The sequence below is a fragment of the Mustela lutreola genome, chromosome 2, assembly GCF_030435805.1.
Source record: "Mustela lutreola isolate mMusLut2 chromosome 2, mMusLut2.pri, whole genome shotgun sequence".
NCBI lineage: Eukaryota > Metazoa > Chordata > Mammalia > Carnivora > Mustelidae > Mustela > Mustela lutreola.
The window spans coordinates 132,467,696-132,713,228 of NC_081291.1; the positions used below are offsets into that span (position 1 = coordinate 132,467,696).

At 36.6% G+C, this 245,533-nt stretch overlaps 3 protein-coding genes across 24 annotated transcripts; 1 reads left to right on the forward strand and 2 right to left on the reverse strand.

The window, feature by feature from the left end:
• Positions 1 to 14,785: 14,785 nt before the first annotated feature.
• Positions 14,786 to 42,584, reverse strand: LOC131824898 (protein phosphatase 1 regulatory subunit 7-like). Of its 2 annotated transcripts, none has more exons than XM_059163555.1 (7): positions 42,441 to 42,584; positions 34,478 to 34,619; positions 31,414 to 31,507; positions 26,928 to 27,046; positions 24,144 to 24,265; positions 20,965 to 21,162; positions 14,786 to 17,845 (listed from the first exon to the last, which is right to left on the reverse strand). In XM_059163555.1, the coding sequence occupies exons 1-7, from the start codon at positions 42,464 to 42,466 to the stop codon at positions 17,734 to 17,736; spliced, it is 813 nt and encodes a 270-aa protein (XP_059019538.1). In that variant the 5' UTR covers positions 42,467 to 42,584; the 3' UTR covers positions 14,786 to 17,733. The 2 variants fall into 2 exon arrangements, with proteins under 2 accessions (XP_059019538.1, XP_059019537.1); XM_059163554.1 differs by having other exon boundaries at positions 24,144 to 24,286.
• A 73,397-nt stretch (positions 42,585 to 115,981) lies between these two features.
• Positions 115,982 to 193,015, reverse strand: SERPINI1 (serpin family I member 1). Of its 5 annotated transcripts, XM_059163549.1 has the most exons (11): positions 192,434 to 192,802; positions 188,877 to 188,988; positions 169,446 to 169,591; positions 148,192 to 148,458; positions 146,924 to 147,154; positions 144,565 to 144,759; positions 142,981 to 143,185; positions 137,337 to 137,434; positions 123,052 to 123,138; positions 121,346 to 121,435; positions 115,982 to 121,107 (listed from the first exon to the last, which is right to left on the reverse strand). In XM_059163549.1, exons 4-11 carry the CDS (start codon positions 148,439 to 148,441, stop codon positions 121,031 to 121,033), a joined length of 1,233 nt encoding a protein of 410 aa, XP_059019532.1. In that variant the 5' UTR covers positions 148,442 to 148,458; positions 169,446 to 169,591; positions 188,877 to 188,988; positions 192,434 to 192,802; the 3' UTR covers positions 115,982 to 121,030. The 5 variants fall into 5 exon arrangements, with proteins under 5 accessions (XP_059019532.1, XP_059019533.1, XP_059019535.1 ...); XM_059163550.1 differs by lacking the exon at positions 169,446 to 169,591; XM_059163552.1 differs by lacking the exons at positions 169,446 to 169,591; positions 188,877 to 188,988; positions 192,434 to 192,802 and adding an exon at positions 192,820 to 193,015.
• Positions 193,016 to 193,264: 249 nt separating this feature from the next.
• PDCD10 (programmed cell death 10) lies at positions 193,265 to 242,527 on the forward strand. Of its 17 annotated transcripts, none has more exons than XM_059163571.1 (9): positions 193,265 to 193,461; positions 211,975 to 212,182; positions 221,448 to 221,501; positions 226,428 to 226,545; positions 227,168 to 227,294; positions 232,746 to 232,824; positions 233,109 to 233,191; positions 234,893 to 234,985; positions 236,064 to 242,527. In XM_059163571.1, exons 2-8 carry the CDS (start codon positions 212,087 to 212,089, stop codon positions 234,954 to 234,956), a joined length of 621 nt encoding a protein of 206 aa, XP_059019554.1. In that variant the 5' UTR covers positions 193,265 to 193,461; positions 211,975 to 212,086; the 3' UTR covers positions 234,957 to 234,985; positions 236,064 to 242,527. The 17 variants fall into 17 exon arrangements, with proteins under 17 accessions (XP_059019554.1, XP_059019551.1, XP_059019552.1 ...); XM_059163568.1 differs by lacking the exon at positions 234,893 to 234,985 and adding an exon at positions 193,922 to 194,007 and having other exon boundaries at positions 193,272 to 193,461; positions 212,076 to 212,182; XM_059163569.1 differs by lacking the exon at positions 234,893 to 234,985 and adding an exon at positions 193,925 to 194,007 and having other exon boundaries at positions 193,272 to 193,461; positions 212,076 to 212,182.
• Positions 242,528 to 245,533: the final 3,006 nt, after the last annotated feature.

Genomic DNA, 245,533 nt, shown 5'->3' on the forward strand with positions numbered 1-245,533 from the left:
AACCCACTGGAGGCCTAAATAACAACTAAAAATGGCAGAAAAGGAGAGAATTTACTTTCTGTTTGATAGTCCTCAAGCTGGGACATTGGTCTTCTGCCCTTGGACTTGGACTCAGACTGAACTATACCATTGGCTCTCCTGGGATGTCAGCCTGCCAACTGCAGATTGTGGGATTCTCAGCCTCCATAATTGCATGAGCCAATTCATTATAATAAATCTCTTTATACATAAAGAGACTGGTTTGTTTCTCTGGAGAAACCAGACTAAGACAGATTGATTATATGTAGATTATGCACATAGCCACCACTGAGAAGCCTCATTTCCTATTGCAGAATTCTCTGAAGTCAAACAGAATCCAAAAAAATTATAGTGTAATTTCATGGAAATAAACAATTTCAAAGGAGATTCATAGGCCTTGATGATTCTGAGCTATGCTTTGAGATCCAGTGATTGCACTAGCTTATAAGCTTCAAGTTGTATTTAGCATCATCCTGTTTCAAGAAGTAATTACTGAGTGGACAGAAATCATATCCACCCTGATGGAGAGTGTCTTCTGCAGAGTGTCTTTTCTTCCATGACATTGATGAGCTCAAAAGGGAGAGGTATTTATATCTTCAGTAGTGATGAAGTCGCTGGGTCAAACTGAGATGTAAGGAAGTGACTCACCAAGATGATGACATGGGTTGTTTCTAACCCTGCTCCCCCTCACCAAAAAAAAAAAAAAAAAAAAAAAAAAAACCCACACCAAACCAAATTAAAAAAAAGCAAAAAGAAAAAAAAGCCAATCATGCAAGAAAAAGATATCACTGAGAGGATCCTAGAATACAGAGGTGAGGCTGAAGCACCCCCCTGCACTATAGAGACCAAGACCGTGTGCATTAAAAGGGTAAGAGAAGTGGCTTCATGTTGACCGCATCCTTCCTCCCCCAGGCAGCACTGTGAAGACATCTCCCCTAAGCCTGTGGTTCCTCCAGCTGGAGAAGAAAACCCAGGGGATAAAACTAGCAACCCTCACCCCTACTCATTGTAGGTTTCTTTTTGGGAGCACCAACTCTGATCTTACACCACGGAAACTGTAGGGGAATCTGTATGGCTCAGTCACTAGGAATGTGTGATGAAGAACCGGTAGGGGCTTGCACCCACCAGAACATGGATTGCTGCCAACCAAATTCACAGCTGCAGAAGCCAAGTAATAATCCTGACTAGCAGTTTTGCTCATCTGTGGAACCAAGTTGGGGGAGCACTCTGACCAGGGAGCACAGTGAGTTCTGGATTCTCCTTTGGTGTCTTATTTTTCTCCTTAGGCCATATCACTCTCTAACGTAATACAGGTTATGGTTACTTAGTTTATTGTCTAAATGACTAAAATAGAATTTCCATGGGGTGCAGTAGTTATTGACTCTTTTGTTTCTAACTACAACCACAGAACCTAAAACAGTTCCTAATACACAGAAGGAACTCAAATACTTTTGGGGAATAAACAAGTAAATTGAATGAACACTATGAAGATCCATCTAGGGGTGGAATATGTTGAAATTGCTTGTCACAAAGCCAATAGCATTAAAGAGCTTTTATAAATCTCCTGAATATGAAACTTACTTGCTAGCTGTTAGGCTGTAGAAACTTGAATGTGTCATGGGTGTTAATTTGTAAATTCTATAGTTCATTTCTCTAAAACACATTTCTGTTCTTTGCCTCTATCTGGCCAAAATGGTAGGAAACCCAATATTATTCATCATTGGGCCTCCCTCTCCATTGCCAAGGTTGTGTAAAGGTCCTGGGAATCTAATGAAATCCAGAAAATCTGGCAAGGGCTATTTGGTTTCTTTCCACTGGGAGGATCACTGATATACTTGCCTATTGCTTTGGGGGCAATCTGCTCTATGGCATCTCTGCCAAAGTCTGAAAGCAGAGACTTTACCAAGTGTAGAGCCTTGGTGACTTGGATATAGGCTTCCCCATTCATGATGGCATCATGCCCTATGTAGTTTTGCTAACATCCACAGTTGCTGCAAGGGAGTGAGGCATGAGCTCCTAATTCTCACACAACCTCCAAATATCTTCCCCTTTGAAATCCACGGAACTAATTTCTCCCAAGGGCTGCTGCCATGGTTTTCTCTCCCTTTAAGAGAGTCCTATGTGATCTCTGTTTAAAAGTCTTCTTTAAGAAGGTAATGTTGGTTTCCCTCAGGCAGGGTGGGAAAAAGATGCCCAAACAGTCACATTTTCTAGTAAAATATATTTTGTAATAAATTATTTTCCTAGTTTTGCTGAAGGAAATGTCTAAAGTGAGGTTAGGAGTTTTGCTAAGGGCTAGCTGAAAATTACAACAGGATATATTTCCTGAAATAAAAGAGAACATCGAGGTTGGAAGAAGGACCACAGCTAAATAAATCTGATTCATGTAAAGTTTTTTTTGAGAAAACACAAAACAAGAGGCAATGATACAGATTATAGATTTAAAATATATATTTCTCTTAATCTTTTTATTTAAGTAGATATTATACTAGGTGTCAAAGTGAGCTCTGCATTCTGTGTCAGTGTGCAAACTCTCAGTTATCAGCTCCCAATAGAATACAAAGAAAGGGATGCCTGGGTGGCTCAGTCGGTTAAATGTCTAACTTCGGCTCAGGTCATGATCCCAGGGTCCCAGGGTCGAGTCCTGTGTCAGGGTCCCTGATCAGTGGGAAGTCTGCTTCTCCCTCTCACTCTGCTACTCTCTCTCTCTCTGTGTCAAATAAACGAAATCTTAAAAAAAAAAAAGAAAAGAAAAGAAAAGAAAAAGAAAAAGAAAAAAGAGGGCACCTGGGTGGCTCAGTGGGTTAAAGCCTCTGCCTACAGCTCAGGTCATGATCCCAGGGTCCTGGGATCAAGCCCCACATCAGGCTCAATGCTCAGCAAGGAGCCTGCTTCCCCCTCTCTCTCTTTGCCTGCCTCTTTGACTAATTTTGATCTCTCTTTGTCAAATAAATAAATAAAATCTTAAAAAAAAAAAGAATGCAAAGAAACTACAGAAAGTTGGAGTATTTAGAAACCATTATAGCAGTTGGCATATCATGGTATCCAAGCTCATGATCAGAGAACTCATCTTGTTTACTTTATTTATTTTAAAGATCTTATTTATTTGTCAGAGAGAGTGAATGAGAGCACACTAGCAAGGAGGAGCTGCAGGTAGAGAGAGAAACAGGTTCCCTGCTGAGCAAGGAGCCTGATTCAGTTCAGGGACTGGATTTCAGGACCCTGGGATCGTGATCTGAGTCAAAGGCAGACGCTTAACCAGCTGAGCTACCCAGGCATCTCAGAACTCACATTGTTTAATAGGCTATAGATCAGTTGAAATGCTGAACATGTGCGATTTGTTTGTGGTTTATTTGTATGCTTGTTATGTGTAGTATTTTTAAATTAGTTTCTGAACTGTAACTGAGAAGTGTATAAAAATCTGAGAACATATAAACATTATTCATAATTTATTTTTAGTTATTTGGTTTTTAATTCTGAACATTAAAAAATTCTGAATTTTTAAATTTACTTTTGAATTTGCAAAATAACTTTGTTAGCTATGTTTGATAAATAAAATTTATATTATTTATGTTTAATCCTAATTTACAGATGTACTTTTTCTAAGTCTAGTTCACTGGATTTTTTGGTCAAAAGAAAGATTTTTTTCTGAATGATGACAAAATATAAGTTATTCCTAAGAAAGGAAGACCATAAGAACCCATTCTAGTTCTAATTGGAAAAATAATGCTTTGTGTATTTGGAGTTTAGTGGCCACTGTTGATGGAGAAGAGCTACAAGCTCAATGTGTTACTTGAGAAATCTACTCGCTAATAAAGTAACAAAAATATAAAAATTTAAGCAAGATTTGAATGTATAGCATAAAGAAATATGTCTGAATCTAAAAAAAAATTCTTTGAAGGAAAAAATATTGCAATGAGAAACTGACAGAGGTACGTGTTCACTATTTCACACATAAACATTATATTTCACATACAAATATTTGTGCTTTACGGATTACCTATAATGTGACACTAGGCTTAGGCAACCAACCATACGGAAGATTTTTGCTCAGAAATAATGGGTGACTCTGCCACAAAGCAGGTAGCTGAAGTGCTTTCCAATGACACCCCAATTTGACATGTTCAGGAATGGGAAAATGCTATGGAAAACCCAGTCAGAACAGATAAAGCTAGCAAAGTATTTTCCACTAATTTTCCAAAGTATTTTACACTAATAATAAATATTGCTAAGAGGGCAATTCTTTTACGGATATACCATTTGAACATGATGGTGGTTATTCTGTCAGCAAATGTGATTCAAAAGTTAATTTATGAATAAATTCTGGTGACACAGTTGTAATGATGGGAAAATAATCTGCAGCAGTGGCGCAGATTGAGGACATTCTGCCGGAATGGCTCTTAACTGCCTCCAACCTTAATAAACTCTTGCCTCAAGGGGAAGAAAGGTCAGCTGAACTAAGCAGGAGGCTAAGGAAGGAAAATTGTGAATTACATGAAAACAAATATGTTAGATTCAAGATCATTTCCTTTAATATGTGATAATAAGTAAGTTAATCATAAACAACAACTCTATGTGGTAACAGATGGTTATTGAGGGGGAAAGTTTTGTCAAGATGCTTGAGTTATGGAATAAACTCTTAATGTTTCTGCAATGTAAGAAACCAGTTTGGTCTCAACATTTTAAAGATCTTTAATAAGATACCAGGCTTGTTTCTTTGTCTTCCAACTGAGTTGGTTTTTACAAAAACCAGCATTTTTTGTGATATTAAATTTTTCCGTGCAAGGAAGGAATGGAGCTGTTTTCCAAAGGAAGATAGGGTGAAAAGCTAAAATGGAGATAAGAAGCTTGGAGGAATTGAGCTTTTATAGACTGTTATGATGATATGTTTCATAACTGAACAATTTTCTATGACTTAGATGATAATCTTGATGAAGCGATCAACTAAAGGAAATTTCCAAAGGTTATTTTTAGAGGTGGAAAATGAGGAATGAGACATGTTTGTTTTAGGATATGGATATACTATTACTATTAATAATTACTATCATTCTATTCACCTTGACTTTTTTTTTTCTGTCTTACATGGCTCCCTTCTGTTTAATTTCTAGAAAGATTAGATATCATAATTTTAAAAAAATGTATCTTTTAGTATTTTTCTTTGCTAAAGGCATTCCTCCTTTGGCATTCTTCTTTTTTTGGTAAATCCAAGTTTTCTTTTCAGTTCTGCCATTTCTTTTCAGTTCTGCCATATGTGCCTAATCCTTCTTGTTAACAATGGTGGCGGTGGTAATGGTGATGTTGATGATCATGCTACAGACGACTGTTAACTTAAAAATCTAAAGCATGTCTCTTTTGTTCTCTGGGGATAGCAAATTATGATTCTGGTGTCCCATTTGACTCTCTCTCACTAAAAGTCACAAATTTAGTCTCAAGATATCTTGGTAGAATACCATAAGAGCTTTTTTTTTTTTTTTTTTTTTTTTTTTTTTTTTTTTTTTTTTTTTTTTGTGATTTTAGGGGCGCCTGGGTGGCTCAGTCATTAAGCGTCTGACTTCAGCTCAGGTCATGATCCCAGGGTCCTGGGATCAAACCCCGCATCGGGCTCCCTGCTCGGCGGGAAGTCTGCTTCTCCCTTTCCTGCTTCCCCTGCTTGTATTCTTGCTCTCACGGTGTCTCTCTCTGTTAAATAAATAACATCTCTAAAAAATAGTAATAAAAGTGGGATTTTAGTCTGATTCATTTACTCATTTAATAAATCCTTAGGAACTTGTGAAGGTTTTACTGCCAACGTACGTCCTTCTCTCCAATCCTCACTCTCTTGAAAACAGGAGCAGTCACCCTGTTCTGATGATTCGTGCAGGTATTTGGTGCCAGATCCTAGCTCAATATAGTCTGTATTAGAGCAGAAGCTCTAATAGAGGTATTGAAACCATAATTCTAAATTTTTGTTCCATCCTGTAGATTAGGGAGTAAGGTCTGTCTCCTACATTTCATTTTGAGTCAACCCTTGTCTCCTGTCTCTCGGTTGTCACCTGTCCTCCTGATGGGAAATGCATCCCTATACTGCACTTTTGTGGGTTCGAAAGACTTCTGCTGTTGAGACTCCAGTAGGGAATGGCAGTGTCTGGCCTTTATAAATACATGGATGAGGAAGATGAATGTCTGGTCGAGGCCCCAGATGAAAGCAATCTTGCCTTCTGGGCAGCATGTCACTTGTTTCCTACTGGGCTATTGTGAAGTCCACTCTGACGGATGAAAACCCACGCTGGGCTCCTGGAGACTGTGTATAAAGGGAGCACATTTGACTCATCCTGGAAGCCGTGAGATTGTAGGTGATGTAGTGAGCCCACTGGTATGGCTGTCACAAGGCCTACGATTGAGCCAGCAACACTCAGCAGCTGGAGATCTCTGGGAGGTCATTCTAACCTCTCTGAATTTCAGTTTCCTGAACTGTGTAATGGAAATAATATTACTTCATAGACAAGTTAGGAAGATCACAGATAATAGGAGAAATGTCTTCTACTGTATATACAAATATATTGCTTCATAGTAATAAGCATTCTACATTCCATTCATGGGTTTATTTTGCAGTTTATCCCTAAGGCTGCTGCATCAATCAGCACCTCTCAATGAGAAATGCTCTTCTTAAACGTTGTATAATTTTCTAGATTTTTCTTGACATTTTTAAAGTCTTTTTGAATCTCTTTTTTGGGGGGGGGGGAGTAGTTCCCCAGGGAGAATCATTTCAAATTTAATTTGAATGCTTTCCAGTGCATCTCCCTTTCCTTTGCTTGGAATTTGCTCTTGCTGTGAGGCTAGTTGCTTATGCACATAGTTCCAGACAGGATGCCCAGTTCAGATTTTATGCAGGTCTCCCATCATGGCCTTGATCCTTACTTGACCTCTGGAACCCCCTTGGGAATCCGCTCTCTTCTCCAACTCCTCACTCTGGACCTAATTTACCTCTTTGTCTCCATTTGGTTAGACTCTTCCTTTTCTTCCATCAGAGAAGAGGGATAAGGTCTCCTAGTGGAAGAGCAGAGATGTCTACCAGAGAACTCTCCCAGAGGTCCCACAGTCACACCTCCCAGTGACTCCCTCTTCACTTCCGGTCTAACGCAGTTTTTCCTGGCACAGACTGCATTGCTGTCATGCCCGGCTCTTTCCTCATTTATAGGGATTCTTCTTTCAGTGCCCCCCTTACCCCCTCCCCGACTCTCTTCAGGCTAGCACTCTTGTCCCTTAGTACCATGAGCTCATGTCTTCCATGAGCCTCTGAGGCCATATGCAAATCAGAGGGTGTGCCAATAAATTCCTTCTGTCAAAGTACCAGAATCTCACCTAAGATTCCCGTTCACTATAAATAAGTGAAAATAACAGACTTGTTTGGAAAATAAACATTACATATAACTAAATAGGCAGTTATCAGAACAACGTAACTCCTCAAAACAAAACAAAACAAAACCCCTCTTTAATACTAATATTAATACAAGTCCTGGCAGATTGACCCTGTTATTATTATAAATGTCACGCTTTGTCTCTAGCAGCTTTTGTCCTAATGTCTATTTTTTTTCTTGTATTTGTATAGTCACATCTGCTTTCTTTTGATTACTGCTTTCATATTATGTCTTTTTCTATGCTTTTATTTTCCACCTGTTTGTGTCTTTGTTTCTAAAATGTGTTTCACCTAGACACAGGTGGTGTAGACAAAGATAATTTAAAAAATTATCAGCCTTTTGACCAAAGTGCTTAATTTATTTATAATTAATGTATTTAATGATAAGATGGAATAGTAAGATCTGTCTGGTCAACATCTCCTGTTCATCCAATTGGAAAAAAAAAACTTCTATTACCCTAGCTTTCCATGCAGACCCAGCCAATAACAAAATAAAATAATTCAACTCCCTAATAGTATGACCTCAGTCATTTCCTTTTTTCCTTTTAAAACACTTGTATTTTTTATTCAATCAGGCTGTCTAGTTGACATTAACTCTCATGCACCCTTTCCCAGATAAATGTTTTCTCAATAATTTCATCTGAATCTTCACTTGATAGCTTTTTCCTTGTTTAAATAAAAGTATCTTAAAAGGAAGCCTTCTATACATCTAGATAGAAATGCATCTGCCATTTATATAATGTATCTTAAAAAGAGTGAGAACCAAACATTGCTATTAAATAGAAGCTAAATACCATTGTCTGCTTCAGAGCCTGCAATTTACTATCTCGTTCTTAAAATATTCTTAAAATACATTAACAAGTATTAGCAATGTGATGAAGATATCTCAGTACTGAACAGGGATGTTTTTTCTTGATTAACCGAGAGAAATAAAACAATTCAAAAGGAGAAAGCTTCTACCTCTGTGATTCAGTGCTATTTAAAGCAACCACTTGAAATTCCTTGTATACAGTCCACATTTTGAAAATGCTTTACTAGTAAGATCTGGTCGGTCACTTTTTACATGTTTAGATGCATGCTTTCAACATAGAAAATATTTGAGGCTTAATCTCATTGAACTTAGCTGAGGAACTGAGGGAGTACAGCTACATATAGAGGTGCTTCTAAATTGATGTTGGTACCTAAACAATTCAACAGAGACAACAGCAGAAGACCCTTATATTGAAAAGAGCACTGGTTTCTTTTAGTTGCTATATATTACTTCAAGGCAAAATAGAAGCATTATTTGTGTGACCACACCAATTCTTCTTTTGTTACTATAATCACTCACTGGAAAAAGTCACCCTTTTAGTTCTCACAGGGATGAATTCACAGAATGTTAGTGTTAGTTCAGTGAAGACTTTGAAAATCAATGCCACATTTTTCACAGAAGCACGTTGAACCCAGATAGGTGATGTTCACCCTCCAGGGATCGTCTGACTAGTTCATGGCAAAACCATATACCAGTCCCATGCCTTTCCTCTGCAACAGCAATTTCTACCATTAGAACCATTAGAACACTGAAAGAGGTTAGCAAAATAGTGACATCTAAACTTCACCCAGATCAATTAAATCAGAATCTCTGGTGGGGCAGAGAGGCTAAGACATTGATAGTTTTGAAAAGCTTCCAGACAATTCCAATGTGAAGCCAGGTCTGAGAATCTCATTTTATGCCAGTGTCTTGTGGAGTGTAAGTATTTGCAAATATTAGCTGATGAACCAAAAACATTTTTTTTCATGATTCATTTTCCTTTTGTTCCCTAAGCATAGATGATGAGACATTTATAGCTTTAGGGTGGGGCAGGTAAAAACTGATGACAGAAAAGTCAGTGTTTGATTTTCAAGATAAGCTTCAAAAAGTAGATGGCAGAAAGGATAGTTTTAAAAGCAAGGACTAGGCACTTGAGAGAGAAAAGGGGTTCCTAGATTCCAAAATCTTTAAGTATCAAAAGTCAGATAGTGATGGACTCAGGCCTGGGGTATAAGAAGTGAACCACAGAAGATTTAAGATTTTGGATTAAGGATATGTTTAGAGAGTCATTTTCAAGTAAACAGAATGAGGGTAAAAACAATGATGCAGGGAAAGGTGGAGAGGTAAAGATGGGAGAAAGTGCTGGTCGAGGGCTCAGAGAGAACTGGAAGCAAATAAGAGATGCACATCTTACGCTGATTACCTGGTGTACTAGTCAGGGTTCTCCAGAGGAATAGAACCAATAGGATGTGTATGTGTATGTGTGTGTGTGTGTGTGTGTGTGTGTGTCTGTGTGTGTATTTATTATTAAGAAATTGGCTCACACAATTATGGAGGCTGGCAAGTCCAAAATCTGCAGAGAGAGCCAGAGAAGAGCCAGTGTTACAGTTTCAATCTGAAAGCTGTCTCCTGGCAGAATTTTGGTGGGTGAGTGAGGGGGGGGGGGTGAGGGAGGAGTAATCTTTTGTCCCATTTAGGCCTTCAACAGAATGAAGGAGGCTTCCCTCACTATAGCAAACAATCTGCTTTACTCAAAGTCTGCTGTCTTAAATGTTAATTTCATCCAAAACAAAACCTTCACAGAAAGCTCCAGAATAATGTTTGACCACCTATCTGGGCATCATGGCCATAAAATTAGCCATCACACCTGGCATACACTGAATGATGCATGCATTATACTGTCCTCTTTCTGTCTCCTTTCTGCTCTGTCCCATTCAAAACTCAAGAGAGAAGAGTATCTGCTGCCTGATGGCACTGAGGGCCCAAATGCAAAAGGAGTCCCGGAGACCGTTGAGTAGACTGGTGGGCTGGGATAAGGATCTTCATAACCCAGAGCCTTACTTAACTGCTAGAATTAGTTTCACAGAAGGATGGGGGTAGAAGTTATGTCTTTGAGATTGTGGGATCTAAAAATGCCAGCACAGGGTCTTGAATGTTCTGGATGCTAAATAAATCTTAGCTGCCCTGGAAGTATTATAAAGTATCAGATTCATATCCAGGGCCTAGCTTGCTGTTAACAACTCTTAAATCAGAACTGGATCGCAGGTGCTCTTCTGTATAGATGAAGGAGCTTAGGAGTTGAAGTATGTGTGTTAAGTGTTAAGAGCCGGGGTAGGGATGGGCATAAACCTTCCCCCCAAAGTTTAAAGTATTGGAACAACAATGCATGATAAAACTCATTTGCTTTTTATAAATGTATTTCCTTTCATCAGCAGGCCATTTTCTATGTTTATCCATATAATTTACTGAGGGAAAAAGACACAAAGCTTTTTTAAAATGTGTTTTAGACAGATAATGGTTTTAAAAGCAGGAAAAATATATCTAGTCATTGAACAGGTATGGGCTTGCAAAAGGGAAATAAATGAACCTTTTAAAACACAATTTTTCATCAAAATGAACTTTACTTTTAAAAAATGATGGCAATACACCCTGTGGATACTTAATATAAATTCATTTGAAAGGCATCTTAGATCTTGTTACTCAGTGATCAATTGCTTTGTCTTTATTTTTATTTTAGAAAGCCAAAGAGAGAGGCCATAATTCTTCTGTATAATATAGACCAATATTCAGTTATTTACTTGAATTTCACAGCTCTGTGTGGGGATAAATACACATTCATATTTATTTCTTACTTTTTGAAATATTTGTTCCTTATTTTAATCCTTTTCACTACAAAGGTGCTATGTAATTAGTTTTCTTTGTGTTGTAATAGGCAGAGGAAATATCATTAACTAATGCTGACCGTATTGGGAATAGATTGACAATCTGTATGAGTGAGATCTATAGAATTTAATCCAGATATTATTTTAATTGTTTACATCAGGCTTTTATTTAGGTGAAATTCAGCTTAATGCTTAATATGAAATCTATCAGTATATTTATAGGTGTGTATACAAACACATACTCTAATATTGAGAATAAAGTGAGGCTGGCATGCTTTTTAAATGGTGCTTTGGCCATGGAACCCAAGAATACCAGAATCTTTCCCTCATAAAAATACCTCCTATAATTTTCTGGAAGGGGATTAGTGAAAGAACAATGACTAGTTAAACAAAATAACATTTTATTACAAATTAGTTCTCTGCCCCCAAAGCCACTGACGAAGTCTAGTAACTTGTACTGGGATCTAGTAGAACTTACACCCAAACTAGATGTAGGCATAGACACCACCTTATTGAGCCCAGATTTGACATTTAGAAATGGCTACCCCTATAAAGCGAAAAGCTACACCTGCCATCTCAGGAAAACATGGAAACAAGCCAGCAGGAAAGAGCATTTGCTTCATTGGTTTAGCACTGAGTTGGCTTGTACAACTGGACATGCATACCTCCCAGACCTGGGAAAAGTGTCTTGATGAGTGACAGAGTGGGAGAGGCAAATTGTGTGTGTGTGTGTGTGTGTGTGTGTGTGTGTGTGTGTAGGGGAAAGGGAGAGCGAGAAAGGACGGGAGAGGAAGGAAAAGAATTGGAGAGAGGAGGAAGCAAAGTAGAACAAAGTGGAAGCAAAGTGGAATGGGAAAAGGTGGAGAGAGAAAGCTGATGCCTTTACCACTTTCCAAGTGTGGAAGGAAGAGAATTAGGAGAAAAGAAAATCAAAGCCTCCTTGAAAGCTCCACCCTAGAAAACTCATCATAATCCATAACCTAAATCTAAGCAGTTCAATCCTCCCACCTTGGGCGGAAGGACAGGGGGAGCAGACCTCTGGCCTGTGGTCTGACTGGTCAGGGGAAGGAATGAGGGAACAGGTAGAAAAAAACCCCAGAGCAACCCCAAAGCTAATTTCCACCTTATAGGGAAGTTCATGTCTCAGTGAGATTTTTAGTTTCCACAACACATTTTCTCAGCCATATAACATTATTTCTTTAGACTCATGAGACACAATTTTAAAAAAAAATTTCCAGCAATAGAGATTTAACCTCAAGGAGGATATACTCAGATTTCACCTGTTCTCTCAATACTCATTGATGTTGAGTGTTTGAGGAGTATAAAGAGGAATTAAGATGACTCCTGCCCTTGAAAGAACTTGTATTTTAGACCCTATCAAAAATAACTAGAATATAAACTCAAAAGTGAAAAGTACCTTAAAATGCTTATAGTTCAAGGACACTGAGAGTTTGGAGAAAATATTTTTTTAAGAGACAGTAAATTTCACTCTGAATTTTATAAAGTAATATAATAAGTTTTGGAGTGACCTTTTAGAAACTTCAAACAGAACTCAGAATACTTATTCTTTTGAAGAGGAAAAAAAATTCAAATAAGCAAATACACACCTGCATGATTCCAATATTGATGCATCTGCTCCCAAGCTCTAAAACTAATTAGAAATTTGTTTCATATCTGCAATTAGCCTTTAAAAAGATGGGCATCCATTAACATAGTTTGATAGTGTAATGACAAGCAATTAGTGATAAATTGTTCTATCCTGGAAAGAAATAATAATTGAGAGTAGATGATTTCTAAAGGAATTAAAACATAATTTATTTTTTTAAATTGCTAACTTAATTTTTTAAATTTGGTACAAAGAATTCAGTTTAGGAATCTTCCTCTTTGGGTGTGTGTAGAACTTGAGGAAAATAAAGTCCTTTTTCTTACTTTGGCTCTTTCTAGTTACCTTATCTCCACCCTTCCTCCTTCCTCCATCCTCCTGATCCCACACATCCTGCATATCTACTGTAAATAAAAATAGAACAGGATGGGGGATGGGGTAACTGGGTGATGGACATTAAGGAGGGCAGGTGATGTGATGAGTAGTGGTATTATATACAACTAATGAATCATTGAACATTATATCAAAAATTAATGAGGTAAAAAATTTGACTAATCGAATTTGAATTTAAAAGAGGAAAATATGAGAGTACTCTCAAGAACCTGGAAGTTGAGAAAAATTCCCTACAAGATGAAATTGCTGGGTGCCTGGGTGGCTCAGTGGTTTAAGCCGCTGCCTTCGGCTCAGGTCATGATCCCAGAGTCCTGGGATCGAGTCCCACATCGGGTTCTCTGCTCAGCAGGGAGCCTGCTTCCTCCTCTCTCTCTCTGCCTGCCTCTCTGCCTACATGTAATCTCTCTGTCAAATAAATAAATAAATAATCTTTAAAAAAAAAAAAGATGAAATTGCTGATACTTACTTGAGAGATTTAAACAATTGATTGGAAGCTGTAGAAGGCAGATATCATCAGTTCAATATAAGGAAGAATTTCTTACAGATTAGGATGGGCTAAACATAAGTTTCTCAAATACTTATAATTCTTCGATTTTACCAACTATGACTGGAAAATCCTTTACTGAATGTTGTAGAGTTGATATGAGCATTCACTGGGGTCTGGTGAGGAGGTGAACTAGTTGATGTGTAAGTTTTCTTCAGGCACTGAATTAGCTTCTCTCACTGAAATTATTTTAACAGAGGAGTTACCTGCATTGTGCCTTCTGTCAGAAAGTTGTCTTGGTTATACAGTTTAATCCCTGCTACTGTTTTGAACTGAGACATACAGATAATCATGAGCCTGCATACACATGCCATTTAGGAAAAGAATGAAACTGAGACATAATATTAGATGTGAGATGCTAAAGGACATTAGGTCATTCCCTTTTTTTCTATTGCCCTCCCATGTGTTGGAGGAGAACTGACTCTTTCGGAAGGATGGATGGATCAAGAAGTTTTAGAATGGGAGCTTGTTGTGGTTCTGTTCAGTTAAATACAATATGGCTAGAAGTTAGCCATCTTTTCTGCCTATGCATAAAATTCCCACAAATATAGCTCTATTGCTAATAATAATCTCTGTATATTTCCCGACATAGTATTTCCCAAGACAGTATATCTGCCAGTATGCTTAGTCCATGGGAGAAAATAACTCAGATCTCTAGATATTATAAAAGGTGCAAGGAAGTATTGAACAGGTCAAATGTGCAGACTTATTTGAAATAATAGCAATACTATTGTTGGACAAAGCTGCTGTCACTAAGGAGAGTGAGAAACTCAATTTTAGGTTTAATGTTATTCAGTTCTTTGACCTCCCGCCAATCAACTCCCCTCTGGCATAGTTAGGTATCACCAACTGAAGTTAACTCCCTCTAGCCACACTGCCTGTAAAATACGTATAGCTTTTACAACCAGCCATGAGAGTGCAACCCTACACAGGCTACAAAACACAAACTGTTTCTCAAAATTTCTGCCTGCAAGTTATCTATATCATACTTAAATTTCATTGGCCAAATCAAGTTGCTTGACACATCTGAATTCAAGGAGTAGGGGAAATATACACCTCATCTAGGCCTAGAGGACAATGGATATTGTTTAAGAGTAAAGCACTCAATCACATGACCTTAACTTTTAGAACAGGAGTCAGCAAACTACAGCCTGCCACACATTTTGTAAATAAAGTTTTATTAGGACACAACCACACCCATTCATTACATATGATCAATGGCTGCTTTTGCATCATAATGGCAGAGTTGAGCAGTTATGACAGAGACCATATGACCAACAAAGCCTAAAATATTTCTTCTCTAGTTCTTTACAGACGATGTTTTCCTACCTTTAGATTTAGAGAAGCAGAAGGATATATGCATAAACATCTAAAATGCAATGTGTCTGCTTTCTTTTTTTTTTTAAGATTTTATTTATTTATTTGACAGACAGAGATCACAAGTAGGCAGAGAGACAGGCAGAGAGAGTGGGGGAAGCAGGCTCCCTGCTGAGCAGAGAGCCCAATGTGGGGCTCAATCCCAGGACCCTGAGATCATGACCCAAGCCGAAGGCAGAGGCCTGACCCACTGAGCCACTCAGGTGCTCCTGTATCTGTTTTCTTATTTCATGATTACAGCCCTTTTAGGGAAGCAGGCAAGGTATACATTTAAATAAAAATCAAGTGGAGGTATTATTAAGAAAATGTGCCCTAAGACCAAGATTTTTTTAAGTACTTTGGAACTGCAAAGGAAACATCTGATTGAAAGGATGAGGGAAGATTTTTTAGAGGAAATAGTATTTGGAATAAGTATTGAAAGGAGGAAGGATTTTCTTAGGGTTACCCTCCAGGGAAAAGTATTGCAGAAGGAAGGAAAGACCTGAACAAGGAAGGTTTGGGGTATGTTAAAGGAATGGAGAATATCTGATTGTGGTTAAATACTGGTATTTATGATGATGTCTGAGAGATGGTACTATCCCTGGAAACACAAAATATTATCTTGAATTTTTAAATTAGAACTATGTTATTAGAAGATGCAACAAGGGTGTTGAAAAGTGTTCAGGCTTTGAACCTTGCCTTTGTCATATGATAGTTGTGTGGCCTACCTGTGTCACCTTAACCAAACTATTTAACCTCTCTGAGCCTCAGATATCCCTCCTAGTGAAGTGAGAACAGTTAGACCCTCATAGTTTTTTAAGGATATAAATAATGAATGTACAGTGTTTGTGCTGTGCCTGATACAGAGTAGGTGTTCAAAAATTATAGCTGTTATTATTACTGTTTTTTTAAGCTATTGTCAATCTGCTTTGACTTTTGCAGCCTGCCCATTCCTAATTGATGTATGCTTTCTGAACTTTATGCCCCTTTTCTCTCTCTCTTGCTCTCTCTCTTTCTATATTTCCATAGATATATATATTTATATTCATATATTTATAGAATTATAAATTATAAATTGATTCAATAATTTTAATATTTATAAATAATTATATTACTAAGAATTATGATTTATTATCATATATTTATTATATATTACAATTATATAACTAATATATGCTTATATATAGATAAATATACATATATATAGAGGGGGGGGAGTGGTGTGAAAGAGAGAGGACACATGCACATGCATGGTGGCAGGGGAAGGGCAGAGGGAGAGACTCTATTGCAGACTCCTCACTGAGCCCACAGCCTGATGCGGGGCTGGATCCCACAAGCCGTGAGATCCTGACCTGAGCAAAAATGAAGAGTCAGATAATTAACTGACTGAGCCACCCAGGTGCCCTTTTTGCCCCTTTTCGTGTCATGTTTCTGACTGATACAACCTGCTACTATTTGCTACCTGGAGAGATCTGTTACTATTTAACATCCATCTCAAATTATCTTTTCTATAAAGTCCTCAAAAGGGCTTCCCATAATTTAAAACTAAATATTTTCCTTCCACTTCCTCCCATAATATTTATAATATATTTTAGATCTTATGTGTGTGTTGTCTACTTTAGTCATTCATAAGTCTTGAGAGAAGGAACTTTATCTTGGTCTTGTTAGATTCTTTGTTGTATAATTTTATAAGCAGTTTTCACTCATAGCAGGATGATCCAGAAAATATTTTATTTCATGGTAGTAAGCATCTAATTGAAGAACCATCTTGGAAAAGTGTTAGTTCTGCAACAAAGTTAATCTTTATAAATAATAAAAATAAGATCAGAAGTTGATCTAATTGTTGACCTTTCTCTAAATTTTGAAAGCAATTAAATTTAATTGTATTCTTTCCCTTTAATATATAGGGAAGGCAGCTTTAAAGTTGAATTTATGAAAGTCTCTGAACATAAAGAAGATTTACCATTATTGTTTATTTTCTAAATATTTAATGAATGGCCTGGGACCTTCCTAAATTTCTGTTGTATCAAAGTCACTAATGATTGACAGAATGTTCAAAATGGAGAATCCAAACATGTGGCTTAAAATCACACAGTTGTCTCTCTTGCTTTTGATAGGCCCAGATATTTGAAGCAGTACTCTCAAAGTAAAAGACTTATAGCCTTGAGGCTGGAAAGATGAGTCCCTGGAGTATGGAGGAAGACTTAGAGCTTTTATTTATGTTAAATTTTTATGCCATCACTTAAAGATCTCTCTTTTAATGTTTAAAATATTCATTATATATTTCTCTAGTATTTTAGGTATAAGATTTCTAAATAAAAATTATATGTGTATGTTCAAAATTTATTTGAAGTGTGAATACTTCAAATATACTGTTGGAGTATGGAATTAAAAACTGGAGGGTGCCTGGGTGGAGAGCCTCTGCCTTCAGCTCAGGTCATGATCCCAATGTCCTGGGATCGAGCCCCGCATCAGGCTCTCTGCTCAGCAGGGAGCCTGCTTCCCCTTCTCTCTCTGCCTGCCTCTCTGCCTACTTGTGATCTCTCTCTCTCTCTGTCAAATAAGTAAATAAAATCTTTAAAAATAAAACAAAACTGGAGATCACTAATTTAAAGGAAAGCAATATATAAATATATCATATATATGATATATACATGGTAAGTGACATATTGATAATATGACAATATGTATCTCCTGTATTTATGAGTTTTTAGAAACAATAGTGATTGCTTTCTTTTTATACAAATTGCATTATGATATAATACACATTTTTGAAAACATATTGGCTTCTGGTGGTGAAGAATCTTCTGGTAGCTTCGGAATTCCGTCCAGCATTTTTAAGTTTGGCAAACAGGAAAACACTCTAAAGCAAAAGTTAAAAAAAAAATAAGTAACTATACTGAACAAAAGCATTATTGATTAAGAGATGAGTGTCTATCATTTTATTCTTTTTTTTAATCTTTACAATAGTGTTATAATAAAATACTCTATGTTCATTGAGCTGATCATGCTGCTGTAGCTTGTCCTCTTCGGGAGCTACCATATAGTTCTACAGATCATAATTATAGATCAGAGAAGTGGTGCTATGTACAGTCTGTTTTTATAAGAGAATTTCAGTCCCATTTTACAATGTTCTATAAAGGGGAAAAATGAAGGAATTTAGCCAAATAACCATGAGAGAAAGAATGAGATAATGATATGTGTGCACATTAGAAAGTTAAAAGTTTTTTTTTTTTTTTTTAAAGAAGTAAAGTTGTTTAGTGATAGTTAAGGAAGAATTCTGGCTCTAAGGCATAAGAGAAGAGGTGGGAAATAGTCTTGTCCTGAGTTATTTTCTCTTGATAGAGAGCATTTCTGAAGATCACATTTCAGATTTACATAGTCACTTCCAGGTTCAGGAAGGGGTCCCGCTCATCAGCCCAGTTAAACAGTCAAATGCCTAGCAGAATTATAAAGCAGTGTTTCCTTTCAAGTGGATGGTTTTTCTAGATACGGGAGTTCTGTGGGCTCAGACCAGAGGAAATGCATATTAGGACTTGCCCAGGATGAAAGATACCAGAACCTGTCAGTAGACATGCTATGTCAACTAATGGTGGTGTTGACCTCATTGGGTGCTCTCGTTGGCCACATAATTTTCTTAACACTAATTACTTCCTAAACGTTATCTTATTTAATCCTCACACCAGTTCTGTCAGGTTTTTGTCCCCTGTTTTAAGTCATTTATCCAAGATCATAAAGCCTGTGGGGGACAGTACAAAGATGAAAATCTAAGCCTTCTGACCCTAATGTTCAGACTTAGCTGACAGGAAACCCTAGCTACTACTTTTCAAAAAGTCAAACTGTGGTGAACTCAGATCACATTGACTTCTGAAGAAGAGTGAAAGAGTTTGCCTATGGTTGTCCCAGGACATGGGGCTGCCTTCTACCTACTGGGACTTACGCTATGAGCTTTATCAGTAAGTTTTTTCTCTTTTGAACTGTGCTTTCTTCTTATTGGAGGATCTGAGACAAAGGAGGAAGGGAAAGACAGTCACAATTCTAGGTGACAATGACCAAGAAAGTCTTATACTTAAATAATTCTGATTATGATGTAAAGGGACACTGAAAGTCTGGCCCAAATCCTGGACACAGAGATACCCAGAGACAGAATGAAATCTGTTATAATCCTCAAAGTGTGGGTTTTGGCTAGGTGACTGAACCCAAATTTGGATGAACTTGGGAGTTCAGTTTGGTTTGGGCAGATCTTTCTGTTTAAAGTATCCCTGTACTATGCAAGTCAATACAATCTGGCTTTTTATAGCTTGAATGCCAGTCTGTATCCACCTTGGACTCAGTCCAACAGAGTTAACATTAGAAAATAGAAGAGCCTCATTATATCCCTCATTCTCACATAACTCTATACCACATCATAAATTTTGAAGACAGATTTATAGTGAGACCTCAGGGCATATCAGATTTCAGACAGTTAATCTTAATTCTATTGTTGTAAGGCATCCTTTGAGGGGAAGCAAGTAACTGAATTGGGAGCAAAATAAAATTCCATGTATAAATTAACAAAACTAAAATGTAATACTAATCAATTTTCTTTATGACTAGAAAGGTGCCTTTTTATGAATGATGTTGAAATGTCCAGCTAAACCTCCTCTGACTATAGGAAATACAATTTTAAATAATTATAGTTAAATCTTCGTTCAATTTTAAAGCAACTGTGCTGCTAGTTTTCACTTATGTAAAAGCAATTTGAGAATTTATTATCACAGAACATGAATTTTGCCTTCAGTCTATAGTCATGGGGGAGACAATGGCAGTAATAAGATTTATGTAGGAGCAACAGAGATTAGAATTCTTATTTTGACAATTTTTTGTTATACATCAGGGTTTAGAGTCTAATATTATCTAGGCCTCAGAATATGGTTGTTGTCATGGGAAAATGGCAGTTTGAGAAAGGAAGGTAGTGAGAACTAGGATTTTATTGAAGTCGAATGTAGATGAAGGACATAATCATAGACCAGGTACACACCTAGAGATGATCTAATCCTTTGTATGACAGATTCAAACTGAGACATGAGTTGACTTGTTATCTGGGGACAAATACAAGTTCTAAAACTCAGTGGCTTGTTTTTGCCCTTTAAATTCCCACAGGTGGTGTTGGGAATTAGCTAGGGAAGAAGGAATTTTCTGCATACCCCAAGGTATACATTGCATTATTACCATTAGGAATCTTCCAGTAGTGACAAAGAAATAAAATGGTTTATTCTTCACAGGCTTTCAAGGACCTTCAACCAGTGGGGTAGATTGAATCAGTCACTTCTTTGTATCCATTTAATTGTGCCCTTGTGGCCCAAAGGAATGAAAATAAAGTCAAAGAATAGTGGTGCCTGGGTGGCTTAGCTGTTTGAATATCCAGCTGTGGATTTTGGTTCAGATCATGACCTCAGGGTTATGAGATTGAGCGTGGCATCAGGCTTTGTGCCAGGTATCAAGCCTGCTTGGGATTCTCTCTCTCCCTTTTTTTCTTCCCCTCCCCTGATCACTCTTGCTCTCTCTCTCCCAACAAAACAAACAAAACAAACAAACAAAACCCAGAGAATAAACCATTTATAAAACTATCACTTGGACATTGATAGGAATCTGTACATAGAAATCTTTAAAAAAACATAATATCTATTAAACATTATGAGAGAAAACACATAAGATTTGAAAGTCTAAAATGAAGCATCTTTGTATATGTAAAGTTACATTATAAGAGAAGCCTACAATTTTAAAGCAATCATAAATTATCTGAGAGAAGAGTGTATTGTAGAATTTTTTTTAAAAAAGATCGGTTCAAAGTTCTTCAGGTGACATCAGAGGCATGAAATGCTGAAAGTATAGTAGATAGGATAAATATTTGCCAAGTAAATTTAAGTGCCAGGGAAACAGCCAGTCAAAGTATAACATTCAATGAAGAACATAGATGACAAAGATGTTTGGGGGCCTTACCGTTTCCGGTAATTTTGGTGAAACTCACAAGGGTTCCTCTTGAGCGTAAGGGATTCTAGTGGAGTGCAGCATAAACTTGAGAGCCCAGTCAGAGACTCAATGTGGTTTTCGGCCAAGGATAAATGCTGTATCTGAGGTATCTTTGGCAATTGTTTGAAAGATGTGAGATGGTTTTTGTTCATATTTAAAACCCTGCATCTGGATTAAAAATATAAACACCTTGTCATTTGTCTCCTGAAGAAGATGGTTGACTACTAAATCTTGGACAGGACTAGCATGCCTCATCTAGACCATAACCCCTCAAAGAAATGACAGTGATATTTTCTACAACTGTGGTTTATAAGAGAAATATTTATATCAAAATATGGAGAGAAAATAAGCTGAATATATGAGACTATAAGCTTGCTGAATACAGTCTGTTTTCTTTTCCAGGGTATACACTCAGTACTTGGCATGGTAGTTAGTCCATGGTGGGTTTGCAATATGTCTCAAATAAAGGAGTGAACGGCTGCGGTGAATGAGTGAATCTCAATGATCTAGTCGTTCACACAGACACATAACAACTTACGGAGAGTATTACCTCCAAGTAGTGAGATCTGTTCTTATTTTCCCTACTTAAATTCTAATTAAATTTCCCATACTTAAATTTTATATTGAAAAAATAATATTTTAAATTAGAAAAAGGAGGGGTGCCTGGGTGGCTCAGCGGGTTAAAGCCGCTGCCTTCGGCTCAGGTCATGATCTCGGGGTCCTGGGATCGAGTCCCGCATCGGGCTCTCTGCTCCGCAGGGAGCCTGCTTCCTCCTCTCTCTCTCTGCCTGCCTCTCTGCCTACTTGGGATCTCTCTCTGTCAAATAAATAAATAAAATCTTAAAAAAAAAAATTAGAAAAAGGAAAAAAAATCTGGTTATATATAAAAGAAAACTAAAAGGTATCCTTAGGAGAAGAAATGTGTGTTGGGCACTGAGGTTGAATACATTTTCCTGACATATCCTGCTTCTCAATATTTTTGCCTTAAAGCTCTAATTGTATAAGGCCATGCAAGTAGAGGAAATAATTCAAATCACTAATACATTGCCTTAAGGAAAAATTCTTTATGTATAAGCTGGGATTAAATACCATGAGAGAAACACAGGGAACTTATTTATGGCCTTGTACCCCACAAAGACACTTAGTAAATAATTATTGCTAATGGTAAAGATGGTGCTAAACAGAGAGAAAGAGCTTCCACACAACTCTATTAGAAAAATCCAGTTTGAATTCCCTACCCGACTGAATTGTAATTTTTTCACAACTCTTCATTTCCTTGTTTCCTTCCACTCTCTCTTCATATGGACATTTTGTACACTCCTAATCATACATTTGATAACTTTGGGGTTTTACTCTTTTCCAGGTTACACATAAGCTTTTTGGAGTACTTTAGTGTGACGATTTCTAATTGAAACCCCAGCCTAACTACGATTTCTAATTGAAACCCCAGCCTAAGCAGTTCCTCTGCGCCTCTTTCTGTCCTCTTGTGAAATCTGTTCTTTTCTTGTCTGCTAGTCATTCTCTCATTTTCAATGTATATCCACCCTGGGCTCTGAGATTCAGCCCATCACACATCCCCAATCTGCAGGATGTTAGGGGTGAAAAGCAGCAAACCAAGTGTGGTGTTTTTCCCTGGGGCAGAAAGCAGGAGGCCATGAATTAATACATCAACTTTTTTCTCTTTTGATACTTTGATTTGGCAGTTGTAAAATTTGAATTGCAATTACATAATTTGATATTATATAGTCTATTTCTATAGAAAGAAAAGCCAAAAAAGATATCAAGAGAACACTAAATCTGGGGCAAGTCTTTTCTTTAATGATTATGGTTTCTCTCTTTCTCTTTTTTATGTAATATATCAAAGATTTAGAGGTTTATTGATCTGGATCAGGTCAAGTTCAAATACTTCAAGTACACTATATTCTAGTTTAGTATTTCTAAAGTATGCCATGTGACTATTAAACATGTTTTTGTTGCATGTATATTTAAATATGTATTAGAAATATAATTAATGTTATCACCATCATATCCCTAGAAAAGAGTCTGGCAAAACAAAAACAGAAACAAAAACCTGAATAAATCAGTATCAACTACCAATGATTTTTATTTATAGTAGTGATATTAATTTTCTTTTGAGAATTTTTATTTCCATATTTAAAAATTTATTATTTAAGAAGAACCTAAGTAGGGGTGCCTGGCTGGCTCAACTACTAGAGCATGCAACTCTTCATCTCGGGGTTGTGCTTAGTTTAAGACCCACATTAGGTGTAGAGTTTACTTAAAAAGAACACAAGTAAAGTCAAATGCTATGCAAGTCTATCTAAAATTTCAGAGGGGCTTTAGAAATGCCTGAAGATACCCAGGGACTTTGCATATTCTGACAACTCCTCCATCTCCTGACCGTTTCCCTCTCCCATGTGGCTGTGATGGTCTTTTTATCACCCAGGGATATGTGTTCCCAGCTCAGAGATGTAACTTAACCAGCTCTAGGATTTACCCTTCCTTCTTGTGTCTGCTTAATTTCCTTCATCTCCTACTTCTTGGCACTCTACCTACCCAGTGCGCCTAGTGCAGCAGACAGCAGCTCTCTAAGAAAAGAGTTCTCGCAATCATGAGCAAAAAGGCAGATTATCTTTAATGTCAGGAGTTTGGGATCTTTGGAAGACCAAAGAATCTATAGATATATTTTTAAAACTTTTAGTTTGTTTCTGTTGCTATTCTGATGGACTACCCTCACCTCAGAGAAACCAAGACTCTTGTCAGCTACCTGAAGTCTCATGGGTGCTCAACAAATATGACTAAAAATGTCTATGTTACAACAATTGTACTTATATAATGTAATTGCATTTTCCAGTGTACAATATAAGGGATGTGGCAAGCTTTTCTGCCAGTGTGATTCCCTCATACCAAACTACTCCTCTAAAAATTGATGATAATATTAATTTGGAAAGGAATAGATTTTTTTCCCCTCTAAAGTATGACATTTTGATGTATAAATTTACCTTTTTGCCTTGCTTGGGTATCACTTACCACTATTACCTTTAAGACTTGACCATTTGGCCATAGTAGGTACAGAAAATCATCATATATGTCCAAATACCAAATATTTGACTTTAACTTAGTAACTAGACATGTTAAAGGGCAGGTACCTTGGCAATTTTGTGGCACTTAAGTCCACCAGTGAATTATCCACTAACCAGAGGGTTTCAACTCGAATTAGTCTTCTAAGAATTCTGTTAAAATTTGCAACTTGATAAGGGTCCCCCAAATCCTGAAATGAAAGGTTCAAATTCTGAAGGGAAAAATAAATAAAAAGAAAAAGCAAGTTCTTTGTCAACTTTTAAAAATAGTTATTAATTAAAATTGTGTTGTAGATGTTATTTAAACCAGTAGTTTTCCACCGTTTTTGGTGTGCACTCCAAAACACTCTCACATCCAGATACTCACAATTATGTAGCAGCAATTCATTCTCAAGGTAGGAGAGGTGAAAATCAGACCTGATTCTGATTACATACAAGGTTGGAAGTGGGGAAGGCAGGATCCTGAAACTGATTCTGAAATTTTCTAGGGTTAAAGAGTGGAAGGGATACAATTCTATTTTGGAATTACTGATTGAAATGATTAGTTATCCTTGGCCTCCTTGGAAATATGCAGAAATCACATTTAAAAAGATTTCACTCCCCCACCCCCGTGCTAACTTGTCTTCTGTGTATTATGAAAATTTTTGTTGTCCCCCTTTTCTTCTTAAAGAAAGTAAAAATGACACCTAATAATAATAATAGATTATTTTTAAAATAATAAGTAATATAAGTAGTTTAACAATAAATATTATTTATATACTTATATAATTTATATATTTATATGTTTAATAATAAGTAAAGAATAAATAATAATAAGTAGTATTACCTATGAAGTAATAAGTAATATTAATTATGAATGGAGATACCATCATTCAAAAGATGGAAGCTATTATTTTGTTTTAAAGTAGCTACAGATACATATGTGAAAATGACTTTACCATATTTAACAGACAGTGGATACTTTATTTTTGCTTTTAACGTCAGTCAGTTTTGATATAAAGGTAATTCAAGCCACTTTTGCTGGTAGCATTGGCCCTATAAACTCTATTCCTAAGAGTTAATCTATTTATTTCCAGAATTCTGCTACCAATCTGTCAAAAAAATTAACAAATAAAATGGCAATCCCCTTTTTAAAAAATTTGAATCAAAATAATTTAGTTTTAAAGGAATATAGATAACTCTATCTTTATAAAGATCATTAAGTTCTTGATATTTTTAGATACTAAACATAAACTTTGATACTTTAAGTTCCATTTTCCAAAAGGATAAAAGAAATAAAACTTAAGAAATGATAAGAGGTTATATTTGTCTCTATATTGAATGTCACCTCCTCAGAGAGGTTTTTCTTGGACAACTGTGTTCCAATTAAGTTTTCTAAGGTAGTTAGAATTTATTTAGCCGTTCTCTTAGTGTACAGTTATCTCAAGGCCAATTAAATTTTCTATGATAATTTATTAGGAAGGTTCCACTGGCTTTTATAATATATCCATAGTTTAAACAGCAGCTATAAAGAATGAATACGGGTATACAATGGAATTATTACCTCTGAAGATAGTTCTGGGGTGGAGGTCAACGTTTCAGGTACATTGCTTAAATTTTAAACAAATAAAATAGATGTATGGTTTAATTTTTAAGAGTAGAATGTGTCCACCCATTATATATGAAAATTTTAAATTAATTTTAAAAAGAAAAGAAAGCACCATGCAGGGGAAACAATATTCAATTTTTATATCTTCCACTACCAAGATGTATAACCTTTGGCAAATCATTTCTTTCTGGACTTCCCCTTCCTTTTTGAAAGGATGGGATTTAGAACAGACCCTCTCTGAAACTCCTAATTCCATAATTTTATAACATCTATGGTCAACCTATGAAGCAAAACTGGCTTCAAGAAGCCTCAGGGAGCAGGTTTTAAACTCAATCTATTTCTGGAAGAATTCCTAAATTCTTCATGTACACAATTTGATCACTCCAAAGACCAAAAATATTGGGGCACCTGGGTGGCCAATCCTTAAGCATCTCTTTGAGGTCATGATCCCAGGGTCCTGGGTTCGAGCCCTCCATCGGGCTCCCTGCTCGGCAGGAAGCCATCTTCTCCCTCTTCCACTCCCCCTTCTTATGTTCCCTCTCTCACTGTGTCTCTGTGTCAAATAAATAAAATCTTAAAAAACAAAAACAAAATATTGGCATCCCACTCTATTCCGAAGAGGTTGATTCACTCTTTTTTTGCAACCAACACATCCTTCCCGGTTACACCCTCAGGACTCTGCCTAACATGACCTGAGCCAGCTGGGATTAGAGGCTTGAAGAACTGCAGCGCCATTGCTTCGTAGTGCTCTGGCTGATGTAGGGAAAGGGCTGCATCAAAGCTAGCGGCTTGTTCAGCTGGGTGATTTTCAGCACCAACAAATCACAGCTCCTATTTTTACTGGTAAGAAGTTTTGTTTCTGGAGAGTTGTGTTCAGACCAGGCTGGCTGCTCCAGCTGTTCAAAGTTTTGGGCTGAATGCATTATTCAAGGTATTCTGGATTGCATCATAAAGTCTTTCACAAGGAATATTGTCCAACATTTGACACTTACTATTATCAAAAGGAACAATTGCTTTCTCAAGTATTTTAAACTTTTCCAAAGCTCAGCAATATTAGGATAAGATACAGGTCAGAAAATAAGTATCACGTCATGATGAAGAAGAGGTGAACAAAGAGATGGAGAACCCCAAACACGCTAGTTTTAGAGAAAATGGCGGAGGAATGCTTAGAGTTTTGATTTTGCCCTCAGAAGTGGAGGGGGGGGGAGTGTCGTAACTGAATCAATGAGAAAAAGACACTTTTTTCCCATCTTTCAAGTTCTCACCGTGCAGTCCTCCCAATTTTCTTGTAGCCATGTTTCCCATTTGTTTTTTTCAAGGACTCTTTTCCCAGCAGGCCGGGTGCACTCCTCCTGTCTGAAGAGCAGCTCTTCTGTGGAGGGTCCTGGGCAAATACCACAAGGTGAGATCTAAGAAGTAGGTTTACAGTGGCAGGACTGACATCTTGCCTGATATTTGTCCAGTTGTTTTAAACTTCTGCTTGATATCAGGATTGAGGAGAACATGAGCTGGCCCATATAGTGTAAGCAATAGTGTAAGCAATAACAAAATAAGTCCAGTTTTAACCTATTAAATTATTTGGAGCACAGGTAGGTAAGAAAATCACCAAAAGAGTGACTTAGTCTTTATACAATCTTCTCTTTGGGGATGTCACTTACGGCCTTCCCTCTCTTTTGTCTCTCAACTCAATTGGCCCCTTGGTTCCATCACTTTCCCCTTGAGAATCTGTCCCTCACTTTTGCCACGTTGGGACTCTCATAACTTCCTACCTGAACTAAAACTACTTTCTCTTGGATTGCCTTGTTTCCAGTGATCTCTCCTTCAATATAAATGATACACATGGCCATCCAGCTTTCCTAAAAAAACAGCTTTGCTTAAAATGTTTCAGAATTTCTCCCTGTCTACCAGTTCAGGGTGGAGAATCCTGGTTTGTCAAATAAGGTTTTCCACAATCTTATCTCAATCTCCATTTCCAAACTCATTTCCCACTATTTCCCAAACCTGTTGTCCTCCACATCAGGCTTGCACAGATTTCCATGGTTAGGGAAAGGAAAGCCTGTTTTCAGTCTAAGGTTGGGTGCTAGGTGGTTGGGTGACTCTGGATGACTAATTTTAATTTTCTGAGCTTTAGTTTTCCATGTCTGCAAAAATATAGGGAAGACTAAAATCAAGAGCCCAACATCAGCTGAATATGATGAGAAATTGTTTGAAGATCATAATGCTTTATAAAAATACTTATTTCCAATTTTACTAAAATGTATTTTTCTCTGAGAAAGTACAGCTCCATTGTATTACTCAATTACCTAAACTTTGGTCTGTTGTGATGTTAAGCGGGCCCCTCACAGCAATGCTAAGCTCAGTGATTTCAATTCCCTCCCAATTCCAGCATCCTGTGTTTCCATGAATCCTACCTGGTACCATTTGTGCACACTTCCCCCTCTCCATTTTTCTGGAGTGTGTGATTCTTAGTTCAGAGGTGAAAAGAAATTGTTATACTAAAGAAAAGGTTGCTAAAGGCATCAGGAACAAAGACTTTTTGTGACAGTCTTGTCTGGTCTCTGATGGGAGATAATGAGTCCATTTGTGAAGGATTTATGGAAGGCAATAAAAGAGTCCGATGTTCCATTATTTTGATAGAAACATCAATTCTTTCCTCAGACACAGGTAGAAGCTGAAATGCAACCTGACCTTTTGAGCATTTCTCTCATAATGAACTGTACTTGTCCACCAGGAAATCACATAACCCTGAAGTATACTAACCAGTTTACGAATAAAATATCTTTGGGTTAAGAAATTTTCTTCTTCATTGATTAGGCTGATTGGAATTAAAAGTCATAGAACTAGAAAAACTGGGCAATCATCTAATTGGGTAGAACTCAGGTTCTATTGTCTTTAATATGACCACCCCCAAATTTGGTAACTTGCTTTGTGCAGTAGATACCCCCAGAGTTATTAAACTCTGTCCTATATTGTTTGTTTGAGTTCTATTGATTTTCTGCTCTTTCAATTATTTTTTTTTTTTTTAAGCAGCTCTCAAAGATTTCTTTGAAGTTGGAGGCCAAAGGTCATTTCCACTGTGAGGAGTTATATTAAATTGGATTCTTTCTTTTTTAAACTCAGACATGGTTGATAATTGAAGATCTATCTTAGCAGTTGAGAAGTATAGTCTGGAATATCTGACAACCTTGGAATGTTGCCTTTCACCTGCTATCTCTGAATTTGTCCTTTATCCCCTCACTGGATTTGTAACTCAGCAGCAGTGACTATATTAACACTTGCTGAGGGATTTTCAAATAGAAAGCATCTATGGTTTAAAAGAACTCTGCCCAACTCTTGGCTCTTTTACGTTATTTAATTGGGAGGAGTTAAGTCAGTCTTGATCTGGCCATCAAAGCCTTAGGAAATTGCTGTTTATCACATACCAGATAACCTTTGTTCTCTTAAGTACACTTCCCAGATGCCCAACTGGGGCAACTTGAGATGAACTGAAGTAGTTTTAATGGGTGTTTCAGGATCTAATCTAGAAGAAGGGTAATTATTATTAGAATCCTTTTTGAGAAGTACTTGTTCTCCATCTCACACAAGCACACACAAAACTTAAAATGAAGGGCAATGAACAAGGGACATCTATTTTCTTCACAATTTGAGCTGATGGGATTTTCCAACGTTTTCTTTCCCCCAGATCATGCTCTATTCCTTTTACAACTAGTCACTTGCAAGAGATCGGGTGTTGCTAATGGTCTGGAAGGAAAATGTGCCTTATCTCTGCAGAGCGATGATGTCCTCTGCATGACTGGCCGCCGTGGTCCTTATATGGGGTTGGTTTTGTTGGCTGATGACTTCAGCACGTGAACTGGCACTTAAATCAGGAAAGAAGGGAGGCCACTGGACTCTCTTTACACATACTCGTTTTCAGTTTACTCCTACATCTTACTTATTTCTATCATCCCCCGATGTCTTCAGTTTGGCAGTTCTCTCTAAACTTCAACCCTCCAACCATGCTCAGAATATAATTTCTTTTTGCCTCATTGTAGCACAATCATCAAGCACCACCACACCTCGCATACACAGGCACATGCATACACACACACATACACACACAAGTGCCAATACCCTTAGTGTATCAATTTTTCACTTTCTATTCAAATTTCTTCCCTCCAAACTTCCTAAACTAGCATTTCTCATACTCTGGCCCTCGGGGCTCATCTGCAACAGAATTTCCTGTTAATTTTTTAAATTATCAAATTCCTGGGCCCTATTCATACTAATTATATCAGATTCTTTGATAGACAGTCCTGGAAATCTGTATTTTCCACAAGATTCTGGGTAATCTGTCCCAACACTAAAGTTTAAGGACCAGCTGAACCCTGCCCACTTTGGTCCCTGGTAAAACCATCTCTGTCTTTTTGCCTGTGAACTTACTCATGTGACACACATGGCCTCTACTTCTTTTGTTCTCCTTTCTTCAAAATTCTCCATAATTTCTGGCCATTTGAAAAATATTCTCTCTTAGGTCCCCACAGGATAACTTGCATTTACCTCTAGTAGTACTGCCTACAAATATTTTAAAAATAGGAGTCAGTACTTATCTGCAAACAGAGCTAACAGAGTTAAAACACAAGAACATATTTTACTTAACATTTCAGAAAAGATGTTTTTTAAAGCTTCCTTTGTCAACTGAGTTTGAGTGAAAGAAGAAAAGCATTGTGTGGTAAGCACTGAGAGAGGGAAATGAGTAGGCAAATATATCTAAAGCAACTTTTTCTAAATCAATACTAAAATTGTACATTGTACAATGTAACTGCAAGTCTGCAAACACAGATGGCAGATAGCCAAGATATTTGATATTTTATAAAGACTAAATACTCACTGCAGCCAGAATTATGTCTAATATTATTTCATCAGCTTATGGGATATGCAAATGAGACATGAGAAATGTATGGTGCTTGTTCTTACATAATTTAGAATCTATTGAAAGCTACTTATAAAAATCAAACATTATGTATATAAGGGGCTATAGATAAGAGTTCTTCAAACTGTCACACTAGTATACTTATGAAATCTTATAGAATAAAAAGGAATAATAAAATATTGGTTTATTCTACTGAACTTAAAATGCTTAGTGAAAATATAAAATGAAACTATTTGCTTCATTTAGATGCCCATTTGGTGTTTTAAAAACAAATGATAGAATGAAATCAGGTTAAAATTATTCATCTAAGTGACAATGTAATTCATGATCATGAAATATTGTAAATATATGAAAATTCCAACAAAGATCATTGTTTAAACATATTTAATAATATCTATATGATAGAGAGATAAGCAACCTTTAAAAACTGCATTTTGAGTAATGTTTAATAACATGGAAGAAATGCTCACAAAAACAAGTTAAATGGGAAAACTCAAGAAACAAAATCATTTGTACAATTTTGTAAAGAAATATGTGTATGTACCTTTCAAAAAAAACTAAATGGAAACAAAAGTCACAGTGATTATTTCTGGATAGTTGAATTACAAGTTCTTTTTCATCTTTCTACAGGATTTAATACTGAACATTTATTATGTATATAATCAGATATGTGAATATGCTTTAAAGTGGCTTCACTAACTATATTAGTAATTCTATGGTCTTGAAAAGGGGAATTTTTCTATCTCCAAGGAATATCTTTTTCCCCCAAGTAATTTTTTAAGCCACAAATAAAATCTACTCAGAGTACATATACAAAGATACACACATTTGTTCTTTACCTTCTCTTACTCTTGGGCAACGCAGTTGACTTCCTTGAATGTCATGTTGTTCTACCTTGTGCCAAGTAAGGTACTTACAAGAGTCTGATGGAAGCTTTAAAATAAGAGAAGAGAAATAGCATCTGGCAATATGAGACTCATTTACTTTTATGTGTAAAAGTAATACAAATCATTGCCAAACATTCAGCCAAATTAAACTCCAAGTACCTAACCGTGTCCTCATAGAAGTCACTTTAGTTCATTCTAAATTATATTTGATGGTAAATGACAAAAGAAATAGATAAGTGTACACATTCATGAATCCACTTTATACCACCTCTGATAAATCATCCTTTAATATTTATTGAATGGTTTTTAGGGGCTACAGGTAACATTTCTTTATACTGTTACACTAGTACATTTATAAAATCTGATAGGATGCAAAGTAATAGTACAATGTTGATTTAGCCTACCAAATTTAAATGCTTAGTAAAACTATAAAATGAAACTATCTGGTTTACTTAGATTGAGAAACCTCATTCCTTTTTCTGTCTTATAACAGTTCTAATTGTTGAAGATTTCTTTAAAAATATTATTTATTTATTTATTTATTTATTTATTTGACAGAGAGAGATCACAAGTAGGCAGAGAGGCAGGCAGAGAAAGAGGAGGAAGCAGGCTCCCCGCTGAGCAGAGAGCCCAATGCAGGGCTCAATCCCAGTACCCTGAGATCACGACCTGAGCAGAAGGCAGAGGCTCAACCCACTGAGCCACCCCGGCACCCCTGTTGAAGATTCTTTATTGTATGGGCCCCCAAGCTTCTTTAACTATCTCCAGTTGTGAAAGTTCTGCCTTTTGAGGCTACGCAGAAGCCACATGTGACTATGATGTTGTTTGTAGCATTTGCCATCTTTTCCCTAAGTCATATAATTCTTGCTCATGGATCATGATCTACAGATTATTAACTATCCAACAAGAACATATGATTCTCCTTGGGAAGAGTTCCAGTTTATTGACATTCCTCTTAAAATGCGTAGCCAGTATGAATGAAATATTTCAGGTGTGGTCATCTTTCTTGTTCTAGACAGTAAGTATATTACTGACCAGAATGTGTGCAAGACCACATTTAGGGCAATTTTATATTATTTACTATGATTGAGGTTGTAGTCAATCAAAATTCCCTGAAACTTATATAGCTTATGATAGTTTCAAGGTTAACACAAACAAAAGGTGTATTACTCAGAAAAGAGCATTATGTTAAATATACCACAGATTCAATCTTCAGTTAGCCAGTGGTATGCACATAAACAAAGAGACCCAGAATATTTGATATAAAGAAATGTCATTAGAGTATTCAGAACCAATGCTTTCATCTCACAGAGCAGCATTTCACATAGCTTATGATTTGCTTAAGCTGTAAATTTGTGTGACTAATACTAACATAAAAACATTTCCACCACTGAATAAGCTTATGAGGCTCTGGATTAAACTGAGTTAAGTGTTTCTCTTTGCTACCAGACTCCACAGAGCCTTTCTATATATATATATATATATATATAAATACATTATGAGTCTAGACTCACAAAGTGTTCCCCTGGACTTTTAAATCATAGAAACCTTTATTCTTGGAGTAGCACATGGGTTTCATGCATTTTATGAAGCAGAGTTTAGAACATGCTGATTCAAAATAAATTGAAAAGTGGTGGCTTTTTAATAATAATTATTTTTTATTTTTGATCTTCATTGCCTAATCACTGAATGACCATGGTGATTCTAGTAAATATGTCAATGTCTCCATTTAAAGAATAGAACTAGTAGCAAACTAGTTGGTATTAAAAAAGCAACATGAAAAAAGCTAGTTAGCACTTGAGCAATTTGTTGAGAAAATTTGAGGATTTGCTAACATGCTTTCAAGGAGTTTATGCATTCTTTAGAAATAATCTTTAAAAAACCCAGAAGCACAATTTTTAGGTTATTGAGGAATGTGGTCCCTGGACTATTCTTGGTCATTCAGTTCACATGTTTATGGAAGCTTTTTTCCCAACTTCCAGTGTGCTTTTGGATTTTTCTTTTCTTGCTTCTATCATAGAACATAAATTTCTTAGAAGTTAAATTCCCTAGGGTTGCCACACCCCATTGCCTTTTTGTGTCATTTCATGAGGATCTTACTGGGAAAAAAAGAACCTAAGCTAAAGCTGTGTTTGAGAAGAAAGTTTCCATTTTTCAACCACCATCTAATTTTGTACAAAACGCTGTTTGCTTTTTGAAGGAGGTATGCGGTTGACTTCACAACTCCTGACCTTGTAGGAAAATGAGGCATTACATTTCTTTGTTTATATTTCTGTAAGGTTGTCAGTGTGCTGCAGCTGAGTGACTGTTGCTTCCTCCTAAAGGAATAGTGATTATTTGTGTCTTTTTGTTTTTCCTTTTTTATTTCTGAAGGACCAAGTAATTAATCCATTGGTTCAATAAATATATTCAAATTTGGTATGTTTCATTTCATTTCATTTCATTTGTTCAAAAATACATACTGTACCCTGCTGTGTATCAGGCACCAGGGATATGAAGTTAAATAAAGTATGGCATTTGTGCTTGAAAACTCATTTTCTGTAATTTGGGAGGCAGGTATTTGAGTAACTCATCTGGAGCCAGTGGGATAGGTGAAACAATGGTGAATAAAGGAAAGGAGGGAAAAGCACAGGTGGTTACAGAAAAGTCTTGGAAGTGGGGAGTTTGGAAGGAAAAATTTTTATCTTGTGGACAAAGGACATTCCAGAAAGAAAGGAGACAAATCTTAGACTGAAAGGAGAATTCAAACTGAGCAGGAGGAAAGGAAAGCATGCTATTTCTATTCTGGGGTTCACTACCTTTTCTCTTCCTCTCTACTATTGTCTTCCTTCCTCCATTCCAGCACCTTCTTTCTGTCTCCTCTCTGAGTTGGTACTAAAAGTATCAAACTTTCATTCCTCCCCAATTACAAGGGTAAATTTCAGAAGCTAAACACTTAATTAAAAAATGTTCAATGTAACATGAAGTACATTTTATAAACTTAGTCTTAGGTAAAGAGCTAATTAAACATATTTACCGGGGATGATATTCCAGAATCCGAATGTGGATGAAGTGTTCTGTTCCTTGACAGAGCTGACCAAGTGTGTGACTCACTGGGACCAGAGCAGTACGATGAACTAGACGGGCAAATCTGACTGCTTGAGTTTCGACCTGAGGAGCTAAGTGAAAGAAAATGCTCAAAGTGTTTGTGTGTCTCTTTTAAATTTTTTAACTGGAAATATCTCCGTGTATAACAGCAATAGCAACACAATGTAAGCACCAGCTTTTCCATTTAAAGGATAAATGATGTCCTAGAAATTTATCTAGCTCTCAGAAGGACTTTGACATCTTGTTTCAGTCCTAAGCATACTTTTGTGGCTAACAGTTAAGTCAAATTCTCCCCAAAGGAAAGAGGGTCTAGGTGGACTGCATGTGCTAGAGAGGTAAATCTAATGGTACACACAAATGCACATGCAAGCTTCTAAGATATGAATGAGGAGGTCAGCCTTCCTAGGAAAATACGATTCTTAGTGGAGCTCCAGCAGCTGATCTGCACAGGGAAACATCCTTAAACTCTTGATTGGTTTCCTTATTAATCTGGTCCTTACCTTTTCCCTGAAATTTCCCCCAGACCTCTTATATTTCCACAAATTGGTGGCAAACAAATTAAAAAGTCAGTTTCTTTAATTAGTTTTACTCACTTTGGAAGACTATTCAAGCGTTTCACTTAGCAACACCCCACTGCTCTCTGTATCCTATTTTTATGCCACTGAGATATAAAAGTGTCTTTTCTACTCTCCTAGTAATTCTCTGGTTTATTATTCATAGTTTTTCTTAGAGTTTTCCATATCTCTTCAGTATTAGCTACAAGTTTCTATTTCTGTAATTGGTGCTGTATATTATTTTAAGCCAATTTTTAAATAATTTCTAAATATTGCTTTTTCATGTTAAGTAAAACTAGACATCATATCTCTCTTTATTTCTGGCCTCTTTTTTACTCTTGGTAAAAAATTTGCAGGTTCCAAGAATCTTAAGAGATGAACTTCTATATTTTATGGCACAATTATTGTGCCTCTGTAGCAATTTTGCTTAAAAGATACCACACGTCTCTTGTATATGAGGTTGCCTTCATAAAGTAAAACATAGAAATATCTTTTATTTTTCATGGATTAACTGAGCTGATACAGTAGAAGAGCATAGCCAATACATCATATTTAAAAAATAGCACTATTGTGTCATTAAAAAAATAAAACAACTTATCCTATTATTAAAGAGAAAATTATTCCTCCATCTGCAACTAAAGAACAAATCAAGAATTCAGTCTTAATGATGTGAAAAAGTCAGAAAGTGTTTATCTTGGGGCGCCTGGGTGGCTTAGTCGTTAAGCGTCTGCCTTTGGCTCAGATCATGATCCCAGTGTCCTGGAATGGAGCCCTGCATTGGGTTCCCTGCTCTGCTCCCTCTCCCACTCTTCCTGCTTGTGTTCCCTCTCTCACTATCCTTCTCTGTCAAATGAATAAATAAATTCTTTAAAAAAATGTATCTCTTTCATATCTTTCCCACTTGAGCAATTTATAGTTTGGATATTGTTGATTGAAATTCCCAAAGTGTATCTTGCCACTGAAACAAATTAACAAATATTAGAAGAATAACAGCAAATTATGTGAAATTAATTATTCCCTGAGACAGGTATATCCCATGATCAATAACTGGAGTTTTGGCCAATAATCAGGAAAAAAAAATGGGGAGAAAATGGAATAATATATTGGGATAAACAGAGGATGAAAGTTTAGCTGACTTTTTGGCTCATTTGTCTTCATTAAAACATGCTAGGTATTTTCTGCCAAAATGAAGTCAGGAAACTAGATAATGGACGTGGCTGACTCATCAGTGACTGTCATCTTGTTACTCTAAACTCTGGTAACAGTTTCACAGTGGTAATATAATAATATAGATATTTCCTTCTCTCTTGTTTTTTTTTAATCTGAAGTCTGAGAAATGGTGATAGTTCGCTTATATAGTCTTTCTAGAGAAAGCACAGGGGACACACAGTAAAGTCACATAATTAAAGGATTGGACAAGAGAGATCCAGTTGATTAGGTTTTTACTATACTTTTCTTGTGCGGTACTACAGACTTAGTACAACCATATCAAGTGAAATTCAGTTTAATAGTAACTGAAAATTATCATCTTAGTTTACATTAGATTATTTGGGGATTTAAACTAGAAGACTTGGGGCGCCTGGGTGGCTCAGTGGGTTAAAGCCTCTGCCTTTGGCTCGGGTCATGATCCCAGGGTCCTGGGATCGAGCCCCGCATTGGGGGTCTCTACTCAGTGGGGAGCCTGCTTCCCCCTCTCTTTGCTTCCCTCTCAGCCTGCATGTGATCTCTGTCTGTCATATAAATAAATAAAATCTTTTAAAAAATAAATAAATAAATAAACTAGAAGACCTCTTTATGCCATTATCCTGGTTAATACTAGATATTTATTAGTAAGAGAAGGTAATTAAAACTTGGTAACACATATAAATAGGCTGTTAACATCCCCAGTCTCTCTCTCTTTCTCTCTGTCTTGTCTTTTCTTCCCCAGAATGAACTGAAGTACGGTCAAGAGTTTCATCCCCAGGTAGGTTATCTGAAAGATGCTAACCAATAGATGACTAGCCTGATTGTCTTTCAGTGTGAGATCTTTCCTTAGGTTTCAAAGTCTAGTTGCTATGCTTCACATTCTCATTTAGTCCCAGGCACCATACCAGAGTGCTGTGTCTGAAGGGCAGTGTGATGGAATCTTGTGGTAGAAACCATAGGGACATTCTCTAAATCTTCTTTGTTCTATTTCTTCTGTCTTCTATTTTTTTTTTAAGATTTTATTGATTTATTTGACAGAGAAAGAGCAAAATCACAAACAGGGTGAGCTACAGCTAGAGAAAGAGGGAGAAGCAGACTCCCTGCTAAGCAAGGAGCCCGATGTGGGTCTCAATCCCAGGATCCTGAGTCAAAGGCAGTTGCTTAATTAACTGAACCACCCTGGCGCCCCTCTGACTTCAATTTCAAATAAAATTTCTCTTTGGTCTGCCTTTTTGGGAGAAATCTAAGCAAAATAAGATTTTTGAGTCTTTAGTTTATAAAAGGGGGGGCATCTTTCAGATTATGTAACTAACTCAGACTTCCACTTCATCCGCAACTGTCTTAATGTACATGTCACTGAAGTCACAACTGTGACTTCCTAGCTGCAAGTGCTAGGAATCTGAGGGACAGACACTGCTGGTACCTCATGCAAGGAATTTAACATCTCTAATGGCAGTTCCTTATCTTTAATATTCAGCACATGATAGAGATTCTGACTGATAGGGATTTTTGTTTGTTTTGTAACATTATTGCTGTCATGGCAACTACCATTATTTACAAATACAATGATTTTGTAGTTCATAATCATTAAGCATTTGCTAAGGACACCTGGGTGGCTTAGTTGGTTGAGCATCAGATGCTTGGTTTCGGCTCAGGTCGTGATCTCAGAGTTGTAAGATGGAGCCTTGTGTCGGGCTCTGTGCTCAGTGGGAGTCTGCTTGGGATTCTCTCTCCCCCTACCCCCTCCTCCCATTCTGTCTCTCTCCCTTTTTCTCTCAAATAAATAAATAAAATCTTAAAACAAAGTTTTTAAAAAAGCACTTGCTAAAAGCTGGAGAGTATACCAAGGACTTTGCATGGATTAATTCAATTTATGCATCACAGCCACCAAATGAAGTGCTGAACACTGTTATTTTGTTTATACTGTTGTAACATAATAAACATTCTTATTTTATAGATGAAGAAGCTGAGGCACAGAGAGATGGTATAACCTGCTCAAGGCACATGAATAAATGACTAAGGGCTCTTAACCACTTGGATTCAAGTTAGATTCATATAAGCTATTGTGATTCTTTAAATAACTGTAAAGCTCTGTCATTATTAGAGTGCAGTTGTTATGAGGGAAAATCATTAATACTGATTTTCTTATTCCAATTGCCACTTAACTACATATAAATAATTGTACTAGTTAATAGAACATGTAAATCTGAGCAGCTATTATTTACTGAAAACAAAAGTTAAGCCTCACATAGTAGAACCTATGAGAACAGCATTCCAGATACCATCAAGCTATTTTTAAAACCCTCTCCTATTTCCCCTCCACAAAAGAAAATAAAACTAGACACATGCAGTTTAGTTGGTATATTGGTTTACTCATTTTTAATCTTTCCGCCTGCAGTGAACAAACAGTTATCATAAATTACAGATCTAAGCCCTTATGAAAGAGAAATTAATTTTATTAATGCTCCAATATAAAGCTGCCACGGAGAAGATGCCATGGCTAAAACTGTACAGCATTTGTCAGCAGTGATTTATAGTGTCTTTAAAATAGGTGGCATTATCTGAATTGGCCATCTATTCTTGGTTTTAAAAAGTACAGAATGGCCAACGAGAAGGAATCAGGTGAGCTGAGACTGCTGGATAAAAAGTAACAATAATGTAACTTATCAACTCACGAGCACCTTTCATCTGAAGACTGCAACATCCTTTACAGTCATGAATTTATACACCTCATAAATTGTTGGCCACAATGGGTGCTGTTTAATTAAAGTGTCAAGTTGGTGATTATGTAACTTTGTAAGTCGAGTGAAGGAGGAAGTGGCAGATGGTCTCATTTCTGAGGAGAAACTGAGCTCCTGCCTAGAAATACTGTTGGGCAGCCATCATACAACAGCCCAGGGGACTCCTTTCGGACATCTAGGAATGTCAGAATTGTATTCATATGATTCCATTTTTAAGCATTCCATTTATACTTATTGCTGCTCACGAGAAGTTTGTATTTAGGAAGGAAGGAAAAAAGCTCAAGGTTATTGTTCAGTTAGCCAAGGTCACTTTTCCCAAATCTTCAAATTCCCCCTCTCTCTCCCTTAAAAGTATTGAGGTTCTCCAGTCTTGTGAGATCTTGTTAAAACCAGGCACTTCGGAAGTAAACACTAGAAGAAAATTGCCATGGACTCTAGAGCGTTAATTTGGGATGAAAGGAGGTATTATTTTAGCCTTTCTTATGTCTTTGATCATTCTTTCTTTTTTTTTTTAAATTTATTTAAATCCAGAATCCTATGCTCTCTCTGCCTGTATTTTACCCATTTGTAATATGGGAATGATTGTACATCTCTACATAGTAGAGATGGTGGTGAGATAATAGAAATACTCTGGGGGCACCTGCGTGGCTCGGTCGCTTAGGCATCTGCCTTTGGCCTAGGTCATGACCTCCAGGTCCTGGAATAAAACCCCACAGAGGCCTCCCAGCTCAGAGGGGAGTCTGCTTCTCTCTCTCTCACTCTATCTCTCCCCCTGCTTGTGCTCTCTCTCTCAAATAAATAAATAAAGTCTTAAAAAAAAAAAAAAAAAAAAGGAAATACTCTGAATGGAGTTCTTGTAAAGTCAGGAGGAAATCTTGATATGTCTTCATTTCTGAAATGGCAAGTCGGATATACCAGGTTTTTAAATTTCTGATGCCTCGAAATGAAGTTTGTGACCCATTAACTGAGTAAATAGTAAGATACCAATAAAATGTAGGGGCGGAATGCTTTTCCCTTCTTCTCTTGTAGGTTCTTTGGCTGATCTTAAGTTAAGTTGACATAAGAACAAATGTAATTTCATGTGTGTGGGAGCCCATGAAAATGTGATAAAGAAATGACATGAGGGCAGCTTTATACCTCCTAGACCAAGAAATAATAAATTTTTGAAGACTGACAATTTAAAGAAGTTTAGGCTTGGAGTAGGAAATAATTGTTTATACACGTTTCTTGGCCCTGAATTCCCCATCTCTGGTGATAACAATGCCTTCCATCCTCCTGATACAGGGAGGGTAACTTCACGTGGGAGATTTATTTCCTGCTTTCAGGAAGACAGAGGAGGATCAGAATGTCCTTCTTACACTAGCTGTTTCTTAACTAATTTTATTCAAAATATTCATTATGATGAAGTAGCATATTTTGGATGGCATATTCTTCTCCCCCCTTCCGTGTTGTTCCAAAAAACTATGTGTTTTATAGATATTCCAAAAATACTTCAGATAAATCTTAAATTACTTAGATTGTTGATTCTAAAACCATAAAACAATGTATTTTGAAAAAAGCACAACTAGAATTGTCATTTATCTTCTTTCTGAATGAGTCAGATAATTTTATGTGAACTTAAAATCTGTGAATTTTTCAGTTTTTTATGGGGTGCATTTTCATTCTGCTCTTTAGTTCTATGAGCATTCTTATAGAAACAAACAAGCCCCCAAATTAAGGTACAACAAAAGTAAAAGAACAAACATCTATCGGACATCTCCAGAGGGAAAGCTTATAAACTTCAGTAACCAGTAGCGGGTTCACTGACATTTATAGAAGTATAAATATATTTAAATGCCAGAAACAATGAAGAGAAAGAGATTGAGACACCTCAATGTTCCCTTTACAAGATGATACTTAGAAATTTTGAGAACTTTATTATAACCACATATATAGCTTATATATATGTGCTACTTAGGTTTTCAATGCTTGAAGAATTTTTTACCACACTATATGCTATTGTAATAGAAAATTCAACCACATACAAAACACTACAAGAGAGAATAGACACACTACAGGATAATAAGTGATTAATGTGGATATTGTGAACAGAGATAAATCTATGACATCCCAAATGAAACCAACTGTATATGGGGAAGGTAGTATGAATAAGACTTCTGTCTTGTGATGTGCAGAAATGTGATTGAACAAATACTAGCACACAGAAATTTTTTTTTTTTGCTTTCTTTTTTCCCTTTCTCCCAAACTACCTACTTTCATTCCTCCCTTCCTTCCTTCCTTCCTTCTTCCTTCAAAATTTAAAGATTAAAGTTTACCTTGTAATTTGGACATCACTTTTTATACCATGTCTAAAATAATTTTATAGATATTTACTCATTTAAAAATAATAATATTGATCATAAATGCCATTTTATACAGAGATCACAAATAAGTCTCCTCTGGTATTGTGTATTAAAGGGTGTCAGCAAGCAGGGAAAAATTAAGTGTTTAAGTCTCCACAGAATTTCTTACCCTGCTAAAAATGATTATTTCACATGTCCATGTCTCCAAATTATGACAGTTTTTAACATTAACATTAACCACATTGAGGCACTGTTTGAGATATACACAGCTTGCTAACAAAAACAAAACTTTAGTAAGAGAACTGTTTTGGTCTCTAAACCCCACACCTGAGCCTGATTCCTCTCTTAGCTGTAGGCAGTGTATGGAAGCTATCAGTAAGTTCCACGTACTCACATGAAACCTCAATGTACATATACCTGAGAACTGAAGGTGCAAATGTCATTTTTTGAAAGATGAGAGCCAAATCACACATCAATGTAAAGATAAAAATGAATTCAAGAAACTTGAAAACCCTCTAATTGTATAGTGTCTAATAATTGGTATGTTTTGAGAAATGTTTACAAAACAGCTATGCAATTTGAAAGTGAGGAAATAAGGATTGGGTTTTGGCCCCTTAATCTGATTCATGGCTTTATTGAGCTAGTAAAAGCCCTGTTTCTGTGGTAGTAATTTTATTTAAATTTGTTTAGTTAATAGGTGTTAACTAATATTCACTAATAACTAATAGATGTTACCCTAACAGCTCTTTACTTTCAATCTTCTTGCCTCTTTCTCCTGCAGCTCATGCACGCTCTCCCAAAGAGCCCTGTGTATTTATAGACATACCATCGGCTGGAACAGTTACAACCACCTCTCTCTGCCACAGTGATCAACTGAATTGCATTTGTAAATAGTTGCATGGTGTTAGGAGAGAGGGTGTCAGTAGGGTTTGCCTCTCTCTCAAAGCGATCATCACCAGTAATACAGGTTGCACGACTTTATATTTTTAAATGAAATGTAATCCAGTAACCCTATATGTTTGTTTTCTCTCAAGTAATGTATAAAGTTCCTTGCAACACGTTTTTCTTACCTTTCGGACATGTCTTGCTGGTACATAAAGTTCCTCTGGCCTTCATAAAGCTATTTTTCCAAAGACATTTTTCATCATGTTCCCAGGAGGGGATATGAGATTGTCCACCAAGAATCTGTTGCCTCTTTGGGGGAGTCTTTAGTGTATTCACTGTGACCGAGGAAACAAGCTGTTACCTAGCAACCTGGCCTTTCAGAAGGTATTGTTACCAATCTCTTAGAGCTCATCAAAGGAATTCTTGTGCTACTGGAGCAGCATAACAGTGGGCATTGTTTCCAGGGAGTTGTCTACACTGTGGTATAACTGAACCTTGACTACAGAAACATAAATGGTAGCAGAGAGAACAAACCTCTATAGATCCCTGAAAACTTTGCTGCCTTCAGTTCCATTATTTCTTGAATTGTTTGCATCCAGCGTGGGTTTATCCGAAGTGGTACTTGTACAATAGATCCCTCAGTATTTGGTTTTTTTGCTTCTCTTCTGTAGTTTCAGAACTAGCAGAAGGAGCAAAAGGTAAGTTACCTAACTCCTGCTTGAACCTTGCTGAGATAAAACACCTTTGAATCGAAGACAGAATTGTTCACGAAAAAGAATAATAGATTAATAGTACATTTTTATTTCAAACCAAATATTTGCAACTTTTCACGGAAGAGAGGAGAAAGTATTATATTACATTCATTGATTGCTCCAACCAATTTGTTTAGAGTGTCTACTATGAGTATAGTAGGGAACACCATGAATTTTTAACTTTATGAGCCAATAAAAGTTCTCTCAATCCTTCCCCAGAATAGAAAAATGTTAGCCGTGTTTTTGAAAACCGAGAATTTGTTGTTTGCCAAAAGCACAGTAAACACTTCCATAGTCTTTCCTGCTTCAGAGAACAAGATATTCAGGAAATGATTTCATTCAAAACCTTGTTTCAAAAGAAGATATTTGGGATGTCTTGGAAAAAACACCATGTTTACATTTTCATTCCCTTTCTTCATGCGGCAATAATCCTTCCATAGACTGAAAATGTTTAAGTAATCTTATGAATGTGTTTGATATCAAAAGAATGAAAACATATTCTCCTCCGCATTAAATTTCTGTTAGAACTTCAATTTTACATTCCAAATGCTTTAGGTTCAAACCTAGCATAGCAACCTTCCAAGTTAAAAAAAAAAAAAAAAGTTTAACACTTTTGATAAAGATCCAGATATTGATTTGTTTTTATCCTAGTTAATATAGTTTTTAAGGGACTATCAAATATCTTAAATATTATATCTTGTTTGTTTGTTTGTTTTTTGCTTGTTTTTTTCCATGAGAGGGGTAGAGATGCCAAATGTCAGGGCATCTCTTTTACCCTTGACTTTTCTAAGCATCCTTGGAATTTCCCCAAATCAACATTGTAGATCAATATTATCCAAAAATGAATTAATTAAGATAAGTAAATCACAACCAGTCCTCATTTATCTTTTTAGCTTTATAGCCCATAGTAATTACTCTGTTCTTCTACTGCCTCAGGCAAAAACTATGTAATACCCCAGTGATTTATTTCTGACTTTGTCAGAATCCCTGGACCCTTTCTCTCCCCCAGTCTCCCAGATGATTCTCATACAGTCTCCTCTCTCTTCTAGCTCATCCTCTTTGACCCATTTTTATTCTCACTGGAACAATCAGAAAAGAATCTCTGCTGGGCACCATCATCCATTCATCCACCAATTCACACTTACCTGCCCATTTGCTCTGCTTTCCCCACGTTAAGAGTTAGGACTTATCAGCGCTTCGGTCCCCCTTCATGGACTAGATCCTATCCCTTCATCTTTACCCAAGGCCATGGATCCAGACATTCTGCTACATCACTCATCTATCCTCTGTGGAATAATTCTCACAAAGATATAAATATGCTATAATTCTTCCCATTTGAAGCAGAAACAAAACAAAATGAAGGGCATTCTTTGGCCCATTTCTCACGTAAGCTTCCGTCCCATTGCTTTACAGCCATCACAGTGTGTGGGAAAAGTGTTGAAAGGACTATGTTTGCTGCATCCAGTTCTCCTCCTTGTTCTCTCTTGAGCTCATTCAAGTAATCTTTTTCACTCCACTACGGCACTGAAACTACATTTGGCAAGGTCACTAATGACTTCAAGTAGCTAAATTCAGTGGCCAGCTTCTAGTCCTCATCCCCTTGATCCATCCACTGCATTCTCTTCTCTGAAGCACTCTCTTCATTTGCCTTCTAGGACTCCATCAGTTTTCTTTCTACTTTATAATCTCCTTTGCTATTCCCTAATCCTCCCAGCAATCTCTAGACATCAGCATGTGCAGAGTTTAGTCCTTAGACTACTTTCTCTCTTAACTCACTCCATTAATGACCTTATCCAGTCTCATCACTTTAAAAACCATCTATATGCTAATGACTCCAAAATTTATGACCCTATCCTAGATCTCTCTCTCTGTCCCGAATCTCAGGTTCATATATTCACTTGCCTACTTCAAGTTCCTCTTGGATATTCTATAGTCATCTCAATCTTAGTATCCCCAAAATAAATTTCTAAATTTCCTATTTTAATCAGCCCTGTTCATATCCTCCATTTATTCAAGCCCCAAATCATGGAATCATCCTCAACTACTCTCTTTTTCCTCCAATATCACATCCAATCCCAGATAAAATCCTAAAAACTCTACCTTCAAAATGTATCTAGAATCTGACCACCTTTCACCAGTTTCACAACTACTAGCTTCATATGAGACCCCATATTTCTTAACGGTATCATTGCAACAGCCCCTTTACAGGTCTTCTGCTTTAGACCATACATCCCTACATTGTATTCTCAAACACAGCCCTCAGAGTCACTCCATTAATGCACAAGTTGTTCTGCTGATCAAAATACATCAGTGGTTGCCCATTTCACAAAGAAAGGATTAGTGTCCTTACGATGAGTTATGTGGCACTGATGTGTCTGATTTTAAGAAAGAAAAAAGTAATACTTCAATATTGAAAGTAGTTTCGGTATGTTCCCCAAACAATCAAGGTTTACACGGACTAAAGTTCTTTGACAACCCAAGTTGTTTATGTTAGTTAAGGACAGTTAGGCAGTTGGTACATGTTGTTAGAAAACTAACAACACAGTAGTTTCCCTATTTCACTACTTGATTTTTCTCATGCCAAACACAGTGACTAGAACATCATAGGCATGAGATAAGTATTTGTTAAATCATCGAGGGAAAGTACAGGGTCTAAAGGCATCCTGTTGATATGGAAGATGGAGACAGTTTACAGCTGAGAGGTGGTCATTAAGCTGGAGAGTACTTCACAGTGTAACTATAGGGAAAAGTTTTTGTGTTTACATATGCTTTGCTTTTGGAAAACATTTCATGAGACTTCTTTCAGTAGAAAATCATTTTCATTCCCAACAAATTGACCTGCAGCTTTAAAAAAAGAAGTGTATATTTTCCAACAATAATAGTATGAAGAATAGCTGATGGGGAAACCAGGCAAAATCTGAAAAAAAAAAAAAAAAGTGGTGTTTGTAACATAGATATATGGATCCTGCCTCAAATTCCATTGTTTGGCGAAAAAATAATCATATAGAAAGCTTTTGTTTTTTTCCTGTAGGATTAAATTGAATACAAATTAAGGTTTTGTCCTTTCTTTTTCTTGTTGGATTAGCAGTTATGTGCTTGGTCTAACAGAGTTTTGAGTACCTGGCCGAGGCCTGATATTATTAATAGATACTCAACAGCAGAATGAAACTAATGAATTAGAAGTGCTTTGAGAGATTAGAGATGAGAACTTTTCTCCCCTAGAGAAGTCAAAGAAAATTAGGCAAACCAAAGACTTTAGCAGCTCACACTGAAAAGCAGAAAAAGAGAGTTCTAAACATAAATTAGAAGAAATTGCTTTTAGGCAATACTACTAATAGAAAATATGAGATGGGTCTAGTTCCTGTTATTTTAGATCTTTTTTTTTTTAAAGAATCCTTGCTTAATATGGAATCTCCTAACATAATTACATGAACATATATATTTGCATGTTTATGTATATATATGTGTAAAATTTAGATTTTTTCATGTAAAATTTAACTTATTTGAGCAGCTCCTATTACAAAGTCATATTTTATCATGAAATAGTACTTTCCAGTCTGAGTATTTTATAAATATGCAAGCAAATTTCAAATTAATTAGCTGACATTAAATTGACAATTTTTTATTATTCAAATAAAGTAAAAATAATAATACTGCATACTTTCATCATTATTTCCAAAATGAAAATATACATTAGGTAACCTCAACAGGAAAAACAGTATTTTAAAATAAAAAAATATTCCTTTAAGTTAACAAAATATCTCCTTATAAAACTCTACTATGTTTTGGGTTTGTTTGTTTGTTTGTTTCTTTTTTTCTTTCTTCATCCGCCCTTGGCTTAGCTGATACTAATTTGTGGACCAGTCTCTGGGTCTTTGGGAGTCAATCTCTGAAATCTATTTTAGAGAAGGAAACAAGCTGCACTACAGAGTAGAAACATCTTATTTATTTAGCAGATTTATCATCCCAAAAGTCACAGCAGGCCATAGGGCATGCAATACTAATATAACTCGTGTGTTATGGTATGATAACATCATGTGTACACAAGGGATTTATATGAAGTATGAAGAAGTGTTTCTTGCTTTCAGATAAATAATGGGATTAGTTAACAGATCAACTCTGGAGAAAAATACAAGTATAGAGTGTGTCTGATAAAAGGTACAAGAGATCAAACTAAAAGGTATGTGGGGTTGTCCCAAATCTGAAGTTACAGCGCTGCTGACTCTTGGAATATTGAATTTTTTCTCATGTAGATATTATCTTTTTAGCTTAACACAAGTTAACTCATGAGTTCTAAAGATTTTTTTTTTTCTGCAGTATAAATGGCAGCTGGCCAAATGCCGATGAAAATTCACATTTTTGAATTTTCATTTCCCAAAAAATATGATATGTGCCAAGATTTCTGCTTCATTTTGCCAGAGCCTGTTAAAATTATCAGTGTTTCCTAGTCATAATAACTTGCTCCTTTAAGCAAAAGGAGATTAATAAATGTTCAACACTTGATGAAGCTACTGTATATACTTCTTTTGCTGCATTCTAGTTTTTAATCTCCAAATTTTGGTTAATATACTAATGTGGGCATATATCACACCAATTTTCAAAAACAGCTTATTCCTAAAAAGTTCTAACGTTTTGTTACTTTCCTGTTTGAAGTCAATTAATTATTCAATGAAAACATTGTTAATTGCTTATTGACAATCCTTAATATTAAGATTCCAATTCTGACTTTATTGTGTTGGATATCTTTTAAACTGTTGCCTTGCTTTATGTTTTAGTGTGAGATATCTACTCTGGTTCTAGAAATAACTCTAAAAGCATCGAGGAATTTCACTCAACCTGAATCATTTTAATTAACTGAAACTACCATGTAGCCTAGCAACTCAGAGAGAAGTGATTAAAAAGAATTATTATGACAAATACCAAATAAAATAAAATTATATTTATGTTTTAAATCATCTACTCTTGTTTTTAATTAAGGAACGGTATTCACTGTTCACTCCATTTTCCAGTGGCAAAACTTGATAACATAAATACAGTGAACAAGGCAAAAATGCTGAATAGTCATTGCTTATTAAATCACAAGATAAACCAATTTAATGAAGAGCTTTCATTTAAACTTAAACTATTTTTCAGATTGGTTAAAAATTCTATCATAGTTTGTTAAAAGGCACTTTAGCTTTTACTGCATATGCTAGACACTATGCTAGGTGAAGAAATACAAAGTAAACAAGTCAGACTTCTTTAAGGAAGAAACTTATATTGTGAAGGTAAATGAAGTAGTAGGAAATTATTACCAAGAAAAGTGCTGCAATAAAAGTAGCTGTGGAATACTATGGATTCACCTAGAAGGGACACATTATGCATTAGGAAGGAGAAGTGTTAGAGAAGGCTTTCTGGAAGAACTGGCATCTAGCTGACACTTGGAGCTTAAAGCAACAATCAGGTAGGCAAAGAAGGGGAGAGGAATGTTTCTGGAAGAGGAACAGCATGAGCAGAAGCCTGGAGGTGAGAGAGTGTTGTGGTTTGGACATCACTGGTAGTTTAATGTGACTAAGGTTCAAATGGAAAAAAAAAAAAAAAAAAAAAAAAAGATTAACAAGTGAAATGATGAACTGAACACTTTGAGAAATTAACAGATCCAGCAAGTAGAAAATCAGTAAAAACATGGTTGAACTTAACAACACCATCAATCAGCTGGTTGTAATGAATATCTATAAACTACTTCATCCAACAATAGAATGACATTCTTCTTGAGCACACATGGAACATCCACCAAAGATAGACCACATTTTGGACCATGAAACACACCTTAACAAATTTAAAAGAATAGAAATCATACAATGTCTGCTCTCAGACCACAGTAAAATTAAAGTAAAAATCAATAACAGAAAGATAACTGAAAAATTCCAAAATACTTAGAGATTAAACAACACACCTTTAAATTATACATGCATCAAAAGAGAAATATCAAAAGAAATTTTAAAATGTTTTGAACTAAAGAAAAAAGAAAACACAACTTACTGAGATTTGTAGGATGCAGCAAAAGCAGTATGGGGATACTTACTTTATGGGGAAATTTATGGCATTGAGTGCATATATTAAAAAAGAAGAAAAATCTAAAATCAGTTACCTAAGTTTCCACCTTAAGGAAGTAGAAAAAGAAGAGAAAAATAATCCAAAGTAAGGAGAAGAAAATAAAAAATAAAAATTAGGGCAGAAAACACTGAAATTGAAAACAGGAAATCAAGAAAGACAATAAAGCCAAAAACTTGTTATTTGAAAAGAGGAACAAAATAAAAATCTCTATCCAAGCTAACTGAGAAAAAAAAAAAAGAGAGAGAGAGGAAACAAATTACTAATATCAGAAATTAAAGAAGGGACATCACTACAGATCTCATGGGCATTAAAAGGATCATTAAAATAATAATAAGTACTATTAATAACTCTATGCCCTCAAATTTGATAAGCTAGATGAAATGGACCAATTCTTTGGAAGACACAATTTGCCAAAAGTCAAACAAGAAGAAATAGACCCAAAAAAAGAAAGTGAAAAAAAAAAAGGGATAAATAGACCATTTGCCTAGGCCAAAATCTATTAAAGTTTAATCAAGAATTAATAATCTTTCAAGACAGAAAGTACCAGATCCTGGTGACTTCTGGTGAATTCTACCGAACATTTTAGGGAAAAGTTATGCTAATTCTCTACAATCTCTTTCAGAATCTAGAAGCAGGGGGAATGCTTCCCAATTTATTTGTGAAACCAGTATTACCCTAATGCCACATGAGACTAATAAATTATAAGAAGAGGAAACCACTGGCCAATATTTCTCACAAACATAGATCCAAAAAAGTCTCAACAAAATACAGTTGACCCTTGCAGAATGCAGGAGCTGGGGTACTGACCACCCCCATACCCTGCACCGTTGGATATCCATGTATAACTTTTGACTCCCCTGAAACTTAACCGTTAATAGCTTACTATCAACCAGAAACCTTACTGATAATATAAATAATCAGTTAACACATACCCTGTATACTGTATTATATACTGTATTCTTACAATGAAGTAAGATAGAGAAAAAAATCAAGGGAGAAAAGCATTTCCAGTAATGTACTATATTTAATGAAAAAAATCCACATATAAATCGACCCATGTAGTTCAAACTATGAACAAATGTTGTTCAGGGGTCAACTATATTAGCAAATCTAATCCAGCAATGAAATGTATAGAACGAATTACATACCACAACTAAGAGGAATTTATCCCAGGTAGGCAAATCCAATTCAATATTCAGAAATCAATTACAGGGGCATCTGGGTGGCTCAGTGGTTTAAGCCTCTGCCTTCGGCTCAGGTCATGATCTCAGGGTCCTGAGATCGAGCCCCGCGTCGGACTCTCTGCTCAGCGGAGAGCCTGCTTCCCCCTCTCTCTCTGCCTGCCTCTTTGCCTATTTGTGATCTCTCTCTGTCTATCAAATAAATAAATAAATAAAAATTTAAAATAATCAATTACAGTAATCCATCACATTTACAAGATAAAGGATAAAAATCACATAGTCAAATCTATAGATACAGACAAAGTATTTGACAAAATCCAACACCATTCATGATTTAACAAGTGCTCAGTAGAGGTGTGTGGGTGGCTCAGTGGTTTAAGCCTCTGCCTTCGGCTCAGGTCATGATCCCAGGATCCTGAGGTCAGCCCCGCATCAGGCTCTCTGCTCAGCAGGGAGCCTGCTTCCCCAAATCCTCTGCCATGCCTCTCTGCCTACTTGTGATCTCTTCCTCTCTGTCAAATAAATAAATAAAATCTAAAAAAAAAAAAAAATGCTCAGTAAACTAAAAAAAAGAGTGAAGTATTTCTTCTGGCTATAATTTAAATTTCAAAAATCATTTTAAATAGTATACTTTTATGGCAAGTTGCATATTTGGTTATTGTTTTCAACTTAAGACATTAGATCTTCAGACTTTTCCATAAAATAAATACATAGACAATGATTAGATTGATTTTTTTAGTCAGGTTTATGAAGGCATAATTTATACCCAATAACTTCATATCATTTGGCTGTTTGGTTCTATGAATTTGAAAAACGCATACAGTCATATCATCACTACTGTACTCAAGAGGAAAGTAGTTCTATTATTCCCCAAATTACCCTTGTGAACCATTCTAGTTCACCTCCATTACCGGCAACTATTAATTTGTCTTCTGTCCCTATAGTTTTCCATTCTCCAGAATCCCATGAAAATATAGTCATACATATGTAGCCTTTTGAATCTGAATTCTTTCTTTCCTTTAAATGCATTTGAGGTTTACTGGTATTGCTGCATGTAGCAGCCCTTGTTGTTTTCATTTCCAAGTAAGAGTCCATAAGCAAATGGACATTTAAGTCATTACATAGAGCCAGGGGAGGGATTATTCACTTCTCAGGTCCAAGGGGGCTTTTAGGTTCATCTAATTTCATTGCCACAATTTTTGAAAATTATTTCAATCATCTTTTGCAATCCTTCCCAAAGTTAAAATTTATGAATAAGATAATGTGTATATGCAAAACAGAAGTCCACATTAAACTGGAAGTTAGAGGGAGATGGTGTTTCAGACAAATCGTTTGGATTAAGGAGGGTTGTGGGAGAGTGTTCAGGTAGTAGTCAGGGAGGAAGGTGTCAGGGAATGGATGGGACTATAAAAGGTCAGACTGAAGATAGCTAGGAGAGTCCGCTCCATTATCAAGGTCTCTAGGGGAAGCTGGTAGGTATTGTGAGAAATAAGGATCACGACAGCATTCAAAGGATAATTTTTTTTAAAAAAAGGCATAAGTGACTCTTAATCTCACAAAACAAACTGAGGGTTGCTGGGAGGAGGGGGGTTGGGAGAAGGGGGTGGGATTATAGACATTGGGGAGGGTATGTGCTTTGGTGATTGCTGTGAAGTGTGTAAACCTGGTGATTCACAGACCTGTACCCCTGGGGATAAAAATATATGTTTATAAAAAATAAAAAATTTAAAAAAAAGGCAAAATCATATTTCTCATATAGATCTTAAAAGGATCATATGTCAAGTATTTTTAACTCATCAATGATGAAATTAGTAACATGCTATAATCAGATCAAAGAGAAATCTAAAAACATCGGGTATTTATAAATTGGGGATATTAACATAAACATGCAAATAGAGGCACAACTAGCTTCTTCCACGGTGATTAAGGGAAGTCGATTGGATCTCTAAGGAACAGAATTTGCATGCCATTTTATAGACAAAAATGACTCTGCTTTGTATGAGTTACTTAAAATTTACAGAGTTGCAAAATACTTTGCATCATATTAGAATCAGATAACACAGAAAGGTATGCTCTACACAGGCCAGACAAATTACTGCCCACTCACCAAATCTGGCCCATAGTTACTTTTTAATAGAGCCTGTAGCTAAATGGTTTTTATGTTTTTAAAGGGTTGTAAGGAAAGAAAAAAAAAAAAGGCAAAAAACCAACAGCAACAAAGCAGAATAAACAGCAGAGATATATGTGGCCCTTATCAGAGAAGTTTGCCATTCTCATTTGTTGACTCTTCCTCCTTATAGAGGTCAACAAGATGCCGTGGGCCAATCGGGGGCTGCCTGATTTTTATAAGGTTTTCTTGAAACAACGCCATGTGCATTTTTTTTTACATGCTGTCTGTTTTGTGTACAATGACAGAATTACATAGTTGTGATAGAGGAAAAACAAAAATATTGACTATATGGCCCTTGATAGGAAAAGTTTGATATACCTCTCTACATAACATGTAGTTCAGTGAAACAGATTTATTCCTCTTGTGAAGATCTTTAATTTTTCCTCTTTCCATGTTTTCCCTCTGGTTCTTTTGCTGGATTTATCTCACTTTTTTCTTCCTGTCACCCATGATTCTTTCCCATATGTTTCCCCTTTTTAAGTCTTTCTTTCTTCTTTAAATAGCTATATTGTGAAACTAATCTACAATATTTAAAAATAATTTATCAAAGGAATTTTTAGGTTCTTTCTTGAATCTTTAGGAAAATTCTATCTTCTTTAGTCTTACGACCTCCAATGCCCTAAGGATCTAAGTTCACTAGAAATTAATTTTCACTGTGTTATAAATATGTGCCTGTGGTTCAGGGGGCAGTTAGTCACTATCCCTTCAGGGCACAAGAAGGAGTATTTGTTCACATTTCAGTCAGTGAGAACTGAGAGAGTGACTTAGTATAATCTTCTCTGAGTAACTTTTTACTCCCACCGGTATGGAGATAAAACAGAGGGTGAAGTTGGGAATCACTACTCAACGTGTAACATCAGCTCTTTTAAACATAAATGTATGAATGTAATGTGATATATAGTGTATCATAAATATAAAGTGTTAGCATTCTTAAAACCATAGATTTCCAAGCAATGAAGAGATTTACAAAGAAATGTTTTCTGACACTCTTCAGTCTGCTGATTCTCTTTTGCCTCCTTTATTCCTACTCTTTTGTGTTTTCTTTTTACCCCTCTACATGTTTTCAGTGTCATTTTTCTCAGGATACTGTCCTTTATTTTCTTCTCTTTCTATTGTCTCTGCCTGAGCTTTCTCATCTACTCCTTTTATTGTAACTACCAGCTGACGATTCCCAGTCTGTATCTCTAACTGTGAAATATAACTAAAGCTTTACATGCATAACTCAAATTGCTATCTAGATGTCAGTGTTGTTGGATAAAACCCAACATGGCATCTCCCAGTCCACTCCATTTACTTTAATTTCTACATTCTTCCTTATCAAGCATAAACTTGAGAAACAACCCACCCTCCCTTACCTCCATTTTCAACCAATCTTACATTTTTGTGTTACAGAGAAGTATACTGATATTTGTAGCTGACACTGAAATATATTAAAAAAATAGATGGATGAATGAATTGAGGGATGAATATAGGGATATGTATATGATAAAGCAAGTATAATAAAACATTAACTATAGAATTAGGTGATGCAGATATGGGAGCTCATTGTAAAAACAAATTTGAACTTTTTGTATATTTCATTTTTTTCATTAAAAATGACTGCCATTGCTTTGGCCTAGGCCCTCATCATCTCTCATCTAAACTGCTATAGAAGTCTCTTTGGTATTCTTGACATAATGTTTGTCCCTGTTGGATACTTCAAAAGAAATTTTCCAGTGGGGCAGCTCAGGTCATGATCCTGAAGTCCCAGGTTGGAGCCTGGCATCAGGCTCCCTGCTCAGGGGACAGTCTGCTTCTCCCTCTTACCCTCCTCCCTTTCATGCTCTCCCTCTCTCCATCTCTCAAATAAATAAATAAAATCTTAAAAAACAAAACAAAACAAAAAACCCCCCAAAAACAAGAAAGAAAAGTTTCCTAAAATATTGCTACCAGAGTGTGATCCACGGATCAGTAAGCAGCTAACATATCATCTGGGAACTTGGAAATGCAAGCCCTCACCAGACATACTGAATCAGAATTCAAAAGAGACCCCCAACTACTTTGTATAAACTTTTACCTATGAGAAGCACAGCTCTATATGGCATCTCTATCCTATATTATTCCCTTGCCTGAAACCCTTTTGCAGCTCTCCATTGTTTATTGGCTTATGTCTAAGATCTTTTAGCATGATACCCAAAGGTCTCTGTGGCTTGGCTAATATCTACCTCAAAAGTCTCATCTCTTACTGCTACTCTATTCCTCTTCCAGCCCCAGTTACATACCTATCATGTTTGCCTGTTTTGAACATTTTGAATTTTTCCAAGGCACATATGTCTTGTCTCATTCTGTTTCACCTTTCTGTAACACTCACCAAACTTTAATGCTTTGCCTAATTCTATCCTTATGCCTTTCAAGATAAATTAGTCCACATTGTTCCTTTCATATTGTGTCCATCTTTGTGATAGTCCTGTATTGTGATTTTTTTTTTGAAATAAGAATATATTGGTTAGTTTTTCCACTAAGTTAGCAGCCTTGGAAAGCAGGAAATACATCTTATTCATGATTATATTTCTAAGTCTTAGCTTAATTCTTGTTACAGATACCATATTTCAAAAGTGTTTATTGAACCTAACCCCAAAAGAAGTGACCATTGCTGAAGTATCTAATTCATAAGGACTAGTGGTTCAGAAAGACATGGCTATAAGATGAGCAAACAAGTAAAATGAATATTATGGTAACTATATTCATTTAACTTTATCTATCAACTCACCCACCTTGAGTTCTTAAATCTACTTTCCAGCTCTCTGAATGTATTCATAATAAAACAGATATTCATTAAGTGTGTGTATTCTGAATTACAAATATAAAAGACCTGAAAATTTCCTGAGCATATATATTTACCGAGTATCTATTAGAACAGGGTTAGTCTAATTGAGATGTAACATTGCCTTTGTTGCATTTGAAGAGATATAGGTGCTTGTTTTCCAAAAGTTTTAACACTTGTCTTTTGTCATTTTCACATGTGATAGATGAAAGTACAATGTCATATTTATCAACAAAGGTAATGAAGTGTCATTTAGATGTTCATCGGCAATCAGCCATCTGTCAACAAAGCATAATTGAATTTTGATTTTTGCCTGTGAGATTATTACAATTAAAGAGAATTAAGTATTTTGTTTATGTACCTTTTTAGTAGGGTAAATCAGGGGTGAAAGAAACAGAACAAAAAGATAAAAAGTTCTTGCAGTTTAAGCCTTAATCTCATTCAGGACCCAATAAAAACAGTTTTTAGCCATATTAGCTAAATAACAAGATATGTATTTTATTTTTAATTGCATTTTTAAATTTTATTTAAATTCAATTAATTAAAATATAGTATATTATTAGTTTCAGAAGTAGAGTTCAGTGATTCATCAATTGTATATAACACCCAGTGCTCATTACATCACATGCCTCCTTCATGCCTATCACCCAGTTACCCTATCTGCCTATCTCCTTCCCCTCCAGCAACCCTCAGTTTGTTTCTTATGATTAAGAGTCTCTTATGGTTTATCTCCCTCTCTGATTTCCTCTTGTTTATTTTTCCCTCCCTTCCCCTATGATCGTTTGTTTTGTTTCTCAAATTCTACATATGAGTGAGATCATATGATAATTGTCTTTCTCTGATTAACTTATTTCACTTACCATAATAGCCTCTATGTCATCTATGGTCTATCTATGCCAATGGCAAGATTTCATTTATTGATGGCTGAGTAATATATATATATATATATGTGTGTGTGTGTGTGTGTGTGTGTACACCCCACATCTTCTTTATCCATTCATCTGCTGATGGACATCTGGGCTATTTCCATAGTTTGGCTATTGTGGACATTGCTGCTATAAATATTAGGGTACAGGTGCCCCTTCAGATCACTACATTGTATCTATGGAGTAAACACCTATTAGTGCAATTTCTGGATTGTAGGTAGTTCAATTTTAAACTTCTTGAGGAACCTCCATATTGTTTTTCAGAGTGGCTGTACCAACTTGCATTTTCACCAGCATTGTAGAGGGATCCCCTTTCTCTGCATCCTTGCAACATGTCGTTTCCAGACTTGTTAATTTTAGCCATTCTGACTGGTGTGAGGTGGTATCTCATTGTGTTCTTGATTTGTATTTCCCTGATGCCAAGAGATGTGGAGCATTTTTGCATGTGTTTGTTGGTCATTTGTATGTCTTATTTGGAGAAATGTCTGTTCATGTCTTCTGCCCATTTCTTGACTGGATTATTTGCTTTTTGGGTGTTGAGTTTGATAAGCTTTTTTTTTTTTTTTTAAGATTTTATTTATTTATTTATTTGTCAGAGAGAGAGAGAGAGAGAGAGAGAGAGAGAGGGCAAATGCAAGCAGAGGCAGAGAGAGAAGCAGGTTCCCCGCTGAGCAGGGAGCCTGATGCAGACTTGATCCCAGGACCCTGGGATCATGACCTGAGCTAAAGGCAGTGACTCAACCAACTGAGCTACCCAAACATCCCTGAGTTTGATAAGCTCTTTAGAGATTTTTGGTTACTAGCCCTTTATCTGATAAGACATTTGCAAAATTCTTCTCCCATTCCTAAGGTTGCCTTTTAGTTTTGTTGACATTTCCTTTGCTATGAAGAAGCTTTATCTTGATGAAGTTCCAATAGTTCCTTTTTGCTTTTGTTTCTTTTGCCTTTGGGGACCTATCTGGCAAGAAGTTGCTGGAGCCAACATCACAGAGGTTGTTACCTGCGTTCTCCTATAGGATTTTGATGGAAACCTGTCTTAATGTTAGGTTCATCCATTTTGAGTCTATTTTTGTAGATGATGCAAAGAAATGCTCCAGTTTCTTTCTTCTACATGTGGTTGTCCAGTTTTCCCACACCATTTATTGAAGAGACTGTCCTTTTTCCACTTGATATTCTTTCCTGCTTTGTCAAAGATTAGTTGACCATTGAGTTGAGGGTCCATTTCTGGGTTCTCTATTCTGTCATTGATTTATGCATCTGTCTTTGTGCCAGTACAATACTGTCTTGAGGATTACAGCTTTGTAATAGAGTTTGAAGTCCAGAATGATGCCACCAGCTTTGGTTTTACTTTTCAACATTCCTATGGCTATTTGAGGTATTTTCTGGTTCCATACAAGTTCTAGAATTTGTTCCACCTCTTTGAAGAATGTTGATGGTATTTTGATAGAGATTGCTTTGCATGTGTAGATTTCTCTGTGTAGCATAGACATTTTAACAATATTTATTCTTCCAATCCATGAGCACTGAACACTTTTCCATTTCCATTTCTCTTTTCCATTTCCATTCAAGTGTTCTGTAATTTTTAGAGTACAGAACTTCTATCTCTTTGGTTAGGTTTATTCCTAGGTATTTTTGGTTTGGGGTGCAATTGTAAATGGGATCAACCCCTTAATTTTTCTTACTTCTCATTGTTATGTATAGAAATGCAACTGATTTCTGTGCATTGATTTTATATCCTGATACTTTACTGAGTTCCTGTATGAGTTCTAGCAGTTTTGGGGTGGAGTCTTTTGGATTTTTGACATAAAGTATCATGTCATTGGCAAAATGTGAGAGTTTGACTACTTCTTTGCTCATTTGAATGCCTTTTATTTCTTTTCGTTTGATTGCTTAGCCTGGGGCTTGAAGTACAATGTTGAACAACAGTGGTGAGAGTGGACATCTCTTCCGTGTTCCCAACCTTAGTAGAAAAGCTCTCAGTTTTTCCTCATTGAGAATGATATCCTCTGTGGGCTTTAAATATGGTTTTTATGATACTGAAGTTTGTTCCCTCTATCCCTACACTGTGGAATATTTTAATCAAGAGAGGATGCTGTACTTAGTCAAATGCTTTTTCTGCATCAATTGAGAGGATCATATGATTCTTGCTCTTTATTTTATTAATATGATGTATTGCATTGATTGATTTGTGAATGTTGAACTACCCTTGCGGCCCAGGAATAAATCCCACTTGTTCATGGTGAATAGTCCTTTTAATGTACTATTTGATTCTATTGGCTAGTATCTTGGTGAGAATTTTGGCATCAACATTCATCAGGGATATTGGTCTGTAATTCATTTTGGTGGAGTCTTCCTCTGGATTTGGGATCAAGGTACTACTGGCCTCATAGAAAGAGTTTGGAAGTTTTCCCTTCATTTCTATTTTTTCAAAGAGTTTCAGAAGAATAGGTATAATTTCTTTTTTAAATGTTTGGTATAATTCCCCTGGGAAGCCATTCGACCCTGGGCTCTTGTTTGTTGGGAGATATTTGACTACTGCTTTAATCTCCTTGCTGGCGATTGGTCTGTTCAGGTTTTCTATTTCTTCCTGGTTCAGTTTTGGTAGTTTATATTTCTAGGAATCCATCCATTTCTTCCAGATTGCCTAATTTGTTGGCATATAGTTACTCATAATATGTTCTTGTAATTGTTTGTATTTCTTCAGTGTTGTTTGTGATCTCTCCTTGTTCATTTATTTTTATTTATTTGGGTTCTTTCTCTTTTCTTTTTGATAGGTGTGGTCAGGTGTTTATCAATCTTATTCTTTCAGAGAATCAGCTCCTAGTTTTATTGATGTGTTCTTCTGTTTTTTGTTTTTATTTCATTGATTTCTGCTGTAATCTCTATTAACTCTCTTCTGCTGGTGTATTTACTGTTCTTTCTCCAGGTCCTTTAGGTGTAAGGTTAGATTGTGTATTTGAGACCTTTCTTGTTTCTTGAAAAAAGTTCGTATTGCTATATACTTTCCTTTTAGGACTGCTTCAGGTTTTGAACCTAAATGTGTTTTCATTTTCATTTGTTTCCATGGATTTTTAAAAATTCTTCTTTAATTTCCTGGTTGGTCCATTCATTCTTTAGTAGGATGCTCTTTAGCCTCCATGTATTTGAGTTCTTTCCAACTTTCTTCTTGTGATTGAGTTCTAGTTTCAGAGCATTGTGGTCTGACAATGATCCCAATCTCTTGGTACTGGTTGATTTTAGTATATGTGCTGCTGAAGTGAGCACTCTTGATACTGGTTGAGACCTGATTTGTGACCCAGGATGTAATCTATTCTGGAGAATATTCCATGTGCACTAGAGAAGAATGTGTATTCTGTTGCTTTGGGATGGAATGCTCTGAATATATCTGTGATGTCCATCTGGTCCAGTGTGTCACTTAAAGCCTGTATCTCCTTATTGATCTTTTGCTTAGATGATCTATCCATTTCAGTGAGGGGGAGGACAGTGTTAAAGTCCCCTGCTATTATTGTATTATTTTCAATGTGTTTCTTTAATTTTATTATTAGTTGGTTTGTATAACTGGCTGTTCCCAATTTAGGGGCATAAATATTTACAACTGTTAGATCTTCTTGTTGGATAGACCCTTTGATCATGATGTCATGTCCTTCCTCATCTCCTATTACAGTCTTATAGTTTAAAATCTAATTTGTCTGATCTAAGTATTGCTACCCCAGCTTTCTTTTGATGTCCATTAGCATGATAAATGGTTTTTCACCCTCTCACTTTTAATCTGGAGGTGACTTTGGGTCTAAAATGAGTCTCTTGCAGAGAGCATATTGATGGATCTTGCTCTTTTATACAATTTGATACTGTCTTTTGATTGGGGCAGTTAGTCCATTTACATTCAGAGTAACTATTGAAAGATATGAATTTAGTGCCATTGTATATCCCATAAAGTTTCTGTTTCTGCAGATTTTCTCTGTTCCTTTCAGTCCATGTTACCTTTGGGCTCTCTCTTTGCTTAAAGGATCCCCCTTAATATTTCTTCCAGGGCTGGTTTAGTGATCACAATTCTTTTAGTTTCTGTTTGTCTTAGAAGTTTTGTGGATTTGGGTGTTTGTTGTTGTTGTTGTTGTTTATTTTATTTTATTTTATTTATTTATTTATTTTTTTTTTTAGTGTTCCAAGATTCATTGTTTATGCACCACACCCAGTGTTCCATGTAATATGTGCCATCCTTAATACCCACCACCAGGCTCACTTAACACCCACCCCCCTTCCCTCCAAAACCCTCACATTTTTTCTCAGAGTCCACAGTCTCTCATGGTTCGTCTCCCCCTCCAATTTCTCCCAACTCACTTCTCCTCTCCATCTTCCAATGTCCTCTGTGTTATTCCTTATGCTCCACAAGTAAGTGAAACCATATGATAATTGACTCTCTCTGCTTGACTTACTTCACTCAGCATAATCTCCTCCAGTCCCATCCATGTTGATACAAAAGTTGGGTATTCATCCTTTCTTTTGGAGGCATAATACTCCATTGTATGTATGGACCATATCTTCTTTACCCATTCATCTGTTGAAGAGCATCTTGGCTCTTTCCACAGTTTGGTGACTGCTTTAGACTGTGTCCTAGAATTTTTTTATCCCTCCTTCTATTTTGAATGACAACCTGACTGGGTAAAGTATTCTTGGCTGCATATTTTTCTCATTTAGCACATTGAATATATCACGCCAGTCCTTTCTGGCCTGCCAGGTCTCTGTGGATAGGACTACTGTCAGTCTGATATTTCTACCTTTATGGTTTATGGACCTTTTGTCCTGAACTGCTTTCAGGATTGTCTCTTTGTCTCTGAGATTTTCAAGCTTCACTATTATATGTCAAGGTATTTACTTATTTTTATTGATTTTGAGGGGGAGTTCTCTGTGACTTCTGGGCTTAACTGTCTGTTTCATTCCCTCATTAGGGAATTTCTCAGTTATAATTTGTCCAATATACCTCCACCCTTTTCTTTTTTTTCTTCTTCTTCTGGGATCTCAATTATTCTTATATTATTTCACTTTATGGTATCACTTATCTCTCAAATTCTCCCCTCATGATCCAGTAGTTGTTTATCTTTCTTTTTCTCAGCTTTTTTATTCATCAGCATTTCTTCTTCTATATCACTAATTCTCTATTCTGCCTCATTTATCCTAGTAGTCACAGCATCCATTTTTACTGTATCTCATTATTAGCCTTTTTTATTTCAACTTGATTATATTTTAGTTCTTTTATTTCTCCAGGAAAGGATTCTCTAGTGTCTTTTATGCTTTTTTTAGGTCTGGCTGGTATCTTTATAATTGTCATTCTGAACTCTAGTTCAACATCTTACTTATATCCATACTGATTAGGTCCCTGGCTGTCAGTACTGCCTCTTATTCTCTTTTTTGAAGTGAATTTTTCCATCTTATCATTCTGTACAGAAAACAAAATACTAAAATGGCAACAACGATTCCAGAAAAATAGACACTAATTAGATCAGAAGAGACCCAAAACCAAAAAAAATAATTAATTAAAGTTAAAAATTTAAAAAGAGAGACTATAATCTGACAGGGTAACAGAACAGAGCTATACACTGGATCCTGTGTGTATTTTGGTCTGTATGTCAGAAAACTAGGTCCTAAAATTGTAAAGGAAGAAAAACTTTTTCATGTACAAAAATAAAATTAAATACAATGAAAGGATAGAATGTAATTGTAAAAATTAAAATTAAAAGACAAAAAGCAAACAAACAGAAAAAAAGAATATAAACAGACAAGACAAGTGAACAAAATAGAGTAATACCCTATATCTTGGATGTATTTTGGTTTGTTTGTTAGAAGAAACTACATCTCAAAATTGTAAATTAAAAAAAATATATATATATATAAAATGTATATAATATATATAAACAAAATTAAATACAATGAAAGGATAGAAGGTAACTACAAATATGAAAATTTACAAAGATTATTTTAAAAAAGAATATTTTAGGATAGGTGAAAAGAACAGAGCAATACACTAGCTTCTGGTTGTATTTTGGTCTGTTTTTTAGAAGAAACTGCATCCCCAAATTGTAAAGAAAGAAGAAAAAATATCTGTACAAAAATAAGATTAAATTCAATGAAAGGATAGAATATAACTGTAAAAATGAAAATTAAAAAGACTTTTTTAAAAAGAGTTGTTAAGAAATTGGTTGAAAGGAAAAAGAAAAAAATTGAAAGACTAAAGACTAAAGAGAAAACCATGACTTCTATATACTATTTTCCCCTAGAACTGGAGTTTTACATTTCTATGTGATCAGCAAATTTGGTCTTAGCTGAATGTTATTGCTGATCTTCTGGGAGAGGGACCTTTTGTGCTGATTCTCAGGTGTCTTTGCTCCCAGTGGAACTGCACCGCCCTTGCCAGGGGACCAGGCTAAATATAAGTGACTCTGGATTGCTCTATGTGGCTTTTGTTCCCTGAAGGCTTTCTACACAGCTCTAGAGGATGAGAATGAAAATGGCGGCTTCCTGATCTCCAGTCCCAGAGCTGGAAGCTCCTGCTTCCCACTTCTCAGTATGCCCTCAGGGAGCAGCAGTCACTCACTCCTGTCTCCCTGGTCTCCATCTGTACTCTGTGCTCACCCAGCCTGTGACCAAACATTTCTATCTCGGGCACATAACCCCCTTCAAGTCTACCTACCCAGCAGACTGCTCCTCCCCATGAGGAGGAAGGGGGTTCTTGCCCATTTCTGCCACATGCTGGGCCCCTTCTTGGAGAGCAGTGGTCCAACCATGTAGCAGTTTGTGTTTTATGACAACCCTGAGCTGAGAGCCTACTCCTGTGCTTGCTGATTACAGCCAGCTTCCATACTCAGATGCTTGGAACTCTTAACACTCAGGCAGTCCTAATCTTCCTATGACCCCAGGGATCCTGAGATCACACTTTCCCACCTGAGTGCTTTTCAGAAAGGGGCATCCCTCACCAGAGCAGACTTCTAAAAGTTCTGATTTTGTGCTCCACCGCTATATCACTTTCTGGTAGCCAGCTTATAGAAGCTCCTTCCCCACCATGGTTTATCTTCCCACATATTGCCTTAGATTCACTTCTCTGCTCCTCCTACATTACAGAAAGTGGTCACTTTCCTATTTGTAGAATTGTAGCCATTCTTTTATTACATCTCTGGCTGAGTTCACAGGTGTTCAGAATGACTTGTTGTCTGCCTAGTTGAATTCCTGGGACTAGACAAAACTAAGGTCTCCCTTAGTTCTCCTAATTCTCTGCTGTCTTGGAAAGTTTCCAAGATAATGCATTTTAAAATCAAAATATGAGTATCTTTGCAGAATTTATCTAACTTTATTTTTTAAAGGATTTTATTTATTTATTTCGAGAGAGAGAAAGAGAGAGTGCAGGGAGGGGCAGAGGGAGAGTGAGAATCTTGAGCAGACTCCACACCAAGATCTCCCTGCAAGGCTCCATCGCACAACCTGGAGATCATGACCCAAGCTGAAATCAAGAGTTGGGTGCTTAATGAACTGAGCCATCCAGACACTCCAGAATTTATCTAACTTTAAAATAATATTTTAGTTCTTATCACATAGAACTAAATAAATTATTCTTTATATAGAACTAATAAACTAATAAACTGAGAAATGGTTATTTCTTCCTTCTACACTCCTTTTTTTTCTCTCTTCCTTCCATAATACTCATTGTACAAAATATGGTAGTTTTCAGGGACATAAAGTAAAGCATCCCTTTATTCATTCCAGAGATATTCAGCATCTTCTATGTGCCAGGCACTGTTTTAGGCCTTGGAGATAGAGCAGTTAATGAACAAAGTTCCTGTGCTTATAGAGTTTATATTCTGGCCATGAGTCAGACAACAAGTAAACAAATGGTTAAGGAGTACAATTACAGATAAGTGCTCTGAGAAACATAAAGCAGAGTAGTGGTACAGAGTATACAAGCTTGGGAAACACATAAAAGATGCTATTTTAGGTAGAGTCCCAGGGAAGCCCTCTCTGAGAAGACAATATTTGAATAGAGAATGGAAAAATCTGAAAAAGTGAGCAATTTAAAGCATCAGTAGGGGGAAAAGTATTCCAGGCAGGGGGAATACCAACTATAGAGACTAAGATAAGACTGAGCTTGGGAAGTTTTCAGCAAAGAAAAGGTAAAACTGGTTGGAATGCAGAGTACCAGGTTGAGTATGGTAGGACAAAATGGGTCAGGAGGATAGGCATCTCAGATGATTTAAAGTTTGGATTTTATTCAAAATGTGCTGGGAAGCCATTATGGAGATTTAGACAGTGAAAATCTGTGAAATTATTCTCATTCCAACTGCTGTGTGGAGAAAGAACCATAGAGAAACAGAAGAAAGGAGTTAGGTTCTGAGGCCATTACAGAAAGTAAGTAGTAGCATCTTCAATTTGTTCCCATGTAGGTAAAGAGAAGTGGTTGAGTTGGAGGTGTGTTGTAAAGGCAAAGCTGATAGGGTTGGTGTTTGCTTTAGTTTTAGGGGAATTGAAGAAGAATCATCAAAGCAGACTCCTCTGTTTACATAATGAGATGAATAGTGAAGGGAGACGGCTAGAGGAGACAGAAGTTTGTGAAGAAAAGTGAGATTAGATGTAAGATACCTTATTCCTCAAAGTAGAAAGCCCAGACAATCAGTGTTATATGTGTGACTGGAACTCAGAGGACAAGTCAGGGCTGGAAGTACAAATTTGGGAGTATCTTCATGTAGATGATATTTTAAATTGAGGGACTAGATGACATCATCTAAAGAAGAAAGAAATAAGAGAAGAAGGCTTAGGGGTGACCCAAGTCATACAACATCTAGAACCAATAAGGAAGATTGAGAACACACAGGAGTGATGTAGCAGGAAGCCCAGAAAGCGGATCAGGCTTCACAGGCATGTCAGCTGTGTAGCTACACAGGGTGTTGCATCCAGAAGGGCCCATACTTGGCGGCTCAACTGCCACCAGTTCTTCATAATTTTATCTATAAACTAATGTAAAGTGAAGTCTGATAAAAAATAATGGAGCATGCAAGCTGCGGAGAGAAGATAGTGCAATATTTATGCTCATCATTTCTTTTTTTTTTTTTTTAAGATTTTATTTATTTATTTGACAGAGAGAGATCACAAGTAGACAGATAGGCAGGCAGAGAGAAAGGGGCAGGGGGGAAGCAGGCTCCCTGCTGAGCAGAGAGCCTAATGTGGGGCTTGATCCCAGGACCCTGAGATCATGACCTGAGCTGAAGGCAGAGGCTTTAACCCACTGAGCCACCCAGGTGCCCCATATGTTCATTATTTCTTAATGTTCCATTCACATTAATGATGCCACATGAGCACAGAAGTCCAATGGATCCACAGCACTTGGCTGTTCAGTCAGACTCCAGCACAAGGAAGCATATTAGATCAACAACTAGTTAGTGGTGCTAGTGGTGGTGTTGATGCCAACAGACTCAAGATGCCATGGTTTCTTTCAAACCAGAATATACTTTTAGAGCAGAAAAAAGGCAAAAGTGATCTAAGAATCATGAATAACCAAAGAATGCTATCATATCCTTTTTTACTTCCCTATATTAGCCAACCACTTACACTGGAAAACAATGACACAGAAGGAAGGGGAAAGGTAAAGCAACCCATGGGTGCTTTTCCTTTCACTCCTCCCTTACCCATCTCTAAACCAGAGGCAGAGAATATTGATAGACTATGTGAGCATCAAGAAGCAAAATAAAAACAGTTGATTAGTTTTGTGCAACATTTCCACTGTTCTGGGAAGAATGAAATATATACACATATATAAACTCCTGTGCAATTAATACAACTTAAATGCTCATATTGTCATTTAAATTTGTCATTGTAGAATATTAAGATAAATGGAAAAACTCATGCTGATAATTCTAATTTAAAATTTTTTCTTTACTCATACACAACATTGAAAGCAAATAAAAAACTCTATGACAAGTTCAGAGAATGAAGGAAAGGATAAAGCTTTATAATTTAGTACCTTACAGACTTTTTTTTTTTTTAACAAGGGAACCCTCAATTTCCTCTTGCTTTGGACCCACAAATTATGTAGATGACTGTCAGAAGAATATGATGTCCTGGAAGCCAAGTTAAGAAAGTGCTTCCAGAAGGAGGGAGTAATCTGTCAATTGTGTTTGATGCTGCTGAGAACTGAATAAGGTAAGGACAGAAAATTGTTCATTGCCTTTGGCATTGAGACTATCTAATTCAAGTGAATTCTGTCAGTTCAGATCGTGAAGTACATGTATATAATGGCTTAACAATAGGAAAAATAAGCAGAGTGATTTATATACATTCATTCTTATCTGTGTTGTTTCCATTTAAATATTAGTTTTATTTACTCTAATTGTATTTCAAAAATAAATTAGCATTTGCTCAATGATAAAATGAAATTGCCCAGAACTGAAATAATTTTAGAAATATAATTAAATTACACACTTTTCATGTCTTCTGTTGAAGATTTTCATATCTTTTTTTTTCCTGTTTTTATTTTTCCCCTTTATTTTGAAGATGCCTACAAAGGGAGTGAACTATTATTAGACTAAATTTGGCACTAAAGAAATAGTTTTTTTAAATAAATATCTATCTCTCCTACTTTGTTAGAATCATAAGAAAAAGTAGACTGAATACAATGACCAGAACTTTGCCGCCTCAATATTATTTCCATAAAAATATACAATAGCTTAAGTCAGCCACTAGATGGCATATGTTACCATCGGCAGCAAATCTTTTCATGAAAGGAAACTCGTTTTAAGATCAGAATTATTGTTTGCAGAAAAATAAAATTCTAATGATCCATCCTCTCCATCGACCTTGTTCTTAGAGAATTCATTATGGGGATATGACTTGTATGACCATTTTCCTTGCATAGAGATGTAGGGAGTAAAGCTTTTCTCTATGCCGGTATCCCTACTTTCTTTTTTTTTTTTTTTTTAAGATTTTATTTATTTGTCAGAGAGAGAGCGAGAGCAAGCACAGGCAGACAGAATGGGAGGCAGAGAGAGAGGGAGAAGCAGGCTCCCTGCCGAGCAAGGAGCCCAATGTGGGGCTCGATCCAGGACGCTGGGATCATGACCTGAGCCGAAGGCAGCTGCTTAACCAACTGAGCCATCCAGGCGTCCCCGGTATCCCTACTTTCTTAAAGTTCATGTTATGCTGCTTTGTTTCCATAAAAACACTTCCATTAGTACCAGTTTTTGCTAACTATAAAAGAAACCCAAAGATTTTCACCTTTAAGGGGAAAAAAAGCATGTTATCATACTCTTCATTTTATACCATTTCAGCCTATGAAAGTTTTCTTAGGAATGCTCTACTTTTGGATAACAGGGGAAATGTGTACAAGATTGATGATTCTGAAAGCAATTTTGGAATCTTATCAACTCCATAAAATATAAAGTAGAATCACAAAACTGGGAAACAAATTGCATTTAGATGACTATGAAGATGAATGGCAATATACTGGAATGTTTTCAAGCGAGGCCAAATGGATTAACCTCATTGATCTTGTACCTTGTGTCTTACAAAGAAGGACATGACGTAAAGATCACAAAACAAAGCTAACATATTTACTGCTATGTTAAATTAATTGTATAACATTAAAAAACTTTGATATAGTGTTTTTTCATTTGATCACTATGTTAGTTATTTATTCCATATTTGGCAGTTCTATCAACATAGTGAGAAGGAAGACACTTGAGCTGGTAGAATAATGTTACACCAAAGAGTTTGATGTTATCCCCCAAATATAAAGATTGAATTTCAGAATCTCCTAGCAATTATAATTCTAATTAAACAAATTCCTTTTGTAGACTTACATGTTATTTGTATTTTGACCGGTGACTTGAAATACATTTAATTTTTGTAAATTTATGATTTTCCTAAGTTAACATACTGATCTTTCCTTACGATAAAGAGATTTCTTTTCCATTTGATAACACTGTGAATATTTCATTTCATTAAGATGGTGGTGGATATCCTGCAATTTTTCACCCCAGATACCTTTTTTGTTGTTTTGGGGGGTAAACATTAAAAGAACAGGAATTAATTAACATGATGGGAAATTTTGGAATTCTAAATAAAGAATCAAGGTCAGAAAATGAATCGAATTCCCTCCTGGAAGTGTCTAAGACTTCTGGGACTCTCTCCCTCCTGGTTCCATGACCTGCTTTCCTCCTCTCTCTGCTGCTCCCTTTTTGTCTCTTCCCTGGGTTGCTCTTCTGCCTACTTCTCTAATTCTTTTGCTCTCAGCTTTTTCTTATCACTATTGTTCTATACACTCTTGAACTTTTAATCCATTCCCCCTATTTCAACCACAACGAAAACACTGGTTCTCTCCAAATCCTAGAAGTCAGCATCATGTAGGGGTTACATTAAGGCTCTAGCATTAGGCTGCCTGAGTTGAAATGCTGGTTTGACCAGTTAAAGTTTAGGTGATCTTGATAAATTACCTAAGCTCACTGTTTTTGTTTTCTATCCTGGAATTTGAAGATGATAATAATCCTAGTATCTTGTTGTTAGATTAAAATGAAGCAATTTCTGGGGTGCCTGGGTGACTCAGTCAGTTAGGTGTCTGACTTTGGTGCAGGTCATGATCTCAGGGGTCCTGGGATGGGCCCCTCATGGAGCCCTGCATGAAGCCCCACATCAGGCTCCAAGTTCAGTGGGGAGTGGAATCTGCTTCTCCCTCTGTCCCTTCCCCTGCTCGTGCTCTATCTCTCTCTCTCTGAAATAAATAAAATCTTAAAAAAAAAAAAAAAAAAAAAAAGAATGAAGAAGTTTGTGTAATGCATTTAGCACAGTATCTGGCAAAAATAAGGACCTAATAGACATTTTATCTGGGCTTTTTCTTAGAAATTAGAGCCACTGGATATCTCCACTCAGATATCTTACAGAAACCTTAAGATGATTTATCCAAATCTTACAAATCAATATTTTACCCATCCCCTAAATCAGTTCTCTTTATTAAATTCCTTATCTAACTTAATGGCAACAATATTACCCAATTTTGTCTCTCTAATCTCTCACGTTTATTTAGTCCCTATATCCTGTTGACTCTACTAGTAAATATCACCTGGGTTTATTCCCTCTGGTTAATTTCTTATTTATTTATTTATTTATTTGAGAGAGATAGTGAGAGAGAGAGCATGAACAGAGGGAAGAGGAAGAAGCTGGCTTCCCGCTGAGCTGGGAGCCTGACATGGGGCTTGATCCTAGGACCCTGGGATTATGACCTGAGCCAAAGACAGATGCCCAGCTAGCTGAGCCACCCAGGTGCCCCCTCTGATTAATTTCTACTCATTTATATATATATTTTTAATACTTTCATTCATTGAAGAAATACATTGTCAACTGTAATGGTATTTAAGGACATGCCCATGAAAAAGACAGATGGTACAGAGTAGGGAAGGCTGACATGAAACAGAAATTATAAGTAGCTCCTTTCTTAGTTTGTATCATCAGTAATTCCTCACCTAGATCTTTACTAGTATCCTCCAATCTCCCCACATTTTGCAATAGCTGTCAAAATTTGCCAGCGGTTTCTCTTTAAAGCACAAATCAAAGTCTTAAAATATTAGCCAAGATAATCCAACAGCACAGTTTTAAAAAAATGGATATGACCCCATTGGTTTTATTTCAAGATTTTAAGGGTGGTCCGGTATTAGTAAATCCATTATTGCAGTTCATTATATTAATGAGCTGAGAAGAAAAACCATGTGATTGTCTCCATATATGCAATAAATACATGAGAGAAAATCTAACACCCATTCATATTAAAAATACTCAGTAAACTTCCATAGCATGTTACAGTGAATTTATCTCATCCAAAACTTGGGGAAATTGTAATTCAGTGTTTAAGGTCTAATACTTAATGTTGTAGTCTTTTTCCTCTAAAGTTAAGAACAAAGGTACCTAGTGTATCCATACCATTGAGTATTATGTTGCAGATACTAACAAATGCAATTAAACATGAAAAAGCAATTACTGGAATATGAATAGGAAATGAAGAGGTAAAACTATTTATTAAGAGATGATGTCATCATAATCTGAAAATTCAAAAGAATCCATGGAAGAATACAGCAATCAATAAGATAATAAAGTATAAAATTATAAAATGAGGACATAAGTATCAATAGTATTCATATGTATGTATATAGATAGATTCATTCTTGTGTGTATATACACATACACACATATACATATATGAATAAACAGAAACAGAATGTATAATTGAAGACAAGATCACATTTAGTACAGAAAATAGAGAAAAGATAAGAAAATACTTTGACATAAACTTAACAAGAAATGTTCAGTACTTATAGAAGAAAAATTGTAAATTGCTTTTGAAATAACTAGATCTTAATGAATAGAAAGACATATCAGTATTGTGAGAGAGAGAGCCCAACATAATAAAGTTGTCAGCTCTTCTTAACTTAAGGGCCAGGAAAAAAGCTGTATCAGATTTTTTTAAGTACTATACTACCTCTATAATTCAAACAGTTTGATATTAGTACATGAAGAGGCAGATGGACTAATGGAAAAAATGGAAAATCCAGAAATAGAGGCAATTGTATAGGGACATTTAGTATACAATATAGGTAGCATTTCAAATCACTGAGTTAAAGACAAACTTTTAAATATGTTGTTGTTGTGATTACTGGATAGCCATCTGGAGAAAAATTAAATTGGATCCATTTCTTACACCATAAGCTAGGATAAATTCCCAACAGATCAGATATTTAAATCAAGGGTAGAAAAAAGAAAGATGCATGTATTTGAAAAAGCACTTGTGAATTCCTAAATATGACTCAAAATCTATAAGCAATGAGAGAAAAGAATGATAAATTACATTATATAAAAATTGAAAAAATTTTCACAATAAAAATATACTACAAGGAAATTTTTAAAAATTCAAATGATGGCCTAAGAAAAAATTGTTGCAAAGTATACCATAAAAGTTGTACCAATACATAATACAAATGTCTTCCTAAGGCATAAAGTGCTTCTAAAAATTAATATAAAAATGGTCATGAAACTGATCAGCAGAGAATCCACAGAAAAAGAAATACAGGCTTGCTGGGGTGGCTCAGTCAGTGCCTTCGGCTCAGGTGAGATTGAGCCCCACATCAGAACCTGCTGCCGCGTCTGACTCACCTCCCTCTTGTGCTCTTTCTCTCTCTCTCTCTCTCTCTCAAATAAATAAAATCTTAAAAAGAAAGAAAGAAAGAAAAGAAATGCAAAGTATTCCTAACTGTATGAAAATTTCCCAACCTTATCACACAACGAAATGATAATTATTGGCTGGGTGATTGGATACGTGGGTGCTCATTGCATACCTGTGTATAAAAATCTGATCATGTCACTCATCTGGTTGAACACTTCAGATGGCTTCCCACAGCCTATAGGATGAAGACCTAACTCCTTACCATGTCATTTAAGATGGTTTTTGCACTCCAGTTCTGCCTAACTGTAGAGCCTAGTCCCTCACTACTGCCTAGCTCTACAACACTATATTGTGATCACACCAACAGTTTTATGATTCCCCAAACCAGCCATGTATTGGTTCATGTCCATGCCCCTACAACATTCTATTGCCTTTGTCCACAGTGCACTTTTTCTGTTCTCTGCTTGGCAAAATCTGGCCATTCTTCAAGATACACTGAAAGTTCGATTGAACCTCTCTTTGGAGCACTTTGCTTGCTGCTTTGAGCTCCCACTGTATTTTCTGCAGGTGTATATCGAAGCCCTTCTGAAGTAATTGACTTTTCTGTGTGCCTTTGCCATGAAGATAAGGCTCTTTCTTGCCCCCGTCACCCTGTCCTTAGCACAATGCCTGGTCCCAAAAGGCATGCAATACATTGTTGAATAATAGAATTATAATATAGTTTTTATGCACTTGTCCAAGAGACTTCAACATTTCCTATATAAGTCATCTTTCAGGACAGATATCAAGGGGACTAGAAGGAGGACAATAGATGTCTTGTAGATTTTGTTTACTTAGCACCTGACTTTTGGCTATTAGTCAGGACTCTTTTAGTTAAGCAACAATGATTCGGTTTGAACTAGCTCTGCATATGGGCAATTTATTTGCTCCTAATATCAAACCTTAGAAAGTATATGTGGCATCAGAGACTATGGATTTCTCTCTAACTTTCTCAAACACATACACACAGAGATGCACACACACATGTACACACAAATGTACATGTACATACTTCTGCCTAACTCTGATTGTTGCCTTCATCATCTTAAGTCTGTGATGTCCATGAGGTAGGGATTAGTAGCAGTTGGCCTGGGGCTTATACTCACATATCCTTGTAACTAGCAAAGAACAGAGCTATTTCCTGCCTTCAGTTAGAAATAGTCCTTGAAAGTAGTCCAACTGGCCTGAGGCCTACATGTATCCCTAGAGTAATTTCCATGACTACAAAGGCAGAGGATGTGACTGACCCCAGTCTGGCACCATGCCCCATCCTAGGGGTAGTATAGTGTGTCTGGCAGCCCTCAACAGGACTGTATTTGGAATGTGAGAGGAGCAGCTCCCCAGGTTGAAGATCTTGTCACGGCCTTCAAAAGAATAACTCTATGCCATACATGTGAAGAAAAAAACAAGATTAAATACTGGAAGGAAAGTTGCATAATTTTTATGGTTAAGACTTTCTTATTCTGGATAAATAAATAGTGTGACTCAAATGTATGATAAAATATATATATATATATATATATATATATATATATATATTTATTTATTTATTTACTTATTTGACAGACAGGGACCACAAGTAGGCAGAGAGGCAGGCAGAGAAAGGAAGGGAAGCAGGCTCCCTACTGAGCAGAGAGTCCGATGCGGGGCTCGATCCCAGGACCCTGAGATCATTACCTGAGCCGAAAGCAGCGGCTTAACCCACTGAGCCACCCAGGCACCGCTGTATGATAAAAATATATTGAGTCACCTGGGTGGCTCAGTCAGTTTCATGTCTGAGGACAGCTCTTGTCATGATCTCAGGGTCCCAGGATCCAGCCCTGTGTTGGTCACTGCACTCAGCGGGGAGTCTGCTTTACCCTCTGCCCCTCCTCTTGCTCATGCTCTCTCTCTCTTTCTCAAGTAAATAAACCTTAAAAAAATACTGATCAAAAGCAGCAGCTGATCAAGAATCTTATTTGGATACTTTTATCTTTTCCTTTTCCCCTTCATAATTATTTTTTTAAATAAGGATACATCTAAAGAGTCAAATTCTCTAACCTATACTTTGTAAAGTTTGATGCATTTTACTCTTCACCAAACATATTCTCTTTGTTCTCTCACTGAGCCTATTTCCCTAAAACCAAGTATACTATTCAAAAAAAAAAAAAAAGGAAAGAAATTGAAGAGAAAAAAAAAATTCTAAATTTATGAGTAAGTTTCTGCTCAAAGATGTTTTCAGAGTAGAAAAAAAAATGGATTGAGCAATTCCATGATATTCACTCTTAACCAAGTTTTCCACCAGCACCTGGGATGCTATTACAACATCACGTTGTTCAGTATTAGAAAACTGGGCTGGCTGGGCAAGATTGCCACCAAATCTGGGACTACGTCTGAGAACTGCAGTCAGGAAGCATCATGGTCAGATGTTATCAAGCTACATGGTAGCCCTAAAAACAGCTTTCTCTTGGTTGTATTTGGTCCACACACATTTGAGGCCTTGTTATGTGCAAAGAGCTGTTCTAGCAACCATGGATGGACAAGAGAGGTTAGACCTCCATAGGAAGAGAAGTGTGCAAAACTGTTGAGGAGGATTTTGAAATAAACATTTCTTAAGCAAATTAAATTCTTGAAAGGTATTTTTATTTTGCTTATCTATATTTTCAGCTTTGTCTCTCACAATGAACATACATTTCAAGGATAATAAAACAAAATGAAATGAAAAGTTATTGTAAAATATAAGCAGGTACTCTTCACTTGGCATCAAATATGTACAAATCCCATTTGTGCCAGTCACCAGCTGTGTGAATTTGGGCAAGTGGATTAAACTCTCTAAACTTTGGTTTCTTGGCCGGGAAAATGGACCTAATAATTTTACCTATCCAATCAGGCTGAGAGTATCAAATAAGATAAAATGTAATAAAATGGTTAACCCTATGCCTAGACTATAGAAGATGCACAAAACAGATTATGTTCATTATTCTTGTTATTAAGGTGAAAGAAAATCTCACGTGAGGGTTGGGCAAACATAAAATCTAGGAACAAGAGGTACCTAACCCAGTTTATTCTTCCCCAATATTTGCTGAATTTTGAGTTCTCTAAACTCTTCCAACTTAACACTGAAGCTATGTTCAGGTTTACTATCAGAGAGTCTCCAGGGTTTGGGTTTCTATTGCCTCATGTTTATTTTCTAGCAGCAGCAACTGGCTAGAGCTTCAACCCTGTTTCATGAGAGCCTTAGAACTGGGTGAAACTCACCATCCCACAAGCCCAGCCTTGGGATTAGAACAGTCTGCACATTTTCCTCTAACTGAAGCTCAAGAGGAGAGTAAGTGTGACTTTTCTTTCTCTCCTCATTCCTACAACTCTGTATTTCAAAGGTATTTGGGTCAGAAGTGGTGAATAGTGACGATCTGTTATTTGCCTCTTCTCTGTTCTTTCCTCTACCCCCCATATCTGCCCCCCACCCCCAATTCTGGATGGGCTCTTAGTGTTTCTTCCACATAATGAGGAAGTTAGTTGCTGACTCTCCTTCTACTCAGCTGTCCCCAGTTTGCTTTCTGCCAAACTGGGCTTTCTTTTGAGAGCTTCATTTCTTTCACTTGACTAAAATCTATTGAAACAACAACAAAAATATATTCGGTTTTATCTACTTCAGAATTTCTCTGTTCAAATAATCAAACTCTTGACTTAAGTGTTTCTTCTGACTCACTAATTATAAAGTTTTAAAGATGGATGTTATCTCCTTGGATATACATCCTCATATCCTTATATAAATGCAACTGAAAAAATTAGCAGCATAATTTTCATTAACAGAATTCTTGGAAGACAGAGTTGCTGGTGTTCTAAATATGGTAGCTCCCACTACTGATACTTCTATTAGCGAACATTTGGTGAACCCTTGCTATGTGTGAGCCGCAGGGTACAGGCATCATTTATTAATAGCCTATGAGTTGTTATGATTTTCTTTCCCACTTTGTAGCTGAGGACACTATGGCAAAGAGACAGGTGACTACTTGGATCAAGGCCACCCAGCTAGTGAGTGATGAAGTCTGGAACCTACTAATTAAATTGTGAAGCTAAACAGATTTTATGATTTACTCATATCAGACAGGAATGAAATCATTGAATTAAATATTTCCAATGTACTGAAGTCCCCCCATAAAAATATGAATTTGTCCCTACAACCTATTTGCATTAGATGAGCAACTTGTTTATTAAAGTGGTTTATTAATGAACTACAGTATGATATTCTTTAAGCATAATCTATGTTACCTACCATTCCAAGTTTGTGATCTTCTCAGATCCCTATAGCATTTTAGCACTGAAAAGAATTTAGAATCTGTCTACTTCAGTGTTTTTCCAACAATGTCCTGAGATGGTCCAGGCCACCAGAGACTGTCTTTGAGGAAAGGGTGGAGTATCTGGCACTCCTGGCATTGTCTGACTGCATAATTACTTGACCTTCCATGCAATAATAATGTAGAGATTATTTTCTCTGTAGAGATTTTTTTCTCTCTAGGTGACTCGTCCATAACTGGCTGGTGACTAACAGTTCAGCAATTTGTTGAAGCTCCCACCAAACTGATCATCTGAATGCTTAAATTTTCAAACAGTTTCAATAGTAGCCTAACTTTGGCTACATGACTTGTCAAAGGAGGGAAATTATGTCACTGCTGATAAGATTTATGTCCAAGATGTACAGACACCATGGATTTTCTCAGGTACCCCCAATTTCAAATAGTTTTGTATTTTTCGAGGTCTGTTGAAGTGTCTCCCAGATTCTAGTTTATAGAAAAAATAATAGCTAACTGAATTAAGTCAACAAACATTATGAAATGAACTTGTCACAGAAGGTGACACTACACAAAAGATGGAGGGGTTATCTGGTTGCATTAAAAAAAAAAAATCATGATTATTCAGGAGAATGCCTAAGTGTCTAGCATATATGAGGCACAGCTCATTATGAATGTGGTACTTTTCCAGCCATAAAGTTTTGTAAAACGATGATAATAAAAAAAAGCTGTATAATTGAGGTTGCAAAGAAAATGGAGGCAGCACAAGTTGTATGATGGGATAATCATTATGTCCATTATGGGCAATTACTTTGTCTATGGTCAGAAGAAGTCTGCATTATATTGGAAGGGATGTAGTTAGAATTTCATGTATTATGCGCCCAGGCAGAAACCAGTTTTCACTTATTTATGTAATGAATATATATACATACGAATAGATACATAACTTGTACAGGAAGTAGTTGGAGTAGGAGTGGTAGGGACTGACTGCCTGGGCTCAGATTCTGGTGCTGCCACTTGCCAGCATCTAAACTTGGACAACTCACTTCACTTTTCTATTCCTTAATTCACTCATCTGTAAAATGGGAAAAAGAATCAATCCTAGATCATATCGTGGATGTGGAAATTCAAGGACTTAAAATAGCACCTGGTACATTCAGTGGCACAAATACTGATTGAGGGCCTCTTCCAGGCACTGCTCTTCATTCTAGGGACCTCGAGGTGAACAAACCAGAGAAGGCCCCTGTCCCAGCCTAAAACTACATTCCAGTGCAGGAGAGAGACAACCAGGAAGTATATATCATAAATAAATCAGATAATTGAAGATTATGATCAAGTGCTGGGAAAACAACCCCACGAATTTTGTAAACGATTGAACTCACAACATAGCTTGAGAATGATACTTTTGTTTTGCTGTAAGTAATATAAGCGTGCATGCATATATATATATATATATATATATATATATATGCTACTGGCACTTGGGTTTTGGTGCCCCCTCACAAAAAAACTAGTGAAAATATTTTGCTAGACATATCCAGTTAATATATTGACCTCTGTTCAACACAGACTGCACTCCTCTTCCTTCATATATTCTCCAAATCCTATGACACCTTCTCTCTCTAGATACCCCATTTATTTTCAGGGCTGTGACCATCCTGCCATCTTTGTCCACACAGTGAGTTGCCCCACACTAACTGCTGAGAGGGCAACAGAGGACTGCTAAGGAAGATTTGCCTCACTCCCAATCCGTTTTTGCAAAACATGCCTAGGGGTAAGAGCTTTTGCTAACAGTGTCTTTTCTCTGTGCCTGCCTGACACTGCAGATCTGACAGTCTCTCCCCATTGGTCATATTGCCTTTCTCTTGCCAGCTTCCATTCAGTCTTTGCCCATTGTCTTCTGTGCTGCTGTGATAGGCTATTTAGCTTAGTTTGTTTGGAAGAATAGTTTTATTTATTGGGGTTGAAATGAAGTGATGTGGGAAACAAAAGCAGAAGATAAATTATTAAATTTCCTTACTACTTAGAGACCATTGGCAGGTCCTTGGAACAGGCAGAGTGACATTCTCCTAGGAACTCAACTACCTGGATGCTGACACTTGCTAAGGGCAAAAGGCCATCTTGGCCAGACCCCCAGGATTCTCTAAGTCTACTTCAACATATACAAATTCCTTTGGAAACTTCCTTTATCTCTACACCGCTCCCACTCCCCCAACCCTACCCCATGCCCGCAAGATACACATTGGCAATCATCCCCCAAGTAGGTCATAGACCCACCTATATACATCTGAAGTGCTCTTATTCAGTAAGGGACAGGTGGAGCTAGGTAGGTATTGATAGGTAGGGGGCTATGTGATCAGGCTCACAGAAATCCCAGAGGTGAAGAGGTGTAAGGAAACTACAGGTAAGGGAAGAAAGCAGACCCACCCTGCCCTGGGCATCCAAGGTGGGGTCTTTTAATGGCAGTTGCATAGGAACCAAACCCCAAAGCAACAATAAGCCATTAGAGATATTTTCAGCAGTCCTTGCTCAAAACAAGACATCACAAGAATGTTAAGTCCACAAGCTCCCTGGTCAATTCTAAATAAAAGACCGTCAGTGGAGGTCCACATCGGCACCCTTTCGGGACCCCCCTCTCACTCCTGAGAGCTTTTTTCTGTATCCTTGCATAATAACACTCTATCAGTTTACTCCCTCTCTTTTGTCCACGAGATTCATTCTTCCACTCCACGAGAAAAGATCCTTGTTCTCCTCCTTCAAAAGCAGATTTCCCTCAGTGAACAAAAATGAGAATGCCATGACACTTCTCATGTAATATAATCAGCCTCTCCATGGCTGGCATGTCTCAGGAGTTTACTAATTAACACTTTTGTGCCCATATGGTGTAGACAATAAAATATAGTGTAGTTGCTAGCACAAAGGGGCAAAGGATCATATCACAATGTCTATTATTGGACAAATAACTCTTTGTTAGACCATTTACAACGGATTTTGGGTTGAAAATATTTACTCAAGGAGTAGAAGTCTCTGATATCGAAATATTATTATGTATGTAGCACTTATAAAAAGAACTGTCTGCTAAAATAATTTCTAAGTATACGTCCAGAATCTGTAGTGAATTGCGAAGACTGGGTTAGTGAAAATGGAAGTCAGTTTGCTATCGCCCTATTTTCACATCAATGGTACGGAAGTATTAGCAGAGGGCATTAGGGAATATGCTCTTTCTGGGCATCCCCTCTCAAGAGGATGGACAGTTGGTCACAGCTTCCTCTTCCAAGTAAACAGGACCTTCAGAGAGGAGTATTTCTTGAAGTTTTTGATAGACCATTTTTATAAAGACCATTGTCTGAGAGCCTGCAGCATGGGAGCTGTATCTCAAAAAGCAGTCGCAAGCACCTAGCTGTCTCTGCAGAGATCTTTGAATACTCAAGGTTCCTTTCTTAGCAAATAAAATATTTTTCAGGTATTTATAGCAAAATAACACAAGTCACACCTTCAAATTATGACAAAAATTTAGCTAGGATTTATTTCACCATGTTGTAAGCATGTTAGCTGTATAATTTTATTTTCACTATCCCAAATTGTGATTGTGTCACAATTTGTGTCACAATTCACAAATTTTATTTCACAATGAAGTAAGTATTAGCATCCTATGAGTTCTTGTGATGGTTAAAGTGAAGCATGGAAAGCCATCAAAAACAAAATTCTTAACCATTATGTTCGCCATTAGCATCATATGGATGCCTAAAGGGTGAAATTCAGGAAATAATGCAAATTGAACAATTATGTAAATAAGAGGTTTTGCTGTAATTCGGATTCTCTTCAGTGTCAAACAATTCAAAGTCTGAACTTTGGGAGGACATTACTTAGTGGGGAAGGTATTTGTCATTTGGATAAGAGAATACTGCAGCTGCTTACTGAGTTTGAATGAATGGTTGCTAGGAAAATATCTTTATTGACAACCATTTGTCTGCTATAATGTATTCTTTTTCATTTTGGATTGGTTGTGTTAGTAGAGATGTTTGTTGCACTTCAGGTCCCTACCTACTGACAAGGGGTTTACAGCTTTGACTGGTAAGTAAGAAACCACTGGCTGACAGGACCAACAAGACAGGCGAAAAACACAGATGAAATTTTAAAAAACATTTGTTTTGAACCAAGTCTCAAGTATATCTTTATTTTGCATTACGGATTCAACTCTTAAGTTAGATTTGTAGCTCTTGCTCCGTGTTCCCACCATGGCTCATTTTACCTACCATTACTGAAACAATGGCAAAGGGATGGTGGAATCCCGGTCAGAAAGGTGAAGAAGCTTGAGAAGCATCAGTCATTACTATAGTTTTCCAAAGAAAATAATAACAAAATGTAGGCTTAGGGGAAAATGTACTTGAAATATTTAAATAAATCTTTCCAGTCTGAAGTAAGTAAGTAACAGTTACTTTTAATTGCCTTTATTACAATATTTTTGTGTTTGTGAACACAAATTTTTAAATTCCAAATTTTTAACTTCACCGTAATTGAGCATTATCTGTCTTACACTGACTATATTAAAGAATCATTTAGGAAAACGTGATTCAGAAGATTTGTTAAAGTTTAATATGTGTAGATACATTCACTATCTAGTTGCTACAGGCACAGAAATATTTCTGCCCTCTCATGACGAGAAATCCTATATCAAATCTCCTTGTCTTGATTGCTAAAATAATGTGTTCTAGTAATTCTATGCTGTATAATCACCCCAGACCGAACTCAAAACACAGCTATGTCACTAACTAAATATTTGCTTTTAAGAACATAGTGAGGAGTGAGAACCTTTCCAGCCAGAGATTGGGTACCTCCTCGTTCAGCTCCTTCAAATGGCTGGATGACCAACAACTGTGTCCTGACCTCAGGGAAGAGGTGGACTTTGTGAGATTCTGCTAGGGGTTGTGAGACTCTGGTTGAGGAGAGAGAGTCTCTGCTATGAAGCAAGAAGGGGGAGAAGGACCTTATATTCATAAAACAGCAAACCTCAGAAATGCTATTTGAAATGTGTGTGGAGAGGTTCCATTTGAAAGAGGTTCCATTTTTTTGGTCCAGTGAATTTTTTAAATTAACACATAATGTATTATTTGCCCCAGGGGTACAGGTCTGTGAATCATCAGGCTTACACAGTTCACAGCACTCACCACAGCACCCATCCTCCCTAATGTCCATCACCCAGCCACCCTGTCCAGCTCACTGTCTTCCCCTCCAGCAACCTTCAGTTTGTTTCCTAGGTTAAGACTCTCTCTTGGTTTGTTTCCCTCTCTGGTTTCATCTTGTTTCGTTGTTCCCTCCCTTCCCCCTGTGAAACCCTACCCTGCCTCTCAAATGGTCCAGTGAATTTTTTAAGGATCTATCATATTATTGAGAGCCTAGCACTTTTCCTCTAACCAGCTGGTTAAATGAAGCATTTTTTTTTTCCATTTAATATTTGGTGTCTTCTTAATTATTAACCTGTTCTCAGGCAGAAGAGATTGTGTTTAATCAATGAAGCTGAAAAAAAAGTCTGTTTTTTAACTAATATTTTCATTTGTTAATCTCAAAAATAAAACTTTATTTTACATTTCCTTAGCTAAATTTATTATTATTATTTATTTTTTTTAAAGATTTTATTTTATTTATTTGACAGAGAGAAACACAGTAAGAGAGGGAACACAGCAGGGGGAGTGGGAGAGAGAGAAGCAGGCTTCCTGCTGAGCAGGGCTGAATCCTAGGACCCCAGGACCATGACCCGAGCCAAAGGCAGATGCCTCACTGACTGAGCCACCCAGGTGCCCCTCAAATTATTATTAGTGTTAGTAGTAGTAGTATTTAGTTTTTATTTAAATTCCAGTTAGGGGGCACATGGTTGGTTCAGTCGTTGGGAGTCTGCCTTTAGCTCAGGCCATGGTCCCAGGGTCCTGGGATTGAGCATTGGGCTCCCTGCTCAGCCAGAAGCCTGCTTCACTCTCTCCCACTCCCCCTGCTTATGTTCCTTCTCTCCCCGTGTGTCTCTCTCTAACAAATAAATAAATAAAATCTTAAAAAAAAAAAAAAAAGGCGTGACCTAAGGAGGTAAGACCAAAGCACAATTTTTAAAAATCTTTAAAAAATAAAATAAAATACCCTGAGGATAAAAATATATGTTTATAAAAAAATTAAAAATTAAAAATAAATAAATAAATAAAATAAATTTCAGTTAGTTAACATACAGTGTAGTATGAGTATCAGGTGTGCAATTTAGTGATCCAAGGCTCATCACAAGCGCACTCCTTAACTCCCATCACCTGTTTCACCCATTCCACCCTCTCCTCCCTTCTAGTAACCATCAGTTTGTTCTCTCTAGTCAAGAGCCTGTTTTTTGGTTGGCCTCTCTATTTTTTCCCCTATGCTCATTTGTTTCATTTCTTAAATTTCACAGATGAATGAAATCATGTGGTATTCTTTTTCTCTGGCTGACTTATTTTGCTCAGCATAATACTCTCTAGCTCCATCCATGTTGTTCCAAATGGCAAGATTCATTCTTTTTTTTTTTTTTTTTTAGAGGTTGGGGAACAGATGGGCAGAGAAGAGAGAGAGAATCTTAAGTAGGATCCACACCAGTGTGGAGCCTGAGGCAGGGTTTGATCTCATGACCCTGAGATCATGACCTGAGCCAAAAACAAGAGTTGGACACTAAATCAACTGAGCCACCCAGGCACCCCAGAATTTCATTCTTTCTTATGACTAATATTCTTCATTCTTTCTTATGGCTAATAGTCTAATATATATATGTGTGTGTGTGTGTGTGACACACACCCCATCTTTATTCATTCATCAGTTGATGGACACTTGGGCTCTTTCCATAGTTTGGCTATTGTAGATAATGCTGCTATAAAATTTCGGGATGTATGTGTCCCTTTGAACTAGTATTTTTGTATTATTTGGGTAAATAGTAGCGCAATTTCTGGATCCTAGGGTAGTTCTGTTTTTAACTTTTGAGAAATCTCCACACTGTTTTCTAGAGTGGCCACACCAGTTTGCATTCCCACCAACAATACAAGAGGGCTCCCCTTTCTCCACATCTTCACCAACACCTTATGAGGTGTGAGGTGATACCTCATTATAGTTTTGATGTGTATTTCCCTCACAATGAGTGATGTTGAACATCTTTCCCTGTGTCTGTTAGCCGTCTGGATGTCTTCTTTGTAAAAATGTCCATTGATGTCTTCTGACCAATTTTTAAAATTGCTTTATTTTGGGTATTAAGTGTTATAAGTTGTTTATAGATTTTATATGCTGACACTTTACCAGATATGTCATTTGCAAATATCTTCTCCCATTCCCAAAATTGCCTTTTAGTTTTGTTGATTGTTTCCTTTGCTATACAGAAGATTTTTATTTTGGTGAAGTCCCAGTGGTTTATTTTTGCTTTTGTTTTCTTTGCCTCAGGAGACATATCTATAAAAAAGTTGCTATGGCTGATGTCAAAGAGGTTACTGTTTGTGTTCTCCTCTAGGATTTTGATGGTTTCCTGTCTCATATTTAAACATTCCATGTCTTTCATCCATTTTGAATTCATTTTTCTGTATGGTATAAGAAAGTGATGCAGTTTCATTCTTCTGCATGTTGCTGATCAGTTTTCCTAACACCATTTGTTGAAGAGATGGTGTTTTCCCCATTGGATAGTCTTTCCTGCTTTGTCAAAAAGTAATTGACCATATAGTAATTGACCTAGTTATGGGTTCATTTCTGGGTTTTCTATTCTGTTCTGTTGATCTATGTGTATATTCTCAAGCCAGTACCATACTATCTTGATCTCTACAGCTTTGTAATATAACTTGAAGTCTGGAATTATGATCCCTCCAGCTTTGCTTTTCTTTTTCAAGATTGCTTTGGCTATTCAGTGTCTTTTGTGGTTCCATACAAATTCTGGGATTGTTTGTTCTAGCTGTTTGAAAAATTCTGGTGTTATTTCAATAGGGATTGCAGTACAGTGCTTTGGGTAGTATAGACATTTTAACAATGTTCTTTCATTCCATGAACATGGAATGTTTTTCCATTTCTTTGTGTCACCTTCAAATCTTTTCATCACGTTTTATAGTTTTCAGACTATTACTGTTGTTTAAAAATTTTGTTGTTGTTGTTTAAAGATTCCTTTAATTTATTTATTTGTCAGAGAGAGAGAGAGAGAGGGAAGGAGAGAAAGAGAGCACAGGCAGGTGGAGTGGCAGGCAGAGGGAGAAGAAGGATCTCTGTTGAGCAAGGAACCTGATGCAGAGACTCAATCCCAGGACCCCAGGATCACAACCGGAGCTGATGGCAGGCACTTAACCAACTGAGCCACCCAGGCATGCCAAGTACAGGTCTTTTACCTCTTTGGTTAGATTTATTCCTAGGTATATTATGGTTTCTGGTGCCATTATAAATGAGATTGATTCCTTGATGTCTCTTTCTGCTGCTTCATTATTAGTGTATAGAAATGCAACATTTCTCTGTATGTTGATTTTGTATCCTGCAACTTTACTGAATTCATGTGTCAATTCTAGCAATTTTTTGGTGGAGTCTTTTTGGTTTTCTGCATAGAATATCACGTTGTCTGCAGATGGTGAAAGTTTGACTTCCTCCTTGCTGATTTGGATGCTTTTTATTTCTTTTTGTTATGTGATTGCTGAGGCTGGAACTTCCAGTACTATGTTAAATAACAACAATGAGCATGCACATCCCTGTCGAGTTCTTGACCATAGAGGAAATACTCATTTTTTTCCTACTGAGGATGATATTAGCTGTGGGTTTTTCATATATGGCCTTTATGATTTTGAGGTATATTCCCTCTCCTTACTTTGTTGAGGGTCCTTATGGAGAATAGATGCTGTACTTTGTCAAATGCTTTTTCTGCATCTATTGAGAGGATCACCTAGCTCTTAGCCTTTCTTTTATTAATGTGGTCTATCATGTTGATTGATTTGCAAATATTGAACTGCCCCTGCAGCACAGGAATAAATCCACTTGATCATGGTGAGTGATTCTTGTAAGGTACTGCTGGATTCAGTTTGCTAGTATTTTACTGAGAATGTTTGCATCCATGTTCATCAGGAATACTAGCCTATGGTTTTCTTCTTTTAGTGGAGTCTTTCTCTGGTTTTGGTATCAGGGTATTGTTGGCCTTATTGAATAAATTTGGAAGTTTTCCTCTCTTTTCTATTTAAAAAACAAAAAACAAAACAAAACAAAAAACCACTTGATCTTAACCTCCTGAATGTCAGTTTAGTAGAAAGGAAGATACAAGTAAAATGAAGAATTTACATATAAATGGATAAGAAAAAATGCAGACAGATTTGGGAGAGTGCCAGAAGTTTTAGGATGAGCACCATACTTTACTTTGTGTGTACCTAAATCACATGTGCAGCTAGAAAATAAAGGAAGAGAAATTACACTTAAAATGTGTAAAAATATTTACAATAAGTTTAATGCAGCTTTCTGCTTGTGGGTCATCCCCCACCCCCATACCACGACTGCACCTCTTATTAGAAAGAGTCAAATGTTCCTACTAAATATTATAACACTGTTTTGTAATTTGTCATTTATATCATTTTATTTTTTGAGGATTTTAGAAATGTGTTTTTTTAAATAATTTTTTATAACCATATTATGTATTATTAGCCCCAGGGGTACAGGTCTGTGAATCGCCAGGTTTACACACTTCACAGCACTCACCATAGCACATACCCTCCCCAATGTCCATAGTAGAAATGTGTTTAAAATTTGAACCACATCAATATAAAATCTAATTTTGAATATAATATGTTGGCTTAAAATCTTATTTTATTTTATTTTTATTTAATTTATTTATTTGTCAGAAAGAGAGAGAGAGAGAGAGTGAGCACAAACAGGAGGAGCGGCAGGCAGAGAGTGAGCTCAAACAGGCTCCCTGCTAACCAAGGAGTCCCATGCGGGGCTCGATTCCAGAACCCTGACCTGACCTGAAGACAGATGCTTAACTGACTAAGGCACCCAGGCATCCTTTGGATTTTATTTTTAAATATAAAAGAATACATGATATCACCAGAAAGTGTTGCATAATTGGTAGGGGTAGCAAACATCCCTGTCTTTTTGCTACTTCAAATAGAAATTAATTTAAAACTTTAGCATTCAATACAGTCAGTGATATTTCCTTTTCTTTCTCTTTTGTATTTCTAAAAGAATTAGTTGATAATATTGACATTTTTATAAACTATAAGATGCCTTTTCCATTGTTTCCTGTTTATTTTATTTTTATCCCTTCTCTTTCACTGGGATATGAATGTCTTACTCATTTTAAATGAGCTCATTGACCAACCTGTCAGAGGGGGAAATGAGAAGATGGAAATAATGAAGAAGAAAAGAAGCAGAAGGAGGAAGGAATACAGGTAGCCATTCATAAGGAAACATCCTTATGGATATACGCTTGAGGAACAGCTGATATGACCAACATATTTTCTACTACTGCAAATAACCACCACCAATAAGGCTCAAACCATTGCTTTCTGGGCGTTTTTCCAAGCAATCTTCATAAGCAGATATGCAGATATTCTTTATTTAGACATAAGCATATCTCTCTATGTGTCTATACATTTTAATTGCATCATGGGCATTATTCAGTGTCAATATATGTGACCATTTCTAATTACTGAATGTATGGGTGTACAATAAATTATTTAAGGAGGCCCTTAATAGATGCTTATGGGATTTTTTCAATTTTTTCCATAAAAACAATGAATAAAGCCACTTTTATATACAGCTTTACACAATTGCTTAAATGTTAAGATAAATTTTAAAGAAATTAGGTTATAAAAGTGTATTACTTTAAAAAAAAAAACAAGAATATACATTCACAATGTCTTCCTGAAAATCTGTACCAATTTATGTCTTTGCCATTAATGAAGAAATTTATGTATACACCTTTAGCATTGCTAAAATATATTCATCTTTTTATTCTTTCTGGTAAATCTGTAGAAGTCTGGGAAAGTAAAAAGAGAAGAAAGGAAAAATGTCCACAAAATTGCTGCAGTCCATCTGTCTATGTAGGACTGAGCTCACAACTTACATCAAATTTCAGTTTATATATTTAATTTATCCTGGTGAAGTTCTTCAACCTCTTCTGCAAAATTCAATTTTCATTTATATTTGTCCACATTCTTTCATGTGTGGTTTGGACAGATGCAGGCTATTGGATATAATGAAAGCAAATTTCTCAGCGATTCCCTTGAGCTATTTTATAGTCCTGCTTTAACAAGCAGGAGGTAGTCAAGAAATAATGAGTCAGCTCTTTCTTAAAGATTTCACAGTTCTACATTCAATAGAGAAAATGTGAATTCCTGGAAGGTATAGTATTCGTGAAGTATTTAATGTCAACCCCTACAGAGGGCTCAGACAAATGCATATCCCCAATCTCATAGGATTTCAGGTTGCAGAATCTGCTAGTTTGCTAAATTCCCAAATGGGATCTGAATATCATCATGTGAGTTGCAGGTTACTTTAGCAGGAAAGGGTATCAAAATATTTTGTAGTAAAGTTTAACTGTGGCTTAAATGGCAGCAATGTTTTTTCAGTTTGGAAGAGCAGTGAAGGGAAGGCCTTGGTGCATAAAATCCTGCTTATCTCACTATCTGGTTTATGAATGTGAAAGGATATTGCTAAAACCAAAAGCATAAAAAAGGCAATATGATTTTCCATCTTTAATTTATTTACTTAATGAATCATAGTGATGGATAGCCTAAGGTTGAACCATGAGATACCATGGATTTTAAAATACAGAGATAAAATAAATGAGTAAGATAGTATGACTGGAATATATTTAAATTTTAAGTACTTATTCCTAAACAGAAGAAAATGCTGTCTTAGAAAAGTTAGCCAGGATATGAAACATTAAAAATATAAAACTATTGCTGCAAAACCCAAGTATTGGCTGTTGGCCAGGATGGGGAGTTTGCTCAGGATGAAGGGGCAGAGGCAAGTGGAAATGTCTTGTCTCCAAAGGGGTGGGGGGGATACAAGGGGACAGGAGGTGATGGCAAGTTAAATATCGTGGCGGCTACAGCTACTTATTTTTATGTATTGATAAAGACACATAGAATATAATTTTATTAGAATAGTAAGTAAATGTTTACGGGCATCATAAAATAATAATTTAAAGGTGAGACAATAGAAGAGACACTTAATAGGACTAGAAAAAAAAATCTTACTATGATGATTAAGAACATTGGAAGAGATAAAAATAGAAAAGCTAGGGATGCCTGGGTGGCTCAGTCAGTTAAGCACCTGTCTTGGGCTCAGGTCATGATCTCAGGGTCCTGGGATTAAGCCCATTGCTCAGCGGGGAACCTACTTCTCCCTCTCCATCTGCCTGCTGCTCCCCCTGCTTGTGCTCTCTCTCACTATCTCTCTCTGTCAAATAAGTAAATAAAATGTTTTAAAAAAAGAAAATCTAAAATCTTTAAAAAAAAAAAAAAGATTTTATTTACTTATTTGACAGACAGAGATCACAAGTAGGCAGAGAGGCAGGCTCCCTGCTGAGCAGAGAGCCTGAGGTAGGGCTCAATCCTGAGACCCTGGGATCATGACCTGAGCTGAAGGCAGAGGCTTTAACCCACTGAGCCATCCAGGCACCCTAATAAAATCTTTTTAAAAAAATAGTAAAGATTACATACAATGAGAACAAAACCAAAATATTAACCTTCACAATAAATTCAAGTGAACTACATTTCCCTATCATGAAACAATGAATATCAAATTGGATTACAAAATATATACAATATGTATTGTCTATAAGAAGCCCACATGAAATAAAATGAAGGCTGAAAAGGATGTGCAGAATCATAAAGGCAAATGCAAATTTAAAAGTATGAAGGACTGACAATATTGCTATATCAGATAAAGCACAGTATGCAACAAATGCATTAAATGAGACAAAGGGGTTATTAATTCTGATAACAGCTATAGTCCAAAATAAGGTTAATATCTTTAGTCATCAGACACACAGCATCAAAATATATAAAACAAAATCCTCTGGAGCAATAAAGATAATTTGATCAAGTAAAGATTCAATGTATTAAAAATAAGGTCAGCAGACTCCTTTTCAAATATTTACAAATATACATATATATGTATATATACATATTTAAAGCATTTGTATTTGACTGACAGAGAATGTGCATTGTTTCCTTCTGCTATCAGAGCATAGACAACTGTGAATTATATACTTCATCTCATAGAGCCACAGAGTTTATATACTCCAGTCAATCCAATAAAATAAGAATCAACAACAAAATCATGAATAAATAAGCAAAAGTACTCTTCTAAATAACTATTAAGCCAGAGTAGTAATCAGATGGCTATTAATGGCAAATTAATTAATTTTATGATCATTTTATGGAATTTTGGCCTTCATCATTTTTTTTTTTTTAATCAACGAAGAAAACCTGAAACTTACCAGTTAAGAATTCAACTCAAGGAGAAGACCAAATTCTAAGAGCTGAACTATTTTAGGCTTCTGTCTTACCTAGTATATTTAAAGGCATACTACACAGAATTCATGAGGAGGACTGGTAACAATTCAGGCTGTTTTTGACAATTTCCCTGTCATGGGAAGGAGCATAAGTCAAGGCTGTTCTGGTCCTGTTGGGGTCAGGGGCAGAGTCCTACCCAGGAATAAGGAAGAGGCATCTCAGCCAAGTGTGGGAACTCTTAGGAGAACACCCCACATTGGCTTGCTCCTGAACAACTACCAGCCTCAGTCTCTTTCCTAGTTCTCAAGACTTCCTGTCCTGTAAGCCTAGCAGGTCTGTTGACAAGAATCTGGGAGAAGAAGTCTTCCCCAAAGGTGGAGCTTCAGGTGAGCCAAGAAAGGCCACATACTGCAGGAATTTGGGTAGCAGTTCATTTGGGAAGAGCTCCAAGCACATTTGTTCACTGATAGTTAGATGCACCCTTAGGGTTCTGGATGTTTCTCTGCAAACCAACAGCTGCAGGGAAGGTGCTGAAGCAGTGGTGCAGGTGGTTTCTTGCCCAAGCACCCACTGGGAACCAGCCTGACCTTCAGTCCAGCCCCATTCCACTTGCCAGTGGAATGTCAAGCCTTGATTTGTCCATCTCTCCATACCCATATGCAAGGTCACCTTCTGATTTGTGCAGAGGTGTTGAGGGGCCAAGAATGACAAGGGTGGCCAAAGACTACACTATAGGTCAGAGGCTGCTAAAGGAGTCTGGGAAGTCATGTAGATGAAGCAATGGTGAATCGAGACAGTGATCTGGCTCAAGTTTTCCTCACTGAGATGGGGACAGGAGGAAAGGCCACGATGTCTTCAGGAATGTCTGAGAAGCCATAAGAACAAGGGTTAGCATTTCTTCCTCCATTCCCCCTTGCTCTCCGTAAATGAAGACACAGTCTTTTGGGTTACCATGTCTTGTGGGCAGGTATGAAGTTGGCCTCCACTCTCTGAGCTGTGGTCCTAAAAGCCCTGAGCCTCTAGCCACAGAAGGAATAGAGCTGCCCCCTTCTTGTGCATCACATGCATCAAATGTGGCCTGAACAATTGCCAGGTATCTACCAACAGGACAGAGCCCTAGGTCAGGCCTGGAGCTTACCATCACCTCAGAGGTTGTACACACCCTACCTGGTGCCACCTTCCACTAGTTTAAACAACCAGATCTGAGGTGGGATAGAGGTTTCCCAACCAACCTTTTGAAACTCAACAGATTCAGTGTATCACTCAGGGTTCTGTGGTGATCCAGGAACTTGCCACTTACCATCCCCTGGGAGATAAGACCTCCACGGGACTTGTGTGGGCATGCAGATTTGAGAAGCAATGCCCTACCAGACCATTTCCTTTCTGCCAAAATTAGAATCTGGCCAAGGAAAGCTATGAAATTGTTTGAAAGCTGAGATCTTTGAGTGGTATGTAGTTGCCAGATCTTTTTCTCTGGTCTACTTCCTGAAAACAGTCTTTAATGCTGGCTCTGTATGCATGAGTGAGAATTGCTGTTGCTGTTGGCATACATGGCTTGTCCCCCCGGAGCCTGGAGTCAGACTCTCACTTTGTAGTCTTCAAGGTTCTCTGGAGTTCTGCTGTTTAAAGAATGTAATGTGAATGCTACTCAATTGTATAGCAGAGGACTTTCTCCTGGTGAGTATATCTTTTTCAGAGCCCTGAAATAGTTAGTTCTCTTCTTAGAAAACATCCTGGCATCATACTTTAAATTCATCAGAAAGTATCACCTTCCACTCCATATTTGTGTTTTCTATGAGAGGATAACCTGTCAGATATGTGATGTGTCCATCTCTCTTCTTCCAAAGGGAATAATCCTTTGTAAGCAAGCCAGGATTTACAAATTTCTTGATTCAGAAATGAACTGCTCAAGAAGAGGCAATTTTGTTTGTTTTCTTATGTTGCTATGTTTGATTAGGACAGAGTCTATCATGTTTCTGTGAATGATTTCAACAATATTAGCATATACTTTCATCATCATTTTGTTTATAATGAAGTATAGATTGATAAATAGAGTATCATCATAAACAATATTATATATGCATGTTTCCTGAAGTAATTTTTAAAAAGAATTTGAAAAGTATCTTTTTGCATGTGGTATTTTTTAATTCCCTGGCATATTCAGCTCTCTCACCATGATACTGAAGAAATGAGTCCAGTGTTGTGTTTAACCAGCTGTGGTCTCATCTCTGGAGAGTTACAAAAGGGAAAAACATGGTTCTTCTCCAAGGATGTTACAGTCTAGAGTAACATCCACAAAATAGAGGAAACTGGGGCACCTGGGGGGCTCAGTGGGTTAAGCCTCTGCCTTTGGCTCCGGTCATGATCCCAGGGTCCTGGGATCAAGTCCTGCATCAGGCTCTCCTCTCAGCAGGGAGCCTGCTTCCCCCTCTCTCTCTGCCTGCCTCCCTGCCTACTTGTGATCTCTCTCTCTCTCTGTCAAATAAATAAATAAAATCTTTTTTAAAAAAATAGAGGAAACTAAATATTGTATGATGGTTGTACTATGTACCATGAAGGTCCAAGAAAACAAAACCCATTGCTTGCTTTAGAAATCTGAGAACACTACATACAGCATGTGTGACTTGGACATTCTACATAGAAAAAGCCAGGCTTTTCAGTGCATATGAGCCCCAAAATAAAGATCTCAGCCTGCACTTGTAAGCATTTCTGATTTCAAGTAGCCTCTTCCTATTCCAGCTTAAATTTTTTTTTTAAGATTTTATTTATTTATCAGAGAGAGAGGGGGAGAGAGCAAGCACAGGCAGACAGAATGGCAGGCAGAGGCAGAGGGAGAAGCAGGCTCCCTGCCGAGCAAGGAGCCCGATGTGGGACTCGATCCCAGGACTCTGGGATCATGACCCCAGCCAAAGGCAGCTGCTTAACCAACTGAGCCACCCAGGCATCCCCCAGCTTAAATTTGTCATGAGGATATCCTACTCATTACAAATACACTGGTTAGAGACCAGGTTCCAAGTCAGGGGCTAGGAATAGAGAGAACCAGTAGGCCATACCAGGACACACATCTCTCTCACACACACACAGAATGAGGAAAGCTGAGGCAAGGATTTTAATAGCATAGTAGATCTTCTGATGATTGATGTAATCCACATTCATTGCAAAAAAAAAAAAAAAAAAAAAAGGAAAGGAAGGAAGAAAGAAAATATAGAAAAGTAATAAAGAAGATTTTTGATTCTATTAATCAGAAATCATTGCCATAGGTACTTAGGACTATAGTTTACCAAAAGTGTGTGTGTGTGTGTGTGTGTGTGTGTGTGTGTGTGCATTTGTACTCAAATACAAATACATGTGTTAACATCCTGCTGTGAATTTTGGGATTGAACAAGAAGGTGAGAGTAAAAGGATAAGGAAGCTACAGTTCAATCAGTCTCTTCGGGTTGAAATTGAATCAATTTTCAGTGCTATCATTTTGATATATGGTATGAAAAGTTACCCTCTTTAGCACCCATTCAATATTTGTTTATGTTGTCTACTCTGTTCTGATGTAAGGTGTGACAAAAGTGCATGCTCAACAAAATGGAGATGACTCCCTTAGGGTTACCTCATGCTCTTTGATTCAATAAGCAAATGAAAATTGGGAGTTAACTTAGTTTTGTCTTAAAGGCTTCAAACATCTGTATCTGCTTCAATATGAGAAAAATGTCAGGTCCTGCAAGATGAATTTCTGATGTAATTAATATAAACCTTTTCACTGGGCTTATACCTCTCTTAATCCCAAATCACCTATGTATTGCAGCATGGGACTGCTTGACTTGAGAGTTTATGTCTTAAAGACATTATTCTAGACCCTGTGCTAGAGAGAAATTTGTGCCAGATATGGGTCTTGATTTACAGAACTTGCAGTGTAGAGTGGAGATATGAAGCATATGGAATATACCAATGAGTTTCATGATGAATAGAAATTTCAGGAAAGAGCAGAGGCAACTTGCCTACCTGCTTCGCTAAAGAATCCCACTCACTTTCAGAGCATCTCAGGCATCATGTTCACCAGGAACCTTTCCCCTGAGTCCTTAGTCTGGGCTAGAGACTCTTTCATGATACTTTCATTAGAGTATGAATATCTCTATCACTTCACTTAACCCGATAGAGAATAACTCTATCACTTCACTTAACTTTTTTCTTGTATTTCTCATTTCTAGACTATGAATAAATTGAGAGCAGGTAATATGACATCCATTCTTGCATCCCTGTGAAATAGCATCTGGCAGAGAAAACAATTCAATAAGTGCTATTGGAATGTGTGACATCAAAAGAACTCCCGGGGAAAAAAAAGGTTCAGAAAGGCGACTAGAAGGTATAATTTTGATTTTGAGATACCAACAACTTTTTTAAGAAATAAAAAATTCAGAAAGCAGTTGTAATATGGAGTAGAATTAAGAAGGTAATCCAGGGGGCTCAAAATGTTGTGGTATTGAGGTTATCCATCCTTTCATTTGCAAGTGGGATGCCTTGCTTTTCCTCAATCAGCAAAACTTGATTGGTGGTTTAAGAGATAATAGATATATTTCATTATCATTTTCTTGATAATAGATATATTTCATAGATATATTTCATTTTTTAAACAAGTGATTTTCTAAATAACTGAATGGTCTCTAATTATTTAAGAGATTGTCTCTCCCAACCCCATTTTTGTCTGCTACATCACTTTCCCTCTCTACCACCTTTTAAACTAACCTTTTAAGACACAAATACATTTGTACTAGGCATTCAAGGGCAATGTGAAACAGTTTGGCTGTGGGAGGATTTCAGGGGAAGGGAGAAAGTCATATTATTTGAAGAGGTCAAAAGAAATTTATGATATGCACATTTATGATTTATAGGCAGATAATAAAATCTTAGCCTGAGAAATGCATTTCAGAACAATTCTGGAAGAGTAGAGGTTAATATATTTGAATATAAAAAGGAATGATTCCAGTGTATAATATAATTTCTATCATCTTAATCAGATCTATAAGGACATGATTATACTGGATTTTTATGCTCACATTTTTCATAAACTTCCTTTGGAAGAACACTTTCAGAATAGGTTGCTTTCTCAGTATTATCTTTAGCCTTATTATCTTCATTTTCGAATTGAAACCTTATTTTCTTGAGATTTGGATTACAGTATGCTATTACAGAACCAAGGGGGGGAAATGCCTTAGAGTTGTAAGAGACCTTGTAGCTTTCCTAACCTAATCCTGGACAAGGTGAATAGAAAGACAAGTACTTGTCACAGTTTTGTGAAAAGAACATAAATTTTGTATCAAATAATCTTGACTGTTGTCCTAGTTCTTCCACCTACTTTGCGGATTTTATGTTAAGTAGGAATGAATTAAAATCATTAATTACATGAATTAAACTAGTTAGATTAAATGTTTTAAATATTTTGATTGAGTACCTATTGAGTTAAATACTCTGATAGAATTTACACTACATTAAAGCAGAATTTTTTATGTTTTTCAGAGCCTAGAATCAATGCCTAGAGCATAATAGGTGCTCTGTAAAATGCTTTAAGATCAATGAGTTTAAAAAATTGGTTGCTCTGAAGAAATAAACATTTTTTGCATTAAGAATGAACTTAATATAATTCAATTTTGAATAATTTGGAGTCAATATTATGATTTCCATATATCCTGATATCATTAAAATGTTTTGATTTTGAGATGCTGAAGGTCATTTTGTAGTTTCTGGTTTTATGAGTTGATGGAAATGGAGTTTATTGAGGATTAACCTCTACTTTAAATTTTTCAGAGACAGAGAACTTACTATATATTTGTCCAAATTTAGGATTTGTATTAATGTGAGACTGTTCTTGTGATTTATGGGAGAAAACCAAGAAATATGATTTCATTATAGGTAGCAAAGTTTTGGCAGCAAACTATCAAATAAATTCACTTATGAATCTATTCAGCCACTCATCTATTCATAATGTTTCTGTACTGAAGCTGGCACATGGATGAACTAGAAAGTGTATGGTGTAGAGTGATTCAATAAAATCTTTCTGTTTAATATTTATTGGGCACCCCCCCTCCCAGTGACCTACCAACACACAGAATACAGATTAGATCACAGTCCTCACCTTCAAAAGTTAGACATAAGCACATCGTAAAGTCTCTATAGAATGAGGCAACTTGCCAAATCAACAACACAAAATAAATAAGTTTAAAAGGTAATGACTGCAGTTTTACTCTTGATTCTTAACTCTTCCTTGCTCAGTCTGAGGAAATAAATCGGAAACAGAGCAGTTGGAACATATCCAGCCTGTGTTCAGATACCAGGCCATTGAAAGTAGACCCATCCATCTGCAAAAGTGACACTGAGCTGCCTTTGTGGAAGAAAAGCTTGATTTGTGTTTTAAGAGATAACAAATTTCACCAATTTTTTTAGAAGTTGGGATACAAAGCTTAAAGAAAAGTTATTCTGAAAATTTGCCTCTACTGAATTAGGCAATAACCTGGATTGGAAAAAAATGTCCTCTCAGATATTTTAAAACAACTGAGTTTCTAAATTATTATTTAGAAAGTAAGGACATATTAGGGGGTGGTATTTCTAAGCCTGTAGGGAAAGAAGGAGACCTGCATTAGGCATCTTCCCTTTCACTCAGTTGTCTAAGCCACAAATATATGTATAATAGGAAGCTGGATTTACTCCATGCGCATTGTAAAGAACCATTGTTAGCTTTTATCATAGATAATCTATCATTTCATAAATCACTCTGTCTAAAATGGTTTCTAGGTACTTGATGTGAGTCTAGATCAAAGTAAGTTATTCTTTGATTATAAAATAAATACTAGATTTTGAAGACAGTATGAAGAAGGGAATGAAAATGATCTCGTTAATTATTTGTATTGCTCACATGCTGAAATATATTTTGGATATATTGGTTTGAAGTATATTTTAAAATTAATTATAATTTTTTTTTTTTTTGGCTTAGGAGTTTGCACTTTATTTTTTTTTTTTTGCTAATAAATGCAAAACCATTTAATCTTTTATAAAACATTACAATTAATATTTGAAAGTACATTTTTTTTTATAAACATATATTTTTATCCCCAGGGGTACAGGTCTGTGAATCACCAGGTTTACACACTTCACAGCACTCACCAAATCACATACCCTCCCCAATGTCCATAATCCCACCTCCTTCTCCCAAATCCCCTCCCCCCGGCAACCCTCAGTTTGTTTTGTGAGATTAAGAGTCACTTATGGTTTGTTTCCCTCCCAATCCCATCTTGTTTCATTTATTCTTCTTCAATTATTTTATTTTACCTCTTTCAATATGGCAACTAGAAAAATTTAGAATTGCGTATGTGGCTTGCAATATATTCCTGTCAGGGAACCAGTGTAGGATGTTGAGTGAAGCTTTTCCTGTTGTCCTGAAATTGGCTTCTGGGACCTATGAATAAGGACAAGAAGTGCTAATTAGCCCCACATTCCAAAGAGAACAGCCAGAAGTTGGACTAAATTACCCTCTAAACTAAAAGGTGGGAGAACTATTCCTTCTACACTCCCAAATTCAACCAAACAGTTACTCCCAAGAACAATGTTTATGGACAGAAGCTTTCCCCACCTCCTTCCTGTATTTACATGCCATCTACCCCTACAAGTCAAGGGATGAAGTTTAGAGGTTAAGGATTGGGAACAAGGGTTTGAATAATTCATCCTTGAAAGAAATGGATCAATGCATTTTACTTTTATACCTGGTTGGATGCTTGATCAGTTACAGGATCTGGGGACAACTCTGGTGGAGCATCAGAATGCATGATGGATCATTGGGAAAGTTTGATGAGTATATCCTGAAGGTGACTCTTGAACTAGAACATGGAGGCTTGTCTCTCCTTCTAGTCTAGGAATGTTTGAAAGCAAGAATCTTGCCTCGGAAGTTTGCTTAGCCAAAGATACTATTCTATAATTTGCCTGTGAAGAAAAGTTGAAGGGCAGGAAGAAGATCATCATCCCCAAGTCCTCTGACCCTTGGAAAGAATAAGAGAACCACTTCAATTCTCATGGCATCATACAAAGGGGCATGGAGGTTAGAGGAAGAAGTAGAAGCTATAGGGTTGTCCAGACATCCTGGCCAATAGAGGGGCATTCCTCATCACCAAGAAGGTTACACTCCCTCTCTGTTTTTTCCCAGTGCTGCTTGTATGATGTCAGGGAAGGGGCCTGATGGTCAAGGGAGGTCAAAGTAAAGCCTGTTACCTGAATAATTGACTGTTCTTTTTATAATATGATACAGCACTTTGCACTGTTCTCACCTATGCATCCTGTTCCCAAAAACTTAGCACTAGTTCCAACATGCTTTTACAAATTCACCTGTGCCACTGCCCTACTCAAATGCTATCACTCGTTTCCCATGGTCTCCAAGACAAAATCTTAATTCCTTAAAAGATCCAGGTTGTGGCATTTGGTGTTTACCTAGCTTTCTAGCCTCTCTTCTCTGTTAACCTCAATCTTTTTGTGCCTTTAATCAGTTAGAACATGCTGGAACTACTTCCTTTTACTTGAAATCATGTTTTCACTCATTCAACAAATATATATTGATTACCCCTTATGCATCATCAGTCACTCTTCTAGTCATTAAGGATATAGTAGGTAAGTCAGACATTCCTCCTCCTAACACAGAACTAATGAACAGGGTATTTTTTTGTCTTGGCAAATTCTGTCCCTGCTTTGTGAACATGCTTCTTTCCCTCTTCCACCACAGATTATATGTTACCTTTACTGTGAAAATTTTCTTCAGATAGGATTTACGGTATCTGGCTTTGTACTTTGTATTTATTGTTTGATGGAATTCTGTCTCTATTACTTGATTTTCTCCCCATCTAGCCCGAGTCATCAACAGGAGCTGTGTTCTATCTTTGTATTACAACATCTGGCACTTTGTAGCAACTTAGAAAAATGTATGCTGAAATGCATCAACCTTATTGTCTTTTGTTTAATTCTGTCTTTCTTTCTTACTCTTGTATTTTTCGGAAGTTATGTAACATCCAGAGACTTTGCAAGCCAAGTTTAGTTCAGAACAGTTACACAATCAAAATATGTTTTAAAGAAGTCTATTCCAAGCAGCATTGGCTGAACGATTTAACATATTTCTTTCTGTATCTAAACAGTGAAGTCATTCCTGTCTTTTGGGTAAAAAGTAAAGTACATAACTCCCCAAATTATTCTCAAAATTAAGGATAAACAGCTGCTATCATTTTGAAAATACAAAACTATTTTGACCATCAGAGACTCATTTCAATGCATACAAAAAAAGAGCTATATATAGCTAACACATACTTGCATGTTGCTAAGTTATAATCACTGAGTCACTGATTAAGGAGTGGCTTACATCTGGGACTTGTCTTGAAAACAAGATTTTTCACCATCAAAATGGTTATTTTCCTTTCTTCAGTATTTGATAAGAACTAAAGTAATAAAAGGTTTCAAATGGCAATCTGTGCCACTTTCAAAATTGACCATTAAATGTTATTAATTTACTCAAGATGGAGGACCAGAATAAGAAGATATTAGTTGATTAGAGCCCGAAACAACCTCAGAATTTATAAGACACAGAAATATCAGAAGGATCCCAAGTATCTGAAAATGGTATCAAGAGTGAGGGTCTCAGCCTTCATAGCACCCGGTGTGGTATGTGGGTAGCAGAAGCAGTGGGCAGGATGGGACTGCTAAGAGGAAATCATGCAATAAGATAACAGTAACCTGTATATAAAATCTATCAAGTACCAACAGAATAATGGCCAAGCCAGGAGATGACAGGTGGATGGATTATGACATAAGACCAACTATTTGCACATACCCCAATGTCTCTGCTCTGTTTGTGCCCCCGTTTCTCAGCTGCAGCTCCAGAAAAATGTCAGGAAAGAAAGCCTGAAATGAATGGGATTTATTTTTACCACCTGGTACAATGGGCTTGATGTATAAATCAAGTTGCATTACAGCAAAAAGAAATTACATTTCTTATATATTCGAATTTAGGAGCTGCTATGCAAATATATTGCACTATATTCTTGTTCATCAGTATGTGTTTCTGAAGGACATATTTCTAGAAGTGAAATGCTGGTTCAAAATTTATGTATATTCCACATTTTGGTAGGTACTACCAAACTATCCTCTAACATTATATATATTGTTATTTTTCTAATGACAATGTGTAGAAGTGTCCTTTGTCTGATGCCTTTGCCAATGTTTATCAATAACTTCTAAAGATTCACTTACCTAAAATACCTCCTTTAGATTATTCTTACAGAAATATCACTTTTGGTTTGTTTCCAGAAGGCTTTGCCCAGAGATAATTGCATTTAACTCAATTCCATTCAAATCCAATGACATTAATTCATTTTTATCATCTATTTCCTTTGCTTTGAGGACATGTGGAATAGAGGTGGAGGACAAGAGACTAACATTCATTAAGTGGTTACTTTGAATTGGGCACTTTACAAATAGTATTTCTCATCCTAATAACATTATTCCAGCGGTTCTCCAAGTGTGGTCTCTACAGAAGCAGCATCAGCATAAACCTTTTTCAGAAACGCAAATTCTCGGGCCCTTCACTAGACTTACTGAATCAGAAACTCTGTGGAAAGACCAGCACTCGATTTTTTCTTTTTACAAATTCTCCAGGTAACACTAATATATCTAATACTTGAGAATCAGTGCATATACCCATCTCATAGAAGAAAAACTGAAGAAGTAAGCACCTCACTCAAGGTTATCAGCTCTATAAGGTTGACCTGAATTCAAAGTCAGCACAATGCTCTTTTTGTGTGTGGACGTACATTTTAACAGGTTATAAGTGTAAGATGGGCTATTGAGAAGACTATATGGTAAAGCACGATAGTGTAGAACTTCGAGAAAACTAAGCAGCAGGAAAAGCCGTAGATAAACACAATGCTCAGGCAGACCATAATGAGATAGAGAACACCAAACCTCCAAAACAAGGAGAGAGAGACAAACTTTGCCAATATATCAGTTGGGACTGAAATTGACCTTGGGCCAGCAATTTCTTTTATTCTCACAAATATCCCAGACATGTGGAGAATAGGCAGCATGCAAAGCATAAGCCCCTGATTTATGGGTTAGAATCATTGTAGTGCTGATAATGTAGCAAAAGACAAGGGCAAAGTTGGAAGAAGACAAATTCACCTTGTGCTAGAATTAAGGCATCTTTGTCAGAGATGATTATTAGTCACTCTAATGTTTTTAGGTTTTTGTTTTCTTAAGGAGAAATACTGCAGGTTTTGTGGTAAAAAGGTTGGGTCACAGAAGTATATGGGAAATAGAGGGCAAGGGGCTTTCATTTTGGCAGAGGAGAGAGTTCACTGTAATTCATTGTTAAGTAAAAGAAAATAAGTTCTGTGAGATGCAGACTTTCCCTCACTTGCTTTGCTTGCTCACACAGAAATGCAACCCAGGCTGTATATAGTGAGTAACTTTTGGTTCAAGAATGTAACCTTAAAAATGGGGCCCAACGGATGCATCCCTAAATTCAAGAACCCTTTGAGTCTGGAAGTAAGGTAAAAACAACTTTAACTTCTTATGATATACCTGAGTACAAAGGCGGGATTTTTCTTTTTCTGCCAAATCATAAAACAACTAGAAAAAAAACCTGACCAACTTAAGGGAAAGTAGCGTGGGTAGTAGGGTATAATGCAGTGATTCTCATATTTTAGGAGCATGGGAGTCACCTGGAAAACTTCCTAAACACAGGTTCCCAGGCTGGATTTCCAGAGTTTCTGATTCATTAAGTCTGGAGAGGGGCCCAAGAATTTGCTTTCCTAACATGTTCCCCAGTTTTCCCTAGTATAGGGAAAAGAGTGGATTTGAGACCAAGAACACTGATGTCCCTATCCAAGTCATTACATATGATTTCCATGTACCCTTGGACAAGTCACTTAACCTTTCTGATTTGAGATTCCTCCTTTGTAAGTTATGCGTGATGGTGAGTAATAACAGCCACTTAATGAGGTTGTTCATAATTATTGGGAGGACCAAATGTGATGATGCAGGAAATGTGAATATTGGTTAATAATGCGTGTGGTGGTCAGCTTTATGTGTCAACCTGAGTAGACAAAGGGATGCCCAGATAGCTGGTAAAACACTGTAACTGGGCGTTTCTGTGAGGGTATTTCCAAAAAGGATTAGTATCTGAATCAGTAGACTAAGTAAAGAAATCTCTCCTCACCAGTGCGGAGGGCTCTAACAGAATAAAAAAGTAGAGAAAGGGGAAATTATCTCTGTTCTTGAACTGGGACGCCCACCTTCTCCTGTCCTTGGACATAGCAGCTCCTCATTCTCAGGCCTTTGGACTTGAATGTAATTATATCTGCTTTCCTGGTTTTCCAGCTTGCAGACAGCAGACTGTGGGACTTCTAGGCCTCCATAATCTCGTGAGCCAATTCCTATAATAAATCTCCTCATATACAGATATATATATATATATCTATATGTATCTATATATATCCTATTGGTTCTGTTTCTCTGCAGAATCCTGACTAATACAGTGTATTTCTTCCTCTTTATTTTTATAGTTAAAAACAAAACAAAACTCCTCCATCTACAATTTTATCTCCAGATGGCTCTGCCTTTCTTTTCTCAGGCTAATGTAAGCCAAAGTAGGTGAGCAGTCTATCACAATGATGAATTGGAAATTCTGGTAGACAACACTGGTAGCTTACCCAGTAGCCACCTCTTCCCCTTTTTCTTCTTTGCAGAACATTAATTTTGTTCAAGGATGTGGTAGCTTTGTGCTCAAGAAATGAGTCCTTTCCCTAGCCCAGGATTGTGAATCATGGTTGGTCTAAGCCCATGTTGGTAACCTCAGCTTTTTCTCACATAAATAATGCTAAGGGGGTCAAATTTTTACATTAAACTTACATTTATTCAGTACTAAGCACTATTCTTGGTGGGGAGATAGATGTATAAGAGTAACTATTAGTCCCAAATGGGAGGCCTATGTTGAACAAATAATAACACAAATAATTTCTGCCATGAAGTAAAATTACTGTGTGTAGTAAGACTATGTAATTGGAATCCTAGCCTATTCTGGGAGAAGCAAGAGGAAAGGGGTGTCGAGGAAGATTTCTGTAAATAAGTAGCACTTCGGCTAAGAATTAAGGATAACAGGAGCAGAAGTATTTCAAGCTTGTATAAAGGCTGTGAATGAGAAGAAGCTTTGTATATTACACAGACTGGAGATATCAAATGTGGTCAAATCAAAGAGGGAGTTAGAGGTTATGTTGGGAGTTTCAAACTTTAGCTAAAAAGGAAAGATGGGAAGTCACTGAAGGATTTTAGCTTGCAATCGTAAGACAGATTTGCATTGAAAAAAAGTACACTGACTGCCCATGAAGAATGAACTGAAAGGAAACCAAGTAGGCATGTGTGAAGCCCATTAACAGACACTACAAAAAGAGATGTCTATGATCTAAAGCTGCTCTATCCAGTGTGTTCAATACTAGCGACATGTGGCTACTGAGGGCCTGAAGTGTGGTTTGTCCAAATTACGATGTGTTGAGAAGTATAAAATACACATCAGATTTCAAGGACTTAGTAAGAAAAAAAGAATGCATATCTTATTAGTAAGATTTTATATTAATTACATGTTAAATGACAATATTTGGATATAAATTGAGCCAAATAACCTGTCTTACTAAATTTAACTTCACCTATTTCTTTTTACTTTTTTAATGTGACTACCAGGGAATTTAAAATTATTTGTGTGACTTGTATGTGTGGATTCCATTGTATTTCATCAGACAGTGCTGATCATCATGTTGATAGTGCAAAAGGAAAGAAGTAGATATATTTGAAAAGTGTTTCCGAGACTAAATTGACTAATTTGGCAGTTTACCATGGAAGAGAAAATTATCAAGGTTTACATTTCCGTTTCTAGTATGAATAATTGGATGGAGACATTATTTCTTGAGATACTGAAGAGAAGATGTGCTGAGGAGAGTATGAAAGACAATGTATTCACATTTGGTCGTGTTGAGCCTAATGTTCCCTGGAAAAGATAACTGAGCAGGACATATGAAGAAGGTAGGACTTGCTCCTATGTGGTAAATGGAGCCATGGGAGTGGTTGGGTTCACAGGGAAACTGATAGTTTAAAGAAAAGAGGAAGAGATGGAGGAGTTGCCAGAGGGGTAAGAGGCAAAGTAGGATACAGTGTTATCAGGAGAAAAGGAGGGTGATGTCATCCTATCAAAGGCTACTAAGACAAAACCAGCAGAATGTTGATGATTACTAACATTCAGTGATAGGCCTATGGTTGTCCATTGTTCCTATTCTCTCTATATATTTATGTGTATTAAAATTCCTGTAATGCAAAAATGTTGAGTTTTCTGGAGACCTAGAAAGAAAAGGGCTGAAACAAAGTTCTTTGAAACATGACGATTTAGCCAAGTCATCCATAAATTTCTATCACAATTAAATTATAAATATTTATAGCTCAACTAATTAAAAAATACAACAGATGTATATCTTAAAGCTCAGGGAGTCCTGTCCAATGAAGGAATACCTTATGTACATCCCCTCTTCCATGGTGATAACTGTAGAAATTCATGTAATTTGAGAAGGGAGAGTATTTAAAAAATGCAAGTATTCATTGTCCACAGGTGAGAATAAGGATAAGTATAAGAAAATTTGGATCATGTCCTTCGAATTTTCATCCTTTCCACTGACCCAAAGAAGGAACGAGATACAGAGGTGTGAAACTGAAATTTCAATCAGTTGGATGATAACACACAGTAGCTTAATTCAAGGATAATGTATCCTAGCTTTGCAGTTTCCTGTTACTAACATTTTAGCCAATGAAGAGTCAATATTGCCTAAGTCTTTGTGCTTGATATATTATAACTATTGTGATTATAAATTCAATTTCCTGGGATTTTATTACTTTATAATGATTTTAAATGTCAGGAATCAATAGATCATGCCTCAGTATTTTTTGTCTTCTCTAGGCACGAGCAGACTAGAATTCTAAGAGCAGTAAAAAATAAGAAAAAGCAATAGTTTAAGTTATATCAATTGCATTAAAAACACAATGTTAAGTGCAGGAAAACTTATTCTTAAAGTTCTTTCAAGACCCTTAACACATTCCCCTTGGTGAGTACAGAGTCATGTGTAGAATTGTTGCATCATTGTATTGTACTATACAATATTGTTCTGTATGTTGACTCTGTGTCCTGTACCAATAAAACTTTATTAAATAGAAAATTACAAAAAAGTACTGGAAATAAATCTTTTGTGAAAAAATAACATTTTATTTGTCTATAGCAAGAGAATAGAAAATTTACCAATAGGATACATGAGAAGTAAGTATTGAAAAAAATTCAGGTTGCAGGTTAAATCTGATGGTCAATGAATGCCTTTGAGACAGCTGATCAACTATTTGTAATAATCTATAATAAAAAAGAATAAGATTCCTAGCACCATATGCTCAGATATACTAAAATAAACTCCATATGTGTTGAATATCCAAATAGAAAGTGAAACAGAAATGCTAAAGATGACATAAATGACTATACATATAAGCAGAAAACATAAAGGGAAATATTGATAGATTTAACTTATACATTTCAAGACATTAAAAACACTCTAAAAGGAAAGGCAAACATGACATACGAAATTATTCACAATGTATAAGAAAAGGTGAATATATTTAGTATAAAAATCTTATAGAACTATAAGAAAAAAGATAAATGTCTGGCTAAGATACAGGCAAAAGTGTGAAAAGGAAATTTCCAATAATAAAAAAGTAAAATTCAATTTTATGTAACCACTGAAGATTTTTAAAATAAATGCTATTCTGAGGGAATTGGCCCTCTCGAATTATGTCGCTGTAACTTAGTATCTTTTTGGAGAGCAATTTCAAAATGTGCTTTAAAACTATAAACTGTGTATAGTTTTGGCCCAGAAACTACTTATAAAACTATATTTTAAGGAAATTATCATTGTTAGGTATAGAAAATACATGTAGAAGAACATTCATTAAAATATGTTTAAAATTACGAAAACTGAAACAGTCTGTATTTCCTGGAAGGGAGGGTTGATTAAATAAAACATTTTGCAGAAATACAATGAAATGTCATTCGGGAAAGATGTAAGAATGAATGTTTAATATTCTGAAAATATATTTACAATATAATTGTTTTAAATGGTAACAAAAAATATTGTCCCATTTCCCACAGAGGACTACAGAATACACACTAAAATGTAGACGTGGCTATTTCTGGATGGTAGAATTATGATGGTAGAATAATGAAAATGTCTTCTCTCCTTTTGGTTTGTCCCAATTTTTTTAAGTAACATCTTATTTCTATTTTCAATAACTTACTTTTTAAAGTTGTGACATAGTTCAAATATATAGAAGAGTATTTAAAGGACAATATAATAGACATCTCAGCACTGGAAGTCAAAGTGCCAGGTCTTAATAACATTTTACTGTGTCAGTTTCAAAGGTCGTGTTTTGTCTTGTCTTGTCTTCACTTTCCTTTCTCCCCCCCCTTTTTGTTATTTTTTCAGAATGAAATAAGATTTGTACTTCAAACCACAAGGAAATAAGAAGGTCAGGAGTTACCCTCCTACCTTAAATGACTTGAAAAAATTAAGTGATAGGAAACAAGCACGTTCTGATATGGGACAAAAGGCTGTGAGCATTGGGACCCTAGAATCACCTCTAAGTTCTGCCTAGAGGTTAATTATTGATCTATAGTACAGATAGCTTTGATGTCTTTCTCCCTTGGATGCCCTTCTTTGGTCTCATTTCTAGTTTTTCCTCTCCATCTCCACCATCCGAAATTTGTCATCAGTTCACACAGGTTTTTACGTTTTTACTGTGCATATCCATTTAGTACTATATAGTACTTTTATATGTGACTTAAAATTTTATACAAACGGTATCAGATATGAGTGCGTCAGGTACAGCATTGTAAACAGCATTGCATTTCTCCCTACCCACCCACTCCCCTGCCTATTGTTCACATGATGGCCCATTGCTATGAAACCACTAGCAAAGAAAGAGGTTTTGTAGTTGTACTTGTTAGCATTTTTGGAGCACATTTTCTGTTTAATAAGATGAACACAAGCCAAGATTTCAGGGAAGCAATAACCAAGAAATTTCTCTTCATCTTGGAAGTTTATTACAAATCCACGGAACAGTCTAGAATGTATAGAGTCAGAGAACAAGATCAAGAAAAATGGCTTAATAGCAAAAATTAGGACCAGTTATCACATCCAGCCTCCCCTCTTAAGCTGTTTGAGAACTTTGTGGGGGAGAAGAAGAGTACACCACATTCTAGACTCTTGGTCCCATGGAACAAAACAAACTTTTCTGGTTTGCCAAGGCTTACAATCATTTCCCATCCACTATGCAATTCCTTGCTTTTGTTTATTGCTTTCCTTCTGCATTTATTGTTAAAGATTACTCTTTAAATAATAAAAGACTAGGATAAGATGGGGGGAAGAAATGGTATCATACTATACATGTATATATATTTTGCTCTATACTATGTGTTTATGATTTTTTTCAGATTAATCTGTGGAATTCTGGTTTATTTTCTTTAGCTGATACATACTGTTCTATTGTATGAATCTGTGATAATTGACTCATCTACCTGTTTTGATGAACACTTAATTCATGTTTCATACAGTAAGTGGATATTATTTTTAAAAATTCATAGAAATTATTAAGATTATGGAGCAGTGGTGAAAAATATTACATGGTGGATTCAAAAAATATATTTGGCTGTAATATCTTATAGAAATGACCTGATTTTTCCATGAAAAAGCAAATACCTATAGATATATTCTCCTTTGGAGATGAGCTCTGTTGAAACTCATAGTAACTTAAAATTTTTCAACTTTAATTTTAAAAAACCCTTTATATCTGAAATACTAAACAGAATTTAAAAGAGAAAACAAAAACCCATTTTAAACTCTGTTATAGAAATTTCCCAGGAAATCACACATCTGGCAAAAAGAAACAGTTTAAGCCTTTTTTAAAGGTCAACTGAATTTTAATGTACAATTCACCACCAAGTTGACATAGAGCCACTTATTTTCCTGAATGCAAAAATAGGACTAATGCTCAGTCCTCTATCCTAGGGGCCTGGTATGTAAGGGAGAGCCAGGAAATATTTATTGAATAAATTGATACTGAATATATTGATTTCTGGCTAAAAAAAAAAGTCCAGGATAGGGCATGTTGGGGTAAAATGTGGAAATAAGGAGTGTGTTTTGTAATAAGGGGTGTGGGCAGAATGCATATTTTAAATTTGTATTTTTCTAAAAATCTGAAACATAGGATTATGGTAGATTAAAATGGATTCTTGTCTGCCTTGCTGGCCATTTTATTCAATACCTGCTAGATGAAATTAAAGCTCTAATAAGGAAGTATCAGGTGACAGTATATTGACATAAAAATCAACCCTCCCTTAGGAAAGTATAGGTATGTATATATACATATCACTATATACTATATTAGGCCATCTTTTTATTAGAAATTTCAAAAACTGGTGTTATATTAATTCTTTAAAAATGAATAGTTTTGATTTTATCATTAATTATTTCTTTGCTGTTTCCATTTATTCTTATTTTCTTCAATATACACTCATATATCTTAGCTATAGCCCAGGTCACAATTCTTGGCAGTTAATGCACAGTGAGCCTCTCTGAAGTATCTTTTATCTTCTGTTAAAATAGTAACTCAAATGGAGAGGTAATTTTGAAAGGAAATAAAGCATGTCTAATTAACTGTATAGATGGAGCTACTCTTTCAAATGTATTGATTAAAATTTGCTAGAGACAAATTTGTGAAGACATGGCATTATGTTCTGTGCATTTAATTTTCATTTATTTGTTTGCTCCATAATATCTTTGAATGCGTAAAATGGGGCAAATTATGTCATAGCTGTACTGACTGCTTGGTAGTCCTGAGTCCTGGATTCTAACCAATAGCACCACAAACAGTAAACAGTTTGGTGCACTGGTTAAGAATGCGGGCTCTGAAGAAGGAGCCCCTAGGACTTACATTTAGCTGCATGCCCCTGAGCATGGTATGCAACTGCTTTGAACTTTCTTTTGCTCATTCATAAATAGGGGTGAAAATAACACCCAAGATTTTTTTTAAGATTTTGTTTATTTATTTATTTATTTGACAGAAAGACACAGACACAGAGAGCACAAGCAAGGGGAGCGGGAGAGGGAGAGGGAGAAGCAGACTCCCTGCTGAGCAGGGGGCTTCATCCCAGGACCTTGGGATCATGACCTGAGCTGAAGGCAGACTCTTAACCGACTGAGACACCCAGGCACCCCTAACATTTAGGATTGTTAAGAGGGTGATGTGGTACAACATGTGTACAGCTCAATGGCCAGCACATGGAGAGGGCACAGTAATTCAAGATGATGACGAAGTTGATAATGATGGGTATGTTGGGCAAGCGCTACACTCTCTTTGAGTGTCTGCTTCCTTGACTGTAAAATGCAAGGTTGGACCAGGTTCTCTTTAAGAGCAAATGAATTGTGTTTAGGTCCCTAGGGGTCACTTCTAGCAGAAAACATTAGTACCTCCATTGCTTTAGAGTAAACTATGCATCCTGGGAGGTCTTTAAGTGCAAATACACAAAAAGAGCAATTCTGGTTTTGAGATGTTTCGCAGGTTAATTTTCCATTGTGTTTGCAGTACCCATCTATGACTTATATCAGATTCTAGCAGTATTTTCTTTAATTTAACATAGTGAAATATAAAATGGTCTTGGTTATAGTTGAAACTGCAAAGTCACCACTGAAGGAATAGGTAATTATATTTTTTCCCACTTTCAAAAATTTAAGGTCCCATTACACATTCGTAATGGGAAATATATTACTACTTGATATGTTACTCATAGTATTTACTGAGTGTGTCACGACTTTAACACCTAAAAAATAGAACTATTTATTTTTGAAAACCATTTTTAAAATATATTCCTCAAAGATCATATTTGATGACCTGTTGTTTTTCTATACTCTCATTAAAAATTATTCTCAGGACGCCTGGGTGGCTCAGTTGGTTAAGTGGCTGCCTTTGGCTCAGGTCACAATCCCAGCATCCTGGGATAGAGTCCCACATCAGGCTCCTTGCTCAGTACGGAGCCTGCTTCTCTCTCTGCCTCTGCCTGCCACTCTGTCTACCTGTGTGCTCTCTCTCTCTCTCCCCATCTCTGACAAGTAAATAAATAAATAATCTTAAAAAAAATTATTCTCTTTATGTCCTTCTCATTATAGTATTTGGGGCACAGTTTTGTTTTAGACTATTGCTTTTATGTGTTTGTTTTTGCTTGACATTTTGGGTTTCAGGGCTTCATCTGTTCTGAGTTTGAAATTTATTCTCAGAGTTGATTTCACATATTGATAGCTTGAACTCGGTTTATGTCTCTGGGGGAAAGTGCACACAAACCTGCTAAATTGCTTGCAAGTTTTCCCTCATCTGTTCTGTTATCATTTAGAGCTTCCATAGCCTGTTATATTTTCAAAGTATTTTAGCACTGTTTTAATTTGTGTGATGCCTGTGAAATGAGAATGCCATAAATACCCCCAAAGTAGGTTAGTTTATAAAGGATCAGTAAACATCTTTATTTTCAAGGGAAAATAAAGGTCCAAACTAAACACCAGAAATAACAGGTAAATATATTTAAATAAATGCAGTATGAAAACAAATCTAAAGGAAGTGTTCCTTGCAGCAGAGGAAGGGAGAGGCTAATCACAAATGTTATTTTTTTTAAATGCCCTAATAGGGTCCTTTTAAACAGTACCTTTTTGAATGTATTATGTTACTTATAGCACAATGCACAAATCTTATATTTGCACAGCTCAATTAATTCTGACAAATATCATACACCTTGCACAGGATCATAACTGCCTCTGTACATGTCTATCTCTCTCCTGGCTCGTTCTACAACAGTATAAGCTCTCTTGAGGCTTGGGGTGGAGCCAAGCTCACTGGCTTCTCTGTGCCCCCATAGAGCCGGGTAGGTGCTCAATCAATAGTGAATGAATTAATAAATAAATAAGCATTCATTAATAGGACACCCTATTAAACTGCCTGGCTGCTTTTCTTAGTGTATCAGACCTGGCAAGAGATGATAAGGTTAAAAGTAGTCAATAGCCCTAGCTGTCTCAGCCCGAAGGGTTGGGAGGTAATCCAGCAGTCACGTCTCTTTTTCAGTGTAGTTCTGAACTCCTCAGAAAGAGAGAGTCAGGAGAAAAAAATGCAATGTCTTGGAGCAGACTGGTCCAGGAAACAAAAGTCTGCTTCAAGTATTTGGTTCTCATAGTTGGAAGCAGAGAAGCGGCAAAAATCTAATCAGTACCTAGTAGTTGACTGGCTGGACCTGTGCAAGGGTGCTGAGGAAGGGTGCACTGGTGGCTTTGGAAGGGTGGCTCAGTGGGTTAAGCTTCTACCTTCAGCTCAGGTCATGATCTCAGAGTCCTAGGATCGAGTCCTGCATCGGAACTGGCATCTCTGCTCAGCAGGGAGCCCACTCCCCACCCCCTTCTCTCTGCCTGCCTCTATGCCTGCTTGTGATCTCTCTCTCTAAACAAAATCTTTTTTAAAAGGAAAAAAAAATCCCTCCTGAAAGTAAGGTCCTGCATTATTTAGCCTCTCAGTACAGTCTCTCAGAGAGCAACCATTGATTTAGAATACATATGTCTGCTATTGGGGACCACATTGTTACCTAGGATAAGTGTATTACAATGTCTTATTTTAGTAAAATGTCAAGGGAGAAAAGTGGAAAAAAGGGAAAAAGCATATAGCATACCTATGGGAAGAAATTTGTCATGTATGTATGTGCTCAGAGAAGCCACAGTAGGCTAACTGCCATAATAAAAAGATTTGACTTTAGCTACTTAGCTATACAAGTTGTAGTGTTTGCTCATGCACTGGTTAAATGAGTGTTCTTGGTCTCATGGCTCTCTTGGACACCTTTTCTGCAAGTGGCAACTCAGAAACCCAGGCCCTTTCCCCCTTGGAGTCCTTTTAGCTCCTGGGGCTGAGCCCCTTTCCAGACATTCTGCGTCCAGCCAATAGGTGAGGGGAAAGAAGGAGGTAGAGGATAATAAAATGACATGCATATGTCCACTCACATATCTTTGGCCAGAATTTAGTTACTTAGTTGCACCCAACTGCAGAGTAAGCTGGGATATGCTGTGTGCCCAGGAAAAAAAGGAACTAGTGGTGAAAGGCTATGTTTATTATTTGTTTTGTTTTGTTTTGTTTTGTTTTGCCACAGGGCTGGCTCTGTCTTTTCGCTTCCTATCTACTGTTAGGTTTGTTTTTATTTGCTTGTTTGTACATTAGGACCACCTTCGCCCATTTCCCCCACTCTCCACTTCTGGCCTCTGGCAACCACCCATCCATTCTCTGCTTCTATAAGTTCAGTTTTTCTAGTTTCCACATATGAGATCATACAGTATTAGTCTTTCTCCAACTTATCTCACTTAGCATGATGTCTTCAAGGTCCATCCATGTTATTGCAAATGGCAAACTTTCCTTCTTTTTTATGGCTAAATAACATTCCGTTGTGTTTACATACCACATCTTCCTTATCCATTCATCCATTGTGGACCCTTTGTTTGTTTCCATGCCTTGGCCATTATAAATAATGCTTCAGTGGACATGCAGGTACAGATAGCTCTTTGAGATAGGGATTTTAATTCTTTTGCATATTTATTCTGAAGTGGGATTGCTGGATCATATGGTAGTTCTATTTTTAATTTTTTGAGGAATCACCATACTGTTTTCCATAATGGCTGCACCAATTTAAATTCCTACCGACAGTGTACATGAGTTCCCTTTCCTCTACACCCTTGCCAACACTTGCTCTTTCTTGTCTTTTTTTCTGAAAGCCATTCTGACAGGATTTGATTTCCATCTCCCCAATGATTACTGATATTGAGTACCTTTTTATGACCTATTGGCTGTGTGCATGCTTTTTTGGGAATAATGTCTATTCAGGTTCTCTGCCTATTTTGTGTGTGTATGTGTGTGTGTGTGTGTGTGTATTACATATAAATGCATATATATATATATAGAATTGGTTTTTTAAAAAGGCTTATTTTTTAAAAAGGCTTATTTTAAAAGGCTTATTTAGAGAGGTGGGGGGGGGGCAGGGGAAGAAGGAAAGAGAGTCTCAAGCAGATTCCACAACGCTGAGATCATGACCTGAGCTGAAACCAAGAATTGGCTGCCCAAATGACTAAACCACCCAAACACCTCTCCAACTGCTTTTATTTTTATTTTTTTTTTTAAAAGATTTTATTTATTTATTTATTTATTTGACAGAGAGAGAGATCACAAGTAGGCGGAGAGTCAGGCAGAGAGAGAGAGAGAGAGAAGCAGGCTCCCGCTGAGCAAAGAGCCCGATGCGGGGCTCGATCCCAGGACCCTGAGATCATGACCTGAGCCGAAGGCAGCGGCTTAATCCACTGAGCCACCCAGGCGCCCCTCCAACTGCTTTTAAATTTTAAAAAATCCAATTCTCTGAAGCAAATGTCTTCTGTTTGACAGTAGCTAGAACTTTTACTTTAAGAAGAAGCTATAGCAAGTATTGGGCCAGACCAAAGAAGCCGGTTGGGGTTTCAGGGTGGATAAGAATGACTTGGGTTGGGTTTGGGTTGCCAATATGTGAGTTTGTGCTCCAAATAACAAAAAAGCTGTGCAAAGGATAGAAACAACACCAGATGTGGATGGTTGGACACAATATTCTGTACATCCCTTGTAGAAGTTATCCAAGAGGTGATGGTCCTAGTGACACTCTTAGATGGAGATCTACCCAAGACTGGAAAAGCATTAGGATGTCAGCTTGTTCCTGGCCATTCTCAGCCAGATCAGTGCCCAGTAAAAGCTTAGATGTCTAAGTTCTGGCCATGAAAATTCTTTCTGTGCCAGAACTAGAATAATCTCCCTTACCTAGGAGTAAGCATCAGGGCCATCAATGCCTGTACTAAGATTCCTCATGGATAGTTCTAACTGTACCCTATCACATGTGAGAAGTCATTTTCCTAACTCTAGAGACTATGTGGGGGGGGGGGGTGTCTAAAAATGCTTTACTAATGGGGAGAGAACTTCTAGCTGACAAGATAAACTCATAGGCTTTACTGTATCTTTATTAGCCATCAAAGTGATTCATTAAATCTTTTCCTTCATCACGAGCAGTGAGTAAGCACTGGGTAAGCACCTTTTTTAGCATTAAGTAATGTGCAAAAGCAAACAAGTATAGAATTCAATATGAATATGCAGCCACAGCAGTATTACTTGAGAAAATACCTCTTTAGAAATGTTTTCTATCTTCAAATAAATAATTTCTTACATTTCTTTCATGTTAGCAATGTCATGCAAATTACAAAATAGTTGGTTTGATTAGTTAAGTTAATGTATCAAGCTGAAAAGAAAACTGAAATCATGCATTTTGTCAGGTTTTCTTTTGGTACAGAGAAAATAAATCAGCATATCAAGAGGAAAAATAACCACCTGAAGATCTTTGTTGCCTCCTCTTTGTTTCTATAGAACCAGACATCCTTAGCCCCCCGTCCTAAAGAACTCATCATATTATCTATATCCCAGCTGCACGCAACATGAGCTTCTATCCTAATGTCATCTGCTAATACAGTTGTTTTTTCAGCTAGGTTTCAAGGGCTTTAGGAGGCTGTTGGCTCTGTGTCTAATTCGTCTTTCTATCTTTAGTGTATGATAAAGTAATAATCCTTAAGTGAATACATAAGGAAAAACTTTAGGAAAAGGATAACTGATAACTAAAGTTACAGATAGCGAAGGCTTTTACATACCTACTTATAAGGATTTCCTTTTTGAAATGTTTTCATGTAGACATTTTTTTTTAAGGGGCAATTTTTAAGAAGTTGCCTTCAAATCCATGTATGCCATGCAATCAGTCTCTTGTAATTATCAACTAAGGACTCTGAATATGACATTTTCACATTCAGAGACACAGTAGAGATTCCTTTCATAAATGATATGTTATTCTCTCTACCAGGTAAAGGTAGAGAGTGGTAATGGTAAGTCATGGTAAAAGTGATCTTGAAAGAACCACCTAAACACTTTGCCCCATGATTTTGTCACTATAGTTGAAGTAGATTTATAGATTCCCCTTTCATCTGTTTGCTTTGACTATAGGACAGTAATCAGAAAAAGACTTTCAATGGGGAAATTCACAAGAATGGGCAGTTCATTTACTATTGGTGTCTCAAGTACATTACCAAGCAAGATTTTTCTTTTCCTTTTTTTTTTTTTTTTAATGGCCCAAACTGTTTTTCTCACAATTTTATGTCCATTTTGGCTGGCAATGAAAACTTTCATAGACATCAAAGACAACATAGAATGGGTCTAATGAGATTCTACTGGATCTTTAACCTGGAGTTTTTATTTCCAAAGAGTCCAAAGTAGTATTCCACTTCAAATCTGAATCAGAAATAGGCTAGATGGAATTGTGTCATGAAATGAAGATGATTTTTTTTTTTTTCCAAAAGAGAAGCTTCTTATTCGGTTCTGTAAGAGTTGCCATTTAATGCCGGGGGTTCACGCCAGGCTGCAGTTATGTTTAGAGCTGAAAAGATGGTCTGTAATGTTAGCAACTGTGTTGTATCTATTGTGAGGGTTTTTCATCTAACCTCTTTAAACATTGAAATAAAAGTGATTATTACCTTATCCATTTATTAGGATTACAGTGACATCTTGTGGCATATCATTTTTCCCTTTTAAAACTTTCCCAGGTAAATCTCTAATACTGTAGTTCTTGTTAAAGAATTTTGGCACTATGAATGTAATTTATACTGGTGAAAAAAAGTTCAGAAACTGCTACTGGAAGTAGAAGCCAATGAACAAAATACATTTCACTTCATTTAAGTAAATATTTTTGAATAATTTCAATTGGAAAGATAGCATATTTCAAAGATCAAGATCTAACATTTATTTTAAACTTTCTTCCACTGGTATCATTATGACATAGGAAACACCCTATAAATTGCTTTCAGTGTAATCCATGTAAAGACAATGAAATTAAAAAGCTAAAGTCTGCTGCTAAGGAAGTATTGTGTGATCATAGCTTCTGCAAATTGTTAGACCAGCTAATTAAAACAACCTTATTGGAGAAAAGATTCTTATTGAACGAGAAAAAAATTTTGCAGGGCAAAATGAAACCTCGGCAATTTAAACCTGATCGTTATCTGCCTCTTCATGGACTGCCTCTATCTAATGAGCATGAACAGTATGTAAAGTGAGAATGTTATTAAGCCACATTAAGAAATGTAATTTTTTTAAAAGACAAACTGGATTCAACATTCCCAGCCCTTCCCCTGCCCTCATCACACAGACATGTTTTGGTTATTGATGTTCACCTCTATGTGACGAAGACCAGAAACCATCTTCTTCCAGCTATTTTTTTAATGACCAAGTTTAGTTCACTTTAGGTACTGCAGAGTCATTTTGTGGAGAGCAATTGCCATTTGCAGGAAGCTTGTGAATATTTGCTTTTCTACTTCGTGCTTTTCTCCCTCACTTATTCCCTCCCCTCTTTGAATTTGAACTTCTACATAACTCTTCTAATAGTCGATGAAGGCACTCTTTTAGAAATTATAGGTGGCACCATTTCCACCTGCTATGTATTTTAATAAATGGGATTCCTTCACAAGTGGCGATGTGAATATTTTACCCAATTCAAGACATAACTTGTAAGACACTCCTTTGTTTTATGTACTAATAAGGAAGAAAAAAAATCACTCAGTTAAACTGTGCACATTGACTAGAGTAAGTGTTTATTTTAAACTCATTCAAAACATTAAATATGTCTTTTAACTTATTTAAATAAATTTTATTGTGTATCATAATTATGTACATTTTTAAATGAAAATATGAAAAATCAATGCAAAGCAAAGCAAAATACAATGTTTCTACAACACAAAGTCCAAATCCAAGTCACTTCCCGCTCAGTGCTTGATGTCTGCTCTGCCCACACCGTTGTCCTCCATGACCCTAAGAGCACTGGTGACACAGACATGCCCAGCCTGCAGTTTCTGTCTCTAGAACTTTTTTCTAAGCTGTTGACAACTATTCTACAAATTTCAAAACTGGCGCTTTATCTTACAAGAAAAAAAATCAATGAAAGGTTTTTAGACAATGATCGGGATTTACGATGCTTCCTCAAATAGTCATTATGATTTGTTCTCAAATAGTTTGCTGACTGAAAAGCCAAGGGATTACAGTTAGATGATCGTCATGCAACAAGATTACTACATGCACAATCAATGCCATCTATGTCATGACTGCCACCTTTACGGACCATTGTGAGACACTATCGATCATTCCATTTTTGTGTCTGTTGAAATGTGAGAAATTATGTGCCTCAGAAGATCTGCAATATGAGATTGCTAATGCTAATAGCTAGCCTTCCATGAGTGACTAATATGTGTCAAATTATATTCCTTATGCATAGTATATCATTTAATCCTTAATACAACCCTGTGAAGTAGATGTTATTATTTGTAAGTATAGATTATACAACTTGTTCCAAAGACAGATATCTAGTAAGTGGCAGATTTGGTGTTTAAAGTTGGTTCCCTCCTATATCACAACCTGTGTTTCTTCCATAGCTATCTGGTTGTAAATATTTAAGCAGAAAACACCAGGGGGGGGGGGGTCACTCAATCATACAGAAAACGATAATCTCTCCATCAGCAATTTTCTTTGAGTAACAGACAGAGCAAAGAGCAATTGTGTGAACAAATGTCAGATTTATGTATCCATGAATTATCACAAAACTTTCAGAAAAAGAAAGATGAAACATTGTCTCCTATTTGAGGAAGAGAAAAAAAACTGCTACATCAGCTGGAAGCTGTGATGACTGCTGAAGAAACATTTTCTGGAACATGCCATATGTCACACACAACCACTTTATCTCTCCCCGGTTAAACAAAAAACTCTGCAATTTTCAGATAGAGGAAAAGTTCATCTATACTTAATGTATAATAAAGAGTGTATCTGGACTAAGGATAGTACATGTTTTATCTGCACTGGTATTATTTGTATTAATTAAACATCCTTTTCAAAAATATATGGATCTTTGTCTCACCAAAATCAGAAGCCGGTATGAACAGGATGCACTGTTAGCTCTTAGCTTATTAATGTTAAACCATCTTCTATACACTGAACCAAAGTAATGAACAGAAAATACACAAACTGACTCTTCTGTGGAAATCTCTCTCCTTGTCTTCATGAGACACAGATTTTTTTTCCATAAGCTATTTTTATGTGCATGTCGAGGCTTCAACATTCCTTCAAGAATAACTTTGTTGGCAGACATGAAACAAAGCGGCTGGGCTAAGTATCATATTCTCCATGTTTGCACTCAGAAGAAAGCACAGGAAAAGAGCTCCTTGACATTGGTCTTGGCAATAATTTTTTGGCTGTGACATCACAAAAACACAGGCAGCAAAAGCAAAAATGACATGTGGGACTACACCAAATTAAAAAGCTTTAGCACAGCAAAGGAAATCATCAACGAAATGAAAAGGCAACCTACAAAATGGGAGACAATACATGCAAATCACATATATGATAAATGGTTAATATCTAAAATATCTCCAAAGGAAACAAAATTTAGTATCTTGAAGAAATATCTTTTCCCATGTTTGTTGCAACATTATTTATAATAACCAAGATATGGAAATAATCTAAGTATCAATTGATGCATGAATAAAGAAAATGTAATATATATATATATATATATTCCTTTGTGATATATGTACCTATACATATATACACAAATAGACAAAAGAATATTATTCAGCCATAAAAAGGAAATCCTGCCATTTGCAACAGCATGGATGAATCCACAGGACACTATGACTGAGTGAAATAACCCAAATAAAGACAGACAAAGATTGTATGATCTCTTTCATAATGTGGAATCTTAAAAAAAAAAAAAAAGCATGGTGACTGTAGTTAAGAATACTATATTTCATGCTTGAAATTTGCTAAGAGAATAAATCTTCTCAACACACACACACAGAAAGGTAAGATATCATGGATGCATTTTTGGTAATCATTTCATACTGTATATGTATATGAAATCTCATCGTACACTTGAAATATATACAATTTGTCAATTATACCTCAGGAAAGCTAGAAAGATTCAAAATAAAAGCAAAAGATATATAATTTTATTGATTTCTTCCCAAAGTATATATTCAAGAGAAAGAAATTCCCATAAGCTGTGTATAATGTGTGTGTGCGTGTGTGTGTGATCAACTACACTTTTTAAAGGAAATGGAATTGAACTATGTGATGTTAACCTTTTTAGTAGAACAGAAGATATTAAAGAAATTATAAACAGAGTATTCTATTTTTATGCATTCCACAAACATGCTAATAACAACGCAGAATCCATTTTAATTTAAGGGACATCTAAATTGTATTGAAATATTTTAAGGTAAACATCATGGATGATAGAGTTTAATCTTATATCAGCTAGTAAAAATTGCATTTGGGGTGTTATAAAATTCATATGCTTGTCTAATGTTTACTCTTCCTTACAGGTTAACTCCTTTAGCTGACTGATGGACATACAGATACAGCAATATATGTAACGCTTAACTAGTAGTGATACGGTAATGAAGAATATCACAAACTCTGAGTAACAATACTGAATCAACATCAGTTAGCCCAATCTGTGTACATTATAAATGAAAACAAGAACACTGTTCTACAATAACCTCAGCTTTATGAAAAAACTATAAGTCTTCTGAAAATATAAGCTGTAAGTGATTCAGTGTTAAGTATTTGTCCTCGGGTATTCATAAATTTTTTTGTGCACATTGCTTATAAATATCTCTATATTTTTAAAGAATATATTTCAAGTGTTCTAATATGCAAAGGAGTCTGCATTTTTCCATAGTATATACATGAAAAAAGAAACTTTAGAATAAAACCATTTTTCTTTTTTTCTGTAAGGGCACTGCATTTTTAACGTAGACTCAAATCTCTCCAAGTTGTGTGAGTATTATACAGCTTCTCTGTTTCTACGTGTAAAAGTACCAAACATGCAAACCTTATGTTACAATGAGTTCTGATACTGAGTCCATGTGCCAATAGCAATCACAACACCTGGGAGTTTGTGAGAAATGCAGAATTTCAGGTCCCACCCCAGACCTACTAAATGAGAATCTGCATTTTGAATAAGATCACCAGGTTACTCCCTTACACACAGAGTTTAAGAAGCTCCGATACTTTAGGATACTTTATTGCTTGGTCTAATTTTCTATAAATTAACCATATTGAAACAACTACTATATAAGTCAGCATTCCATGTGTATCCTTTATTTTTGTGACATTTAAGATTTAGCATGTAACAAGCTCACCAAGGGAACTTGTTTTTAACAAGATTTTCAAGTTTTTTCCCAGAGCTTAGAATTCAGTAGGTCTGGGGTCAAGTCTGGTTTCCCCCAAACAGCCACTCCCCTGAACAGAATTAAAGTAGTGATAATATCAATTGTTGTTGATGGCTCCAAATCATAGCAAAATACCTAACACCCAGGATAGTCACATGCAAATTGTTTCTGTTAAGTTCTGAAAATGTTTCAAACTCTTTCTGCAACTATTAATCATAGAATCAAAAATATGCCAAATGGGCCTGGTTCTGATCATCATGGAAACTGCTGAAATCATTCCCCCTTAGCTCCTCCTCCCACACATACCTTGGCCCCAAGGAATATCATTATCTCAGCCAAAGGATGACTAAGTCATTCACTGGAGACCTTAAGAAGGGGCAGTGACCCTGCTGGAATCAACTACTTCCTGTCCTAGGAAAAAAGATGAATATAGTCTCCAAAATACTCAATATATTCTCTAGGGGATCCAAACACAAATGCATCCTAGAGCCATCAGGTGACCAATGGGAGAAACCAGGACTGTGATACCCTAATTACATTCAAGTTCAAAACATAAAAACCTTCCACAAGGACAAATAAGAACATATCCGAGGGCAGCATTCAGCCCCTGCCATGTCAGTTTACAGTATCTGCACTAGCGTGATTTTTCTCATTAATTTTCTGGTGACCTATGGAAGGACATATTTTTATTATTAATTTGCTCATATGGCTTATTTGGGGACTCTCGGGAACTTTGTTATAATTTGGATTTTACTTGGAGCACCAAAACATGGTGATATACCAGGTTTCTAATCTATATCAGGCTGCTGAAGCGCAGTGGGTTTTTAAAGACATAGTAAATAAGCTATATAAGCTAGGGGTTTGCATAGTCCTGTTTTTTTCTATCAAGTTTGATCATAGAGCCTACAGAAGATGTTCAGTTTACATTCTTTTATACCACACTATATACCGTCTTCAGAGAAATAATTCTATTTTGGGGGACTGCTTGTCTTCATCTGACTTGTTATTGCTTTCTCACGGTAAGTGTAATACTGCTAATTGACTTCACTGCTTTTCTTCTGTATGATTATGAAAGATTTACGATGTCCAAAAACATCACCATTTCCAAAGTTTGCCTAGAAGTATCCTTCTAGTACAACTTGTGAAATGAAAACAGAGTTGTTCACATGATCAATATGTACTTTTATTTTAAATACCAGCACAACAGACACAGTGACACCATGGGACTATTACCTCAATGATACTGATAACATTCCTTGACAAGTTGGCTTATAATTTACATACATTGTTTTATCTGGAACTATTTTTAAATATTATCATAAGATATACTGTAAAACACAAATCTTAAATACACCAGTTGCAAACATAACACGTTTAGTTACTATTTTGCATGTGAAATGATTTAAAGTTCCTCAAAATCATGTCCATTTGTGTTCATTGTTTCAGGATGCATGACTCGTCCCATGAACAAGACTGTACCTGCATTGGGGTGGAAGTGAACAAAACAGGGTGTGAACAAAAAAGTGGGATATTTACTTTCCTTCTTACTGACAATTAGCAGTGTTCTAAAAATAAAAATATAAATAATTCTTTTTAGAAAATCACTTGAATATTAGACATGATCTGATAAGTAATGTGGGAAAAAATGCTCTCTCTTTTTTAAAAAAATTATTTCTTTTGGCCTATAAATAAAGTTCCATTCTTATAACAGACTTACCTGTTCTCCTGTTCCTGATAAGAAAGAAAAATGGATGGTCGACAATAACTTGAGGATACAGCACAGCCATCCTACTAATTGCAATCATTCCTACAGTGCAGGGAGAAAGTAATTACATGTCTGTGGATGTGCAGCGACTAATGAGTAATTTCTCCAACACCATTTACATTTAATGCAAAAGCAACAATTTACAGGAAACAAAATTTTAAAGACTCAGAGAAAAAATTATGAAGGTGACAACATTTCTACTGATCTTTAAACACATCACACACACACACACACACACACACACAGTTTCCTACCTCCAATCCACCAAAAATACTAGAAAAATTTATTTTGCCTCTTACAAAACTTTTATTCTCAGTTTCAGATCAATATATATGGCTTTACTAAAATGACCTTTGAGCTAAGGAAAGGGGGAGAATTAACAAACACCCCCAAACAAACCCTAAGTTTCTTCATATTTCCAGATCATTATTTCCTTTTGTCTAAAATGAGGATTTTTACATACTTCTAGTAAGTGGCCAGAATGGCAGTGATTAAAGGGAAAAAGCAGCAGTAAGAGAAGCATGATGTTTCCTATGGCTAGGAAAGTGAATTCCCCTGAGATCCTTATTATGGGATAATCATTTTATACTTGTTGCAGGGTGATTCATTATAAGGAAAAGGTCAAGATTAAATTATGTAAGATTTTAGGCTTTCCTGATGCTCAAGACTACTGTGTTTCTATTTCCTCCTGAAAACACTGTTTTAACTGGTGATATCCTTTTAGTGGACAAATTTATGTAGAAGCTTAAAAAAATGATAGGTTCCATTTTGCCAGAGGAAGGAAAAATCCTACTACAATTTGAACATAGCAGTGGAACATGAGATTGAAACACACCCAAAGAAATAAATGGGAAAAAATGTCATTGGAAAAAATCATTCTCATTTAACTGGGGAAGTCAAAACATTCAAAATAATCAAGGACATTTAACATTTTGCTTTGAACACGTGATTTAGGTCAAAATTTTAGAATTATTTATTTAAAATTATTTTACCAGCATTATTCAGTTAAAATTACTCAAAATTATTTATTATGTCTTGTTAATGTGTGTGCTTTTAAAAAGGCAAAACTTTTGACAAAATTAAGAACTAGTTTCCAGGAGGGCTTGGGTGACTCAGTAGGTTAAGTGTCTGCCTTCGCCTCAGGTCACAATCTCAGGGTCCTGGGAACCAGCCCCGTTGGGCTTCCTGCTCAAGAGGGAGTCTGCTTCTCCCTCTCCCTTTGCCCCTCTCCCCCACTTGTGTTCTCTCTCTATCTCAAATAAATAAATAAAATCTTAAAAAAAAAAAAAAGAACTAGTGTCCACAAGTAATTAGGTAAGAAGAAGAATGTTTAAATGGGTGATGAGAAAATATCTAAAATATTTAAACAGGCAGCACTGCAGGGAAATCTATTCTACCGAGCCACCAAGGTCCTCCGGCCTCTCATTAGAGGTGGGGGTTACTCTGTATTGGGGCACTGGAGTTAAGTGCACACTTCATATCCTATTTAGAAAATTCTAGCTGATTCAGCATTAGCTTGACTTCTAAGAGCAGAGTCAGTTTTTTTTTAGCTATGTTGTAAAAATGACCCCCAACCCCCACCCAAGATGGTTTTAAAGATACAAATCAAAAAAAAAAAAAAAAAAGTGAGAACATTGTAGAAAATTATAACTTGGCACCTGAGGTTGCAGCAGCTTCTGAGCCTTCTTCATTAACCTCGATGAAGGACTTGTGAATTGCTTTGGAAAGAAAAATCTCCTTGTTATCTGCAGAAAAATAAAAAAAAGAGAGAGAGAGAAAAGAAGCATTTCTTCAGTATCAGAAATAGAGGAGCCTTTTACTCTTTATTTAAACAGCTTTGGAAAATGTGACTTAAGGCACTGATTCTAAAATAGAAAAGATAATGTCAGATTATATTATGATTTCAGAGAAGCCTTGAAGATGTGTTTTCTGATTTGTTCTTATTTTATATTCTCTTGTTAATGTTTCCCTTCATTTTTATTGGTAATTTTCCCATTGTTTATTTCTTATATTGCCAGAGAAAGCAGAAATGTGGCTCTGTTTTTAATAGCAACTTCAAATTAGTTCATAACTCAAGATAAAAACATCTCAAACATTTGCACTCTAATCTGAAATTTTAAAGCACAAAATGAAAACAGGTAGAAATCCACACATAACCAGAGTAAGAAATTTTTAAAAATTGTATCTCTAATTACTGTAATAATAGAGATATCCTTGGCAAAGAAAAACAAAATTGACTTTTAGATTATAGAAATGTGAATAGAAAAAAGTTACTTTCCATTCCAGTTAATTGGCTTATCTGAGGATTCACAAACATGCTTTATCATAAAGTCAGAGGAAAGAGCACATTTTCAGTGTTGGGAAGGCTCTTTTTTTCTTAGAGTTGTCTTTCTACGTATGCTTAGTTTTCAATTAATGGCTGCTATGGGCTGAATTGTGTTCTCTCAAAATCAATGTGTTGAAGTTCTAGCTCCCAAGACTTCAGAATACGACTGTATGTATGTATGTATGTATGTATTTAAGATTTCATTTATTTATTTGACAGAGAGAGGCACAGCAAGAGAGGGAACACAAGCAGGGGGAGTGAGAGAGGAAGAAGCAGGCTTCCCGCCAAGCAGGGAGCCTGATGTGGGGCTCGACCCCAGGACCCTGGAATCATGCCCTGAGCTGAAGGTAGATGCTAAATGACTGAGCCACCCAGACACCCCAGAACATGACTGTATTTAGAGATAGAGTCTTAGGTTAAAATGAGGTCATTAGGACAGGCCCTAATCCAATATACTGATGTCCTTAATGAGAATAGAAAATTCGGACACAGATAGAAAAGGAAGACCATGCCTGATGGCTAATTTTATGTGTCAACCTGGCTGGGCCAGGATATCTGTACCCAGATATTTGGCCAAACTATCATTTTGGATGTTTTCTGCAAAAAAAAATTTTGGATGAGATTAACATTTTAAATTGGTGGACTTTGAGTAAAGCAGATTGCCCTTGTGATATAGGGGGCCTTAACCAATCACCTGAAGGCTTTATTATTTTTTTTATTTTTGAAAAAGATTTTATTTATTTATTTGACAGAGGGAGAGAGAGTACAAGCAGGGGGAGTGGCAGAAGAAGAGGGAGAAGCAGGCTCTCTGCTGAACAGGGAGCAAAGACGGGACTTAATCTAGATCCTGGGATCATGACCTGAGCTGAAGCCAGCTGCTTAACCAACTAAGCCAGTCCAGAAGGTGCCCCAGAATATAACTGTATTTAGAGATGCCCCCCAGCTGCAGGCTTTAGAACAAAGACTGACCTCTAAGCAAAAAGGAATTGTTCCATTTGACTGCTTTTGGACTCTTCCCTCAATCTCCAGCTTGCCAGCCCACCCTGCAGATTTTAAATTTCCAAAGTCACCACAAGTATGCAAGCCAGTTCCTTAAAGTAAATCTCAGTCTCAGTCTGTCTGTCTGTTTCTCTATATAGATAGATACATCTCTCTCTATAAACACACACACAGAGACACACACACATCCTGTTGGTCCTATTTATCTGAAGAATGTTAATACACTATGAGAAGACAGACATCTACAAGCCAAGGGGAGAGGTCTAGAAGATTCCAAGCCTGAAGACATCTTGATCTCGGATTTTTAGCCCCCAGAAGCACGAGAAAACAAACATCAGTTGTTCAAGCCCCCCCCCCCCCAGTCTGGGGACTTTGTTATGGCAATTCCAGCAAACTAAGCAATAGGTTGTTGGGTTTCCAACTTTGGTCCTCAAGATCGAAACAAAATGAACAAAACATAGTTCAAATACATAAAAAGAAAAATAGCACAAGGAAGCAAGATACAAGATTACTCAAGTTTCTGCCATCCACAACCCTAGCCCCCTTTTTCCATTCCAGGAGGTGGAATTCAAATTTTAAGATAACCTTGTTGCTGATGCACTATTCCGTAAAAGCACAGTGCATTTCCCATTAGGCTACATAGTAAGACTTTTTCAGGAACCCAGTCCTACCCACAGTATACACTTTCAAGTTTTCAAAAACACATAATTATCTTATACAGACAGGGAGAAATGCTCAACAACGTTCTTGATACATCTGTTGCATGGCACATGCTTATTTTGAATAAACCTCAAGACAACTGAGTGGCAACTCTGAATATACTTTTAATAGGGATATTACTCAGTTTATATTTAGTATTAAGATATAAGCTTGCATTTTGAAATAGTCTGTCTCACATATTATGATATTTTCTTCTAGAAGGCATTTGATGACTAGAAGAAAAATAAAAAACAATAGAGTTTTGACATTAAACAATTAAGTATAATTATCTCCCTCAAATCCAGAAGACTAGTTTTCTTTTTTCCAACAAATAAGAAGAACAATATAAACTGCATTAAGTAACTAGTCAGATACATTCAGCTGGCAAAACAAATACACAAATTCCAAGACAGTCAAATATATGTACCATTTAGTAGTTAACTGATGCTAGATTATTTTCAGATTCAGTTACCCATTTTGTTCAGTGGGCCAGTGAAGGTGGGGTCATGCCCCAAGAGCTGGTATTATGGCCCCGAACACAAAAGTGACAGAATGTAGTTTCTAAAGGGTAATGAGTGTCCACATTGCCAGCTAAGCCCTCTTTAAATATTCTGAGGAGAGTTCTCAAAAATACCAAATGATACTTTAGCCATGTATCATTGCTCAGAGGAAGCTGCCTCTCCGCTCCTGAGCCTGATCTGTTGACTGCACTGGACACCTTGAAAGAAGGAATCTCATCCCTTCAATGCCGGCTTCTACCACAAATGTACCCTCTTCCTCTAGGCATCTAACCTCTTCTATGGCTCATTTAGCCCTACAAAATGGTGGGAGGATGGGTAGGAGGTGCCAGGCACCATGGCAGATAGATCAAGAAAACATGGGTGCTGAGGGCTCTTCCCACAGAGCTGGTTATTTAAAAGAGCATGAAATGGACAAACCTTCAACAATATTAAGACAAAAGAAAACATGTCTAAAGATACAGAGAGAATTTTTTAAAATCACAAAAAAATACTTTGTGTAATTTCCGGCAGACAAACGTGAATCAGCGTATGAGGTATAACCTATTCACTATGAACCGCATGTATTTACAATACCATGATTACAATACAGGAAAACAAAAATATATTTTACAGACCACACCACGGTTTGGTAAGTTTTTATTTTGTTTTGGTTTTTTAAAGATTGTATTTATTTACTTGACCAAGAGAGAGCACAAGCAGGGAAAGCAGCAGGCAGAAGGTGAGGGAGAGAAAGGCTCCCTGCCGAGCAGGGAGGGAGCCTGATGTGGGGCTCAACCCCACGACCTTGAAATCATGACCTGAGCTGAAGGCTGATACTTAACAAACTGAGCCACCATGTGTCCCTCATAAGTTTTGACATATCTGTGAACCCACCTCCACAAATAAGATACAGAAAATTTCCATCTCCCCAAAAGATTTTTGTGTTTCTTTATGCAGATAATTTTGAAAATAAAGAGCTTTGGGGCACCTGGGTGGCTCTGTGGGTTAAAGCCTCTGCCTTTAGCTCAGGTCATGGTCTCAGGGTCCTGAGATCGAGCCCCGCATCGGGCTCTTTGCTCAGGGCTGAGCCTGCTTCCCCCTACCCTCTCTCTGCCTGCCTCTCTGACTACTTGTGATCTCTGTCTGTCAAATAAATAAATAAAATCTTTAAAAAAAAAAAAAAAGCTTTGCCATCAACCAATTTTATAGAAATGTACAAATGATAAAACTAGATGAAGAAAAAAATAGACTATCTGAATAATCCAGTAACCATTAAAGTAGTTGAATGAGTAGATGAAAACTTCCTCCTTCCTCAAAATTCAAGAATGTGAGCCTATGGGCACCTGGGTGACTCAGTGATTTAAGCATCTGACTTTAGATTTCAGCTCAGGTCCTGATCTCATGGTAGTGAGATTGAGCCCTGCATTGAGCTCTGCACCAGGCCTGAAGTCTGCTTGGGATTCTCTCTCTCTCTCTCTCTCCTTCTAGCCCTCCCACCATCCCCTGTCTTTAAAAAAATAAAATAAAATAAAATAAAAAAAGGAAGAAGAAGAAGAAGAAGAAAGAAAGAAAGAAAGAAAGAAAGAAAGAAAGAAAGAAAGAAAAAATCTAAGCCTAGATGGTTTTCTAGGCAATTTAACCAATCCCTCAAGGAAAAGATAGGATTTTCTATTACAAATCCATTTTCAATTCTAGAAAGAGAATAAAAGCAATCTAAGTTATCTATGGATAATCTTACCATATTAAAATTGAACCAGAACAGTCTAATAAAAGACCAATAAAATCATAGGCCAAGCTCACCTATTAACATAGAGATAAAAGTTTGTTTTGTTTTGTTTTAATCAGGAAGTTAAACCCAACAACATATGGAAATACTTTTTTAAAATGAGTTTCAAAGGGAAACTCACAGTCTGTAATGGCACAGCAGTTGAGAACGGCTCTAAGTGCCTCCATTTCATATCAAACCTTGCTCTGGGGGGGCGCCTGGGTGGCTCAGTGGGTTAAGCCGCTGCCTTCGGCTCAGGTCATGATCTCAGGGTCCTGGGATCGAGTCCCACATCGGGCTCTCTGCTCGGCAGGGGGCCTGCTTCCCCCTCTCTCTCTGTGATCTCTTCCCTTCCTCTCTCCTACTGTGATCTCTCTCTGTCAAATAAATAAATAAAAAATCTTAAAAAAAAAAAAAAAAAAAAAAAAAAAAAAAACCTTGCTCTGGGATGATCTCATGAGACCCAAGCCAGTTTATGCCCCTACAACCCTACTTAAAGCCCTGTCTCTCCTCTCCCACTGGCTCTGCCTCCCACCTTGCCTTCCATATACTGCACACCAGCAGACCTACGAGGCAATGCAAGGTTCTCCATGAGGTTCCTCTGCATCGCTCATGTAGCGGGCTAAAAAACTTAAAAATGCAATCAAGTAGAAGAGCTAAGGGAATGAAACCCAACAGACCAGTGGCATTATCTATATTTCAAATACAGCAAAATAAAGACTGAATCCCATGTTCCAGCTCCCCAGGGTAATTAGCTGCTACACAGCAGACAGCAAACATCTGCAGATTTAAGTGAGACCTCAGGACTTGTAAGTTGGAGAAAACCACCACCCCTTTAGATATTCCAGCAGGAGAAAATGTGACAAACAAATCCTGAGGGGGAAAAAAAGAAAATGAAACTCTCTTCTCTTGGGACAAACTTCAAGCAGTCACAGTCCAATATAAGCTGAAAGTGGTTTAAACAAGAACAGGTCTGCTGCCGCCCCATCATGTCACACAGAACTTTCCTGTACTTGTCCCTCAATATTGCTCATCCTGATGGAATTATGTGTCAATCAAGGCCATCATTCCTGCAGGGCCATTCACCTATTTCTTAAGGACCTGGACCTTGCCGGTCCAATTTCTCTCCTCCCTGAAATTCTGTGCACCCTGCCAGGTACCAAGTAGGCACTCAGATATTTGATGAACCAGGATGGGAGGGCAATTAAGAAGATTTACACTGATGAGCCCGTCTTATCAATTAGAGAAAGTTCACTGTTCTCTAAAAAAGAAAATAAATAAAAGACAAAGCTACATGCAAAAAACAAACAAACAAAAAAACATAAATAATTCCATGCCCTAGCCCCAAGCAGTCTTCCCCTTCTGGCCACAGCAGATATTGCTGCCAAAAAAACTGGTTCTACTTTCCTCTGGGCAGCAAGGAGCAGGGCTCTTCACAAAGGATACGATGGGCATGGGGCCAGTAAACCGTAGGTTTCCCAGAGAAGAGCTGGGCAACAATTCAAGCTCTTCTGAAGAAAGCAGGGCAAAATTCTAAGCCATTCATTCAGTCACTGAGCAAATATTTATCAAGCACTCTGTTGGTATGAGATATTGTGCAGGGCGCTGAAAGCTCCAAGGATCTCTGATTAACATAACGCTGGCGGGGCGGCGTCTTAGGAGTGTGTGCCCCCGCTGCCTCTGTGGCTCTGTTCCGAAACACAGCCAATTGAAATGGATGTCTGCGTCACCAAGGACAGGCTTAAAATAACAAAATGAAGAGAGTTCCATAACAGAGCCTGAGAAAACCAAAAGCATCTCTGTACTTGAGTTGCTAAAATATTTTTAGCATCAACCCCACCCATAAACTTTCGAAAGGTTTTGTAGAATTTGAGCTTTTTCATGGTAAGAATCTTGTTTGTTTCTTTGAAGAAATGTTGTGATAGTATCGAAACATTCATACATTCATTCATTCATTCTTTCATTCAGGTACTAAGCACCTCCCATGTGCCAAACATTGTTGATACACTGGATTTACTATGGTGAATGAAACAGTTCCTTCCTGGGCACCTGGGTGGTTCAGTGGGTTAAGCCTCTGCCTTCGGCTCAGGTCATGATCTCAGGATGCTAGGATTGAGCCCCGCATCAGGCTCTCTGCTCAGCCGTGAGCCTGCTTCCTCCTCTCTCTCTCTCTGCCTGTCTCTCTGCCTACATGTGATCTCTGTCAAGTAAATAAATAAAATCTTTAAAAAAAAAAAAAAAAACAGTTCCTTCCTAAGAGGAGGAAAGCAAAAATTAAGTAACAGTGACAATAAAAAAGCAAATTGAGAAATGGCCACAATTTTAGGGTCCGGTTAAGTGTTACTAAAAAGCAAGATGAGGTGATGTTTGCAGGAGGATGAGGGCAGGTGATGAGCTACTTGACTTGAGGTATTGGGGAAGGCAGCTCTGAAATGGTCAATTTGGCTGAGACCTAAGGAATAGGAGCCTGCCACAGGAACACCTGAAGGTAGTTTCCAGCAGAGGGAAAAGCTAGTTTAGAGGCAGTTACAAGCCAGCTGTGTTCAAGGACCCAGAAGAACACCTGTGTGGCTGGATTGAGGAGAGTGCGGAGGGCCAGAGGTCTGAGAGAAGCCTCCATACTTGGAGCGAGGCGGGCTCAGCACCACTTCCTACCGCATGCACCCACCCAGCATCTGTCTGGCTCTCCACACCATGCTGGGCTCTGAAGACAGAGAGTCATCTATGTGTGACCCAGCCCTTGCTTCTGAAGAGCTCTGACATCAGAGATAGGTATGTGAACAAGCAATCTAAGGAAAAGGTTTCCTGTGATAGAACCTGTGATAGCACTTTGTGCTCTGGCAGTCCAGAGGAAGGAAAGTAAACCATTTGGAAGGGAGAGATAACAGGGAAAGCTTCTCAGAGGTGGTGTCATTTGGGCTGGTTCTTGAAGGATAAGTAGAAAAGGGAAAGTCAAACAATCAGGCAAGGGCATTCCCAATGAAGATTGCACTTGGGAAGTGAGACAAGCAGCAGCAATGACTTGAAGGTCCAGGTGGAGCCTGGTTACATCATAAGGAGGTGGGGAGTGGCAGGGGGTGCACCTGACTTTAAGAGTTTGGACTCTGAGGCTGGAAAGCCTGGGCCTCATTCAGAAGTAACAGGGCACCTCTACTTTGATTTTAGAAGATACCTGTGCCAGGAGCTGTAAAGCGTAGATCAGAAGGAGAAGAATCAATGAAACAAAATGGGATTGGGAGGGAGACAAACCATAAGTGACTCTTAATCTCACAAAACAAACTGAAGTTTGCTGGGGGGAGGGGGGTTGAGAGAAGGGGGTGGTATTATGGACATTGGGGAGGGTATGTGCTTTGGTGAGTGCTGTGAAGTGTGTAAACCTGGTGATTCACAGACCTGTACCCCTGGGGATAAAAATGTATGTTTATAAAGAATAAAAAAATTTTAAAAAAAAGAATGAAGGGTATAGTCTTCTTAAAGCTGCTAAGACTTCCCCTATCAAATAAATAAATAAAATCTTTTTTAAAAGGAAAAAAAAAAGGGCAAAAACAGCGAGGGGTAGGAACATCAAGTTTGCTATCTGTGGCAACAGTCCAGGGGAGAAAGGAAGTGGAGGTACAGCTCTGAAAGAGAAAGACAGTCCTCTGCCGTCCAGGTGCAAGGAGAAGCAGAACCAACAAGGGCAGGATGGAAGAGTCAGTCTGGCATAAATCTAAGCACTTGAGTCTGACCTGAATGTGGCTTTTGCTGTGTCTTCTTAATTCCTTTATTTCATTGGCTCCTTTATTAAAGCTCATACTTTGTGCTGAAGGATTTAGTACTCTCTTTCTCCTTCCCCTTCCACCTTCCAAGAGGATTATCTATTAATCCAAATGCTGACAGTCATTCATTTCCATTACAAAAATAGCCCTTCTCTATAACAGGATCCTCGCTGCCACTAGATGAGCATTTTAAATCACGCCTGAGAAGAAAATGATTCTCAGCACTCTCTAGATTCCATGTTTATTGTATGAGTCTTTACTCTGTTTCATGTTAGCGGAATTTAGCTATGGCCATGGACATCAAATTGAGATGACAAAAAATAAGCACAATAAATACAGAGCATCTTGTATTCCTCATTTCTTCATTCAGTGAGTACTGGGCAGAAAGCACAAAATCGTGTGCTTCCTGAACCTGTAAGGATCAATCCTGAAGAGGTTTAAATTCTGGCAGAAGATATCCAATGCATCAATAATGATAATATGAGATCAGATGTGATATGCAGCATCAAAAAAGGATAGAACGCTGTAGAATTTACACAGGAGTTATTACATCTGGTTGTATAATCACGTGGCTCGATGAAGTTGGGGATATTTGTGCTGAAGATCCGTTCAGGAGATATTTTGGGAGGGAGAGATTTTATAAAGCCGGGGCCCTGGGGACATGTGAGGTGCAGCAAAAGCTGTGTGCAAGGAATCAGCTGGAATTAAGGCTGGAGGGAGCTGAAGTCTGAATGCCCTGCTGAGCCATGGGCAGTGCAAAGCAGAGTGAAGGGAGGCTTTGAACAGGTACTGGGATGATCTGAGAGTGGGTTTTAAGGTGATCAATCTTGGCAGTGGCAGAGAAGAAAGATTAGACGGAGAAGAGATTGGAAACCATTTAGGAGGCTATTGAAATCGTCTGGGGCAGCAATAATGAGAGTCTGAATTAAAGGCGGATGCCATGGGATAGAGAATTTAAGAGTGGATTCAAGAGGTCTTACCAACGGACGCTCAAGTCACTCAATTTTTCCAGAAGCAAGAAAATGTGGAAGAGGGTTGTTTTTCCACTGCTAACTCATAGTTGCTATTTTTAAAGAAAGATAAGATTTCACTGCATTAAAAAAAAAAAAAGATTTCTTGCATAATTTAAGAATGAGTACTGTCACAATAGTACTGAACTATTTCCCGGGTTCTTTTGAATTTACAAATTCTACTAAGAATGCAATTTTTTAAAGTTTTTATCCCATTTTCAAGTAAAAATTTTAATTGAGGAAGTAAAACATACAAAAGAAAAAATCCCGAACAGTGCACAGTGACAAAGGAAACAAAATCTCCTCTCTCATCTGGGGGCCTCTGTTCTGTATTCTAGAGACAAACATTGCTATCATTTTCTAACACATTATTCAAAAATGGTCACTGCATCTGAAAGCTTAAATGCATACCTACATTCTCCCCCTCCATCTTTGGAACAATATGCTCCCATTCTGCCAATTGACTTTCCATTCCCTCTCTGCCTCCACAATGCTTTCTCTAGCATGGGGTTTTGTGATTCATCACTAATGACATCTGGTGCTGGATTATTCTTTGTTGCAGGGTAGAATAATCTACTCATGCGGTGTAGGTCCCAGGAATGTAGAAGCATCCCCAGACTTTACCGGATAGATGCCAGTAGCCCTCCCCAGTTGTGACAACCAAAAAGTCTCCAGCTATTGTCAAATGTTCTCTGCAGGACATGGTTGTCCTGGTGTATCCTGGACACACTGCTCCAATAAAGCATATCTATTGTGCTTCTTTTTATTAAATCCAACTGTTTATGTCTCTCTCCCCACAAGTCTGTATCCCTTTTTAGAGCAGGTATGATATCTTAGTGGTTTCTTCATTTTTCTGACCTAGTCCTGAGCTTACACCAACTGACTCACTCACAAAGAGTTATTAAATGAAAGGAAGAGACAGGGCATTGAACGTAATTAATGTATACCTTAAACACCATGAAATTCTCCCCATGAAATTCATTAAGGTAGAAAGTAATAATCAGTTAATGTCAATAACTTTCTGGGTACTTGTAGGGACTACTAAACATCATAGACACTTTAATCAGCAGGGTTTTCACATCATTTAGAGAGGCAAAAACCTAGACATGTGAAAAGGACACCAGCCACATAGGGCAGAGCATATGATGCCTGAATGAATGATGCAGGGAATAAATACTATCAAATCTAGCAAACGCAGAGAGGCAAGTCTTATAGTTGTGTCACTAGGTTTTTGTTCCGTTTTGTTTTTTAAAGATTTTATTTATCTGACAGAGAGAGACACAGCGAGAGAGGGAACACAAGCTAGGGGAATAGGAGAGGGAGAAGCAGGCTCTCAATGGAGCAGGGAGCCCAATGCGGGGCCCGAACCCAGGACTCTGGGACCATGATCCGAGCCGAACTAAGGCAGACGTCTAATGACTGAGCCACCCAGGCGCCCCATAGTTTTTGAATGAATGATTCATAAATTATGTGTATGTGTGTGTGAGAGAGAGAAAAAGAAAGAGAGAGAGAGAGATTGAGGGACCGTGACAGAGAGAGCAGGTGAGAGAGAGGAGGAGGGAGAGAGAGGGAGAAAAAGGAAGTGTTATTTGGGCTGAGCTCACATGCTGAGGCTACCAAGGTCTTGGCAAAAACTAGGGAGTTAAGAATGAAAGAGTTCCCCCTGAAAGCGTGAGAAGTTGGCTTTAGACCTTTCCTCACGTCATCCTGAAGACTAAATTGGATGGTGGTTGAGGATGGCCAGTCCGGATTGCTTACTGATGTTTTAAGGAGTTCAGTGTTCCAAGAAATGTAATAGAGAATGTGGCCACGAAGAAACTTCTTCTCTCCTTCCTCTGTCGTTTGCTCCTTCAGCGTATGTCGACCGTGTGCCACCCAAGTGTCAGCTGGGTGCCAGGACTCAGGCATGCCGCTGGGAGCACTCTGACAGGGACTCAATTCTGACTGAAGTTTGGTCAAACCAACAGAGCCTTCACAACGTGGACTATATGAACTCTGAAAGATCCGCATATTATTTCAAATTTCCAAACCATCTGCATTCATAATATATATTTATTCTCTATTGTCTCTGGACAGTTAAATATTACATCATAAACCTCCCAGATATGTCAAAAATTTTAAGCTACACTGACCACAATAATTGGCCACTGTAGCATGACTTCCTTGGGACTGAAAAGCCACAGATATTCTATGTGGGGCAAATAACTGCATAGATGTTTGGGTGAAACAGTGAGGAATCTCTAATAAAACAGAAAATAGAGCCATGGTGAGAAAATGGAATGTAATTACCCAGCTGGAATTTGGCCAGTATGGGAGACAGATTCTCTCAATTCCTGAGGAAGGGAACATAAGAACTTTTAACTATACTATTCTTGAGCCACAAATACACATTTCTGACTCAAGCACAAAAGTACCCATTAGCTTTTGAATCTCTACCAGTCCCACCTCCTTGACAATCCCACTGAAAATTTCAAAGTTGTAGGAGCTTGGATGCGAGCCATGAAGACCTTTACTTTGGCAAAATTTGCATTTTTCTAGTGGACAGCAAAATTTGGATCACTTATACAGTAGACATTTAGAAAAACTCTACTAGTGTTTTGAGTGTTTAGAGTAAGTTCTCTAATTAAGGCGTGAAAACTACAGTATCAAATACATGAATATCATCTCACTGCTGAGTCCTGCTTGGAAAACAATCTGTCCAATTCTAAATCTGGGAGGGCAAGGCCTTTTTTGATTATCAGCTCCTTGAGAATTTCCTGAAAGCTATGAACCTATCTCTGCTCTCTTTTTTCTTTTGTGTTTGTGTGTGTGCAAGCACATGCATGTGACTGCACATGTATATGCAATTTCATTTAGCACCCACTTCACTGAATTCAATTCCTGGGTCCCCATTGTCCAAGTTGAGAAGCTATTATTCAGTCAGCTTGACTTTCTACAGGTTCTTAATTCTATAGAGGAAAACTAAATTCTCTCCCGTAGCACATGAACTGCTAAGGAAAATTCTATGCCTTAGCTCTCTGGTTGGAGAGTTGAGTCCAACAAATTGCATATCTAAAGGACTTACACACTGAGCTATTTTTTATCTTGAGATCATCAGACATCACACACATATCTGTGTGTGTGTGTGTTGATATCATCAGAAAATAGATTGTTTTATATTCCATATTTTTTTAAAGAGTTTATTCATTTATTTGACAGAGATTACAAGGAGGCAGAGAGGCAGGCAGAGAGAAGCAGGGAAGCAGGCTCCCCGCTGAGCAGAGAACCCAATGCGGGGCTGTATTCAGGGCTCGATCCCAAGACGCTGAGATCATGACCTGAGCCGAAGGCAGAGGCTTTAACCCACTGAGCCATCCAGGCGCCCCTTATTTTCCATATTCTATAGAAATGATAGAACATCATTATATAAGCTAAGTCTTTTTTTTTTTTAAGATTTTATTTATTTGACAGATTGAGAGATCACAGGTAGTCAGAAAAGCAGGCAGAGAGAGAGGAGGAAGCAGGCTCCCTGCTGAGCAGATGCAGGACTTGATCCTTGGACCCTGGGATCATGACCTGAGCTGAAGGCAGAGGCTTAACCCACTGAGCCACCCAGGTGCCCCCTATAAGCTAAGTCTTAAACTCACAGGTACCTTATTTCAATGATGAATGTCTTGGGATTAGCTACTTAAAATATTTCCAAAAGGATTTCACATGTTCTGAGTACTTAATGTTGTTACCCTGAACAAATTAGGGCATCTGAATCCAGTAATTCAACTAGGTTTTCCCCCAGTTGGGATTTTTAAAATAAATTACTCAACACCCAATATGCCAGGTATATTTGGAAGCTACTTCTTCAAAACCATCCTTTTTTAAAAATTTAATTTAATTTTTTCCAGTGTTCCAAGATTCATTGTTTATGCACCACACCCTGTGCTCCATGAAATATGTGCCCTCCATAATACCCACCACCAGACTCACCCAACCCCTCCACCCCCCTCCAAAAAAAAAAAAAAAACAAAACAAAAAACCCCAAACCATTCTTTTCTTATTGAAGACTTAAGATAATCTTTATATCATCTTACTAGGTATTCTTTTAAAAAGTGTCTGGTTCTCACAGCAGGCATGCATTTATCCTCTCTTCCTTCTATCCTATATTAGTTCCTGTAACTGGACATATTGAGGCATTAAATCAACATGTTTATTGATTATCTACAAGGCATTGTGTCAGATAGGATAGGGGAATTTAAAGATGTACAGGACAGGTCTTCTGGAGAATATCTACTGTTGAAGATAAGACATGGACCAGAATAATCTAAACTTAATGTTGATAACTGTTATTTATAGCTTTGTGTATAGAAGGTAAATGTATTTGTTATATTTATCTGACAAATGATAACTTTATTTTACCTCAGAACACCATAGTAAATAGAGGGTTCAACATCATCGTTTAAAAAAGAAAATGTATTTATTTGTTTTTTTAAAGGAGCTAGAAATTTAGTGAATATGCCATAAGGGACCAACGAGCAGGACAGGTGGGTGAAGGCTGCTTTTGAGGGAGGAGGCTGAGGGAGTATATTGACATATGGGATTTTCCCCTTTTTGGTAACTGTGCCTGGTTGCAAGTAGCCCATTGGCTAGGTAGGGCCTATGGATACTTTGAGGTCAGTCGCCTGATGGGCCTGTCTACATTCAGCCATTCTCTCTGGGCCCCTTTGCCTTGATCAAATTTGTATTGCTTAAGCCTGTTGCCTAAAAGTGGCCTCTCTATCCGCGCCCCAACCCTCGAACAATTCTGACTCTTAAATCTTTAAGATTTAAAGATCTTAAATCTTTAAGGTGCATCATCATTTTTAAAACCTTTCATGAAATAACATTTTTTAAAAAAATTAGTGTTTATCTCCTACCAGACAAAGCTGTCAAATTTGCATTTTTGATGAAAACTTCAGTTATTCCAAGAGCCTTCAAAACATCTTTTAAATCAATTTCCTGTTCCACGGTGAACCTGGAGGACACATAGGGGGAAATGCATTTGGTTACAGCACTTTTAAAGTATTTAGTTACAGTATCCTGTTACCTGGGACAAGAATAAAAATGTTGGATATGTAGATTTTAATGGTAAATTATGCTAAAACTGGGTGGCATCTGACTGCAAGTAGTACTTGATTGTGCTCATAAAAAAAGGAGACGGCAAAAAGAATATTGTATCAGAATAGTATTAGATTATTAAGTAGGAAAAGTATTTGATGTGGACACAAAACTGTAATATATAGGATGGAGTAAGTGTTTTGAGGTCCAGAATATAAAACTCGTAACTCAGTAGCCTTCAAAATTGTGTGACCTAGTAATACATTTGATTTTTTAAGCTGTCAGTGGCTAATCAAATATTTACCCAAGGCATTTCATTCTCTTAGTATCCTTGCTCAGCTTCCTGTGAAAAGGGAAAGCCAATGCTGTATCTAATTGCTGTATAATGAATACCTCTTACATTTCAACTTCATACACTCACAGAAAGGAAACATAAAAGCTATCAGGTTAACAATATGCATCTTCCTGGTTATATTAACCTCCAGGACCTAAGCCTGTTCTCATGGTACCAATCAACAAAAGTGAATTAAATATTACATCTTAAAAACTGTACACTTTTACAATTATATTAGAGATTCTTTTTTAAGCAAAAGAGTAACAAATTTGTATTTTTTGTTTTAATGGGCTTTATGAATTATACATAAATGTGCATCACATTTGCAAGAAGAAATAAAACATTACTTAAAACTGAAATGAAAATAAGTACAGTGGTCATGAGCAGAATATTAATTTAAAAAAATGGTTTCCACAGAGCATCTGATTAGTCGTATTAAAGAGTCTCTCCCAAACCAATGAATTGTCTCACCCATCTTTCTAGTGAAAAATATGGAGTGAAACATGGTTGCATTTAACACACAAATGCAGCATTTTTTAAGCAAAGGTTATTATTTTTTTTATATAAAATGTGAGAATAACTAGAAGTAAATGTTTCCTTTTTTTCCTCAGATGTTGCTGTTTGATCAATAAAAATCCTAAATAAGTTTTTAGGCAATGGGCTGTATCCTTAAAAGAGCTAAGTCTGTGACAGTCACAAAACATCACATTAGCATCATTTCTGATGTCTGGTTTTAAGAAGAATGACAAGGAAATGGTTGCTATAAACAAGACTCAGACGTCAAGAGGAATAGTCAGGGGAAAACAGTTTTAGCAGGTTCTATTTCTATGACAAATAGAAAAATAAATGTATAGCAAGCATATCAAACCAAGTCCTGAATTTTATCTGTATCCTACACTTTAACTTGGACTTGGCATTGTTTCTTTTGTTTCCTACAAAAAGAAGATGTTGATTGTGAAAGTGGAAAAGGGGGATGAGTGGGGAAGTATGGACTGTCTCAAAGAATACCGTCAATGGCTTGATTAAGGTGTTTTGTGTGTGTGCTTTATATTTATTATTCATTAATGGATCTACCAAAAACTATTCCAAGACTCTAACGTTAATTTAAACGTCACGAAAATCCCTGGAGGTCAGTATTATTATTATCCTCAGTTAATAGAAGAAGAAACCAAGGAGGAGAAAGATGAGATAACTTGACCAAGATCAGATGGCTAATAAATGGCAGAGCAGGGGCACAGACCCAGGTCATATTCTGTATGTTCTGATCCACCTAAAATAGGAAAGTGAAGGAAGAGATTAGGAGAGGATTCTCTGTGCTTCTTAAGAGCAACCTGGTTTGTTTCACACTTCTGAGGTTTGCTGTTTCAGGTGAGGATGGTAATTTAGCCAGACTGAATTTGGGCAAGTTCCTTAGTTTCTGAGCCTTGGATTTGGCTGACATTGATAATACCTGCCTCATAGTATTGTCAAGGGGATTAAATAAGGTTTCTAGAAGTCTTAAAAAAAATTTTTTTTTTATTTTTAAGTAATCTCTACATCCAACATGGGGCTCGAACTCCTAACCCTAAGATCAAAAATTGCATGCTCTATCAACTGAGCCAACCAGGTGCCCCAAAGATTTCTAGAAGTCTTAGGATGGTGCCTGTATGTAGGAGGCATGTAATAAAGGGCAGATTGGGTTACAGCATTTACGATACTGCAGTTCATATAACATTCACATTATCATAGGTGTTAAGGTATTATATATTTGCATTTTAGTAATGGTGGAGTAATTTGATTAAATTGCTGTTTCATCTCTGCTGCTTTAGCTGTAAATGAGTCAAATCTAGTGTCTTTTTTATTTCAATATCTGTAGTATCTAGCATAGGACAATATACATAGGTTGAAGTGAAAAAAATCTAGGTGACCATGACTGTTTGTTCAAAGTTGAAGATGGGATGTGAACAATTTCTATTTATCCATCTCTTGTCTTTCTTTCCTTATCAAACTACTGAGAAACAGCTGTCATCCATTTACTAACTCTTTCCTCTTAATAGAGACTAATATTCACATATTAGAGACTAATAATCTTTAATAATCTTAAATAATCCTTAATACAGACACTAACAATCATTATCACCTCCCATAACTGAGGGCTAATAATCTTTAATAATCTTAAATAATCTTTAGTACAGACACTAACAATCATTATCATCTCCCATACCTGAGGGCTCACTGTGTCCCAGACACTACACAAATCCTTTTACATATAGTATCTCATTTAATCATCCCTATGATAACGTCACAGAATCCTAGGAGATGATGCATTGTTGTCTCTATTCTTCAGAAGAACAAACTGAAATTTAGTCAAGCCAAGCAGCAACTTGCCATAGTCACACAGCTAGTAGGTGGTAGAATGAGCATATGAGCTAAGGCCTGTCTGACTGCAAAGTGCCCCACCTCTAAGAACTACAATTCTAACGATGGCTATTTAAAAACAATCAAACAAACCATAGGTAGATTTTACATTTCGCCCACCAAACTCAAAAATAAAAAGCCACAACCTTGCTTTTTTAAACCCAAAGGCATGCCTATTTTAACAATGAAAATATGCATTTGCAACTTTCTGAGTAAGTTGAAGAGGTATGTAGAGGGCAGAAGCATCTCCATATCTCCGGTGTGGAGAGCAAATGTTAAGAAAGAATAAATATATATTACATATAAGGAGATTTATACAACTTGTAAGCAATTAAGAAACTAATCAAGATACCCTCTGTAGAAAAGCCCAGAGAAAAAGCACTTATGTTAAAGAACAATATCGGATGGCTTATGTATTAGTTTTCTTTTATAAACATGAAATGAAAGTGCTTTATTTCTAAGACAATCATTTTCCAAGTAAAAGGATGGTCTCTGCTTACAAAATAGAAAACCACTTTATATCCATTGATTTACAGCACTCTGATCCCAAATGACAAATCTGAGACTACAAAAGTCAAGAGTGGAATGATACGACAGCCAGGTACCCCTGCATTCCAAATATTAAGGTATTTGATTTTTATTTTAGAACCATCTTCTTGCACCTTATATAATGAAGAAGGTAATGTTCATGAGAATAAGGTTTTTAAAAAATCTTACTGGAAGAAAAGTATATGTAAAGTTATCCATAGGTTAACACAAGGTGAATACTAGGACTTAAAAGGTATACTGAAAATAAATAATAATAATGGTAATACATAATAATTATAGGATGTTAGACATTATTCTAAAGTCCTTTTTTGATATCTTACATATATATTTTTTTAATCTATATTAGCCAAACTGTTTTTGCTACCATGAATATATTGGAAGAATATTTGGTAGTGTCCATTAAATCTTAGAAATGTATGACTATGTATTAACCTTTTGATATTTCACTGGATTTGTGATATCACATATGTATAGCAATTTTACCCTCTCCTGAATAGAGTTTTGTATTTTGGATAAAAATACAATTTCAATTCAGTATCTGATTCCTATAGGGCTTATTGTTCAGAGGGAAAAATAATAAAAATACAAAAGTAGTTGCCCCCTTTTCCCCCCTCAAAATACCCTATACCTTTTAAGAAAGGCATTTAGAACCTATATGCATGAAATCTAATATAGTAGAAAGTAAAAGCACCTGTGGAGCAGGACAAGAATTGGTAAAATTACAGAAATGCAAAGTTGCCATTTCAGAGTAGTATCTCCATGTGAATAAAACCAGACAAACATTTTAAGACAGACACCTGAGTAAACCTAGGAAATGGCTATTAAAACTTTTTAACCTCTACTAAAATGAGGTCATAAACATGATTATTCTCATTGAACACTTAGTGGATTCTAATACTGTAAAATGGAAGGGGTATATTTTTTCCTATTGATTATTATCTACACGTAAGTATTTGAAAACAGTCAATTTCTAAAAGGGAAACCAGATTCATGTTATGTAGCTATATTATGTTATGTAGCTATTTTCTCTCTATGCATTAACCAGGCAGAGGGAGAGTTCATAGAAATTCTGGCGAAATGGATACATGGTAATTAACTGTGCCTAGTTTAGTATCAGGCATTAATATGAGCAAACAAGCTAAACTATTTCATAATTGAAGAGTATCTCTTAGAAAATGAAAATTTAATTTTCTTTTGCTGCCATGTTCCATTTCTCAGTGGACAGGACCTGGAGGCCACATTTTCTAGTGAATATGCTTGAATTAGAATATGTGATCCTTACTAAGCATTCATTTAGAATTCTGTTAAAATCATCCTAAATAACTTTGCATTCTGTTAAAATCATCCTAAATAACTTTGCATTCTCACAGAATTGAAGCATTTGGCCATGCTGCACTTAGTTCATGGAATTTAATAAAGGAAGAGTTAATACTATACTGAATTTCTCTTTTTATCAAAAAGAATTTCTTTAAAAATATACAGAGACATACACAATATCAGTATCAGGCAAAGAAACATGAGAAGAGCATTTTAGGCCAATGCAAAAACATGCAGAGACCCAGAGGCAGGAAAAAGCATGCTATCTGTATGTAGCATAGCAACAAGCACATAGGTAGAACATGCTACCAAGTGTTGTTGTGGTGAATGGCCAGAGATCAGGTTGAGAAGAACATCTAGGCCCTGCACAGATTTTATTATTTAATCCACAGGGCGAATTTTAATCTTTCTCCTTCTTATTTATGATCGCATCTTGGCACTGAGCACAGAAACTTGCTTGCGCTTCTTCCAACAATGTGGGAGATTGTTTTCTCTCCAGCTATAATCAACTTTAAATATTAATGAAATACAGAAGACTGCCAATGCAAATGATATTCAGAGACGATCTACTGAGAAACATTCTAAAATGAAGCTAAGATTATTGACTAGGGTCTGAAACTAAGTCTTAGGAAATAGTACTGAGTGAATCGATAAGGGAGCTTGAGCTTGTGTCTCTGGGCAGGACCTCGTGAGTACAAAAGACGACTTTTAAAAAAGGAGGAGGAAGGGAAGGGGACAAGAAGAAGGGGAGTAGGGGAAGAAAGTAGCTGAGACTTAAAATTCAAAGGTATTTGGACCTGAGTGGGAAACTACATTGAAATCTCTCCCACTATGCTGTTGGAGGGAGTCCCACAGGAACATCTTACCTGGGCAGGTACACTTCCACTTTTTGTTTCTTCACAGAGTTTGCCCATTCTTCAATCAGTTGTGCTTTGACCAATGGCTCCAGCGTGGCCAGTGGAACTTCCTGCCTGGACAATACCAGCATCATACTTATCTCCTCTCCCTCATAGGGTATTTCTAGGACTTGGTAGATACCCCCAGCTTCATTGGAACCATCACTAAATTCTCCTAAAACAAAAATAAAAGTGATAAAAGGCCCATATCCAAGTTCAAATAAAAGATTTAATTTGTTTTAACTGTCTTCCAAAATAGTGTGTGTGTGTGTGTGTGTGTGTGTGTGTGTATCCAGGTATCTGAGAAAAAAGGCTTTTGGGGTTTTGTTTTGTTTTGTTTTGTTTTTAAAGCTCCTGAAATCAAGTGAACCTTCAGTCCTAAAGTATTTATTTCATCTTAGAATCCCCAGAATTATATCATAATTGTCATAATATATTCTCTAGACTTACTTTTTATTTTTAAATGAGATACTTCAGATGAATATTTAGTTAAAGAATATCTTCAGAAGCAATGATCAGTCCTGGTTAGAAAAACAAAGCCCTAGATCCAACTTAGATGTAGTTCACATTTGCCAATACCCACTGGATTTCTAAGAAGGGAAAAATGGACTACGTAATACCTAGGACTTTATTATTTCCACAACTAAAAGTTTTGAGGCCAAGATAGCATAGTCAAAATGAAATCTATTACATTATCTAGGTAGTTATCTAGGGTATTTGTGGTGCTTAAGACCTCTATATTAGGTAATAAAGGTTGGTTAGGTAATGGGATTTTTATTCCAATAACTTAGCTAAATTCACCAGGCTTCCATAAAAACATAAAGAAGTCTCTAAAGCAAATGGTCCTGTTGCTACCTTAAAATTTCCCCCATTTTCAAAAAGAAAATGTAATGCTTCTGTTATGTGCATTTTCCTATAACTAATCTAGGTCCTTTAGACCTTTGAACATTTGGTTCTCAAGTAGAGTGGGTAAGAATACAGTTCATTGCAGCGTGTAAGAAAGATTGACACCCTAAACTTCTGAGAAGTCCAATGAAATATCTCTGAAAATAATGCCAAGGATCCTAAGTTGTATCACAAATCACAGACTTTCAATAAATGAAACTATGAATGAGTAATGACATCTGACCAAACATACACAGTCTGCCAAACATACACAGTCTGAAAGCAAAGTTTTAAAGAAATGCTTGTAATTCAAAAAGTGGTAAGGAATCCAAAGCAAGGGCAAAGCGGAACATATGGGTCACTGACAACCACCCCAAATCCAATGGCTTTCTGGAGTAACTTATAATGTTCTTTACAAGGCACATGGGAATAAAGCCGCTCTGCAGGTGTAATCAACTTCACAATTTAAAGAAGTCTACTGGAAAACTGTCAATGCATGTAATATTCACTCAGGATCTAATTAGAGGCCTTTGAAAATTGAGCCAAGGAAACTGAATTGCAGCTCAAACGAGATTGACAAGCTATTTGAATAATAAATATTTCACGTTCTTTCTTAAAAATTAATTAATACACTGCAGGAAGAGAGAAATAAAAGCCAGAATGTCTTACCATAATAAAATTCCCCTTGTTGATACATCATTGGAATTTGGACTTCACTTTCATCATCTTTGGTAAAGGAAAAGGTTCTAGTATTTTCAGGTCTAAATTGTGACTTCCAGCTCCCCTTGAAATAGACAGCATTGATGAGGGCCAAATGAGTGCCGACATCAAAATCCCTGGGGGATACCAAATCCTTCAACAGACCTATTCAGGAAAAATGAATAGATGAACATTCATATTAAATCTGAAGGTGAAAGGGGACCCAAAGATTATCAAACTACCATCTGATAGAGTAATCCAGAAAAAACATGTACCAATACCAAATTTACAAAAAAATTAAGTGTCCTGCTTTCAAAGGAAAAATGTTACATATACATCCACACATGCATACACACACACACACACACACACAAAATACAGATTAAGGAGGTCTAAAACAGACCCACCTGACATAACACTGGTAGGATCTTGACACTTGCAGAAATGATAGAACCATGTACAACAGAATCCCAGACTTTACCACTTTCTAGTTGTGATGATGTGTGTACAACTCTTAACACAGAGTAAGCGCTCCGTAATCATCACCAGGTTTATTCTTGAACAACATACGTGATTAAAATGTCATTCAATTCAAAAATGTCCCCCATGTATATTGGCTATCTTTCCACAGAATATAACAATTACATTTGACTAGGTGAAAACAGATGAGTGAAAGCCAATTGAACTCATGATGCCGTACTATCTATGATTTGAAATGTCTCCTTACAAATCTGTTTTCAAAGATATTGGGTCTTTGTTGATAGCAAAAAAATGTTTATTTTTAAAAATTTTAAAAAGATTTTACCTATTCATTTGACAGAGAGAAAGAGAGAGAGAGAGCACAAGCAGGGGGAATAGTAGGAAGAGGGAGAAGCCAGCTCCCCACTGAGCAGGGAGCCCCATACCAGGTCTCTATCCCAAGACCCCAGGATCATGATCCAAGGTGGAAGGCAGCTGCTTAACCAACTGAGCCACCAAGCGTCCCACTAAAAATGTTAAAAAGATTTTGGAAATAGCTTTTAATCATTCAGTCTACTCAAAGTGGATTATTATTCTTGACTTATTCTTTGAATGATAAAATACAAACATGTTTCTTTTATCCTACATTTTAATGTCATAGTTAAAAAAGAACCAAAATTTATATTCTCTCATTTTACTAATGATAATACTTCTCTAGGTGCTCACAAAGGTGCCTCAGAATTTTTGGGATGAGGACATAGGGCATGTGGTCAGGTATTTTTGTTATTGTTCCAAAATAAAATATATTAGATTGACATTATTTGGGGAGTTTTGACAGTATGAATTAATTTAGTGAACATCTGCAATCTACTTGAAATTTGGTCTCATTTTTAAAATTCTAGTTTCAATATTTTGATGGTAAAGTTAGAAAATAAAATGGTAAAATATGACACATATGGAAAGCTTAAATACCTTTTTAAAGAATAGATTAAAAACAAATTTTATTTATTATTTTTTAAAGATTTTTTTTTTTTTTTCACCCAATGGGGGCTCAAACTCACAACTCCAAGATCAAGTGTCAAATGTTCCACCAACTAAGCCAGCCAGGTGCCCCAAGATTAGAAATAAATTTTAAAATAAATGTATCTCTTTCTAATTCTCCACTTATTTGGAATTAAAATGGCTACTCCTTTTTAAAGAAATCCTATACCATTCTTTTGATTATCAATCAAGTTCTGCCATTTAAAAGCCCAACTCTGGGGGCACCTGGGTGTGGCCCAGATTGTGGTTAAGATGGTTAGGTATCTGCCTTCAGCTCAGGTCATGATCTCCAGGCCCTGAGATGGAGCCCCATGTCAGGCTTTCAGCTCAGTGGGGAGTCTGTGTCTGCCTCTCCCCCTGCTTGTGCTCTGTCTCTCTCTCTCGAATAAATAAATAAAATCTTAAAAAAATAAAGCTCAACTCTGATTTTTAACTCTCTCTTATATTCTATTTTTAATTTATTTTTAAGAGGTCCACCAACTGCCATTCTAACTGGCATCTAACTTCTTAAATAAGTCAGCTCAAGCAAAATTCCATACAGTAGTTAGGATTACCATGCAGAGGAAAACCATGATTGGAGAGACAGATTTCAGACTGATTTATCACAGTGCCAAAATTCTTCACATGCCAAAAGATTTAAATTCTTTCAAAAATGTTTATTCATAAGCAATGCCTCTAAAAAGACTATAATCTATACAAAATAATTATTAGATACTCGACTAAATGTTAACATTCAAAAATCCAATCAGAGTGAAGAGACAAATAATTTCAGAAGTAGAAGAGAGTTAAAACTAAGCTACCAGAGAAAGAAAGGAACTAAATGACATACTATTTGTGTTATTCTCCACCCACTTATTGATATGGTTGGCCACAGCTATATTTTGACTGAAGTCCACATGATTTACTTCTGCTTTAAAGTACTTTTTCAGCATTTGCAAAAATTCCTCATTGACATGAAATCCATTTTGCACGAAGAGGGAGTTGGCAACTTTCATCACATACTGGCTCTCTTTAGCAGTGACCATGTTAGAAAAATCCTTCAAGAAGGAAAATTCATCACCTGCAAAATGGCAAACAGTAAGTTTATTAGTGGAACAAACACAGTGAATGATCACGGGAGTGGAGAAGCACCAAAACACAGCAAGGGAGAGATATGAGACAGGAGCCAAGGGAAGAGCGGTATTTATTCCCCATAGCAACATGACAAGGAGGCTCCAATATTTGTGCCATTTCTAGATTTTCAAATTAACTTTTGAGTATTTTGAACGGATATTATTTTTCATTTTAACTGATGTCTTGGTAGAATCTATTATAGAGATTTTTTGGTTGTCTCCTTTCAAAGTGCTTAGGGTTATTCTCATTAAATTGGTCTTCATTCTATAATTAAGGAATAAGAATTAAGCTTAATTACCTATTTTAAAAATCAAAATATTCCTTGAAATTTTACTTTCACTGAACTTTTTTTTGCCTTATAACTAGAAAAGTCCCTTAGAAATCAGAGTTCTTAACTTTTTAATGAGTTGATTCTCATGCATATTAAAAATGTTAAAATAGAACTCATACATCATGTCAAAATGATTACAAAATACCTTTTGGCTAAAAACTTTCTCCAATACATAACATTTTCATAATAATAAAACATTTCAAAAAAATTCTTGGATTCTACTTTAAAAATGAAAATACAGTTGGTTTTAAGCAAAAATTTCTGATATTCTTAGAGAATCTTGTTGCTTTTCTTCTAGCAGTTATCATGGTTGTAATTTTTCATTTATGTGATAATTAATTTACACATGCCTCTTCCTCTAGACTGGAAACTCAGTAAGAACCATGTTTGCTTTTATTTGTCACAGTGAGGTTTATTTAAATAATAATAATAATGATAATAAAATCTACAATTTCCTTAGATTAACTCAGCTAAGGATGTAGCAAGAAATTACTACTTTTCTTAGGTTTCCTGATGGTTCTCCTAACCATATCATCTCAGTGAGATCACTTTCTCACATTGTATGAATAGTGCTACCTGTGGCCAAAGACAACATAATTGAGTAGAAAGTTAAAGCCAAACCACCTTGACAAATTAAACCTAAGCACACTCACCATTTTTCAGGCTATCATATCCCATTGAATGACGGATTTCTTTCAGGGTAGACCCTTGGGCCCCAAGTTCCATCATTCCTATAGCGAAGGTAACACTCAATGGAGAGAAAAGAATATTTTCATCTTCCCCAGTGGCTCGAAGATGGTTATACATATTCACTGACAACTCAGCAATGGTTTCATCAGGGAAAGTGGCCCCTAAAGCCAGACTTTGTAGAATCAGCAAAGAGAAGAGTCCAAGGAAAGCCATGTTGGGAGAGCTCAAGCCTGGAAAACAATAATTTCCATATTAATTATCACTGAGAACGGAGTGAAAGGCAAAAAAATAATAATAAGAAGAATTATTTCTTGGCAAAGTTGTAAAGCAAACCAATTTTCTAAACATTTACAGTGCTAATATCTCCTAACAAAAGTCCCTTTAAAGAATATGTTGGGAGATACTATTTTTAAAAAGGCAATTAATAGTCAAATGGACAAATTACACTGCTAATTCTGAGGATATTTCCAGGAACAGGGTCGCCCCGGTCCCCACCTTCATGGGGTGAAGAGTATGTATAGCTACATATATAATGGATAATTAAAGACCATGTTTGGTGAGGCTATTGTATCAATTTCTCATATCTTCACCATATATATTTTGGTCATGATTTTGACACAATTTACTCTAATTTACATCAAACTACACACGTCCAGGAGAACTATAATGGAAACCAAAAGATATTTACAGGGTTTAAGAGGAACTAGTGAAGTCAGGCATTTGAAAATGTTGGTTTACCCATTTACTGTAATTTATAAAAATTAATGCACCATGCAACTGGGTTGCCAGTTGGCAGGAAAAGATCAGACACATACCTGCCACCGGCCCCAGTGTATCAACCCCAGCTGCAGAACCCACAGGAAGTGGTAACCCAGAGAAGAAGCAGGTTCAGCACATTCTTGTGTGCTTTTCCCTTCAACCGTGGCTCCCTGTGAGGCTGCTGCTCCCAGTGGCCATCTCTGGGCAGGGAGGAGGCTTCGACCATACTGACCTTTTAAACTCAGGCTGATTTACCATTTCAGCTTATACTGATGCTTCTATTTCAATGAGTATCAGGCTTATCTGGTCCTTGAACCATTTTCTCTTTGGAAGAGAAAGTGTGGGTGCCCAGATATCTCTGGCTAACATTTCTTCCTCCTGGCACACCAGTATTCCAGAAGCCCTGTCTCCCCACAAACAGCGCAGACTGACCAGCACACAGCTGGGACAGAATTTCCTTCTTCCTTGTATTCTCCCTCTTTGTCACTGCAGGCATCTAAAAGCTGACCTGCCTAGTCAAACAATTAAGTAGCTTAACTAGTTCTTGACCTTCAAGGAAAAAAAAAATATCCTCAAAACAACATGTAAAGAGATCCTGAGCAAACACATTCGGAAAGCTGTATTTCAATGAGCATGGAGCGTTCACAGTCCCTGTTCCTTACCAGAAGGAAGGCAGGCACATTTTACTTAAGAGCAAGGTGTTTCTGACAGGGGTTTGAGTCAGAACGTCCTCCTCACTCCTGTAGTGTTTTTAATCTCAACTTCCGGAAAACTGCCTATTAATTTGTAAATCCTGCACATTTTAGGGTTCTGTTTGGAGGAGCAGTTTTTTGCAGCTGTTGTTGTTTTTTGTTTTTTGTTTTTTTGGTCTGAGAAACTACGAGCTATCACCCCTCTGCTTTCCTATTAAGGTTTAGATCCCTTTTCCTTGGTTTAGGAAGGTAGGCTCAGCCTGTATGTAAATTATGTAAATAGGGACTCTCACAACCCTGCTGTGGGAGGGAGGACGGTTGCCTGTGGGGGATCAAGTGCATTGCCGCAGAACGGTGTCAGTGGCGCAGGCAGCACTGAGACTGAAGCACTGGGGCGCAGAACACAGCTGCCCCGCCAGCCTGCGGGCTGGGGCTGTCCATGGGAGGCTGCCGTGGAATCCCGCAAACCGCCCCCCCGCCCCGCCTTCTGTATTCCAGACGATTCCAGTAAAAGGTAGAAGCAGAATAGGGCAACTTTCTCAATCTCTAGATTCAGATGGAAATTTAGCAGGTACCCTTCCAAATTGAAAGAGACCCTAAGATATGTCCAGTATTTAATACTTAGGATGTAACACTGGTTACTAGAACTCAGAAATCCAAGTCCGACTCAAGGGCCCATGATCTTACTCATGATACAATTACTGCTGTCTGACATACCCTACAAAGACCCAAAGCTGGGCCTCATTACTTTCATTTAATGTTATCTAGTAGAAGACCATGAAGCTAAAGTCACTGTATGGGAGTGGTATCCTTCCGTCATTCAGTAACATGGCTATTCGGAAACCATTGCTTTTAACACAATTATCAAATTTAAGGTTAATAAAAAGATTGCATTCCTATAAAACAAAAACCAACCTATTGCCAACCAACAAATATTCTAGAAAAACAAAGCCAAGTCTAATATATTCATCAGCATTTTTATTTACAAATGAATGTGCCATGAGATAAATAAGCTAACACGTGGCATATGACCTTTGGCAAATCACAAGCCTTCTCTGTCTTAGCTTCCTCATTCATGAAATGAAGATGCCAATTTCTACTCGACACAATTATCAAAGATGTAAATGAAATAGTGTGTGTTGGAAGGACTCATTTTAAGCTACAAGTTTACTAATAAAAAACATTATCATTAGAGAATATGTTTCCCAGGTTTGTATGTTTGCTAAGGTAAGGAAGAGACTCTAGAGCCAAAGATGAGTGTTTGATACTTCCGGTTGACTCATCTAGTGTAGCACTATGAAATGCCATTCATTCAGCCAAGATGGAAAGAGGTGCCACGAAGATACCAAAATGTGTAAAAACGGGATCTCGTCCTCAAGAAACTCACAGCATTGTACAAGAGCATGTAATCCATTATTGTGGTTCTTCTCTGTTTAAGAAAAGAGGTTCTTGTAAGAATCAGGAGAAGGGCAAACAAACTCTTCAGAAAATGCATGCACATGGCTAATAGAACGTTACTTTCATTGGCCAGGATATTTCCTGGCCTCAGGTTGGGAACCCCCTGGTCTGTGGCATATGGTCCAGAGGCAGAAATAAGCAGTGTTTGGTGGACCCGCAGCTCTGCTGTGCTTCCTTATTGGGGGAAAGAGATGTCAAAACCACTAGTGTATCTTCAGGCTTCTGGCAGACTCCTGGAAGGAACAGCCTTAGGTTTGTGAGAGAGGGTTCTCCCCAGGGCAGCAAGCAGCAGGCTACAATTTACATGCTCTGCTAGGAAATTAGAAGCAGTATGGCTCTGAATAGTGGGAGCGAGTTATATCAGGAAACTCTTTAGTCAAGATTTAAAGAACTCTGTTCTGGAAACACACATTTTATCTATAGTTAAGTGATCGCTCCTCTTAAAGGCAAAATTTCCAGTGTGCCAGGAAAAGAGGAGAAAAAAAAAAAAGGCTTCTGCCAGGCTGGCCCAGCCTTTTTTTAATCTTATTTATCTGCCCCCAACACCCCTCCCACCCCGCCCCGGGGCCCCTTCACCTCCCCTGCCTCTGACTATTCCTTCTGAGGATTTTTTTTCTGGGGAGAAGGGAAGCTTCCCTTCTTCTGCCTTCTAAGCAGGGTGGGGGAGGGGTGTTCTCCAGGGATCTCTTCCTGGCCCTCTTCTCTTCTGTGTAATGTTCTTCTTGGGACTGCTGGTGAATTGCTCTCAAAACAAAGATACCTCAACTATTATCCCTGTTCATAGTACTCCCTAGTAAGTCAAATTCTAGCTCTGGATTTCTTTTTGTCTTCAGTCCTCATGTGCATTGCAAATTGTTTTGGGATCATCTTAGACTTTGACTCTGGTCCGCATTTCCAATTCAGGATCACTCAAACTGGACTCCTTGTCTTATCAATCAAGCCCAATCTCTTTTTCCCTGCCTTTTTCCCTTTCTTTCTTAAAACATCAGTCTTTGACTCCTCTCCATCTCCCTTTCCCTTATGCTCAATGAGCTATCAACACTTACTCCCTAGAGTGTTCTGGGCATTTCTGCCATCCATTTTCCAATGACCATTCTGACAGCCATAGTGGCAGTTCTTCCTCTTAATGCATTCTCAAGGACTCTACCAGTGACATCCACCCATTCTCTGAAGCCCAGGTTACTGCCCTCTTCAATCCAACGGATGGATGCACAGCCTCCAGATGAATTGTTTTGATGTACTATTATGAATAGGTATCCCTATATTTATAAAACCTCACAATCTTCCTCATGCCTATAGAGTAAAGCCCCAAATCTTTAGTCTCACTTTACTGTGATCCAACATGTTTCTACCCACCACTCCCCTTCAGGGATTCTGCAATTCAAGCCAGACTCCTTTTTGCAATACATATCCCAGAATTTCTGTCTCCTGTTGCTGGCTTATATCATTCTCTCTCTGGAACTACTTCAACCTGGTTCCATATGTTCAAATCCTAACCACTCCTCAAGGTTCTGCTCCACTTCCATTTCCTTCATGAATACCCTCCTGGTTTTTCAGTTACAACAGCAATTTCCCCCTCCTCGGAAACGGTGGCACATTTTATCTCTACTTCTCCAACAGCACATACCACTGCTTCCTCATATTACAGATAATTCTGTGCCCGAGTCTTTTCCTCAGCTTTCTGAAGACACAGAAGTGCATTCCTCTTCATCTACTTTAAAATAATCAGCATAAGCACTTAATGCATTGCATATCATAGGAACCAAATATTTGTTGAATGCATATAGCTCGAGATGGAAAGGCTCACAAATGCTGCATAGAAGGCATAGCAAGAGAAGCTGCTGCTCTTCAATTCTCGAAGCTAATTTAATCTTAGCCCACAGGTAGTGGCTCATTTCCATTTTTTATTCCCTCTGATAAAGTGTTTCCTTATTGAGTCTGAGACCATCTTTCCCATGTGACAAAGTGGCACTGTCACCAATGCTGGCATCATGCAGCGGCTGGACACGGGATGCATTAAAAAACAAGGGCACCACCTTGAAAAATCACACAAGGTGCTACTCCAATGTTTCTGTATTAACATTACTCTACAAAATGCCAGGGCCCCACCGTCAATCATAATAATCAACACATTCTAGAATGAATTACTCTCACATGGAGCATGACTTTGTAGATGCATTATTTTCAAGCTACAGAATACGGTGCCTTTACATAAACACCAGGAGCCACAGTACCAGAATGGTGGGAGATTGTGCTCTTGTGCTAGAAAAGGCAGAGCTACAAATAAATTGCCATTAACTCTTGCATATCTCCTTTAGGTTGCCCGTGGTGGAATAGATCATAGGCATGCGTATATGTGTATCCTGCTTTGGCAAATACTACATTCAAAGAGGTCAGGAAATTAAATTTTTAATTGAGGTGTGAATGATCACAGAGTGGAAAGCTAGTACAGTAAGAAAGACATTAGGGGTGCCTGGCTGGCTCAGTTAAGTGTCTGTCTTTGGCTCAGGTCATGATCCTGGAGTCCTGGGATTGAGCTCCACTTTGGGCTTTCTGCTAGAAGACTGCTTCTCCCTCTTCCTTTGTCTGCTCCTCCTCCTCTTCCTCCACTTGTGCTCTCTTCCTCTCTCTCTGGCAATTAAATAAATAAAATCTTAAAAAAAACAAAAAAGACTGGTATTCATAAATGCAACTTGTTGCTTTTTTTGGATAACCCAATTGTTTGAAATGTAAAAAAAAAAAATTAAAAAAAAAGGTTTCATAATTGTGAATGAAATAAAAAAGAAAGTATTCTTTAGAAAGTGAAAAAAAAAAATGCTGAGGAAGATCCTTTCCCCAACAACAACAACAAAAAAAAACCTGAGCCATACAGAATAACTAAAGAAAAAAATGCCTAAAGCAAAGAACACTATCTTGAAGCACTCTAGTGTATTAATTCTCAGATTTTTGCATGTAGTTATTTTTTAATTGAGGGGACCAATATAAGGTTGTTAAGTTTTTATTATATTAAGTAAATACATTGGGATGGGGGCGAAACAGTTTAATGAAAATAATGTCTCTTACAATCACATAAATGAATGAACATTTCATCATGAAAAGAAGACAGTTCTTCAAAGTGGATATGTTTGAATTCATGGTTTCACTACTTTTACTTTCTTCTTTCTCCTGCCCCCCATGGGTTGGCACTGAGTGGTTGGAAACCACTGCTCTAAGTTTGGTTAATACTAGTTCACTTGGTGAAATTTGGAACAGGCTGGTCTCCAGACGTTTATTCTCTGATTTGCTAAGAGAAATGACTGACCTAGATTAGTAGCAGTGAAGCTGGAAAATTTGTCAAAGAATTTGTCACACACAAAAAAGGAATCATGACCAGGACACCTGGATGGCTTAGGTGGTTAAATGTCTGCTTTCAGCTCAGGTCATGATCCCAGGGTCTTGGAATCGAGCTCCACACTGGGCTTTTTGCTCAGCACGGAGTCCAATTTGGACCCTGCCTCTGCCCCTCCTCCCACTCATGCTCTCTCACTCTCTCAAATAAATAAATAAAATCTATTAAAAATTATTAAAATATATATATATATATATATATATATATATATATATATATGGAGTCATGGCCTTGTGAAACAAGCTGTATTCTAGCAACCTGTAATTTACCAAATTTGGTCAATCACAACATATGTTATGTACCTCTCCATCCCCAATTTTAACTCTCTAGAAATCAGAATAAATCTTATGATCAATGTCCAGAGAAATCAGTCGATCCTCAGAGATGTAAGCTGTGCCACTTCCTGTGGAAGCATCATAGCCTGGAAGAGAGTAAACTTTTGGCTATTTATTTATCCTTGTTTCCCCAGTTGCCTTATTTCATTGGTGCAGCCTCGCACAGTCGAATTTTTGCTTGAACTTAGACCCAGAATTGTCCTCAGTAGCACTGTATTGTATGTCAGCACTGAAAAGAAAAAGGGCCACGGAGCCAGCGAACAGAGGGGAGGATGTAAGTTGACCGTAAGTGATGCCAAGTATTTATCACTCGAGAAATGAACCAACCGATTCTCTTGTAACACGACAACCGAGTATTTTACAAAGGATCCACGAATATAAGACCCATGTATGTAAATGAATTTGTGCAAGGAGATGTATCTCTTGTCCTTGGGATATATACAAAAGAACCATCTGTTGGATGCCAAGCAGCACAATTAGAGGCAGAAGAATTTGCCAATCTCTCAATATAAATCACAGTGCTTTCAAAGCCAGGAAAGGTGAGTGATCCGTGCATGCTTTGTGAAGGACTATTACTCAGGAGCTAGGTTGCCAATAGCTTCCTGATAACTTTCAAATTAGCTGTGTGAAAGTGTGGAGGGGTATGGAGGTGGAGTAGTCAAATAATCAAATGGAGATGGAGAGAATACACCAGTGGTCTTTGAAATGCCTTAAGATTATATTTTCAATCACAAACATGCTAAAAGTTTTTATCAAAAAATGCATTATGAAAAGTAACATGTCATGTGCCTAATAAACAATGGCCAGAAGTGATTCAGAAGGATGTAAAGAAGGCTCCGACTTAAAATCTTAGTTATTACAGGCATAATATGCTAGTGTATAAATAAAGACACTCCATTGTGCTATATTTTAAAAAGAACTATACATTTTTCTTCTTAAAATGTCCTTTTTGCCTAAAAAGAAGATGCTACTTAAATTGAGATGTATTTTAAAACCAAGAGGCCAGAACTGAGGAGATAAAGCGCAGGAGGGTTAATTCTGTAATCACAATATCTATAAAATTAGGATTCTTCCATTTGCTCTTTCTTTTGCTTCTCCCCCCAGATATCTAGACCACTGTGATTCTTTCTATACTCTCTTACATTTTGCAAAAAACGCATCTTTATGTTCTTTTTCCTGTTCTATTGAATTAAGCAAAAAGGAAAAGTTATGGGTATCTTAAATAAGGAGTAAATGGCCAGGTAAATCAAAAGGACAGAACTATGGAGAAAGTAAGCTACAGATATGTAATGTACCAGAAAAAATTACAAAAGACTTGAAAATGGACCAAGATGATTACTAGATGTCTTCAATGAAAAACTATGAATTATCTAGAACATAATCTTCCAGGGTATCTGACTATGAGTTTTGGTTCCTTTGTCATCTTTGAACAACTTCACAGTTCTCTAAGTTAAAGATAATTGATAGTGATACAAATGATTCTTGTGTACAAAAATGTGCAGTGTACATGTATGATTGAATACAATTGATTCTTGCCCTGTGGATATTGACCAGTTCTGCATCTAGTAAGCAGATGTGTTTTAGTATTCCTCATGAGTTTACATATTCATCTGCTTTTTGGATTCTTTAATGAATTAATTTTAACAGCCTACTGATTCTCTCATTAGTTAATGAACTAAATAAAATCTTTGATATCTGTTCATTTTATATTTGTTTGAGAGTCAAGATTCTACCTTTTAGAAATAATTATCCTTTAACTAGTTTTAAAAATCCTTACAGTTAGAAATTTTTCTTTTAAAAAAATGGTTATTTTCATGGGATAATCTGGTAATCAGAGTAGGAAGGAATTAGAAAATATTAGTCTTTTCTTAATCACTGAATATTCCTTAATTGTTGGTTGAATTAGTACTGTATCACTGGTACTCCGAAATGATTTAGTAGACCTCTGTGGCTTGGAGCTGGCAGTGCTCCAAGTTTGAAATTCTTGGGTGTTTTGCATGCATCCAAGAGGAAGATTAGGCCTGGAAGAGTCTAGGGTGGTCTGCTCATTTAGGGACTAACCAGTCCCGGAAATGTTGAGAAACAACCAAGGGAAGATGTGCTAAAACTCCCCAGAATTTTTTAAACACTTTGGTAAATATAAATATATTAAGCCTGAATCCCTTAGCAGTAAGAGGGGGGCTAATTGGAATGAAGATGGACGTGACTCACAAGAGTTCGTTTCCTTGCTGATACCCAAGGCTTCCAAGGAGCTTTGGGGATTTTTGGTGCCAAACATCCTCCAAGAGGAGGAGATAAGGGTTATAAACTTTCAAGAACATTTCACAACAAAGATAACTTCTTGGGAAATTGTTTGGCCTAATGAATAGATGATGAATATGTAAGTCTCTAGTCAAACATTTTCCCATGTTAGGCTATAACAGATTTCTAAAATCAAAAACCAAAATACTCAATTATTTTGTGGCTTTCAAAAAGTTAGAAAAATGCAGTCCAGCAGAACTCTCTGCAATGACATAAACATTGCATATATGTACTCGTCCAATAAGGTAGCCATTTGTTACTTGTGGCTACTGGGTATTTGTAGTGTGGCCAATATACCTCAGAAACAAGTATTTTAATTTTATTTAATTTTAATTAATTTCAATAGCCATTTATGGCTTGTGGTTACCATATTTGACAATGGAGCACTAGAAGTAGGCCAAATAGATCAATTCTTCATAACCTTGGTTCTTGACCAACTACGAGTGTTTACAAACAAAAACAGGAAAATTAGTAGCATGAACTCCATAAAACATGTCTCCTTGCGCAAGACAAGATGTTTTATTTGTAAACACACTCTTTTTCTTCAAGAGATCTCAATTGATAAAGAGGCTCCATTTGGAATTCCAAAGGCTTTTGATTAAAGCAGGTGACCAACAAGCATCAGTAAGCTGGCAGATCCCAGCCCTGCTAGAAATGTGACTTGGGCTTTCCAAAAAGTGGTAATAAATAATTCCGTTTGGCACAAGCAGGGAGACTTTGTCCTTGCCAATGAATGACTTCCTTTGCAATACTGTCAGGAGAGCTAAACAAGGGACACACAAGCCCTGAGGCAAGATTCAGAGAGTAGTTTCAGAGAGATGGGTTAAAAAGTCATCATCAATCAAGGTCATGTGTGGCTCAAGGCCATTTTGGAACTAAGCCAGGCATTAATGGTCTTAGCTTACCCATTAATGCTTTAAGAAATCCCTGCTGATTGCTCTTACCCAGCCTATGGGCTTAGCTGTTTAAAAGACTGCAGAATGTTCCTGCTGGAAACACCTTGACCAGACCCTCATTTTATTGGTGAGGAAACAAAGTCATCTGTACCGAGCAATTTCTTGTACACCAAGGATGTTTAATGAGCTACTATAGATGCTTAAAAATATATAAACTTTAAATGTGAATGCAATACCTAGAATTTAATTTACTCACTCATTCATGCATTCAACCATTCATTCTTTCAGTAACTACTTATTCTTGACAACTACATATCAGGTCCTGTACTAGGTGCTAGGGATGCAGAAGATAACAGGGTGATGCAAGAGATATGCTTTTGTGATATTTTCCTTTATGTGTGAGATATATAGTCTTTTTTTTTTTTTTTTTTTAGATTTTTTATTTATTTGTCAGAGAGAGAGAGGGAGCGAGAGCAAGCACAGGCAGACAGAATGGGAGGCAGAGAGAGAGGGAGAAGCAGGCTCCCTGCCGAGCAAGGAGCCCGATGTGGGACTCGATCCCAGGACGCTGGGTTCATGACCTGAGCCGAAGGCAGCTGCTTAACCAACTGAGCCACCCAGGCGTCCCGAGATATATAGTCTTTACAGAGACTTCCAGCTTTTTATTCAGAACTTTAACAATATTGGAATTTCTAACTTCTCAATATTAAAATATTGCTTGTGTCATAAAGTTTTTAAAAGCTGGCTATGTCCCTGAAAATCTGAAAATACTCGATATAAGGTTGCTTCTCAATTACTTTGTCCATGGAGGGAGTATTAGCCTAAATTACCCTCCAATCATTTGCTAATCCTTGAATATATATTGAAGGGCTGGGAAAGGGGGTAAAATAGCCAGAGAAATTATTTAAAGAAAAAAATTCTCACAGAAAGACTTTTGAGCATTCAAAGCCAGTTTTAACCTATCTTGATAATGCAGAGTCAGAACTGTTAAGTACAGTATTATAATTTGATGATACCTAACAGAGGACAGTAGTAGTTAGGGCTGTTGGCCATACACATGAAATAGCCCAAATACAAGGCACTTATATTTATATTAACTTATATTTGGTTCTATTTATAGTGTTTCTTTCTTGTCTTTCTTGTTTGAATTCTCCATCTCTTGCCACTATTTTACTGTCTTAGCTTTAAGAGCCTTCCCAGCTCTTGTTATTTTTCTCTTTTAGCTTTAACCTCTTTATTTTATAAGATTATATGTGAGGGTTTGAGGACATCCCTAAACTCCCCAGAGGTAAAATGCTTAGTTTCACTTTGCCTCGGTGTCTGTTGAGACCACACAAAGCTATTTTCTTATCTTGGCTAATAACGATAATATTCCCAAAACCCAAGGGCTCTTTTAGTAAAATGGTGTAAGCTCATTTTCTTTTTATTTCTTTTTTCCTTCCTTCCTTCCTTCCTTCCTTCCTTCCTTCCTTCCTTCTTTCTTTCTAGATTTTGTTTATTTGAGAGAAGGAGAGAGAGAGAGTGTGAGAGAGCACGAGTCAGGTGAGGGGCAGAGGTAGAAGCAGACTCCCCAGAGCCCAGAATGGAGCGCTATCCCAGGACCTGGAGATCATGACCTGAGCCAAAGGCAGATGCTTAACTGGCTGAGCCATCGAGGTGCCTGTACACTCATAGGTTTCTGACACCAAGATGATTATAGAAGGATATTAACATTAGGCTGAATTTTGTGAAATTGCCATTTTTATAAGCCAAAGTGGTCAAATATTGGCATGTTCATATGCTTCAACCTACTATTTAGTGAGAATTTACTGTGTCTTAGGCTAAAGATTAGAACTTTTGTATGCTGTTTTGCTACATTTTATTTCATACAGAATTTTTAGTTTTGAAAAGTCATCATATCTCACATTTTTAAGATGCATACTAGTTTAGAAGTCTGGAAAAAATTTATTATGATTTCCTTTTAGAATTCTTTTCACTTTGTACTAGAAATGCTAAAACGGACAAAAAGAACTCTCTGACACAAAACACCAACCTAAATTAGGTGGCTCTTTAAAAGAAAAAAAAAATACTTGTGACTTACTGTACCCTGGGGAAATTAAGTCACCTACATTATTTTCTAGACAGTCTTTTGCAGGACTACTATGGGGAAAATAAAAGTGAGAAAGAATGTGTCAAAAAATAATTTTATTGCTTTGTTTTTTAATACTCCTATAAATGAAAATATAAAATCATCTTGTTACTGACTAATGTTATATTAATGTTACCTGAAAACATCCACCTGTTAACTCTATTTATAAACCTGTCATACACATTGTAATAGGGGGATTTCTAAAAAAAAGTTTGGTTTCCTCTTCCTGTTCATCACTGTCAAATGTCTGAAAAGGCAACTTGTAATTTTTATTGCAGAGTGTGGGCAAACAAGTAAAACATTAAGAAGATATAAAAAGTCTCCATGAAAGTGTTCTGGTTATACTTCCCTGTAATTTTCAGAACCACATTCAAAATAAAGTAACAGCTTTAGGAAGTGTGTAGAAAGATGAATTAAGGAAATAAGCCAATGTTAATGTCAGATAGGAAAAAAAGAGAGAGAGAGAGAAGAAAAAGAAATTTCAGGAGATAGTGTACTTCTCCACAAAGCAGGCTCAAGCAATCTAACTAGTATTCAACCCCTCTCATTTTCAGAGATCTGGAGAGACATGGATGTAATTATTTCCTTCTGAATCTCTTCTAAGTTTAGTCATCCTCACTGACAGGAAACTGTCCCTTATCAAGCTCTTTACACAGCTAACTCAAGACTTTTTTCCTATGGTTGGGGGGGTGGGTAAAATGGGAGGGATATTTTATGGATCTTCTGCTGAGCACCAGTGCTCACTACCCTGGCACCTGGCGGGGATGTGTCGCTGTCCTTAGTTAACCACGGGAAGATTGCAGGGGCGTCGTGGTGAAATGAAGGCGAGGATGTCGGCTTTTCACTTTATTCACTTGGGGGCCGCTTCTTCCATGTCTTAAGGATTATTGAAATTTAAAGTTAGGTGTGTCAGAGAAATTTCAGAGAATATTTTTAGGACTCCAAGATAATGTGTCAGGGTCTTTCTTGCAAATGGCTTGTCCATAAGTAAGTTAGAATAAAATAAAATCATTCTCTCAAGCTGACTTTTTAAAAAATATATACAGATAATTGACCCTGCAGAGAATGACTGAAGGGTGGGGATTAGGTTGGTATGAGCCTCGTAGATTTTACAGTGAAACAGGTCTATAGATAAAGCTTTTAAAACCACAGTTACAGTCCCAATAAGAAAAACAATGAGGGTCAAAGCTCAACCTCAGTTAAGCTCAAGAGAGGCTACTCAAACAGGATGGGATATGCTGTCATATTTTCTCATTTCAAGTATAGCCTGAGAATCTACAAGTGAGAGTCTAGGAGCTTGAAGACTAGGGAACTGTTAATAAAATTCAGGAATATGCTAGGAATAACTAAGTTTCAAAATGAAAAGAAATTCTTCCTATAAAATAGAGGCTCTTAACCTCAGTTTTCTCCCCAGATACCAATTAATTCAGGGACTTCTAGAGGTTAGAGCATATAATGGACTAGCCATCTATACATAATTGCTAGTCATCTAAACATACTGACACAAAATTATTACCAATCCTCATAACAAGGTAACCTGGAAGGTAACCTCATTTTGCAGATTAAGAAACTGAAACATGGTCAGTTTAAGATATTTTACCATGTTCACATGGCTTACTAAGGAATGTAAAGGGAATCTGAGCTTCTATTTGAAGACTTCAACTCCCACTCTACTTTTTAAAAAAGATTTTATTTATTTATTTGAGAGAAGAGAGAGCAGGGGAGGGGCAGAGGGTGAGGGAGAAGGACAATCCATTTCTGTGTTGAGCTGGAGCCCGATGTGGGACTCAGTCTTGGGACCCTGAGATCATGACCTGATCCAAAATCAAGAGCTGACTGCTTACACAACTGAGCCACCCAGGTGCCCCCCATCCCAGTCCAATGTATTTTTACTATGCATTGCTGCACCAGTTGAATGGGATTTAGAGGTCACTTGGTCTACTTCTCGAGTTGAATGCAGGAATTCCCTCTGCAAGACTAACTCTGCTTAAATTCCTTGTGTGTGCGTCAGCTTTGTGTTTGCGTGTGTATGTGTATGTGTATGAGAGATATCTCAGTGTTTGATTGGCTTCCATGATGGTAAGGTAGCTCATAATGTTTAGATGAAATCTCACTCCTTTTAACCTATTGACCCTATGTTTGCCAAATAATGCTACAACTGGCTTTAGGTATAAAATATATTAATTAGGATCTTAACTTGCTATATAGTACATTACAATCCTTCAACTTTTTTTAATTAAAAAAAGCTAAATTGGTAAAACATTCATAGGCAACAAAATTCAAAAGATATCAAAAGGCTTATAATGAAGACCCACTATCTCCTATCCCCTAGTCAGCCAGTATCTCTTGGTGGAAGCAACAAATGTTATCATCCACAGAAATCTTAAATATATACAGTATATATATTTTCCCCTTTTCCTTCTTACAGAAGTAATAACATAATAAACTTCCTTTACACAGTGGTTGGGAACCTCACTTTTTCATTTAGCAACATATCTTGAAAACTATTTGCTGTCATACATAAAGAGCATCCTCATTTTATTTACTTATACTTTTAGCAGCGTCACAGCATTTTACTGTATGGATACACCATAATTTACTCAGCCGCCTACCAATGGGAATTTAGATTACTGCAATCTTTTGCTATTACAAATAATGAGGTATTGGCTAATTTCAGAAATATATCATTTCACAGGTGTGCAATTATCTCCGCAGGGTAAGTTCCTTGAAGTTAAATTGCAGGTCAAAAGGCACAGGTATTTGTAATTTTGATAAATATTGCCTAACTGCCCTCCATCAAAGTTTTATGATTAAAAGCCCAGGAATATACTTAGAAAGAAAGAAGAAAGACCTATACAAAAGAAAAATTGAAATACTGCTAAGAAATAGAAAAAAAAAACTAGAATGTTTCATCTTTTATGTAACACTCTTCCTAAAATAAGGACAGATGAACATGTTAAACAACACCATAGGGGTACAGTCAGCAAGATCCAGGCCATGGGAAAGTCCACAGTACAATAGATTCAGTCTCAACAAATAAAATACAGGAGTAAGGGGCAGGGAGAGCTGGGGAGGCAGGAAGCCAGTGGCTTCAAAGAGACATATGAATAGATTGCAATGCCTGGTCTTCATTTGGATGCTGGTTGAAATAAACTAACTTTAAAAATCATATATTGTATTGTAAGACAATGGGGGAAATGATTAGGATAAATGGAAATGGACACCTTATTGTTAGATAGGAATATTCAAGATCATAAAGATATTACTCTATATATTTAGTGCAATTTCAATAAAAATAGCAACCTTTAAAAATTAGACAAGCTATTCTAAAATTCACAAAAAATTACACAAGAATAACAAAAAAAAATTCTGGGAAAAAATTAACAGTGATGAGATACTAAAATGCACTTAAAAACAATAAACAATAATAATGAGAAGAGGGTGTTGAGAAATATAATGTAGTATATGATAAAACTTGGCATGTCCAATCAGTGGAATAAGAGATCATTTAGTAAGTACTAACGTGTTAAAAGAACACACTATATATTTAAAAATAAAGAAGATAAGTACTTTGCACTTTAAATCAAAATAAATACTAGATAGTCAAACTTTAAAAGTGAAAATTGAAGCTTTGAAATTCCAAGGAGAAATCCTGGGAACTTACAAATACATTCATATATAAGTACACACAGATACACATATATTTTCCATACATAAAACATGTATATATTCACATGTGTATATATGTTACATCTGTGTATATTATGTATATATATATGTGTATATGTACTGTTTTAAAGAAGTGTTATACACACACAGTGTTGTATTAGAAAAGGCCTAAGTGTGGCAAAGACTGGGAGCCATTAAAGAAAAAAGTAATATGACTATAGGCAAAAATAAAAAGTCTTTACAGCAAAACCACATGAGTGAAGTCAAAGGCAAGTAGCAAAGTAAAATCTTAAATTTAAAATAAAGTGAAACTTTCCTACTTCATATAAGACCTCTATAAACCGATAAAACAACAAAAGTTCTATAGAAAATTAGGCAAAGGACATGAATAGATCTTTCACCTAAAAGATACTTAAAATGCTCTTAAACGCAGAAAAATATGGTCAAAGTTTTTGATTATTATTTAAAAGTAAAACTACACTGAGTTACCATTCATTACATATCGGATTAGTAAAAGTAATATTAAGGCCTTACCCCTAAAAATTTAAGAATGACCCTAAGGTCATCTGACTTGTAGGAAAAAAATGGTTGGGGCAAAAAAGCAGTAACCTCTCAGAAATTCTAGAATACTCCAGTAATCTGTAGGATTGGCATTACGGTTCTATCTCAGACAAAGTTTACAGCATCAGATGATCTCTCTAATCCAGAATGCGATGGAAAAACTAGAACAAATAAAATCTTTAAGTTTTTAAAAATAGTCAAAAATAAAAATCCATAAAAAAATAAAAAATTAAAAAAATCCATAAAAATACACATTTTTGTATTGAAGCTTATATACTTTTACTCAGCAGGGCATTCCTTGATCCCTACTCCAGAACGCTTATTTTTATTCTAAATACAATCCTAACAGTAATGTTTGTTTTGATTTGCTTCCCCATCTTTAGCAATTAAAAGGAAAAAAAAATAGAGTAAAAGGCTGCTGGAAACAGGCCTTTGGTCTTTAGGAAGAAGCCACAAAAGATGTTGTTCTACAGTCAATGAAAGCCTATGCAGATCTGATAAAGACTTAAACCCTAGGACGATTTACTATAGGCACATTTCCTGTGAGAATCATGGCATTGCTGCAGCACTCAGTGTAAGATATTCATGAGGATGCCCTTCAGCCATCTCAAAAATAATTCTTTCTCTGTTCAGTACATCCCTCCGTAGGGGATGTCTGATGTATGTCTGATAAACTACCATAAACCATCAGAAACAAAATATTGGGATATTTACTGAGATCCATTTCATTTGTCTGGAAAACTCAATTGCACAGAAAAACAAATTTCTCCTGAGACAGAACTAACCATGATATGACTGTAGTTTAAAAGACAAATAATAAATTGTCACTGGTGTGCTTTTGTTTTTCAACCCACAGGTCAGATTTTCCAGGCTTCAATAATTCTGAATTGAATAAAACCTAACTTACCTTGTGATTACTTACCAAGGAATAGTTCTGTGGCTTTATGACCTTATCACAGAACACGTCGCATTTCAAAATTACTTGCCTTAATGTAATTATGTTAATGAAATGAAATTAGGCTCATATTTGAATCTGCATGGCTTAGTAACGGCAGCAGTCAGAATCATCTTTTGATGGCTCCTTGCAATGTCTGTGGCAGAAAGGCTCTCTCTTCAATTTTCTTGTGGGGTTATGCTTCTCTTTGATGTTCCTCACTTTTTAGCAATGAACATGGATGGCATTTTAACACTTCTCAGGTATTTTTTGCAACGAAGTTACTCTACTAGGCAACAAAAGGTGTCCTCGCAGGGACCAGTTACCTTAAGACTGAGAATCTCGTAGGATTAGATAGTGTGTGTGTGTGTGTGTGTGTGTGTGTGTGTGTGTGTAGCCTCTAAGGATCATTAATATCATTAATGTGAGGCAAAAGTCCCAGACTAAATGGCTTCTGGGGAAGCATAATTTATTCAGAATGACATGACTCTAAAATGTTTTTATAACCTAGTATTAAAAAGGGAGCTAATAAAACTATTTCTCTAAATCAGCACTTCCCAGTGTGTGGTTGGGGGACTTTCCAGTCGGAATTTCCCGGGAGAGGAGGAAAAGCCCAGGCTAGGGGACCACATCACTAACGTCTTGAATCAAAAATTCTAGCGCCATTTTTTTCAAGAGATATTTCAGGGGACTGTTTGATGTACTCAAGTGTGAAAATCAAGTTGGTAAGATACCAACGAGGATATGTCTGTCAGTGGAAGTGAGGTGCAAAGGGTTTGGAGGTGAGAGGAACAGAGGAGGAGGAAATAGTGGAGGGCTGATGACGAGGTACTTCACAAATTCCTTCATTTATTCCTTTACAAGGTGATGGGCTATGTTCATGTCTGTTGCTAGGATGATGGTTGAATATCTTGAATATTGACCTCCTCTCCAGACAGCAAACTCCATGAGGGCGAAATCACATCTGTCTCCCGGGAGACTATACCCGCCTCGTGCATTGCTTTGTCTGCTCTCAATATCTGCTGAGTGGATGATTTAGGAATAGTATCTCCGCACACAGAGGAGCAAACTGAGACTCAGAGAAGGCAGGTAGCCTAAGACCATCCTGTTTGCAGTGAGTAGAAACTCAGGACTATCGCTTCTTGGCCTTTTGGCTAAGATCAAGTGTAGAAACTCAGGGCTACTATCAAAGCCCAGGAGGCTTTCCCTCAACAGTCTCACCTGTGGGTCATTGGATTGTTTGTAAAGGAGACCTATATCAACATAGCCTTTTGACGCTCAAATCCTCAAAAATCCCTGTAATGGAGTTTATTTAGAAAATATAATAAGTTATATAGTATTTTAGAATGTGATAAATATCTTGGTGTGGGGGGGGTGGGGACAACTCAGTACAAGGGAATAAGAGAGTGAGAGGCTGACAAGGCATATTGCAGTTTTATTTTATTTTTTTATTAGTTTCAGAGGTAGAATTTAGTGATTCATCAGTTGCATATGGTACCCAGTGCTCATTACATTTAATGCCCATCGCTGAATTAGCCCTCCCCTAGCCCATCTCTGCTCCTGCAACCCTCAGTTTGTTTCCTAGAGTTCAGCATTTCTTATAGTTTGCCTCCTTATTTTCATCTTATATTATTTTGTAGTTTTAAATAAAAAAGCTGAGGAAAGCTTCACTGATTAGCTGATTTCTGGACAAAGCCTTCAAGGAAGCCCCTTCAAGCCCCTGATAACTAGAGCCAGAGGCCAGGGATTAGCAAGAGCACATGCCTGAGGAAGGAGTGTGTCTGTATGATCCCAAGATTAGCAAGAAGCCAACTCAGGCAGAATGGAGAGGGTGAGGAGGAGTGCGGGCGGCTACGGAGGAATGGGAAGAGAGGGTCTAGGAACTGAGCAAAGACAGCCCCTTTGAAGAACAGAGAAATCCAGCAATAGCTGGATGGAGAAGACACCTTGCTTGTTTGAAGTACAAGAGAAAACAGGATGCTGGTTTCCTAGTAGCAATGCTCCAAGAGATGGGGGATTGATGATTTCAGGAGAGGGAACTGCAGAAGTGGTGCTTCAAAGAGAGAGGATAAGCACCTGTGTCCAGGTAGGGGGTGGCCTTGCCTAGAAGCTCAGGGCAAAAGTATGTGGGCACAGATGCTTTTAGTTGGGGAGCTATGGTAGCAGGAGACTGGAAGATTTTTTTTTTTTTTTTTTTAAGATTTTATTTATTTATTTGACAGAGAAATCACAAGTAGATGGAGAGGCAGACAGAGAGAGAGAGGGAAGCAGGCTCCCCGCTGAGCAGAGAGCCCGATGCGGGACTCGATCCCAGGACTCTGAGATCATGACCTGAGCCGAAGGCAGCGGCTTAACCCACTGAGCCACCCAGGCGCCCCGAGACTGGAAGATTTTTAATGGCTTCCCTTTTTTCCATGATACGGGATGCAAGGTCATTAGCTGTGAACAAGCCGGGGAGCAGGTGCTAGAGAATCTGCCTTCAGAACATTTTTCACTGCATTTACTCATATATAAGAACTGAACTTGGTATTTCTGCTTAAACATATGGAAATATCTTATGCACATACTCTTGCCAAAGCAGCGTTACTCATCTTTGGTTAGAATTAGCTTGGAAAGTAAACTGTGCAAGTAATGAATTTTGAAAAATAAATTAATACAGATTGAAAACCTTCTTCTCTGCTCCCACTTGTACTGTAAATTTATTCTCTCAAAATTATTTCATGTTCTGAATGTCATTGAGGAATTTAGTAGATCGCTGAGCTGCACCCCACAAGTGGGTTTCTAACCATAATTTAATTGGAAGGGTTGTAACAAAGTTTCACCATATGGGACTGCCAGATGTAATCAATGCAATATAAGTTTGACGAAGGCATTATTGAGTGTGTCTAAGCACATTTTATAAGCAATGAAAGCTATCATTTATGCAACAGAAATCACTCTAATGTCTTATGAAATTAGAACATCAGTAGAATATGTAAGTGTTAGAGGGTTAATGTAGATCAAGTAATTTTGGCTGTAAGATAACACACTATTTAAAGACAAACATAAGTCAGATAATACAGGTATTACTCACCCTTCCTCCACCCTAACACATCAGTCAAATTTGTAGGCTAACATGGCTTAAAGCTTTTATACTAATACAGTTAATGATACACTTGGAAGCTGATACAATTGGGACTTTAATTTTATTAAACAGAGAATCTGGGCAAATTACTCATTCATTAAGTAGAGGCCCACAAAGTTTTTAATCTGGGGCCAATTAATAGTTTAACACGCTGAAATGGCCAGCCTTGAACTTTTTGTTTGTTATTTGGATTTTTCCAGACCTAAAGGTATTGCAAATCAGTGGCTAATCCTGCAATGAATAAACATAACAAAATTGTGATCCCGAAAGTCTATCACTCAAATTCCTGAAGGCAGGCTCAGAACGAAAAGAAAATCACACCTGAGGAAACCACAAAAGCAGCATTGTTTTTCCCTGTTCGGGGTTAGGCTGAAGAGGGCTCTTGTACAAGCAAAGAGTTCATCTGTACTAATCGTGTCTCGGGAGCTGTACTGGTATTAAATATTGCTAAAATACAGATGCATATATCCCATATGCTATCAAAACCATGGCACTCCAAAGCTAAAGATTCAAGACTACCCACCATTCAGAGATTAATCATCTGGTATTCTCCCTGACGTTGGCCACTGTTATTTGTCGAACTGTGGTGAATACAACATAAATGTTAACACCTTAAATCATCATGATGTTGAAATCATCCCCTGCACAGGCTAACAAGAACACATGGTGTGAAACCAAAGATGGAAAGGCAAATTCAGATCCTTTGAACTGTATAACCTTTGGTCAGATTAGATAAATACCGGAGAGATGTTCCACTTCAATAATCCATACGGTTAAAGCAGATTAAGGATTTTAAAGCAGTCAAGACCACACGTGTGCGAGCTCAGACACGCATGTGCACACACACACACACACACACACACACACACTACACAAATTAGAGCAAGGCTACCCGAATTGAAGAATCTCCTGTTGCCAGTGTATGAATTTTCAACCTAGGAATAGTGTGGAAGGACTGGAGGCCTGACTTATCCTCTGGTCAGTTGCCTTCACAGCCTTGGTGTCAGGAGAGCTTATGACAAGTTGCAAAGCCAGGTAGGTGCATCTTCTCTTGACTTTAGTTTTCTAGCTAGTGGCTGGCTCTTCTCCCTCCAGAACCATTATAACATTAGTAAGACCTGATGGATGGCACCACACAGAGGAATTGATGAGTGTAGCCAGCTGGACTACAGAGATATTCGGGCAGCAAGAATAATTTAAGCTTGCCAGTGAAGCACAATGTAAGTAGATTCTAAAACAACCCCCAGAGCAAAGTTAATATGAAAAATTAAAGTTTACTTTTCAATAGTCTGTACGTCGCCTTTCACTGGTGCATGGGGACTAAATGTTTACAGAGAAGTAATAAATGGGCCCTTGAGGATGCTGGGGTTCAAGACCAATTCTGTTGTACTTGCTGCATCTTTGAAGGCTGAGTTGTTACGGTTCCTGCTTAGAATGGTATTTCTAGCCCTCTCCCCCGGTTAACTTCTATTGCTTCTTCATAACTATCTCACTGCAGCTGGCCCCAGAAAGTCATTTCCACTTTTGTAAGCATAGTCCTTCCTCAGTGCAGAGTTCTGACTAGAGGATTCTAAACAAATGTCTGTCAGATGAAAGAGAGTAACAGAGAAATAGCTATGTTTGAGGGATATGAATGAAAAGAAACTGGATTAAGAATGGGAAGCGTGAACTTAAGTTCTAACTACCACTAATTAAACAGCAAAACTTTTCCTTTTGCTGTTTCCAAGTCTACTGAGTGGGAATAATAACAATGCCTCTTCCACCTCCTTTGTGAAGTGGTTATGAGAACAAAGGGGCAACAGTGGGAAAAATGGGATCTAACAGAAACCTGGTTTCATAATGGGCAGCCTTAGGCAAATCAATGAAATGGCTGGCACGAATTTCCTATGTCAGGTGTGGATCAAAAAACTTCCCTATCTCTTAGGCTTCTTTTATAAAGGTCTATCCAAATAACAGAAAGTATGACTGCCTTTTTATTTACTTTAAAGAATACTTTTGAACTTTAATTTGAAATAATTTTAGACTTACAAAGACATTGAAAAAAAGTAGAGTTCCCATAAAGCCTTTACCTAGTTTACCTAGTTTCCCCAAATGTTAAGATCTTACTTATAACCGATACACAATCATCAAAACCAGGAGATTAACTTTGATATGTTACTATGAACTGATGTATAAACATTATTTAAATTTTTCCAATTATTGCACTTCATTTTTCTGGTCCTGGATTCTATCCAGGGTCTCATACTGCATTTAGTGGTTATGTCTCCTTAGTCTCTCCCTCCTTCCCTTCCCACCTTCTATCCTTTCTTTCTTACTTATTTATTTTAGAGAGAGAGGGCATGCATGCACTTAGTGGGTGGTGGGGTGGGGGTAGTGGAAGAGGGAGAGCAATAGTCCCAAGCAGGATCCATTCCCAGCGCAGAGCCTGATGCAGGGCTCAATCTCATGACCCTGAGATCATGCACTGGGCCAAAATCAAGAGTCGGACACATAAGCAACTAAGCCACCCAGGCACCCCGTCTCCTCCAAAAAAAAATTTTTTTTTTGAAGATTTTATTTATTTGACAGACAGAGAGGGAGAGGGAACACAATCACAGGGAGTGGGAGAGGGGGAAGCAGGCTTCCCACTGAGCAGGGAGTCTGATGCGGGGCTCGATCCCAGGCCCCGAGATCATGATCTGAGCCGAAGGCAAAGGCTTTAACCCACTGAGCCACCCAGGCACCCCTCCTCCAAATTTTTATAAACTATCCTGTGGGTAGATATATTAAGACTGCAAATATCCTATTTCTCAACATGTTTTTGGCCACTAATTTTCACATCCATTATTATTCTTATCTGTAACAATTAACAGGTTGTTTGCGAAATGGTGATTTTTCTACTTCCATAATTCTTTGTACATTCATTAATTGGAATTCTCCTGTAAGAAAGAGCTATCCCTTTTCTCTCATTTTACTTATATATTCAAATTACTTATTTGTATCAGTATGGATTCATAGGTCTTTATTTTATTCCATGGGTTATTATAGTCCATCACTATCATTATTTACTTTATTTCTCATATTTTCCTAGATTTGCTATGGCCTTTTTAGATGGCTCAACTCACACAGATCAATGCCTTGCTAAAAATCAATCTACCCCAAGAAATGCCTGTTTGGAGATGTGGCATTTGTGAAAAAATTAAAATGTATAGCTGAAAAAAAAAACGGTCTGAGTTATCAAGGACACAGGGATCCAGATGCTACCAGTGACAAAAATAAAGATGAAAGACCTATAAGGATACAGAGGTTCAGGCTACTAAATATCCTACACATTTGTACTCCAGCTGGTGACTTATCCATCTGCCAAATGGCAAGAAGGGTGTGTTCAGATAATTATATCCCCTCTTCATCTGAATATACAGAGGCTGTCAAGAAGTATTAAAAGATCAATAACTGTTATCTTACAGTGTGTATGTGTGAGTGTGTGTGTGTGTGAGAGAGATTATTACCAGTTTAGGCCACTTTAATGCAAACTTTTTGAAAACAGATAAAGCCAGTCTTGAGTATGATTTGTCTAACATAAATCCCTGACCATGTTTGTTCATAGTTACTTATTAATTCATCACACAGACTTATACTTTAATGTTTAGTATGTCCCTAGGACTGTGCAAACACCATGGATATAAGCAACAATTACATACTGTCTTTAGTGACCTTTAAGTTCAGTGGAACTGAGGTCCTTTCAAAAAGCTGTGATATTCCAGGTGGTCCTAGAGAGAGCTCTTGGCTTTATCAGTAAAACAGGAGGGTTAGTCTTTGATCTTTAAGATTCTTTTCAGCAGTAAAGTCATCTGATACTGTGATTCACTAACTTCATTATTTTAAAAAATTGCTGTTTAATGTGCCTTTCTCTCAAAATATCCCAATCAGTAATAGATGCACTCTTCTTTTTAATAAATCCTTTGTAGCTGTTTAAATACTTACTGAGTCTCACAGAGCTGATCCCCTGTGGGTGGAAAACCTCATTTACATACGGCCCTGGACTCTATTTTTCACACAGAGGCCCAGACTTGTGACATGAAAAAAGTCAGTGGAGACCCAGAATACATTATTTTTAAAGTCAGAGGCAGTTGGTTGCATATTGCAGTTACTTAGTTTTCTTCCTTTGATTAATGGAAATCAAATAGCTAATCTAAATAATTATAGTGGTAGACTAGAAATCGCGTTCATGGCTATGACTGCCATGTTAATTATAAGGGGCATTTGCTTATCTACCTCGTCCAAAATCAGAAAGATGCCTTATCCTATGACTGATGGCCAGATATACTTACTTGGAAGTTTAATTAAAAAAAAAAAAATTAGAAAAACAGTAACACATACTCATTTTAATAGTAATAGCTAGTACTATGATCTCAGAGGTTACAGAGAAGTAAAAGATGAAAACCAAGATATTTTTAAAAAGACTATGTCATCAAATTCACATTTTATATTTGCTATAATTTCAAGTATGAACAGTGATACTGGTCCGCTTTATATATACAAGGTTCCATTCCTAACCACAGGCTTCTTATAGTTCCCACTCTTCCAACATCTCAACCTAAAATAACAGATCTTTTTATAAAGCACAATACCACAATGAGCTCATCTGAAGGAATCTAATCCTGTCATTTAATTTCTTTAAAACAAGAACCAGGTTTCACATGTAAATTGACTTTAAAATATTGAATCAGTCAGCATAATTGGTTACTTAACCATAATTGGTTACCTAACTTTACATTACTGGTTACAACTTAGAGGTGAAGGTGTGTTGCAGATTAAAAAAATCTTAACTTACTCTAAAACGAAGTCAGGTTAGTGGGACTACTACAATACCATGTGCTTTCTTTCAGTTTCTTAATTAGGAAGTGCTTCCAAACTACTGTCCTGAAATACATCATGGATTAAAATGTAACATTTTTCTGTTTACAGATACACTTATGAAATGTAGATTGGGGGTTATATGTGTACTGCTTATAGTGAGAGGTATGACCTAGTAACCTGCTAGACTTGAAAGATTAAAGTGGAAGTAGAGGAAGGAGTGGATGTGCTGAATGAATATATTTTGAAATATCAGTTCAGACAACAGCATAATGGCTCATTGTGTGGCCTGAGGCTGCAGGAAAGTTACCAATGTTGTCTTGTGAACAGCATTAAAGGAAGAAAAGCAGTAACTCAGGTAGGTCAACAAGGTTAGGTGATCAGTCACAAGGAAAGAGAAAGGGTTAGGGGGAATCCAGGAGGCACACAACTATTGGGGCCTAGGGGTGGAGGCTGGGGATAGGACACGGTCAGTTTAACCCTGAAACCCATGGATGGGCAGGTATGCAGACCAGCAATGAAAGACTGAGAAATCCTTAAGTGGAAGGAAAAGAATTTAGTTGTTCAAATCTGGGAGCACTTTAGAGTGACAGGAGGAAAATGACAAATGGTAAAAGTTGCTACAACTCGATACAACTACTGGGAACCGTAAGGGTGTGTTCAATTAACTTGTCTTGAATATAGCGATACCAGAAGTAGTTTTACTTCTGATGGATTCATCAGATTAGTGACACGTCCAGGGTGTCCCAAAGATGTGTAAATTCAGATTTTGCACTGTGGATTTTCTTAAAGGCAGGTCATAAACCTTAATGTTATTCTATGTTGACATTTAAAATATTCAAATTTGAACAGCCTCCGTATACTATAGAAAGAACAGCTTGATGCTAGAAACTGCAATTTATGAAAATATATGCTCCACAGAAGTCGGGCACTTCCAATTGCTTAAATATTTCAGTTGCATAAATAATCCAAAAGCTTGTAAACATTTTACAATTATAGACCAGTAGAGGGCTTTAAGAGGCACTTTTATCTATTCCCATTGTCGAAGTTGTGTCTCTGTAGCCAGGGGTCTGGCTGGAAGATGTAGCTCTATTGGTTGATGAATTCCCACAGCCCCCGTTTCTGGGATTTGTGGACATCCTGTGGTGATTCTAACCCTCATCCTTCTCTCTTGCCTGGATTTCATGCCTAATTAACTGATATAAAATGATTGCAGAGCTCACAAATGCTTAAACTGAGGTAAAACAAAGGTAAATGTGGCATAACTGAGTCTCTTCCCATCGGTCACTGGAAGTATAAATAGTTCCCTTGAAAAAGGAGCTTGAAGTAAGGTTCATACATGATTTCAGAGAGGAAGAAATCTACTCTGTCGGCCCCTTTCTCCCCTTTCTAAGAAAAAAAAAATCATGGACTAGCAACTGTCCTTGGAATTAAATCCAAATTAAAAGATCTGGAGGAACACGCTATCAATCACACATTCTGGTATTTCTCACCAACAGAAAGACAGCAGCACTGTTACAGAATCACTGCAGTTCCATAGAATACACACACATACACACAGAGTTCCATGAATATATATGTACATGCACACACACACACTTTTGACTAAAAGCATTAACAGTCTTCTGATACACAACCCTCATTTATCAGATATTCCAGTGACATTGGTTTTAGGCTGGTGTTTTTTAACCTTTGCTTTCACACACCTGAGGCATGGAATAAGTTCAAGAATAGACACTCTGGGGGCACCTGGGTGGCTCAGTGGGTTAAAGCCTCTGCCTTCGGCTCAGGTCATGATCTCGGGTCCTGGGATCGAGCCCCGCATCGGGCTCTCTGCTCATCAGGGAGCCTGTTTCCTCCTCTCTCTCTGCCTGCCTCTCTGCCTACTTGTGATCTCTGTCTGTCAAATAAATAAATAAAATCTTTAAAAAAAAAAAAAAAGAAAAAAAAAAAAGAATAGCCACTCTGTAGTAGACAGTGGAGGTGAGGCCAGTAAAGTTTAGGTAGTTTGAAAAAAGCCTCAAAGGTTAATGCACCCACCTCACGGCCCCTCATCCTCAAGCTTTGTGGGAGCCCAGAGTTTTAAAGAATCAGTGGTATTAAAAAAAAATCAGAATTACATTTTGAAGAAGACATTAGGGTGTCTGGCATTTACTGAGTACCTGCTATGTACTAGGCACTTACTATGTTCATTTGTTTTTTTAAATTAAACCCCTCAGTGTCATGAGACAAGAACTTTGCAAAAGAGGAAACAGAAGTTCGTTCATTTATCAACTATTTATTAAGCATCTACTATTTACCAGGCATTTTTCTAGGCATTGGGGATACAGGAGTGAACAGAAGAGACTGTCTGCCTTCGAAACTTACAACTCAGGGCCTCAGAATAGTTGTGTTAACTCACATGAGGTGAAGATGAGATCTGGAAGCAGCCCGAGTTCCACGTACTATATACCATACTTCTAGAGGACCGTCATGTCCCAATCTCTTCTGAACAATCTGGTCTTCAAGTACAAACATCCAAGACAGACTGTTTTTCACTTTAAGCAGGTACCATCTAGCATGGTCTGGGCCCTCCCAGTGGTGAGCACCGCAGGCAAGGGCCCTGCCTCGTGGAGTTTACACTGACCAGATAAATATACATGCAAATATCTTAGTGCAAACTCTGTTAAGTGCAATGAATAAAACATACTGTGCTACATGAATGATTCATGGGGGCCTACTTCCTGTTGGAGAGGAGATCAGGCAAGGCCTCTCTGAACAAGGGTCATGTAGGCTGAGAGCTAAAGGATAAGTAAGAGTTAAAGAGGGAGGCAATATTCCAGACAGAGGGAACAACCTGAAGGCGCAGGAGGCAGGACAGAGCCTTGTGATTGTGAGGAACTGAAAGAAATCAGGAAACAAAATGGAAAGAGGCCAGCTTAAGTAGGTAGGGACCAGATCATACAGGGCCTTGTAGGTAGCAAGAAGGCTGCATTTTCCCAAACTGTAGAACAATTTAAGAAGCTGATATTTACAAAATGGATTATAGGGAGTCCAGAGCAGAAGCTTAAGGACAAATTGAGTGGTTATTACAATAATTTCGGTGAAAGGAGATAGTAGCCGTATTGATGTTGGTAGAAAAGGAGCAGAAAGATTCTGGACATTCTTATTAAGACAGAGACTAGACAGGACATAGGTAATAGAAAAGATGACTTTCAGAGTTCTCCTAGGCCACTTGGGTGAGTGAGGGTGCCCTTCTCTAGATGGAGAAGGTTGGGCGAAAACAGAGAGGGTTGAGAGGTCATTAGGAATTGTGCTCCGGTTAGATAAATCTGAGATGCCTTCATGCCATGCACTTTGGGAGCTAAGGAAGCTGTTAGATAAACAAGGTTAGAGTTCAGAGCACAGGTCTGGGACAACGATATATTTGGGAGTTGTCAGCACATTTAAGACTATCAGGATGGATGAGATTTCCTGCGGGCTGTGGGGGAGATGGCCTATGGCCAAGCTCTAGGAAATTCCATTACATGTAAGACTTGGGAGGATAAAGAGAGAAAATTATCATCCATGTGAGAATAGGGCCTGGCAAAAGGGACACAAGGCATGTTTATTACTCACCTAGAAACAAAATTATATTTTAGTTTCCCTTGAAAAACAGATTCCCAGTTGGAACAATACTCTGTAGGCTGGAATAGCTGATGTATTACGTTGAACCACATGAATTGCCATTTTTTTTTTTTTTTGGCAAGTCAGAAACAGTCCAATTTTGGCAACTTCACGAAGTTCAACCTGATACTAACACATTTTGGAACAAAACCCATTTAAATCACGGTATAGTATATAGTCCTAAAATGTTGCCCTTTCACCTATGAAAAGTGATCTTTTGCTTCTATTAGAGACTCTTCTATTACCTTAGATGCTGCAAAAGACATTAAAACAAATCATACACACTAATGCTACATAACTCTTACCTATTAGTTCTACCCTGAAAGTCAGGCTGACAGCCTGAAAATGCCATTGACAACCTATCACCATATTCGGACTGCTGAGAACCCCAGTAATCTATCCCCTGGAAAGCACATTCAGCAGGGTAAGCACTTGTGACTTCATACATCTCCAATCTTCCATCTGGCTTAAGAAAATTCTCTTCACTGAGTTGTCAAGACATGTGCCCTTCTCACAACTACGCTTTTTTAGTTTTGCAGTTTTTTCCCTCTCATTTTTATCATTGAGAGGGTTTACACCATTGAATCATTGTGAATCTGTCTACACATACAAATTCAATAATAAACAGTCAAATCGTTTATTGGAAATAAAGAGGCTCTGAATAGGGCTTAAGGGCCTTACAAATAAATAAGGTGACTTTCATAGCAACAAGTTTGTCCGGGTTGTGAAGCTTACTTCCTACGTTCTAAGGCTGGATGTTTTGATAGGAATTCTGGATCCATCTGATAAATGAAATCTTAAAGGTTTTCATTGACAACTTATTCTGATGGGGAGAAAGAAGAAAACATTTCTTAAAATATCAGCTGGTGTACTATTAAACAAATACATAAAGAGAAAACTTGTGTGTTGTCAGATTTACAATCAAATGCTTGTCTTTACTTGTATAAAGATAGGAATTACTCCGGTTTGTTGTATATGGTTACTAACTCTCAGGGATGGATTGATTATTTATGCTAGTTAGCTAGCTGAACATTATGTTTCTATATGGGTAAAATACATAATTAATGTTTTGTGGCACTTAAGATGCAGTTATCAAACCAAAAACTAAAGTTTTCCAAATAGGATGACATAAAAGGAAGGTGATATGAACATAAACTAGAGCAACTAAAAAATTTTAAGACCGAAAAGAGAGGAAATGAGACAAAATTTTAAAGTTGACTTCTTTGCTCTGAAGGCAAAGGGAAATTTTTACAGACATGTATCAATGTCTCAATAAGCCATTACTTTTTATAATATGAACCAAACTGAGTACAGGTGAATAAATACAATCCCCTTAAGGTAGATTTAAATGCTTCAGTAGATTCATAATTGTTACTATCTTTTTAGGTTTCTAAGCTTGTTTTAATGTGATAAAATACATATCAAAGTTCTCCCATCTTAACCATTTTTAAGTGTATGCAATTGTTACTTTTTGAACAATTAATCTCTTACTTCTCAGACTCATTCTTCCTTAGTCATTCTTCCTTAGCCATTCCCCTTATCTCATTCTAGGGATCACAAATTGAAATGCCTACAGAAGCCAGGGGCGTAAGGTAAATGACCCTAAGTAGCCCCATAGAAGACAAAAGAGAATGGTGGTGATTGTGGAAAACTGGTATTCAAATACAGTAAACAGACACACACACACACACATACAACTTACCTGTGGGCTGACTTCTGACTTATTTTGTAATCTTTGTACAGTACTGAACAGAAGGATAAAAACTATTGTGTAACCCAAATTTTCCCTGAATCTCCGTCATTGTTACTGCCATTTCTGGGTCAGCACCTTGCCTTTGCTTCTTCCCAAGTCTATTTCTGTCCTCTCTTTATTCTTTATGTTGTGTGTTTATTTACTTGTTTCCCTTGAATCCAAATCTAATACCAACGCCATATATTCTTTTTTGTTTTTTTAAGATTTTATTTATTTATTTGACAGAGAGAAATCACAAGAAGGCAGAGAGGCAGACAGAAAGAGGAGGAAGCAGGCTCCCTGTCAAGCAGAAAGCCCAATGCGGGGATCGAACCCAGGACCCTGAGATCATGACCTGAGCCGAAGGCTGAGGCTTTAACCCACTGAGCCACCCAGGTGCCCAAGGCCATATATTCCTTTCCAGATTGTTCTACATATTTTAATTCTACACACTCAGTACAAATAGGCTCATGGCTATTCAATGTTCAGTATGGATTACATCTTTGCCAATATAAAATACCTTTTTTTTCACCAAATTAAAGCCCTTGCCTTGAATTGTGTCTTATTTTGAAAAATATGGCCACCCCATATTTTTAAATTAATTTTGTCTATTAGTGCTTTGCCACCTTTTGTCTTTAAACTGGTATCATGTTGCCTAGCTTTGTTTCTTTTAAAACCTAATAGTTTGATTTTGTTTTTCAACCAGCCTGGTAATTTCTACCTTTTAATAAAGGATTAAATCTAATAGTAATTGTAATGTATGTGTTTAGCATTTTGTCATGTTTGGCTTTTTCTTTTTACATTGATTGCATTTCTTTCCTTTGTTCTAAAATATGTATTTTCCATGAATGTGAAGGAAAAAATATCTATTGAATCCATGATTTACACAATAAGGCATTTAATATACTTTCTTATATTGCTTTTTGAAGTGATCAGAGATATTTGATCCAGAATTTTATTAACTTTTTCTTACCATAGGAATCTTGTAAGAATTAATTTTAACACCTTGTTTTAAAACAATAGCAACAACTATATAAATGTCATGTTTCATTTCATAGTCCCAATCTTGAATTCTTGATCATTATTTGGCAAGTAAGCATGTAAGTATGCATTTTTTTGTTGGTGGTGATGGTGGTATGTGTGTCTGCCTTTGTATGATGAGAAGATTGTTCTTTTGTTCTTATGCACGCCGAATCACAGCCCAGCTGGATAAGCAGTTTTGAATCGTAAACTTATCCCATTGCAATTCTATACATATTGGCCTGTTACCTTTCATTACTAAATGCTGCAGAAGGGAAGTCTGATGATAAGCTGATTTCTACTCCCTTTATTTTTCTTTGCAGTTAAGGGTCCCCCTCCCTTTCATTTTTAAATAAAAACTTACAAATGAAAAAACAACTTTAAAAAAGCATGGTTAGGGGTGCCTGGGTGGCTCAGTGGGTTAAGCCTCTGCCTTTGGCTCAGGTCATGATCTCAGGGTCCTGGAATCGAGCCCCTCATCGGGCTCTCTGCTCAGCAGGGAGCCTATTCCCCCCTCCCCCTCTGACTACTGTGATCTCTGTCAGTAAATAAATAAAATCTTAAAAATAAATAAATAAATAAGTGTGATTAAATCTTGGTCTCTGTTCATTAATTTTGCCTGGTGTTCTGAGACTAAGTTATATAAATGAGACTATTACCTTCTATTTTATCTGCTAATCTGGGTTCCTTATAATTCAATCCTCCGTAAGTCTTCCCTATATATATTCTTCAATTTTATAATATACAGTTGACCTGTGAACAATAGGGGCTCTGACCTCAGTATGGTAGATAATCTGTGCATAACTTTTGACTCCTCCAAAACTTAATTACTAATAGTCTACTGTTGACCAAAATCCTTACTGAAAACTTGAATAGTCAATTAACACATACTGTGTATATATTTATATACTCTATTTTTTCAATAAAGCCAGAGAAAATATTATGAAAATCATAAGAAACACATTTTTACAACTATATTTATCAAAAAAATTGACATATAAGTGCACCCGTACAGTTCAAACTTGTATTGATCAAGAGTCAACTATACTCACATTTTTACATGCACATTTTTAAGGCATACAGTTTAGCAGGTTTTTATGTATTCATTAAACTGTACCATCACCACTATTTAATTTTAGAACATTTCATCATCCTAGAAAGAAACCCTATAACCATTAGAAGTGACTCTACATTTCTCATGTCCCTTGGCACTAATCTATTTTGTCTTTATGGATTTGCCTATTCTGAGTATTTTACATAAAACATAGCTTGTTGTGTCTTGCTTTTTTTAACCCACTGTTTTCAAGACATTCATGTTGTAGCACCTATCAGCACCTCATTCCTTTTTATGGTCAAATAACATTCCACTGTATGGGTATACACATTCATTGAGGGGCAGTGGGCTGTTTCTGTCTTTTATTTTTGAGAAGGGGTAGGGGGTAGGGGCGAGGGGGAGAGAAAATCTTAAGCAGGATCCATCCCTGAGATCAGGATCTGAGCTGAAATAGAGAGTCAGATGCTTAAGTAAGGCACCCAATACCACCCAGGCACCCCTGTTCACACTGCTTTTTGACTATTAATTATGCTCCTATGTAACATTTGTGTACAAGTTTTTGTGTGGACATATTTTTTCAATTCTATTAGGCATATGCTTAGAGTGGAATTGCTAGTTCATGTGCTAACTATATGGTTAACATTTTGAGTACTAGCCAAATTGTTTTTCAGTGTGGCTGTACCACTTTGTAATCCCTCTAGGAGTTTATAAATGTTCAATTTTCTCTATATCCTAATACTTGTTATTGTCTATCTTTTTTATTTTAGCCATCTAATGGATATGAAATAGTATCTCATTGTGGTTGATTTGCCTTTCCCTAGTAGCCAACATTATGCATATTTTCATTTGCTTATTTGGCATCTGTGTATCTTGTTTGGAGAAAGAAATGTCTGTTCAAATCCTCTGCTTAATTTTAATTGGTTGTCTTTTATTTTTGAATTATAAAAAAGTTCTTTACGTCCTTTGGCTATAAATCTCTTCCCAAATTTTGATATTTAGATATTTAGAAATATTTTAAAATATAATTATATTTAAATCAAATGTATTATATATATAATATATATTTTATATATAATATATATTTAAATATTAAATATTTAATTTAACCGGCAATTAACACATACTTTTATATATTTACACACTATTTTTTAATAAAGCTAGAGAAATTAAGAAAATCATGTTTAGTACATTTATCAAAAAAATTGACATGTAAGTACATCTGTACAGTTCAAACTTGTATTGATCAAGAGTCAACTATACCCACATTTATAATTTTAATTTATATTTAAATATATATATACTATACATAATATATATTTAAATATTTACAAATATTTAGTCCCTTCCTGTGGTTTGTATTCTCATATTTTTTGTGTCTCTTAATCACAAAAGTTTTAAATTTGATGAAGTCCAATTTACATTTTCTTTTGGTTACTAATGCAAGATGGTGACAATTTACTCCTATGTTTTCTTCCAAGCATATTACAATTTTAGCTCTTATGTTCGGGCCCATGATCCATTTTGAGTCATAATTTTTGTACATGGTGTGATACAGGGTCCAATTTCATTATTTTGTAGGTGGATGTCCAGTTGTCTCAGTATTAGTTTTTGAAGACTATCCTTTCTCTTGACAAAAATTAATTGACTATAAAATTAAGGGTTTGTTTCTGGACTCTCAGTGCCACTCTACTAATAAGTATATGTTTAGGTACACTGCATTTTCACATAAGTTTTAAAATCTTGTCAATTTTTTAAAAAAACGATCTATTTTGATTCATAGCAATAATATTGTTTCCATCCATAAACACAAGGTATCTCTTTCAATTTATTTAGGTCTTCTTTCATCTTTTATAGTGATGTTTTGTACATTGTCTTATGTTTTTGGTATACAAGTCTTGTATTTCCTAAGCAATTTTTTGATGCTATTTCAATTGGATTAAAGTATTTTGGTTTTGGATGTTCATTGTCAGTATATAGAAATATAATTGATGTCTTTATCTTATATCCTGCAAACTTGCTGAACTTGTTCTAATAGTTCTGCGTGTGTTTATGTGTGTGTATGAATTTTTTAGAGTTGTCTATATACAAGATAATTTCATCTACGAATAAAGATGGATTTACTTCTTCCTTTCCAATCTAGATTTTTAAAATTTCTTTTTCTTGCCTAACTATGCTGGTTAGAACCTCTAGCAAAATGCTGAATAGAAAGTGAAAGCCAACGTGCTTCTTATTCCTATCTTAAAGTAAAATATTCAGTCTTTCCATTAAGAATGACATTAGCTGTTAGGTTTTTGTATATGTCCTTTATCAGGTGAGGAGATTCTTTCCTATTCTAGTTTGTTGAATGTTTTTATCAAGAAAATGAGGTGAGTTTTGTCAAATGTTTTTGTGTCTATCGAGATGATTATGTGCCTTTTATTCTACTGATACAGTGTATTACACTGATGCATTTTCATGTTAAACCAACCTTGCATTCCTGGAATAAATCCCACTTGATCATGGTATATAAGTATATAATTTTTATCTGTTGCCAGATTTGATTTGCTAGCATTTTGTTGAGGATTTTGGAGTATATATTCATATTTTCTGTTTTGGTAGTTTGTGTTTAAGTATCAATTTGCTCATTTCATCCAGGTTATATAATTTATACAACATAATTGTTCAGTGTTCCCTAACAATCTTTTATTTCTTTGAGACTGGTAGTGATGTCTCTTCTTTAGTATATTTACTTTTAAATATCATTTTCTTCTAAATTCTAATAAAGTAACTTAACTTCTTTTTCTATTGACTGGCATGGCTTCATACAATATTCAATATGCTGTTCACTATTAATTGTATTTTAAAGTTTGGGCTCTACTTTTCCATACATTGAGGTTCTTTCACTTTTACATTGATCTTATTGTACCTATCCAATATTTTGTGCAACACTTGAAAATGTTTTACAATTAGATGACACCCTTCCCAGTTTCCTGAACATTTATTTTAGCAGTAGGGAGTACTTAAATTTAGTTTTTAGTTTTCATTTGAATTTGAAGTTACAGTTCAGTTAAAATAATAGATCATGACAAAATAAAATCTAACATTTAATAAAATAATACTTATGAACAGGCCAGGTATTCTGCAGTACACTTTGTGTGAAACCTCATTATATCACCATAAATAGTCTTTGAGTCAATTACAGATTACAAAACCAAATTTGAACCCAGTTTTGTTTGACAGCAGAGCCCACATTTTTTTTTTTAAGATTTATTTATTTATTTGACAGACAGAGATCACAAGTTGGCAGAGAGGCAGGCAGAGAGAGAGGGGGAAGCAGGCTCCCTAATGAGCAGAGAGCCAGATGCGGGGCTTGATCCCAGGAATCACAACCTGTGCCGAAGGCAGAGGATTTAACCCACGGAGCCACCCAGATGCCCCGCAGAGGCCACATTCTTAACTAGTGGTTGACAAACTTTTTTAAAAGGGCTAGATAGGAAATAGTTTCGGCTCTGGGCCATATGGTCTTTGTCACAATGACTCAACTCTGCTGTTGTATCAAGAAAGCAACCTCCATAATATGTAAACGATGGGCATAGCTGTATTTCAATAAAATTTGATTTACCAAAAAAGTAGTGTGCCTGCAGCCCATAATGTGCCACCCTGTGCTCTTAACCCACATACCACACTGCCCTACTTCTTCTTCAAAGCCATCCAGATTGCCATATTAGATCAATTTCTTCCGCTTGTGGACGTCTACCATAATAGCTATTGTAATACCAGTCCTAAGTCACATATCCTTGTTTTTAAAATGTCTTCTTTTGTTAACTGTATTGACAAAAGACTATGCCAAGGAGTAAGTGACTTTATTCATTTTGTTTTATCTCTATAAGGCACCCAACCCCATATTACAGATTGTAAAAGTAGTATAGAAATGTATGTATCACCATATCTGTAGAATTTTGATAAAGCCACTCACCTGAAATCATATGATAGAAATGTAAAAATTGAAAAACAAGATGTTGATATGGAAAAGTAGACAACTGTAATACAACCGAGTTTCTACAGTAAAATCTTTGATCATGAGGCTTTTTTAATGTAGAATAACTATGTATTTGTTTCCATTTTCTTTAGTTACCACTTTTTCCTCAGACTTCCCAACCCTAAGGAATCATAGTTTATCAAAACCGTAAGTCGAAGATATGTCCTTGTAAAAATTAGTCAAAATTTAGGTAGTAATTACTGTATGGATGTTGATAATAATTTACACTTTTTAAGGAATGAGTAATAACAATAAATTCCAGGATTAAAATTTTTTAGGGTGAGCTCTTCTCTATGAAACAATGGCTTATTTTGCTTTTTCAGGCAGCTAAACACATCTTCTTTAAAAAGAACCTAATATTCAATTGTTCTTTCATTTGTTCTCAAATGCAGGCTACATGGAGATTCTTTGATACCTTGAGGATTATGGTAGTTTAAAGTAGACAGAATCATCGTTTCAGGTGTTGTTATGCCTGTAATAAAAAGCTTTGGACTAGTATTAAATGTGGTATGGGCCAGATGACCTTTAACCAGAGATACCAGCAGTCTCTGAAGAATGCCTTTGCCCAGAGACTTGAAGTTTGGTAGTCATAGATGTAAAAACTTGAGTGTAAGAAGGTTAGCATTTTCTAATCTGGGGGAAAAAATAAACATGAGGCAGAGTCAGTTAGAATGACAAGAAATATAATTTAAAGTTAACATGGTTTTAATTTTCAGACAACAGCGGAAACTATTAACTGGTTACCCCCTAATCATTCTCAAACCACTGTTCTCCTGCTTTATCCACCATAAAGGCCAAAAGTTTGTGATACCTCAGCTTCTCTTAAATAAGCTAAGGCCATCCACATGCTAGGGGCCAGCCAGCAGGTCCACAGTAGTCATTTGCAAGAGGAAGGTGTTGGGAAAGCTATTATTTCCTGATTAAAGGAAACACTCAAAAGACATACAGCAATTCCTATTCTTGCTGCCCTGAACTAGAATATGATATCTGGATCAGCAGGAATATCCTATCCATCTTGCAGCAAGCACAAGAAAGAGTATGAGGACATAAGCCTTACAACACTGAGACTCCAAACAAAAAGTAAACAACTATTTCTTGTTCTAGAATGATAAATCCTTATTGTTTTATGTTCTTCTACATAAAACTTAAAACTGAGGGGCGCCTGGGTGGCTCAGTGGATTAGGCCGCTGCCTTCGGCTCAGGTCATGATCTCAGAGTCCTGGGATCGAGTCCCGCATCGGGCTCTCTGCTCAGCGGAGAGCCTGCTTCCCTCTCTCTCTCTCTCTGCCTGCCTCTCCATCTACTTGTGATTTCTCTCTGTCAAATAAATAAATAAAATCTTAAAAAAAAAAAAAAAAACTTAAAACTGAAAGCATTTCTAAGTGACATACACTATAAAACTGTTTTTTAAAATTGTCAACTCCTTTTGGGCCATGAGTAAAAATTTGCCTTTACAGATAATCTTGATAGTAAGATTTATTCTCCTTCAAAATGTTTAACTTTATATTAGTAATTATTAGCTAAATCTCCTGTTATAATAAAAAAAAATGAATAGTTATTATTAGGCCTTTATGATTCTAGGTTATTAGCATTTTATTTTTAATATAATTTCTAAAAGTCCCCTGACTTAGTAAAACCAAAATTATACCATTGTTATGTGCCTGTAAGGATACGGATATTATAAAATTTTATCCAGTATTATATGTCAAATGATTTAGGATATAAGATATAATTTAACCTGCTTTGAACACAGAACAAGAATTTAATATCTATAAGCAATTTAGGATACTTTGTGCAGGTTTCTTAACTGGAAGATTGACTATACCTAAGAAAAAAATTAATTGCTTCAATGATTTTTAGATTGCTTTATGAAGTACACAAAAATTAAATAGCAAAATTATATATCACAATACAGTATTTTAGCACACTAGTAAAAGGTGGAAAAAATGAAGTTTATTAACTCAAGTGACATAGGGTTAAAGACCTCAAATAAAACTAGTTAGTTTTTCAAAATTTAGGTCATCAGGAAAATGATGGAAGCAAGCTGATGTGGGCAACATATCAAAAATATTCCACTGAGCTGTTTTGGGCCCATTCAAAAGAAGCCAGGATGCTAGGGAAATGGGCTTCGAGTTGTTAGGTACTCATTCAATTGCTAGATTATGCAATAGATAACACTTTGTGACACTTGAGTTACTGTTATTGAAAACTCTGGTATGAGATATAACTGAGAAAAACAGTATACTTGGGAAAATGAGATTATCAAAATAAATTCTATCTGCCTTCTTTCCCACACTAAATTAGGAGCTATGAGGAGCTCAGAAGTCTCCTTTTCTAGGCAGAACCAGGAGGAGGTCCTGAAACGGGCTGGAGCTGGAGGTACCATTCTGCTGTTATGATGTACAGAAGGCTAGCACTGTGTACTGTTAATGCCAAATCTCAGAATTCATCCCCTGCCCATGCTCACTCAAAGATGACAAATACCTCTATAATTTGGGATTAAGAAGCCTGAATCAGGCCTTCCAATGTAACCATTTCATTAAATGCTGAACATCTAAGACCAGTTAAATTTTAGTTAAGATAAAGCCTCATATTACATTTATCTGTTTTTCCCTAAATCTCTATTTCTGTGTCAAGGAAAAAAACAGTCGTAGAAAGCGTGCCTATGAATGTGCAGGGAATGTTACTTAAAAGTACGTCTTTAAGTCAGCAAAATTTTAGAGGCAAAGAGGACCAAATTCCAAAAGGCATACAATTAATAAATTTATATTTAAGGTACATTCATACGCAAGGTTGCAATTAATAGTGATGTTTGCTCTATTTGTTCACAAAGTCAAGAGTAGACACCAATATTTATATTTAGCTCACTATAAGCAAGTATTGAGGGCAGAGGGCTGCACAGGGTGTTAAAACAGATGTCTATGAAAAATTCACTCTTCTAGTTGTACTTGTTTGTGAAAAATGTAATATGATGTTTCATTACAGACTGTCAAATATTTAAAATTTGTTACCAAGTATAGACTTTATATAAGACTCTTAAATAGAAAGGTACACGAAACTCAGTTCTGAAGTCACTAAGCATCTGGTGAGGAAGACAGTTATGAATTCAGCTAACTCTAATACAAGACACAATGCTAAGCATGAAGAGTAATGCCAAAGAATATGAAGAAGGAAGGTTAATCAGTCACCAATTCTAAGCCACTCTGTATCTATTTGTATGCTGGAAAGACGTTAAAAAGCAAAGAAAAGGCAGTTAAATATCTGCTATTATTATTTACTACTAAAAAACTATCTATAATTAACTCAAATTCTCCAGGTCTTATAATAATGAAAGGAAAATAACATTTGAATTCTTCATGCTAACACTAATCAGATTAATTTGATTCTGGAAGGTTGAACGCAGAAGACAATAAATGCCCAAGCTTAAACACATTTCTACTTCCTTTCTTCTTGGCTTTTTTTTTTTTTTTTTTTTTCTTTTAAGAAATGATCAGAAAAATAGAAGAACAAATTTAGCTTTTATGGAATGAAATATATGTTTCATGAGTAAGCTTCAACAAAGGTATCTTATTTAGGTAAAATGATGTTGAGCCATAGGCTTCCCTGGCTAGAAAACGCAGACCTTGTTTGACACCAGTGGGAGAGCCCTTTCCCCTCATCCATATTCCCTATCTCTGGAATGAATTTAGAAATGTTGGCACAGAAAACTGTAGATCAGTCTTCGTAGCCCACACCATCTAAATGAAATTGGGCCCAATGGACACTTTTGCAAAGGCCAATCAGCACGAAGACATTCTCAGAAAGCCTAATGCATAGTAATTATTCTAAGGTCAACTTAACTCTTGTCTGTCAAAATGCAAAATGTCTCAATGTGTATATTAAAAAAGTCTTAGTCAGTAGTTCTAATTCAGTAAGCGGTCCTAGGGCCACTTCATGCTGAGCGTGACAAAGGATGCTCAGCACAAGCAGGAGATAGGAAAGAAGTATGTTGTCTCCAGGATCCAATAATTTAGTTACTTAAAATACACTTACCCAACTTTAAGGACTGAATTTTGGAAACATTAGAAGACTGAAAACAAAACAAAAACAAATCCTTACCTTTGTATAATAATTAACCCTCATCCCCCAAAGCACTATTTAACCTTCGAAGTTTGCTGCAGAAAGGGGTGGGAAGTATTCTTGCTCATCTTTAGGGTCTGGTTCAGGATCTCTGTTATGAAGGGGAGAAATACCTTTTACATTTTCACTTCTTCTTTTTTTTTTTTTTTTTAAAGATTTTATTTATTTATTTGACAGAGAGAGAGCACAAGTAGACAAAGAGGCAGGCAGAGAGAGAGGAGGAAGCAGGCTCCCTGCTGAGCAGAGAGCCTGACGCGGGACTCGATCCCAGGACCCTGAGATCATGACCGGAGCCGAAGGCAGTGGCTTAACCCACTGAGCCACCCAGGCACCCCGTCCAAATAATTCATCCACTCAGAAATGAATGTATACACAGAAGATCTTTTTTGCTTTATTTTAATAACCCATGATTACTCAAAATCTAATGGATTAATGTCAGTCTGACTCCAGTTTAAAATGACAACACAGGGGCACCTGGGTGGCTCAATGGGTTAAAGCCTCTGCCTTTGGCTCAGGTCATGATCCCAGGGTCCCGGGATCCAACCCCGCATGGGGCTCTCCGCTCAGGGGGAAGCCTGCTTCTCTCCCTCTCTGCCTGCCTCTCTGCCTACTTGTGATCTCTGTCTGTTAAATAAATTAAAAAAAAAGTCTTTAAAAAAAATAATAAAATGACAACACAGGAAAGTACTATCTCCAACTATAGGTATTAGGCTTCTAGAAATGATTGGGGGAAAAAGGCCATGGAACCACTTATAGGCATTTAACAAAACAGATCAAATCTTGTTACTCTTTTGCTAAGGACAGTTTCTCAAACTGTTTATCAAATAGTATTTTTCATATCTATCCCCTTCTATAAATCGCCCTCCCAACACACTAAAAACGTGTGATCTTGAATCTTTAAGTCTCACTCTTTTGTGCTGCATGCATCAGTGAATCCTCCTGTTAGAACGAGAAATCCACGCTACTCAATTATTTTCAGTCAATAAGCTTAGAGTCAGAAATTTGAATTTAAAAAAGTTCAAAACATATTATAATTTGAAATTAACCAAGTCTTTTGGCTAAAGAACAGTGATCCCCAGACCACTGTCCAGAGAGACATTCTTCACTCCGTTGGTTTTTCTTTCTCATCATATCATATGCTCACTAATAGCCATACACAAACACTAAAAATCAAGGGCAGAATAAATAATATGCTTTTAACCTAAGAAGAGCTTTACATAAAATTATAAACTGTCACAGATAAAATCATCTCAACACCAATAACATATAGTCAAGAAGTCTTCAGATTATCTGAGATTTAAAATGAACACCAATTTAAAATCTTTTGAGACAAGTTCAAAGTCACAAATACCGAAGTACTATATATTGCTAATGATTTTCTCCCTTATAAAAACATGCTCTTACTCCCAAATGATACAGGAAACCAATCTCTTTCACGGACAAATTAAAGAGGATCCAAATCTTGGAAGCAGGCAAAACATCCAATACTTTAATACCAAAAACTCATTCACTCCTAATTAGATTCTATCCTTTATGATACCTCACAGCAGAAGACCCAGAAACAGTTGGGATTCCAAGTACATCTGAATTTCAGCTGTTTTGGTATTTTTTTTCTATCCCATTTACTTGATTACTAACTGATTCTCAACCAAACTCTTTCAAAAGATCTTTTATTAAAGGCTCTGAAAGAACTTCATTGCCAATATTATTACTAATTATTATTATTACATGGGGTAAATAAATTAATGACAGCAAGTGTTCTATTTCACAAAATCAATCAGAGACATGGACTAAGAAATATTCTAAGACTCTGACTCAGAACAATCCACTTAATCATAAATAAGGATAAACACAATCTTTTCCAAGCCTCACTATACTCTATACCCATTTTTTTTCTCCTAAAATCATGTACATAGGGTCTCATCAGCTACGTGGATTAACAGACTCTCCCGAGATAAAGATAAACTTAGATCCTTACCATGGCTAAGTTTAGTGGCTACTGTTGCTTTTTCTTTATACCAAGCTCTCTGCTGCTTCTAATATCTGATCTGCTTGGGGACAATCTAAAGGCAGCTGTTTTTCTAAGATCTGTCCATCTGTGTATTTCTCTGGTGCCTACAAATGTGGCAGGGGGTGCTGGAGGGGAGGAGTAAGTACACTGATAAGTCTTTTAGGCTTATCAGTAGTAGCACTCAGTAGGACAGAACTTTAATCTATGAAAAGAATTCCTTCTGGCCATTTCTTTTCAAAAAGGAATTTTGCATGTGTTACAAAAATAAAATCCAAAAATCCTAAGTAAATGAGAAAAGCCTGAAAACAAGAAAATAGAAGGTAATTACCCCATTGTATTGATCCTAGTTTAAAAAAAGAAAATCCAGATTATTTTTGCCCAGATCCTGAAATACACAATTGTCACAATGAAAACATTTCAGAGCAAAATGTGCTGCAATATGCTACTATGATTAAAAGCCATGTAATCTGAAAGACCTCTGTAACAAAAAGAAAATGACTAGGAAAATAGCTATTTACTTACTTTTCTAAAAAGAAAGGCTGCTATTTTGTGATAGTTACACAAAGGGAGGTGTGACTTTCACCTTTACCTTAAAGCATATTTTCATCCACAGGTATTTAATAACATTCAAAGAAACTGCACAAGGCTTAACACCAAGAATAAACTATGATTTTATGACACTATTACATGTGTTTTAAGCCTAACACATCACAGCACATACCGAGGGTAATCGTCTGGCACACACTCCCTAAACAGAAAAGATCCTCACAGTTTTTCTTGTACTTTAGTTTTTTTTTTAATGTACAATTATTATCAGACCCAAATGAGAGAATAAGGGGCAGCAATGAAGTACACCATATGTTCCCACTGGAGGCTGAGTCCTGGTCTTTGTTCCAATATTCTAGAGCCTCTAGAAGGAATGCTAAGTATCCATCCATTAAAACGTTTTTACATTATTGCTGGCAAAGTTATACTTCTGATAGGTCTAGTTATTTTGATTATTCCTGCCTGCATTTGCTTCCTTAGTACCAATCTCTTTCAATTTTAGGAACCTGCAGTAAACCACCCTGGAAAACAGGTCGGTAGCAGGACAATCTGATAAAACAACGTACAGGGTAGACACTGAAGAAGAATGCAAAGTTATTTTCCTAGTAAAAGAGTTCTGAAGTAATTCTCTATCAATGACAAAATTTTGGGGTTTTTACCAGCTACGCACCTATCCAGATATCATCCTCCTTATCCTCAATTAGCAGGGTTTCCCTCAACCTTAAGACCTCCCAGAACAGTTTTAATGGTATAACTCACACCAAAAACACCAACCACGCCCTTAATACTCAGAACCAAGCCACCTTTTGCTTTTTCTCCCCACTAAAAAGTCCAAAATGTACATCTTTCATCTAAAAGGATTCGCATCAGTTCCCTAACCCGAGTCAGGGACTCTTAGCTGTGCCTTGATAGAATTCCTATTGGAAGACGCTTTCTCCTGGGCAGTGTGAGGACGCCCAGAAGAGGCACCCACGCTTACCTCCCACACACCTGCAACCCCTGGCGGGATGCTGGAGCTGATGCTCGGAGGACGCGCTCCGTTCGGCTCCTGCTCCAGCTCTCGTCTCTCCCGGGAAACTAGAGTCCAGACTGCGCCTCCGGCTGCTACGGGGACCCAAGCTCCGCCTCCCCCTCCTCTAGTTGGAGAATTCGGCAGCTGTTGCTCCTCCCCCTGCTGTTCCTGCTGCGGCCCCGGCTGGTGGCGGCAGGAAGCTGCTGCCCTAGTACCTTCCCGCTCCCTCCACTTCTGCAGTTGCTCCTGCCGCTTCCCTTCCCCTGGGAACTCCTCTCGTCTCAGTCAGTGGCCTCCCACCTGCAGCTGCCTCCTACCCCGCCCGCGCGCCGCCTCCAGAAACCCAGGCTCACACTATCCCTTCCTGACGACCCTCAGGTCTGGCCGCCTGGTGTGCCTGGGGCTTGTCCACTTTCAGGGAAGCTGCTCCTCCGGCCAGGACGCATCCCCACACCGCTCCCTCTCTCTACGCCAGCGACTCCCCCGGCGCTTCCACCCTCTGGTGCAGCGGCCACAGCTCTGCCGCCCCACGTTACCCGCCTCAAGCTCTCCCCCCAACCCCCTTACTTCCTCTGCTCTGCTAGCCCGCCCCCACAATGGGTGAGTCGCCTGCAGGGCCGACCCGGCACCCTGATTGGTGCAGGTGAGAGCTGACCCCTCCCTTCCTCCTCCTTTTGAACACCCTCTCTCTCGGTCTCACCTCCTCCCGCAAAGGCAGGGAACTCTCTTGTTATTGGCTAGAAGTGTCCCCACCCATCGCCTTAGGCTCTACCGCATCGCCTGCCGGGAATTGTAGTCTTGCTTTTGTAGAAATTGCCGACGAAGCTGGCGAGTGGGACTACGAGTCCCCATAGGCCCCTGCGCGACTCCGGCTGGGCAGGATTCCGGACAACGCCTGGTTCCTCTCGGGTCCTTCCGGCGTCGCCGGAGTGAATTGATCCGGGAGTTGAAGAGGGCTCCAAAGGTGGGAAGTGAAGTCAGTGCCCCAGTTGCCGGTAAGGTGTGGCTCTTCTATCTCAGTCTCTGTAGCCCCCAGCGGAACAGAGGAGGTCTGGGGTCACACAGGGGCCGTGGCCGAGGCACTCGGGCTTGGCTCTGGCAGGCGGAGCGGACGGGGCTGGGAACGGGGCCCTATGGGCGTAAGCGAGGTTACCCTACGCGAGTGGCGTAAAGCGGGTTTGTAAATGCTGCCTACCCTGCTCGGGCCTGAACGCCTCCAGGAAGTCTCCTCTAGGTGGGGGCGGGAGGGGAAGGACGAGGTTGGCCTCTGGTGCCCCTGGAGCAGGGAGAAGGCGGATGTGTCTGGGGTGGGGTCCTCTGAAGGTGTGGCTTGGGGCGGGGAGATGTGGCTGCTCTTTTCCCCCTGCTTTAGAAGTAGGATAGGGGAGAAGTGGAGAAGGAAAGGGGCGCTTGGGAGTCTGCTCTTAGGGTGACTCAGGTTATGCCCTTTGAAAGAAGAGGAGAACTGTAAAAGAAGAGTCATATGTTGACAGAGAGCTACGGATTCAGTTCCAGTTTCATGATGTGGCCCTTCTAAGGAGGTAATTTTGCCTCTAAGCAGAAAACCTTCACCCTCTTAGGTGTACTTCCAAAGGTATCTTCATACCCGTTCTGTTTTCAAAGACACAGTTTTCAGATGCTGCTGAGAAACTGAGGGGATCAGTGAAGTGCCCAAGGTCACACACGTAGGGACTGATCCGAATCTAACCCAGTTGTAATCCAGTTTCTGAATCAGGGCTGCCGCACCAGAAAGAGAGAGTAGGGAGGTTGGTGGTTTTTTGAAGTGAGTGGGGGAAGTTGCAAAGTAAGGCATTTTATGTATTTCTGAGAAGACCTTGTGAGGTGAAGAGTTTTTTAAGTTGGAGAAATTCCTCAGTAAAACAAGGACACACTCTGACTTTTTGGAAAAATAAGAATGAGTGTTCAGCCTACTTACTACGGGTATCCTAAGTGAGGACTGTACCACCATTTCAAACGCTAGATAATGAGTTAGGAGAAGGTAAAAAAATACATCCCATCTTTACCTTTTTAGAAGTTACTCCTTTTCCTACCTACCTTAGGACTGACGGTTTTTACTCTGATTTTGTAAAACTGACGCCAGTAGTGTAGGAATTCTTTCACAAAACTTACTTTATACGTTTTTCAAATAATAGTAGCATCAAGAGAGTTTAATGTGCTCCTTACTAGAAAAGCAGTTACGTTGCATTTCTTGGAATTAACATCACATTTTTGTTGATTTCTCTTTACTTTTCCCCTCATTTTCTTGACTCCAGTGTATGTGTATGTCTGTATAAAATCATCAGGTGCTTATCTATTTTATTTTTCTTAGCATTATAAATGACTTTTAATCATCCTATTTATACTGAAGGATGGGAAAATTGGACATTTATATTTTATATTGAGCACAAAGCAGTATCCTTGTACTGGTCTTATCCTTTATAATTGTTTGGCCATTTATAGCTCATGAATATTACTAAATCTTTAATAGAATTTTAGGTGTGTGTTTTTGACATCAAAATTTCTTTTGTGATGTTTATGTGCAGTGATTCAGTATCTACTGATAGCTAGCAGTTAATCCTAGCTTACTGTTGTATAAGTTGACCATTGAAATATTCTGCTTTTTGAATGTATTCTGCGATTATTAACAGTGTCTAACTTTTGAATACAAAAATGCTTTCTAGAATCATATATTGTGTATTGTTCCTGTATGATTGAAGTTAAGATGATCTGGAAATTAATATAATCTTTTTTTTTTAAAGTTTTTATTTATTTGTCAGAGAGAGAGAGCGCACAAGCAAGCAAAGTGGTAGGCAGAGGCAGAGAGAGAAGCGGGCTCCCTGCTGAGCAAGGAGCAGGATGTGATCCATCCCAGGACCCTGGGATCATGACCTGAGTTGAAGGCAGCTGCTTAACTAACAGGCACCCAGGCGTCCCACGGAAATTAATATAACCTTTAACATAGGATAGAGATACAATATTACAGAATGAAGTAAGGAAGTATTAGAGTAACATAGCTCCATGAGTAATGCAATACACAAGGAAGAAAGACCGCCTAAACAAAATTATTTGAGGATAACTGGCTCTATGCTATATTACAGGAGGAAATGGTAGTTTACATAGAGTGTAAGTAAACTGAATGTGAGTTAGTGATAGTAAAGCAAGAGTGTTAATGTATTTTCTAGGTGGCAGTGTAGGCATTTCCTTTTTGTTGGAGGAAGTATCAAGGGAATTATCTAACGTTTGGAATGCAGCTATGAGGTTGTGGAATGAGCTTTTGAATTAAAAGTCAGAAATTTTGGAAACAAGTAAAATTAATGTACTTGTTCAGTGTGTGTTAGTTTTTGTCCTGGGTTCAGTTCTATCATTACTCTTGATCTCTTAGGTTAGTTATAGTTTTGCTATTTCATCTGTTTGCAGTGATGGAGTAAGGTTTTTATTATATATTTATCATCTTTCAGTCACATGCTGGTGTACTGTGGTCACTTTGGATCTCTGCGCATTGAAGAATTTAGGGTTCCCAGAGTTATGTGTATACTTGTATTTTTATAATAGTTTGCAGTTCACCAGTATCCACATTTGTTGTCACTTTTGATTTTGCAGGAGCATTGTGTCACTTTTGGACATCATCTCTTACAGGACTTAAGATGTCTCCCATATACATCTGTCGTAGAGGGTAGAAGGTCATGAGAACAGGACTCTATTATCATTGCATTCCCAGTAGGTAAAATAATTGAGTACCTGTTTACACAGAGAATGAAGAAGTTCGTATTAGTTAAGTGTAAAGTTATGAAACTACTGATTGGTGGGATTAAGGTATAAGCCAGGTCTTCTGGTTATAGATATTACTATTAATGAATAAAGACTGGGTTCCTAAAATAATTTATTTTATATGAGAAGAGGACTTAAAATGACTTAAATATTCAAATTCTCTTACCCTCATACTCTTTTTTTAATGCTGACTGTTCATCCTTTGCCTCCCTTCCAGCTCTCTGTACTTATTCCCAACCTTTCTTATTTACTGCACCTTTCAGTTACTACACACATAAGTTCTTTCCCGACTTAGGAACCTTTGTACATATTTCATCTCCCTGTGGGATTCTTCTCCCTCCCTTTCCTAAATCTGGCAAAACATGTAGTTAATTTGCAGATTTCAGTTTTAATGTCATTCCTCAGAGGAACCTTACCTGACCTTCTTTGACCCTTCCTTCCTAAGACTAGAACTTACTATAGTAAGTTCCCAGTGTATCTTCACCTTCACTTTGTAGCATCATCACAATAGGAACTTAATTATTTCTTTACTTATTTGATAAATGTCTGACTCCCTCACTAGACTATAAGCTACCGAGGTAGGACCCTCTCATTTGTCATGTGACTGGCACACTCACACTACTTAGGCAGTATCTGGCACAAGTAAGTTTTCAGTAAATACTTGCTGAATGAGTGAGTAACTGATTGAATGAGTGCATTCATGCACAGTGCCTCCAGCACTCTGCTAGGGGCAGAAGTATAGAAATAAGTAAAACAGATTTGCTTTCCACCCTTAGATGAAAGGACTTACTACAGAAGTTTTATAATAAAAATCATAGAAAGATGTTTGTTCTTTTTGGAGGCCTCTAAAAGCAGAAGATATTATTTTCTGTAGGGAAATGACAAAGGAGTCATTTTCTGTTACAGCAAACTTTGTGTATAACAAAGCATTTTGGAGACCTTATCTCTGTCTTGCTTTTTGCAAGCAACATTCATTATAACAAAATACAGATGTGGAGGAAACAAACTTTTAATGGATTCTGTGCTTCCCTAATGTGATCTCATTTTGTCCTGAACTAGAATTCATGCTTTTCTTTTTTCTTTGTTGTTTCATTCTGTTTTTTAACCATGGTATCTTCTTTTGAATTTTACCTTTAGTATCATCTGCTTTAGACAAGGTTACTTTGTAAAATGGAGTCATGCTTGTTTTAGAGGAGCTTATATTTTGAGCTTCTTGGAAAGTTTCATATTTCACTGGGTCCTGTTTGCTTTAAACTTAGATACTTATGAAAGTTAAATGATCATTATTTTTAAAATATGCAAACCCATTTTCAGGGATAAATTTGTGTTAGATTTTGGTAGTGAAAACAAAGTTAATAATCCTTTGTGGTACTATAATAATTGCATAGAATAAATTGAACAGCTCTGAGTTGCTATAACCTTAAATGCTTTCATGAATTTACCAATTCCCATTCCTAGGAGAGATTGTCAAAAAAATTATTGCTAGTATTTGGCTTTAAAATTTGATAATGCTCCCAGTTTTTATTAATAAATGTAAGTCTTTAATAAGTCCTAAACTTACTTTTTTTTTAAAAAGTCTGTTTTTATGTTTTTTTAAAAAAATTTATGGTACTTTTTTAGCCAAGAAATTCATATTTATCTAGTTTAACCTTAATGTGGAGAATAAAGCTGAAGCACTGCTTTTTACATGTTTTTGGGTTATCAGGGTCATTAAAATAGGTAATGTTACTTCAAGTTTTCAGCTTATTTCATGGTAAATAAACTGTAAAGGAGATTTAGAAGTAAGTATGAATTTTTTTGTATATATTACTTCATTTGGAATGTTATAGAAAGTGGCAGTCTTAGATACTGATTTTTGGGGGGCACACACAGTGTAACTAATGAAAACAACTTTATTGTAGCATTTAGAAATAACTTATTTGCAGGAAGGTCCATTTTTGTAGGAAAATGAAAAATTAAGTTTTTAAATTTTATCTACAAAATTAATTGCATCTTTGATGTAGTGTTGTATTACAATCTTATTTTTCTTTTTCTCTCTCTTTTTTTTAAGATTTTATTTATTCATTTGACAGAGATCACAGGTAGGCAGAGAGAGAGGAAGGGAAGCAGGCTCCCCGCTGAGCAGAGAGCCGGATATGGGGATATGGGGCTTGATCCCAGGACCCTGAGATCATGACCTGAGCCGAAGGCAGAGTTTAACCCACTGAGCCACCCAGGCGCCCCACAATCTTACTTTTCAAAATTACCCTTATATTTTTGGTTTGAATAAACTTTTTTTTTTTTTGGTTAACTACTCAAAAAGTGAGTTTAATCTATTCAGTCTTACTCATACTTTTCAGGGCTCCAGGGAGGCTCAGCCTACAGTTCAGTTTATGGTCCCGGGGTCCTAGGATAGAGCCCCACATTGGGCCCCCTGCTCAGCAGGGAACCTGCTTCTCCCTCTTCTCCCTGCCTGTCCTCTCTCGTTATCTCTGTCTCTCAAATAAATGAATTAAATCTTAAAAAAAAAAAGATCCTACTTTTCTGTAGTTGGTTGGAATCCGTTAATTGTTGCTATTTAAAAGAAAAGAAAAAAGATTTTATCAGCAAGCTTATGATGTATTGGGTAATGGTAATGCTGTGTATTAAATGGTAGTGACTACTGTTTACGCAGGCCAGTCCCTTGGAAATAAGTTTACTAGAAGTAAGTATAGATTGCTTAATAATACTTTGGTTTATTCATTTGTCAAATATTTACTGAGTATATATTATGTGTGTATATACTGAGTATATATTATGTGTGTATATACTGAGTATATATTATGTCAAATATTTACTGAGTATATATTATGTGTGAAATTAACCTAAATATTTAGAAAAAGCTGGGATATAATCTGGTAGCTAGCATTTATTGAGCAGTAACTCAGTGTCAGGCATCATACTAAGCCACATGATGTCATATAATCCTAGCAACAGTCCTAGGAGTAGAGGCACTATTATCCCCAATTTAAATGGGAGAAATCAAAATACAGAGAGGTTAAGCAACTTGTCCAAGGTTATACAACCAGTAATTGCTTGGAATTAGAATTTGAATCCAGACTGCCTCACTCAAGGGACTATATTTAGAATTATTGCCATAAAAATGGTGTACTGGTTGAGCTCTATTGGAGGGCAGTTAGATTTAAAGTTGCAGTTACAAAGACCTTTTATACTAGATGCTGAGGCCAGTATGTCAGGCAAAAATTTCTTACATTCAAATATACTTAAAAACATCTTTTAGGGATTTAGCACGTTGGAGACTAACATAACTTCCAGCCAGTTTTCTTTAGCACTGAGGTAGAATTCCTTTTCCTTTGACTAGTAGGTGAAGCATTGACTTGTTATTCAGAGCCATGTTGGAAAAGTAATATGTATAACACAGGAATAATAATGTGGTGACCTGTTCATAGCGAGAGGATACTGTGTCTCCAAGTCTGACAGGAGGAATAGCATAGCCATGTCTGTCCTATCTTCCATTCTGGGACTTATGCGCGTGGAATGGAATTATGATCATCTATGGATTCCAGTAGTTCTCTTTTTTGATTTAAGAAGTGTTAAACATGTGTGTTGCACTTGTGTATGGTAAGTAACATGAGGCAGGTGTGCTTGAGGAGTTATGCAAAGTGGCAGCTTGACATGTTGTATTTCTTTACTGTTCCTCTTCCCTGCAACACTGCATCGCCCTCAAGGGCATGGACTTTTTCTGACTTTTCATCACCACATCTCCACCTAACACCTGCTGACTTCAACTGACTTTGCAGAGTACTGCACTAGCTACTAGGAAATAGAGAAAGGAATAAAGCTTCTCTTCATCGTGATTATCGTTTAGTGGGTAGAAGGGGAAGGGGGTGGGAAGATTGTTATATGGGCAGTTAGCCTTTCTAATATTTTTTTTTCTAATTTTTTTTTCTTTTTATCTTTTAACCTCTTCTACCCCCCCTTCATTGCATATTAAGTGATGCATGCATCTGCTTATTTGTTAATTTTAGGTAGCAGATAGAAAAGGGGAAAAAAAAATTAGTTTCTCTAGCTTACCATAGGGTCTCTGGTACTAAAACATGCCTTACTGCCTTGTTCAGCCATCCTGTCTTCAGGATGAACTGGAACTTCAGTGGGGAGTGGAGTTAAGGAATGATAAAACCCTAAGATGGTACACCCCTTCTCCCATCTCAGACTTAATATGAGGTTATTACCACAAAGCCAGTTGGGAATGGTAGAGGAGTCAGGCCTGGCCTTCAGGCTGCAACTCCTGCCTATACCAGTTCACAGTGTTGCAAGGTTTAATTAATTTAATTCCAAAAAACTTTGAATTTTGCTGTAGTCTCTTATTCAGAAATACATATGCTTTATCCATAATAAAATAGACATTCTGGCAGTGTTGTCAAAAATCTAGATTTCTCAGGTCCTATCTTAATTTTGGTGTGCCTCCTTAAAAATAATTACAGTTTTGAAAGGAAGGCTACGGGAGGAAATATATATACAAGCAGATATCCTTATTTTGTGTGTGTGTATATATGTGACTAATAGCGTTTGTATTTGAGATGCAGAGCTAAAAATGAAGTTAAATGCCACTATCAAGATAAAACGTTGTCCGTATTAGCACCTAGTTTTAAACAAATGACCCAGTGAATTTGTTATCTGGAGCTCACAGTTTTATCAACATTTGAGTGCCTTGTGGCAGTGTATTGGTGCAAAGAAATTTTGTAAGGTAAGGTAAAGAAAATACACTTTGCATTTGGTAGAGGACCTTAGGCAATTAAGAGTCGTTAAGATAAATGGAATCTAAGATTGTCAGTGATACAGAGCAGGTGGGCCTAACCCATGTGGTACAGTCTCCTTAAATTGTACCTTCAAGCATAGAGAGCATAGAAACAGTATGAAGGTTTAATTTTAGTTGTATTTCTAAGGGATTTTAGAGGAAAGCTTTAGTATCGTATTAGAGAAAGTAAAACAGGAGATCACAAATACCAGTAAAAAGGAAAATAGAAAGATGTACCTCAGATACCTAATGGCTACTCAACTGAGCATTATTTGATTGAGCCTCTAGGTTAAGAACTTAAAACAAAAGATGCACATATTCAAGGGGTTGAATTTGTTTCCTGCCCTACAACAAATGTTTTCATTTTAATTTTGTTCAGACTAGGATTTTAACAAAAATTTAGGCATTGGAATAGGAAAAAATGGAAGATTGTCGCAACTAAAGAGATGGACTATTTTCTCCTGAATTATTTGTGCAGAAGTATCTTGGAAGCCAGTTGTTGCCACTTTTATTATTCCCATTTCCTATTAAGCAATTCAGAGGTAACGAGCCCTTTGGTTTTGTTTTCAGCTATATATTATCCTATAGGTTATGCCCTTTTATGAATTATCTTGAGGTCTTTGATTGCATCTTTATTTTCAGTGTGTTACCCAGTCTGCCTCTGGGCCAGTTTTCTCTATTAAAGTTGATCTTTTGGGGCACCTGGTGGGTTAAAGTGTCTGCCTCCGGCTCAGGTTGTGATCCCAGGGTCCTGGGATCGAGCCCCGCATCGGGCTCTCTGCTCAGCAGGGAGTCTGCTTCACTTCTTCTCTCTGTGCCTACTTGTGATCTCTGTCTGTCAAATAAATAAATAAAATCTTTTTTAAAAAATTGATCTGTTCACATGAAGAGAATAAAAAGTAATTTTAACATAGGCTTGATGGTCAGATTCTTTTAAGTATTCTAAGACTATGTAGCTTGTTTTGGACGATATGTAACTTTTATCTGGTGATCCAAGTATTTTATGCCTCCATTTTGGCAAATGGAGGAGAAAATTGTTTTTAAAATACGCTATGTAAAGTGACCTTTCTGATGTTGGGATACCAGTAAGAGGTTGTCATTGTGTAAGTGCTGTGCCTCTGTGGACTAGTGTGAGGTAAATGAGGGGCCTAGGGTACAAAATTTAAGGAGGCACTTACTCTGTGTCATGCAGGTCAGAGCCAGGTTTTGTGCTCTGAGTGGTTTGTTTGGCCTCACCCTAGTTTCAGTCCTTTTGCTGTCAGGTTCATAGAATTCTGTCTAAAATGTCAGTGACTGGGGCATCTGGGTGGCTCAGTCCGTTAAGTGTCTACTTACAGCTCAGGTCATGATCTCAGCATCCTGGGATCCAGCCCTGTGTTGGGCTTCCTGCTCATCAGGGAGTCTACTTCTCATCCTCCTGCTCCCCCTGTTTGTGTGTGGGCACTGTCCCTCTGTCAAATAAATAAAATATTTAAAATAAATAAATAAAATGTAGCAATATGAATTAAATGCTTATTGTGTGTCAGCCACTGTATGAATAACTGCTTCGTATGAATAACCATGTAAGGTGTAAGGTAAACACTTACTCTTAATAACCATGTACTCCTTAATACTCTTAATACAATGTCAGGTGAACACTCCAATATTTTCATTAATTTCTCAGTATAGAGAGATGAATAACTAAATAACGCCCAGCTGAGCAAAAATTGAAACTCAGGTCCTTGTTTCAAATTTGAGAGCATACTTAGTGCTCTGTACTGTCCCATCTGTGTGTAGAAAAACTTAATTCTTGTCCACTTTATAGATTTCTATACTAAGAAACAATACTCCCACATCCCCACAAGAAACTGTGCTATCCAAAATATGCAAATGCATACACTGACATGATGCAGTTAACTTTTAAGGTGAGTGAGTCAAGAGGTCTCATCAGCACCAAATTGAAAATCCACAAATTTGTACTGCTTAGTACCACCTTAAATCAGAGCCCCACTCTTGCTGGCTTCAGTCTTCAAACACTCCATGTGGAATTTGGGGGTTGGCTGTAAGCAGATTGACCCATGGATGATGTAAAGGTCAGGGCAGGTCTAGAAGTAGTTCATTTGGTGGACAATAGGCTATAGTAGCTCTGTAGCTTATTTGTTTAAAATCTCTATCGCCGTTCTGTTCAGTTTCTTAATGTGAATTTCTGTGGACATTTCTAAGTTGTAAAATTTGGAGATTGGATGAAATAATATATAATGGCTGTTTTTACTTTAAAATTTTAGGGTCTTAACATTTAAGTTTCTTAAGTGCATAGGCACAAGACAAGCATAAGGGTAAATTTATTGGTGAGAGATTGAGACATAGAACTGAGTTATAGAAAAATCTGGGCACAGAAAGGCTTTTGCCAGCACTTACCCTTACTTTTAGGATCACTCATTCCCCTTTGTTCTTCATAATGCCTTTTTTTTTTTTCTTTTTTTTAATTATGCTTGTGTCCTGATTGTCCTAGAGCAGTAGTTTTACAGCTGTGGAGAGAGTTGCTAAAGAGCTATGAGAAGGAGAGACTAGAAGCTGGTAAACTAGTTACTTCATCCATTTATTGGACAGATGAACAGTTGAGTGTGTTTTATCTCTCTCTGATAAAAGATTTTATTCGAAAACAATAGTTCCACTGTTTTAAAGAGGCTTAAAATCATTTACCTTTCTTTATCTGGCTCTCAGGCATCCTTGATTTCCCTGGCTAGATGATTGTACAGGAGACCTGATTTCTAGAAAGAGATCTGAAATTTCATCTTCAGTTAAAATGTTGTTATAATAGCTAATATTGAATAATATTGTGTGCCATGCACTGTTCTGAACACTTTATCTGTAATAACTTGTTGAATCATCACATCAGCCTTAAGAGAGAGACTTACTCTCATTTCATAGATGAGAAGACTGTAGCACAGAGAAGTTAGATAACTTGCTGCAGGTCACACCATATAGTAAGTGGTAGATCTGGGATTGCATCTAGGCAACTCTGGTTCTAGAATCACTGTGCTTATTACTCACCTCTCTAATGACAGTGCTATTAATGTTAGCTAAGTATAGTAGAAACATTCCTATTCTTTCTTTTTTGTAGGTAACATTGTGGATTTTGAAGTGTTTCTTAGAATCTTATTTCTCCACAGAAAAAATCATTAAGTTTTAAGTGACTGATTTGTAATTTTATGTTTAGAACCAAGTGTGCTTATTAGTAAAGAAACTTATCAGTGACAAACATATGAGAATTAACAAAGAAAGATAAAAGAATGGAGTTAAATTTAGAGCACTTTTACATTTGGCATTTTTCCTTTATGGGTCATTGTGTTTTAATTTGCCAGTCTTACCTGTTTTCAAAGACATCTTAGCTTTCAGATGATGTTTTAGTTAGAAACTTACTTCTTAATTAACAGCTTAGCAAATGCTTGTTTGGCCAATCATGTTTACAGAGATACTGAAGACTTTTATCTTTTTTATCCTGTTTTTTAACAAACCATAGCTGGAGTCCTTTAACCATTAGTGGTATCAGATACCTGGAAATTGTGTTATAACAAAGAGGTGCCTTTAAAAATTTGATTGAGGGCACCTGGATGGCTCAGTGGATTAAAAGCCTCTGCGTTTGGCTCAGGTCCTGATCTCAGGGTCCTGGGATCAAGCCCAGTATGGGGCTCTCTGCTCAGCAGGGAGCCTGCTTCCTCCTCTCTCTCTGCCTACCTCTTTGACTACTTGTGATCTCTCTGTCTCTGTCAAGTAAATAAATAAAATCTTTAAAAAAAAATTTTTTTTTTTGATTGAGAGGTTAGACCTTCCAGTGAAGTGATAATTCATAGTGGAATGTGTGCTTTCTTTGAATAGTTATTTAAAAGTGCAAAAACACAGTGCTTAGTAAATTACAGGTATTTAATTTAGAGGTTTTATGGTTTGATTTAGAAATCACCTCATCTTTTACAAGTATGCAGCTTGGTTTTTGTTCATTTTAAAAAAGAAACTAAAGCATGGAGAGGTGAAGTGCCTTGCTCAGAGGTAAGATGGTTTATAATGACAGTATGCATTGAGCCCTTACTTTCGGACCTAATACTTAGGCTTTTCTTCTGTAGCTGTGTGCATATTCTCCACGGATACCTTGAAGATACCTAGAAAAAATTTTGATATGTGTAAACAATATGGTGGCAGAGTGTCCTATGTTACACTTAACCATTAAGAAGGAATTGTTTCTAGATGTCCCTAAATGCAAAATTCTTTAAAAACTGAACTAGTTGTAGTGCATGCTCAGGGAGGTTGAGTTCCACATACCCTTATTAAAAAAGAAAGCTACATATGGAAGACCTTGATTATAGAAAATATAATTTGCAGAGGAAGGAGAGAGATGTAGGTATATCTTGAAGGTTTTAAGCTTATTATGGGCTAAGTGGGATCTACTCAGCACTATTCCTCTGCCTCCCTTTTTCCTAGCTTTCTCCTCGAAGTATTTTGTCTCTTGTAAAAGTGGCTACATTTTGAGGTGAGAAGGCCCTATAAGGTAGGTTGTGATCATCAAAGGCTCACCTTTTTCAGGGGTGCTAAATGGCCAGACTGAGCTACAAAGCCTTAGAATAAATTCAGTTTCGCTGCGAGGCTGATGGGTATGAGTCACGATCTGAGGTGCTTGAGAGAACGCGGAGTGTGTCAGGTATTTGAAACCTTGAATCGACCTACTATTGGGCAGGCTCTTTCTACTAGAATTCATAAATAGTTTTTGTGATCTGATAAAATTTTTTTTTTTTTTTTTAAGTTTCCCATGAGATCTTTTGAACCTGTAGTAGATCACAGTAATGACATTTTATTATCACTGAAATTTTAGAATACCAGAGTCTTTAAAGTGATAGACTTTTATTCCCTCTTTGTTTCTGTTCAGAAAACAAGTCCAGTGATTAAGGGAAACTTCCACAAAATCAGAACCAAAAAGAACCCCTGTCTCAGGTACTTCGTTTTACCCAAATCTTTGAGCCTGGCCTTGGCAGGTAGATTTTCTGACTCTCTAGGCACTGTTCTTTCCCTACCAGTGTTTTCCAGCTTGTCCTGTTCATGAGAATTGTCAGGATTGTCTGCTAAAAATACAGCTTCATTGACCCTATCTTGGAGATTTTGATGGAGTCATCTTGGGAATGTTTTTAATAAGGACTGAAGTGATTGTGATGGCTTAAGTCATCCATTTGGAAACTACACTACTCCTGCACGCTTTCCCATAGAGAAAGTTTTGTTTTATGCTCAAAGCTGGATAAGTTTTTGGATCTTGCTTATGTATAAGGCAAGGCTAACCTATGTTGGAAATTCTTGCACTTTGCGAATTTTGTGAACTGTTAAATTAAATGCCAATTTTGTCCCATGATCTAAAAGATACTGTAGCAGCCCTAATAAAAGACATTAGAATGTATAATCTGTGATTATTATATTTTCTTTAGTTTTATTTGGTTTTCATGTATATTTCTGTTGGAATTCTGATTTTAGTTGCAGTCATCTGATGCTAATATTCTCTTAGCCTACCATACTAGGAAGAGCTTGGGATAGCAAGAAGTAGTAAAATCTGGTAACTGTGACTGGTAAATTAGACTTTGTTAATAAAATTAATTAGCTTTCTGTGTTTTATTTTGCTAGGCTTGATATTTGGAAAGTATTAGCAAGACTGATTCAGCTTATAAATTGCCCATCTCTTATCTCATTAATTTGTTCATTCAACAAACATTGTCAACTGTGTACCTTCTACACTGACTGATGTCTCTGTTGGGAAAAAGAAATACAGATGTTGGCATAAACATGAATTTTGCTTACTGCCAGAATGAATAAACTTCTGTTAGCTAAATGTTCATGAGTTGGTTGGGGGTCTAATCAAAATCAATCAGTTGTTCTTTCCCACTTCAAGGAAAGAGAATAAAGGAATTATAAGAATTTAAGGCCAGGTGAGAGGGCTAAGTTTTGGATTTGACTCTGAAGAAAAACAAGACAATTACACCTGCCTACAGATGTCTTAAGGGTAGAATTTATTTAGGAGCCTTCTTTTTCTCCCCAAGAACTGCATATTTCAGTACCATGGACTTTGCTTATCTCCTCCTTATATTTGAGTAAATAACTTTAGCTCTAGAATTATCTCCTGCCCAGATGGATTAAAATGAGGCTCTCACAGGAAATGCTGATTCTGATCTGTAAGATACAGTTGAGTATAGTTCTTTAAATGAACAGACTCCTGTTGGTTCTTTGGGCAGGTCAGGACAGAAACTCCTAAGACTAAGACTTTGGCAGTAGAATGCCCAAGAACCTATTTTTGTTTTCCCTTCACTTTATTTTATTTTTTTTAAAGGTTTATTTTTTAAAGATTTTTATTTTATTTATTTGACAGAGATCACAAGTAGGCAGAAAGGCAGGCAGAGAGAGAGAGGAAGGGAAGCAGGCTCCCTGTCGAGCAGAGAGCCCAATGCAGGGCTCGATCCCAGGACCCTGGGATCATGTACTGAACCGAAGGCAGAGGCTTTAACCCACTGAGCCACCTAGGCGCCCCTGTTTTCCCTTCACTTTAAAGAAATAGTAATTGTCTTAAGTGCACGAAGTGTTTAATACTTAAGCATTTGTACAGCATTCAAGTACTGCTGTTTTGAACATTCAGGGATATAAGGGGGAAAGTATAAATGAATTGGTTGCTTATTCTATTTGTATGGTATTAGCATATACAGAGCGTATTTTTGAAGAAAAGTGTGCTTAAAAGTACACATTTTGTCTTAAGTTATTGACGTCTGTGATTCTGGTTTTTTAAAAATGTTGTGATGCTATCTCCTCGGGAAACAAAGTTTACTTTGAAATGAAAACTTTTTCCCTAATGCAACACATTGGAGATGGGAAACTAAGTAACTGTTCCTGTCTTGTTGCCACTATACCCACATTAAATTTTTATTTATTATTACTTAGCAGTTATGACCATGGCAAGTCATTTTTTGGACTGTGGTTTCTGTTGTACTGCATGGTAGATGAGGTGACTTTTTGAGGCCTTTCCAGATTTGGGATTAGGGGTTCAGTTGGCTTTGCATGAATGATGAGTGCTTACCTCAGAAACCAGTATCCCTTAGGGAGTTGAAACTGGTAATGTGCTGCCCACCTGCCCTGGGCCTGCTGACACCCATGGTGAAATGAAGAAACCTTCTCAAAGGGGTAGGGCCTCAGGCTTTTGCTCAGTTCAGTTGACCCTTGCTCTTAGGTTGACAGGCTCCTTGTTGCTTGGAGTAATTGTAGCTTGTCCATTGAACCATTTCAAATAAAGAAGCATGTAGAAGAAATGGCAGCATATTTCATCTTGAACTAAAATTGGCATATTTAAAAAGCCTTATTGAAATTGTTGATTTTTTAATCTCATGTAAACATTGATGAAACTATGAGTGGCCCCAGTTTTGTGAATGTGTGTTCTGAGAAGTTCAGTTGTAACTTGGTTCTTTAAACATTTTCCATAGAAACAGTATTAAAAGGTAGATAAATGTGATGTAAGACAGACACCTATTTAGCTCATAATATTGCTATAATACGAGGCGGCTGGGTGGTTTACTGGGTTGGGGCGTCTGCCTTCCGCTTGGGTCATGATCCCCAGGGTCCCTGAGTTGGGCTCTCTGCTCAGTGGGAAGCCTGCTTCCCCCCCTCTGCCTGCCTCTCTGCCTACTTTTGATCTCTGTCAGATAAATAAAATCTTTAAAAATAAATAAATATTGCTATCATACTTACTTTTTTTTTTTTTTAAAGACTTTATTTGAGAGAGAGAACAAGCAGTGGGGAGGGGCAGAGAGAGAGAAACAGAGAAAGAGAAGCAGAGTCCTTGCTGAGTAGGAAGCCCGATGCAGGGCTGATCCCAGGATTCCAAGATCATGACCTGAGCCCAAGGCAGATACTTAACCGACTAGGCCACCCAGGCACTCCTTTAACACTTTCTTTTTGATGACATAGTAGCTACTAGTACTGTAAGTTAGTTTTAGAGGCAAGAAATATATGTATATGTTTGTTTTTTTTAAATTTGAATCATAAATACCTTAAGTGAAACTCCTGACATGGGACAGTACTATTGATTCAATTAAAAGAAGTTTCAATGCCACGATTTACAAAAGGTAAAAATTAGGACGCCTGGGTGGCTCAGTTGGTTGGACGACTGCCTTCGGCTCAGGTCATGATCCCGGAGTTCCGGGATCGAGTCCCACATCAGGCTCCCAGCTCCATGGGGAGTCTGCTTCGCTCTCTGACCTTCTTCTCGCTCATGCTCTCTCTCACTGTCTCTCTCTCAAATAAATAAATAAAATCTTAAAAAAAAAAAAGGTAAAAATTAAGTATTTGAACAGGTTTCGTGGGTTAGATAGGTAGGTGCCAGCAGGATTCTGAGTGACTCTAGCTACTTTTATGGATCCCTTCACTGTCTGCCTTTATATATGCAGGGATACTACATACATGTTCAAAAAAATAAAAGACAAAAATAATCCAGTTGAGGCTATTTTGGGAATTCATCCCATTTTTATTGAAATCACCTCTCTCACCACCTCACTGTGTCAGTTCCTGCAGGTAGGTAGTTCTTTCCCCCAGTATACAAGTGACATTACTCTGTGAGCATTATACATGACCTCATCAAGAAATCCGGTAAAAGTTATTGACTATGCTCAGGGGCATTTAAAACTCTGGACAGCCTTCTCTTTGAAACACCTGGTTTCTGTGATGCTGGTTCTGTCACCCAATTCTCCCATAGCAGTACAGCATCTGCACTTCTCCTTTGTATATACTGACAGTTGTTCATTTTCTGGCTTTCCTTTCATATTATAAGCTCCATGAGGTCAGAGACTGTCTTGTCTTGTTCACTGCTCCATAGCTAGTCCTAGGCCTAATTCTGTATAGGTAATGGATAAATATTTGTTAAACGAATGATTTTTTTTTTTTCTTTCTGTTACCCCATGAGATGGCTCGTCAAGTTCTGGTGTCAGCCCTGTTCTATTTCTTGCTTATTTTTTTCTATTGATACTGATGCCTTCAATTACTGTCTATACTGTGCATCCAGTATCCATCATTTTCATTTTGACTGCTGTCCCTGCATTTCAGCTTCTTTTTTTTTTGTTCCAAGTTTACTATGAAAAAGTATTCATAATTTATTTCTAAAGTGGAAAAGTAGATTACCAAATGGCCAATTAAGTAGTTAAATAGATACAGCAGATTCACAATTGATACTTAACCTTCTTCCTCTTGCTACTTGCTTAGGTCCAGTGGGTCTTTTGTATAACTATACTAGGTCTCTTAAGTTTCCTCTGCCCTCAGTTTATGTTCCTCCATTCTATCCTTAACAGTATGACCAAAGCAGTCTGCTTAAATAAATAATTTGATCAGGTAATGGTTTTCTAATACCCTATAGAATAAACTTGGGAATTGGCCTTATTTTTACTTATTGATTTGGTTCTGTGAAGTTAGTGAGCAGTTTGTACCCCCAAAACAAAAAACTTTTTCCATATTTAGAACTACCAGAAATGGGACTAAATGGTTTCCATAGGTGTCCTTTTCCCTTTCACTGGTAAGAATTATGGAAGGATGGTAAGCAGTTCTCAAATGGGACAGGTTATTAGAGCTTTATGAAGCTCTGCATACTCAGACCTTTGATTGTATCTTTCAAACTGCTCAGGTCTTCCGCAGCCTGGCCCAGATAAGTTTTAATGATAAGGACCACATCTTAATCACCCCTTCACTGCATCTTCTACAGAGTAAGGGCTAAACATAAATTTATTCAGTGAATTAATAACTTCTGAGTATTTTCTTGGGTAGATGAGCTGAGGTTCTTTGGCTCTACTTCAAACTTAGTTGTTTTTTCTTCTTTTTTAATGCAGACTTACTAGGTCTGGATTGAGAGTATTAGGATCAAGTCTTGGGCCTCTGCATATTGTTATTGGTCAAATCATTTATCATCTCAGAACCTGCCTTTCTGTAAGGTTAGAATAACAGTTAATGTAATTTTGAGGACTAAAAGCGTGTGAAAAATGTTTTATCATCTGAAAATGCTTTATAAATGGTAGAAGTTAATAAAAATTGATGTTTTTAAAATATGTATACCAATATACATTGTTTGAAATACAGATATGTCACTAATATTACTCTCTCACTTTATAATTAGGCTCATTTTTTAGCCTAGCAAAGGAAATAAATACAGTTGCTTTCTCTTAAAAAAAAAAAAAAATACTTCCTCAACTAACTATTCAAGGCCAAATTTCTCTCATATTGTTGAATTCTCAGTATTTTAATGCCAAATTATCAGTGTCTATGGATCTTTCTACTTCGTTTTTGTGTGATTTGGACAAAGATTCAGAAATACCACTGGCAAAATTAAATAACATTTTATCCCCAAATAGACCACATTTGATAGACTTTTCCCAGTTTTTTAAAGATTTGTCTTATATTTCTGGTGGTTGGCTATGTTTTTGTTATTTTTAGGTGGCAAAATCAGTGAATTATTAGCAAAAGATTTTACTCTAAACACCTTTAATTCTTTTTTCCTAACTCTTAATGAAGTTTTCCATAAACATTTATGCTCTCTGTATTTCATAGTTATAGTTTTATGTTATATGTAAGTGCTATAATTCTACTTTGTTGATAATTTCTTGTATTAACTTTTTGATTGCATATACGTTGGAATTAGATGCTTCATTATTCCGTGGTGCTTCAGGGAGCACTCTCAGTTAAAGATGAGTGGGTTCATGAATCACAGCTCTGTGAATTAGTACCTAGTGAGGGAAAATTAGTTGTAAGAAAGGGCAAATTCTTGAGTCTGAGGAGGAATAGAGGTGTGTTACTGATTAAGGGTATCCTCACAAACAAGATATATTAACACATCAGCTGTTCATAAGATAGAGACACTGGCCAAGAAAGCTATTGGTATTTGTACTTTTCCCTTCATAGAGTAAATCTCTGTTCTTTCTTTCCTTTTAACCAGGTCAGTATATATTTTGTGCCCTATTTTATCACAAAAAAGAGAAGAAATACTGTAGTGAATGAAGATTCCTCTGCATTTTAGCACTGCTTTTTCTACTGTAGTTGGCTTTTGAATGAGGATGACAATGGAAGAGATGAAGAATGAAGCTGAGACCACTTCCATGGTTTCTATGCCCCTTTATGCAGTCATGTATCCTGTGTTTAATGAGGTAAGTGGGTAATCATTTCTCATATGATCTCTTCAATTCTTGATGCCTGCCTCATTTATTGTTTGTTTGTTCCTTCATATAACAAACACATAAATGAATTTTATCTGTATGTTAGGCATTGTACCAGGAGTGGACATAAAACAGTGGGGAGGGAGGAACCTAGATATATTGCTTCCCATCTGGAGGTTTCATTATGGAGGGAGAGACAGACATTGAACAAGAGAATACAAGTAATTACATAAATGGAAAGTTGTGGTGAGTCCTGTGAAGTTACCAAAAATCAAATGTTCAATAAAATAGCTGGTGGAACCTTCTTTAGGGGTCAGGACCAACTTCACCGAAGATGAGACATACATGCTAAGATCAAAAAGAGGTAAATGAGGGTTAGACAGTTGAGTTTGGGATAAACACATTTTAGGTAGCCGGAAGAGCAGGCACAAAAATATCCTGATGAATTCTAGTCAGTAGAGACAAAACATATTTTTACTGATAAATGGAAGATACCATTGCTTTAGTATCTAGAAAAGATATAGTTGTCTTTTTATTTGAGGGATTTTATCTAGGACTTAATACATTTTTGGGTTTTCTTTTATTTATTTAAAGATTTTATTTATTTGACAGACAGAGATCACAAGTAGGCAGAGAAGCAGGCAGAGAGAGAGGAGAAAGCAGGCTCCCTGCTGAGCAGAGAGCCCAATGTGGGGCTCGATCCCAGGACCCTGGGATCATGACCTGAGCCGAAAGCAGAGGCTTTAACCCACTGAGCCACCCAGGCGCCCCTTGGGTTTTCTTTTAATTTAATGTTAATACGCTAAGGTATTAGAGAATTAGAGCTGAAAATTCCTTAGAAAGGATTTAATCATGTCCCTCCTTTTAATGGTGAACCAAGTTCTTAGTATGTGAAATGGTGTTCCTGAAATTACCTAGAACTAAAATCTGGGGTTCCAAATTCAGTGGCTTCACCCTTAGCCTTTCTGTACATTTAATTAGGGTCTTCTTGTTTTTGTTTTGCTATTCAGTTATAAAGCTCTCCATGCCATTGACCTTATTGTTGCTGCTGTAGCTTGGAAACCCTCACCATTTCCAATGACTTTATTCCTTTTTGTAAAGTATTTAAATTAGAATAAGATTCTGGATTTCAAAGCCCTTTATCCCGCAGTAGGTTTAATAATAATGTATTTGATGCATTTGTGGTCTTAGGTCTTGGGGACAATGAGGAGTGATTCATCCTCTTCAACTTGGAAATCATGGACCTAGTTGCCATTTCAGACATATATTTTGAAATTCTAAATGCTGTCTATCAAATAGTCTTATTAGATTCAGAGAGCATAAAAGAAAACTCAAAAACTGGCTTGTATAAAAGTTAATTCTCTTGCTGTAAGTGGTCCAGTGCTAGTGTTATTATGACTCAGTATCCTAGTGCTTACTTCCGTTATCAGGGTTACCTCAGCATGTGGAATAGCTGCTGAATCTCCATTCATCATGTCCTAAGTTGTTGTCTGGAAGGCACACACACAAAAAAATGGAATAGGAGGTGAGTGTTCCTTCCAGCCAATTCAACTTCCTTCAAGTAACCTTTTTGAAAGTCCTATATAAGACTTCCATTTATATCTCATTGGCAAGAACCTAGTCTTAATGACCACACCTAGCTGCAAAGGAGGTTGGGAAATTTAGAAGTTTTTTCACTAAAGAGGAAGCAATAGGAGGCATCTTTTGAAAAACCTGTCCCTGTTATACTAATTCTATGGTAGCATTGGAGGCACTCTTTCAGGGCTGTTAATACCCATCTCTGGTAGGTATAGCCAACACTCCAGTAATTAATTCTCGTACTTTGTTCCAATATGTACCCATTCATTACAAAGCTATAATTATTGTTAGAAGCAAGTGCTTCAGTTTTGCTTAGTAACTATTTACTAAATGTCAGTCATTTATTTGCTGAGTAGTCTGCTAGGGTCTGGACATGTGAAAAATAAAAAGGCGTTATACCTCTTCTTAACCATAGAGAACCATTTTCTTAAACATCTTACACAGGAGTTTAAGCAGATGCATTATGTAATTATCCTTATACCAAGGATGAGGTAAGAAGATAGTCACTGAAACTGTTAAGTAATATGTATTGATGGTTAGTGTTTTAACTTCTCAGGTACTTCCAGAACCATTATGGCGGTTCTACCCAGAGGTGCTCCCTCTTCTTGGGTCTCTATAGGTAGCTGCCCCTATGGGCTATTGGGTTAAGTTGTTTGGGACATTTCTGTATTTATCTAGTATTTTGAGTCATTACCTGAAGGAAGGGCGGTTTATATTGCAGAGCTTGTTTGATCTTCTAGTTAGTGAAGAGGAGTGAGAGAAGGGATTTTTTGCAACAACTAGAGTGATCGTTTCCTACATAAGGAAAATGGATTTTATTCAAATCTTGACTTTAGAAAATAGTCATATAGGATATGAGATTCTGATAAAATGAACTATTGGAATTCATACTGGAGCTATCTATTCTAATTTATTCATGTGTAAAAAAAAAATAATTTGAAAGAAAAGGAAATGGCTATGAATGGACTGGTAAATCTTTTCCAGAAATAAAGGCAATGATTCTCACTAGATAACATCTAAAAAATATGTGGGTTAATGGCTCAGAATTAGAACGTGTTCCCAAATGTTTCATAGTTGGTTCAAGAATTAATTGTTAAAACTGAATTGGAAAATGAAATGGCTAGATGTAGCAGACTGAGAGATACTGTGTCAGATTGTCAGGTCTAGTTCTGGAATTTATGGTCTAACATCATGGTATCAAACTTTCTATAAAAATTATTTCTGTCATGTTACTTAAAAACAAGTATTCAGAAATAATAGGCATTTAGGAGTTGTGATAGTAGGTCTCCTCTTTGATAGAGGTATCAAATATGGGGCTTGATTTAGGAATGGAATAAAATAATTAAGCCTTCAAATGTGAAGTGTTTGGTTGAAAAGAATAAAATACTAGCATTATTGTCTGACATTCCAGTGTATTAATGTAACATCTAAAATAAAATACCTAGGGCTGCCTGGGTGGCTCAGTCGTTAAGCATCTGCCTTCTGCTCAGGTCATGATCCCAGGGTCCTAAGATCTAGCCCTACTTCAGGATGCCTGCTCTGCTTCTCCCTCTCCTACTCTTCCTGCTTGTGTTCCCTCTTTCACTGTCTCTCTGTGTCAAATAAATAAATACAATCTTTTAAAAAAATAATTAAGGGGCGCCTGGGTGGCTCAGTGGGTTAAAGCCTCTGCCTTCGGCTCGGGTCATGGTCCCGGGGTCCTGGGATCGAGCCCCACATGGGGCTCTCTGCTCTGCGGGGAGCCTGCTAACTCCTCTCTCTCTCTCTGCCTGCCTCTCTGCCTACTTGTGATCTCTGTCTGTCAAATAAATAAATAAAATCTTTTAAATGAATAAATAAATAAATAAATGAGATACCTAGTCAGTTAAACATTAGTATTTAACCGTAGTTCAAACATAGATTTTTCTACAGATCTAATGGGGAAATTAGAATTTAGTTTGGTTTTTTGTGCTATACGGATTTAAAGATAAAATGTTTGTGAAATTAATTTAGAGAAAATAGTATCAGTAAGGATGAATGTTTAACTCTGGAGCTAAATGATATACTTAATTTTGTCCACAGTGTATTGAAAGAGTTAAAAAACTTATACATTCTCACCCTAACATAACATCCGTAATAGTAACAATGGTGGTCTGAAGTCAACTTGTAGAACAGATATTTAGGTAGTATCCTTAGATAGCATCCTTACATCTGGGAAATTTTAGTACTGTTACTCCAGCTCACAAAGGGAAGTTATTTATGGCATTCTGGGAGTTTGATGCTTGCTAAACTTAATGAAGCTGTGCCAAGATAGCTGAGAAAGGGTTAGTCTTGTTATTTAATCAACTGCTGCAGAGTTCAGAGTCCAAGTATATTGCATGTGTTGTAAATGTACTGTGAAATAGTACATTTATATACTAGGTCTCCTGGTTACCTTATGGAATAATGAGTTTATAGAAGCCTTGTGACAAGTCTTAGATCAGGTTCTCCTGTACTGTGTAACTTTCTACTGATTCTGTGCGTATGGAGGAGAAGTGAAGTATAGTTCAGTTCTTCATTCCAGGAAAAGACACACCATGAATCATTTCCTGTGACTTTTTAGAGGAATTATTTTAAGGTGAAGTATAATTTCTGAAAGAATCTATATTGTGTTTTGAGATAGGAATAAAAAATCTTGCAACCAAATATAAATTTTAGATCACCAGGGTTTATAGGCTTGTTTATAAATGATACAAAAGTGGTAGTTCTGAGTAAGTAATTAATACTCTATTCAGAAGCATCCAACAGTTATTTCTGCCAACTCAGCAGAATATACAACTCTTAATTTTTTCTAACAAGCAAATGAAATCTGAGACTATTTCTCCAACTTCAGATACCGAACTATCTTTTTTTTTTTTTAATTAAAAGAAAAAAATCAAACCCCAAAATTGAAGCATAGTAAACATACCTCTCCATAGTGAAGGCATGGGTTTTATCTGCAGTCCCATCATCCAAAGGTGATCATAGTTAATATCTTGCATAAGAATTACTGCTCCGCCCCTTACTCTAGGCTATGTAGTCTTATATTTCTTACCTTGTTTATAAACTGATGATAAACAGTAATATATTTATTTTTCATAACTCTGTAAAGTAAAAGACTTAACATGTTGTAGTACTGAGACTAGTACCAGGTAGAGCTGTTATTCGGAAGTCTTTGGGCAATTTTCTGATCAATTGTGATCATTCCCTAGACTTTTACATTCTAGTAGGCAATTTTTAATGAAACATTTTTATAATAGGTGACTCTCCTTACCTTTTTTGCTGGACAACTTGGCAACCCCAGAAACAGATTATTTTAGAAACCACTACTGCATTTAATATGTTTAAAACACATTTCTGCATTTGTCTTCTCTGTGGCAGCACAAAAGTTAATATAATAGGTGGCCTCTTGAGTCTATCTACTTACCTTCTAGCTTGTTTTTTTAATCTGACTACTCATTTTCATTTGAGTTATAAGAGATGTACCTTTTATTCTTTTTTTTCAAGATTTGTCTATTTATTTAAGAGAGAGAGAAAAAGAGAGCGTGCACACACGTGCAGGAGGAAGGGCAGAGAGAGAGGGACAAGCAGACTCCATGCCCAGCTCTGCTAGGGGCTCCATCCCGGGACCCTGAGATCATGACCTGAGCTGAAATCAAGTTGAATGCATAACCAACTGAGCCACCGAGGTGCCCGTTTTTCTTGTGTCTTGGCCCTGTTTGATTCCTTTTAAGGATAGACTCAATAGTTTTTGTGGTGAGGGGAGAAGGTTGTCAGCAAGAAGGAATACTTTCAAAAGATTTTATATGAGACCTACAAAACTTAAGTAACGAAGGAGTTAAATGGATTTTTTTTTTCCCAGTTATGGGTGTAGGAGTTGAGCTTGATAACTAGAAAATAAGGTAGTGATGAGCTGATTGATACCTTTGGAGGGACCAATGCAATAAATGCACTCTGATTGGAATCAAAATTTTGTGTAAGCTTTTGAAATATTTTTATAAATATTATGGAGAGTTAAATTTGACCAAGTTTGCAGTTAATAGTGCTGTCAGAAGCTATCAAGTATACATTACAGGAGGAGCTCACAAAACAGAACAGGAAGAATGTGTTGTTGGGGGGTGAGAGCCCTTCTGTTAAGTTCATTCAGCCTGTCTTTCTTCTAGCTGGGACTTCAGGAGGCACTTTCCTTACTTTTTTTGGTGAAATGAGATTAGGTGCCCTGTTCTCTTGTGCTTATTCTCTTTTTTCCCTTTAGCCTTTTATTGGTGCCATGAAATTCATAGATGGCTGAGGCCCGAGGAAGGCCTCTTTTTATCCAGATACCCATTAATGCAAGGTGTAAATGTATGTTTCTTCCTCCTCTTTCGAATTCAGAATCAAATACTACTAAGAAGTGATTGCATTGGCTCTTTAAAGATATCCTAAGAAACAGCTGTTATCTCAAAATCTTAAAAAAATTACTGTATTGGGGTGCCTGGGTGGCTCAGTGAGTTGAGCCTCTGCCTTTGGCTCAAGTCATGATCTCAGAGTCCTGGGATCAAGCCCTGCATCGGGCTCTCTGCTCAGCGGGGAGCCTGCTTCTCCCTCTCTCTTTGCTTGCCTCTCTGCCTACTTCTGATATCTCTCTGTGTCAAGTAAACAAAATCTTTAAAAAAAAATTACTGGACTAATTAGTGGAAGTATTAAAAACAAAATGGAAATTCTTTTCTGTTCTAAACTCACATAAAAACTTTACTCCCGCATGTGTTAACCAACCCTGAAGAAACCCGTAAGTGGGCAAATGGCTCAGGAAGGTGATTTTAAGAGGCTGTGTTCTTCAGGGACCAGTTCAGATCTCACCTCCATAAAGACTTTTTTTTTCTACTACAGCTGACAGTGATCCCATCAGTTTCCATGTAGCTGCTTACTTTTGCTGTATTTCTTCTGGGGTTCCAGGATTGTAATCTATTTCTTTGTATCTCTCACACTGACTTGCACATGGTAGAAACTCAGGAATTTGTTAGTTCTTAAGTAGTTGAAGAGATTCAGTGAGGGAGTTGATGCCAGTCTGGAAAGGGTGAATTCAGGGAGGCAGGGTAGCATTAAGTGGCTTGTGCACAAGTTTTAGAGCCAGACAGTTTTCTTATTAATCCTGCCTCTGTATGCACTAGCTGTTAAATACTAGGTAAATTTATACAAACTGAATTTCTGCCTCTATAAAATAGAGTTGATGATAACTAGTTATAGATTGTGAGGATGAGATGCTCTTTATGAAAATATATAACAAAGTTCATTACTGGTGCTAAGTAAATGATAATTGTTAAGATACTACCAGAACCTTACACTGTCATGAACGGTAAGGTGAATGTGATTTTATCATCAAATCATCTAATAGGGAAGCACTTTTTATTAGGGAAGATAAAAACATATTGCACTAAGTATTACAGGCTGCAAATTATAAATAGATTTAAGAATAATTTAGATAAATTTATGGATGAGAGATTAAGTTCAATTCAAAAACTATATATGTGCCTGTTATGCCTAGTGCTCCTTGGCTAATGGGAGTATCATATGCATAATGAAGCCTAGTAGATTTACTGCAAGATGTGTGGATATATAATGTATCTCAGAATGACTCCCAGCAGAGTTCTGGTTGAGGTGCTTCACAGCTCACGGATCTGATTTAGTATATGTCTGGCCTTTCCCTTTCTTTTCTAAGACACACGTATGTAAACTTAATCTAGAAATCTGATGTCTATCTTGGCTAATTTTATTAGTTCTTCATGGACTATTCTTTGCCTCTCTTTACTTCCCTTGACCCTTTCACATACCAGCCAGAGCAGTACAGAATGAGTTAGTAATGCTGATACTTGGAGGTACATATGTGACTCAGACCTTTGACTTGTTGAAAGAGGTCAGAGTGTGCTGTAAACCCAAATAAGGAAATGGTTCCTATCAGAGTGGAAACATTCATCCTGTCTGCCTGCCTCTCCCTCCCTTACACAACAAGAACTTGAGATCAGAAGAGCTGAATTACTATTTTAATCTTAAGTAGGATTCATTACAATTAAATGAATTCCGTGGAAGATGAAAGTTTTTCATTTGTGGCAGCTTATTTTCACCAATTTTACAGGGTTTTTGTTGTTGTTGTTGTTCATTTGTGGTTTGTTTGGTTTTTTTGTTTTTGTTTTGCTGTATTTTCCTACCTGGTCCTCCTGTATCTTCCCTTTTATCTACTAAGGCAATGTTAGATTTTACTGGATTTATAGAAGCCAAGTTTAAAACTGAGTTAAATGGCCTGATATTTATTTTTGGAGATAAAGTATTTATCTTGGCACATTTTGTTGCTTTTTTGCTTAGCGTGCATAACTTGTAGGGAGATAAGGTTCTTGACATTTCTGTCTTGTTTAGAAAATAAAGTGATTTAATAAAGTGTAGGCCATGCCTTAGATATATATGTGTATATATGTTGTTTATAAAGGAAAACTTACATTTATTGCCTCAAGGGGTTGAAAGGAATATTTATTGCAAGGTATGATATGTTCATAAGATTTTTGTGAAAAGATTGCACTTGCATAAAAATCGTACAAAAGTTAACATTGTTTTTGAACATTTTAATATTGTCCCCCATAAAAAATGTATGCATTGAGTTTTATTGAGTTAATTGGCCCAATTTTTAGGGACTAAAAAAATTGGAATTTAACTGAAGGTAGTTATTTTAAGCCTAACATTTAACTTTTCAACAAATGGATTTTTTTTTTTTTTAGCTCACTGAAAAATGAATTCTGTAAAGTGTATAATAAGGACATGTATCTTTTTTTTTAAGATTTTATTTATTTATTAGAGAGAGCACAAGTAGGCAGAGCAGCAGGCAGAGGCAGACGGAGAGGGAGAAGCAGGCTCTCTGTTGAGCAGGGAGCCGACGTGGGGCTCGATCCCAGGACCCTGGGATCATGACCTGAGCCGAAGGCAGAGGCTTTAACCCACTGAACCACCCAGCCGACCCCAGGACATGTATCTTTCAGAATTGTAAACCTCACATATTTTATATTAAAATTAAAAGCTTTGGGATTGAACTTTTGATTCAGTATTTTAGGTAACCTTTCTTAAATCCAGATAACATAGAGGACAGATGATCTACAGTCCTTACTTACTATCAAACCTTGTGTCAGTGCTGTTTGCTAATTCATAAAATAGACTAACCTCAACTTAATCCCTGACTGAGGGATTGTAAAATAATTTAAAAAGAGTAAGGTAATTAATACAAAGAATCTTAAATAATAAATGTTTTCTTGGTGTTGGTCATTTCTGTTCATTCAATTTGCCATATACTGGCAACAGAGCATTGAGAGTTGATCTTAAACCCTATTTTCAGTAATTGAAGTAAATATGTTTATTCTTTTTATAATAACTTAATATTATTTTGCATTCTGTGCTCATCTTAAATCCAATTTTAAGGTAGAGTGTGTCTTGTTTTTAAAAAGAATGAAGAATTCATACATCCCTCAATTTCTCATGGTTTCTAATGAAAATTTTAGATGACCTGTGTATTTGAAGAATTAAGGTGATTTAGAATAATTAGCAAGTATTTTTGTTGAGCAAATGATGGATGTATCAGAGTTATTACTATAGACTGGAATATCAAAAATGCACCTTTTCTAAGGAAATTGGTACTAATAGTGATTTAAAATTTATATTGCAGCTAGAACGAGTAAACCTGTCAGCAGCTCAGACACTGAGAGCAGCTTTCATTAAGGTGAGGTGCAAATAATTTATTATGATTAAAATGTATGTTGTATATAAATCTGAATATCATGTAAGAATTGCCACTTTATTTCCTTTTAGTGAAAATCTCTTCAGCTGTTTTATGTCTGTTTTAGTGTACTCTGTAAAGCTTAAAACACTTCTCAGAAGTGAATTAAAACAAATGCTGTTTCCTTTGCATTCATCTTTTTGTCACTTTGTACTTTGAAAACTGACTGGAGTTTTTTCTCTTTAGCTTTAGAGTATATTTTTGAATTTCTTTTTCTATTATTTGACTTGCTAAAAATTTTTGTAAAATTATAACTCAAAAAGATGTTTTTCATAATGCTTAATTATAGAACATAAGAATAAAACAGTATTTTTGATAGGAAAACAAGACCTGTGTGGGAGTCAGATTAAGGATACATTGCAAGCATACAACCAAGTCATTCAGAGTGAATTTTTTGTTGTCTTTAGACCTGAACTGTTTGATAAATACTAGCTACATGTTGCAGTTGAGTACTTAAAATATGGCTAGTTCAAATTGAGTTGTACTCCCAAGTATAAAATACACACCAGATTTTGAATACTTAGTATAAGGTAAAGAATGTAAAATAACTCAGGAATTAGTATTTTATATTAATTGCATGTTGAAATTAATAATATTTTGGATGTACTCTTAAAATGATTTCATGTATTTATTTTTACTTCTGTAACATGGCCACTAGAAAATTTGTAATTAACAATGAAATTTGTTGCTTGTGTTATATTTCTGTTGGACAGCCCTATTATATATACTGGGTGCGTTCTTTCATATAAAACTTTATCCATCCCCTTTTCTTTCCCAGTACATATCATGGTGCCTAAAACTTCAATTTTTATTTACTTACTGTGTTTATGTTCGTGTCAATAGCTAAAATAACTTATATTTCAGGTATTTTAATGTTTAAATCTAGAATAAATTTATAATCAAGTTTTATTGGATTAAAACTATAAATCAAGTTTGAGTTCTTTTTATGATAAAGATAGTTTGTTTATTTATTTATTTATTTATTTATTTTTAAAAGATTTTATTTATTTATTTGACAGAGATCACAAGTAGGCAGAGAGGCAGGCAGAGAGAGAGGAGGAAGCAGGCTCCCTGTGAACAGAGGCCCAACGCGGGGCTTGATCCTAGGACCCTGGGATCATGACCTGAGCTGAAGGCAGAGGCTTTAACCCACTGAGCCTCCCAGGTGCCCCACAAAGATCGTTTATTAATACCACTTTTAACTGCTAGCACTGGTAATGTCACTAGACATCTGTCTTACTTTACCATGAGAATTTACGTTATATATATTAGAGTTATTTTGGCGTGATTAATACTCTAAAATGCAGTTCCTGTGTATACATACATAGTAGCTTTATTAAAGTATGTTCTGACAAATTATTGGGTTAATGAAGAGAATGAATGAAATAACACCTTCAGTTTTTTTTCTTTTTTCTTTGAGCTTCAGTGTGGCTCTGTAATGGCATATTTGGTTATTAGGGAAGCATGATGAAAACTATTTTATGTTAATTTGCTGAGTATTTTCTTTGTGGCCAGAGAAAGGAAGGCAGGCACCTATTGCATAATACAGTATTGTTATGGAAAAGTCAGTGTTTAGCTTTTTTGATAGCAAGAACAGAGAGATTTCTCCTGTGGATCTTCATAAGGAGGACTGTCTGAAGTAGTAGATGATATCCTCAGTGTCATTTCTAAAAGAGAGAAAATAATGAATTTCATTAAGTTTTTTCTTATAAATATGCTTACATCTGATGTTTTAACAGTAAAGTACAATTTAAAAGCAAACAGTATATTTAAAGTATGTGGCTGTGATAGATCCGATTTAACATATGGATAAATTTTATTACCCATGCATTGATTAATAATTGGGGAAAGTGGAAGTTATTTTGAGAGGAATACAAATTAGTTTTGCATTGATTTATTTTTATTATATTTAATTTGTTACATTTCAAATGGAATTAAAAGGGTATGCATTAAAAAGATGATTTTTGTGTTTCTAAAACTACCAGCTTATTTGCAAAAAAGATTTTAAAAGCCTCACCAAAGGGCACCTGGGTGGCTCAGTTAAGCATCTTCCCTTAGTTTAGGTCATGATCTCAGCGTCTTGGGATCAGGTCTGCATCAGGCTCCCTGCTCAGCAGGGGAGTCTGCTTCTCTTTCCTGTGCTTCTACCCCCCCCCCCACCCCCCGACCCACTCCACCTTGTACTTTCTCTTTCTCTCAAAAGATAAATAAAATAAATGCCTCGCCCACCCATATATCCCTACTAATATTCCTAAAATATATGTCCATATTTCTAGTTCTTTGACCACAAGTGTCATTTATCAAGGTAATTTAATATTTATTTTTATTATCATGAGAAAAGGATTAAAATTATTTTCTCCAAGATAAAATATTAATGAATATTATCTTTTAAGATATCTATTCACTTTCTTTTCCCATCTGGAAAGTTCTGATAGGTTGTGCTGTTGAGGATCACTGAATCATGAGCGTGGATGTTACTGCCACTGGGGGATAGTTTTCTCTCACAGTTGGATTCTTCATAAAAATTGGATCCCCACAGAATTCAAGGTTGTATTCTGGGAGAAAACCTGAAGGTATAGATAGTTAAAAGTCATCAATTTAAGCACAGATCTATTTATTTTGTTAGTCAGAGGAATTGGGTAAATTTAAAGCTTTTAAAATGAAAAGTTTAAGTAGCTTAATTAGGATTTCAGCCAGAAGATACTAAGACGGTTGTTCCCAGGCTAGGTGCTGAGGCACCCTGGGGCCCTCAGCAAACTCAGAAGAGTACCATGAGTTATTTTAAAACTTTAAAGGAGCACAACGATATTAAACATCTGACACTGTGAACTATGCTAGCTTGAGGTAGTTTGCAATTTCAGCATATTAGATTGGGCTACATTCCTTTCAGCGATGTCATATTTTTATGAAATCGGAATTTTGGCCATTGCTGTGATAAAAATTAAGTACCACAAGAAGATCTGTGGTTGGAAATGAGGCTGGCAGGATCCAGTCTAATACCAACATTTGAGAAATTGTGTAGGGCCCAACAGGTGAATGCATCTCTTTAATAAGTAATCATGGTTATTTAAGAATGAAATAAAATGTTTTTCTTTTAAATTGTGTATTTTTTAAGGACAGTTGTTAGGACACAAGTACTTACTAAGTTATTTGAACCTGCCTACTTAATACATAGCCAGCCACTGTTTTCTTTGCATGAAAAACACTTGTGTGAGAGACCTCTGTGTAAGAGTTCTGTAATGCTCCAATTTTGGCAGTTTGGGGCTCCACACCAACTTGGTGTTGAAAACTTTATCTCAGACTTAGCATTTAATGATTTTAGCAGTTTATTATAACTTAATCAGAGAGATTATTTTTCTCCTGGCATAATTTGTAAGCACATGGAGGGTATTCCCCTACCTCATAAGATGATGCATTGTATAGCTAATTTAATGCTAGAGAAAGACAATAGACCACTTTATCAAATACTGGCTTATTTAAATACTGTATATAGTTTTGTGGCCAGTCACCAAATTAATAATTCTGATACCATCTTAACCCATATTTGTACAACTTTTCCTTTAAGGTAACTCTTGTTTTTAAAAAGTAGATTGTATCTTAAGTATATTCATGGAAGAGGAAATCAAAACAGGTTATAAAGGACATGGAATTCAGTAGGATACACTTTATTGTTATTAAACATCTATCAAAATGATTTCCTTGACTAGCATATGACAGCAGTTAAAATGATCCCAGGATTAAGATAAATGTGAATATTTTCTTCTCCCATTCCATTCCAAAACCTTTCAGTTTTTGATACCTCAACCCTAATAAGAAACAAGATGTTATAATGGAAAGAGCAATAGAAACAGAAGAAAACTGGATCTGCCATGATACCAGAATGGAATTGAAAAGACAGACGTTAAATGTGCTTGACACATATGGAAACAAATAGATTGCTGTCTGATTAGGATCATAAATTGTGTTTCTATTTGCTATTTAATATTGGGTAAAAAAGATAGGAAATCATCAGCATAATTAAAATTTTCAGGCATCCTAAAAGAAACAACGTTTTTTAAAATAATAAAATGGGACAGAATTACTGGGGAAAACCCAAATCTGAAAATTAAATTTGGTAAACTCAGAACTTTCTGTGTTCAGTCTTGAGATGGCTAGAAGATTTTAGTGCCCTAGTGAGTGTAAATAACATAAAACTAATGCAAACTGATCTGTGAAATAAGCTCAGGAGGTAGCAAAAAGATTAAATGATGTTCTGTAAATTATTCTTGCTATAAAAGGAGATATTCTTGCTACAGAAATACAATAGGAAATGAAAGTTGTTATGTGGGAAAGTGAAGGATGCTATAGCTTAAATCAAACCTGCAAAAGAAATCCTGTGTTTCTGTTTTCATTTTTGTTTTTCCTGACATTCTGTTCATTTAAGTGCAAAGAATCTGCAGAGTATTGGTAAGATGAGTTATTGCTTGATCCTCTAGTTGGAATGTTAGCTAATGAAAAAAAAGCTAAAAATCCTTAGTGTATTTAAACTACTGAACAGAGTAATTGATGGATTACCAAAATATGTATAATCTTTATTTCTATTTTTGTTACTAGTTTGATTGCAAGTGAGAGTAGAGGAGAAATAGGAAATGTTAAGTACTTTATGTTCAAATGGCAAATGGGACCATGGCTGTAATAAGAAGTCACCAATGTATAAGTTCTTGACAAAACATAAGTGAATGCCGTCACCGCACCTACTTTACCAAGATTTCTGCTGTCATAAGTTGATTACTCTAAGAAGTTCCCAGCAGATTCTAAACAATTAACGTTTTGGCTTTAAAATGCTGATTGAGCTTCTATATTTTAAAACTAGCTTTCTCTTCTTTATAGGCTGAAAAAGAAAATCCAGGACTCACACAAGACATCATTATGAAAATTTTAGAGAAAAAAAGTGTAGAAGTTAACTTCACAGAGTCCCTTCTTCGAATGGCAGCTGATGATGTAGAAGGTAGCCAGAGTCTCCTGTAATTTTCTTAAAGTTGTTGAAAAGCACTTCCTCCAAGTATTTATTTGACAAATGGGTCTTCTGCCCTTCCCTTCTCCTCCCCTTTCTTACTGTTATTGTTATTATTGTGATGATAATGGAGGAAAGAGCTGTATAAGTTATTTTTGTTTTCAAGTGAGATTTCAAGAAGATATTAGTAGGTTGGGTTTTGATATGAGCTCATTACATATTCAATATAGAGGTTTTTATTAAACTCTTCCCTCTTGACAGATATCGTCATTATATTTGTTATGAATGTTACTACTTCAAGGTTTCCTTGTGAAATACAGCCTGATAAATTTGATTTAGCCTATCTCTTGTTTATTTGTTTGTTTTAAGATTTCATGGAATTTCCATTTATTCCAAATTGGAAATGTTTAGTCTTTCATCTTCTGATACTTTTACTTGGGGAGAGCCATAATACTTTTTCTGAGCTAAGTTGAACTTTAATGAATTCTGCCTTACAGCCTTGTCTTTCCTTCCCTTTCTCTTCTCCCTCCACCTCTTTAACCAGCATTGGGAATTTGTAGACTTGAATTTGGCAGGGAGTTGCATGATGGTTTTTATTATGTATCTATTTTATCAGAGTATATGATTGAACGACCAGAGCCAGAATTCCAGGACCTAAATGAAAAGGCACGAGCACTTAAACAGATTCTCAGTAAGATCCCAGATGAGATCAATGACAGAGTGAGGTTTCTGCAGACAATCAAGTAAGCAACTTTTGTCTTTTGTTCTTCTTTTCTTGAAAGTACTTCAAAGGAACCGCTCATGCTAGGTGTTTTATTTTGGTATGATGTTATATTAAATTAATATATTAATTTGAAATCAGACTAGAAATTTTTAAGTGCTGCATGTTGATACTACTAAGCTGTGGTATTTGGCTTTAGAGTATGATAACATTTCTTAGAATGTTAATATAAAAACAGTGAATAAAAGTATAAAAATTGAAATATAGTTTGAACTAAAAAATAATGCAAAAAATTATAGTATTGGTAACATAACACCAGTATTGTTTTTGTTTCAGAAATGGCATAAGTCATTAGAATAAGTAGTGTATTCTTAGGCTTGAATAGCATTTTTAAATATTAGCCAAATTGTAAATCTCCAAATCCTAAACCTTTGAGATACAGGTTAAATAAGACTGAAAATACGCGTGGGGCTAGGAGGCTGACTGGTGAGGAGCCGCAAGAAGGGTCATGCTTAAGCGGTGGTTCTCAAATCAGGGGCAGTCTCCTCATGTTAAAGAGGGTGGGAGACTGAGGGGGGAAATCCATAAATAATTTCTGGATGAGTAAAGAGTCTCAATTTTCTTCAGCCTCACTGGGTATAATACGAAATTGGGAATAATTGAGTGGCACTAGCAGTGCAACCTTTTTTTGCACAAGTAGAAATTGAAAGATTTAGCACAGGTTTTGTTGTTTTTGAAAGAGGCTGCATCATCATACTAAGTATCTTCAAAGAATGGAAAGAAGTTCACTTATAGTAAATATTAACATCCATCTCCTAGAAACAGTATTTTTCGTAATTCACATTGCAAAAAGCTATTTTAGCTAGTATGGGCACCTGTTTTGAGTGGTATAGGGGGCAGACAGTCTCACTTTAGGAAAGTGTAGTTTGTGATGGGTATGCAACCCAGCTATTAAGGAGCGACCCTCCTCTTTTAGGTCTTCTGATTGAGAACCTGAAAGTACGAAAAAGACTTTTCATTGCCTAGCTAAAATTCATGACACAGAGAACAAATCCTGAGGTAAATATTTTACCCTTATAGGAAAGCCTCAACTTCCTTTAACTATTTTTAATATTGGAAAAAGGAAGATAGTCAACTGTTTATGGATTTTTATTTTTAGTCTGATATAAAGTAAACATGTTTAGCTCATAAAAGGATAAATTGCCAGTTATCTGAAGCATAGTTGTTTAAACAACTTATTTTTAGAATTTTCAAATAATAAGATTTTGTTTTAATGATCATATATTTGTTTATGATCTCTCTACATTTCTGTGAAGATCTGACATTTAAAAATAGTATTTCCAACAAATTTTGCCTCAGATCAGTGAAGGAAAGGTTTATTGAATCAGTGCCACCTTAATAGCAGTCACTTATTAGAATTACTTTCTCATTGCTTTTTTAAACATTTTGCATATATAATGTATTATATAACGCTGCTATAACTGGTGAAGAAATTAAGTAACTTTTCCAAGGTCACAGAGCTGATAAGTTGGTAGATCTGGGTTCAAACCCAGGCAGACTCACTCCGTGGTCTTCTCTGCTGCTTCCCACTCTGAGATGAGTAATGCTGTTCTGACTTAGCGATTAAAGAACGTTTCAGCTATCTGGAAGACGTGTGATAAAGGATATCTTAATACAGAATGCCAGTAGGTAAGAGAGAGAAGAGTGCTATGGTTGAAGCTAGGCTAGATATGGTAGGCCCAAAGCCCTCATCCTGCTCCTTTAACCATCTTACCCCTCTGGGGGTGTCCTTAAGGCATCTCTGTTAAACCCATTGTAGCTTTAGAGAGATACATTTGAAAAACACTGTATAAACAGCCACATTTTAATCATAAGAAAGTTGAGGTCAGGAGGCCAAGAGTCTTGTCCATAGTCATTGACAGAGGCCGAATTAGGGGCTTGTCTCTCATTTATGGGGCAGTAGTAATATTTCAGTTCTGTTTTCTGGAGTGCACTCTGCACAACTGAGTTGAGAGTATTGGCAGTTAAAATTTATTTCTTAATCATTTTAGGAGGTATAATTGGCCCTGGAAAGTTTGTTCATAATATATATTTATGAGACCATGTGTAAATTAACATAGATAAGGTATAATTATTTGTATCACTGATAGATACTGATACATTTTGCTACATCTTGTCCCCATGGTTAATTAACAAATTAGTAGATAAAATTGCACCAAAATAAAAAATGACTTATCCTTCAGGGACAATGTACTGTGTAGTTACTGTTTTTTTTTTTTAATATTTTACTTTTTCGGGGTGCTTGTGTGGCTCAGTGGGGTTAAAGCCTCTGCCTTCTGCTCAGGTCATGATCCCAGGGTCCTGGGATCAAGCCCCGCATCGGGCTCTCTGCTCAGCAGGGAGCCTGTCTCCCCCTCTCTCTGACTGCCTCTCTGCCTACTTGTGATCTCTGTCCAAAAAAAAAAAACCTTAAAATATTTTACTTTTTCATACTTAAGGTAGTTAGTTATCTTCTTCATTTATTTTATAGCAGTATTTTTCATGAAACATGTATCAAATACTTATTATCCCAAGTACTATATGTGATTTCATAGATTATATTAAGGAGAAAAAAGAGTCCTGTCAGCTAGCAAATGTCTAGGTATTTTTGTGTATGTTAGCAGACCTAGGTTTAAATTTCCATTCCCACATTTAGCTGTGTGACCTTGGATAAGTTGCTTAGCTTCTGTTACTCTAGTTTCTGCTTATGAAGATGAAAGTAACAGTTTTAAGAACTGAGAGAAAGGACATACATAAATTTAATTTATAGGGTTTTTTAGGTCTTACACGTTCTAATGGATGACAAGTAGAGACTTGTGAATTAATAAACCAGAAAGCCATGCATTTATCACTGTTTACAATATGTATTTGCATATTCATGCTCTAAAATTCACCAGAGTTTGGTTTTCCTGATGGCTTCAGAGAAGCTTTTCTAGAGATGTCCAGTCTAGACCTAACTAAACACACAGCATAGGACTTTTCTTCCTTTAGAATGTTCACATAAATACATGTTATATAAATTTGGGTTACATGATTAGAAAGTCTACTATTGCAATTTTTTGATAAAATGTATGTTTACATTTTCTCTGATGCCTGTCATCTTCTCTTTTGAATGTATGTTTCCCCAAAGTTGCATCATAAAAGTTGGAAATTGCTAAAATTTGGTCCTGGTATACCCCTACTCTCTGTCCCTTGTCACAGAATCACTTAACTCCAGACTGTTTATAATTACACTGTAGTTATTTTACCTTCAGATTTTCTCCAATTCTTGATCTGTTTAATTGTATGCAGTATTTTTTAGAGCTGATTATTTTCTCTTATAGGAAACAGACCCTTAGTTACTAATACAATTTAGCTTCCCTGCTACAGACCCTAGCACCTTAAGTGAAAATACTGTTCTGTGTACATATAAATGATGTAGTATTTGATATAAATTGCCATACATAGATTGTTTTTAGAGAAGGCCAGGCCTTGGGATAAACAGCCTGGGTCATTCTGTAGAGTTCTTTGTAAAGCTCTATGGCCAGTAATAGATCAAACCTTAGTTCTAGGCTTTAGGATCCCAAAAACAGGTTTCCAAATTTGGTTCATCAGCAAAATCACCTGGGGGCTTATTTTTTAAGGTTTTTTTTTTTTTTTTTTTAAGGTGCAGATAGATTTCCAGTACTCATAGTAAGTCTGGGATACCATTTAGAAAACCCTTGCTTTTTTTTTTTTCTTTTTCTTTTTCTTCCTTTACAGTTGAGTGAGAATTCATACTCTTTTGACCTATGGATTCTAGCCATTATTGTATATGGATACATGTTCATCTATTAGCCCTGAAGCATATTTTTATAATCCTTTTTTAAAGCAAATTAGTATTCTACAAAGTAGTTGTGTATAAACACCTCACTGATCACTGTAGTTTGCTCCATTATATTCTGCTTTAAATGGGTTCATTTTGGATTTGAAGAACCTTCCAAATACTTAATTGTTGAAATTGTTGTTTTTCTCATGACATGGTCTTATGACATCATTTTATTAAGCAATGGTGAATTTATGCAAATCATAGCAATACAGGAGCCAACTTACTTGAAACTATAAATGAAAGGAACAATTATGTAAGTTAAAACAGCTATTCCTAAACTAGAGACAAAAAGAGAAAAAAAAATGAGTGGACAAATACCACTTCTATGTAATATTCATTGTCTTATTTAAATCTTTTAATGTTCAACCTGATATCAGTGTTTGACATATAGGAGGTAATAAGTAATTATTTATTAAAGTATTTAATACAAAAAAATAAATAAAATAAAATATTTAATACATGTGATTACTATTTCAGAGTAGGCTAAAAATTTCTTAATACCCAAATCCTGTATACTTGTAATTCATAGACATCCCACATGCATATTTACTAGAAATATACTATGAAACGCACACATATACACACAGAAATCTGGATACAGAGCTTTCCAGTTTTTTCTTTAATAAAGCTGAAATGTTTCAGGTATGAAATAACTGAAATCTGACCTTTGTGATTAAAAAGTACTGAAAGATGATGTTTGGGATGGTCTAGTTTTATGTCTTAATAATTCATATCTTCACTCTTGAATTGCATTTGCACAGCAGAAGTTTGACCAGTAAAAATTGCTGTGCAGTTAGAAGATGAAAATTGAAAAGAGCATAGATAAAAAGACAAGAGGAGTTTAGGGGGAAAAAATGGATAGGGAGAACAGTCAACTCATGAGAATTACTGGTTTCTTCTCTTTATCTGCTTAAAAGGGGAGGAAGGTTTTGATATATATGTAGTCCAAGGATGATTGCTGAAAAGGTTAAGGTAGAAAAATATTCTGATATTTTCTCTCTCAGGAATTTAAATATATTTTCCAAAGGAAATAACAGCAGAGTTTTTGGAAGAGAGTTACAAGCAGTTGTTAGAAGGTGGATGTGTCTTGGAAGAGCTATGTCTGAAAAGGAAATATTTCTTTTTAAACATCAAAACTATGTAACTGGAAGTGGTGATAAATACAGAAGTGAGTTACATGTAATACTAAAATTTTATATAATTGTTAATGAGATAGCAAATATAGAGAATATAGTAGCTTGAAGTCAGCTACATCAGAGAAAGGAAAAATATCTGAAAAGGTGAGAAGTAGAGGTAATTCTTATAAATTTGAGTAAGTAATGCTGAATGAAATGTTACTGGTTTGGGAAGGTTGAAATTAGTTGCAGAACTTTTGGTTAGCAGTGCAAGAGAAGTCAGGATCACAAAAGGGTACAGGCGAAAACTCCATCCAACCAACTAGTCAGATGTTTGGGCTTGATGCTGTGTTAGTTTGGTAATTAACAGTGTGATTAGTAATCCTGGGGGCGGGGAATATATATATAAAATACATACCCCTCTTCCGAATACAACTGATTTTAAGAAGATTCTTTTTTCCTTATCCAACAGGGATATAGCTAGTGCAATAAAAGAACTTCTTGACACGGTGAATAATGTCTTCAAGAAGTATCAATACCAGAACCGCAGGGTAAGTTTTGTAGAAGCCTTGTATAAGCTGCCAGCTAGATGTTGTTGATTTACACTTAGTAGTTGTATTGAATTCAATACTAAGATGGTTTGATTACTGAAAATAGTTTCGTATCATTAACCACTGCTTTTGTCTTTGAAATAAAATATGTTTAAGTAAATACTTCTAAAAATTCTAATTTGTAATATAAAGCCCATCCTATATTCTGTGTAACCTCTTCTTTGATTTTGGCTTTTATTATTTTCTTATTTAGTATTTTTTTTTTCTTACTCTGTTGTCTGTAGGCACTTGAACACCAAAAGAAAGAATTTGTAAAGTACTCCAAAAGTTTCAGTGATACTCTGAAAACCTATTTTAAAGATGGCAAGTAAGTAGTGTCATTTATCATCCTTTTTTATTTTAAATTAAATTATGTGGTTTTATGGAATACTAAAACCATATAAATTAAGCCCTATATTGTTCATACGCAAGTTAACTAATAACTAAGACTGTTGGTTGATAATCTAGCCATAACTTATCTAGAGCAGAAGTTGGCAGACTTGTTCTGAAATAGACCTCATGGCAAGTATTTTGACTTGGTGGGCTTGTAAGAACTTCCCCTCTGCTCTTGTGGTGTAGAAGCAGTCATAGTTTGGAAACAAGTGACATTATGGCTGTGTTCTAATAAAATTTTATTTATAGACACTGAAATTTGAATTTTGTTTGATTTTCACCTGTTACAAAATACTATTTTTTTTGGTCATTTAAAAATGTAAAGGTATTCTTATCTGTAGGCTGTACAGAAACATGGGAAGTGAGATTTGGCTTATTGGCCTACAGACCTGAAACTGGTTATCAAACTTTAGACGCATCAGAATTACCTGGAGGGCTTATTACAGAAAAAAAATACACATTTTACACATGTACATATAATTGTTTTTGGAGCCCCTCTTTCCTTCTCAAATCTAGGGTGGACCCAAGAATTTGCATTTCTTTCTCTCTTTTTTTTCCTTCAGTTTAAAAGAGAGGGAGGGAGAGCACATAAACTGGCGGAGGGGCAGAGGGAAAGAATCTCATGCAGACTGCCTGTGGAGCCAGACTTGGGGCTAGATCTCATGACCCTAAGATCATGACCTGAGCCAAAATCAGGAGTCCAGTATACAACTGACTAAACCACCCAGGTGCCCAAAGAATTTGCATTTCTAAGAAGTTTCCAGATAGTACTAATACTGCCAGGTTTGTTGAGAACTAAAGTTAATGAAAGCAATGGTTGTCAGTCCCATTTGCACATTAGAATCACTTTGATTTAGTTTTTTAAAATTCCAGCGCCTTGGTCCCAACTTCAGAGGTCTGATTTAGGTAGTTTGGAGTGGGATCAGGGTTTAAGTCTTTAATAGAAAGTGTTCAGGTGATTTAAAAGTACTACAAAGGTTATGACCCGTTTTTCAGAAGGAGGGAGACTTTCACTGTTGTTCTATAAGATAAGTAATATATATAAAAGTAAATTGGATGTTTTTAGGTTTACATAGAGTTATCTATACAACACCCCAGAAAACCAAAAGACATTTTGTGTTTTTACATATACATTTTACACATGTACATATAACATATAAGCTGGTAGAGAGGCCATGTCTTCTATAGCATTTTGCCTTATCGAGAGTTTTTCATAAGGTAGAATACTAGAAATCTGTGGACAAGACCATTTTCTGACAGTTCTTAAAGTCATAAAAACAACCTAAATAATGATTATTTCATGTATCCTTGGCAGGGACATCTAACTTTTTATTCTACCATTGAAGTTTAAGAATTCTTACATCCATGTCAAACATTACAATATTGTGATAATAATATTTAAAAATACATTAGAAGAGTCTGTTAATTTTCATTTATTTTTAACAGTTCAAATAGGCTGAAATCTTTAAATTTTTATTATGAATTAAAGGCATTGAACTACATTTTATTGGTGGTTTTGTTATTCTTCTGATATCTAGGGGAAATGCTCCTTGATGGCTTAGTTTAATAAGCTTGCAGGTGTGTTCTGAAAATAAACTTACATCTGTTTTTTTCTTGGTCTCCACTGCTAAACCAGAATAACCAAAACACATCAAAAGAATAATTTACATGATGGGATCCTTATTTCTGATTCTAACTAAGAATTATCGTGAAATAAGCACATCGAAAGGTAGAAATTCCTTTAGAGCCTAATTTTCATTAATCTGAAGTTATGTACTCTACATATGGATTATTCCAGCTCCCGGTTACTACTTTTTCTCCATTCACTAGCTTCTTGATAATTATTGCCATCTTACACCATATTTTTGTAAAATGTAGCTTAATCATAGTCTCATTATTCATATATGAATAATGTGCCATTATTTTGGATTTAGTTTTGTACCTGTTTTCTTGAAACTGATAACTTAATAGAGCCTATTCTTTGAGCCCTCTTCCAATAAGGGGATGAATTTGCATAGGTACAGCTAATTCTCTCTGGTCCCTCTTTTCTGAGAAGTGTCTAGGATGAATAAAGAAGTTTTAGCTATGATACTGAGAAACTGATTAGACCACACAGTGGGACTAGGGCATCAGTTCTTTATTCCAGTAACATGAAGATGGGCTGATAGGAAAAATGTGTGTAGCACAAAGTAATTTTTAAGAACATATTTTTATATATTGTTAGCTCTTAAATATTGAAATTACATGATTTTTTTGTTTTAAAAGTAGATTTATTCTGAAAGTAGTTTAGAATTCTAGTTTTTTGTTTTTGAAAGAAGTTGAGAGATGGTGTAAATCAAATGTAAAGTAACTTTTACAAAAAAGTAGTTAAGTTTTTTGAATTTAAGTTTTTCGAATTTGTTGTCCGCTAATGTAGAGATTTTGAGGCTGAGTATAATACTGGAGCAGATACTATTTTGGTAACTTACCTTGAAGTCAGCTAGAGACTACATTTAAATCCTCTTTGGCCAGTTACTTGTTCAACCTCCTGATATCTGGTTGTTGAGGCGCCACCTATCATTAGCAGCCCATCAACACCTTATTGCCAGCCAGAACCACTAGGGGGCAGTAATTCCTAGATAGTTTGAAATGATGCAGGATCATTCAATTCCAAGCTGGTATAAAACACGATCCTCAGTACTAACTTGCCTTTTCCCCTCCCTCTAAATTGATTTCCTTGTTACTGTTAGTGGATGGCATCAAGTATAAATGTTTTTAAAGGATGAATTTTTTGGATAAAATTAATGCCTTTTTTTTTTTTTAAACAGGGCAATAAATGTGTTCATAAGTGCCAACCGACTAATTCATCAAACCAACTTGATACTTCAGACCTTCAAAACTGTGGCCTGAAAGTTGTATATGTTAAGAGATGTACTTCTCAGTGGCAGTATTGGACTGCCTTTATCTGTAAATTTTAAAGTTTGACTGTATAAATTATCAGTCCCTCCTGAAGGGATCTAATCCAGGATGTTGAATGGGATTATTGCCATCTTACACCATATTTTTGTAAAATGTAGCTTAATCATAATCTCACACTGAAGATTTTGCATCACTTTTGCTATTATCATTCTTTTAAGAATTATAAGCCAAAAGAATTTACGCCTTAATGTGTCATTATATAACATTCCTTAAAAGAATTGTAAATATTGGTGTTTGTTTGACATTTTAACTTGAAAGCGATATGCTGCAAGATAATGTATTTAACAATATTTGGTGGCAAATATTCAATAAATAGTTTACATCTGTTAAACATTTCTTTACTTGAAAAAATACATATATATATATGAGTATATATATATGAATATATATATGATCAGAAGACCAAGATGACTTGGTGTAATGTCTAAAGAACTTCTAACGGGAGCTTACTAGCAGTTTATCAGATAATAAAGCAACAAGAATTCTATTTTTTGGTCCTTAATCACTCTGGGCAAAGGTAATGAATGGAAATATTTTTGTTAGTTAATATATATGAGGTACTGAATATTTTTGCAGCCTGTTTTAAGAGACTTCTGAGAAAGAAATGGCAGTTTATAGTGTCTTCACACTATAATGTCAGTTCTTGAACTCTATGACAGTATAAAATTAAGTTTTTCTGGTATGCTGGGCCCCAATAAGCTTTGTACCCTTTTTCCAACAGTAGCCACAACTAATAGTAATTTGAAGCTATACCAGTGCTAGTTGGTTTGAAATTGTCATGGGTGTTATAAATGTTATATACACTCTTTAAGTATATAGAGCTTTGTTTCACCAGAGAGAAGTTTTAAGGAAATTATGTGTCAAGTGATCATGTTAAGTGATTTCATTTTTCAATTATGATAAAATAAAGGGAAAATCAGGATTTGTTTATCTTCTATAAAGATTTTAAGTGTTAAAACTAAATTTCTGTTTGGCAATATAAATTTCTTTCCTATAATGCAATTTAGGTTTTTTTTTTTTTTAATTTTTTTCTTTATTTTTAAAAATAGATTTTTAAAGAATTACTATCATTGGCAGTATAAAAGGAAATCATCCTATTAGATATGAACAGAAAATATATGAAAGGAAGCCAAAAAAACCCCAATAGACAATAGGATGAAATCTCATCCAATCTCATTTATGGACATTTTATTGAATTGATTTTTTTCCCAAAAATACATAGCTGGTAAAACAAATGGAATTGGTGACTTTAATACAATTTACTTTTATATAAATTATTCATTCTTGGTATTAGATGGTTGTTTGCAGAATAGACTTGTGACTATATGAAGAAAAAGTACTGTTTTATCTTTTTTGAGCAGCAAACTTTTCTAATACAGACTAACACTATCTTCCCTCCAATTGCCTTGACCTCTTTAACAGAACTCATCAGTTAACCAGCCATTCCCCAAGTCATCTGATTTTATAAGTCATCTGTCTTTCCATTTCACTGTCCAATATCTCTGGCTTCCATTTTCATGAAGTTGACCAAAAAGTTTACTCAGAAGGGAGGTCCTCAGGAAAATGCTGTTTCCTAACATAAGCCTAATGGGGCCACGTTTGGATCAATGAGGAAAAGGCGAATATGGCCCCAGTCATCTCCAGAGAACAGAAAGAAAAGGAAGAGGAGGAGACATTTTTTTGAGCACCCTTCTCTGTGTCAAGTGCTATTCTAGATACATTTATTCAATTTAATTCTCTTAAGAGTCCCATGATTAAACTATCTGCCTTGCAAGTGAGGAAACTGGCTAAGGGAACTTAGTTTACAAAGCTGGTAACTTCCTGCATGAGGATTTGAATTACATGCTTGCCTTCATGCTCTTTCCATTGATCTGTACTTCATCCATTGCTGAAAACATATGTTGTTTAGAATTCTAATTCCTTAACTCCACACTGACAAAGTTCCCCTTGTCCACAGGGAAATGAGAAAAATATGACAGTGTGATGTCTTTTTCTTAAATACAAATTTATGCATTTTAAAGGACCATTCTTTTTTTGGGTATGACTACTATGTTTTGGATATTTAAAATGCCCCTCTTCACACTTTTTAAAACCAAATGATATAATAGTCAATGGTAGTTTTTTGTTTTTTTTTTTTAAATGATTGTAGTTTAATAACCTTGTTAGCAAAACATGAGGTTCACAATCTGGTATCAGTTCCTAATTGTTTTTTGGGTTTTTTTTTTTTTAACTTTCTATATGGAAATGATTTAAAATTTACTGAAAATTGGCAAGAATAATACAAAGAACATCAATATATCTTTTACCCAGATTCCCCTATTGCTTAAACCTTACCATTTTTGTTTTTATCTTTTGATTGTTCATTTGCCCTTAAGTCTCCTCCACTGGGGATCATTTCCATGTCCCCTTTGTTTTTTATGGCATTGATACAACATGTTTTTGGAGAATGTAGTCTTTTGCTCCCCCTTCCCCCCGCCAGTAGAATTTGGCGGTTTCTGCAAGAGATTCAGGTTATTCATTCTCAGAATACTCCCAACATTGTCATCAGAGCATCACATCTGGAGGCACAGGAGTGTCTGTCTGCTCCTCATTGGTGATAGAAATTTTGGTCACCTGGTCAAGGTGTTTCTCAGTTTCTCTAATATATAGTTACTGTTTTTATACCTTGTGTTTAATAAACAATCTGAAGAAGACTCTTTAGCCCATGCTATAACGTCAAAATTTTCCACCAGGATTTAGCAGCCTTTGGTGATTTTTGCTTATCATTCTTCGCTAATTGGGAAAATACTGATTTTTCTGAGTCCAGTGTTCTGTCCTCATCTACCATTTGGCACTCAGCATTCTGCTGTCAGCGGGAACCCTTTCTGCCCCAGCTATCCATTCATTCATCTATACAGGTGTGCGTACAGTTTTATATTTACTATTGTTTTGGACTCTTGGTTGTTTTTTCAGTGGCTTAGAATTCATTACTTTGGCGCTTAAATTGTCTTAAATTTGCTCAGTAGGAGCTCCTTCAGTCTGGCTCCTGTGTCCTTGTGGCATCCGTTTTAGTTTTATTTATTTATTTATTTATTTAGCACATTCTCTTAAATAAAAGATGTTCTAGGATCAGGATTTCGGCGATTTCTCTAAGAAACCCTGGGGAATATTATTAGACACATAGATCTGGTTGCTGGGTATCATCTGCTTCTAGGCCTATTCAGACAGAATTAGGAAATGCATGTACATCGTAAACATAAGTATGCACATGCCGTGTACAGTTTACACGTGCTTATATACACACTGTGTTTGATTTCAGAAATCATGAGTTCACACTAATACCTCCAATTTCAGTCCATCCTTAGGGGTCTTTTCTTGACTTCCCGGTTCCATATTTCTATGTTTCTGCTTTTTCAGAATTCTGGCACAAGTGAATTTATTCACTTGGTCAGTCCCATAGTACATCTAAAACAGTTCTTAGAATTGCTTTTGCCCATGTCACTGAACACTTAAAAGCTTGTTTGCAGTTCTCTCCCTACCTTTACTCTGCCAAATAAGAATATATAATTACATGCTGTGTTCATAAATTACTTGGATTAACTCTTTTTTCTCTCACTGTGATTATGTTATTTATTTGAAATAAATTGGATTCATTGGTTTTAGTTTTTTTCTAAGTTTAAGGTCCCTCCTACATACACACTTTGCATCCTTGTTGATTACATTTTTAAAATACATGGAATACTAACATATTTCAAAAAGTCGTAACTATACCAAAGTTTTACTGAGAAGTGTTACTCTCTTATATCCCTTCTGCCCCATTCCCCAGCCCCTTCATACATATCCAGCTTCACTGTTTGCCCACCATGTTTCCTTTTATGAAGAAAAGTAATAAAGGTTGTTTTTTTTTTCTTCTCATTCCCTTTCTTACAGTAAAGGTAGCATACATATAGAGAGATCAGCCCTTTTGTCCAGGACTGAAGTTTCTCAGTATATTGGACTTTCAGTGCTAAAACTGGGAGGGCCAGCCATTCCATTTGCTTTCTAAAAACAACTCCTTGATGCATATTGTACATATTGTAAAATACACATATATATCCTTATATCCTTAACATAATTACTGAAGTATAATTGACAAAGTTCACGTATTTTAAAGAATTGTTCGACCTAACCAATACCCAGTTTTAGAACATTTTCATCATTCCAGTAAACTTGCTCACGCCTGGTTACGATTAATTTGTGTTCCCACTACACCCTGCCTCCTCCCCTGTGCCAGGCAACCATTAGTTACTTCTGTCTCTATAGACTTTACTTTTCTGGACATTTCATATAAATAGATTCTTTCAATATTATCTTTGAGTCTGGCTTCTTTACTTAGTATAATGGTTTTATGTTCATCCTTGTCATTGCATGTGTCAGCATTTCTATCACTATTCCTTTTTTTTTTTTAATCACTATTCTTATTGCTAAATAGTATTCCATTATATGAACTCCTGTTTTTTTACTCATTTAATGTTAATGGACATTTGAATTGCTTCCTCTTCAGCCCTGATGCATAATGCTGCTAGGATCATTGATGTGCAAATCTTTCTGTGGTCATGGGTTTTCATTTCTTTTGGGTAAATACGTAAGAGTGGAATTGCTGGGTTGTGTGATTAATTTTTTTAAGAAACTATCATACTGTTTTCCAAGTGACTGTACCACTTTACATTCCCACTAGCAATATATGAGGGTTCCCATTTCTCTATATCCTCTCTTACATTTGTTAATGACTTTTTTTTTTAATATAAACATTCTTAGAGATACAAAGTGGTATTTTGTGGTTTAAATTTCCATTTCCCTAATGACAAAGTTGAGCATCTTCTCGTGCTTATTAGGTATTTCACGTAACGCTCTGATGGACTTTGCTTTTTTCACTTGGCATCTCCAGAAGTCACTGTATTTAAGTATTTAAGTTCATAGAGATCCCCCCAGAACCCCCTCTCCCCCTAATCCCTTGTGGCCTAGCATTCCACTGTGTGGATGTACATAGTTTATCCAGTCAATCTGCTATGCTTGGGCATTAAGTAGTTCAGTGTTTTGCAAAGCTACAGGTAATGTTACAGCGAATGTACAGCGAATGATCTTAAATATTTGTTTTGTTTGTAGTATACCTTCGGAGTAAATTCCCAGAAATGGGATTACTAAGTCAGAAGACATGCATATGTACTATTACTGCATATTGCCAAATTCTTTTCCATAAAGGTTGTGGAAATTACATTCTACCAGGAATGTGAGACTTTGTTTCCCCAAAACTTCAATATATTGTCAAGCTTTTGAGTTTTTGCCAATCTGATGGGTGAGAAATGGTATCTCATTGTAGCTTTAATTTGCATTCCTCTCACAATGAGTGAATATTTAAGGACCATTTTTATATCTTTTTTCATGATTTTGAATTTGCTCATGCTTTTTTTCTAATCTTGCAAACATTTTTTTTTTTTAATGTAGACAAATTTAACAATTCCTCCATGAAACCATCTGGGCTTGGTGCTTTTTAGTGGAGTGATTCTTTGGTAATTTTATTTCTTGTATGCAGATTGTTTTTGTAAGCTTTCTATCTTTACAGGAAATCAGTTTGTTAAACCATATTTTTCTAAGAAAATGTTCTTTAGGCTTTCAGATGTGTTTCATTTGAATTGGCATCTTTTATGTTTAAAATTTTTTCCCTCTGTATCAATGGTTATTTGTTGTTATTTCTTATTCTGTATATATGCACTTTCTCCCCTTTATTTTTTTTATTAAACTAGCAAATATTTTGTCTATGTTGTTTCATTTTTCCAGGATTCTATGGATTACTTTGACCAACTGTTTTTCTGTTCTCTACCTCTTTAATGTTGATTTTTAAAATTTTTAAATTTCTGTTCATATTTATTAATTTTTTCCTTGGGTTTTGTTTTACCTTGTTCTTTCCCTGGTTCTTTCAGTTGGGAATATAACTAATTTTCATTTTTTAATTGATACAGGTATTTAGTGCATTAAATTTTCTCTGATCACTGCTTAGAATGTAATCCTACAGGTGTACTTATTATGATTATTTGTGAGAAATTCTGTAATTTTTGTTTCGAGTCCCTGTTTTGCCCAAGTTGTTTATTGCAATATCTTTAATTTTTAAGTGGAAGAGCCTCTTTGGTTGCATTTTTAATTTCTATTTCTATTGCAGTGTGATTGGCAAGTATTATTTGTAATATTACAGTACCTGCTGATATTTTCTTTGTGACCTAATATATGATCAAATTTTTGCATACCCATATGAATGTTCCATGTATACTTGAGAAGATTGCATGTTCTCTATTATTAAGATGTGTAGTATTCAATATATATCCAAAAATTCGCCTTATGTGGTCTTGTCTATCCCTCCTTTTTTTTTGTTCACCTGTCTTGTTCTGCGTGTTAAAGTCTCTGTTAGTAGTGTTTCTCTGTTTCTCCTTGCATTCCCTGTAGTATTTGTTTTAATAGGTGATTGCTATGTTATTTGTTGTGTAGATATTCATACCTGTTTTATCCTAAATATGAAATGTGGATTTTAACATTGTGTTCTTTTTGTATAGTGTAATCTTTTTTGAAATTGTCCTTTGACCTTAAGTTAAAGCCATTCACATTTATTGGTATGACTGATAATGTTTGGACTTAATCCTGTTATTTTTTACAGTTTTTGCATGTATTACACTATAATTGCTGTCTGTCTTTTTCTATTTAGGGTGCCCTCTTTGCTTTTGAAAAAAAATTCCTTTTGGTATGTAGGAAAGTTTATATTTTTTATTCTAGTTATGGCTTTATAATATTTTCTAAGTTTTTAATCCCCTTTTTTCTTTCTTAAACTTTTACTATCTTGGTATCAGTTCTGGATCCCATCCTTTAACTCTCACCCATTACTAAATGAGAGTCATTGTTCTTTTTCTGCATTTCCCTCTTCTCTCCTAAGTAGGTTCCATGCCCAGAGAAAAACCCAATGTGGGGTTTGAATTCACAACACTGAGATGAAGACCTAAGCTGAGATTCATAGCCGGATGCTTAACTGACTGAACCACACAGGCAGGCATCCATCCCTTTCACATTTTTAATTGTATTTCTCTACTTTTCTCAAAACAGAAAATATCTAAATTCTATCATTAAGTATATTTCGAATATGGAATATATGAAATGCTTCTGATGAGTCCTTTTGCCTAAGTTTTCTCAGCCATCTATTGGTTGGATGAAGGTCATCTTCTAGGTGCTTTTATATTACACAATTATATAGTATTACACTATACTACTACTGTAGTAGTATATTAGTATTATATTACACATTTATCTAATATTCTCTGACTTTTTCTGGGTTCAACATTATTTTCCTTTTATTCTTGGTATTAAAGGATATCTTGGTTGTATATAATAGCCTTAGTGTTTTCTTAAGTTTCTTAAAAATGTAGCTTCACTATTGTCTTGCTTTGTATGTTGTCCTAGGTTTTGGTTTTTTAGGGTTTTTTTGTTTGTTTGTTTTGACATGTCTTACATCAGTCTAATTCTCTTGTCTTTATTTCACTTTTTTTTTTTTTTTTTTTGGCCTGGAAGCCCTCAGAATTTTTTATTTTCAAAGTTGGATAGTTTTATTAGGGTATGTATCAGAGTTGATCATTCTGGTCAGTTTTCCTGGTGTGCCCTTTCTATGTGCAGATTGAAGTCTTATTTTTGGAAAGTTTTCTTGAATTGCAGTTTTAAAAGTATTGCATTCTTTTTTGTCCTTCTGGGACATCAATTAAATATATGGTGGACGCTTTTTGCCTGACTTTGTTTCAGCTACTTTGTGATTTTTTTTTGTTACTTCTTACTTAATTTTTATTTGCATTTTTTTTCTCTGGTTTTATACAAGATAACGTTAAATTTTTAACTAAGTCTTTGCTCCCTGGAGCACCATGTAATTTAATCTGGTATAATTTTGCTTTTTTCTATTCCTACATTCAACCAACCCATTTTATCTCTCCTTATTTTAGTACAGTTCTGTTCATAGTACTTGTACTTCTAATTCAGTCTATTTTTTTCATGTACTAGTTTTTCATATACTCTTACTTGATATTTTATTTAGTTGGGGTGTGCTGATACAGTTTTCTTTAGCTTCTGGGTTTCCTCTTTGGAGGGAATGGGATTTTTCAAGAGCAGAAATGAATTGTGTTAATGTTGGGGAAAGAGAAAGCTAGTGTACCTTGTTTCTTTTTTTATTACCACCAGATACTCCATGTTCTTTAGAATGTTTTGTTTCCTTCTCCTACCTCATTCTTGTCTGGATGCCGTGCTTTACCAAAGCCACTGCTTCCAATCCTGTGCATCTAGTGTTGTGGCCCATCTATGAGGCACCCACCTATGTTCACAATTTTGTCATTTAATGCTGTACTTCCTCTTTCTAGGGATGATTTTACCTTTGCTGTGCCTAACCCCTGTTTCTTTCTATCCCATTCCACAGCATCTCTTAAACTTCCCCTTACTTGCTCTCCTCACTCACAGGCTTGCCATCGGCAGGAGAGAAGTGGGAGTCTCTTGGAATTGATCTCTGTTTACAGGTCATTTGAAGGCCATGGTGTTCTGTGTCTCTTATAATGCTGAAGGTTGAAGTCACTTCAGGTCTAACTTACTCTCCACGTTGAATTTATCATTTCATTTAGGAGGCTGTGGGGATATTTAGAATCAGACAGCCACCATTGTTCTCCAAACCCGAAATGTCCTTTTCCTGTTTTAAACATAAATTTGCTAGTTTGTGAAATCCAAAATTCCTGAGAACTGTGAATTGAAAAACTGGGTCTTAAAGGTAAATCATTCACTCTGTGTTTTCCACTGGGACAGATTGAACAGAAACCTCTTGGTTCTTCTTAGTTTTTCCTGTCCCCTTTGCCCAGAAGCAGCACTACTAGGAAAGAAGCTCTGTTTTCCTCTTTTCTCTAGTCTTGGTACTCTTACTGTTAACTTGCAGGTTATGACAAATTTCTGTTCTGAGAAAGTTCTAAGTGGCATACTCATGTTGCTAAAATGGAATATTTGTGGATTTTAAATTATGAAAGAATGTGACTAAGTTCAGTGACTTTCCAGTCATCCAATGAACTATGCATAATATCAACTGTGATAAAAGATGTAATAATATGCATATTGAGTAAAATTTAGTGTTACTAATGATGTCTCAACCCTCTGGCTGCCGTAACACAATACCATAAATGGCATGGTTTAAACAACAACAATATATTTGCTTTCAGTTCTGGAGGCTGGAAGTCCGAGATCTGGGTGCCAGCATGGTCAGGTTCGGTGAGAACATTCATCCTAGCTTGTCTATTCCTGGCTG

Coding starts and splice junctions, on each gene's coding strand:
- PDCD10 (XM_059163570.1), top strand. CDS start 212,087: ATGAGGATGACAATGGAAGAGATGAAGAATGAAGCTGAGACCACTTCC. Junction 212,183..221,447: donor TGTATCCTGTGTTTAATGAG/GTAAGTGGGTAA, acceptor TTTATATTGCAG/CTAGAACGAGTAAACCTGTC. Junction 233,192..236,063: donor ACCTATTTTAAAGATGGCAA/GTAAGTAGTGTC, acceptor TTTTTTAAACAG/GGCAATAAATGTGTTCATAA.
- LOC131824898 (XM_059163554.1), bottom strand. CDS start 42,466: ATGTACCAGCAAGACATGTCCGAAAG. Junction 24,287..26,927: donor AAAATTGGGAGGACTGCACG/GTGAGAACTTGA, acceptor TTTTCCCTTCAG/AATTTGAACCTTTCATTTCA. Junction 17,846..20,964: donor CACCAAAATTACCGGAAACG/GTAAGGCCCCCA, acceptor CTTTTGCTTTAG/AGTGTTTTCCTGTTTGCCAA.
- SERPINI1 (XM_059163552.1), bottom strand. CDS start 148,441: ATGGCTTTCCTTGGACTCTTCTCTTTGCTGATTCTACAAAGTCTGGCT. Junction 147,155..148,191: donor ATATGATAGCCTGAAAAATG/GTGAGTGTGCTT, acceptor GCCATTTTGCAG/GTGATGAATTTTCCTTCTTG. Junction 143,186..144,564: donor ACAAGGGGAATTTTATTATG/GTAAGACATTCT, acceptor TTTTTGTTTTAG/GAGAATTTAGTGATGGTTCC.